The sequence below is a fragment of the Tachypleus tridentatus genome, chromosome 1 (genome assembly GCF_004210375.1).
Source record: "Tachypleus tridentatus isolate NWPU-2018 chromosome 1, ASM421037v1, whole genome shotgun sequence".
NCBI classification, from domain to species: Eukaryota; Metazoa; Arthropoda; class Merostomata; order Xiphosura; family Limulidae; genus Tachypleus; species Tachypleus tridentatus.
The window spans coordinates 42,656,943-42,869,496 of NC_134825.1; the positions used below are offsets into that span (position 1 = coordinate 42,656,943).

The window sequence follows — 212,554 nt, forward strand, 5'->3', positions numbered from 1 at the left end:
GAATAACCTTTTACACTTTTCCCACAACAGTTGGTTGAGCCAGAATATGTGAAGTTTGTTGTTAAGTGAAATGTTACACAATGGACTAACTGAGCTATATCCACTACGGTTATCGAAACCAGATTTTAGCGTTATAATTTTTCAAAGTCACCGCTGGCCACTGGGGGAGCTGTGTGAAATTAAGTTAGATTATATTCATGATCGTTTCTGGAATCATTTCACGTTTTGATCATCGTGAAGACAGTTTTTTTTACTTGTCCCCTCTGTAATGTTTTCACTGTACGTTATGTGTGCACTTGCTGTATTTGTACGTACTTTACATGACAAAATATTGTGAATGTGAAAAAAACAGCAACACACACTCCAAGTAAGAAGAAACAATAAAGCTAACTTTGTAATCTATTGTTACTTTTTATTATAATATTAATACTACTAATACTAACAATAGTGATTTACTTGGTTACAGTTTTTTATCCTCTTCCAACTTTGCCTATGTGTCTGATATCACCACTCTATATGGTTGAACTCTTGTTACCACTTCGTGTTCTTCACACTGACATTTTTTGTTGTTTTTTTAATACATGTGTCACTCTCTTTTTCATATACCCTAGCGCGTTAAGGCGTGCGCTTCGTAATCTGAGGGTCGCGGGTTCGCGCCCGAGTCGCGACAAACATGCTCGCCCTCCCAGCCGCGGGGGCGTTATAATGTTACGGTCATTTATATGCAAAAACGGCTCGTTTGGGTTGAGAAAATATTTTACATAGAAGAACGAACAACGTTTCGACCTTCTTCGGTCATCGTCAGGTTTACAAAGAAAGAGGTAACTGACCGGAAGCTGACCACATGTTTGAAAGGGGTTGTGTAACTGTGTGTCGAAATGTAGAGGGCGGTATTAGATGTTTGAATATATAATTTTATTTATTTATTATATTAATATAGGTATAAAGGCGTTCCTTTATATTGGTTTATTTTGGGTTTAAGTTGTTGTATAAGTAAGGCTTCTTTGATTTTGCGTTTATGTTCGTTTCTTTATTTAGTATTTGAGTGTTTTCTATGGTTATGTTGTGTTTATTTGACTTGCAGTGTTCGAAAACGTGTGAAGATGACTTTTTTATGTTCTTTGAATCTGGTTTCCATTTTTCGACTTGTTTCTCCTATATAGAAGTCGTGGCAGTTATCACATTGTATTTTATAAATAATGTTGGTGTGGTGTTTGTCAGTAGTTTTTACATAGTATAGACCTCAGTTTTGTGCCGGGTTTTTGAATAAATTTGGTATTAACTGGAATGTCATATTTTGTTACTAATTTTTGCCAAATGTTGGTTATTTGTTTGCTGATGTCAGGAATATATGGTATACAGCAGTATATGGTTTCGTGTTTTTTTGATTCGTGAGCTGTATTTACTTTAGTTGGTTGATTTTGCTTTCTGTCTAGGTGTGTGCGTATAATGTTTTCTACGGTTTGTGGAGGAAACTTATTGATGTTGATGAAGTATTGTTTTATTTTGTCTAATTCATCGTGAATTTTATCTGGTGAGCATAGTTTTATGGCTGTGTTTATTTGGTTTCTTAGTATGTTGAGTTTTTGTTTTGTTTCATGTGCTGAGTCCCAAGGAATGTATAGTCCAGTATGGGTGATTTTTCGGTGGATTTCTGTTTTGAATTGTGTGTCAGTTCTTGTAATTTTGAGGTTAAGAAATGATATTTGATTGCTTTCTTCCTGTTCACATGTGAAGTTAATGTTGGGATGTATAGAGTTAATGTGATTGAAAAAATTAAGTATATGTTCTGTAGATTTGAATCCCGCAACCGTGTCATCTACATATCTGTACCAGTATAGTGGTGGATGTAATGCTGTGTTAATTGCTTGTGTCATAAAAATATTGGCTAGAACTGGTGATATTGGGTTGCCCATGCTTAGGCCATTTGTTTGTATATAGTTTTGGTTGTTGAACATGAAGTTTGTCTTTATCGTGGTGAATTCTATGAGGGTTGCTAACTGGTTACTGGGAATCTCTATAGTTGGGTTAGGGTCTCGGATATAGAGTTCTAAGGCTATCTTGCAGGCTTCAGTGGTTGGAACTTCTGTAAAGAGGGATATAACATCGAAACTGGCCATTAAGGCTTTATGATTAAGTTGATTTAGATTAGACTTGAAATTAAAAGAGTCTTTGATGAATGAGCTGGCTGATGTTACATATTTGGAGAATGCCCATGCTATGTATTTACCAAGATTGTAATTAAACGATTCATATGTGGACATTATTGGTCGTAATGGACAATCTGGTTTATGAGGTTTGGGGATGCCGTATATTTGCGGTGTGCGTGAGTCGGTTTTACGTAGGTAGGAATAAAGTGTTTGTGAAATTGTGTTGGCTTTTTTCATTTGTAGTAGTAATTTGTTCAGTTGTGTCTAGTGTGTCTTTGTTGGATTTGTGTTTATTTGTTTAAATTTGTTCGTGTCTGATAGGATGTTATTCATTTTTTGGATGTATTCATTCGTGTTCATTATGACTTTAGCGTTACCTTTATCTGCTTTTAGAATTTTTATGTTTTTGTCTTGTTTTAGGTTTTTAATGGAATTAATGTCTCTTTTTGTAAGGTTGTTTTTAGTTTTCTGTTTTGTGAAATTATGTTGATGGTTTTGTGAGAAAATTCTTTGAAAAAATCGTTTAAGATGTTGTTTTTAGGTGTTTCTGGAAAATATAAATTTGTAATTTTACCTGGGAAGTTTAGCTGTTGGATGTCAATAAAATTATCTAAGTTGTCTTCTTTCTGTTGGTTGGGTTTGGTTGTTTCCTTGTTTTTCTTCTTTGTAGAAAGTATCACAAGTCTCCTGGCTAGGTCTTCTAAACATGTTTTGATTTCTATGGTTGGAATGTACCTAGGTGCTATTGCGAAGTTGAGTCCTTTGTTAAGTAGTTGTTTCTCGTCTGTGTTTAATTGACGGTCGGATCTGGTAATTATGAGGTTAGTCAACGGTTTGTCGTTTTGGTGTCTTTTCTGTTGTTTGCATCTTAGTTTTTCTAGTTTTTTGTTGTAGCAGATCTTTTTGTCTCTGTCGTTCTTAGTATTGATTTGGTTTATGTTTCATTGTATAAGTCCGTAAATCTCTGGTTTAATGCAGCATGCCAGTTGATGGTCTAGGTTCATTTTTTGTTTTTGTAAGTCATGTAGTTCTTTGTATTTTGTGTTCAACATGGCTTTAAGTAGTTTCTACTTGTAGATACTTTCTACAGAGTACTACTGAACTCTACATGTAATGTTACTGGGTTTCACTCTCGTTAATCAAACTCTCGATTAGCCAATGATGGAACAACCTACTTTTTCAAAATAAGCTGATTTTCGGTCTTTTCTCAAGACAAAGTGAAAACACGTAGCTGGTGAGATCAGTGTTTAGAAGCGTGGAAGTGTAGTTTCGTGATTAAGGTCACATTTTATTAAACAGTGTTGCACGTTCGATCCTTCCCTATAATACTTTTTTCTTTTCATTAATATAACTGATATTAAGCTATTTATTAATTTGTTGACCTAAAAACTGATATACGGAAACGAAAAGGTGGTTAGGGTGATCGAATCACGAATCCCCATTACCGAATATGCTCACCTTTTCAGCCGTGAGGGCGTTGTAATGGTACGATCAATTCAACTATACTTTAATAACAATAAAAAGTAGCCCAAGTGTTAGAGATGAATGGAGTTAATCAGCTCTTTCTCCTCTAGTCACTTCTAAAATAGGAATGACCAGTGTAGCTAGCCCTCGAGTAGCTTAGCGTAAATTTGAAAGTAAACTAAAACAATTTTAAAGTTACAATGTCTTAGAATATATACATTTATAACGAAACATATAGTATATTAAGTATGATTAATATAACTAATATAATAAATTCAGTAGATTACTAATAGACTGAAATCTCACTATTTTATTTATTAATGGACTACGAGCTTGAAGCTGGCTAAAATAATCCTATTTTTGTTAGGAATTTTATATAACACTTTTTCATTAGTGTAATATACACAAGTAAGCAGAGACTTTTTAACATATAAACTAGGGGGTAATTGAGAATTTGCTCTACAGAATAAAAATGTCCTTGCAGTAAATGATATTAAGGCTAATTCTGAGGATAAACATAACTTTGTTAATAAACTTACATAAAGGCCAATATACGTCAAAATGTTAAAGCTTTCCCATTTGGACATGGTGAGCCCCTTGACCTCACTTCACATACTTGTTAATAAGAACCAGTTCTTCGATGGGATAATGGTAGGTTGAAGAACTTACAACGCTAAGATCCAGAAATCAATTTCCTGCAATGGACAAAGCAGATAGCCCAATGTGGATTTACTATAAATTAACCAATTAATATACTGCAGTCATCTGTTGAAAGAAAATGAAACAATTGTTTACTTTTATACTTACGGCCTCTTCAAGTAACTGTACGTACTTGCGTAATGTCTTTGTGTACGCTTGATATAACTATTAGCTTATATTAATAGTTACTATGTTATACCACTGGTGTTAAAATATAATTTTATACATTAAAGTTCTAACGTACTGTTCTGTGCAGAGGCAGATTTTGGAGGTTACAATTTGACATAAGATGTCATTTTTTACAAAAGATTTCGCGTTATTTCATGGACCACTCACAGGGGTTTCGGAAAAGAACGTTGCAGTTTGCGTCATAATGATAAGTCTTTAAAGACCTTTCACATACACGAATTCTACAATTCTCCTGAATACATATATAACTTTCATTATTAACACACAGCTTTATGTATTACATATTTATCAAAAACAGTCCTAAAAGTCCTAACTGTTTTGGCCCGGCATGGCCAGGTGGTTAAGGCACTCGACTCGCAATCCGAGACGAGGGTTCGAATTCCCTTCATTCCAAACATGTTCGCCCTTTCAGCCGTGGGGGCGTTATAATGTGCGGTCAATCCCACTATTGATTGGTAAGAGAGTAGCCCAAGAGTTCGTGGTGATGGCTAGCTGCTTTCCATCTAGTCTTACACTGCTAAATTAGGGATGGCTAGCACAGATAGCCCTTGCGTAGCTTTGCGCGAAATTCAAAAACAAACAAACAGTGATTATACTACGTATACGAAACGATTACTTTCATGTTCACCGAAAAACATAAACCTATTGAAACTTAACTCTCAGCACTGCATAATACATTTTAGTCTGTGAAACGTGGTGGCAACAAGTTAATTGTATTGTATATTGTAAATTTAAATTGGTACGAGTAACATAAAACTCGTATATGGTCTGAATTTACTTGTGTTAGGGCCAAAAAGCCGTGTTTTCCAAATATGTTGCATTTCACCTTGTTATCTTTTAGTATAAAGGTATGTTTTATGATCACAAGTTTTGACCAAAAGATTGATTCACCTTTTCTTTCTTTTTTTTTTTATCTCGAAATAGGTTTAATATCTCACGTTAACAAATGGAGTTGTATCTTGACAGTATTACATGTTTAGGGTGTTTTTTTTCTTATAGCAGGGCCACACAAGACTATCTGCTGTCTTTATCGAGGAGAATCAAACCCATGATCTTAGCATTGCAAATCCTTAGACTTACACTGTCCCAGGAAGGGACAAATAATGTTTAGAGTCATATTTGTCCATTTCATCTGTTTAACCCTCCAAACTATTAAGTAAATAAATTTTAAAAAATCTTAAAGTAGCCCTTATTGTGTAGTTAAAACTTTCGTTTAAACTGACTTAAATTTACTGCTTTTACAATATTCAAAAGTAACCTATTCCAGAGACTAACCATACAGTAAAAAAAAAAAAACAACGATTTAACTGAATATGACTCCTGCCCTGTCAAAATTTCTACTTGGGTCATCTAGTTACACTACTCTCATCAAGTATGAGAAAAAAAAAAGAAAAAGATATCAACACTATAAATTCCATTTACAATATTAACTGCTTTAATCAGATTCTATTTAATTTTTCTTTTTAAGGGAAAACAGTTTCAAAGATCTTAATCCCTCCTCACATGACAACCCATCTATTCCAGGCACTATTCTGGAACATATTCCAACGATTCAATTAGGTAAGGAAAATACTCTAAACCAATATTCCAAATGTGGCTGAACCAGTATCCCATACAATGAAATTTTAACCTATTTAAACTCATATTCAGTATTTCTATACCTACAATCTAAAATCCTATTTGTCATAACCACTAGCAACAACACACTGCTTGGATGGCTTTAGAGATTGATCAACCACTACACCAAAATCCCCTTCTTTCATGGCACTGTTAAAATTATTCCCATACGTATTATACTCATAATTCAAATTATAACCCACATCCATTGTCTTGCATTTATAATAATTATAACCCATTTGTCATTTATTTGCCAACTCAATAAATGATCTAAATCCTTTTGTAAAGCAGAATCCTCCTCCTCAGAGATAGCAATGCCCAAGATCTTGATATCATAAGCAAATTTAAGCAATTTATTGACTATTCCTTAAACTTTCACTGATGTAAATCAGTAAGCATAAATATTCTAAGAATGCACTCTGAAGTACCTTCTTGAGACATTAATCCATCTGAATAACAACTCTTTCTTCTATCCAATACTCTATCCTATCAGCTAATTTATCAATCATATCTATAGAAATGATTAAGACTTATTTATAGCACCTTGTCAGATGCTTTCTTATAATCCAGATACACCACATCTAAACCTCTATCATTATCTATATAAGCAGCAAGCTTTTCAAAATTGTAAAAACATTTGTTGAGCAGCATTTTTTCCTCAGTGAAACCATGTTGACTATCCAATGAAATTCTAGACTTTAAGTTACTTTACAAGGTATTTTTTTATAATTTTATGAAAAGTTTCCCATAACCGATGCAAATCTAATAGGCCTATAATTACTGTAACAAGTTTTTTATTATTTCCCTTGTGTAACATGGGTTAACTTCCAATCCTTTGGCACCAACCCACTATGCAATGATTTACTAAACACAATAGCAAATGGCTAACACATCCAATCCTTAACCTCCTTCAAAACCCTTGAGGAAAAATAATCTGACCCAAGAGCTTTATTCAAGCACTTTTGCACCAAGAGCATACCAGGATAACAATATAACTTGCATAATTTTGTATTATGTTACCTAACCTAATTTTACACTAAATAACTCAGATTTTATACCTTACCGAAGGGGTTCCTAAACTTCCCTAACTTACACCCACCAAAGTAACATGTAATGACAAGCATACAAGATGAATTATAAGACTATGTAATTTTAAATGTTTTTCAACCTCATATGAATGTGTGTAAACATAATGAATGATGCAACTTGCCCAAATGGAATACTTCACTATGTATTGTTAACTTATAACTTATTTCAACATTATAATCACAAAATGTGTACTAGTGAATGCTTACTTCTTGAGTTCACTGAAACAAATATCTAGATTCAATGTTGTTAAGTTACTGAATCAGTTAGCTATGTTCAACACTTGCATGTTGCTAGATAATTCTTTGCACTGTTTAATATCCAAGAAACAAAAGTGATGGTATTATTTCCTGTAATATGTAACCATAAAAAACAGAAGATATATTTTCAATCAACACTTTATTCAGACCTTTAGAGTTATACAAACAAACAGGCTACATGACTGAGCAGTAAATAGGGATTACACAGCAATGTTCTCAAAATTCATATATTATACTGTCATCTGGGTTTATCAATATACTTTCTATCAACTTAATGATTTTTGAACATTTTTTTCTTCTAATTACCAACTCTCCTGGAGCTGTAAATGATTCTCACCATTATACAGAATTTCATAACTTAAAGAATGGACTGAAAAATACTCATTTATCATACATAACTGACTAAAACCTAACATTGGAAGATTGTATTAAGTTTAATTGTAATTTAATTTAAGACTAGTGGCTAGTTACATTAAAAATTAACCATGCACAAAAATCTAGATTACAATTTTACCTGGAGAAGGTAAATTCTTTGGAGATAAGACTCACCACTAGAAGACTGAAATAATTTCTGAAAGCAGCTTGAAACTAGAAATATGTTACATTGTTAATGAAGAAAACATTAAAGTGATCAAATTATTTTAGAGACATCCTACAGAAATGTCACAAGTTCACATGCTATGCATAAATAGCCATGTAACATCAGAAGGAAAAGTTTGTAAGGTTACATAACTTTGTATTAATTGTGAATTTCTTTTACCACCATGTAAATGGATAATTAGTTATTTGACAGTAATTCTATTTAACCAGCTAACTGCTTAATTTACAGTAATACTATATAAACAGCTACTTAGTTGCTTTACAATAGTACGATGTCAACAGCTAACCACTTCCTTTCCAAGTGATATTATGTAAAGAGCTATTTATGTTATATTAATACTATGTAAGCAATTTACTAAGTGCTTTACAACATAGCAAATAATCAGGTAAGTTTAGGAGTACCCTCATGACAGCAGATATCAAACCAAGTAACTAATAGCAACAGTTTAAAACTTGCAATAAGCATTAAACAAGACATATTGTAGCAGTTCTTTATTAGCAATAAAATAACAGACTTAGGAGATCTACACAATAACACCTAACCAGTTAAGTTCTAAAGTGACTGTAACAGCTAATCAGCAACTTAAATAATTAACTTTAAAACTCCATAGAAACAGATAATTAATACAAGTAACAAAGTAAAAAGCATTATAATAATCCAACAGCAGGAGTTAACCAAATAGCTCTACCAAAATTCTTTGTTAGCAGCTATGTTACTTTCCTTTATTATATGTTACTAGTTAACCATATACATTTAAAGTAACTTTATTTTTGCGTCTAAATCTGTAACATCTTTTAGTAGCAGATAACCATGTAGCTTTACAGTAGCACAATTAAAGCATTTAACAAGAGAGAGTGCAATAGTTTCAAGTAGAAGCTAATCACACATTACCTTTACTGTAGCAGTTGACTAGGTTTTTTTTCTATTAGTTTCATGTAGCAGGTAACAATTTTACAATTTTGATACAGAAGTTATGTGAAAAGTTTTGATAAAATTAACTGTTCTCTATTGAGCATTATCTACATAGAGATCTAATGTTGGTAGACAACCAAGAATTCTACAAAGTGTGCAATAGGAAAATGAATTGGTAACTCTGCAATAAAGTAAGTTACAAGAAATTATTAAAATAATTCTACAGTGCCAAACAAGAAGTAACTTTATAGAATATTCTACAACAGTTGTTTAGAAAAACTATAAACTAGTTCAATACTTTAACATCAAAGTTCACAAGCTTCCAAGTGAACACTAACTATGAAGATATCGTGTATAGATAGTTAAGGTAAACCTTTTTATGAAATGATAACAAGAACAATTTTGTATATCTTTTGATAAACAGGTGTGTATATATATATATATATATATATATTCATTCTATTACCTTCAAGAGTGAAGATGCTTATACTGTTATAGCTAGTTTGTATTTACCTATTTAATCCCTTCTGTACCAAGTGTTTAAAAATAAAAGCAAAAGTAAGTTGGACATAATTTAAACTATTCAGTTTGCTACTTTCTTAACAAATCATTAACTATGAATGTGATACCACATAAACAAACTGTCCAGTATAAAACCTGTTATTTTGGTAATGCAAGTAGGAGAAAATGACTTACTCTCCAGAGAATAATGAAATATTATTTTTATACTTCAGCTAATGTTTCACTATGGAAGCTTCACTAGTTCTTGTATTATTAGCCCTAATGAAATGTTAGCTGAAATAAATGTTTTTTTCATTATTATCAGGTGAATAAAGTTTTGTTTGTTTTTAATTTTATTGCCAAAACATCCAAACCCTGATTATGCACTACAATTTTTTAAAAATAAATTCTGTCACTTTAGGAATAAATGGTTAATAAAACTTTTAGCATTACTGAAATAATTCATATAATATACAAACATCAAGTAATTCAGGTAATATTATGAGTAACATTGTTTTTGTTACTGGTAGATTTATTTATTTGTGTTATACATTTTTTCAGATTAAATGAAATTGAATCCAATGCATGATGAAACTTATAAAGAAGGCTTGCAACATGTAAGTATGAATCATCACTGCTACTCATACAGTAAGAATAGTGTCTGGAAAGTTAGTCAAAAGATAACTGGCACGTGTTTTATTTCACATTATTATATGTACTATACAGCAAGTAATTGTAATTCATTACTAATGCGTGTATTAGGGATTAACTGTGTCACAGTTTTCTATAATAAATCTATGTTACCTTCAAGAATTAGCACTATCTAAATTTTTTTGTATATTTCTTTCTCTATACAGTTTGTCTGTACATACTTTTGATTATAAACTAAAAGTTATAGAATCTTGTAGAAACTCTAATTCACCAAATTTCCTGCTACCTAAATTATATATAATTGCAGTCAGATGCATTTGATACAATAAATAATTCAACTACAATACATATTTATTAATACAGAAATCTTTTAATAATTATGCATATATAATGTGGTGGCACACAAACTTGTTCATGCATTCATAAAACCTTCAAAGAAAATTATACTGTTGAATCAAAGTAACTAATTAAATTCCTCTTAAATTACAATATTTTTCAAAACTTTAAACAACACAAAATCACTCGGGTTTTCTGAAATTGAGAAATATGTTCCAACACAGTATAGTTTCATGTGATTTCTGTAAAAATGGAAGTTTCAGGTAATTTCATCTCATTCAGATATACACTAATACTAGAAAAATACAAGGACGGTATGGACATTAGGTACAAAATTTCTAATAGGTTTTCAATATTTTTGTCAAAAGTCCGAGAACCTAAATAGTGGTTGATGTGCTATCGTTGTTATGTGTATTAGATTCCAAAAGTCTGAAAAATTACTTAATATTATGTTGCTTGCTCCAGGCAAAAAACTCAAATTAGACAAATGCTACTTAACATGCTTAAACAGTTTATTGTTCATTTATGAACTCTAACATGAAGTGGTTAGTGGGATCAAATAAACATTTATCTCACTCAATTTATAAAAGCTTTATGAAGCATACACAAAACTTAACATATATTGCTAAAGTACTCTTACTAAAATCACATGATAAAATCATATGAAGAAATGAGCATTCATAAGACAACCAATCATTGCTCTTCTCCATGTTCCTAAGAACAACACTTGCTGTTCCTTGACATCTCATCACACAAAAGTAAAGTCAATAAATTAATTGATTGTTGATGATGATATGGTTTAAGAGTCTCTCCTAGTTTGCAGCTGAAAGTATAAAAGTCATTAAAACGTATTCAGTACCTTGATGAAAAACATTCAGTTAAACATATGAAAGCAAAAACAGACACTAAAAAACTTGCAGAGTACAAAATTATTAATTCTAACTCAAGGATCTCTTACAATGCATGTGCAAAATCATACTAAAATAATCTATCACACCAAAACATATGTTTGACTAAACAAACTTTTTTCTACAATATCAAGGGCAAATCATTAACATACTTGACTCAATGTTACACAGTTTCAATTGAACTATAAAACTTAAAATGTACTATCCAAAAAACAAAAAAGCTAAAATTAACAATAATCTCCACTCAAAACACTTCCCTCTAATGTATAGAGCACTTTTTTTTTCTTTTTACCATTAAAAACCATGCTTAACACATTTAAAAAAATATCAACCATCTTTTCCATATAATTAAGTAGTAGTGGTTAATGTGCATATTTTCAAAACTAAAACATCGGTACATTTGCAACATAATAAATATTTAATTGAAATACTATATAGAATGTATGTCTTTCATTTACTTATCTATTTTAATTTGTAAAAATGAAACTACTGTTTATGAAATGGCATAAATGAACATTTATCTTCCTAGTTACTAACAGTTTACTCCATCCATAACTCCAACCTTATCATCTTGTACTTTTGTTTATTGCATGTAGATACAAGTATGTTTTCAACTTCTTTTAACTTAAATTATTTCTTACTGGAAATAACTGATGTAAATTTGAAAATATTTGAAGCAACATTTCAACACTGTGGCACCTCATCAGTGCAGATTGGTAACAATACAGAACCAATGTCACAAGTTTAGATTATTAATAACAATGAAGTCTGCCACACCTTCAGATTAGTAACAATAAGAAACTAATGTTACAAGTTGAGATCATTAATAATAATGAAGTCTGCAAAACCTTCAGATTAGTAACAATAAGAAACTACTGTTACAAGTTGAGATCATTAATAATAATGAAGTCTGCAACACCTTCAGATTAGTAACAATAAGAAACTACTGTTACAAGTTGAGATCATTAATAATAATGAAGTCTGCCACACCTTTAGATTAGTAACAATATGAAACTACTGTTATAAGTTTAGATTACTAAAAATAAGGAATAAGACTGTCACATTTTCAGATTAAAAACAATACATGACTACTGTTATAGGTTCAAATCAGTAATAAAGGAACAAGTCAATCTTAAGCTGACAATAAAACTCAAAACAGATAGAACAGATGTCAAGCTGAGACTTAACAATACAGAAGTCTGTTACAGTAACACCAATTATCAAGTTACAAGTAAACAGTAACAGCAATTATCAAGTCTGTTGTATGTTGAGAATAGTATGAATACAGGAAAAGACCATCATGCACTTAGAAGGTTAAATTTATATTTTATGTTGCTATCTGTTTCTATCTTACAATACTTTCTTTTGTTAGAAGTTACCTGATGACCCCGTCATCTCCATGAGTACACTAGTGCAGAAGATGAGTTACAAATACATCAATAACATTTAAGGGTTATATATAACAAGTTTTAAAATGTTATGAAATTATTGGTTCCTTACTATTTTACAGTCAATTTAGTTATATAATATTTGGTGCAAATGTCCTGAATAATAATACTGTTTTTGCATTTAAAAACTTTTATTTAGTGGTTGTATAATTTTTCTAAGCTGTGAATTCCTGATATTTTGTTGCAAAATACTTTTGTGTGGTAGGGTGATATTTTGGAAACAACTTTTGATTGAGAAATATTCATATAAAATAATTATGGTTTGTTTTCCATAAACAGGAAAATCTTGTATTTATGTGTGTTGTTTGAACACAGCAGAGTTAATATACCTTTGATAAAGTCTGCCATTGAAAGGCTTAGTTTACTATATTTAGTAGGAATTCATATTCTTGTATCACATTTTACAGGTAAAAATGTTTATACTAAATTGACTGTTAAGTTGCTGAACCTGTTTATAACTGAATAAGCTCTCTTTCAAATGAAAGTTTTATTTATCAATAGTCTTAGCCAATGTTAGAAATAATCAAAATGCATGACCAGGTCACATTCAACTAAAGCATGCTCCAAAATACTTGATCTGTTTAATATCCTTAAATTGCATATTCTTTAACTTGTTCATAGCCATGCCCTAATAGATCCAATGCAACCTTGTATACAACAAGGATAAATAAACAGATAACACAGTTTTGAAGTTTCTAGTTCCAGTGCAAAAATTCAATCTTTACATCTTCAAAGAACACTGCATTTAGTATTATGGTTTAAAAGCATACCTTAACTGTAAAATGTATCATCTACAAGTTAGAAGATACAAATGTAGCTTTTTTTAACATACAAATCATATTTATAATATATGGTAATGTCATAAAATGTAACATTTTTGAACTTTTCTACACTGGTCATTAAAAAGTTTTGGCTTGTTTAAAAAATCATGAACTAATCAATCTATGAAACAGCTACAAAAAATATTTTTGCAAAAAAATCACTTAACATGAAACTCAATGCAAAATTTCACAAGTACTTTTAAATTATATAAAAACGGTGAATTACGATCTTAATTACATTTTTCTTACACAAAACTGTGTGTAGATTAAGTTAATATACCAGCTAGTGAATGATTTATGATACATTTGGTACTCAAAGTTCTCACCACAATTATAAATCAACGTAACAATACTAGTTTCAGATCTTGATAAGTGTTCTATTATGAACTGAATACAGTTATAATTACTGTTAAGAATATAATCACGATCCCTGGAAGTCATATTTTGAAAAACACTAGATATTCCTCCAACCACTGAAATAGAAAATAACACTGGTTGATGAAGGAACTAATCTCTAACCCATATACACACCATCAATCTAGTCATAAGGATTACTATTAAACACTAAATGCATTTTCCTTGGTTAAAAATTAGCTTAATGCAAAATGCATTTTAATTAGTCAGAACCTAAAAATGAATTGTTTATTCAAGTGAATGTTAGCATATAAAAATTCAATATCAAAAGGACCACATTAAACCAGAGATGAGAATAGCAAATAATACATATAAGTAGGAATCCTAAGATAGCCCAAGCACCCAGAAGCTAGAAGGGCCTACAGATTCTCTGGAGCAGTCAAGACCATTTTAGGGGATATAAAATGTTCACTGCTAGGTGATAAGAAATGTAAGACTTTTGGCACCTTAACTCAGTTTCCAATAATCATAATTATAGACCACTTAAAAACACCAACTGGCTATTTCATGAAACAGACACAATACTTTTCTAAACTAGTTTCTACTAAAGCAAGTTAATGAAAAATCACTTTCAAAGTTAAGTGTTTCAAAAGACAAGTACAGAATATTATTAATACTCATACATGAATATCTATCAGTCATAGGATAATTTTTCAAATTGTAAAGAAAGCTAATGCCTGCTTGACTTTGTAAGTACTGTGAAAACATTTTTTCAATAAATTTTAGCTAATAAAAGTATAATGATGTAATAACAGATAACATATTAAACCAGTAAAACAAAGCAGTTAACTGATTTTATACATATAAATTACAAACTTTACTAAACAAAATCCCTAACTAACATTTAAGTATAAAGATCTTTTAATATGTTAAAAAAATCTATCTGAAATAAAATAAACATTCTCTAAAAATTTTTAACACTAAGCTCAACAATATTTATATTAAACTTAAGTATCATAAAATGATTATAACACCTTATGGGATCTTTAAATACTGTACAGTAATATGTAACTAGATTCTTTAGATGTATGCAAAATGACAACTTAAAGAACTGAGAAGAATTTCAAAATATGTTACATATAATAAATGTGAAATATGTTTTTATTATAAAGAATGTATTGAAAACTTCAAGTATTTTGTCATATACTGCTACCCCTTCAACTTCTGTTGTGTTTAATTTAAGCAACATATAAATAACTACACAACTGACAATGCTGTCTGATGAAAGAAAAGTCTATTTTATGTATTTAAAAACAAATGGTTCAAAGATGCATACAATTAAGAGAAATGGTAAGAGGTTTAATGCCTACCTTAATGCCAGTCCTTTTCACTCATCTGCTTTAGCATTTTTAAGAAGTTCATGCATTTATAAGATGTTTGTATACCTTCAGCTTTAATCCTTTTAATATGGGTGAGTGAATTCCACTCAGCCCAAATTCCCAAAAGTAATCATAAAGCAGTTACACTAACTTTTTAAAATATGGATGTATCTTCATGCACTTTTGCAGATTATCAGTAAACATTACAAAGGTTTAAGTTTTAATATTTCAAAATTAATTTTTTGCTCAAGTATTTTGTAATTCCAAATACTTACTATCCAACATGTGAAGTAATTTTGACTTTAAGATTAAAATATTTTTATGTATCAGAAGATTATCAAAATTCACATGCAAAATCTTAATAACTTTCTAATATCCTACAAGTAATTATCAAAATTTTTTTTTGTTCAGGAAAAAAACCACAAACTTTTATATTTTATCTGTTTCATTGATTCTACCCAACCTCATAATCACCATAAATAAATAGGAAATACACCAAGTTATGCATTTTTATGTATAGAATTACTACAACCTATAATACAAAACCATAAATGTTTAGTCTAGTTTAAATTTCATAACATTTTACATATATAAAAATTTATTTTATTTTAATGACCTTTCAACAGTGCCTTATAGAAGTTGAATGATGAGGCATATGTGCTCTCATGTTACTATATCCAATAATATGAAACTTGCATTTACAAAATCACCTGTTTTTATTGTATTTTATTGTACCAGTATTTTATAAGACACGATCACATTTTGGTTATAATGCATTACATGTACAAATATCTTACTACTATTTACAAACAAGTTCTTAAACTTTTCTTTTACTGAACACAGAATAGTAAATGAAGTACATAAAACAATTATCTCTTCTGGTATGAACACTGTACTCATTTGCTGCTAAGCCTTATTAGATTTCACACATGGAAAATGTAAAAATTTTTTTTTTTAGGTTTTATATATCCATTTCAAAATAAAAATTGTAAATTACTATATAAATACTCCAGTATTCCACTATAAGGTATCAAGCTTAGTAGCTATGCTGTATTTCAGCCTAAAAATATATGATTTTTTTATTTCAATAATGCCTTACCTTACCATTTGGAATCTGCTACGAAAAGAAAGGGTTTCGCAAGTAAAAACTTTTCACAGGTCAACTGTGTTTGATTCACTAAATGTAGCAAATAGAAAAAATAGAAGGTACTTGTACTTATTTTATATTCTAGTTTGTCAATATCAATAATTTGAATTCCTAATTTGAAAACTATATATTTTTGTATTGCATTCAATACACCATGTGACACACAAAAATCCATAGTTAGGTTGTTTTTTTATTTTTACTTTTAAATTAAAAAATTAACTAATGTATGATACTAAAATTTGAATCATAATCTGCAGTTTGATACCAAACATATTGATATACATTCATAAAATAACAATTCTATAAAATTTTGAACACAAGTCTACAAATGACCACAGGAAAACCCATCTCATTAGGGCTAAAATATGCAGTTTAATACAAGTCAATTTCAGACTGAGCTTACTGATACTTGTATTTTGTCTCAAGCCCCAGAACATCTCCAATATTTTTATCATTGGAGTTAAATAGACAATAAAAATGGTGTGAATCTTCTAGTTCATGTTTTATTATCATCTCTCCTAACTAACACACTTTAAAGTTGCTAAGGCATGATTATAAGTTCTGAAATTAGACATTACAGAAATATTAATTGATTCCTTTCTATACACTTTAGAAATTTCATTAAAAAATCTCTGGACAATACTTTCTGGTGGTCCAATTTGGTAGACTACCTTTCTTTAAATTCAGTAAATATTTTTTGTAATTAAATATGGTTTCTCTACTGTTAGAAAAATTTTGATCTAGTGTTATAAATTTAGTTACATTATTCATGATGTTATCCACTTAAGTCAACATAATAAACATTATATTTTACCAGATTTAGTTATAAATGTTTAAATGAAAATCTTCATTCAGGCCAAGTATGAACAAAGCCCACATGTAAAAGACAGCTTGCTCATTAATAAGCTGGAGACTCAACAAAGTTAGTTCAGCATATAAATTGCTGTTTAGTCAGTAGAGTAAGCTGATATCCATATTATATAAAAAATATTCTTATAACTTTTGAACCAACATAATATAACACAAGAATGGTATCAGGATTAAAAGAGTACTGTTAGAACCTATTAAAAAAAACAACAAAAGATTATTTAATCTGGAAGTAATTCAAACTTTGGCTAGAACATTGAAAAGGTGTAGTTGTAACATTTTTTATGAATTATGCAATATGCATCACAAAAAACCTTATTTGTTGATCAATAGTAGTGAACAGTCATAATATTTCAGTTAGATGAGTTTGATAAGATATGAATGAAGATGATTCAGTACATAATTGTAATTATAATCACTTTAAGTAATGTTTAAAACTGTATAGACAAGTTATTAACTAATGATTATAACACTTATGTGACTAGTGGATGCTTAAGTCACAGGTGCATAAACATGAATTAACAGGAGTCATCATTTGAAATCTAATTTAAAATAATTTTTTAAGAACAATACAAAATTCACATAAAATATTGCATTATTTATATTCTAGTATTATATAATACTTTGTTTTTTACCTAAATGAAAATTTTAGAAATTTCAGACTTTCATCTGTTTATCTTTGATTGGCTAAACCAGAAACATCTCATTTCCATATTTTATGTGAATTTTTGTATTGTTCTTACATTTATTCTTCTCAATCAGATTTTAAACATCTCCTGTTAACTTCATGTTTATGCACCTGTACTTTTTTTTTGACACGTGAATTTGTTGACTATATAGCAATATCTAGTACTCAAACTTTTTTAGTTCTTAGCATTCAAAAGGAATACAGCCTAAAGCCAGTAATAATCAATGAAAAGAAATATTACAATTTTATATAACTTAAATTCCAATATGTATGTGAATAAATTAGTTACAGTTATGGAAGTGTTGAGGTTGGAGGTGGTTAAAGTAACAAAACAATGTTCTAAACTACTTTGATAGCTCTGAAATAAAAAGATTATTAAATATCATTTTAAAAAATCCTGCTACAAACTTCCCCAAAATGTTTTCACTGCATAACATAAAAGTTGAATATTTTGTTGTTTTACATACAGAGAAGATATTCAGTTTCACAATATGATTTAACAACTGTGTTGATATAAATGGAAACAAGAAACAGTACATCCATGTAAAAAAACACTTACCCTATAGTTTCATCTCTTCAGTCTAGCTCAGGTACTACTGTTTTTGAACTACTGCTAATATTGCTTGTTGAAGGGCTACAATCTGTATAAATCTTCAATGCTCTTTCTTTTCGAGGAGAGTAGCCAATTTTACTAAACTTGTTTAATCTAAAAAAGAATTAAGTATGTATGCTTGAGAAGCCATCCTATAGAACCACTATCAAAACTGCTTACATTCACTAGATTTGTTTTCTGTTGTACTTTAGTATATATCTGAGGAAGAAATGCCTTGAAAGTTGTCATTTAAGTGGTTTATATTTGAAGCTATAGCTTTCATCAACAAATTTCTAACAAAGATTTTATGCAGAGCACTGAAAGTAAACTTGTACAGACTTTCATATGCATGAATACATAGATTCACATAACTGAAAACCTCTTAACCAACCAAAATACATGAAAGGCTTTCTGTGAATTGAAAGTATTTATATTTCATTCAAAATTATCTCTATATAAATCAACAGTAGATTTTTCAACACACACAAAAGCTAAAGAAATTTTTAAATTGAAATTTCATCTCTTTTTTTGAAAGAGTAGTACACTTAAAAACATTGAAGAAAAAAAATTATATCAATGTTGCCCAACTGTCGAGGTTTTTGCCACATATACAAATTCACAGCAAAACCCTGCAGATAATTTTTTGGAGCAAAGTGAAAACATGCCAAATGATTTAGGTTTAAGTCACTAATGTTGAAAAACTAAACAGCAATGATGGACTCTTATATTTTGAAAAGTAAACAATTTCTACATCTTACTGAATCATCTGTGATTCTGCACAAGATCATTATCTTCAGAGATATTAAATTTTACAGCTGACTGTTTGATCTGGGGAAGCAGGCTATGTGTATTATGTGAAAGTGCTAATTAATCAGACTAGTAAAATTAAAAGTAGAAATTGAGATGAGGAAACAAAGTTATTAACTGGTGATTTTGGACAATATATCATTTATTGCTCTCATAACCAGTTAACTCTCTTAATAACAGATTGGTCAATTTGACCAACCAAGTGAACTCTTTGTACTTGTTTAAAGCCCTTATAGATTTGATACTACTAACTTTTAATATAGTAAGAATACCTTCATGAAATGTGGCAATCTTTTAGAAAAGATTACAAAACTTTCACACATAAATTATTATTTCTAATGGCATATTTCTAATAAACTAAATAAGGATTTGTCCATGAATATAAAGTATTTCAACACTGTTTTAAATTTCCAATTTGCAATGTGACTTATATTAAGATCAAAAATACTTTCTTCACTTCAAAAATCTGATTAATCTCTAAAACCTCCTAAATACACTTCAAGTGATTGTTTTCAGTAAATCTTTATATTTTATCTGTTATTTTCTCTACACTGAATCTATACAGAATCAGTCAAATTAACCAACCCTGCAACCACCAAAAAAAGATTAAAATAAATTTAAATTACTTTTTCCCTAGAATGACTTGAAATTGTAATATCAAACTACATACGTTTATCCTAAGAAGTTTTAAGCTCACAACAGTACACAATTATATTTTATTACCCTCTGAAACCATGTTCAACCACTATTTGCACTCATACCTTGTACATCACTCATTGCACATCAGCTCATGTCACAATATTGAATTACAATACCTACATGCTGCTCAGATATGTGCCTCATGAAATATTATTACATTATTAGTTATCTAATATAACCTAAACTAATCTAAAGAGATCCCCATTTTTACACTTTAGTTTCTTTTATAATAATAAAGAATAAACATGAAAAACAAGACAACTGTCAAGAACAATTAACACTACCTTTTGTTTATTCTAATGGATGTAATACACTAAATTTTTACTTATTGAAATAATACACTAAAGAGCATGAAATAAAATCATGCAAAAAGCTGAAAATTTCCTCTATCACAATGTGTTTTGGTTTTTTAACTGTGTGACAAGAGCTGTTACAAATTCATCCAGGCTAGTCATTATATTTCTCACAGGAACAAAACATTATGTAACATTATTAGTACATTCAGAACATAATGTAACATAATACTTCATTTCATAAATTAAAACCTTAGGTTTCTGTTGGTTATAGATAATATGGAATTAAATGTAAAAGAACACTATTAACAAATCCTGAAAGAGATGATGTAACAAGTGGATGTGGCAACAAGTGGTTTGATTTTCTATTTGATGGCTCTGTTATCAAACAAAAGTGAAAATTATAACACTTGTAATTTATCTGAACAATGGCAATTTTATGGTAATTTGTATTCAACTTCTTATTAAAGGGGTGGTAAGCAAAATAGAGAAGATAGAATGCCTCAAGAAAATGTGTTACATTTCTCTCACTAGGAGAAATTCAAGAATTTTTAAAATATTCCTGTATAAAATTAAGAACTTAATTGTATACACCACTATACAGATTATTTGCTATAACTTCATGCTATACTAATAACACAACTAAATAGTTTAATAAAATTTTGAATGTAAGTTTCTAAATCCTTGTGATATGTACAATAAATGATGCCTTTGCAGAAAGGGTTACCAACTGTTCAGTGATAATTTCTTATTTCACAAAGCCATATCTTGCAAAAACTTATTAGAAAAGAATAATGTCAAATAATGTGTCTTTTATATTACACCACCTTATCACTTTCTATACATCTTATACAGTATATGTTAATGTCACCTTGCACTTTCCCTATTAGAAATCTCTCTCTTTTCTTCTTCTGACAACTTCTTTAGTTCTTCTCGACTGTCTCTGCACAAAAAGTTCAAAAGTATAAACAACATATTTCATAACATAAATTTTTATATCAAATGCCATACATGAAGTGAAACGTAATATTCCCTACTGCTAGAGGTAAGAATAATGTTTTTATATACATTCAGGACAAGTGAAAGTAGAGATTGATGGTGGTTCAAATTTAAACTGATTACATTTCAAAAAATATTGATTCTCAAACAAAATTTTGGAAGAAAACTTTCAGACATGGGGGTGTTATGGGACCTATACTGTACTCCATGCTTCAATCATACATCTCACAAACTAGCATTCAAAGTTAAAGTTACTTTAAAGGATCAATGATTCTTGCAATAGCTTTATCAGAGAATACTGATAAAAATGAAAGATGGTTGGTTGGTTGACATTTTATGGTGCAAATCAACTAGGCTATCTGTGCCAAACAATGGTAATAAATTTAATAATTGTAGTTTTAATATTTGTAAAAAGGAACCATGTTAAGATAAAACAAAGTATAATTTCTGAATTAAAAAGCACAAAACTAAACATATTTGTAAGATGGACAGTGACACTATCACCAATGGCACTGTCCAGCATCAGGGGTAAACCTTGGGACAAAACATGTCTAAAATGGTGCCGTTGCTGAGAGTCGTAATGATGACACTACAGTAAAATGTGGACTATTGTGAACTGAGTGCCACACAGACCACATGTTGATGCATCAGTCCCGGGCAAAAGAAAGGAATGAGTTAAAAAAACTGACCAATGTATAGTTTAATTAGGACAACTTCTTTCTGATCCTTACAGAAATAAAGACAGTCACAGACTAATAGTAGATGGATTTTATCTGAAAAACTTTGCTTTCATATTGTTCACTCCAAGTTGACTGCCAACTGGCACAAAGCTGAGCCCTGAATACAGGACCATAGTCCATGTATGGAACAGACACAGCAGTGATAGTGCCAGAGCAGACAGACTTAGCTGCAGTGTCAGTGAACTTGTTCCCACGAATATTAACATGACCTGGTATCCAGAAGAACTGGATAGAAGTATATATTAAAGAGAAATGTGCCATTCAGTTTTGAATATAGCTGATTTGATATAAATAGTATATTTTGAGTACTGCTTATCTTCTATGTGATCCAGGGCAAAAGAAATAGCATACATTTCAGCAGTGAACATAGAAAATGTAAAGGGAATTCTGTGTGCTACCACCGAATCATAACAAACCATGGCAGAGCCGACAGAGTCACCTGATTTTGAACCATCCATATAAACAAGAATGGAATAATGGTTCGAACGATCTTCACTAAATAAAAGACAATACTTCCAATCAGAAGTATCCACATTTCTTAATGACTTAAAGAAAGATCACATTTAGGGATGGTAATATACCATGATGAGATGGGCTGACCTGTGGATAGCAGCAATGTCATCCAAGGACAGACCCAATTCATCCAACTGTGCCTGAATACAAAAACAAGAATGAACAATGGCAGATCATCTGTTTTGAAAAAGCATGGCCCACTGAGAAAGTAAATCACAACCCAAGATGAGATGCTGGGGTAAGGACTGAAGTTTTGAAGTATACAGTTAAGCCAGTTGCAAAGAGCAAAGGTGTAGAGCAAGTTCACAAGACTGTGTACAAACTCTGGACTGAGGAAGTGCAGAAAGCCCCAGTACAAAGCTGAAGCTCCTGATGATGAATGGGGTCTAGCATCTTCAAGGCTGAGGTCCTGGCAGAGCCACAGACCAGAGGCCCATATTACAGTTTCGATCAAATAACAGCACAATACATATTTAGCATAGAACATTGACCTGCTCCCAAGCTATGGAAGAGAGGGAACAGAGGATGCTCAGAACTCTTGTACATTTGACTCGTACCTACTTGATGTACAGTATAGAGGTTAGCTGATGGTCAATGATGAACCAGGATTGGGTGAATACCCTGTTGATGGCAAAAGTGCATGCAAATTATTTTAGAGAGAGAGAGAGGGCAATCTATAGTTGCTGCTAAATAAATCTCATGTTTGACAACTGACACAAGATGTGGAAATTGTTGACATAGAGCCTGTTTAAAACAGTAAGAGGAAGTTGTCCAGTGATGGCATTAATCTTTATAGTGAAAAGTGTGACACTCAAGACACAACCTTGAGGGACTCCAAGTTCTTGTAAGTAAAAACAGGATAGTGTCAAACCCACACAAACTTGGAATCACCTGTCCATTACAAAAAGTTTTAATAAAAATGAGCAAATACCCATGCAACCCATATAAATGGAAGTCTCACATGATGCCATACCTCCACGTAGTGTCATAAGCCTTCTCAAGGTAAAAAAATACTGACCCAAAATGTCATCTAAGAAAAGTTTTTCCAATTGATGTTTCAAGTCGAATCAGGTGGTCCACAGTGAAGTGCTGTTGTTAGAACCCACACTGGGTGGGTGAGAGGAGGTTGTTTGATTCAAGAAACCAAACAAGACTAGTATTAACTCTGAGGTCTTACAGAGCTAGCTCGTCAAAGAAATTGGACAGTAGTTTGAAGGAATCTTGGGATCCTTCCCACATTAAGAGAAAGGTAGTACAATAACCTGGTGCCATGCATCAGGAAAAACATTCTCTTGCTAGATCCAGTTAAAAACAACCAGAAGAATAGCAAGAGAAGCAGGAGAGAGATGGCACAGCTTCTCGTAGTGTATATCATCAGGTCTGATCGATGTACTACCGGACCAATGAAGAACCAATTTGAGTTCCACCAGTGTAAATGAGTGATTATAGTCATAGAGACAATCAGCCTGAAAGGAAAGAGGCAATCACTCTGCCCGAGTCTTGATGGCTAAGAAGGTGGAGGATGAAGCAGAAGTACTGGATACACAGCAATAGTTTTCGCCAAGAGTATCAGAGATGCTCTGAGCATCAACTACTTCCTGGCCATCATAGAACACGATCGAAAGGGGGACTGAATTATATTGCCCACTGATATTGTGAATCTTGACCCATATGACTTTGAAACTGGTAGCAGAAGAGATGCTGGTTGTGAATTTAATCCCAGATTCCTTTTGGCTTTGACATCTTACCTGCCAAGAATATGCACAGGTCAGCTGAAAAGCTATGAGGTTCGAAAGTGTGAGATAGCTACGAAAGGTGTCCCAGGCCCATATTAGAGCCTTCCGTGCCATGTAGCAGGCAGAATTCCACCACAGACGAGGATACCATGGAAAACATATCAAGGTTTCAGGAATACACTGAGCAGCTGCCTGGATCATACAGTCAGTCACTGCTGCCACACAGTCATCTATTGATGGCTTACAGATGATGGCAGGATCAAGTTCTGCAAGAGCAGTGAAAGAAGGCCAGTTGGCTTGATCCAGCTTCTACTAGGACACATGGGTCGGGTGGCATCAACCACAGTCAATCTCTCTCAAAATGACAAGAAAAATTATCACTGTCCCTTGGGTTACTGTCAACTCTTCATGAAAAGGGGGAAAATAGTGAAGGGGATCAAATTGAGAGATCAATAGCAGTAAAAAATTGACTAGGTGCATGAAAATATGTATAAAAACCAGTACTGAAGTGAAAGATTGTGATCTGAAAACATATGCTGTACAGAGCAATCCCTTCCATCAATATCAGCACCTCTCTAGAGAGGATTATGTCCATTAAAGTCTCCCAGGATTAAAAAGGAAGACGGCAACTGTTCAACAAGGGCATCAAGGTCTGATTGATCATAGGTCTCTCCAAGAGACAGACAGATAGAACAAACAGTGATGGCTACAGCCTCTAAGGGTGTGTAGAGTGGCAAAGACAGGGTAGGTACATGCACTCGTCCATCACATAACCTGACATTTCTGTACAAAGAAAAACTGCCAAAAGGTAACTGTACTGGTAGGTTTCAGAAATGTTTCCTGTAAGGAGAGACATACAGGATGGTAAGAATCAATCAGTGGTTTGATGTCATCCAGATAAGAATGTAAACCTCGACTGTTCCACTGCATCAAAGTGGCAGTGTTTACTTATGTGTAGGTGAATTGTATGGTGCACCCTTCTATTTTAAATCACGTTTTTTTTCTTTATTCAAGGGAGGTCTATTGACCTCCAAAGATTCTTCCCTGGGTCAGCTGGGCAAGTCTGTGTCATTGAAAGAAGGTTTCAGTGACTGAGGGCATGAATAAATAATTGTTCTGCATCTCGGGGGCTGGAGAAAAAGATGGACCAGAGGAAATACCCATACCTAGAACCAAAGCAAGTGGATCTGGGAGTCTGCTGGAATGAAATGTAGGGACAAGGATGGGTGTTGACATTGATTCATCAACTTTCTTAACCATAGAGGTCAAAACTCTTTTCACACAGTTTGAGAATGATTCTTTTGGAAGCACGAAAACATCCATCTGCACTCCTACTGTAGCAGTAGAAGGAAGTGAAGCAGCATATGTCCAAGATGGAGTGATGGACAGTAACTTCTGAGCCTCAGGGTAAGGAATGTTGTAAACTGGTTTCAAATGCTGTACCTCTTTTTCTTCCACCCATCAAGGGCATGAATGGGCAAGAGCTACTACAATTAATGCAATGAGGGTCTATTTCATGCATACAGATATTGTGGTCCTTGCCACTGCAATGAGCACACATCAAGGAACCATGACATGATGTTTTCAAGTGACCAAACTGCTGACACTGGAAACATACGAGAGGGTTCGGAATACATGGTTGTACCTTGCAATTAAGATAACCTGCCTTGATGGTGGAATGTGGACATGGTGGTGTAAACATCAAAACTAGGACACTGGTTGTCATCATAATTCCATCTTTGTGAGTGGAGATATGCCTCACTGCATCAAAAACATCAAAACTAGGACACTCACTGGTTGTCATCATAATTCCATCTTTGTGAGTGGAGATATGCCTCACTGCAGAAACTCCTTGGGTGGAGAAACCAGCTAGGATCTCTGACTCTGGAATGCTCTTCAAATCCCTCTCAACAACTCATGACAAGTTCAAAGAAGTATGTGGAGTAACATCAATGGGTATATTCCCAATGGTCTCCAGATTCAAGAGGAGTTCACTGTGTTTAGGAGTGAATGTTTCCACCAATATGTCACCAGAACAAAGCTTAAGACAAGCAAAACCAAACTTTTATTTTCAATAATATATCATAAAAAAAAAAAAATATCTGAACAAGAATCATGCATTTATACAAAAATATTCTTAAGACTGTTCTTAAATTGTTTTTTCAAGATCAACAGCAAGATCATTCATACTTAATAGCAGAGTTTGAATTTAACTTTTATTGGTTAATAAACTTTTAATATACAGGTAGCTTTAGATAACTTTTTAATTTCACATTAAAAAAAAATTTTACTCTGACGGTTTTTCAGTTTAACATTTAGTCACTTTTTTTCTATTGTTTGGTACCTCTGCAACTTTAAACAAAATACTAATATTTATTTAATTCAATTTTACCTAAAATACAGAACCTTTTCTACATATTTCCCTACATTTTAAACTGGGAACATTTTTTTTGAAAAGGGATGCATAATGAATTATACTTCAAAACTGTTATCATGGTTAGGAAATACTAAGTGGTTGAAGACATTTTCCAAACAAAATTTATTTTCCAGTAACAGCAATAAAATATTTTTTTCCAGTAGGTACTTAGCAACAATTGTTTCACATTCTCTTTCTAAATTAGTGTGTGGTTTACTGTACAAAAAAAAACACTGAAAAAGGACAATTTTTAAGGTGTTTTCAATCATTTATGCCATGACTTTAAAAATCACACAACAACAAACAATGTTTTTGTTATAACTAATAAAACCTTGTAAATACAATCAGGAGGATAAGAGGTTCATATATGGTGGTTTTGTAAAGCTTCTTGGTTAATTCTATGTACAAATTAAATTTAAAAAGGCTCAAATCTCCTATTCATTTTAGGAAAGAATACTAAACATGCAAAATCAAATAATGATTAGCCCACCAATCCAGTGAAATATAAACCTTTAAATTTATGGAATTCTACTGAAGCTCTTTCCTGCACAACATGCAAGTTCAATAAAAATCAGCAAAGATACCCTTACTATACAGAACACTTATTTTACTGGCTTTGAAAATTATCTGAAAATTAGTTTCATCCATGAGTAAATAATATAACACATTTCTTGTACTATGAAATGTTTTAACTTCCTTAAAAGAATAACTGCTTATTTTCAAAAACAGCAAATGGAAATTGAAATGACTACAAATCTCATAAAAATAAGAAAATTAATGCACTGCAGAGCACATTTTGTGGAAATGGAATACAACTCCTGATTTAATACTTAGATCCAAAGTTAGGCATGCTGACCATTAGGTCGAGGTCACCCCTCATTGTGATAAGAGGTCAGGAAATAACTGCAAAGCAGCAGCACAGAGAAATTGAAATACTTTGAAAATCTTAAAAATGAACAGTGTATGGGATTATAAATCCCCATGGAGCATTCCTAAAAATGCATAAAAGTTTCATGGTGATTAGCAGGAAGTAAGAAAATCTCCTTGTGAACAGATACAAGCTACATTATAGTATAAAATAGAAAGGTAAGCATACTATATAATCTTCTATTATAGCAAATTCAAGTATACATTTAGCAAGCAAAATCAGAACATCTAAGATAAAAAAAAGTTTAAACAGTGTAAGTGTAAAGGTAATAAATCAGGTACATTCTTTGGTCACTCAAAATAAACAGTATGGTACCTGTAAAAAATAACGTGTCCGTCATCACTCATATACAAAGGCCACATGTTTAATGAAAGAATCTGGAAGTGCCAGTCTAAATCATTATGTATGGACAGCAGAGAGACATCACAAGGAAATGTTCCTTGTCCCTGAAATTGGAAATCTCACATTAATTATTTCAAACAAAATGTCCAATCTAATGTTTTAGCTTACAAACTATCCCAATACAACTGAAATTACTGTTGTCAACAGTACTCTGAGAATGTTAGATATGTGTAAAATATCTATATTACCCTTATAAATTAACAAAAATATCTATCACAAATTTAACTTCTTAATTTTTTTTTTCATATGCTTCATTAAGTTTTGTGAACTATTTAACATACTCAGTGTTGTAATATATCCCTACATAAAAATTTCAGTTTTACATCAAGGTTCAGATAAAATTATGCTTGCACTTGAGAGACCTATAATAAAAGCACACTTCCATTTTTTGTAGAACTTGCATATCATTTGAAAATAGCTCATGTATTCATTTATTATGCACAGTAGTAAAAATTCTATGTTACATTTACTGACAACTTTTTATATTACTTTGGATGAATTTTATATTTTACTAATGAGAGAACATGGAATAATTAAGTTTCCTTTGAAAAATTTGTACCTTTTAAAAATTAGAAATAGTACTGTGAGAAAAAACGTACCTTTGCAATTTCAATAAATTCCTGAGGAATCCCACTGATCTGTGACAGCTAAAACCATGAAAATATACACAGAAATTTATCAGATAATTTCAGTAATGAAACACTATAAAAGATATGCATTATATCAGTCTATTAACTTAAACTGATTAAGCTTGAATCAAAAAGACACTTCAAAAAATTACACCTATAACAAAACATCACTAGCAAAATACATACCAAACTGATGACATAGGGTAGAGTGGTCAGAGAAACTATTTACTCATTACTTATGATCATGACTATTTATTGTTAATTGCAACTATTGCTTTAAAATTTGAGCAGAACCTCTATTAATTAATACTATCAAATAAAACAGATTAATAAACAGCAAATATCACAAGACCAAAAATCAAATTAAGCAAACAAGTCTTATCAAATTGAAATCACCACAAAACATTACACTTAATTAAATAAGATAAAAAATGTAAACCTGTTAAAACATAAGACAATAAATACTAGATCTAACAACATAGAATATGCACACTTCTCAAACAAAGAAATGGAAACATTTAAAAAAAAATGTCAAATATGTATAGTTATACATAACAACATACAGACACTTTACAGAGAAGTAATAAGAGCTTTAATCTTACACAAACATATACTCTCTCTCTCTCTCTCTCTCTACACAATTGTGTTGATGATTTAATCAAAGTATGGACTATAAATATTTCATCAACAGACATTCATGAGAAACAAAATACCACAATCCCCGGATTCATCACGCACAGCATACCTTACTCAGAAAACAACAGAGGTATAATAACCTACTTTAGCACAGAAATCTCACATTTAATATCAATAGAAGATTCCTTTAGATCTAACATAAATGAAACCATTTTTTGTAATATACACTTTAACAACCGGCTAACTTTTCCGATTCTAGCCATATATTGACATTAACTTCCTTCAAAAATGTGTAAATTGCAAACCCAAACCAATTATTATTGGGGATTTTAATTCTCCGCATACAGAAATAAGGGGAAACAGAAACACACGCAGAGGGTTGTGCATAAAAAATTTTCTTTCTAGTAACAAAATGCACCTAATTAACAACCATACACCTACACACTTTTCAGCCGCCAACGGCTCATACGATGTACTTGATTTCATCATAGCACCCAAGGACATGGTAAACAGAATCTCTAACTTTAAAGTACATGATGAAATCACTAGTGACCACTTCCCCATTTCATGTATGATTCACCTGCACCACCCTGCCGTGGCGTACATGACTCCCTCCACATACACCTATACCAAAACTAACTGACTGGATCACTTTCAATGCTACACTGGACTCATACCTACCCCACCCAATTGAACATGATAACAAGACAGAACTAGACAATTATGTAAATCAAGTTACAGAAGCCATAAAAAACACAATCCCTAAAACAAGAAGAAAGCAGTCACATAATCAATGGACTCTAACACCAAAAAATTCACGCACTAATAATCAAACACAAACAATTAAGATGAACACACTATATTACACGTGATCCATCTATCAAAACACAAATCAATAGAACAGATGCAAAAATTAAACAAGAAATTAAAACAGCAAAAGAAACTAATTGGCAAAACTTCTGTAAAAACTTAGAAAAAATCAAAAACAATCCAAAAGAATTTTGGAAAAAATTCAAGAGTATTGATTCAGACAAAAATACAAATCACATGCTACAACATATCACATACAACAATAAAATCGCAAGGACGGACGTAGAGAAAGTTGACTTATTAGCTGACTACTTCGAATCCTCCTTTAGCAACCTAAATTCAGTAGACTTTAACACACAACACCAACATAATGTCAACAATTTCTTAAATACAAACCAAGCATCATTCTCACCACGGTTCCCTGGCGAAACACTAGAGGCATACTCAAATTCAATCAATAGAAAAGTAACCATAACTGAACTAAAAATTAATATCAAAAACTTGAAGAATACTTCCGCCGAACATGACCAAATTCCAAACATTATTCTGAAAAAAAGCTCTACTCTACTATTACAACACCTCACAAACATCATGAACATTTCACTAGCAACTAGATATTACCCTGACACTTGGAAAAAAGCCATTATAACCACGATCCCAAAGAAACAAACCAACAGAACTAATCCAGATAATTTCCTTTCCATCAGTCTGTTAAGCTGCCTTGGCAAACTGATGGAGAGAGTTACCTCCAACAGTCTTCTCCATTTTTGTGCATCAAATAACATCCTTCCAGAATCCCAAAATGCCTCCAGGAAAAACAGGCAAACAACAGATCACCTCATGCGACTAACCAAATCAATCTATAAAGCTTTCAACAACAACCAAGTAACCATTGGGGTATTCCTAGATGTCAAAAAACCATTCAACAGCGTATGGCACAATGCCATCAAATACAAACTAAAACACTTGAAAATAAATCCCACTATAGTTAAATGGATTTCAAATTTTTTAATAGATAGAACAGCACAAGTAAAAGTCAATAAAACTATATCTAAATCATTTAATATAACTGCAGGAGTACCCCAAGGATCAGTCCTCTCACCACTTTTATATATTATTTTCGTCAGTGACATACCTTTCCCAAATCTAACATACACGCATAATTCACAATATGCAGACAACATCGCTATCTGGAGCACCTCCAAAAACCCAGTGATGGCCATGTCTCGCGTACAAGAATCACTGAACAACGCCTCAACATGGAGTAACAAGTGGGGAGTAGTGTTAAATCCAACTAAAACACAAGCAATCACCTTCTACAGGAAATTAAAAAACAAAGAAAAAATCTAGAAAAATAAAACTATCACTTGGAAATACGACCATTAACATGAGCAAAAACATCACATTCCTTGGCATCACTTTCGACACAAAACTAATATGGAAAAAACATGTTAACAATATACACTCATCAATTAGAAAACGGATTTCACACCTAATGACTCTAACCAGTAGACAATCGAAATGTTCACCAAACACCACTAATAGAGTACAGATGTCAAGTAACATACAATATGTCAAATAACACACTCCAGAAAATCCAAGTTCAACAGAACAGAATACTAAGATCTGCATTCAGTCTACCATCATTCATGCCAGTAAATTATATACATCAAATCAGTAACTTACCAACATTAAGAAATAGACTAACGGAAATATCACACAAATATTATCTAAAAGCAGAAAACAGAAACAAACTAACGGCATCACTATACAAATTAACTAGTGCACCAACAAAATACATTTCACCTTACAACATATTTCTAGAATCACAAATTATACAACAAAGTATCTAAAGAATTAAACTCATATTAATAATATGTATTCTCTTTTTCAGATATCGGGCACAGAACAGGCAAAACTTTCGGTACCTGTCCTGTGAAAGTGGGTTTTCTCTCTCTCTAAACTAAACCCCTGCCACGTTAGTTTGCATTCATGAGAGTCATGTGAAGTGTTTCATAACTATATTTTAAAACTGTTTAACTGGGTTAAAATTCTGAACACTGAAGGGTATGTTGGTCACTTACATGCCAAATCAATTTTACCTTCCTATTTCAATAAATATATTTTAACAAACTGGATATTAGTGAATAGCTCTTTTGGTTTCTATTTTATTTGTTCACATTTTATTCTAAATAACATACCCCCATCAAAAAAAATTGCTAGATAGGTAATATATCTCTCATTTGTCAAAGTTTAAAAATATAAGAACACACTTTTGCTCCTGGTGATGGAAGGTTTGCCTTTAAAAAATACTTGAATTAAAAAGCTTTGTATTTCTGACTTTGAATTTTTAAATCTACATGTCTTCCTAACATCACTTCTGAACACACTGATCTTAAGTTCTTAAACAATAGCATAAAAGTAATCTTTTATATACATAAATAAAGGAGGTATTCTATAAGCTCATGTTACACAAGTATAATCAGTTAAGTACAGGATGAAAAAAAACAACAAATGTACCTTAACTACAGTGTTTATACAAAATAAACATGGAATTGTCTGGTAAATGTGATAAGCAGTAATTTATATTCATGAAGTGCAGAACTGAAAAAAAGTGTAAATTCATTTTAAGTTTTAAAGAGGCATAACAATTGTTTCTCTAGATTTAGAAAACAGAATGATTTGCTTTTTTTGTGAAAGTTTTTTTTATGGCCTATTAGTATTTTCTTGAACAATTTAGAAACATTGAGGTTAAAATGTTAATTTCATTTGAATGTAATTTAATTCAATAACTTAAGATTTCACTTAAAGCACTTGAAAATCCTCTAGAGCCCAGCTTATTTTGTGCCATCATGGATACAGCTAAATTTTGGTGCACCACCAAATTATGTTGTCACACCCTGCCTCAGACCCCAAGACTGCAAGTCTTTAATTGGTAGTTCAAAGGCTGATTATATAATTAGAGTATTTTTATTAAAATATATTAATTAATACATGTACAAACTAAGAGAAAAAATTAAGGTATGGTACAGCTTCATCTTATTTTAACCCACCTTATCCCTGAGCTCTTCAACACTTAGAACATTCAACACTACTTCTACAAAAGGATCAAGCTGGTACGTGGATGGATGCCACCAGCGTGTAAAAGTAGCTACTTGAGATTTTGAAGTGAACTTTTCAGCTTCTGCAATTTTATATTAGTTTTCTCATTTTAACAACTGAATACTACCTAGTTCTTTAAAACAAAACAATTTAATCCAATGACTAATATTATCTACAGTTAACTCTTGAACAAGTTGCAAAACATGGGAAAGCATCAATAGCCTTTTAAAATAATTTTGGAAATATAACTGCATATAATTTAATTCCAGAAACGTACATCATACATCTAAAGAACTTTACTGGAATACATTTTCTTAAAAGTTGTTCAATTATCTTGACTATGAATGATTATTCAATGATCTACAACATTTTCATAATTTATCTCGTGTTAAGTATAATTGCTATAATTTAAATGTTTATAAAGTATAAAGATATTGTAATTACATACAGTTGATTAATTTTAAGCAGTCAACAAACTCAAAGAATGAAACAACAAATAAACCAAATTAAGAATAAATATACATTTCATATTGAATCAAGTAATTATGTGAAGTATATAAATATCACATTAGACTACTGTAACACAAATATTTAGTTGTGAGCAGAAAGCTCTAATTCTTTATATACATACTGATTTTACATAATTTCCATAAATACCTATTTCACATACCAACTATAAAATCCTAATAATTATAAAAGAAAACTAACTAAAATGTTCAAATTTAGAATTTTTTTACAGTTATATTCAATTACCAATTTGTTTTGGATAGAATAAAACAACTTAAACACCTAACTCATGTTTTTTTTGTTTTTCTATATGTTACTTAATTTGCCTTAGCCAATGTAGTGTTTAACAATCAATGAAATAAAAAATCACAAAGTACAATAACCTGTTAAAATTTCTAAGAAGACTTCCCAGTTGGCAAAAAGAGGAATATCAGTTTCAAATCGTTCAATATCCAGATAAATTGTCCCCGGGTTCTTCCAACACTTCTTTCTCAGTCGACACCTAAATAGAGAAAGGCACTCAAAAAGTTTAAATACCTCAATACAGACTGGAGTAATTCTCTTACTATTCAGGAAAACAAATAATTTACTTCTGTTAAAAGAAACCAGCACTTAATTGAAAAAATTTCCCTATAAATGACTTCCCTAGGGTTAAGGCTTACCTTTATAAAGAAACACAATTACAATGTAAAAGATATAATCAATCATACAACTCTTCAAGTTGTAAACACAAAATATAACTATGGATTATCATTAATTTTAATGGATCACCCTTAAAGTAGGATTTTATTAAAAATCTTATTGCACAAGATATGGAATGATTCTTATTAGTGTGACATCATGACTTTTTTTTTGCAACATTGCTGACATCTGCTATTACACCCTAAATGTATACTCTCAAGACAGGTGGTATGGGTATTAACATTTTCATTAAAATAAAGTACAGAGCAAAGTTGTTCAAATTGGTAACTTGAGTTTTTATATAATATGAAACAATACAAAGTATACTGATATCACAAATATGTAATTTGAACCAATTATATACTTGTATATATATTTATTACTTTGACCTCTCAGCTATGCCTGGCTAACAACACAGAAGTCACAATGACAAGATGCACATGCACTCATGAACCATATCCAATAAACTGGCTTTTACCAAGTGAGCTGTCTTGGGTGTGTTTTAGTAGACAAGTATTTTGTAAAATAAAGCCACATATCAATTATTATACATCATGTACATATACAGATTATTACTGTTATGAAATAAATTATTACTTATATGTTTCTTAAAATATAGAACAGTAAGTAAAGAAGTGAAAGAAACAATTCTCTTTTATAGTTATGGCCTGTATACTCATTTCTTGCTTGCCATAAGTTAAGCCTTTTAAAATTTTGTGAGAACAATATGAAATGAATTTTTTTTTTTTTAGGTTTTATAGATGTAGTTGAATAACCAAAAAAAAAATCAAAAGTCACCATACTGATATCACAGTGTCTCACAACAATATATCAGACTCAGTAACTAAGCTGTATTTGTCAAGAAAAATATGAAATTTTGGGCAGAATAAAGACTCAACCCAACTCCTTGAAATATTGTTTTGAAAGAATAAGATGACACTGCAAGACTTGAAAATGGCTGAGAAACTAATAAGGGTACATTCAAATATCATATACAAAATCAACTATATAAGGGGTCATCTCCAAATATAAAAAATATTTGGAGTGGGGCCTCCACTGTGTTTGATTGAGTATATGAGCAATATCTCAGCAAAGAGAAAAGATACAAGTTTCTTATTTTATATTCTAACTTATCAGTATTGGTAATTTGAGTTTCTATATCATATGAAACAACAGACTTAGCATATTGATATCATAAACATCTGATCTGAACCAATGCTGTCTTCAACATACCATGTGACAAAAATAGATGTTTAGGTGTTTTTTAATATTTACTTTTAAATTAAGAAATTGAATAAGGTATAATACTAAAATTTGAATTATAATATACAGTTTGATACAAAGCCTACTGATATGAATTCATAAAATAGTAGTTCAATAAAATTTTGAATGCAGGTCAACAAATGTGATGACAATCCTTTTCCAGGTGTCATTGGTCAAGGACTATTTTTTTGTTTTTTTTAGATAGTAATAACATTTAAACAGCCTACAATAAATTATGCCTATCAATGAGGGTGCACTTAAATAAAGGTAATTTTATATTTCAATTATGAAGATAATTTTAAATATTTTTATCTTATTATTAGAAATATATATAAAATTCTAGAAAATGCACTGTATAAATAGATCGCTTCAATGTTACTTAGATTTTTAATAAAAGTTATTACAATAAAATATACACATTATTAATTAAATATGCAAAACTGTAAAAACTGATCAATAATTTGAACAAACTCTCCTCTCTAGCTTATGAATATAAATTTGTCAAATAAACCAGGAAAAAAACTTGTTTGTGATATTTGTGCAAAGTTACATGAGAAATCTGCTATACACACAATGGAGCAGCACCCAATGACAAATCTTATGTTATTCTAATGGAATGGTGAGATGTGACAGTCACTTTTATAAAGCACTCACAGCTTCCAAATGTGGATAGCCACTTTGCTATGATGGAAATGAGATGACATTTTAAATTGGCTTTATTTCACTACATATATATAAATATAGAAAATGAATTAGTTTTTAATCTTATAAGTGCTTCTATTTAAAAGTAAATGAGGGAAGTATGTAAAAACACAGTTAAAACCACATTGCAAATTTCACACCAACCTTAACTCCCAAACTATGAACAAGCAGAAAAAAGAAAAAGGCCAAAGTGACAGTTTCATAATCCAATCACCTTTATCAGTTACCTTGGTATTATTATTTTATTATGTTTACAATAAATGTATCTAAACTCATGGAATAACAAAAGTCTTTGATATTACAATAAATGTACCAAAAACGATAGTTCCACATAAAATTTATTCTATTATCAATGTGAATTTTGCCTTGGTAATATTAACTAAATAAATTGAAAAGAAAAAACAAGATCACAAGAGATTTTAAGTACATAGTACTAAACAAAAGTGTTAACATGGAATTATATAGAGCATTATAAACATTTACCTATTTAAAGGAATATCCAAACCACAGTTCTCCCTGATTTCTGGGAGAATTTCTTTTTTGGCTTGTAACACTGTCATTCCACGTGAAAATACCCAATCTATGAGGAACTTTGCTGGCTATAAACAAGAGTACATAGTTATAATTAGAACAAGTAGTCAGTACTTCAGTAATAATGACTTTGTATACAAGTAGAAACTAATGCAAGTTGGTACATTAATGAACCGTACATTCCTTTTAGGTAAATTAAGTAAATGTAGTTTTTGAACTGCAAAAGTATAATCCAGTGTTGTAAAACATGCTTTAATCAAAATAAACACCATTTGCTTCAACAGACTTTTCCCAATGTGTAATGATGTTGTCTGTGCCCCTGCTGTAGAAATCAGAGTTTCTATGGCCAAAGTACTCCCTGAAAGCTTCTTCTGCAGCTGCCTGGTTTTGAAAACATTTATTGTTTAAAAAGTTTTCAAAGTCAAAGTACTCAAAATATATGCATATTTTTGGGGAAAGGTAAATCAGGTAAACCTCAATTCCCAATTTGTTCAATTTTTTGACCCATCATCCTTAACAGGTCTCATAATGCCAATTTTATTGATTTTCAGTCAGCTTATACAGAACCAACTTATACAACTTTTTCATCATTCCAATTGCAGTCAGGTGGTTGACAATGCTTATTTGCTTGTACCTAGATTTTCTTGAAGTTCATGTACTGTTGTGTGAGGGTCTGTCTCAACTGCTTCCCTTAATGCATTTCATCTAAGGATGACTTCCTTCTACAACTTCTATGGTCTTCAAGATTTTCATCTTCATCTCTAAACCTGTATGTGTAATAACAAATCCACGACCAAATGCCTGGTTGATGTTCTGTGTAGTTTCAGTAAAATTTTGCCCAAGTTTGAAGTCATAGAGGAAAATCAAATGAAAGTCCTTATCTATGCTGCCTTGAGGGTTGCAAAACATACTCTGAGTAGAGTTGAAACAACAGACAATTAAGACACCTTGCAAGCGACAAACATTGGATTAAACCAACCAACGACAAGTTACTTAATATTCAGTTTCTAAATGTCATCATGAGAATTCCAATATTTATTTCTGGACAATCTAATACATAGTATTACACTACAATATTTTCACTTACCATAATAAGTTATCATCATCAAATACATAAAATGGCTGTAATTATACAATACAACTCACTTCTAAAAAATAGATAGCTGGTCACATACATAGAGCAGTTAAATTCATTAAAATAATTTTTTAAATTCTAAATAATGTGAATTATAAATTCCCAGAATGAAAAATAAAAGAAAAACAAATGAAAATGTATTAGTGAATAAATGCAACTTCTCTATATTTTAGGTATTTTCATTGTCTTGACTGTTTTATAAAAAAAAATTCAATGAAACTGACATACCAAATACCCCCTATATAATGACCACTAAAATACAGCTTGAAAGATGTGAAAACAAATTTTGTGCAAAATAAATACATTTTGCAGGCAAACAAACCTATGCATTCATGCACTTCAAGGGTCATAAGTTGCATATTCTGTAAAGTCTGTATAAATAAATTAGGGCAGCATGTACAATCATATGCACTGCTGTAATGTATGGATTTAGTATCACTGAATTACTTTAATATTTTGTGCAGAATACAGATTTAATCAATTCCAGGTTGTTAAGTTTTAGTTAAATATTCTTCTATTCTTTTTTTGGTTCTGTAATATGATTTAATGCATAAATGAGTGTAAAAATTAGAACATTACTGGATTGAGTTGAATATAAGTAGAAAATAACAGTTTTGGCAAAGAAGAGGTATAAAAAATGTAAAGGAATTATTTACTGCTAAAACAACTGAATTTATTGATAGATGTTTTGGGCTGTCACCCTTCTTCAGACATAAATGCATGCTATTAAATATTTTAAAGAGACAGCATGAATTATACAAAGAATATCACATGGTTTTAATGATACTATATAAGCCAGTAATGATATACAGCAAGGCTTATAATAAAGAAGATAATGTAATAATGCTGTGTGATGTTATAAGAGCTTAAACAATGTAAAACTACAGCATAATGAATAAAAATTCAAATAATGTTATACACCCCATGATCATGCAAACATATGAGATTAATAAAACTAAACAAAGGAAAGGCATTAATTTAATCCATGCAGATGAGCCCATGCAGCTTATGAATTATTTTTATAAGTAATTATCTTTGTAGAGCACCAGAGAGTGAATACTTAAATCCCACTATAAATAAGTCATGGATACTCTGAACTACTAAAGTGGATACAAGAAGTTTGTCTACTAGCTGAATGTAATGTGGGGCTCTGTAATTGCCAAAAAAATTGTCAACAATGCCTTTGAAGGCTTTCCAGGCAATCTTTTCCAGCTCAACTAACAGATCTTCAAACCACTTGTCACTCATAACATGTCTGATCTGAGGGCCAACAAAAATGCCTTCTTTGATCTTGGCCTCAGTTATTCTTAGGAACATCTGTCTTAAATAACAAAAAACTTCACATTCTTTGTTCATTGCTTTCACGAATTTCTTCATTAAGTCCCAATTTTATGTGATTAGGAAGCAAAAAAATCTTTGCCAGGTTGACAAGCGGTTAATGCGACACATTTTTCTGTCCTGGAACTAAATTTTTTACGGAGCGGCCAGTTCTGTCTAGAATAATGCGACTCTTTGACATTACTGTCCCATTCACAGATGAAACAACAGTATTTTGTATAGCCAAGCTGCAGTCCCAGTAACAGAGCAACAACTTTCAGATCTCCACAGATATTCCAGTTGTACTTGCTGTACTGGATGTGTTTCAGCAACCTTTCCATGTTCTCATGAGTGTCTTTCATGTGTGCTGCATGGCCAACAGGTATTGAAGGGTAAACATTGTCATTGTGTAACAGACAGCTTTAAGGCTTAACACTGATGAATCAATCTTTATTGATTCAAAGAGATGAGACTTGTGGGTCATGGTCACAACCTAATGCAGAGAACAATCCTTCAATGTCAACACAGAAACAGACTGTCAACCTGTGCAAAGAATTTGGTTATATCATCTTGGCAACTTTGAAAAACAGACATTTTCGTACCTTGTGACAGCAAACACCATTCCTGCAATCTCGAACCCAGTAATTCGGCTTTTGCTTTTGACAGACTCAAATCTCTGACCAGATCATTTAATTCTGACTGTGCGGGAGATGTGGATCTCCCGAGGAGCATGATTCAAAATCCGGATCAATGTCACTGCCAGTTCCCTGCATTGCAGTTTCTTCATTTAATGTCCATTCCTCTGGTGGTTTCAAAATTGGAAAACTGTCACGTGGCACAGGTCTCGTTGCTGAAGGTAGATTAGGGTATTCAATCGACTTCTTGTTTTTGGCAGAAAAACCAGACACATTTGTCAAACAGAAGTAACAGTCTGTCACGTGGTCTTTCTGTTCTCGCCATATCATCGGGAAAGTAAACGGCATTGTCTTTCGAGTGCCTCTGAGCCAAACTCTCAGACAGACAGCACATGTTGCACAATAAATGTGAGGCACCCATTCCTGGTCTTGATCACCAATTTTACAGCTGAAATACAGATGATACGCTTTCTTCATAAGAGCAGTCATTGAACGTCTCTGATGAACAAACGTATACTCGCCACAAATATAGCAGAATATATTGCGGCTATTACAACATTGGCGAGACAGCAATGCTATATTCTGAAACAATACATACACACTATAAGGTCTGTATTAATCCAATGAGCAGCATCTGTGTATGCAAGCCACTATAAAAGTATCAAGCTGGCTCCAGCCTGCCCAGGCTGCATACTTCCACAGAACAGCTTCCAGCCTAGCCTGAGTTCATGCCTGGACATACCCAGACTGCACAAAACATTTTTCATAGGTCTCTTACAGAAACAAAAATTTTTTGACACAAATATAAGAACAAACATGACAAAACTGAAAATTTTGATTAAACAGTACGTGATGGGCAAATTTGGATGTGATTTTCGTGATCAGCGGCCAAAAATCTATAAGGAACACCAACAGTATTCAAGAAGCAAAAACTTTGTTGTGTATCCCCACCACAATGCAAGTCCTACTTCCACAGTCACTTCCAAAACAGCATACCTTTTACATCCCACATTACAGCTTGTACCCTGGATTTTTCTATTTTATTTTTGTTTTGGCTTGTTTTTGGCTATGACAAACACATCATTATCAAAGGTTTGGATTTGCTGTTCTTTACCCAGTCCTTTCTTTTGATTTGATTTTAATTTACTTTATCAGTATTTCTATATTATGAAAACAACATTAACTCAGTGTTATTCAAAGTCGCTTATGTACTTTTTACACTACATCAACTTCTAATACTCATGAAAATAGCTCAATTTATCGCATAAAATTAATTTATATTAATGGGTTGGTGTGATTTAGTTTTTAAATACAAGACTGTTGCATATGACATGTTGAATTTTTATTTGCAAATCTAAAACTGTTTTAAGTGGCTGAAAGAGTAGTATATTTTTGTTAGAATAATATAATATATTGTTTAGTTCATTTCAAGCTTACTTTAATTTTCTTATATTAGAAACTAAATCATATTTATATTGATTTTTTTTGTCATGATAGATAAAATTAATATTCATGTAATTTTCTCGAAAGAGTTCAAGCTTGGTATAATACAGTGACAGCAGCTCATTATATCAATCATGCATTTGGTGATGGCACATTTCATGAAAACAGCACTTGTTTAAGGTAGTTTGCCTTGAAAGTGTGAGTTGAGACTGCCCTCAGACAACCAATAATGAGAAAGAATTGAAGGCCTTAGCTGATTCAGATACCTGCCAAACCATGAGAGAACTTGCCAAGAAACTTAATATTCACTATTTAACAGTTTCCCATTTAAGTAAGGTGAAAAGGTTCAACAAATGAGTACCTCACAAATTGACTGAAAACCATGAAACAAGTTGAAATTTATTCCTCAACCCTTGGATGCAACAAAAATGACCTGTTTCTCCACTGAATTGCCCCCTGTATTGAAAAAAGATTTTTCATGAGACAGTGGCTTGACTATGACACAGCACCAAAACATTCTTCACCTAAGAAGCTTACGGTCAGTGTTTGGTAGTCATCTAAGGTGTAATCCATTATTCATTGTTGTTAAATTGAAATTATGCAAATGTCGTCAACAAGACATCCAGCAATAATCAAATCACAGTGGACCCATGCTGCTTCATGACAATACTTGACCTCATGTCTCGTGTTACTGTCCAAAGACAAAATGAACTTTAGCATGAAACTTGTCCTCATAAACCATATCCAGCAGATCTTCTCCCTACAGATTATCACTTTTTTAAACATTTGGACATTTCATTAAAAACAAAAACATCTGCAAACCAAAGGTCAATAGAAAGTGCCTTCAAAAACTTTATTGTATCAAAGGATGGTACTTATGAACTTAAACTCATTGGCAGAAGTGTATTAAGTCTAAAGGAGCTTATTTTGACTAAGTAAATTAAACAACAAAAAGATGTACTTGCTTCATTTTTTTTTAACTAATAATCAATATTTCATATGCAACAGCCTGATATATGTCACAATGTTATAAAAATACGAAATGTTTTAGTACATTATGGAGTAACAGAAAAGTAAAAATAACAGAGAACCTTCCTAAATAATGTTTATCACAGAAATAGTCAATGTGCTTATCTTGTTACATAGATTTCACACATGTTGTACACCGTGTTTTTTAGTACACTTATTTGCTATATTGAACTCATTTACACTTAAATTTTCACACCTTTTTGGGACTTCACTTACAAGTGCAATAAACAGATGAAATTTCTCTTTTAGGTCAGCTTACGTTAGCTGTCCTACATAGTTCTGGGACTTTAATAAACATAAAATAAAACTTCAACTTCTTATTCCCCCTCCTTACTGGTTCATATTGATAACAAGGTTTTGCTTTTTTGTAGGCAATTTTAAAGTGAATGGTGTTCTAGATTCAATACTTTATTTTGTGATTTAACTTTACTAACTGAAAACTTTACACTTGAAAACTGAGGCCAAAATCTATTTCCAAAAATAGTAAGAAAGAATTAGTGGAAAGCATTGATCGTTACTTATTCATAAAATTGCTACGAGTATCCAAAACAAAAAAAAAGTACACAAACAAGTAAACTGGTATCAGTTGGATGGATTTTAAAATGATTTTCAAGCAGAGATTGAGCTTTTGTGTGTCCATGGAATGGATACAACATCTATAAATTTTAAGTATAGCCATATCCTTGATAGCTATAGATTTTATAAGCATTGAAACCATAATTGCAAATTTATAAAATGTTATCTTTACTTTAGCCTAAAGACAAATGTATAAAGCTGCCAAACGAGGGATTCAATTTTATAAACTTATGACTGTGGTTTTAATTCTTGTTTCATTACTTTTTCTAACAGGATCCCTACTGTTTTTTAGGATTCACAAGTTTTCTTAATACTCTTGTTTTTGTTTACACTTTGTTATTTATACCTACCTGTACAGAGTATATACTTTACCTTTAAAAAGTGTCACATGTTTATCCATTGATAAGTAGATCTATCTGATGGGTTGAATTTGGTCAAAACAATATTCAAGTATGTGCAAAATATGTTTACTATTATACAAAAAATCTATGTTTTTTGGAATATTAAAAGCAGATACCCAAAGACTAGTCAAGTAAGTGCTGTTTTGGGGCAAGTGCCACTTATTTGATCAGGCAGGTAGTACACAAAAAAGTTGCCATTTTAGAAATTTTTGAATTGTTATATCAGAAATATTAGTGACATTTTTAATGTGTTATATGTGAGCATAATATATCATAACCAATACTTTGAACATTTTTCACTTACGAATTCATTAATTTGTTTTTTGGCGAATGATTTATTTGGGAACCTTGTTAATCCCTACTAATTAGTAATATTATACTTAATATATTTTAACAATCCATTCATACTTTATTATGTAACTGTATTTAATTTTCTAAAATATTTAATAGTAAGGATATTAGGTCATTAAAATATGCAAAGTATTAATGTAGAATTTAAAATTAACTTCTTAATTATTAATACATGCAATAAAACTTCAAGTATCACTCTACTAAAAATATAAAACAAATTCAATACAGTGGACAAGTTGTTTACCTCACTGTCATTGACAAGTAATTGGTACACCTTCACCCTATACTCTCCCTTCTGAAGTGCCCTTCCAAGTTTTACTGTCAACTAGAAAATAACAAACAGTAATTATTTACATGCATGATTTTAACTCACACGCATAAATTATTTTTTACTTAATGTTTCATATCCATGTGATTAATGAATTAATAACTAAAAAACATCTTCAAAAATTCCAGGTTTAAAAAGTAATTCTAGAAATGGAAGCATGGACCATTCCCTCTTTCCACAATTATGAGCAGTTGCACATGGACTGTTCCTCAAATGGAAAGATGTCCATTCATTTTGAAGAATAAAACATCACTTTCTTATAGTATCAGCACCCATTTTTGCCATCAACCTCTCTCATTCAATCAATCAGTAAAAATTAAAGTACACAATTTATAACTGAAAATACTTTTGTCCAAATTTATAAAAAAATTTCAGTTTAGTGTAATAGAACAACAAATGTATCACTTACACTTACATATCACATACAGATTACAAAAATATTTTATCATTAAAGAATAAACCTAATCTGATAAATAAAATATTCATTCCTTTTGAACTTCAAAGCAACTATAAAACTGTTTCTCACACAGAACTTACTTTAGAATCTTCAGAATATGACATCAGGTTTTCTGTTAGCCTTGTGCACTCATATTCTTGATTATTTGAATAAACCCTGTACAACTGAAACAAAAGGTGCAGATAAACATTTTCATAACTTTTCAAAAGTTACCTCTAAAGTGATATTTTTAAATTGTCTCTAGATCAGCTTCAATAAAAACTTACTCCCAATTTTAGTTTAAACAAAATACTAATTCTTAGCATACATGAATCCAAATATACTTGAATAAAAATTATGGTAATAATCATAAATGGTCTTCTATATAGTGTTTTATAATACTGCAAAAGGTAACAGTAAAAAAAACTATTTACCCAATACTATGAATAAACTAGTACAGAAAACAGAACAGGTATAAAATATATATGCGTGTGCACATAGACAGTCACAACATTAAACTCAAGCCTTTAAACAAGACAGGAATGTCAATGAGGTATTTAAAGTTTACTGTAATTAAATTTCTACATTTCTTCAACAACATAATTATAAATGATTCTAAAAGCCTTCTAAACTTATACATTATATACATTATTGAAACAAAAAGTTCTTGGATAAAATATGACAATCACCAATCAAGATATACTAGGTACATGATAACATTAATATAAATATATTATGTCGTAATGTCAGTTTATTAATCAAAACTAATAGCTACTGCCCAACTTTAACATTACATCCAATATTACATTCTCATGTTAAATATTTTAATAGTTGATTTCTCCTGGTGTGAAGCCAAATTTAAGTCAGGTAATTTCACAGAATTTAGCAGAATGAATATTGGCAAAATAAACTCCTTTCACATACTGATCTCCTAGCTGATAAACACTTCTTAGTATATAATGTTAAAATACACTAACTGAAACAAGGTCAGAAGAGACAAAAAATAATACAAAACTATTGTATTATTTTCTCTATCTTTAAATTAATAAAAAAAGACATCAAAAAAGCATTTAAAGAATCCAAACATTGAATTTTTAAAACTAATGTGACAACTCATGCACTCAAAACAGTTTTAATAACCTGCATCATAATCTGTCAATTCAGTATATTTTTTCTACGTAACCTGATTCTTTAGTTCTAGAAATAAAAATCTTACTAAAAGGTATATTTAATTCAGGTAGCAAGTTTTAGATTACTATTTCTTCAATTAACTGAAAACAAGTAAACAAAAAACATTTATTCTGTGTACGGACTCATATTAAAAAAAAACAACTGAAAAGTTTATGGAAAAAACATCTTAAATAAATACTCACACACACACAAAATGCATTCAAATAGTTATCAATTATAAAGTATTAAGGATATAAATATTTTTAATTTAATAGTTACACATCAAATCTGAAGATCAAATTGTAGATCTTTAAATTAATCTAAACATTAGGTCAAGGACAAAGCAGAAAAACATAGGCATGCTTGAAATATGAAATAAGACTGTAGATAACAGTGACAAAAACACAGTATGCAGAATTTTTTTTACACATGCACACAGTAAACAGTCTAAATAATAAGATACATTTCCATAACATACATTTTTTCTCACTTCATAAATCTCTACCACATTAAGAGACATTTAATTTCAAGTAAAGCAGTTTCTATATTTATGTTATTTCCTTTATTATTATTTTTTAATAACACTTAGTATGTCTACATAAATATAAAAACAAGTATTTTGTATGCACAAATTTGACATTACCATATAATATTTTACAAACAAAATATCTGAAAAAAGATGACCAAATCTCAATTTGCATACTCATTTTCAATCAATTACACTACCAAGGTGAGTTAACTTGAAGTTTTGGATCAAAACCATTATTTTTTTTATAAATCATCTTAAACCACTAGTCTGTATGAAGTTTTTGATATATTACAGATTTATAAAATTAAATAGAAAAAAATAGCAGCTTATTAAGGGATGCTACTTTCATATCATACTTGACCATTTCCAAAATACATGACAAAACTTTTGTGACTAAAGGCAATAAACAAATTGACAAGAATACCAAAACCAACAAATAAAAGCTAGGCATCTGAACTACAGTGATGAAAGCAAGTAATTTAGTAATGGTGAAATATCAATAATGTAATTATAATATACAAAGCTGGCAGGTATCAAATTACTAGAAATCATGAAAATGCTTACCTTAAAATAATCAGAATGAACTCCAACCCATGATTCAAGTTTCTTCTTTAAAATTCCTAAGCTTATTCGTTTGTCTATATACACCCTAAGCACTGTAAAAGCATAATAATCTTTTACACTTTGTTATAACATTTCCATTCATTGTTTTAAGAATTACCACATTCTTTTACATTTTTGCAACAATTAAGTATTCACTTTCAGTATTGTGGACTTTGAAATATAACTTATATTGACAATATTTTAGCACTTGTGATGATAATAGCAATTATATCTGCATATCTTAACATGCAATGCATACTACTATGATTAACAAAAAATTTTCTCAGTTCTATGGGTCCATTTAAGTTTGAAACAAAAAACTGGCTATGTTTTGCATTGATTCTCTCCTAACATAGCAGATATAAATCCAAGGTCTTCCTGAACTTACTGAAATTATACCAATATACAAGATGAGACGGTAAAGAAGGCAAACCCCATAAAAGCATTCTCTGATGAGAAAATAAAAATCAAGATCAACCAAATAACAAAAAGAAGGCAAGCACCTGAAGAAGTAGGTGTTTCATTATAGATTCAGTAAGAGCTTGAATGTTAATGTAACAATTCATCCAAAAAAAAACAATGAAATTGTAAAAGTATTGTCATTTATTTGAACTTACTTTCATGAAAAAAGAAGGAGAAAACAAAAGAACACTAAAGAGAAAAACGGACTGGAAAAGAATTGCTAACTAACATGTTAAATTTAAATTTTCGAATACCATTTATATGGCTAGTTATATACCTTAGAATAAACCCATTTGTCATTTAAAAAATGTTAAACAAGTCTAAATATATTAAAGTCCAAGCTATACTATTATGTAAACTGAAGTTTTTATGAAAATCACTTAACACTGAGTCTTGATAATAAATACACATAAATACTCTAACTGCGAGGTCTGTCACTTAATCACCCTCATAATCATCAAAAAAAGGAAATAAATAAAAATTGTTTTTTCTGTACTAGAATGACTACATACTATAACATGAAAATAGAAATGTTTAGTCCAAATAGTTTAAGTCTCATAATGCTATGTATGAACATATATTTTTATTTATTTTTATTATACTGACCTTCTAGGCATGCCTAACTAACATTACATAGCTTGCATTGATGTAGTGCATGTGCATCCAGGAGATATATCCAGTAATACAAAACTGACTTTTTAGTTTTTCCTGTCTTGACTGTGTTTTAGTGGACTAGTATTTTATAATCTGCTGTCAAATTTCAATTATAACACATTATATATGTATATAGATTATTACTATTTAGAAATAAATTAAATTTACTTTTCTTAAAATATAGAACAATAAATCAAGAGGTAAATCAAACAATTATCCCTTCTCACTATGACCTCTGTACTCAGGTTGCTGCTGAACATAGGTTGCTAAGCATTTTAAAATTTCACACATGCAGGATATCAAACATTTTTTTTAGGTTCACACACACACACACACACACAGTTGAATAACCAAAAATTTACAAATAAGTACACTGATACCATAGAATTCCACTATAATTTATTAAGCTTAGTAACTTAAGGTTTTTGTTTTTATATTTTATAAAATATAAAATTCAAGCAGACTAAAGATACAACCTACCTCCTTGAAAACTTGGATCAAAAGAACATGAAGGCCAATTCTTTGATTAAAATGATGAGGAAGACTAATCTGAGGACATTCTAAGCTGTTGATTGGTTATTCACATGTCATGTAATGTAGTAAGAGTATAAAAAGGACTGTTTCAAAAAACGGAAAGAGTTGAACAGGGTCACTGTGTTTGATTTAGTATGTAAGCCATATCTCAGCAAAATAAATATATGAGTTTATTATTTTGTATTTTAGCTTGTCAATATTAGTAATTTGAGTTTCTAAGTTCTATAAAATTATAGACCTCATTTTAAACAGTGCTGTATTCAGCATACCATGTGACTCTATAAAATCTACATTTAGATGCATTTTTTCAAATCATGAAATTTACTCACATAAATATAAAGTTTGAATTATAATCTACAATTTGATTCTGATTTTACCAACATAAATTTATAAAATAGTAGTTCAATAAAATTTTGAATGCAAGTCAACAAACTAGACGACATGGCCTTTGAATATGGACCAGCTGCTAGAAGGTTAAATGCAATGCTTTAACAATCATTATTTGGCACTGTTAAATTTAGTATAAATATTTAACATTCAGGAAATTAGGAAATGTAAGTTATGACATCACTAAAATTCCCATTATTAAGATCATATAAAGTGAAACTTCTTTGACATTTAAGTTAATTTGTGTTCATAACTAAAGTTACTTTGTTCATTATGCACTGTTTAATATTCTGATCATTATTACTGCTACAAATCTGTTTCACATGTTTCACAATGAAAAATTAAAATACATATTTACTGAAAGCTGTTCTCCAATAGCTGCAATAACTTAAAATAAATGTAATAAAATGCATCAGCTGAAATAACAGTCTGATATATTAAGGACATTGTATCAGATATGCTATATATGGTTACAGATTCTCTTGCATTTTATCAATTGCTTATTTTATATACCTATTTAAATACAGACCATAGCAGCTTTAACAAATGTCTGTATGCTACAAGAGAAATGAAGATGAAAGTTTTCAGTTTGTCTTTTGTTCTTTTTAAGTCACTTATCTGAGAAATTTCATCTTGAGACATTTTCAGCTACTTGATATCATTAAAGTTAGCTTTTATCTCTTTGTAAGAAAACATGAAAATGACTGATGTGGGCTGATTATCATATCAAACAAACATGCTAAAAACTGTAGGATAATCTTCCTATTGAATGTTTCCTAGAGTAAGCTAAATACAAAAAATGTGACTTACTTTTCTCGCATGTTTCAGGATCCGTGTAAGGCCATGCACGGAAGTACCAGCTTCCTACATCCTTTGGTTGAATTCCCGTTTCCTCCTCTTCCTGATCTTCTTCATCATTCTTAGATCCCCAGTCTCCCTGATCTTTTTTAGAAGGCTTAGGAGATTGGCCAGTATTTTCTTCTGGTGAGGAAAGATTCCTCTCATCTTCACATGGCTCACTGCGAGGTGAACTACTTACACTACTATTCTGTAAGCTTTCAGACTCTGGTTTGGTTCCAGTGGTTGACAGAGACCCACTGGCTCCAGCTAAAAGTTCACCAACTTTCTGTGAAGGATCAGGATCACTATCCATGTCAACTCCTGTCAGATCTGGAGAATTATTTCTTGGTGAGAGTTCATCACCTACAAGTGTTCGTTCGCTATCTGTTAAGCTACTGTCCTCAGAATGATCGCTATGAACTCCCTGACCACCATGATAACCACTAGATGTTGAATCGCATAATTCATTATCATCATACTGCAAGTTTTCATCAATTGCTCTATTAACTTGACGATTTTTAGGAAGGCTTTGGATGGTTGAGCCTTCAGCTTCTACGTCTTCTGTAAATAAGAAGAAAAGGCATCCCACAAAATAAATCATCACATGCCAGTTAAAAAGCATTTTCCATAAGTTCAATAATTTCCACACTTTGCTTTTACATTCATTAACGTTATTGTTCACATCTGTTTATGCCCATCTCAGAAACTGAGCCTTGAATTTCAGCATCATAAGCCCTTATGATTAGGCATTATTTCATAAAGCTAAAATATTAAACATTACAAAAAAATTATCTTTCAAGCCTTGATACCCTTTTCAACCCAATATCTCATGTTTTTAATCAGAGCAAAAGAGACTATTATGATTTTATAAATTTTGTTTAACATATCTTTTCAAATAATACATAAAATATAACAGATGTGTTTCGGAATTTCATGTTGGCTAAAGTAACAAAACATTTATTGCAAAATGTCTATTGAGAATGGAGACTGTAACAATATCATAAGGTCTGTGATTGTGTTAAATCTAGGTTTCAGGTCAATGGACAGAAATGTTGCATAACAGCATAGTATACACCTACAGTCATGTGAAAAAATTAGGACACCCTATGAAAGCCTGTGTATTTTTTTTTAACATTTTTGGATATATAGATATTTAATCTCAATTTCAACAATACTGAGAGATTATAGGAGTATAACTAAACAATTAAAACTGAACAAAAGACTAAGATCATCTGTAAATGTTATTCTACAAAAATGCATATTTGAACTGAGAAAAAAGTTAGGACACCCTACCCCTTAATAGCTAGTGCTACCCCCTTTGGTTAAAATAACTGCAGTAAGACGCTTCTTGTAGCCATCTACCAGTCTCCGACATTGGTCTGAAGAAAGTTTGCCCCACTCCTCAATGCAGAATTCTGTCAGCTGTGATATATTTGAGGGGTTTCTTGCATGTACAGCCCATTTCAAGTCACCCCACAGCATCTCAATGGGATTAAGATCTGGGCTTTGACTCGACCATTCCAGGACTCTCCATTTCGTAGTTTTCAGCCAGTCCTTGGTGGATTTACTGGTATGATTTGGGTCATTGTCGTGTTGCAGGGTCCAGTTCAGCTTCAGCTTTAATTTTCGTACTGATGGTCTGACATGATCCTCAAGCACCCTCTGATACACAGTAGAATTCATGGTGGATTCTATGATTGTGAGCTGTTCCAGGTCCTGCTGCAACAAAGCTGCCCCACACCATGACACTTCCGCCTCCATGCTTTATAGTTGGTATGAGGTTCTTTCCCTGGAATGCTGTATTTGGTTTACGCCAAACACATCCTCTGTTCTGGTGTCCAAATAATTCAATTTTGGACTCATCTGTCCAAAGACATTATTCCAGAAGTCCTGGTCTTTGTCTACATTCTCTCTGGCAAACTTCAGTCTGGCCTTGATGTTTCTCTTAGAGAGCAAATGTTTCCTCCTTGCACACCTCCCATGCAAGTTACACTTGTGCAGTCACTTTCTGATTGTAGAGGCATGCACTTTCACATCAACAGTAGCCAGAGCCTGCTGTGGGTCCCATGATAACATTTTAGGGTTTTTGGAGACCTCTTTTAGCATCTTGCAGTCTGCTCTCGGGGTGAACTTACTTGGACAGCCAGACCTGGACATGTTGGCAGTTGTTTTGAAAGCCCTCCATTTGTTGACTATTTTCCAGACAGTGAAATGGCTGATTTCAAACTCTTTCAAGATCTTTTTAAATCCCTTACCAGACTCATAAGCTGCTAGAGTTTTCTTTCTGAAGGCCTCCGACAGCTCTTTTGCTCTCACCATGGTGCTCACTCTCACTTCAACAGTCAGGAGCACACCAAACTAAATGTCTGAGGTTTAAATAGGGCAACCCTCATTCATAATGCTGAGTAACAATCTTCTAATCACGTGCACCTGGTGTGAGTTGAGCCATTTTATGTGGGTATAAATGTGGGGGTGTCCTATTTCCTCAATTAGAATATGCATTTTTGTAGAATTACATTTACAGAAGATCTTGAAAAGTCTTTTCTTCAGTTTTAATTGTTTAGTTATATTCCTATAGTCTTTCAGTATTGTTAAAATTGAAATTAAATATCTGTACATCCAGAGATGTTACAAAAATACACAGGCTTTCATAGGGATCCTATTTTTTTCACATGACTGTATACAATGAAGTGATTTATTCCATTTATAGAAGTTGCAAGTTTATTATAAATGTTTAACTTGGGTTGGAAAATGTTCAACAGTTATCAAGAAGTATAGTTTGAAGTATTTCAGTTTAGGTAGTTTCATTCCTGAATTATTAATTTGTTCGAATGCAAATACAAAAGTGACCAAAATTATGCAATCAAGCTTGAATGGATTAAATATTTGGATTGACATATCTACGTTTGTGAATTTGCTTCCAATATACTCACCAAATTTATATATTTAACCAACAGAATGTTATTATAAAAAGAAACCAATGTAACAAAAATATTGCTTATATATATATACATAAAAAATTTCAAAACTTGTTTCATAAAAATTCATTGCACTTTCCGGTTGTTATTCCAAGGTCATAACAGAAATTGCTAATAGTAATACCACTGAAAAGAGAGTTGTGAATATCCCATCTATCTCAAATTCCAAATAATGAATGAAAAACCAGTAAGATGTTATGCAAAATTAATTAAGACCACTGAGTTGAATGCTTATATCCACAACATCTCATCTTGGTTTCAAAACAAGATAGCCCAACAGCTTTCTCAGAAATCAATTTTGAAGGTTTTTACAATTGTGATATTTTTTGTTACAAATCTAGCACATACATAATGGGCTGTCAGGTGACTGCTTTCATAATTTTTGTCAAACCTTGCCAAATCTGTTGTTATATTAAGCTATTCTAGAACTGTGGTGGACATGAATCTGTGCATAATTTCATTAGCAATACAGTGGAATCACATCCCATAAGTATATCTTCAGCTATATGAATTAAAACACATAAGAGCTATTTGTACTCTGTCTACTGTGGAAACTGAACCTTGGATTTTAGCAATACAAATCTATAAATGTACTTCTGATTCCTGTAGTGTCTTTTAACAGGCTTAATAAAATTAATAGTTATTAAGTACTTCATTAAGTACTGGATTATGTTTTTAAATAATTAGATTTCCTACAGCTGTCTATGTTTAAATCAATGCGTAAACAGTATCAGAAATGTAAAGGATTTTAGGAAATGTACATGTATAATATCACAAACACTCATTTGGCTTAATTTCCTTACAAGTTTTCAAATTTAAAATCATATAACAATTTTCTTTTTAAAGATTCAACAATTAAATAAAGAGCTAATTCCTAGCCATACTTATAAGAAACCTTATTGCTTAAATTGAAAATAAATCTACAACACAAAATGTACCCCTCAGAGGACTTCAACACAGCTTGAAAGATTCTTTTAGACTGCCAGATTGTTATCCATTACAAAACTTTGGAAACACACAACAGTAATATTTTAATATAATAAATTTCAAAAAGTTAAAAACCTATACCTACTTATTAACCAAAATACAATGTTAGCTTATCACAAAATTAAAATAACATTATCACTAAAGCTATCCAATTATCAGCTCAATAATACAGAAAAGAAATCTTTAGCTAAAGGCTCCAAAAGCTTTGAGTGGATTATCTTACCCTATTTTCACAGTTTAACACAAGATAAGAAATGAAGTAATTTGGTCTAAAAGTGATCTGACATTTGATAACATCAGGACTTGATAGCATAATCACTCTTGGTACTCTTCATAACTACTATCAAACCAAAAACCCAATTTATTCAGCAATGGCAAGATGTTTGATTTAACTTTTAATAAGGACATAAACATTACTAAGCTTAACAAAGATACCAGGATTAACTATATATAAATAAAGTAAAATACATTCTTGAAAAAAGAAAGAAGCTTCAATCAAGACCAATTTTTCTCATCTTCTGGTTCTTTGAACTCTTCATGGCTTTTCTTGGGTGCTTCAGTGATAATCTAACTAGAAAGTACTCTACCAACTTGAATTAGGAATTAATTTTAAAACCCTGGTTCCATACACATAAAAATAAGAAATGTTAGTATAACTATTGATTTTTATTGTACTTACCATGAAATTCTTAAGAACACTCCCTTCCTAGGAAAATTAGAATTTTACAATATTGTGCAGGGCTGAAGAAAAACAGCATCTGCGTGTCTCTGGTTTTTACTTAAAAACCTCTCTGGGGCTTGTTAAGATATATAAACCTACATAACTACCCCATTAATCGTTCTTAAAAATTTTATTCAGTTACATTTCAGAAATTTAATAATAATCCCTCTCCCATTGAAGAGGCCAAATCACAAAGTTTTTATAGTCAAGGAAAAAGTGAGCAATTCTGCTGTTGGGAAGTATTGGCTTTAAAACTTCATTAATATTTTCAGATTTAAATAAATAATACAATCTAGTATTTGACTGCACAAATAATTGCAGGCTTTAGAACATCATTTCTTCTAACAAAAATAACACATGTGTCACAGTTGTGTTATGAAGAACATTACAAAGTCAATACAGGTGCAGAATGTTCTCCAGTAAAAAACTTGCTTGTCCATTCTGATTTTATTTATATTCTGAGGCAATAAGTTACTTATGTTAACAGTGCACTTAAACTCAATTCCATTTTTCTGGAAATTTTCAATTTCCTCACTTAAGTTCCTTTAAATTGTTGATCTCCACTACTGCCAACTATGCAATTTTAGTTTAAACTACAGGGTGTTCGGAAAGTCACCGTGCAGTTTTGTAATCATATATGCATAAGTGCACAGTGACTTTCCAAACACCCTGAATATATAATTATCTTAAGAAGTTTCCTAAATATTCCATGCTCTGAAAACTATCCCACACATCCAATTAGACTATCTGTTGATAATCCTTCATTTTAAGCCAAAGATCCAATTCAGTAATGTATGCCTAACATTCAGCCAAAAGAAATACTTCTGAATAAGGCAAATGGTTAATTTAATCCATAAATCTTCAGAAAAGGTTCCTTGTACTTTTCAAGGAGCTATTCCAACATCATTCATTCATACATGCACTACAAACAGAGAGGATGTTACTTGGTACAAGCAAATAAATTACCCACATGCTTTGTTATGCTCTGTACTTTAACATCTTACAAATAATTTATAGTCCTATTCTTTCCAGACACTTCACTACAAAATACTGTCAGTATATATTATGTATACTTCTAGATCAGATCTTTTCTCACTGCAAGCAGTAACATTTTTAAATTATTAGACGAATCTGAATATTAACTGAATCTGTATCACCTTAACTTTTTTATACTCTGTATCCTTTAAAACTCACCACTAATGCCTCCCCAAAGTAATCTCTACCATAACATGCATCATTTCCTGTTTTGCTTTCTTGACTTCTGATCTTGAAACTGCTACTCCACATCCACTCTCCAAAAATTATTTGTAACTTATCCTCAAGTAAGCAAGTTTTGAAAATGTAGTGCAATATAACTTTTTGAACCTTCTGAATGTTACTGTGGGCTTAACTGTAATTAAACTTTAGGTAAATATACAATTACTAGTTTGGAGTTTAGTAACTTGGAGTGCAAAATTAAATATATTTTACACTTTATAGGTTAATGTATCATTCAAATCTCCTATTAACTACTACTGATGATACAGTTCACTATATCTACTTCAATAATAATATACATCAAGTCTCTGGTATCACAAAATTAGTTTATAATTTAAATACTTTATTCATACATAATGCTCTTAGCAACTACAAAGTATTGTGAACAATAATTTTAATTCTAAGATAACTAAACTCTCCTTCTTACTTAACCAACATGTGATTATTCTTCGCTTTAACCTAATATTCTAAAACTTTAGTATAACTTTATGTTATTAAAGTCACCAGCAGGTGAAACCTTAATAATCTAGTAATAAGCCCAAAAGTCAACTTCAAGCTTTGCTGTATCTACAGTAACAAAATATACATGTATAATCCTAATTAAAGTCTAACTAAACTACACTAAACTTTAATAGTAGCAGAATAGTAATAACACATTTAAGAACTGAAGCCAGATAAAATTACTCCAATAAACCATGCAATAAGCATAAAAAGGAATTAAAGATGTATCTTCATAGCATTACAGAAAGTCAAATAAAGTGTCTGTAATGATAATCTGAAATTTCCAACTACAAAAATTGGACTTTGTTTAGTCCTCCAAAACAGATCTAGGCCTGAAATTATCTTTTTTTTATTGTATTTTTTGGCAAAAATTTAAAAATAAAAACTATAACTTATAATTTTTTTTTATTTAAAGACTAAGCTTCTTCAAAATCCAAAATAAAATTCCCAAATTTCTCAAGAATTCAAAGACCCATACATATCCAACTTAAAGTTAAATATAAACACCTAGCACTTATGTTTTATAAAATGCAGATCAATCAACAGAAACAAATCACTCAGTTATTGGAAGAGAATAACCAAACTTTGTTTTCCTTCATTGCTAATGACATTAAAACAATCATATTTCAAACTTTGATAAAAAAAATAAATAAAAAATACATGTTCACAGATATTCATATTTGGAACACTACAATAATCTTTGTTGTTAATTACTAGTGAAACTCAAATCTGCTAAATACTTTTACCAGTGCTACTATCATCATAGCGTGGATCTTCTCTACTACTCTGCAGTCCTTGATCACTGTTTGCAGGTATTCCTAATTTCTCTAAAACATCTGAAAGCATAATTTAAAAGAAAAAGTGCTTGAGGTACGCTCACTTATGTTTAAAAAAACTTTTATATTAAGCAAGATCACTCAACATAGGTTTGTTTTCCATCACAAAAAGTTTAGAAACAAAAAATTTATACAGGTAGACAAACAATCAATATGAAGATTTCAGGGTAATCTAAGTTCTAAAGAGCTTGGCTTTCGATATAAGGATACATCAATAAATCATATAGTAGCTGTAAGACCATAAACATTTCTTAAATAGGGCCATATTTCTTCTGTTATTCATTAAGTTCTCCATCTTCTTTCTTTTTACATATTCTTAGTAATTTAATCAGAACTAGCCACAACCTACAAAACATTTGCAGAAGTTCTCATGCTCTTGGCTTGAATTTTATTTATTTTCATAAATGCCATTTAAACTCTGCTTTCTTGTAGGTATTGTGCTAAATCAGTAAGTCCTAGTTTATTTGAAAACATCTGTATACTTAGAATAACAAAGTCATTTAGCTACAATGCTTTATTAATAAAACTATAAGTAGTAAATTAAACAATAAAGTATAGTAACGATACAATAGTGTACAGAATATAAAACAATTATGAAAATTCAGGACATAACAGTTATGTGTTGAAATAATGGAACAAACATCAAGAATAAAACTCACAGTAAAGAAAAAGTAGATGAAAGGCATTTATAGCAGTCTATGAACTGAAGCTAAATTATTGCAAGGTAAAGTTATAATGAAGGGAAACTTAGATGAGTATGCAAAAATATCTGAATGAATGTTAACAAAGTGATAAGCACATTGTTTTGAATAAAATGAATGTACATATTTTAGACTTAAATAAGTCAAGTAACCCCATAGAAATTATATTTAATCCAATGTTCATTCTTTTCAGGAGAATACACATGGATTAAGTTTTGTTTGTGTAAAATATTTGCAAAAAGAAACCAAGAAAACTAAGACTGCCAATTATCAAGTGATGACAACATTGTGCCATCATGTCCCATACTCCACACACTGAAGTTTGACTAAGCAAAAAACATGTAAGGTGATTATGAATTGAAAAGTCAATATGCAATCTGATACCTTTGGACAAAGGCCTTTCTAATAATGAGATTTGTAGCCCTTAATCAAAAAATGTGCAAGAAAAGTTCAAGACAAACAAAATCAAGCATTTATTTGTAGAAATAACAAGAAATGTTTCTTAGTCAGTGCATTTATGTTTACCAATTTGTTTTCTTGACCACACCAGTACCCTGGTCTAATTCGACACCCATCAAAAAGTCTCTCTCTTTCTACTGACAATATACTATTACAATTATGTTCATTAATCATATGTGAACATCAGTCATGATAAGCAACACAAACTGACAGAATATTTTGAACAAGATACAAGTTTTGAATACTGCACAAGCACTTGTTACAAATCTTTGATAGTAAGTTCAACTCAATTAGACAGTAACAAGAAATTACAGAAAAAGTTCCAATTCCCAGGGCAGAAACTACAAGAGTTAATATGACATTACCTTTATCAACTCTAGGTAGAGCAACATGAATGCATATTGTATGCTCATAACGATCTAAAATTTTATAGAAACGACTCTCCATGAAAGGTCTTGAGACATCATCTGCATCTGTGTACTCTACAAACACCTACAGGACAAGATAAAAAACCATTATTGTTACAAGGTTGGATAAACTGAATATAAAAATGTTATAATCAATATTTAACAAAAATTAACTTTCTCTAACTTTGATTTGTATAGCATAAAATAAATAAAACCTTTTACCTTAACTCTTCATTAAACTTATCTTTATTCATAACTGGTATGCCAAAAACAGCTAAGATAGTTGTTGTCCCTGTAAGCTGATGTGACCTACATTATTAATGATAACTGTTGCCCCCACATGCTGATGTGATCTACAAAATTAAAATAGTTTTGCCCTCATAAGCTGATGTGATCTATATAATTAAAGATAGTTGTTGCTTCCATAAGTTAACGTGACAATATAATTAAGGCAGTTGTTGCCTCTGTAAGCTGAAGTCACCTATCCCTATAATGCCAATACCATTTTTAAATCCCTTTCTATGCACAAAGTGTTACTGAATCACATTCAAGATTTAATTCAACCATTTCATTATCAAAGTGTTTTAATGAAATTAGCAATATGAAGTACCTTATGATTTAAGTTCCTATATTATTCAAGTTTTTTTATTCTCTTAAAGAAGCTGCTAAAATATTAATTCAAAACTTCATTTTTGCTCAGGCTTTAAGTACAAGTAGCTACAGGAACCAAACTTTAAACTTTGTTGTACAAAAAAATGACTATGGTTAAAAAAAATCTTTCTTGTTGGCAATAAATAAAATATATGTACAAACACTTCATTTATCAGTAACTTGATAAAAATTCCTAAAACTGGCTGTTATAGAAATTCAAAAGTCAAGTTAAGCCATGCTCTATTGCAAAGTAAAAGCTGGGTTGTTTAGCATTGGTTTTAAATTGAATGGCATGTTTATAATCAATAGAAAAGCAGATTTTGCCTTTGAATGTTGTTTATCTTCATACAAGACATACAATGTGCATCCAATCTGATCAACATTGAAATGAGGCTAAGTTAACTGTTGAGAACAATGTAGTGCTTGACAGTACAGTAGTATTTAGAGAAATGTCACCGGTTTTAGCATAAGCACAATAAAGTTCAATTATCCTGAATCAGCAGGAACTGATATGATTAAAACAGAACAAGTACCTTATTACTGCGATAAAATCCTTCCATCTTTAGTGTTTTACTGGAATTTTCCAGAAGTCTCAAGTCATTGTAGTATCGCTCTAACACTAAACGAGTGTTTGCTATTGAATGCAAGCCCAATGCCTTAAAAAAATGCAAAAAAAACAATATAAACAAACAGACAATTTACTAAATATATTAAGATCTGAAATACCTAGATTTGAAAGTCACAATAAATATACAAGTGAAAAAATTATAATGAAAAACAATAAGTATCAACTATGAATGGACCAAAATTAACAAACATTTAACAAATATATACAAAACACAGTAGTCTAACAATACATTAAAATGTTTCACTAAAACACCTTTAAGACATAGCAACAAAGTAAAAGTGTTGTCTAACCTGTGCCACTTGTTCCCTAAACTCCTCTACAGTCTGACTCAAATGACTGCGAAGAGTGACTGGAGCTGAAATTTCCTCAGCTTCTACATCAACTACGTATAGTTTCACTGTTGTACCTAAAGAGAGTTTTCTTGTTAAACCTTATTGACCAAAGGACAATTAAACATACAAATTGCACAATGACAAACCTAAGCTACATATAATGAGAAACACACACACACACACACACACACACACACACACACACACACAATAGATAAATACAAATTATTTTGTGTATGTTAATGTTTTCAAAATACAGATACACAACATTTTTTTTTATACAAGTTTCCTACTCTAACTTACATGCTTTTCAACAAAGTTATTTTCAACTCATTTTTTCTTTCTGCAATTTTAACATAAGTACAAATACTTCACTTTTAGCTACAAAAAGAAAGAATTTATTGGACAATAACAAATGTATCCTCCCATCACAAAACATTTACTTCACTGGTTTAAGGTTGAGGTGTCATATATAATTTGTCATGCAAGTCTACTCAGTATAGTGCAATCATTGCACAAATCTATGCTCACTCAGGGCATTAAAACATATACTTTTGTTTAGCATTGGCTTCCAACAGCAAAAATTGAAATTACTGTTTAACTCAAATCAACTGTCAGACCACTTGGCCATTAAAAATTGACTTCTGGGGTAGTCAACCTCAATTCTCCTGCCATATTTCATCAAAATTAATTGAGATAGTTCCTCACATGAAGTTATGATGTCAAAATACCAGAAAAATAGAAAGATTTTATGTTAAACACAAAATACAACCATGTTGCAATCCTACAGTCAATCAGTAAGTGATATTTATTGACATCCAAATCAAGGTGTCTAATTCCATGCACATATTTCTGACAAATGGAAAATATGTCAAACACATAGCATAGGCAAAAATAAACATGGAGCATGTAATAGTATTTTATTTAATAACAATGAAAACAAAGCAAGTCTACTTAAGATGATCTTCATGTATAGCTAAATCAAATTTTTCAATATGTTTTTGCTAAACATATTTTTGTGAATATACAGCCAGAGTCTTGCCTGCTCCGAGTACAAATTAATTTCCATGTTAAGATTAAAAACATTTATCTGAAATTTTGGAATTTGCATAATTTTAAACGTCTCAAGTAAATTCTGAATGTTTTTAATGAGTAAAACTTTATATTTATCTGTTATTCTATCTACCCTAACTGTATACCCACTCAGTCAACTCAACCAACCTCATTACCACCATAAAAACTAGAAAATAAACCTTAATCACCTTTTGACTTTCTGCAATTACTTCAAGTTGCAACATGAAACTACAATTGGTCATACAAATAACTTAAAGCTAGTAACAGCATACATCTGCTTATCCTTAATTTTATTAATATATTGCCCTTTGAATTGTAACTGATAATCCTGCTTTGGAAAACATGTAGTAGCTCACATTAAAATATCAAATTACTTAATGCATGAGAGCTGTTCCTAAGCAAAACCTGGGAAGAATTTTTATTTTTTTCATCTAACTAGTTTCTAACTTTTACATTTTAGTTACTTTTTATCAAAAATAAAGAATATACAAAAAACATAAATATAGCACTAACCTGGGTCTTTTTTTTTTTTTTCCCATTGACTGTCAATGACACTTGAGCTTACTTTCTATATTAACAATACTGCACCAGTAAATTTTTATTTAACTCTTTCAACCTGGGTAACTGCTCATGAGAAAGTTTTATTAAAGCACTCCTTATTTATGTTACACCAATTACTACAGTATAATCACACAGCAAATAAACCACATTTTAATATTATATACAATTACGAATTTAAATTATACATGGAAATATTTTTAAAAATCCTGAACTTTTCCTAGAGTTACACGACAACACATTTTCTGTATGCTTCTTCTCTTGTCTATTTCATCCATGAAACCCTTCAGAATGTATGCAATTAAACATAAATTGCTCCCACAAAATCATTATTGCTCAAACTAATTTTTATACTCTTTAATTTTGCTTGATTACTGAGCTATAAACAGAAAGTCACTAACACCTACCCTCATGTAACACAACCTACTCTTTTACCATCTAATATTTAATGGGTTCCCAACCTTTGAATGACAATACAATAATCAACAGAGTTTAAGCCTCACTACAACCATCAACCCCAAGAAAGTTAAAATACCTGAACAGAAGGAAAGTTTGAAACCCATGTGACCTTTGGCCCCCTACTTAGTTTGAAACCCTTACTATCAGCAGCTTAATTCAGCTTTTATTTTCTGTGAAGGAGAGGGAAAAAAAACATCTAAAAAAATATTTAAAATTCTGTAATTATTTATTATCAAATTAAATCACATTGGTTCAACCTGAATTCACAAAAAGAACATATTTCTTAAAATAATATTAACATAGGTTTGAACAGCTATCCAACCCAGCTAGTGAGATGCCTGATGTTGCATTTCAGCAGCAAGCTTTGAAATTCGTGGCGGCGTTTGTTAGAGCCAGTCTCATGTCATCTCCAACATCCAGTCTGTTCCTATTCTTTGTTTTTTATGTTGACAAGAGTGGAAAATCCTGCCTCACACAAGTAGGTAGAAGCAAATGGAACAAGGACACGTAAAGCTATCATGCTGACTTTGGAGCATGACTGATACATAGCGCACCAGAACTGAGTCACGGATTTCACCTTGAAGAGATCACGAGCTGAAGAGTCATTCCTTAGATCCAGAAATTCATCTTGGATATCATCTGGGATGCTGGATACATCAAGTTCAGTACAAAATGGGTTCCTTACCAGGGCCTCCTGTTCCTGTGATAGCTCAGGGAAGTAGCTTCGACTTCCTTTTCTAGAGACTGAAGATGTTTGGTAATCTCATCCTTGAGGAACTGATCCAGTTGGATCTGAGACTCATCCGTCACTCCACAAAGTTTTTCAAACATAGCGATGTTTCCAAGATTGGTTTTCCGGCGCCAGTTCTGCAGTTTGGAAACAAAGGTCGAAGACTATCTTGAAAAAAGAGAACATGTGTTTCCCTTTCTTGAAGCTTCAAATTGAGCTTGTTCAGCTGGTTAAAATGTCGGCTAGGATGCATAACCCTTTTATTCCATGCTTCATCTTGAAGTGAGCTACAAGATCTTTCCTTTCTTGAGTCTCCAGGAATAGCTTTATTTCATCTTTCATTTCAAAGACACGATTTATAACGTTTCCTTTCAACAACCAACGAACTGCTGTGTAGAAGAGAAGGACTTCGTGGTCAGCATTCATGTCTTTGCATAGTTCTTTGAATAGGCGAGTGTTGAGTGCTTGAGTCTTCACATAATTTACAATTTTGATTATAGATTCAAGCACTTCCTGCAAAGAGGCAGGGAGAGTCTTACTGGCAAGAGCATATCGGTGAATCATGCAGTGGATGCCCTCTGCTTGAAGTGCTAGCTTCTTCACTCTCGACTGGAATCCTGAATTCGATCCCAGCATAGCCGGTGCCCCATCCGTACAAACCCCACACACGTTTTCCCATTGAAGATCTTAGTCTTGAAAAAAAGTTGAAACTTTTTCCATGACATTATCAGCTTTTGTTGTGGTTTCAAGTGCACTGCAGAATAAGAATTCGTCTTTGATGTCACCTGAATTAATGTATCTCATGAAGACAAGCAACTGAGAACATGAACTTACATCTGTTGACTCGTCGAGCTGAAAGGAGAACAAAGGGGAACCCTTGATTTCAGTCAAAACCTGTTCCTTCACATCCATAGACATTTTAGAAATGCGCCTCTGTATAGTATTATTTGACAGGGATTCTTGCTGCATCTTCGTTGCACTGGCTTCTCCAAGAATAAGATTTACTGCTTTCATCATGCAGGGTTTAAGAAGTGTTTCTCCAATCGTGTGAGGCTTTTTTTGTTTAGCAATTTCAAATGCAATTTCATATGAAGCTTCCACTACGGCTGCACTCTGCTGCTGAAACGACCCACTTCTATCGATTCTTTGGCTTTTAAGACACCGTTCATGCCATTTGAAGAAATCCAAATCCTTCTTTGTGTGTTCTGGATGTTTCGTCTCGAGATGACGCTTGAGTTTTGATGGTTTCATTGACTCTGCACTCAGGACAGTATGGAACAAAACACACTGTGGTTTCTCGATGCCGTCGTTGGCGAGCACAGTGGTGAAGCCAATGTTGAGGTAGCATTCGGAGTATCTGCACCATTTAGCCATGGACACAACTCACCTCTACTGCTTACTTATCTCCTTGTTAAAATAAAATAAAAATGTTAAATAATGAACGCTTTGGCAACTGTAGATCTTACACTGACTACTTGTGGGGGGTGCAGGTAGAGTAATGATGGGGTAAGTATTGGGAGGGAAGGGGCGTGGCCAGTCTCAGCGATTAGTCATCCACCAATCAGCAACGGACATGTGACTCATGTGTCGACAGCGAGCACACACACACTTAATCACAGCTAAACAGACACACAAGCATACAAAAATGCGCGTGCACTCACATACTCGCTACTCACTAGTACACACATACATACAGTTGCAGACACATACACATTCACACAGACACATTTACTCACAGGCACGCATACATACACCCATAATATCACCTAATGACATTGAACTAACGTAGCACACATTTTGCTTTGCACCGAAACAAAAAAAAAACAAAAAAGTAAGAACATGAAAATGTAATTGATGAAATAAAATTAATGTTATCCCAAGCTACTTCTAACAAGGCTACGCGACTCCCCTGCCAAGGCTTTGCGACCCCCCAGAGGGTCACTACCCACCGGTTGGGAACCCCTGACCTACATGTTACATCCTCTTTTTGATGCTTTGTTAATAACTTTCTTGTGTGTAATTATACAATACCTATAACCAGTAAAAAGTCAAGATTTTCATCTACCAAAGATAAATTGTATTAGATTTTTTTCTGAACAGATAAGCTTCAATTTCACTTATATTATAACTTTGGTTCCCATAGGAATCACAATGGTTAACTTGGATAAACTGGTAATGGCTCTTTGGTCTCATGGTTAGAAATCCATAAGAATTGTGATAATTAAGGAAACTGTATGCATTTTGCATGTTATTATTCTATGTTCTTTGGTGCATTATTTAATTAAATAAAACTTATTTAATGTACTACCACCATTATAATATAGGCTTTATTATCCTGTACAATTGACAGCAAAAAAACAAAAAGTATTGGTAAGTAATTTACTTCTTGTTTTCCATGTTTATTCTTTATCATTACAAAAGTATAATATAAAAACAGGGATTTTTTTAGGTCAGTAATGACTAGGTTAGGTAAAATAAATATAATAAAAATGGCTCAAAAGGCACACATGCAAGGAGCATGTAGGTAATGTAATTCAGTCGCACAACTGCAAATTTCCCTAAGTGATTTACAACTTTTCGTGCCACAGATAGTAACTGAACATGATTCAAGGGGCAACAAAACACTAATAGTTAATGTATACGGTTATGAAGTTGAAGCTACTTAGGATAAAGTAATGTATTTTGATGTTATCATTTGAAGTCATTCTAAAAAGACAAAAGGATATTTTAGGTTTTTTATTTTTTGGTTGTTATAAGGTCAGTTAAATTGACCAATGTTGTATAAAGCAGATAAAATAACAGATAATATGTAAAGTTGTACTGCAAAGAAACACTTGAAATGTATTTAAAATGTTTTAGAGATTATACAAATCAAATCTGAGAATTTTGAAATGAAGTATTTCTAATCTTAACATAAAAATAATTTTGCAAATGGACTATCCAAAATAAATACTCCATATATTCATGGGTAAATCCTTATTTAATTCATTAAAAATACTTCATTAAAAAACATGATTTTTTTTGTATGTGAAAGACTGGAAGAACACCAAATTTTGTGAAGATATATACACTACACTGAAAGTTAAATATATTAAATCTATATACTTTAAATGAGTACAAACAGGTTACATGGTTGGTAAAATTAAGTCTGTGTTGAGAGTTAGTCAAATAACGTGCTTAACAGAAAATAAAATCATGCACAAAGCAAAAAATGTCCTGTGACTATCATATTTCTTGTGGCTTTCTAACTATGATAACAGCCTTCAAAAAAGTCAGTTATGGTTGTCAAAATGAATACTACAAGAAAAGGTTTTGAACTGAAGGCAAAATGGACAATCCTCTGTACAGAAAATGTGATATAACATTTTATTTTACAGATTAAAACTGTCATTCTGTTAGTTATAAATATTATAATATAAAGCATGAGAGTTCTACTAACAATTTGAGAAAGAAAAGATGTGACAAGTGGGTCTGATTTTCAAGTTTAAAGCTATGGTTTGCCTGAGTAATACCTATACTATAGAGATAACGTGCATTAAATTCTGTACTTCTTGGAGGGGTGGTAAATGAATTAGAGAAGGAAGACCTAGAGAGCACAGGTCACAAAATTCTCATTCTACAGAAGGCTGAATATTTTTAGAATATTTCTGATAGCATTAAAACATATAATGATGATTTGTTAGCTTCATTTTGTGTGTGTGTGTGTGTGTGTGTGTGTGTGTGTGCGCGCGCATGTAAATATTTGTTTGATATCCTACATGTGTGAAATTTTAAGTCTTAGCAACCTATGTCCATCAACAACTGAATACAAAGGTTGTAGTGACAAGAGATAACTGCTTGCTTTACTTCTTGATTTATTGTTCTATATTTTAAGAAAAATAAGTTTAATAATTTATTTCTAAATAGTAATAACTTATATACATATATATAATGTATAATAACTGAAATGACACTGTAGATTACAAACTACTAGTCTGCTAAAACAGTCAATATAGGGAAGACTAAAGGTAAATTTTATAATTTTGGATATGTAACATGAGTGACCTGCACTGCATCAATGCAAGTTATGTAATATTAGCTAGGCATGACTGAAAGGTCAATATAATAAAAAATAATAATAATATATAGTATTGAGATTTATGCTACTTAGACTGAATATTTGTATTTTCATATTATATGTAGTAATTCTAGGAGAAAAAAAAAGCATAATTTATATTTTTTTTTTTTTTTTTTTTTATAATGGTTACAAGGTTGGCCAAGTGACAGACCCTACATAGTTAGATTATAGAAAACAGCAAAATATAAAGTCTTACTGTAAACAATCATTTGAAATATATTTAGGAGGTTTCAGAGATTATGCTAAAACATGAGATGTTTGGGAAGAAGTTTTTTTAATCAGAACATGAAATCACTTCTCACTCAGTCTAGTAAAAAACAGACTATTTTCACAAACCAATCTTTAATAAAATATTTCATCAAAAAATCTAATTTTTGTACACAAAATACTATTTTTACTAAAAGTTTACCAAATTTTGTGAAAATACACATGCAGTATCAAAAGATAAAGTACAAATACTTAATGTGTGCAAATGTGTAGGTGAACTTGTGTATATTATATAGAGTCCACTGCAAAAAGGTTAAATTTACTTTAAAGTTTCCAGAAAACTATAAATGTTGGTACATTTATAAGAAAAGCTAACACAATTTATATATGATTAATGTATGACTAAAAACTTTTATTCTTAACTATCTAACACTAACTGGTTTTTCTCTTATTGGAGTTGTTGTCATAAAATAAAGAAACCATAATAAGTTAATATGCAATCAAGCTTTGCATTAACAAATTGAAAAAAAAATAAGAAAACACCACACCACACATTAGCATTCTTTTATACTTAATTATAACAAGCAGCATTAAAGAGCTACATTACGTTAAAGGCAGCTCAATTAACATACAAATTTGTTAAATTTTTCAAAAAATAACAGTATTAAAGCAATTAAGACAAAATTATATTCTAATACTTATAAAAGTATACTGAAGTATGACAAACACACATTACATTCAGAATTGGTTACTAATGGCTTTGTATACAACCCAAGATTTTGCTAACCATCAAGAACATATGAAGCATCAACATCATTACGTCCAGCTTTCACTACGTAGCTAGCATTAACTATCCAAATAAAACAATATACACATGTTGATGAGTAGGTAAACTATTTCATAAATATTTCTTTTAAAATCAAAAGCAAGGATTCATGTTGTCATCATTTATAACCTTCAACATGATTAACATATTTTAATTATTATAAAATAACAAATGAGTTCTACAAATGAAAACACAATTAAATGCGGAAATAAAACTTAACCAACAGTATCACAATTTATAAAGTTTTGATATATATAAATATTTCTCTTACCACCTGGTTTATAAACTTGGAACTCTTCATGGGGTTTTTTGGTTTCTAGCAGTAGGTCAAATTTATAAGTAGACTTCACACCACCAAGTAGCTCACCAATTGTTTGATCCTCAGTGTCATCAAAAGAGCACTCCAATGAGTCATGAAATTCATCATATTTCACTAATCTACAGCAGTCTAAAGGCACTACAGCATCTAGTCTCATTATCTAGAAAAACACCACATATATATTTATTTCAAGACTGAAAATCAAATACCTATGGGTGATATGGATAACTAAAACATCACTGACAATAAATATTTCCTCACTTCCCACATAATACATCTAAAATAATTCTAGAATAACACACTGTACAAAAAACACACACACACTATTACAGTAACAAAACAATTATATGAATGATATATAAAACACCATTAACAATGAGTAAAGAGACACATAGTACTAAGAAGTTATAGTCTCACAGATATTAAATGACTTAATATCCAAGTATGTGTTTCAAGCTAAACTACTTAATGAATCTTTTAACAAGATAGATACATAAATAAATTACATACTTCCTTGTTTCTGTATTAAAATTACCTTATATGTTAGAAATCATGAAAAAATATCTCATTATTAAGGTGATTTTTCAACACCTTAATTATGTATTTCTCATGCTTTTGTTAAAATGATGTAAATTGAGCTAATGATAACAATATTCTTTCCCACAAGTTTTTATGATAAAAACTATACTTAAAACATAAAAGTAAGCTTTTGTTATTTAGAAACCAAAAATGATGTGATAATTACCTGTAGGTTAATGTAGGGAGAAATTATTTTCAATACAAAGTCCATAATAAATAAAGGCACTGACTATCTGTCTTAACCTTTAATTATACAAAAAATAAATTGTAATTGTTATCGATAAACCAAAATGTGAAATAAATGTTGATTCTTTTTTAAAGTTGAAACTCAATTAAAATAGGCAATAATACTTACACTGCGGGCCGTAGCAGTGGTCTCTTCCAAGGTACAGTCTTTATGAACCTTCAACCTCATTTCAACCATACGGTTTTGCACTGGATGATGACAAAACAATTTGATCTATGTAAAAAGACAAAATAATTAAGTATATTCAGTCCAAACAAAAAAGTCCATGAATGTTAACCAAAACCTAAAGAAAAATAATACACATTTCTTTAACATGCTTTGATCTTATAACTATAAAAATACATATGAGAGATGTGTGAAATAAAAATATTTTGCAATATTACAGGTTTGCTTCAATAAATTTTTAACTTTGCATAACTTTGAAATATCTGGTTTCTCCAATTATATTAAGACATAATATAGATTAATAGCATTCCCTTTTTCTATTTTTCATTATTATAGAACATGGTAAGTAATCCTCTTCTTAATAATACTTTATATAAAAAACTGACAATATCATTTTAGTTTATCTCATTTCAAAAAAGCTGACTTTTCATTGCAAAATAATTGATTTTGTATTTTACAATGAAAATTTATTCTACAAAATTATTTTATTGTAAGATCTTACACATTTGCTTAGCAAATGCTAAACAAAAACTTATTTCATAATCTGTGTGTGTGTGTGTGTGTGTGTGTGTGTGTGTAAATAACACGACTAAACTACAAATGTTGTAAAAAAACTGAATATGATTGTTTTAATAACCAAAAACTAGTCACTTATCTTTGAATCAACCACAAGACAATATTTATCATATATATTAACTGCTACGTTCATGACAATGAGAAGCCAACTCGAAGGAAAAATGTAAAATAAACTACTGAACACATTTCAACCTTCTTAGGTCATCTTCAGATCAACAAAAAACAGAAATGTTGACCATAAAAGGTCAAAACATGTTCTTTACTTTATTTTAGTTAAAATTTAATGCTCACGCCAGCTACCTTAAGAATATATTTTAACTGCTACACTATGTTTTTTGAGAGTAAATTAATACTTTAATTTCAACAGAGCTTCAAAATCTGGAAATAAAACTCTACAAAATGCAGTGACAGGAAAATGACAGGCATTTAAATATAAACTTTTTTGTCATCAGTTTAACCGAATCAAAAACATTTAAACATCCTTTCCCCAACAGCAGTAATTACACTGGTTTACAAAGAAATTGAGGCAAGCACAAAAATAGCTGTTTTAACCTAATTTGGGGGTGCTGAATTCAGATTTGAAATCCGTTTTTACTCATCACCTCTAGTTTTTTAGGTATGCATACTGTACATTTTGTACACATACTGTGTATAAAGGCGTATATGCATTCAGGGTTAATTTCTAATATTGTGTGACTTATGTCTTCTTTTTTAGTTATTATGCAATAAATGTAAGTGATAGCATTACATTATATATATATCAAGACGGATTTTGGCAGTTAAGCGTAGCCAACACGTCTCAATCAACAGCCAGTAGTGCACTGGCAGTCAGTGCAGGAGGTTGGTGTCCCTCGACAATTGTGTTACACAATCTTTTGGGTATATATTTGTATTACAATTTCCAACGACGCACATAATTATTATTGCCTTACATATGATTTAATTTTACTTTGTTTTTTTTCAGATTCTCCAATGGCTTCAAGATCGTCAAAACACCGAGGATGCCTCAACCAGGCCAATTCTTTCTGCTACGTGTGTGGGGATTTCACGACAGTTGCACAGCATCGAACCATCACTTCCCTCCTCAGAACTGTCTACTTTCATTATTTTGACTGTAAAATTGGTGATCAGGACAAATCTTGGGCTCCACACATCTGTTGTAAACCCTGCTATAATGGACTAACTGCTTGGTTTAATGGCAAGAAAGCGGCGTTCAACTTTGCAGTCCCGATGGTTTGGAGAGACCCACGAAGCCATGCAAATGATTGTTATTTTTGTCTAACAAATATAACTGGTTTCAATGCATCTTCTAGAAAAAAGATCAAATATCCCAACTTTCCATCTGCTATGAGACCCGTTCCCCATTCAAATGATCTTCCTGTCCCAACACCTCCAGTAAATAAGGATCTTCTTTCCTCATCAGATGAAGAAATACCTCCAAGGGAAGATTCTGCCAAGTCAATCTCTTCCGAAGATACTGACTCTTCTTATTCAGGAACAAGTGGCAACAAGCCACACTGGATCACGCAAGAAGACCTGAATGACCTTGCTCGTGATTTGTATCTGTCAAAACAGCAGTCAGAGCTCTTGGCTTCTCGGCTTAAACAGTGGAACCTAGTCCAGGAAGATGTAAGGATCACCAGTTTCAGGAATCGAAACAAAGACCTTGCTTCAATTTTTCGACATGGAAAACAAGTTGTGCTACTGCACAAATGTACCTGGCTTGTTCACTTTCCTTGGTTTGCCACATAATCCTTCAGACTAGCGTCTTTTCATAGACTCTTCCAAGTGAAGTCTCAAGGCTGTGCTTCTGCACAACGGAAATAAATATCCCAGCATTCCCACTGCACACTCTGTCCATCTAAAGGAGTCCTTGAAAATATGGAGCTTCTTTTAGAAGCTGTTAAGTACAACCAGTACCAGTGGAGTCTGTGTGGGGACCTCAAGGTCATTGGTCTTCTTATGGGTATGCAAGCGGGCTTCACAAAGTACTGTTGCTTTCTCTGTCTCTGGGATAGTCGAGCTGTATCCCAGCATTACAAGCAGAAAGACTGGGGGTCTAGAAGCACTTTCGTTCCTGGCGAACACAGCGTCAAGGAGAATCCTCTGGTTGACATGAAGAAGGTGCTTCTTCCTCCTCTTCACATCAAGCTTGATTTGATGAAGAATTTCGCGAAGGCCATGGACAAAAATGGTGCTGCCTTCCAACACTTGTCTACTGTGTTCCCAGGTCTCAGTGCTGCTAAGCTCAAAGAGGGCATCTTTGTCGGACCTCAAATCCGAGAAGTGCTGAAGGATACTGATTTTGAGGAGCTTCTTACCTTAAAGAAACTGAGAGCATGGGAAGCATTTAAGTCAGTCTGTAGTGGCTTCCTTGGTAACACACGCGTACCAAATTACCAAGCCTGTATTGAGAAGTTGCTAAAGACTTATGAGGATATGGGATGCCTAATGTCACTCAAAATTCATTTTCTCCATTCCCACCTCAACTTCTTCCCTCCAAACCTTGGAGCAGTGAGTGATGAGCACGGAGAAAGATTCCACCAAGACATTACGAAGATGGAGAGCAACTACCAAGGCAAGTGGAACCCCAGCATGATGGGAGACTTCTGCTGGATGCTCTTGCGTGACATCCCGGAGGCAAAATACACCAGATCATCTAAGAAAACACACTTCTAACTGTCTGTGGTACTATGAATTGTGTACATTGTGTCATCCAAGTATATTTATTCCGTCAATGTTCTTTATCCTGTTTTATCTGTAATAAGCTGCTGCAACTGTTGAAATAAGCACATATATACTCTGTATATACTAAAATGAGACTATTTAAAAGCCAGAAAACTAGAGGTGATAGAGCAAAACTGTTTATAAATTTGAATTCAGCACACCCAAATTAGTAAAAAACACCTATTCACATTCTTGCCTCAGACAAAAAATATTTTTTTGTAAACCAGTGTTATTTGCCATAATTTAATACCTTATGCTAAATACTGAAATGTGAACATACTATTCACATTTTAAGGTTCCATCACAATAATAAATATCACATTATTCAAGAAACACTGAACTATTTGAATTACCTGAAATTCAGACTAAGTCAACAATTCAGACAGGGTACAAAGAGATTTTATGAAAGAAAAGTCAAACCAGGATGTTTTCCAAAGCTACCAAATCCTGTCAAAATGGATTAAAAACTCGCATTTCCTGGCATTATTGTTCATCAAACATGCCCATCAGAGGAAAACAAAAGTCTCAGGTCTTGCAAGGCATTTTTATAAAGCTAAGTTTGCTTTTATTGAAAGTGAATATTCAGGGCTTTACTTCCAGAACCATGACTAAAAATAACTGCTTTTGCAAATTTGCATTACAGATAAGATGTAAAAAACAAACAAACCTGTGCACATCATTTTAGATAATTCAATTTTGCAAGACGTTGCATCAAAGGATAATGTCATGTGAAACACTGTTACATTATTTAACACAGATATTTTACTACCAAAGGCATTTTAATTTGTTCCTTACTGATATATGTTAAACTCAAAATACATTTCTAGTGGGGCAAGTTTTATTAAACATTGAAAACTATATTTTTTCTGTACTAATCTTCCTGGTTAACACAAGCAATAGCAAATTCAAGTGTCATTAACAAAAACAACAAAAAGAAAGAAGAAACAAAGTTTTGAAATTAATAAGGTGTCTGAATAACTAGTGATAAGATTTCTGAAATGGGTCAACATGTTATAAAATTATCAATTTCAACAATATTTAATTTATCATAGGAGACCAGTGAATATGACTGACCTTATAACTTTAATTTAATCACAAGTTTCCATACTACAACTTTTAATGTTTTGTGCATCTTTCCAAATTGTGGCAAGTTTTTGGTAAACTTTACAAATCTTTTGCACATCAAAAATCATACTTTTATTTAAGTATATTTACTAAAGATTTATCCATGAACATATGGAATCAGATGGTTGATTGCTCTGAGTGAAGAGCGATTTTCACGTTAAGATTAAAAATACTTTTCTTCATCTCAAAATTTCATTTGCATAATCTACAAACCCTACAAAATAAATTTCAAATGTTTCTTTTCTGTCTGTTATTTTCTCTATTCTAAACCTAAACAAACTTGGTCAATTTCACCAACTTGTAACCACTATAAAAAAAACAGGAAATAAATCTAAATTACTCTTTTTTTTTAACTTTTTAGAATAACTGCAGATTATAATAGGAAACTAAAGTTATTCATCCTAAATAATTTAAAACTTGTAACATTTTATACCTGTTTATACTTAAATTTATTGTTTAATTATACTTTGAACCAACAACACCAACAAGCTAATTATAAATAACTCAGTAAATGCACAGCTCATGTCACGATATTAAATGGAAAAATGTACAAGTTGCTTTCAAGCATACTCTGTGAAAATTTTTTATTGTTACTGTTGTTTTTCATTATCTTGCCTAACCTAACAAGTTTCTAATTTTCACATTTTAATTATTTTTATAATCTATACTAACACCCTCTCTATGTATCAATAAATTTCAAATGTTTCCTTTAAGTTAAACTTTATATCCTATCCGTTATTTTCTCTATTCTAAACTTGTACAGACTTGGTCAATTTGACCAACTCGTAACCACAGTCAGTACCATACCTCCAAGATAAAAAAACAAATAACTTGAAACGTTTCATACAAACTAAAAGAAATTGAGAAGGTGTGCACCTGTTGTTTTTTTTGTCCAAAATGTTTTGGTCAAGTTCTTTGGCCTCTAATTTTGTTCTACAGTCTTTAAGCCATAAAAAGAGATGTGTATGCTGTCATCTGTCATTTAACACATCAAATTGTTAGGGAACAAGTGTCTACTAATAACAACAGTTTCATAATAACAGGTTTTTAGAAAACAACAAAATTATGTATAAAAGTGTTTAAATTCATATTATTAGTAGAAATGATTATATTTAGATTTGTAATTTTATTTTCATTTGTATTTGTGATTTTCAGATTGATAAAAAAATATTTTTAAATAAAAGTTATCATTACCTGCACAGTGAAAAAACAAATTTGAAATGAGGTTAAATCTATTTTTCTGCTTCATTGGTAATAGTGACTTTTATCAAAGAAAAAATTATAAAATACAGAAAACAACATGACATGTCATTTGATAAATAAAAACTGTGGCTTTTTATTGGTCATAAATAATGTATAATTAAATGCAAGAGAAAACTATTAACAAATCCTGAAAGAGAGAATGTAACAATGATGTGACAGAAGGGGTCTGATTTTCTATCAGATAGCTCTGTAACCAAACTAAACTGAAGCCTATAAAATTATGTTTCTCTGTGCAAAATTATATTGAGTAATACATGTTAAATTTCATAGATATTAGAGGAGTGGTTGATAAAATAGAGAAGATGAAATGTCAAGACATGTGTCATACTAGGGGAAATTCAGGAATTTTTTGTTAAATATTGCCTTATACAATTAAGAACTTAAAACTTCCATACTATGAAAATAGAAATTATTAGCTACAATTTTAAGATAGTGGTAATTTGTGAAGGATGGGATGTGACAGGCAGGCATAGCAAACAAGTCCAATTTTCTAGTTTATATAATGAAACATGAGTGAAGGTTACGTAAATTACACTTTGCTTAATAATACTGATCTTATAAATACTAATTTCATTAAATTCCATACTTCAGAATGGGACAGTAAATAAATTAGAGTAGGAAGAATACCTAGAAAACAAATTTCACAATTCTCATATTAGAGGAGATTCAGAATTTAAAATTTTTCCTTATAAAATTAAAGCTTAAAACTTGTGTCATATTGAAATTTAATTTATTAACTGTTTGAATCTTAGTGTATTCACATACATTGATAATGAAGTAGATTAATTACATATTAAATGTAATTGTCTTGGAGTTTGTAACATGCTCATGGCAAGTTGTCTCTCATTATGATTTTGGTGTAATATTTTGTACATTATGCCTCAACTTCAAGAAACTAACAACCTAATGTCATTGGCAAATGTGGATACTAAAAGAATTATTTTTTAGCTTCCAGCACTTAAATGCAAATAATAAATTAATACAATAGTGTACACAGGGTCATCTTTCTTGCTGATTTTTTAAAAAAGCAAACTGTACCACTAAGAATTATTTACAAAGCCATGTATGATTACAGATTTTACAATTTATGCAAAAGAAATATAATATCAACTGACTTTGACATCATTTTAGAAGCTTGAACTTCATTTTACAAACATGAAATTCAAATAATTAATTTGTATATTAAGATACAAAAATATGGTCATCAAAAAGTACCTTGCAAGTATTTCTTTCTACTTCTCTTTGTTGTCTGTCTCTCTCCTCTTGCTCCTGCATACACTGTAGTAAAGCTTTAATATGTTCAGGGAACTCTTCTACTCCTATACATTCTGAAAATTGTGATGAAAAAAACAATACTGAAACATCTTAATATACTTTATATTTTAAACAAAATCAATCTCTGAGTACATCCACTACAGCAACAATACAAGATAAATAAAAGTATTACACCCAAAATACAAGAATATTTTACAAAAATAATAGTTCATTGTAAAACGAAACAATATTTATATTTAGGGTGGGTTCCAAATCTGATGTCTTTTCACTTTTTGAATCCAATTTTGAATTCACTTTATTATAATATTTGTTGTCACTAATAACAATATACTTTAAAAAGAATTACTAATAAAAACTGAAATTTTCTTTTTCTGAAAACACCTTAAAATATTTTTCACTATGATTTAAAGGAAAAGAATCTTTATTAATCAAATACATATATTTTAAATACACGTGCTTCATAAGAATGACAAAAAATTTTAGCATGATAGTTTTAATTCCTTTCAAAATACAAAAATGACTTTAATGACCAAGTTACAAAACATGCATGAAAAACTAAAACAATCTAGTACTTAGAAGTATTTGTTTGTTTGTTTTGGAAATTCGCACAAGGCTACTTGAGGGCTATCTGTGCTAGCCGTCCCTAATTTAGCAGTGTAAGACTAGAGGGAAGGCAGCTAGTCATCACCACCCACCGCCAACTCTTGGGCTACTCTTTTACCAACGAATAGTGGGATTGACCGTCACATGATACACCCCCACGGCTGGGAGGGCAAGCATGTTTAGCGCGACTTGGTGCAAACCCGCGACTCTAGGATTACGAGTCGCACGCCTTACGGGCTTGGCCATGCCAGGCCACTTAGAAGTAACAATTAAAGTAATCCACTTTTTATATACATCTTTTATAGTTATTTTTTAACAGCACATATTTACATTATGATGTAAAACAGTGCTTCCATGTTTCATTTAAAAAAACTGTTCTTGTATGAAGTAACTTCCACCGAGTACAAATTTATCACCTGTTTAAATAGTATATAACAAATGACAGATTCATTATTCCTTAAGAACAGAATACAATTTCAACTTCCAATAAAATTGTGCTAGGTATTTCACATATTTTTTTCAATTAATTATGCTTATCTCATGCCAATTTAAGTTGCAAATATGAAAATAAGACATCACTTTCAAGTTAAAACATAAAATATGTTGAAATAATATTAGCAAAAAAGTGCACCTACTTTCAATAAAACGTATGTAATACTTTTTAATGTGGTCAAAATAATAATTTAAAATTGGAAAACTAAACACCTATGGAAGATTTTAAAGCTTTTAAAAGCTTAATTTAATGAGGCACTATTTCTTGCTGTAAAAGGTCACTAGACAGTTATTATACAAAAGGTTGAATTTTTATTTAAAGTAAACTTCAATTTGAGACTGTTCTTTACTTTAACAGTTAATTTGTTTGTTAATTAGTGCACTGGAATAATGTTTGCACCTACATGTTAATTATCTTACTGTTTGATTTTAAACAATAAATTTAGAATACCCTAGAATGTTATAATCTCTCAAATAACAAGAAAAATTCAAAATTTAGGTATTATATAAGCAATAAGAGTAATGTACTACTAGTATAACCATTTTAGATCTTAAATATCCTCTATAATATTTACAGAAATGAAGTACATTAAGTTCATTAAGAAAAAGACAAAGTAACAAGCAAACATAGTAAAGGCACAAATCATTCAATATTCTGAATTGGAGAAATCATAAAAATGGTAATTTATTCTTTAAAGTTAAGAATTTTTATGTAAAACTGAGACATGAAATTTTAAAATGGCTATTTCAGTACTGAGCAGATGCATTAATTATATTTGTCTTAGCCTATTCCACTATCTGTAAACCTATATACAAAATAAATTATTCATATTCATGAAAACATAACAGAGAACCTACCAGCATTTTTGTTTTTTTCTATCTGCCTATACATCAGCATGTATGCATTTGTGGAACTACAAAAGAATAAAAAAAAAAATGTTCAGAAATAACCAAGCACACTAGATAGCAAAGTGGTAGACACATCAATAGAATAGGCACATGAAGTGGGTTATATGCCAACAAAACATCCAGAATAAAAAATAATAATGGCAAAAAAAAAACTTCCCAAATAACACAAATATCCTGTACCTCACTGACTAAAACCAAAAATATCATTTTGTTAGTATACTTTCTGACAACTTAAAAAAAAAAATTTTATCCTGAATCATACTTATTAAGACCAAAAATTACATTTTTTAGTATACTTGTTAAACATTTAAAAAAACATGCATTTTCACATTTAATGTTTATATCCAATATTTTAGTGGAAAGAAAAATTCCACACAATTCTGAACACAGATAAATGTTATTTTGTGTCACTTTATAGTAGTAGACTTTAGTATATTTCTACAAATATGATTTATAATTCTCATTCCCTTACTTTTTAAAAGCAATATTACACCTCTGGCAATATTCTCAAATCATTGTAATTAACTTTAATATATTTTACACACAACTTTATCTTGTTATTATACATATTTGTTTATAAATTATGTTTTGTTGCAAGATAAGAGAAAATTCAAATCATGCAGACAAAATAATTCCTAATCTCTTTCTAAGCTTTCAGATAAGCATAAAAATGTACACAGTGCCAAAACAAAAGTTAAATACCAAACAAAAATGCTAATACCTTGAATATGCACTAGAATAGTAACCCCTGCTTGGGCCACCACCATAAGTTTTCCTTATGTCATCATAAGTAATCTGAAAGTTTAATTGATTTACTTATAGTTTCTTTATACTTCTAAACAATATTTTCTTATACAATGAAATAGGGAAACTAAATTAGAATCTCAGTTATTGTTTTTAAAAAAACTAAAAGTATAATTGCATTTAATATGCCTTCAATACTTCTCTAATTTTCAATAATAATAAAAAACAGAATATTCATGAAATTAGTAAAATGTATTAACACTAAACAATACCAATATAGTTCAAAACTTTTCTGTAATAGAAGGTTTTAAACAACTAAGCAAGTCATCAAAATAACTTCTATTAAATTAGTAACCTTCAAGAATAAAATAACTGAATAAAATAATGTACCTTTTTTAATAAAATAATATATCTTTTAAATCCTGAGAAAAAATGTTCAAGTATTGTTTATCAATTCTACATAAATTTGTAAATTACAAAATTTTATAAAAATTGAAACAAGTACAAAATCAAAATATAACTGCTTCACTATAACATTTTCATCCAATTAATACATCACACTCAGAAGCAGTGTCATGTTTCATTATTTGAAACAAACAGTCCTAATTAATGGGAAATACTCTCAGCAGCATTTGTCATATTTTATCTGATTGATTGCTTTGATGCAAAGCCACACTAAACTATCTGCTACATCCACCACAAAGAATTGAGCCCTGAATTATAATGTTGTAAGCCTGTAAACTTACCCCTGACTCACCATAAGACTATATTATTGTAATTATGGGTCATACTCTGAGCAGCCATAATGTAATACTCTGTTATTTGAAATTCATGACAAACACTGGTTAACTGGCTAAACTGACCTTTTAACAACCAGGTACCTGTGAAAGTATTAATATTATAATTTTTGTGTGCTTAGTACATCTTTGCAAAATTAGTCAGTTGGGATTAGACGTAAATACCATATTAAATTTTTCAATTTATTATTTTTACTAAAGGTCTCTAGATGAATATATATAGTCAGTATTTTAACATGAAAGGTTAGTTAACATTAAAAATACTTCTATTCATCTTACAGTTTTAAAATTTCATTAGCATAACTTTTAAAATTCCTAATTGAATATTATGCATTATTTTACAACTTTAAATTTTATCTATCATTTTCACTATTTCTAATTTATACAAATTCAATTAATTTAACCAATCTTGTAACCAACACAAATAATGCAAAATACATATAAATTATGTTTTTTTTCTTTCTAGAATAACTGATGATTGTAACAGAAAACTACAACTGTTTATCCTAAACAGCTTAAGATTCATAACAGACAACAACTGTTTCTACTAAATTTTATTACGTAACTGCTGTTTGAATTGTATTTAATAATTCTACAATACAAGACTATTACACCTCAGAGAATGCAGAGCTTAAGGTTTGATACTGAAAGCCATCAATCACAAGCATATCTGTGAAAATATTTTTTTCATTATTTTAACTTACCTAACCTCATCTAGTTTTTACATTTTAATTACTTTTATAACAATATATAAAACACATAAGAAACAAGAAGTACAGTACTTATATTCATGATGCTTTTTCATGTTGCCCCAGAAATTAAAATTAAGCCTACCTTTTTCGTAATAATAGCACTAGCATATTAAATATTTTTTTTGTTTATCTCAATTATGTACTTTGGAATACAAAAAATACTACAAGCAATGTCCTATAATAACTCATTTGGTTTTCTAATCAAGATATAAGTGTCTTAAAATAATTCCTTTATGTACTTGGTTTACAGTAGCTATAGTAACTTTCAATTTGTAAGCAAAAAAATATATAATTTCTACTGTGAGCAAGACTTCTTTTGATAAATTAAAATGATATTTCTGCAGTTAATGTCACAGAGGAATGAAATTAGACAACACCTCAGTAATATCTGTATGAATAATTAACATTAAATTAAGGGCATCAGAGATGGTGAGAAGTAGAGAGATTCAGCAAGTCAGAGTTAAGAGATGTCACGATACAGGTATATGAGAAAATTGAGAAATTATTTCAATATTGCCTTTAAATATTAAGAAATTAAAACATGTATGGTATTAAGAGTTGATATATTAACTACATTTTGATGCCATACATTGATAATTATGTAGATTAATTACATTTTGAGTGTAACAAATATTTTGGCATGTACATTTTGACCTACATATAGTAACCATATTAATGACAAGCTACAAACTAATACATAAAAAAAACTATTTACCTCTACTTTAGTATGAAATAAGAATTTCTCATGAAAAATAATCTCTCACTTTACACTAAGAACATTGTTTTGTTTTACAATAATTGTGTTTTCACTATTAAAAGTCAATAAACTTTTATTGTCAATCATCAACACTGATTAAATACTATTGTTTAAAATGTTAATTACACTGGACAACAAAAAATTTATACTGAAGGAAAACTGAAATTATTTGGGGTAATTTGATGGTGCTGACTTCAAAGGTGCAGTTACAATTTGTCCATCACCTCTAAAGTTTAAGTTATTGTAACATATCAATATTTTATCAACACTTAGTAAAATACTATGCAACTAACTAAATACAATAGATTTATGCTGTGAAATTAAACTTACTTAAAAGTTTAATGATCAAAAAGTATACATTTTTAATAACTTTATACTCTCTCACACAAGTGTGTTGTGCAATTTACATATTTAGCTTGACACAGTGGCTGAAATAAAAGAACCAAAAGAAGTGTTATTTGCAGTTACAATTATATGGCATGAGCTAAAGATCATCTAACCAACTGTTATTTTTACATAATTAATGTTTCTGGATAACTAAGCAACACATTAAATATCCAGATATTGCATCCGCAATAAAACCAGTACTTCATAGGCTGCATCCACCAGCAAAGTGGAAAACAAAAGTTATCCAGCTACAAAAACAATGAAACATCTTCACCTAGTGATTCTATTCCTGTGGCACCTTAATATAAACTGCCTCATCTGATGCATGACTTTTCTCTATTAAAGTAGTACATGGATCTTCTTAGCTCTTCTTTACAGCAACAAAGATTAACATCTCCCAGGAAAAATGTTTTAATTTACTGAAGTTGTCATCAATGTACTGCTTCTCATTACAGCATACAAGATAATTTGTGTTTCTGTCGATGCATTAATGGAAGAATTAGATACTGAGCTTCATCCTCAAGAATGAAAACTTTTTATCACATAAAGTAAGTCTTAAAGTTGTATTTCTGTGCAATGGGAACACTAAGCAATCAAATATCATTACTATAGGTGAAACATATTTGATGATCCAAAACTTATTGCATTTCTAATAGTCCTGCAAAATGGGTATACCAAACACTATTTTTTTTGTGCCTCTGAAACAACCAAGATGGTAAAAATCATTTCAAAAAGAAGGAATGACCAGTGAAAGAGAACTGCAACACCAGAGAAACAGAATATCAATTATCAACATTTACGAAGCTTCACTTTATATTAAACTGGGATATATGAAGAATTCTGTAAAAGGAATGAACAAAGATAGTAATTCTTTCACATATGTCTCACAAGTTTCCAAAAAAATCATTGAAGCGAAACTGAAAGGAGGTATTTTTGTTGTGATGGTGATGGGTGTTGGTTTTTAAAGAGTATTCAATCAGAAAGAACATGCTGCCTGGAAATCATTCAAACTGATTGCCCAAAATTTCATAGAAAACCACAAAAATCAAAACTATTCTGTGATGACTGATGAAAGGCTTGAGAACGACAGGAAAATGGAGTCTTGTATGTCACTAAAGATGCACTTCTTACACTCCTATTTAAATTTCTTTTTAAATGACTTAGGTGTAGTGAGAGATGATATGGTGAGCACTTACACCAAGGTATTTCTATAATGGAACATTGATACCAAGGAAGATAGAATCCTATGATCATGGGAGATTACTATTGGTTATTCCAGCATGGAACTGAGAATATACACAAAAAATACAAGTCAAGCAGATATTTTATTTATCAAATACATATCACAATACCATGATGAAAGCTCCAAACATAGTCTGAATGTATTTTCAGTATATCATCTTACTATATTCATTGCTTTTTTAAACTAGTATTGCCATAATTGAACATTCTTATACATAATTTTCAATGAATAAATAGTTCAAAAAGTTATTTGCACAATATATATAGAGGTGATCATTAATTTTCAGCATGACTTTCAGACATCAGCATCATAAAATTACTCAGAAACAGGGAATTGTTTTTGTTGCCCAGTGTTCTCAAATACTATTGCATTTTTTACAGAAATAGAATTTTTTCCACCAAGATCTACTCAAAAATTGATTCACTTTTTTAAACATGCTCAACCTATTACAGCAACTCTTTATATACAATCTCAGAGCACTGAAAAGCACCAGGCATTTCTGTAAACATGTTCTATCACACTTCTACAACTGAATTTTTCACTGACTTATAAAATTAATTTATTACAGAAATTACTCTATACTGACAATAATTTATATTTGATGTCAATAATTATTAGGGTTTCATTTTCAATCTCATCCTTACAATAAGCTTAACTTTCACAACCAGGTAAAAACAAAACTGATAACCATTATTATGAATAAATTGAAAAACTAATGCAATGAGAGAAAAAAAAATGTTAATTCAATGTTTATAAAACTAGTCTGAAAACACAGCAATCATTTAAGAACTCATTTTAAAAAATCTAAAAAGGACATTCAAAAGTCAACTTTTCATATGACACTATCTTCAAGAACTGACAGTCAGTGTTTAATACCAAACATTTTGATATGAACTAATTTATATTAAATGGAAATTATTAAATTTACCTTGGTAACTTGAGCATCATTAAAACAATACCACTGGCCATCCTTGAAACACCTGAATAAAGTTTACAATTACAAAAGATAAAGATCTGCAAACAATAAATGAAAACAAACCACACATAAAATAGTCCTACTTTTTGATTTCATAATACTCTAGTAAACACACCAGTAACTATTTGAGGTGTTAAATAATGCAATATAAAAGAAATAAAAATTTAATTACAAGCATAAAAAAAAAAAAAAAACTAACTAGGAGCATGTATTAACAATGTAAACTCATTAACCAATCTAAATATATTTTGGAAACAATACAAGTAATTAGTAAATCTTATTCATTCCTGGATGGCTTATAAATAATTTTTTTGTTTCTTTAACTTTATATAGCAGTCCAATGCTTTACGTATACTCCTACAGAAACAACTATGTAAATTCCGATGAATAACAAATCATTTTATAAAAAGTTCTACTATCTACCAACTTTTGTAGAAGTATCATTAAATATTTGATAGCTTATCTATGAAAAAAATCAGTTTTTATTTTGCACTCATGTGTGATCTTAATAATATACAAAAATGTTGAAATAATTTTAACATGTTAAATATAATAAAAGGAATAATCTGATGTCTAATCTCACAAGATTTAATTCTGAAATTGAATAAATACTTTACTTGATATAAGCATAATAATGTCCCCCATTTGCACTTCCTGAATGGACCATAATAGAAAACAGTTCATACACATATGGACCCTGTATAATCAACATAAGCAGATATTATTGTCACCATAAACAAATATTATTGATTATGTCAGTCTTTACCATCAACTTTAATTCTACACATCTTTATTCCTCCTTCCCAACAAAACTAATGTCATAAATATTATAAATATTACATTTTTAACGTATAATACAAAAAAATGAAATTGTAAGAAACTGAAATGAAAAATTTATAAATATAAAATTGTTTACATTTTTATGTAAAAGACAAATTATTTCAAACAAATTCATGGATATTATAAATTAGATACTTTACTAATAACAGTCACTGATGCATAGAAATCTAAGTATATGAAAGATAGTATGCACTATTTTCACTCAATAAATACAAAATTTAAAGCATGCATTGTAGTATATGCTTTTTTTGTCATGCACAAAGCTATAAATATAGATATCTGTGTTCTACCAACCATGGGTATCATAACTCAATTTATAGTTACAAGTTCTCAGATTTACTGCTGGCCAATAGAAGGCAAACTGGATTGTAAATGAAGTATTCTGTGCATAAAATATTTAAAGTAGTGTAATAAGAATGCACTTATATTCAATTTTCTTTAACTCTTTCTTTGCTGAGGGTGTGTTACCATTACCTTTTGATTTTTTTCCCTTCTCATAATGGAAATGCATAACTAGGTTACAATAAAATTAAAACAAACTTAAGAGTATTTACTCTCAATTTTCAAAACTTTTAAATAATTTGATTTTAAATTGTGAAATTTTTCAAAATTTTGTTGTAAACACCATTTTAAACAAACACTGAAAATCTCTCTGCATTAGAATTCACTTTAATATTGATCAGAAATTTCCATTTCATACATCCAATCAGTTTCAACCCCTATTCTTTAAAGATATTTATCTTGCAAAATGTAGTAATCACCATTTCTGGGTATAAATCATTTATCAGATTAGGTAACAATATCTTTGCTGATACTCTTAGTCAGAATCAGTTTATATCTCACAAACCAACATTATTTTTTCATTTGTGTATATTATTTGAATACAACAAATTATTAAACATATAAAAATTGGAGTCACTAGAATATTTTTATGTCATTTATCTTCTACCTAAAGCTGACAAGGTTTATCTCGTGCCTTGTGACAGAATTTTACACAGCTTTCAAACAAAAATAATTTAACAAAAACAGTCTGTAAAATAAAAAGTAGGTACAAAGAAGCTACAATAAGATAAGATCTATGGTTTGTTTCTAAGTTTTCTAAATGTCCCACTGTGTTCCACTGTTCTTCCCTACATGACTTTCCAGTGAAATCAAATTATTTCTCAAACCAATGCATTCATTTTACCCAGACAAACATTTTATAACCTGTTCTATCTAATAACATTTAAATTTTACCTTATCTGTTTTGAAAACTAAGTTTCAGAAGTAGTTGTTGAATCACTTGGTGTAATATCACAAAAGCATGGAAAAAAGAAAAAATTTAGCAAAAAAGAATCTCACAAGAAACAAAAATTATGCCTGAAAGGATAATAGGCTCTTAACAAGTATAATCCTGTGTTTTGGGATGGACGTAAAAATTAAGAAAAAAAAAATCAGTAGTGTAGTTTACAGGCACGACTCCTCAGAGATGCATAAAAATACATTTGTACATTTCATTTAATTTGGAAATCGCATTACACAAATGTTGTACAATAATAAAAATATCAGTTCTAAAATATTTTCAAGTGAAATATTGTTGAAATATAATTACTTAAAATTACTAATTACTTTAATTCTGGAATTTGGCATGCAAGTGTGCATTCAACATTGAAAGATATTCATCAGCACAGAAAGGGTTAAATTCATATAATTTTTAGGGGGCATATAAAACTCATTCTAGTCACTGCCTCATTTTCTCAGCCAACAGATCACTACAGTTTTCAAGATAAAAACATGATCTCAAAGACAAATATCAAAACTCATAAAACACAAAACTGTAACTAAAAATCTTTATGGTGTAACTGTCAAATTTTATGCATCACCATCTAAACATTTCTTAGATTTCTTGATTCAGAATCCTTCTAGAATTCTAAACTAATAATCAATTGAAGATTAAGTTTTACCTTCATCAAGGAAAAGCAGAAAACAATTCACCAATAAAGCAAACAACGACTTTTTGAAATATTAAACAAGATCTAACTTTTACATACATCTACAGAATAATATAGCCAGCAAAAAAGTTTTCATATTCTGCGAGCAGTTTATTATAATTAAAACTACAGCTTAGTCAAAGTAATATAAAATTATTATCAACACAGCACTATAAGCAGTATTTTTAATTACAAAAGAAACCAATTTTTACATTTAAGCATACCTATACTCCAACTAATTTAACAGTTTTAAACTGTAAATTCATAAATTACTGTTGATTGTAAAAAAAAAAAATTAGTTTCAGATTATCATTGGTGTTATCTGTAAATGTAAAGTACCTTCTCAATTGCTTTTCGCAGGTTGCGTTCATTTGTTGCAACTTCCTGACTACCAACAACAGAAGAATGACCATTGGGACCAAGATCTATCCCTTCATCATCTTCTAATTCCCCAGCATCATCACTCATGGTTTCTGATCCTGTCTTTGTACCACTGTGAAAAAAGTTGTCTTCATCCAAGGCTGATCCACTGTCTGTTGTGTCTGCATCATCATTAACCAGTTCCTGATCATATTGACAGATAACACAGTCAGTTGGCTATGATCTTGCAGCTGTATTTTCTCTCAACATGGATGGTTGTCTGTACTCTGAATGATTTTGAATTCTCATGTTTCTCTATGGTAACCAGTCTATTTTAACTTAAATGCAAAATTTTGGACAACAAGGTAAAGTTTCCAAAATTTTAAACTATTATGATCTTTCTCTTTTAACTTTTTTTTTAGTTCACAATCATCACCAATTTCTTAAAAGTTACTTATCATAAATGTACTGCACTACTGAATAGCATTTTATCTTTTACAGCCTTGACTCTAATGTTAGAGAAAAAAAATCCAGAAGTAATGAGACTTCCAAAAAAATGAGAGAGGTTCTGCTTTTTAGTAAGACTTCAACTACCTGTCATTCCTGCCACAAAATGTGAATATTTTTAACTTAGTAAATTAATTTGTAACTTATTCTCCTTGCAACACTAAGATGGCTCTGACCTTCAAGGTAGCTCTCATCAGCAAGTAATCATTGCAACTTATTTATACATGTGGTAAACATGATGCCTTTCAAAAAGTTGTCTATGTATTGAAAAAAATTTAAAAATGTTTACTACACATGAAATAAATTATTCTTTAAATTTTATAAATCATTACACCTTAAAAAAAAAAAAAAAAGAGGCTAAGAATGTTTGGCCATTGAATATAAAATACTTTTATGCATATACTATATATATCTGAGAAAAAGAAACATGCATCAAAAAAAGCAGATTGACAATGTTAAAATATCAAAAATACAAACAGTTCCAAACTTGTGACTCCTCCATGCATGTTCTTGAAATTAGCACGAAGCAAAACATTTACACTTTACAACTATAATAATAATAAAATAACACTATCATCAATAACATTTAAAGTTAGTTTCAAAAGTACAATAAACAGCACAAAGTATCAGAAGAGTTAAAATTAGAGAAAATACTTTTGACAAATTTTTAAGTCCTTTTCAGCCTCACTGTTAATAATGTTTGAATATGTTTCTTTCATTTTATGTCTACTAAGGACTTTTTAAAACTAACTTAGAACTGAGACTTTTGGGCTAATTATTTCACATTTTTATATCAAACAATTTTAAAAGATGCATTTTGTTTAATAAATATGACTTGGAAATAGTTTACTACACTTCCAGAACACTAACTAGTGTTCTCTGTAGTACAAGAAGTGCTGCTGTGATATTACTAGGCTATTCAGGTTCGTGTGGTTCAGGTAGTATCTACAGATAGCAGGTTATTCAATCAGAAGTATATTACAGAATAAGATCCAGTGCTGTCACTTATAATGCATTTGAAGAAAGAGTCCAAACTTAGAATAATCAAAGTGAAAAATATCTATTTAATCTAAATAATTGAAGTTGTGAGTGAATTTACTGGATGGGACACAGTGATATCAAAAAAATTCATAGTTCTTTCCAAATTAACACTTACAATTAAAGCTCCTTCATAGTAATCCTTCTGCAAAGTGTTCGGTATAATCTACACAAGTTCATATACATGTTTGCAAATGTTAAGAATTTATACAATAACTTTTGATGTGGTGCATGTATCTTCACAAAGTTTGGTACACTAAGTAAAGATCACAAAATTTTCTGTATGCAAAATGATCAGTTTAACGAAGTATTTTTAATAAAGATTTGTTTATGAAAATATCAAGTCTGTTTCTTTACTAATCCAAGTGCAAAATGATTTTCATGTTACAAGTAAAAACTATTATCTGTCCTGAAAATCTCAAATATTTATGTTATCTCTAAAACCTCATAAATACATTAAGTATTTCTTTTCAGTAATATTCTATATTTCTTCTGTTATTTTCTTTACCCTAACAATATCGTGTCTTTCAATTTGACTGACTTGATAACCATCATAAAAATGAGAAAATGAATATAAATTATGTTTTCTTCATTCTAAAATGACTACAGATTATAACATAAAAATATCAATGTTTGTTAATTTTCATAACTTATTTAATTTTTTTTTATTAACCTTCCACTCATACCTGCTAACATTACAGAACTTGTAATGACATGTCATACATGCACTCATGTTACGTATCCAGTAATATAAAACTGACTTTTAATCTTTCCTATCTTTGCTATGTTTTAGTAGACTAGTACTTTAATATACAGTCACAATTCAGTTAGTATACATTACATACGTATAGAGATTATTGCTATTTATAAATAAGTTAGTAACTATAATTTTCTTATAATACAGAACAGTAAATAAGTAAAGCAAACACTTTTCTTGTAGCTACAGCCTTTGTACTTGGTTGGTTTTATATATACATATATGTAGTTGAATAACTAAAACAAAAAGAAAATCATAAATTATTATGTCAACATCATAGAATTGCACTATAATTCATCAAAATTAGTAACTAAGCTGCATTCAGGTCTGAATAAAAATATGAAATTTCAAGCAGTCCAAAGACACAACCTAAATAGGGTAAAATCTATTCGATGGACATTCCAAGATGTTGGTTGGTCATTCACACGTGATAAGTTGAATAAGTGTACACAAGAGGCCACATCCTAAAATGGACAGGGTTGAGCATAGCTACTGTTTCTTTCAGTATATAAGCCATATCTCAGCAAAATGAAAAGGCAGGAGGTTCTTATTTTATATTCTACCTTGTCAATTTTAATAATTTGAGTTCCTAATTCATACAAAACTACAGGCTTAACATTCTGACACAACAAAAGTCTAATTTAAACTAGTGCTGCATTCAACATAAACACTTAGGTGTGTTCATTTAATAATTATTTTTAAATTAAGAAATTAACTAATATATAATACCAAATAGTAGTTCAATAAAATTTTAAATGCAAGTCAACAAATGAGATGACTTGGCCTTTGATCTGTAAACCATCATGATAAGTTTAAGAAAGCACAGCATTATATACAAGATTCTATATTACCATTCCTCTTAGTGCACATACACTAACCAAGTCACTACTGGTATACTATGATAAGAAAAAATCTATAATTATATCCTCAAAGTATCACCTTCTCTACCAGGAAAAAATATCACATTTCACCTTTACTTAATGTATTCTACCTTACAACAATATTTTCCATAATAAAATGCTCATGACACTAGGAGAATGAATTAGAACAATATATGACTAGAGCAAAAGAAAAACAACTATATTCTCTGAACAAGTATTCTATTTTTAAAACTAAAAATATAATTAGAAACATGCATATGTCAAACATTTTGAAAATCAATAATGAACCTGAATTGTCAAATTGTTAATTAAAGAAAAGTATGAAATATTGGATATGCATATTCATACCACACAAGCATATTCTGGTGTTTTTTAAGATTTATCAGACTGAGTTGTCAAATATTTATAATTTGTTGGATTTTTTTAATATGGTTAAACAATAATTTATAATATACCCCATCATAGTTCCTATTGTGTACTTAAAAGTTTTCACATTGATAGCAGTGTTTATTTCATCAAATATGAACTTTCTACTTAAAAGCTTTGAGAAAGTTGCATACAGATCCAATAAAATTATTAAAAAGCATAAACAACTATACTATTATTATACTACATGCAATGTACAGTCAACAAGTTTGTGATACAATAGAGATTTCTTCCTACAATTTATACATAAAAATGTTTTTCCTAACATTCATTAAACAGTGTGTATCAACACTTAATATTCTAAAAAAAAACAGACCTATAAAACTTGAAACAATTTATCTAATAAATTTCTGGTTATAAAACCCTAAAACAGAAACTGAATTATATTTTCCCATACAATAACATTATTATGATCTTAGAAAACACAGCCATTTATATCCCACATCTGCTTCAAATCACAATTGTGAGTGTGCTAAGTTATATACTTGTACAAGAAGCATTTCACCACCTTTTCTGTTACTGTTATTCACATTACTGTTACATGTAAGATGTGCTGTAAATCTAAATGTTAACTGTAATTTTGTGTTTCATAAACAAGAATATCAGCATACTGAGAAAACATGTTTTATATTGAAAACTGTTTTGAACAATTCACTTAAGAAAGCAAAGCAGAAACAAAAATGAATTGAACTAATTATTCAAATAATATTGCAAAACAATTCTTTAAAACTCAAGATCTAAAGCAATATGCTGATGAATAATTCATTTTTTTAGATGAAATTTCTCACATCACCCTGGATTCTAAAAAATCTTTATATAATCAGGTATAACAAGAGGGGGAAACAGGGGGGCTACAGTCCCAGGGTGCAGAGAAATATGAGATAAAGAATAATAAATTGTAATTTTCATAATATATTTAAGGAAAAACCACAGTACTGCAGGAAATCTCTTTGCCTCAAAAAATGTAAATTCTCAACACATTTGGCTTCTGCCCACCAAAAACATTCTTCACACACCTGTGAATTTATGAAGATTTCAAAAAGGGACCTAGTGACATAATTGATCCCAGGGTTCAACCTGTCTCTCAACACCCCTGTACATAATATACAACTCAGAGGGTGAAAGTCTTAGTCAAAATGTACCACTGATGAATAAAGAAAAAACTATTATATATTCAAGCTATAATCTTTTATTCTTCATCTGCTGTTTAAAACAAAAGAACAAATAAAAACCTACAGTAACTAAAAATGTCAAAAATCAAATCTGACAGCCTTCAGACATTTATTACAGCTTCTAAAGAGACTAAAAAGAATTAGGATGGATATTTTGTTGAATATAAACTATTTTTTTACAGAATTACTTGTAGTTAAATCAATGGTTAAACACTAACCTCTGATTCCTCCTTTATAAAGTCATTTAAATTGAGAATTTCTGGAAATGTTACCCTGAAAAGAGAAAAACTACTACTGTATCTCCTTCCAATACATATTTATATTGAGATATATTTAGGAGGATGTTAATTTACATACAAATTATTAAGCTCCACTACTAAAATAGTGTAATATATTATTCACATTATTGCTTTCAATACATGCTTTAATACTGCTAATTACAGAACTTAATGAAACAAAATAACTAAATATTAATTCTTTAGAAATTATAATAATTTCATATTTTTCTAGCATAAATATGCTAGACAGTGTAAGACTGTTCCAATTTAATGACAACCAGCCATTGATACATAAGCATCTCCATATCTTACTTTCTGCAAGCCTGCTAACAATACACATTTTATGTTAAAATATTTTTCACACTACAATGTTTCTTGAATGCATTTGTAAGCTTGAGATCTAAGTTGTATCAATTTTTACAGTGGCCTCTAAATTATAAGCTTATCTATAATTACCTAGTTTCACAATTAATCCCAATGCTAACAAGTTATGAGATGAAATTTTCTAAAGCTAAACTCACCATACCTTAAGGTTATTCCATTTTTTCTTAATATATGCAACAAACTGCAAATAGCAAATATTTAGCTTAAATCAACGGCAGAAAGTGACTTTACACCTAGGAACACACAGTATAATATCAAAATTTGAAATACATGCTAATGGTAACAATTTAGCATCACACAAAAATTTTCACACAACAAAATATTTTATTTGAAAATTCTTGCAAACTAGGTTAAAAAACATGTTAAACTTCCTCATTTTGAAATAAGCACACTTATGAATTTGAATGAAAAAAGTGAAAATCAAAATAATGTACTAAGTATCAGTTATTACATATAATTGTTAGATTAATTATCTAGTTCTCAACCACATAATTACCTGTCATTAAGTTTAATACGGTGAAGAGTCATTGGATCGAAATCAAATCTCTTCAATTGTAAAGTAAGAAGATAAGGAAAGTTGATGAATTTCAGGCCTTTATGAGCATCACATTTCTTACTACAGTGTTCACAATAATACTGGTTTGATCCATCTAGTGTTTCTGGTGATACAAATGCCCGTAAAGCTTCCTCCTGGTTATTGAACATATAATGATACCAAAATATTGTTTTTTAAACATTTGGTTTACATCTTATAATTTAATACATTTTTAATTGGATGTAGCAACTTATAAAGTATATTTTATTTATTAACATTTAGAAAAATAGAGTCCTTTAAAAATTACATGAATTATTTTGAAACCTTTATTCTTTCACAAGAATGTAATTTTCATGCTTTACATTCAGAAATACCAGCCATTGAAAAAATTATGTTAACTTCTTCCAATCACTGTTGTCTCATACTAAAATTACTTTTTTAAAATCATATACCTTATTTTGTTTTATTTACAAACTAATTTTCCACAAGGATTAGTTTTCTCTACATTCAAAAATACTAGCAAGTGAATAAACTTATGCAGACTTCTATTCATTGTAGCAATTCATATGTTTACAAAAACATAACATTCCTTATTTTGTTTAATTTTAAACTCTCTTTATTTCTCATAATAACATAGGTTCTCATAAGAATCAGTGTACTCCACATTGAAAAGTACTGAGCAGTGAAAAAAAAACTTTCAAGTGCACTATTCCAAAATACTGTAGATATTCCATTTTATAAACCTATAACTGTAACACACTATTTTGTCTTAGGAAATGTTGACAAAACCTCTATGTAATACCATATTTCCATAATTTTGTAAATATTCATAAAAACTACAGATACAAGAACTTAAAGACAATTCTTTACTACCTTCTTAATTCACAAAAGTTTACATATACTTCACAGACAATCCTTTTTCCACAGAAATGCATACAAATTCAAATGAAATCATAAAAAAAAGATACCTACCAAACTGCTGTAAAACCATAAATATTCACATGAATTTACAAGTACAATGTATCCTACTGAACCTTTAGTACCAATAAACTGTAAAACTAACTACAAAACTGCCTGTGGATATTTAAGATATAACATTTCACTAATACCCTAAATTACACACTTTTAAATTGTAAACACTCGGAGAAGTGCATGTGTGTGTGTGTGTGTGTGTGTGTGTGTGTGTGTGTTTAATCTATTAAACTTTCACAAAATTTCAGAAAGTCAGAGATTAAATATTTTGCACTGTACACTCACTAGACTGTAAATAGTTTGAAATTACCATTTAGTTGTTATTACTAAAAGATTTTTAGAGATATGTTTTCAACTTACAACAGTCTCATAAGACTACAATCACTGGAATAAATTTACAAAAGTTTTACTACCTACCACACTTCCATAAGATTGTTGGGACCCAAAAGGCCTTACAACCAAAGGTACATCAGAAAATTTGTCAATCCTGGCACTCTCAAACCCACACTGAAACAAAAGCATATTATGAAGGTTAAGTAATTAATATACAAAGTATGTTCTTATTCCTCAAAAGTTTTTAAACTTTTAGACAAACTATATAAAAATCATTCAATATGAAGTGTAAATTTGTAGGAAAAATATAATTTCTCAGCATTCTGAAATACTTTATTGTAATTTTTCACAGTGCAAAGAATTTGAATGTTATTAAAAGTATTAAATGAAACAATGCTCACATGAGCCACATTCCACATGGTTAGCAAGACAATGAAGATTACAATGAATAGCTCTTATTTTTTAATATTATAATGATACTAGTTTGAAATAAATTATATTTATTCTTACTTTAACCAGTTAAATTTGAAAATTCTACTAAGAAATTAAGATAAAGGCTCAAGATGTGTATCATTAAATAAATAAAATAGAATTCTCGAAAGCTAACATTCAATAACAATACAATTTAGAATAATTGTTGTGAATAAGTGCTCTGCTCAGAGTCACAAATTAAGCAAGACTTCAGAGTGATTAATCTAAATATGTAACTGACAACTATAAATATCAATTCATATTTGTATTCAAAACATAATGCTATACACTTAGCCAAGTCATCACAGTAACTTGCCTGTTATTCTAAACACAAACGTTTTTTTTCAAGTTTGTGATACAAGTTTGCTTGTTAATTTTAAAAAGTTTGATATAATATAAGTTTAATTAATCTGTATCTTCTCTTTAACAAAAATTTAATAACAAGATAATTTCCAGCTTTATGATAACTTGAATTAATTGTTAAGTTTTTTTAAACATCATGGAGCTGGATGAAGACAAGAATTAATCCTTTTTATAAGCCATTACTCCAAACACAACAAACTTACTGTTAAAATTTACTAGAGTTTACTATCCCAATACATCTGGCTCCAGAAACAAACTATTATACAATGTTTCAAAATTTAAAAACCAAGAAATTATTTAAACCAACATTACATTATTAGTACTTTAGATGTATATACTAACATTAATTAGCTTTCTACAGAAACCATTCATCTATTTTGCTAGAAACTAACAGGTTAACATACTTTGATTCTGATGAATTTTAACATGATTACTATAAAAAAAATTCTTTTCACACTCATTTAGAACATAAGAACCTTACCACTGCTCTTAACATGAAATTTTAAAATGGACAAAGGAAAATATTATCAATTTTAATGAATAAAAGTGTAAATAAACTTCTAAAACTGACCTCTAAACATTTCACATAATCCTTTAGTTTTCCTTCGTACAATGTGCTTATAAGATCAGCCTGGTCTGTATTCTTGAATTTTTGTTCTAGTGCATCAAACATAACACGACATAACTCCTGGACATCATGTTGTTGCCAAGCTATAAAAAGTATATAACATGACTGAATGCATCAAATATACTGTGATATGAATATATATATATATATTACTAGTCATTTTCAGAGAATTACTTTGGATGATAAAGGATGAGCAGAGGTATATTTTTAACTTTAATAAGGATAACATATGGCTGATGTCATATATTTAAAGATATGCTTCACATTATGCCACAAAAAAACAATTTGTACAAAATTGCTTTTGCCCATCAATGTTGTTTTTCAATAAATGTCAGCAGTGGCATTTACCACTTTTTTTTATTTTGGTTGTGTACACTTTTGTTCTTCTCTCTCTTTTCTATTAAGTTTTATACTTTGTCTCCAGTTGCAGAAAACTTATTTTCACTAAAAATTTTAATATAAACACTATGTACAGTCAGTTTAATTTTGCATCACAGAAAAATTGCCACTCAAACATTTCCAATTATTATAGTCCTTACATCATGCTTTAGTATTGTGCACAACATTCACATAACTATTTTTCTGTACAATATTTATTTACATTAAAAACATGTACTGAAACCATAAAACAGCTGAGTATGAATAGTTCATTGTTAATTAAATGCCAATCTAAAATATTCAAATTTGTTTTAATAAAACAAAGCATTTAAAGAAAAAAAACTCCCTTTTCAAGTTCATACAATTCTGGTGGTGTTTTCCAATGGCCTTATCAAAATATTTTCCATAATGATTACTATATAAAGTAAATAAAACAATTATCACCCACAATGCTGAGTTTACAATTTATATCAAAACAGAAATTTAAGATACAAATGTTGACCACAGACAGAATCCTTGGGAAAATAAATTTAAAGCTTTGCTTAAACTCAAATATAATTTTGCACTAAAATTAATCTTATTTACTTACACTCTATCTACATCAGGTTTATACATTAATTTGTTACTGTTGTTGAATATACATGATTAGTTTGGTGCAAGTGGTATTATTTAGTTTATTTTGTGACTCCTAATGATTTTTTAGTTTTCATGACAACTGTATAGAAAATTGTTTTAAAAATGTTAATTATTAGAAATTTTTGTTATACAACTCTGTACAGGTCACATGTTGTGTTTGTAATTACATTGTTTTAAATTATTGTGCCTCGTAGCTTGCAGAAAATTCCAGACTTCAGATGACAAACAAGTTCGGTAGAGAAAAGTCAAGTTAAAGATAATTAGATAGATGCAAACTGAGTGACTGGCAGTTTAACTGTGATAAGCAGTCTATAAACAAAGGTAGAAGTTTAGGCAGAAAACAATAAAGTTCAGCCAGAAATAAACATTAGAAAACAAAGCTTGCATGTGAGTGAATAGCCATAATGGGCTATAATTTCAAATAAGTTTCATAGTTCAATAAAGAAAATAAGTCATCTTGCAAAGGGTGTTCTAAAGTAATTGAACCCATTTGTGTAGATTTTGACAAAAGGAGGCAATAATTTAAAATTCAAGATACAGCTGTGGCAACTTAAGTGGTTGGTTGATTTGGTGTTTTATGGCACAAAGCAGCTAGGCCATCTACCAAACATCTGGTAAAAAGTTAAAATTAAAGTAATTTAATAAAATTCATAAAAGGAAATTAAGGAAAAACAAAACAAAGTTTAAAAAACATAAATAGCATAAAACCAATGTTTACATCTAGTCTACAACATTAAGAGAAAAACTAAGGTAATACAGGGTGTAAAGAACTTTCTGTAGCATAATTGTAATTATCATAACTTGTCAGGAAAACTAACAGGTAAGTACAAAAACCACTGTCAGTCACCTGAAGTTGGCCTTTCCAGTCCCGATTCTGAGTTATTTGACATTATGGCCACTTTCAAAGAGTAATAAAAGTTTTAAAAGACTTGTAGCAAAATTTTAATAACTCTCCAGAATGATTAATGGGTAGTTCAAATGGATAGTTCAAACAGCAGCATTAATCACCTGAACTTGGCCTTTCCAGTTCTGGTTTCGAGTTTTTTGATGTTACGGCCATTTTCTAATTACAAATTAAACTATATGAACTGTGATTTTTAAAAGGGAATCATATTAAAAAAGGTCTAATGTATAAAATAAAAAAATTAAATAGCATTAAAAAGATTAATAGCCTTTAAAAAACTAAAAACATTTCTAAGGTGGACAGTGTCACCATCACTAATAACACTGTCTAATGTTATGGACAAACCTTGGCATAGAACATGTTTAAAATGGTGCCGTCGTTGAGAGTCATAACAAAAGCAAGAAAGTAATATACGACTTACTGTGACACGAATGTTACACAGACTACACATTGGTGCATCAGTTCCAGATAAAAAATTGTAACCAACACATAGTCTCGTTAGAACAACTTCCTCTTTCCGATCCTTACAGAAGCGAGATGGCTAAAGTCCAAATACGGTTTTATTTGGAAAAGCTTGTTTTCACATTGCTCACTCTAAGTCGACTGCTAACCGACACAAAGCCGAGCCTTGAATACAGGACCATAATCCATGTATGGAACAGGCATAGTGGTGATAGTGCCAGAGCAAACAGATTTAGTTTCAATGTCAGTGAGCTCGTTCCTGCAAAAACCAGTGTGGCCCGGTATCCAGAAAATCTGGATAGAAATAGATGTCAAAGAGAAATGGACCAGTTGGTTTTGAATATCGGCAAGAACAGGGTGTGAACTAACATGAAGCAATTACAAGGCCAGTAGAGAACTAAGCGAGTCAGTATAAATAGTGCAGTTTGAGTACTGCTTAGCTTCTATGTGGTCCACGGCAAGAAAAATGGTGTACAGTTCAGCAGTGAACATAAAAGCTGTAGAGGGGATTCTGCACCCAATCAATGAAACAAAAAAAAAACCATGGCAGAGCCCACACAGTCACCTGATTTCGAACTATCTATATAAATAGGAAAGGAAGGATGGTTCAAAAGATGTTCAACAAATAACAGACAGTATTTCCAATCAGGAGTGTCTGCTTTTCTCAGATGACTTAAAGATAGGTCACATTTGGAGACTGTAAGAAGCCATGGTGGGATGGGCTGACCAGTGGATATAGCAATGTTACCTAAGAAAAGACCCAATTCATCCAACTGCGCCTGGATACAAAGACAAGAAGGAACAATGGCAGATCATCTGTTCTGGAAAAGTATGGCCCACCCAGGAGGGAAAACAAAACCCCAGGTGGGATACTCTGGTAAAAAGCAAAGCTTCGAAGCATATAGTAAAGATAGTTGCAAACAGCAGAGGTAAAAAGAAGGTTCATGAGACTGTGTATAATCTCTGAACTGGGGAAGTGCTGAAAGCCCAGGTGCAGAGCTGAAGTCCTTGATGATGAATGTGGTCCAGCATCTTTAAGGCCAAGGTCCTGGCAGAGCTACAGATCAGTGAGCCATAGCTGAGTTTCGATCGAACAAGAGCACAATATATCTTTAGCATAAAACATCGATCCACTACCCACATGGTGGAAGAGAGTGCACGGAGGATGTTCAGTGCTCTTGTACATTTGACCAGTAGCTGCTTAAAATGTGGTATAGAGGTCAGCTTATGTTCAAAGATAAGCCCCATGAACTTTGTCTCAGGGACCACAGACAGCATAACTTCACCAATACAGAGTTCAGGATTAGGATGAATACCCCATTGGCAGCAAAAGTGCATGCAAACAGCCTTAGAGAGAGAGAAGTTAAAACCATTTGCTGTGGTCCACTTCAGTGAACAATTGAGGGCAGTCTATAGCTACTGCTCAATATACCTCATGTTCAACGACTGACATGATATGTGAAAATTGTTGACATGGAGCCTATTCGCAATAGTGAGGAAGTTGTTCAGTGATGGCATTAATCTTTATACTGAAAAGTGTGACACTCAAAACACAGCCCTGAGGGACTCCAAGTTCCTGTAGAAAAAAACAGGAAAGTGTCGAACCCACACAAACATGGAATCTCCTATCCATTAAAAATTTTTTAATAAAAATGGGCAAATGGCCACATAGCCCACATATATATATGGAGGTCTCACAAAATTCCTTACTGCCACGTTATATCATAAGCCTTCTCAATATCAAAGAATATTGATACAAGATGTTGTCATTTGAAAAATACTTCTCTGATTGATGTTTCAATGGCTAAGAAGAAGGAAGAAGAAGCAGAGGTGCTAGAGACCTGGCAAAAGCTCTCACCTAAAGTATTAGCAATGCTCTGGGTATCAGTTACTTCCTGGCCATCAGTTTGAGAGAGGGACAGAATTATATTGCCCACTGACCTTTCAAATCTTGTCTCATATGACTTTGGAACTGCTGGTTGTGAACTTAATCCAAGATTCCTCCTGGCTTTGACGTCTTACCCACTGAGCAAGTGCAAAGTTCTGCTGGAAAGCGATGCTGTTCGAGAGTGTGGGATACCTAAGAAAAGTATCCCAGGCCCATTTTTGAGCCTTTCGTGCCATGTGGCAGGCAGGATTCCACCACAAACAAGGATATTGTGGGAAACACATCGAGGTTTTAGGAATACATTCAGCAGCTGCTTATATAATACAGTCTGTTAATGCTGTCACACAATCGTCTGTTGATTGGTTACAGATGATGGCGGGATCAAGTTCTGTGAGAGCAGTGAAAGAGGACCAGTTTGTTTGATCCAGCCTCCACTAGGCCACGCAGGTTGGGTGGCATCGACCACGGCTAGTCTCTCAAAATTATAGGAAAATGATCGCTGCCTCGTGGATTGTTGTCAACCATCCATGAAAAATGAGAGAATAGTGAAGGGGAGCAAACTGAGAGATCAACAGCAGTTTAGGACTGACAAGGTGAATAAAAATAAGTATAAGAACCAGTATTGAAAAAAGATAGGTTGTGATCAGAGAGCATATGCTCTACAGAGCAAACCCTCCCCTATCAACATCAGTACTTCCCCATTGATGTCCATTAAAGTCCACCAGGATTAAAAAGGAGACAGCAACTGTTCAATAAAAACATCAAGGTCTGATTGATATGTCTTTCCAGGCAACAGGTAGAACAAACAGTGATGGTACAACCCAAGGAAACACAGATGGCTACAGCCTCCAAGGGTGTGTCAAGTGGCAAAGACAAGGTGGGCACATGCTAATCAACCAACAGTGCCACCCCTCCATGCACTCTTCCATCACACAACCTGTCATTTCTACATAAAGAAAACTGCTGAAAGGTGACTGTATCTGCAGGTTACAGAAATGTTTCCTTTAGAAAAAACATAGGATGGTAGGAAATAATCACAGTTTTGATGTCATCCAGATTAAAATGCAAACCTTGACAGTTCCATTGCATCAAAGTGGCCATTTTTATTTATGTGTAGGTGAATTGGTTGGGGAATCCTTCTGTTTTTGATGTCTTTTTTCTTTACTGTCTTTATTCGAAGGAAATCTATTGACCTCCATGGATCCTGCTCTGGGTCGATTGAGCAGGTCTTTGCCGTTGAAAGAGGATTCCAGTGAATGAGGACGTGAAGGAATGATGATTTTGCTTCTTGGGGTGGGAGAAGAAGATGTATCCAAGGAAATGCCTATACCTGGAACTGAAGAAAGTGGATCTTGGGGATTTGTTGAAATGTATGTAAGGGACAGAGATGGGTGTTGAAGTTGATTTATCAACTTTTTTAAACCATGAAGGTCAAAAGAGTTCATTTGTTTTAAGAATGGTTCTTTTGAAGGCACAGAGAGATCTGTCTGCACTCCCACTGTAATAGTGGAACAAAGTACAGCAGCATACGTCCAAGATGAAGTGGTGGACAGCAACTTTTGAGCCTCAGGATATGTAACGTTATGAATCATTTTCAAACACTGCACCTCTTTTTCTTCCAACCATTTAAGGCAAGAAGGAAAGTAAGAAAGGTGAGAGCCATTGCAATTGACACAACGAGGTTCCATTTGACACTCACAGGCATAATGGTCCTTGCCACTGCAACAAACACACGTCAAGGAACCACGACATGAAGTGACCAAACTGCTGACACTGGAAATATTGGAGAGGTTTTGGAATACATGGCCGTACCCTGCAATTAAGATAACCTGCCTTGATGGTGGCAGGTGGATGTGGTGATGTAAATGTCAGAATGAGGATATTGGTCAGCATCGTAATTCCATTTTTGCAAGTGGAGATACGCCTCACTGCAGAAACTCTTTGAGTGGAAAACCAGAGAGAATCTCTGACTAGGGGATGTTCTTCAAGTCCTTCTCAACAACAACTTCTCATGATGAATTCAAAGTAGCATGAGGTGTAACCTCAAATGGTATATCCCCAATTGCCTTTGAATGCATTATGAGTTCACCAATATGTCACCAGATTGAAGCTTCTTTAGAGAGCCAGCAAGTCCCTCTAGTCCCTTTTGAATGAAAAAGGGAGACATTTGCCCTACAGATTTGTTTCAAAGAGAATGTAGGATAAGAAAATGAGGTATAACAGGTGTTAGAGATGTTGAAGATTACTGCTCAGAATCTTCTAGACGTGGACGTTTACCTATGGACTGTTTTTCACTATTTTATTTAAGTTTCTATTTGGGGGATCCATAATAAAATAAAGGGAATTTCGGTGCCCACTGACCCCACCCACCATGGAGCCCTACAAGGGGACTCACTACAATATCAAACAAGGACACTGCAGCAATGCCAGTGTTTCGTGAGCACTATACCAAACATCAGCATCAGATACAATGTCCACAACACCTGTTGAGAACATCCAATACTGGTACTTGGTTGACCCTAGCCCAAGTGGACCAGCCGATTGACCCAAGGGGGGCTACCCCGAGGTCTACAGGAATTACAGGCCAAAGTGGTGTGTTAGGGTTGGACTCCTCAACCATCAGGATCCTCTTCTCCCCTTCACGGGTCACCACACAAAGTAAACACGTGGGTGGATGTTTAGCTCCCAGAGGAGGTAAACTGAAAGAAGAGAACCCTCCCTCGGAGGTCCCCTCACCACATACAGGAATCCACATGAAGGGGAGTAAATTAAGTGAATTTATCACAGTGTGTCTAGTAAGAGTAGAGAAACAATTTGTTTTGAATACAGTATTTTAAGACAAGTGTGACTGTCTACTGATCACTTGTTGTTCACAGTTATCAACAACAAGTTACAAATGCCTACTATACAAGAATCCTTAGTCCATTCACATATACCTGAAACCCTGACAACTGTTTTCCAAACTTTCACAACAGATTCCTTACAAAACTTATAATTTACAACAAACAAAACCATAAATAGATATGTTGTGACTTACTTTTTTATAAAAACATACTGCTGATGATACTGTATCGTATGGTGTTTTAAACCTGAACTAACCCTACTTGGTACAAGGACTGTACAACCAGAAGAGACACCTCTAGGCTTCATGTATAATTATCTCCAACTTTGAATCCGTAACAAGGAAGGCAGGAAGGCAACAGAACAACTACTACTAGTACTTTATTTAGTTTAGTAATGGTTAATAGAATTAATTGCCACTGTTATAATGAACATACAGCTAAACATTTGGAGCATACTTTTATTTTAATACCTTTAGAAACTGCCAATAATTTCAGAAAATTCCACTGAAAATTATACCACTATTGTATTTTACACCTTGTAAGATGCTACATGGTGGAAGACACACCCTAATTTTGGAAAGGCAATTCTAAGAAAAACATATTTTGACTCAGCAACAAACAACTTGATGTGGATGACTTTTTTTTTTTTTTAACCTACTGGGTAAATGCAGTAAAATACATCATATTCTTCACAGTATATCGACAATATTGCTTAAACTGAATGTTTTATGCTTATGAAAATACCTGTAATTGGTAAGTAATAAAATTACAAGCTGTATAAGAGGCCATTTTAAGTAGACCCTAAGCTAACCTCTTGCCTTAACCCATCACTTTTGTCTTGGAAGACACATGGGAATTTTTCAAGGTATTTTTAAAGAAAAAAGTGCATCTTACAAGGCATAAAATAAGGTATATCACACTATTTTAAACATCAAAATTAACTGAAAGAGAAACATTAATATAAAGAACATTTGTCTAAAACTACACATCATTTCTAGACTAGTAGAGACCCACAACATATTTGCAGTGAAATTAGCATCCTTATTTAATAGTACTTCTTTAAATACAGAATTTTTAGAATAAAAAACACATTCTACTAAGAATGCCAGTTAAATTATGACAGCTATAAGAAATTGTTTGCCCTGCAAATGTTACTATTTTGTGATTTAAAGTGCACAATTGAAATAAAATTATTTAATGCTAATACCATTGTTAGAAAAAGTTTCACCAGCAGGTCAACAGCAAGAAAACAATATGCCAAATGTAACTACAAACTTTCTTGTTTTCTTAGATGTTTTTCATTTACTATGACAAAAATAATTAAAACGTACAAGTTAGAAATATATTATCACAGATTAAGTATGATAATGAATGAGGTATGCTCACAAACAGCCCATGTCATTCAAAATAACTTAAAATACACAATCACCAAGTGTTTTGCAGTTTGTATAATGGGACTACTAGTCAGAAATAGTTCAAAGGGCAATAAAACACTAAAATTCAGTAGAAACAGATGTAGATTCTTAAGAGTTTTAAATGATTTAGGAAAATTAACAGTTTTCTGTTACAATATACAGTTATTCCAGAATGAAAAAATAATGTATATTTATTTTTTTTTTTTGTGTTAGTTACAAAGTTGGTCAAAATAACAGTTCATATATAGTTATGGTAGAGAAAATAACAGATAAAAATAAAGTTTTACTAAAAGAAACACTTGATACTCATTTAGAAGGTTTAGAGATTATATGAAAATTGTAAGACAAAAATATTAAAATCACTTTGCACTCAGACTAGTCAAAACTGATTCCAAATGTTCATGGAAAAATATTTAGTGGAAACAATTAAAAAATCTGATTTTTTTTGTGTTCAAAAGAATTCTAATATTCATTAAAACACTGCCAAATTTCATGAAGATACAGATACCACATTAAAAGTTATAATACAGATACTTAAAGACCAGGCTATTCAACTTCTGAGTATTCTTTTCACAAATGTCTCTAAGAAATGATTTTAGAAATATTGTTTGACTCTGTAGTCTTTTTTGCTATTATGAACATAAAATTCCAAAACTAATGGCATCAACTAACTATACACACCTGTCCTTTCTTGATGATGAGAAACCCACCCAAAATAAAAATGTATCTCAGAATGGCTGGTACGGGTATAAACACGTTCATTGATAAGCAAAAAACAATATTTCAACCTTCGTAGGTTATCTTCAGCTTAACCAGAAGATTACCTAGGAAGGTGGAAATGCTGTTCACTGTTTGTCAATAAAGGTTTTAATACCCGTACCACCCATTCTGAAATACACCTGTCCTTTGTGCTCAAAGACTAAATTGTTTCCATTACTGGATGTTTACATTACAGAATCTGTGAATACTTATCACATGGTTTACATAACAATTCATAAATTCTAGTGCATGTCCAAAATGGGTTTGAAATTCCCATAAAAAAACAGAATCCCCTAACATTCCTTTCAGACCTTCTAGTGAAAAAAGCATGAATAAAAAAGAAAACCTGTTGCCATCACACAAGTATGTTCCAGATTCTTGAAATAACTTAATTAAAACAAAAAGGTTAAGCAAGTAAATCCAAATTTTATTCATTTATTATTGATTAAAAAAAAGGATATTTTATACCCATTTTGTTTTATATTCATTAATATTTTAATGTTCTGTTTGTTTGTTGTTAATTACAAAACTACACAATAGCCCAGTTGTGTTGTTCCCACCACGAGAACAGCATCCAAGGGTTTAGCATCATAAGTATCCACACTTACTGAAAAGCCACTGAAGAGTGATTTCATTCCAATGCAAAAACACGCACAAGTTCAGCAAATCAATAACGACTTACTGAAGGGCATATCCATTTTCAAACCAAAGATATGAGCTCATTTGTCAAGATTCTTCATAGTAGGTATAAGCATGCAAGTTTAACTAGTAGAATCACTTAAACTTGCTCTTGAAGTTTCAAAAAATAAATTATATCCTTTTAATTTTATACATTTCATTGGCAGATACTAATCAGTGATGAAAGCAGAAAAAGAAACTATGTAAACAAGCAGTTCAGGCACGTATAAATGCTGTAAATATTGAAAATTTACTCACTTCCTCAATTTCTATTCACGAAATTAAATATCTGACATCTTAAGTATTTTAACTCTACAAAAAATTACTGAAATATATTATAAGTATAGTTTTTAATTAAACTTTGAATGTAGGTATGCAAATTTGAAATTGGAGTGACATTACATTACACTGGCATGAAAGAGTTAATACCTTCACTACTATCCCATCCAAAGCTGGTAGTCAATTCTGTTGTACCAATAGCTGGTCTCTTGCTTGTCTGTAACAATACATATTTATATATAATATAATATAAACAGTTGAAAAAAGTAGTCTTCAAACATTAGCTTATAGAACAGACATATAGAGAAACATTAAAAGGACAATGAATCAATATCTTTCCAAGATGTTTCTATAGTGTGTACAAACATTTAAGCAAAACCAGTATCATGTGAAAGATCCCACCATAAACCAGTAACTTTGTCATGCTGTACATTGTTTTTCTTAGAGTGGATTAACCATATTCGCTATGGGCTTGGTATAATAAGAGTTCATCTACACACTTGCACAAGTTAAGCACTGACATTATAACTATTGATACAGCATGTGTATCTTCACAAAATTTGGTAGACTTTTAGTAAATATTACAAGTACTTTGTATTAAAAAAAATTTTTATGATACATCTTACTAAGGATTTGTTTCTGAAATTAGAGTCTGTTTCATTACTAGTCTGAGTGCAAAGTGATTTCATGTTGTGACTGAGAAAACTATTATTCATCCCCAAATCTTGGCATTTGCATAATCTCTAAAACCTCCTAAATTCATTTCAAATGCTTCTTTTCAGTAAGACTATATATTCATGTTATTTTCTATGCCCTAACTGTATGGGGTCTGTCACTTTACAAATCTTATAAGCATCATAAAACATTAGGAAATAAATTATGCTTTTTGTTTTTGTTCTAGAGTGAACACAAAAGTACAAATTTTTAGTCTAAGCAGCTTAAGTCTCTTAACACAATATAATATTGGCCTTCCAGTCACGCCTAGTTAACATTACATAACTTACATTAACCCAGTGCATATACACTCATGTTACACATCCAATAATATAAAACTGACCTTTTGTATTCTGTCTTGGTTGTTTTAGTTGACCAGTATTTTGTAATAATCTATATATGTACATATATGTTAGTGAAAATAAACACATTTTTAAGCAAAATCACAAAACAGGACTGTTAAAAATAGTAAATCCAAACCTCTGACTAATTATATTAGTTTGTTATAACTTAAAAAACAAGCTGAAACAAAAATAAATTGAACAAAAAAACTCTGCACTAGCTGAAAAGATCCCAAGGTACAAGCTATAATGTAGGATTATAAAATGTACCCTAGGTTTTGGAGATGACTACAGAAGTAGGACCTACATTGTGTTGGGGATACACTGTCTATCAGTCTTAACCTCCATCTACCAGTCTCACATGAGAAGTAAGTGTAGCAATAGATATAGAAATTAGGAGAGTGAGATGTGGGTGCTCAAGCCCACAATGTCCCACATCTATATCACCTTTCACTGCCTGCAGACAGTTGTGAGAAGGTGACTGCTCTCCTAGTTAAAGAAAATTAACTGAAATAAGAATAAGGAAATTGCGGTAACTAAGTTGAAAACTTACTTTTCAATTTTTCTAAGTGCCTTTCTACCATACTGAAGGCTGGAATGCTATCTTCTTGCTGCAAACTTTGTACTCAGTTGCTGATACACTTAGGTTGCTAAGCTTTTTAAAATTTCGCATGTAGAGGATATAATACAAATGTTTTTTTAGGCTTTATATATGTACAGTTGAATAAATCATAAATTGCTAAACTGATACCATGGAATTCCACTATAAATTATTAAGCTTAATAACTAAAACATATTTAGGTTTTTAAAAAAATATGAATCTTTGAGCAGACCAAAGACGACTTACCTTTTTGAAAACCTTGTTTGAAAGAATGTGATGGACTTTTCACACACTGGGGACATTCTAAGCTGTTAGCTGATTATTTGCATGTCATATATTGAAGTGTGTATATAAGGGACCATTTCCAAAAAATGAAAGACACACACTAGTGTATGATTCAGTACATAAGCCATATCTCAACAAAATAAAAAGATACGAGGTTCTTATTTTATATTCTAGCTTGATAATATTAGTAATTTGAGTTAGTAATTTCTTTGAAACTAGAGACTTAGTATTTTGACATCACAAACAACTAATTTTATACAGTGCTACATTCAACATACTACATGCCCCACTAAAATCTATATTTAGATGTGTTCTTTTAATATTTATTTTTAAATTAAGAAATTAACTCATAATATATAATAAAGTTTGAATTATAATTTTCAATTTAATTCCAATCTTTGGCCTGTCATCCATTGTGAAAGGGCTAATCACACTTCTAAAAAGCAATTTGTGCATGCTATTAATGCAATGGTTTGTTACCAAAGATGTGAGACATGGAGCCACTTATAACATAATTAATACCTATGTATTTGGTTCATACAGTTACCAGATATTTAACAGTCTAATACTACTTGTCAAGATGTATGACAGGAAAAAATAAGTCATTGCCTACAAAACAATGTTCATGAATCAAAATTTCTTTATACAATGCACATGTAAAAGGTCAAGTTTTTAAAAATGAGAATTTTTAATGAGATTTTCTGCTTGCAAGCAGTATATGTTTATAATTTATGAAAGCAACAGGTTCACATTCATAGCCTTAGTTAATCCACAACACTCTCACTTGTAAACTAAAGGCATGGTTAAGAAAAATACTTTTCTGACTCAGAAAGGCATTTCATCGAGTATAAGAATATCTTCTACTGCAATTAACTCTTTTGCAAATGATGGCTCTAACTGTACTTCACAATATTATAGGAAGTTATTTTCAAAATTTAATTAAACTACTTTATGTTATACCAATTACAACAGCATAAAATCTTAACTAATAATCCATATTTTAATAGTATAGAAGTTTCACATTCTTAATTTCATAACAAAATATTTTAAAAATTCTGAATTTACCATAATGTGAGAAATGACATTTTCTCCGGGATTCCCCTCTTCTGTTTTTTATTCACCACCCTTCCGATACATATAAAACTTAATATAAATTCCTCACCATAAAATCATCATTACTCAGACAAATCATAATTTTAATAGCTTTCATTTCTGTTTGGTTACTGAGCCATCAAACAGAATCAAACACTTCTTGCCATATCCACCTACAATATCCCCTCTTTCGGGATTTGATTTATTAATAGTTCTCTCTTGATTTATGTCTTATCTGCATGTGAATCATTTACTGACGTTACAAGGTTTTAGTAACTTATATTACTTTTTGTTCAGTATAGTATAAAGTTGTGACTAATGATCCATATATTCTAACAGTAAAAGTTCTTAATTTTACAAGGCAATATTTAAAAAATCCTACATTTCCCCTAATGTGAGAAGTGTGACATTTTCTACAGACATCCTCTCTTCTCCATTTATTTATGAAAATTTTTTTAATCATAACAAATAAATCACTTCACACTTGTACTGGTAATGAAATAAACTCAATATACTTACAAAAATATTATTAGTGTACAAGATTTACAATGTTTAGTAAAAGGCTACCATATTTTGTGAAAATACACTTGCTGTATTAAAGGTTATTGTATAAACACTTACTTCACAGTAACCCTTGCTATAGGGTTGTCAAGATAATAAAAGTTTGCACCATTGATAGGCTCCCCAGCCAAAAGTTCATTTGTTTCTGGGCACACTTTATTCAACAGTTGTTTCATAGGAAAGATGAATCAAGAAATTAAAAACATAATAATTCTATTTTTACAACAAAACCTGTCAAGGGTGCCCTGGGTCTGCTTAAATAGTTTTAGAAACCAATGTCTCTTTACAGTGAATAGCTTGATCATGAAGTCTTAAGCAGAAGCTTGTTACAATGGTAATTTAAGTGTTCGAGAACAATGTATAACCACTAAACTCTGCATGACTGACTATGGAGAAAATGGCTTCAAAACCAATACAATACCTTCAATGTCATTCTTATAAAATATAATTAACCCTCAGTACTACTTAACAGGATTTCATCACACTAAACTTAACTGCTTCATTTTTACATAACAGCAGCTTAGAATGTTGAATTACATTAAACATTATGGGTATTTTTATTTTATTCCTAAAGATGATCACCTACTGAAAGTACATGATGTTTCATGTCATTCTTCTCATAATTTCATAAAATCATGAATTTAAATTAGTATTTTTTTTAATAACATGACTATTAACTTATGCAGTGGAATTTATTTCAGGTAAACTTGCAAATAAATTGATGAACAAAATTAATTTTAACATTAACTTGGCATCCACCAACAAATATGTTTTCCTTATTTCAATATATATAGCATCCAATTCCAGCTTTCAGAAAAATAATTCTTTGTATTTTTTTTCTAACAGAACTGTGTGATTTACATTATCAACACTGATTATTCAGATTAAAGACAGCAACTTCATGAACAAAGAAATTCATCTACAGTATAATAAAATCTTGATAGAAAAATACTTACATTTACTGTAAAATATTTTTCTCATAAAATTAAATGAGAATACATTGATAATCTGAAGATTTCTATGATTATAAATTTATCTAGGTTACTTACTTGTAGCTGAAGAAAAAGCTTCTGAAGTTGGAATGGAATACTTTTTACTCCATCTTCTTCAGTGCCATCAAACTCCCACCTGTTAAATAAAAATAATAGCTAAAGTTTAGTACTAATTATCAACATATTTAACTTTTGTCTATTTGGTTATGTGTGTGATGATATGCGATAAAAAAATGAATGTAAGAATTTTTTCAACTAATGATGTAACAGGTTGAATGTATAGGATTAATTTATATTTTTGCACTTAGAACAAATTACATATAGAATATTAGTATGAATATCCTTTAATAGAACAAATAACTAAAAATGTCTTTTCTACTGAAGCTGACTGCAAGTTTGAAGGTCTTTGAAGCATTTCAAATAACAGAAGAAGCCTAAAAACATTGCACACTTCTGAGTATGTTGAATGGAAAGAAGTGCCTTGAATAATCAGCACTTTTAATAAACATTTTTAAAGACTTAACTACTTTTCTCCAGAGATGGAAATAATGCCTGATCTACTATGCCACCTTATGAACATTGCATCATTCAATGAAATGTGATCTAACTGGAAATTAATTCTGTGACTAATCTGATAATACAATATTTCCACTCATGGATTATCTTCCAATATTAAGAAGGCATTATATTCTTTACCATACATCACACACAATAAACATTACATAAACAAGCCCACTAGTGCTTTATACCAGCTTATAAACATAGTAGCCTCTTCCTCTTTACTAACATTATGTGCACAGCAGATACAAAATGTGCACATCACACCCTTTTTACAGTTACTGCATTTAAAAGGAAATTAACTTTATTGTCAATAAACTCAGCATCAAAACTTAGCCCATAATTCATAGCATTTATGTTATCTAAATTTTAATTTCGTATTTTAAAAATATTTAAATAAATACTTAATCCTGACTTCTCTATGTCGTTTTGATTCTATTTTTCTACTTTGATTCTATTTTTTATATTATGTACATTCCCTTCAAAAGTTTCAGAGATGCCAACTGATCAGAAATTCAATTTATTAATACTGGCAAGTCAGAATGTAAAATTTAGACCTACCTCCTCAAAATTACTGATATATGAAAAGACTTTTGACACCTACTATTCAAACTCTTCCCATCTTATCAGAGCTTAGAACAAATTTATTTATATCAAGTGTACTTCTTTTTCTAATGGTTTTGAAATATGAACATAAAAGAATTGTGTGTCCTAACTGAATTTGCTGATGGTTAAGTTTTTGGTTTGCAGCTATAAACAGTTAGCCTCAGGGTGCTTTTGTGCCATCATTATGTTGAGTTGCAAGCAGCTAACAATTTTCCAATCTGTATGTAGTTTAGGCAGAAAGCTAGTTCAATTATAGTAGTTTTACAACATTCTATTTTTAAAGCACAATAATGTTATGTATTTTAAAATGCATATTTGAAATAAAGATTAATAACATTTTGGACCACTAACATTATTAAACACAAGTAGAAATAGGGTGCCTAATCCATCACCAGCAACACAAATCCAAGTCTAGACACAAGTACTACATTTGTTGTTGTTTTTTTATGATTATTTTACATACTGTTATAAAAATAACTTATGTTAGATAAGAAAACTTCAGAGAAAACAGTTAAATAAATTTATTTTAATACTCTGCATCCTGGTATATCCACATTGCAGGAGCACATGGTAGTTTGCAACTTAAACTGACTGTTTACACAAAAGCTATCTAGCTGTATAACTGATAGACATTTTTTGTAACACTTTAAGAGAGTCTTTGAACAGCTGTAAAGCACTAAAATAAACTGGCATTCATAATTTAATTAAACTACTTTGACATCAATATATCACTGTACAGAATTATATATAGAATAACATTAATAGTTATAACAAAACACACACACTGTTCCAGAGAGATCCAACCAACAAATATGTCTTTAGCCATTTACAGGTTAAAATACTTACCTATACAATGCATTACGAAATTCAGGAGTCATGTAAAGTGTCTGCAGTAAACTATTGAGATAGCAAGTCATAGCCTGGTTTACAAGTCCCACAAAACCTGAAAGTATGCATATTGTCTTTAGAATTTATTTAGTTGGACATAATACATGTATAACTTACCTATAACACACTGACTAGTGAATACATTTAACATTAACAAACCTACACATACAACACAAATAAAAAAAATTCCAAGTTTCTTATCTAACAAACTGATTAAGTCCTGGATGCCAATGGCACTGATCTTTACAATATTTCATTGCATACTGAAGGCCAACTCCAAAAGTGTTTAAAGACCATTAACCTTCTCACTACAAATAGGTCAAGTGTATGTCACAACGTTGTACAGTGAGATTCATAATTTAAATAAACTACTTAGTCATTAACATATATACGAATAAATATGGCATAAAAGCACAGTTAATACATAAAAATTTTAATATTACATAATTTTTAACACCTTCATTTAAAAAACAAACCTAAATAAATTCTCAAACTCCTTTTATATGTGTATCATGATATTTCTTTGCCCTGCTTTACTCGTCCTATATTTTCATCACTTGTTTCTGGTGTGTTGAATTTAATGTAAATTGTTCTTTACAATACAGATATCAATAATGTGTAGTCTAATACATATAGCCTTAGATATTTGTTTACAGAGATATAATCTAGAAGGTCACAACCACTTGCCAGATCCTCTGGTTTCCTAAATTTTCAACAATTCCCTCTGGCATTTGTCATTATATCATTTACAACCAAATGAAACATTGTTTCCTTGTACTTAGTAGATGCTTTCAGTCATTTCACCTACAGACTAAAAACTGTTATCACCAAGTTGAGATCAAGTGACTAAAAGAATTATTTCAAGGAACTTACATCTTAGAAAGCCAGTTTAATTATAATATTTGTAAAAAAAAATTTACTTTGTGTGCACTATTATGTTATCCTCTTAAAGAAATAGTTAAAATAAACAAATATTTAATGTACTAGTGCTATCATTACAAAAAGTGCAAAGGCTTACATTTGATCAACAGAAAAACCAAAATTAACAAGAGGCCAAATATATATATAAATTTCTTTTACAATTTTCATTTATTGTTAGAGCACCTAAAACTTAAAATTTAGAGCACTATTAAGTTTTAAAAAAGTGAGATTAAGTAAATTAATAAAACAAAAGTAATAAAAAATTTTCCCATGGGTTATGCTTGTAAATAGATCATAATCTGTATCATTTAACACAGTAACATAATCTACATCTTATACAAGCATTTTTTGGTTTTTACACAACTCTTCTAAAAATTTCCTTATCTGAAATGTATATAAATAAAGATTCGCTAGAAGCTGGCTTAAATTCTTAATGCAAAAAACAAATGTTTAAGCATTTAAGTTAAGAACATCTGTAAAATTAAAATAAAATGAAGTAACACTATAAATGCATGTGTGATAATATAAAAAAACAATAAAATGTTTTTATTCAAATTTGTTTAAAACTTCCAAAAGAAATTCACAGAATAAGGAACGAAAAATTACAATCTCGTTCATATTTACTAAAACTTCTATTCCATTTTTTTTAGCAGCCTAGGTTATCTTATCTGAATTTTATTACAAATTACCGTAATCAGGAAGTCAACTCTAATCCAGACTAGGAATTTGACCAGCCCCTGACAGAAGGAGAGTCTTAATTCACCTTAAGTATAAGGACCAAAAGAAAAAGAGAAGCATCTACTCCAAGAATCTAAATCAACACATGAAAATCCAATAAAACAATAAACAATAAAATGGAAAAATAAACCCTGAAAATGTACTTCCAGATGACATCAGAAAGTGGAAATGCAATGTGGAGGGTCAATTCCAGTCCAAAACCAACTTGCATTGAGGATATAACATCCAGTTTGTGGTGGAAGAAATTTCTCAGTCCACTCACATATGTAAAATTACATTACATGGTCCAGCTCCAACCAAAACAAACTGCCCAGGAACAGACATGCAGGCAGCAGTAAAAGAGAGTTTCCAAGCTAGAGAAGCAAAATGTAAAACAGAGAAAAAAGTACAGTGAAGACTGCATTACCTGGAATAAAATATTAGACCCACAGCAGGAGGATAGTCATGCCTTCTACGCCAATGCCCTAATCTTGACAGAGTATAACTTTGCACACTCAGAAGAATTTCTCTATGATCCATCACTCCTATGGCTAGGAGTTTGGAGGTGATAAGGACTCTCACACTCTACTGGAAGAACGAGAAAAAAATATGGTGGAGACTCCAGAAGAACACATCACCACAGAAAATGTGATGGGTGAGCATGAAATGCTATTTTGAAAAGTTGACCACTCCCAAGTATGGCAACATAAGAAACACTAGAGATGGGCACCAATATTTATGTTCTACTCCTGTTAGTACATCAGTATACACTCCAGTACAGACACATTTAGAACATAATATATCATGAAAAATAACCTGCAAGAAGTCCAGTGGAACACCATCCTCGACAGTAATTGTAACAGACCTTACATATTTCAGTGTAAATTTTGATATCAGTACACCTGGAGAGGCACAACTTACCACAGAGTGGGACCCATGATACATGAAGACCCTGAAAGAAGAAAAAATGAAAAAAATAACTTACCCATTAAAGTTGTACCAATGTATGGAGAATAGCTACAGCAACAAGGTGATATACAGCCGAGCAGGAACCTCTATATGGTATAAGTATTATGACCCATGCTGGCCTGGATAATCTCCTCTAGAAAAGAGCAGAAATGAGCAGCCAAGAACACTGAGAGATGACAACAGCTCAGATAGGACTATACACAGAACAACTGGAAAGATTCAAGAGAAAGAAAGAAATATCCACTATGGATAACCTGACAAACACAACAAATAAGGGTTATATGAGAGGAGAAACATCACAAGAAATGTACAGAAATATAGAAGGAAGAAAATTATCTGTAGTGAAAAATACCTATAGCATGCAATGGTTGTAAAAGTTAGACCCTTGAAAAACAACCATGTAAAAAAAGGGAAGAATGTATGCAAGATAAACTAACAATGTAATATTCTCCATTTGTGTTGATACACAGACATGGACAAGAAATAAACAACATGAAACAACAGGATTGTTCCTGGAGAAAGGACAGGGATGGAACCAGGGTTGAACCAGTTAGAAAAGAGCTGCAAGAAGGATCTGACATGGAGTGGACTGGATGAATAAAAGTATTTTGGGTAGAAGATGGATGCTACAATATACATAAAGGAAAGATCCTTCCAATCCTGGCTGCAACCAACTATAGCCGAAGTCAAAGGATGTGGAACTGGTGACCAAAAGAGAGGAAGCCCGACATTCAAATGAGAGGCAAATGCATCCAGTTTCAGAGTGTCCAACTGAGAACATAGCCATCAGAATATCTAGGGGTCAAGAGACTACTCCATGTGTAGAATCTTGCCAAAATGGGATGGATGATCTGTGACAAGATTGTGAGCACCTAATATGTGGCAAGCCAGCAAACAAATTTGATGGCTATGACCCAATAACTGGTGATTGTTATGCAAGAACAAACATGGACCAAGATAAATTACCCCTTTGACTTATGATGCACAATCCAACTATTGAGTTGATGAACAAATCACAACTGTCATTCCCTACAGAGATGACAAAACAAACAATATGGAGTATCAAACAGTTAATATAAATGACTAATTCCTCCCGACTAATGGTCCAACATACATGTAATGCAACACACATCCCATCCTGATAACATGGCCTCTGGATGGGTTGAAGTAATAGGTTTGCTTCCACACTTTTGTATTGTCCCTGTATAACCACCAGAGGAAGTCACACAGAAGAGAAACAGGAAGGGATATCTGTGAATCCAGAAGGTCTCTGATGAGGTGCCAATGAACTTGTAGTACCTACTGCAAGGAATGCATGTGGGCATGGCATGAAAGATAAGAGCCTCCAGTAATGCCCAAGTCCCCAAGAATCAGAAACTCTCACACAACAGGGAGAGAATGTGCTGATAGTGCCCTCTGAATTAAAAAAATCCATGGGTCAGATAAAGTGAAAGAGCCTGAGTGTAAATAAGTTAAAGTACATCTCCAGATGAACAAGATTTTGAAGGAGGTGGATAACAGATTTCTCACCTCAATAAATCAAAACTCACCTGATCAGCTTTTCTGAAAATAAATTGAATATGTAAGAAAGAGTCTGCAAAGGATGGAACTAGTTATCCATAAAATGATGAAAATTGAGCCTACAAGGATGAAAATCTCAAACAACCAGGCCACCCAAGAGAAATCACAGGGTGCTGATGCCAGCCTGAAATTAAGAGCTTGGAATTGATAAGTATTACCTTCACAAGTGAAACATGGAAAATAATATGAACCCCAAGTAAAAGGGGTGTGAATACAAACATTAGACATGTTGCATCTCATCATTCAAAACCCTGGAAAAAAAGCCAATCTGAGAGACAGTTTGGATTCCATGGTGAACTGAGGCATGTTGAGGAAGCCATTTAGATGGAAGAGACTGGTCATCACAGGATATCATACCCTGTTCTTCTCAAAATATTCCAACCCATGAGATACCAGTAACACAGGAACCACGCATGAAGGAAAAGGGCAGGTGAAGACAATCTATAGAACTTGGTGGGGAGGGGGGTATCAGTTTCCACCTGAACACACTTTGAGAGAATGATAGAAAGCCTTTTTTATTATTCTGTGACAAGGGAGTATGGAGCATATTAACTCCTACATGAAATTAATCTGCTAAACATTCAGCAAGTACCCTAATATTTGGGAAAGAAGTATTGCAAAAACTCACGTTTAGGTGCTGCAGTTAATAAGGAAGGGGAGGGATTAAATGGTTTGTTTGTTTTGAATTTCAAGCAAAGCTACATGAGGGCTATCTGCACTAGCCATCCCTAATTTAACAGTGTAAGACTAGAAGAAAGGCAGCTAGTCATCACTACCCACTTCCAAATCTTGGACTACTCTTTTACAAATGAATAGTGTGACTGACTGTCACATTATAACACCCCCACAGCTGAAAGGGCAAGCATGTTTGGTGTGATGGGGATTCAAACTCGCAAACCTTGGATTCCAAGTCGAGTGCCTTAACCACCTAGCCATGATAGGCCTGAATTAAATGGCATGGCTAATAAAGGAAAGAACCTGGAATATCAAGTCTAAAAACTGTTGCTGGGGTCTGGGATCACAGTCCTCAGGTAAATGCACAACTGCTTGTAGATCAGGAGATTCGTCAGCCTAGATAAAAGAATCCATCTACTGAAGAACTATGGCCAACACTTCCCCTGCCAATAATGGTGCACATGCAGCCATTGTGATGGATTATCAAATGCTAATACCACTGATAGCCATTATACTCCCAGTAGTAAATACTTTGCATTCAATGTGGAAATAGGTGTTGCATACACAGACAGAAAGTTGGGAGAGCAAAACCACAAGAGAGAAAACCAAGAATCTCAATCCTGGTAAAGAAATACTGTAGAAGACCCATATACAAATAAAAATATGGAGAAAGCTAAAATGGATATGCTTAAAAATATAGTGTCTAAGATGCAATAGACAACATGGAAGTAATCAACTCTAGTCCAAAACCAAATAGCACTGGGATCAAAATTTCAACCTGTAACATAAGAAAGGTCCACACACTCTTCAACGCAAGTTGAGTAGAATGGAATAATATACTTTTCAAACCAATGTACTAAACAGGGCATGAGTGCAAATCAACAACCCATATATCTGAGAACCCAACATATGAATGACAGTAAAAAGGTTTGTGCCAATGTAGCAAGCTACATCAAACCACACTTAATCAGAGAGACACTCAACGAGTAACATCACCCTCAGGCAGTAAAAACTTTCAGAGGTGGAGCATGAGATAGAGAAACTTGACTTCAAATAATATGATCTTATATATATGACCTCAAAAAAAGCCACAGCACATATATACACAACACCAACCTCTGGAACCCACTATATGGAGGTGGAAAAGATGAGGAAAATTTACAAAATTAAGCCAAGATCAGGAAATACAACTAACACATGTAAGCCCATGATTGGAAAATTAAATGTTATCCACTACAACAGCAAACAACCACCTGATCTCTACTGAATGGAAGTGCTGACATTCAGGAGAACTCCTTCATTGTCAACCACCCCAGCTGCTTAGAATTTGAAAGTGGCAAGGACTGTCATACTTCACTAGAATAACAAGTGGATATAGAACACTAGAAGAATGTTAACAACACAAACATTGTAATGGGTGAACACAAAATCCCTACACAGAACAACAAGCTGCCCTTGATTTATTCAGGGATGTGCAGCTGGTTCCTTCTGCTTTACCCATTTAAGTCTATGGGTTAGTACAGCCTAGAACGGGCATATTAATGAATCACATATATCATAAGGAAAATCTACTAGAGATCTTGTAGAACAGCCCATAGATCAAAGCATACCAGTCCCCTGATATGAGCTGGGGACAACAAAAAGCCTTAAACAAAAACCTGGAAAATGCTGGTTGACAGGTATGATAGATCTCTGTGACAGAAGGGTCTGCACAGCCTTGAACAGACCCAGACTGGTAGATGGATCCTGAATTAATTAGGAAGGAAACTGGTACAGGAGATAAATATGGTGGGAAAAGGAAACGGATTAAAAGTCCTTCCAACAACAGGGGAACAAAATCACCCAAACATGTCTCTCTGCCAAGCATGAAAAGAACTGATAGTCACATGAACTAGTAATGATTAACCTTACATTGAGAAACTATGAAATTTTGAGCCCTTACTGGTAGGAATTGGTAAAGCACAGGAAGATACAGGGCAAGAAACAATTTTGGGAGAGGTCATGAGATCAAAATGAGATAAGCAAGCAACCAAAGACTAAAAGGAATAGGAACAAGTATCAACAAATAGATAAAATGTAGAATATGAGAACAAAGATTCAAATGGAGGGAGTGTAAGGCAGTGAAGAACAATACTAACATTACAATCTGGAAGAATCACTCAACATGGAGATTTATAAAATTGGATAGAATACATGAGATACTGGTTGTTCCAGCCCTGACTTCCAATATCCATTGTGTTTCCAAAGATTTGAAAAAATCTCAAACCAGCCTGATGGAGAAAAAGAGCCAGCTACCTGTAATTCACAAAATGGAAGGTAGCAGAACCTGCGACAAGATATATTTTCCAATAAAATAGCAATAGCAACAAAACCACATGTAAAGGGATAGGGCTGAAGAGAATAATCATGCTAACAGAAAAAGGTATTCCAAGAAAACCCCACAGGAGACTGGTAGAGTGCCTCAGTACTGTAAATGAGCTGTAAGAGTCGGATGAAAATTAGAACTATGCATAGCAGAAATGAAAAGGATTTTCAGGGATAGCTCACACATCAGCAAAAGTAACTTCAACTACTGAGAGTTAATTAAGGGTTGATCATCCTGCATAATGTTCATAAGCATGAAGTTCATAATGAGGCAGGCTAACACCAACCCTCAATTAATAAACAAATAGCTCACCTTAAACCCTAATGTCAGAAGTAGTAGAAACAAGGTACTCTTGAAGACAGGTATCACGTAACAATGAAGGGAGGGTATCACATGAAACTGATGAAAATGAGAAAACTGAACACAATTGAGAAAACATCCAAAAAGGCAAAGTTAGGCCTATTAGATTCAGTAGAAGAGACACAGGAAAGCACAACATAGTTAGAAGAAAAAAAAGCTGGCAAAATCCTCCTCATCATGGACAGGTTTCAATGATGTAGGAGGAACGTGGAATTTTTAGGAGAAATAAGAAAGCTCATATATCAATCAATCCCCTGATGAATGATAACTAAAAATTTCTCAGTTGAAACCCTTCAGACCTGAAGCCTGTATAACAGCACTTGAAATAGTGGTATAAATACCAGAAAGTATAAAACACAAAACTTTAGTATTCATCTTAAACTGTTAAAAAGTTTAAAAAAATTAATAAATAAAACTAAGTTGTTGAGGCAAACTATTATAGAAAACTAACTGTAGTAAATGAATAAATCAAGTAAATCTCTTCTTTGCCAAAAAACAACTAAATGAACACGTGAAAGGAGCACAATTGAAAAAAGTATGCACTTGATCATTGTCTAACAAGAAATGAGAAATCTGTATGATCAAATACAGGGAGTCACATGTATCAGGAGGGTATGTCACATGATGATTTACAAAATACAGTGAACCACAATGAAGGTGGTGCACTGGACAAGAATAGCTAGCTATACATGGGAGAGAGATACTGTATCACATTAGAATGTATTTTCAGCATAACTCTAAAAATATTGTGGCATGCACACAGAAATAAAGAATAAATGCAATAACTTACAATATATGGTCTGCAAATTCTTTTCATATAAGAAAAAATTATATACAGTAGTATAAACAAAGCACCATTATTAATATTCTTATAACCATAATCACAAGAGTGAAAGAGCCAATACCTGTATCTTGTTTCATAACAGCACTTGCGTAACTACAGCCATAACTGAAATCACTAGAACCCGAACTGTATGACAGTGCAGTTGAAGGAACATGAGTACTTTCAGCATCCCCTGATGCTGAAAGAGAGAAATCTGACCCCATTTGGATGTCATGATCCTTGACAAGAGAAGTATCTTCACTGACCTGAATATTTTAATAAATATAACTAATAATTTATAATATAAATTGTATTATGCTTAGATATCTAAATAATCACTTTATTGTGCAAAAACAATTATAAATTACATAACCACAACCACCTGATGAAAAAAACATTACAATGACTATACTCCTTGTAATTCATGAAACTGAGTACAATACAAAAGTAAAATATTTTTGTCACTAAATAGCATTAAAGAAGCCAGAATAATGAGCCTTTTACTGAAATTTTACTATTTAAAAGTACATAAGTATTTTCACAAGATACTTCAAGTAATTATGATATTTATAATTCTATAATACTTGGTATCAGGATAACAAAACATGACCACAATTAAGTACAATAAGTGGTTAAAATTAGTTAAAATATATATCTTCTAATATGACTGTAGAGTGAGAAAACTGTAATACTCTTTACTATGTGGTTTATCCTGTAGTGTGATAATATTTGAATTATAAAGAACCATTATTGCTTTATAGTATGCCAACTTCTCCTAATCTATGTGCCATCAATTAAAACTAAAATGTATGTTAGGATACAGAAGGTTGAAACTTTGTTCTGTACTTTATTTTAATTAAAGTTTTAATACCCATGCCAAACATCTTGAGAATACATTGTTAAAACACAGGTTTCATAATACACCTACTGCCTAGTTTTTTGAACTATCTTAATTCTTTTAAAAACTAACATGACTGTAATTTACATAATATTACCCTGCCATTCATTAACTGATCTGTTATTTTCCATGCTTAATCCAATAATCGACTTACTAAACAATTTCACTTGTTATGGTTATGGAGCTACAACTAGCGAACAGTCTTTAAAATACCAAATAATACAAACTCTCTAATGTAACTGTTCTTCAAAGCACATTACTATGGACTGAACTTTTTGGAAATTATTAAAACTAAGTAATCTCTTACATAAATGAAGCCAAGCTAAATGAAGTAAAATCCATATAAATCTTTTTTTTTAAATTCCTGGATTCTTTAACACTATCAGGTGCTTTATGACAATATACCTTTCTATGAACACAGCTCTCCTACTCTCACTCACAAGAAGTAAAAACTAAAAAGTATCACTGTTCAGTAACTCTGTAAACAAGCTTCCATAGTCAAACATTTTTAATAAGAATATTTAATAAAGATGGATAGCATCAGATAAAATGTCCACACTGTTGACATCAAAACACACCACTTACATGATTACTAAAAATTACTACTGAAGAAAGGGGATCTTCAAACATTTAAACAAGACAGGTAGCTTAAAGTGAAAATGCAGTTACAAATAAAGTAAACAAAGAAGCTTAAGGTTTCAGACATAGTGTTGACATTATTTCTTCAAGCTACAAGTCCTAATTTTTATTTTGCACATATTCCAACCTCTAAACAATAGTTAAAATAGGGATTTGTTGCTTGAAGAAATAATGTCACCACTGTGTCTCAAACCTTAAGCTTGTGCATCTACTTTTTTCACAATTATGTTTTCATTTTAAACTACCTATATGGCTTCTGTATTTCTTTGAAGACCCCTCATCTCCCTTTTAAATTAACAATTCTCAATAATATTGTTTCTTTGTTGTTGTTTTTTTATGTATAATAGCAATATTGTCCTATCTGAAACAGTTTAGTTTTAATGAAATATGTAGTTTGTGTATGATGCTCTTTCTGAAAATAATGAAAACCATTGGAATGGCTTCATACATATTAGACAGATATTGCTACTGATAGCATTGCCACAATGTCATCATTGATAGTGGTACTACATATAAGTGCATTATGATGCATGGCAATCAATATACATCATATATGTGCTTGTAAAATATATATACATAGCTACTATATTTATACCTTGTAGCTATATGGAGTCTCCAACACTGGATTGGAGGGATAACTGAATTATACTGGAATGGTCCATGAAATGTATTTTGTAACCACATGAACTTTAAACATATATACACAAGCACTGAATGTTGGTTTGTATTTACATTTGTGTATTATATATGCAGCCCTTACAAGTTTTACGTTGTAAATACACACACACACAAGAATTCACACAGATTTTTAAATTTGCATACGTGAATTCATATATGACATAACAAAATATAACAGCATATTCAATATTTCTTATGTTTTCCCCGTTTTGCACCCTCCTCTTCCTCCTCCAGTAATACTGGTCGTAGTTTTGCTGCAGCTGGCCAGATTTCCTCTTAGTGTAACCTTCTGCACACTCTACAAGATTAAAAATGTGTTCATTGAGAATTACAAATTGATTATATTAATATACATTCCCTTCTCACTATTCCTGATGGAGTTTGGATCATGACATTTCTATGACCCTCCTCTACTGAGGCTACCTTAAACTCTGATGTGGCAATGTTGCTTAAAGTGAATATAAATATTTTTTAAATAAAATATATAGCTACAAAGTGTTTGCCTCACTTTCACTTAGAATCACCATCTCCTGCTTGAATAATTCGTGCCATTCCTTATAGTTAGCTTCAAGAATGGCTACTTTAGCTGCAGTACCTATAAAATTCACAGTCATGCAGTGTTGGCTATAATTTGACACTTATCAACCATTGCTGGAACTTAAGATCCAATGCTCAAAAATAAGTTGGGTGCTATCTTTTAAAGCCGGTTTAAGTATTTCTGCTGTGGAAGACAGCCTATACATTTGTATAGAATTTTACACATTTGTGTAACATGACCAAAATCAATCATGCAGTGCTTTAAAAAAAAATAAAATGTAATCCTGTCAGCAGTGTTGTGTCCAAAGGGACAGGAACCCTATATATAAACAAATGATATGTAATGTCAATATAGTTACAAGTTAATAATTGCTATGGTATGAGTCATGCCAGCCATACAAACATTAAATTACATCCATGGCCTGCATGCAACCATATAATTGTGAAAGTAGTACATTATGATGTTACATATAAACCACAAACTACATCAAAACAACTGGGTGTTTTAATGTTATACAGCTATTATCTATTAGGTAGTCAAATAAATTTAAACTACAATGCACAATGACACATTTAGTAATATAGTATTTTTGCTGTAGGCTGGTAGAACAATATTAAATAGTAATAAAAAAGAACATATGTCTGATCCCTACTATGAAACACTACTGTAATTAATGATATCCAACACAACAGAAAAATATTTTAAAAAATCATTTATTGGATGCCACCATAAAACAATGCAAGATATTCTAATACTGCTAAAAATAATATAATTTATAATAATTCTATCCTCACTACTGCTGTATCATAACTATTTGTTGAAATTAGAATTATCAAGAACAAAAAGCTGTAATACCACTATTACAACAAATTGAAGGAAGATGACTTCTGATGCTCAATATATCAAGTGAACAGAAAAAATGTTAAGAAATTAAAAATCTTATATCCTGATAATAATTCATCACTTCCATGATGGAAAAGGACAAATTAAGAAAGCTACAGAGAAAAGTATAAAAACTTTTCAAATGAACTTAATTTAATAATTTGTCAATTGGAATAAACATTAACCAGAGTGAACTGAAACAATAACAACAAAATATCAAATTCCTGTGTAACGTGTGTTAAATAATATTACAAATCATATTGTTCATGTGGAAATTTAAAAATGTATGCAAGTAGCATGAAAAATGAAATGAATTATCTCAAATGTACTAGATAAAACAATACTGAAGAGGGCAAAACCATAGCAAATACAGGGTTTATTTTGTTCATATTATTTACCAACTTATATATAATGTGACTGATTGAAACAAATTTGCCAAACAAACCACTGTCCAAATCTGTGCAGGACATGCAAGTTAATGTAACTTACAGCCAAGTGTCAAGCTAAATAGTCTATTCAGTTTGAAATGGTATTTATACCTTGTTTATTTAGTAAAAGTAATATATAAGTGAATATGATCTCCAGTTTTCTACCAATGAAAAATTTTGGACTGTTATTGTAAACTATTACTTTACCTGTTACACACAATCATTATTATCCATGTTACTGTTTGAATAAAAGAGTAAAAGTATTTCTGTAAAAATAAACACAGTACTCTGTGTACCAATGTTTTCTAAAAATGTAGAATGTAAATAAAATAATTTATGGTACAATTACTTGAAATCATAATATCTCAGAGTATGTAAATAATGTTCCTCTAAAGTAAAATGCAGTATAATCAAAATACATCTTTAAATAGAATAAAGTATAATTATGCTTATTAATAATAATAACAATAATAGTAATAAAAAGAAATATATGAATAATACCTCAACTTTCTGTGGAGGCTCTCCATTTCTGTTTCCTATTATCAATATATTTCTTGCATTGTTCATACATCGAAAGCCAACTTCCTCTAAAGTCTGATCTTTGAGATCATTGATAATCACCTAAATAAACAGTAAAACCATTTTCATAAAATACTGTGTATTTTATTTTTAAATAAGCATTTACACACTTGTGAAAAAAATAAAAGGTTTTTATTTCTAGAAAAAAATGTTATTTCAATTTTTTTTTTCATGAGAAAAAAAAAGGCCAACATAGTAACTCTCAAACCAACTTTATACAAGTAGTGACTATTCAAAGCTGTTGGCCAATAGTTCTATTGGTACAAACTACATCAAAATAACTAAAAGCAAAAATAATATATAAAGGAAATTACCTGTATTCAATAGCAAAATTCGTTCCACAGATATGTTTTTCATTTTTGCATTAAAAATAACATCATTAATAAATAACAATTATATTAAGAATTAGTTACCTACCATAAGCTTGTTTCATACCTACTAAACTTATACAAAAAGATATTTCTATCAAATTTCCTTTGTTTTATAAAGTCTTCAAACTATTCAATTCTGTTTCCAGGACTAAGGTCAGGCTCCATCAAAAAATTATGGAAAAGACCAGCTTAGCCAATTTTTCTAAGAAATTGAACGAAAAAGAAAAATCCTATTTTACAAGTTTGAAATTTGGTCAGTTCCAATCACCATGTAATATAAATTACATTGTGTTTTGTTTTTTTAAATCAATGGCACCTATACATAATTCTATACATGTACTATTAACATATTATATGTCCAAAGTCCACCTAAGTACCAATTTCATTATATTTTGAAACAATCAAAAAATGACATTGCAGCTTTTTCGGGGGCTCCTTGGTAACCTGACAGCAGTATGAACCATATGAGTGCAGTCAAGGCAGCCTTAATGAGGCTTCCACCTAAATAAAAGTACTATCAGGGATGACCCAGACAAACATGGCTAACTCTCATTAATGCCAGGTATCTTTTAGTGCAAAATACAAAATTTTAATGACTTGCATTCAAAATTTTAATAATCTACTTTTCATTTATGTTATTCCAATTAGTACAGCATAAAATCTTAGTTAAAAATCCATATTTTAATCACATATACAAGTTTCAAATTCTTAATTTTAAAAGGCAATATTTTAAAAATCCTGTTTCACATTCTCTTTCAGAATTTGTTAATAGTTCTTTATGTTTAATTAATTACTACCTATAACAAGTAGAAAGTCAAGGTTTTCATCTATCAACTGTTGCATTACATAGCATTGTGTTCTGAACACATAATGGTCATTTTCACAACCTATTCAATTTTGGTTAACATGGAAATGCTGTTGTTTTGAATTAAGCACAAAGCTACACAATGGGATATCTGTGCTCTGCCCACAACGGGTATCGAAACCCAGGTTTTAGCGTTGTATGTCCGCAGACATACCGCTGAACCACTGGGGGGCCTACATGGAAATAACAACAGCTATTTTGAATACATTTTAGTGGTTTTGTTGCATACTTAGAAAGCAAGAAAAACTGTGATTGTTAAGAGAAAATTACCTGCTTTTGGTCATTAGTCTGCATTCTTTGGGGTATTATTTGATGCATTATTATCATTAATTTAAAAAAACATAGGGTTAACTGTCATCAAAAGTTAAGAGTATAAAAAAAAAGAATGCTCAGATAAGTACTTTATTTCTTGTTTTTATATATATTATTATAAAAGCAACTAAAATGTAAAAATAGAGATCCCTTTAGGTTAGATTAGGTAAAACAAGTAATACTAATAATATAATAAAAATACTTCATGAGGTATGTACATGAACAGCTCAGGGTTGCTTGTGGGTAGAGTAACTTGATAGCACAATATGAGCTGCACATTTCTCAAGCGATTTACAATTTATACTAATGCAAGTAGTAGTTAAGCACAACTCAAACCAATCAAAAGGTCAAATAAAACAAAGTTAATTATAAGTAGATGTATATTATTACAAGTTTAAAGTTACTTCAAATAAATTAATGCAATTTCATGCTACATTTGAAGTAATTATAGAAAAAAAAGAAGGGTGATTTAATTGATTTCAAATTTTTCTAGTGGTTACGAGATTGGTCAAACTGACCAACAGAGTAGAAAGTTAGGGTAGAGACAATACCCGATAAAATAAAGTTTTACTGAAAACATGGACTATTCAAAACAAGTACATGATATATTCAAGGACAAATCTTTTATTAGTTTATTAAAAATGATTTTTTTTGGTATGTGAATGGCTTATGATGTTTACTGAAAGACTTGAAGTTCATGAAGACATACAAAGTATACCAAAAGTTAGTAGGTATCAGATCTATAAAGACCCTATACAAGTACAAAAAGATCACATGACAAGCCAAATTGACCAAGCCAGTGTAGAAAGAGTTAATTAATCTTCAAATTCCACATAGGTGATATGTAGAGATGGTTACACCTAAATGACAGTAGCTAATTAGCCACTGCCATCTAATCAATAATGCTACACTGAGGGTGGTTCACAAATTAAAGAAGTCAACTTTTCATAAAATATGATTCACCCAAAAACACCTCATTTACTCATGCTCACATTAAATTCTGATTTGATGTTAATACCTAAATACAATAATGTTTGTATTTTTCACAGAAAACCACATTGAGCTATCTGCTGTGTCCACCAAGGTGAAACAAACCCCTGACTTTAGTGTTATAACCTTACTGCTGTCTCACCAGAGGACTGTGATTATTAGTCTTAAAAACAAAATTTGTGTTAATTTACAAAAATTGTGATATAAAGTTAGTATTTATTTTTGTACTTTCCATAAACAAGGCAAAAACACTTCAACACTGCATTTACTTAGCATACTGCATATGAAAAGTTTGTGATAAAAGAATAAAACAAAATCCAGCAGGTATTTTCATCTCTTCTAAAACCATTTTTTAAGGATCATTGTAAATTTAGTAAAAGGGAAACTTGTAGCACATGATTGTCTAAGCCCTGTAAATGAGGATATTTTACCCTGCTGCCAAGAATACAGCTTCTATCATCAGGTGAGTTCCTACATGCATTTTCCTTACTACTGATACTTCAAAACACTTAGAAAACACATTGAACATATTAAAATTACCAAAACAGGAATAAACTGAAAATCTTAAGTCTAACAAAACAATATTTCAAGCAAGTACAGATGTTATTAAACTGAGGGTGGGATTTACTAAGCTGCCATAGAAATAAAGTTGAATGACAGAATGATAGTGTTTAGATTTTTGCACTTTAAATAATACCATTTTTCTAATGTTAAACTGTAGGAAAAAGAAAAATGAGGATACTATATTCTTAGTTTTTTGTCTTTCAAATTGTTCCACTTAAATTAAAGAATAAGTGGAAAATTTAAAAGTTCATAATATACATTTATAACATTCCAGTTTTAAACTATGTATCCTGCAACCCTATATTTTAGTTCAGTGAAATAGCTGAATAAAGAAAATGTAACCACATGTATTTTCTGATGTTTTTCTTTATCATGTTATAACTATTTAGTAAGCATTTTAAAGGCTTGTACCTCCGTTTTTTTAAAAAAACAGATAAGTTACTGTAGATTAGTTAATACATAAAAGTTAAAATTTTCCTAAACTGAAAGTATTTCCAATAACACTTCTGCTGACACTAAAATCACAGCCAAGTATGTTAGTTACAGCATCACGTTCGTAGAGAAACGGTTTGTTGAGAAATAGTAATAACATTATCTGAATAAGATGCTTATATACAGTACCAGAATAGAGGGTGCATTGACAAAGGTGGAGAGGATATCAAAGGTATTTAAATGGGGTACAAAAGACCAAAGCAAAGGAGAAAATAAATAGGTACTTACATGGGTAAAGCTGAAACTCAGAAATCAAAATATAGCTAGTGTAAGTGAATGGTAGGTATATTTTGAAATAATTTTACCAAAACACAAGCTACAAAATTTCCAAGTGTTCAAACTCCCACAGGCAAGTTCTGTACAAGTTATAGTTATACTTTCTTTTAAATTATATGTCAAATGTTAAAAAAAAAAACATTGCCTGAATGCTTTATTTTTATTTCAGGTTCTAAGTTTGCCTAAGCAAGTTCCTACATAGGTTTAATGATCAATTACCAAAGAGTGGATTTTTCTATAAATGTTATGCTTGCATAATATTGACTTGTTTACAACTTGTCTGAATATTCACAACCTCACCTGGTTTAGCAAGAGGAAACAAAATGCCAAAGTTCCTTGAGTTTACTAGTTAAACACTAGAACCCATTTGCATTCCATAAATTACATTAATTTTGAAATCTGATTAAATCCAGGGTTAAAATCTATCCTTTAATTGTAATGTAATAAAATATTTTGCTAAATTTAGGAGTGGATTTTCAATTATTGTAACTTTCTTTTTGCCAATTACAAAATGTATTTTAAGTTGTACTTTATGCACTCAAAATGTAAACTTTTGTTTAAAAAACACATTAAAACAATAAAAAAACTTTATATTTTATGTTTCAACAAAATTAAGTATAAAACATACAGAAAATATTTTATAAATCTGCAATTGTATCACAGTTGCTAACATTTTTGAAAAATATATACATACGGATTCTCCATCAGGCATTCTCTGAAGTACCAGTTCAAATGAATCAGGATGATAATGGCACTTCTTTCCAATCTCTTCCATCAATTGAACAGCAGTTGTAGATACTGGCAAGTTCAACAACACCTTTGAATTTTGCCACTATACACACACACAAAAAAAAAAAAAAAACACTTTCAATTTCTTGCAAAATACAAGTACAGTGTACTACAATTAAATATATTAAACATTACATAGGTCTGTATTTAAAATTTAACAATTACTAATCACTTTTCTTAATTTTAACATTGAATTTGCTGAATACATGTAGCATCAAAACAGAAAGTATTGGCTCAAACACTGATGTACAAATCATAAATTACACACTATACATAATTCAAAAACACAAGAAAACTATTAATGAAAAAGATTTCGATTCTCAGTTAAACTGCCGATATGTTACTAAAAAGCTGTAAGAATTTTGCAATTTGCATAATCTTTCATAAACAGTTAAATAGTACATTTCAACTTATTCATACAAGTATGGCCATGCACACATAGCTCATTGATTCAATATTACATTACACACAAAAAACACTCAACAAATTTATCAAATTTTACAACATAAAGTGTTAATTACAACCCAAAACAAAGGATAACAGCTTGCTCAGTTTCTCATAATGCTATACTTTGCATGTAATGAACATGTTTAATTCTTATTCATACAAGTTATATGGAAAATATTTTCTCTTTCTCAACACTTCATAAAAAAAAAAAAAAAAAAACTGAATGACCTAGTTCAACTCTAGCAATTTAATTGACAAATGAGTTTACTTAATAATTCATAAATCATTAAATGATGTCAAAAGTTAAAAAAATTATAAACTATATACCAAAAAAAAGTCACATTCTACTTTAACTCCCCACCCAAAAGAAAAAAAAATTAATATTTTTCCCCTTTCTCAAACTGTATACTTTTCTAAAATATTCTCCAAAATCTCTTGAGTGAGATCCATAAACTAATCTATGCAAATACTCACTGAAGATGTTTGATAATGTCTCATACAGTCATTTACAGAAAATCACCTCTCTTTCCTATATACATGTACATTTGATCTGACAAAACTATCTAATTACTTTAATACATGATAGAACTCTAAGAAAAATTATAAACAATCTACTCTCAACCCTTCTACCATGGTCAAAACTTAGATATATCTTATGTTTTTGGTTCTACTGACCCAATGAAATTTCAAACTAAAACAACATTGAAGTGAAAAAAATGTTCTTCTTTAAATCTCTTTTTTTTACGTTGAATCTTATAAAAACTAATGTAAATTCTCATTATAATATGCTCCACAGAGTTTCACTGCATCATTACATTAGGGAACCAGTACTGAGTCAAATAAATCAAGTTCTACTCCAACACACGCATACAAAAATATAATACAGAACATGCTTTTTTTTTTTTACTTTATATACTTGCAACGTACATAAATTCAATCAAAAACTCTGCTTCAGCAAAAAAGTAAATTAAATAAATCAAAGTGAAAGAACTTGAACATCCATACAGTTCCAATGTTGCATATGTAATTATTAAAGACTGGTACTATAAACATCAGTGTTTTGCATAGCTGTGTACTATGTAGTACTGCTGGAACATGTGTATATTTTAAACGTCTCTTAATTTGTATGTAAATATATTTGAATCAAAACCACTTGGATGTAATCTACTCCCAGATTAGCTAAATACATTCAGGATTTTATATTGTTGTAAAATAGTTAAAATATGCCTCAAAATAAATACTTTCTACACAGAGTAGCGATTTATCGTGCGTCTGTGTGCAAGATTTTGTGCATACTTTGAGCCATCTCCAATCCTAGACACATTTTCATGTGAATTGCACTTCAAATGATGTAATCACTATGCAACAACAGCCCTTCTCCACCAGGAGGGTGATTCATCATCCATGAACAGTAATTGCCATAAACACTTAGAATGGGAATTACCATCATTCTTAGTCAAGGTAAGAAAAAAGAAACTCTCTAAAGTATATTGTCATGTAAGTAGAATGTTAACTTCCAGAACAGTATCCTTACCTTTTTTCATACAATATCTAGAATCCCACAATGATGTGAAGCTTACTGAAAATGTAAGTTAGCTCCCTTCACAGAAAGTAACTGAAAAATAAAGCCCATGGAGTGTGACACCCTATAACTGGGGCCGACTACAAGAGCAACTCTCTCTAAACACTTCACAAATTTCATGCAGGATAAACTATTACCCAGACCAATCAATCACATGAACATAATCTGTCAGTTGAACAGCAGGTGTAGCATAGCACTAAGGGAACAGTCAGACTATAAAATTTGGTATGTTTCTGTTCTATCATTTACTCACCTTACATTACAGACATAGGGACACAGGTCCTTATCTTTGCCCATGTGGCTGGCTAAACCAAAGAGAAATTGGCATATTATAAAATAAAAGGTGACTTTCATTACACTGTCATGGACATCTTTACCTCACTTTCTACCTATTTTGCTGCCAATTCAGACTTTCTCTGGAAGGATTACACAATCAATGAAAATTTAAGTTAATCACTCCTATGATTAGGAACTACAAAATAGTAATGGTCTCACGTGCTTCACTTGACAAACAGGGGGAGAAATAATTTACAATGGAGAAACACGGGAGAAATTTCCAGACCCAATCCAATCCCTAACAGCAAGGGTCTTTTACTGAAAAAATTTCAATGGATTACAATGACACAAGTCAGGGAAATGAGCAGACATTCCCCTGGTGCAAGATTCTGGATAACAGTCTATGGAAGGTTCAGTCTGGTTTTATACATACAAAATTATAAATACCACCTTAGGGGTCTTGCAGAAAACCCCACCCCATCAGTGGGCATGCTCAGAACCAGGGCTGATGGATTTAATAATTCTCATTACCCCTGAATCAATGCAGATTTAGGAAGTAAATACACCATGCTAGTTAATGCCTGCTACTGTGTGTTGCTTCTGAAAAGTGTATCATATAAGAGCAGAAATGGGTAAGGAAACAAAATGAGGCACTAACTCATCAGACAGTTAGAAGACTGCCAAATGGTGACTGGAGGTAGATCATATCCTGAGGGAGACAAAACTGCTAGATAGTGAAAGTAATGAGACAATGGTATTAAGTGCAGTCCACATATCAGAATGAAGAATTTCATCCAAGGACTATCCAAGGTGCAAGGCAGATTTCACATAGTAAGATACAATATAGCTTGCATTAATCTTCAGTCATGAATATACAATTCAGATTAGTTAAAAATTCCATCTGATAAAGAACACTTGATGGTTCTCTTGTCCAAAAGATCCAATAGCACCATCTTGCAATGTACACACACTCAAAATAGGAAAGAAATGGGAAAATCAGAAAAATGAGAAAGAGACGAGAAGTAAAGATAAAAGCTGTAAAAATTCAAATGACCCACCAGTCAGCTGCAAATAGGATACACAAGTCTGCAGACAAAAACAGACATACCTTTACTAGGCCTGTGTCAACTGGATACAAAGGAAGAAGGTCACTCATGAGTTGAGAAACAGCTAACTCAATGGAAGAGAATGGCAAGAAGTAGGACAAGAAATGTGAAAAAAAGAGAGAGGTTAATTGGTTATTTGACATTCATTGGTCCAAAGCAACTAGGCTATCTGGGCCAAATAACCAGTAAAAAAGAAAAAAAATGTATTATAAAAAGGTAACAAAAAATTAATCAAAGCTAAACAATGTCCAAAACTCAGATAAAAGATCCAAACATAGTTAAAAAGAACAAAGGCTTGTAAAAAGTTAAAAACACAAGGAAGTTGAACAGTGTCACCATTGCCAATAACACTATCCAAACATAAATCCATAAGAAAAAAAAGACATCGTGAAAATGGTGCTGTAACTCATGGTCATAATGACAAAACAGTAAAACATGGTCTAGTGTGACTTGAGTGGCAAAATGGCCACACATTGGTGGATCAGTCCCAGATAAAAGAAAACGACTTAAACAACTGTGACCAACATGTAGCCAAAATATAAATGGAGTTAAAAAGAACAAAAGTCCATAAAAAGTTAAAAACACAAGGAAAATGGACAGTGTCAACACTGCAATGACACTATCGAACAAAGGTAAATCCATAAAAACGGCATGGTGAAAATAGTACTGTAACTCAGTCATAACGACAGCAGAACAGAAAAACAAGGATTATTGTGACTTGAGTGGCAAAAAGACCACACATTGATGATCAGTCCCAGATAAAAGAAAAAAAAATGACTTAAAAAATTGTGACCAACATCTAGCCTAGTTATAATATCTTCCTCCTTCAAATCCTTATGAAAACAAGATGGACAAAGAATAACAGAAGGTTTAATCTGGGAAAGTTCCTTATGATGCAACTCCAAGTTGACTGCTAAATGGTGCAAAGCTGAGCCTTCAAATACAGGATAGACATACCTATTATGGCACCAGAGCAACCCTACTTAGCCACAGTGTCAGAAAGCTCATTCTTGCAGATACTGACATGGCCTGGTATCCAGAAAAACTGGATAGAAACAGATAGTAAATAATAATGAGCCAGTCAATTTTGAATATCAATGACAACAAGGTGAGAACTAATGTGAAGTGATCCCAGGACCAGTAGAACTAAGGGAATCAGTATAAATACCACAATCACTGTAATGCATAGCATCTAATGATCCAAGGCAAGAGAAATGTCATACAACTCAGCAGTGAACACAAGCTGTAGAAGGGATCCTGTGAGCAACCACCAAGCCACAACCTGATCTTAAACCATCCTTATAAATGGGAATAAAAATGGTTGGAAAGATGTTCAACAAATAGAAGGTAATTCCAATCAGAAGTATCTGCCTTCCATAGACGATTCAAGCAAAGATCACAGATGGGGATGGAAATAAGACATGGTGGGATGGGCTGATAGTAAAGACAACATCATCATCCAAGGACAGATACCATTTAGCCAGCTGCACCTGGATGCAAAGGCCAAAAGAAAAAAAGGCAGACAATCTACTCTGAGAGTTCATAGTCCACTGAAAAAGGAAGACACAACACCTGGTGGAATAATGTGGTAAGGATCACAGCTTTGAAACAACACTGTAAAGAAAGTTACAAGCGACAGTGGTGAGATGGAGGTTTGTGACACTCGGTATACAAACTCTGGACTGGAGAAGTATGAAAAGTCCTTGTGCAGAGCCAAAGCCCCAGATCAAAGAACATGGAAATAAGATGTCGTCACTTGAGAAAGCTTCACAAACTGACATTTCAAGTAGAATGAGGTGTCCCAAAGAGGAGTGTTATCATCAGAACCCACAATGGGTGGGGGAAAAGTGGTTGTTTGAATAAAGGAACCAAACAAGAAGACAAGCATTAACTATCCTCTCTAAAACCTCACACAAAGACAACTCACCAAAGCAACTAAATGACAGTTAGAAGGAATTTTGGGATTCTTCCCAGGCTGAGAAAGGGAGAGCAATAGCCAGTTGCCAAGCATCAGGAAAAACATTCTCCTGCTAAATCCAGTTAAAAATAACCAGAAGAATAGAAAGAGAAACAGAAGAGAAATGGTGCAGCATCTTATAGTTGACATCATTAGGACTGACTAATGTACTACCAGACTGATAAAAAGCAAGTCTGAGTTCCACTAGTGTAAATGAGCAATTACATTTGTAGAGACAATCAGCCCAAAGAGAAAGAGGCAATTATTCTGCCCAAGACTTGATGGTCAAGTGCTAGATGCATGAGTAAAGCTCTTACCAAGAGTATCAGGAATACTCCAAGCATCAGCAACTTCCTGATCATCAGAGAGCAAGATCAAAAGGGGATGGCAATTATACTGCCCACTAACCTTCCGAATCTTGTCCCAAATGTTTTTCGAACTGGCGTTAGAAGAGATGGTTGTTGTGAACTTAAGATTCCTTCCAAATTTTGGTGTGTTTTTTTTCACTAAGGCAGAGATGCAATTGGAGGAAAAAACCTTTGTTTTCAACCATGCCACTTTGCTTTAGTAGCAGCATATTTATTCACCTTCATGGATCTTGCCCTTCATTGATAGGGCAGATCTATTAGTGGTCATAGATTCCAACTACTGAAGGCATGAACAAATAATCATTCTACATTTTGGGACTGAAAAAAGTGAACCTGAGCAGATGCCAGAAGCCAGAGCTGAAGGAAGTGGATCCAGGAAGCCTCTGGAAGAAATAATAGGAACAGAAATAGGCTAGGCATTGATCTGTCAACTCTTTTAACCAAGGAGTGTAATAGACTCTTCACATGGCTAAAAAATAACTCTATCAGAGGCACAGAAAGATTTGTTTGCACTCCCACTGTAGCAACCAAACGTAGTGCAGCAGCATATGTCCAAGATAGGGGAGGAGAGGAACAATAACTTCTGAGTCTCAGAGTAAGAAATATTGTTCACAGTTTTTAAACATTGTAACTCTTTCTTCCCCACCCACTCCGGGCAAGGAGTAAAGTAAGAGAGGTGGGAACCACTACACTTAATAGTGAGGTTCCAGTTCATACTCATTATAATCTTGGTCTTTGTCACCATAACAAACACACAACAACTGCTAACAACTAGATATTTTCAAATAACTAAACTGCTGACACTGGAAACATCAGAGGGATTGGATTATATGGTCATACCTTAAAATTCAATAGCTTCCTTGATAATGGCAGAGGATACGTGTGATGCAAACATCAAAATAAAAACATTTGTAGGTACCATAATTCCTACCTTACACTGCAGAAACTCCTTGGGTAGAGAAAGCAGTGAGGATCTCAGACTCAGGAATGTTATTTAAATCCCTCAATAACTCCTCTTAAGGAATTCAAAGTAGCATGGTGAGTAACCTTGAAGGGTTACTATCTCCAATAGCTATTGAATTCAGAAGGAGTTTGGTGTATTCTGGTGTAGATGTTTCCACCCAAAATTCACCAGAGCACAATTTCCTGGTTGACTTGGGTAACCCAGCAAGCCCCTATAACTCCTTCTGAATAAAAAAGGGAGACATCTGCCCTAAATGTTTGTCTCAGAAAAAATGTAGAGGGAGAAAATGTGGTACAAATGTAGAGAAAGATGGAAACTGCTGACCAGTACTCAAGATGTGGCTATTTACTGATGATTTGTTTTGTTGTTTTTTTATTTGGATTTGGAGTATCCATAAGAGGAGAAAAAAATATTCAATGCCTACTGACCCCACCTACAATGGAGTCCTATGACGGAATGCACTGCAATGCCAAACAAGAATCCTACAGCAACACCAGTGTTTGTAAGTACTATACCCAAAAACCAGCATCAAATATAATGTCTGCAACAGCCATTGAGAATGGCCAACACTGTACTTGATTGACCCTAGCCCAGCAGGACCAGCCAACTGACCCTGAAAACATCTGTCCACAGGAATTCAAGGCCAAGGTGACACATTGGGGTTGGACTCCTTAACCACCAAGATCCTGTCCTCCCCCCTTCATGGGTTGTCAAGCACAGCAAACACATGGGTGGATGTTCAGATCTCAAAGGGGGTAAACTAAAGAGAGAACTTTCTATGTGATGTCCTCTCACCACATACACCCATCCATACAAAGGGACCTCAGGAATGAAAGGCACTGCAAATTCTGAAGGTAGAAACAAGCAATCAAAGACCTCATCAGCCTGCTTAAGTTCCACATATTCAGGATGATGCGGGGCAATATCTGGAAATAGAGATTGAACCGTAACATTCAATCTCCCTGCATTTGCAGTTAAGAAACAAACATAATAATGAGGGTAATGAAACCTGAAAATCAGAAATTAAATTAAACCACTTTGAGAACAAATTCAATCTGAAACACTAATCAAGATGAAAAAAGAAAAACATCCAAGTGCAAGCATCCCCAAATGAGAAGTGACAGTTCAATAGAAGTGCAAATGTCATGTCAATGTACTATGCTCCTACTGACAGAGAAGTGACACATGATTTGCATGAGACACACACTGGAATAATCTGATTTGAATGTGGGGGTAGAGGGGTGCAGAAGGCTTGTGGCATGCATAATAAAAAAAGTTTGCATGCAGAAGACAGCAACAAACAAGAATAGCTAATCTTACTAGTGGAGGGAAGTACCATATTGGAAAACACCACTTTACAGCCTGTCTAAAGAACAAAAGAAGACTTTAAAATAGTCAAAAAGTTCAGAAAGTCAAAAAACATAAACCCAACTATAATACCCTCTCAACATAAAAATGGTACTCAGAAATATAAAGTAAGAAACTAACAACAAATTATTCCACCAGTTTATTTCAGGAGTAAAATGTTCATAATATCAAAAGCTTAGACAAAACACTGCCATGATACTGTTCTCTGCAAAGATTTGGACTTCATAAAAATAGCTTAAAAAGAGTAAGAATGCCAAATGAAAACACACAGACATGATATGCTACAGTCTACAGTGCCTCCAACATCAACAGTTTAAAAAAAAAAAAAGTCAAAAAATTACTAACAAAGGCAGTTGTGTCAACAGTAGGGCAGTCATCCAATCCTTTGCCTTAAGCCAGATTTGGGAATCAACCACCCTCCTAAAACAAGGCAAAACTAATAGATTGAAAATGTATTTTCTGTCAATGCAACTAATGATGCAGTGAGACAAATATAATTGAGGAACAAGATCCAGTAATTGCTTACATTTATAAGATTTTGTTTGTTGTAAATTGTATATGGAATTCATTCATTTATATGAAAAAATTTAATTTGACTGAAACTCACTTTAACCATATGAAATGGTGGGGTTAAATTTTAAGTTTTATGCAAGTTTAATTGTTTAATTTCAATAGAAAATATTCAAATAAATTCTCAGTCCGCACTCCTATGGGCCACATGACATGACAGGGCTGCAAATTCTCATTCATATATTTTCTCTCTTCCTTAAAAAAAGGTTTCGGATAGTTCAACCATCACAAATGCACTATAGGTACTGATAAGCCAAGATATAAAATTTCAACTTCTTATATTCAAAAATTCCCTGGCAAGTTTTTAGGAAAAAATACTTTATTAAGAATGATATTTTTTGTCAACAACAGACTTGTACTGTTTACTAAATGCATACCAAATGTAGGGAAATACAGGTAGTAAATCCAGAATTATAGTAAATGTTGCTATGTATAGCTTCACAGAAACAGGGTCGGTCAAATGGAATGATGCTGTCCTCATTGGGTTAAAAAAAAAAACTTCCAATCAGAAAAGTTATGTATTTAGCAGTAAACAAAAATTAACCTTCCATTAGTATAACTAATAAAAACTTAACTTTCTTATATATCCACTTATAAAGATTAAAATTCATTGGTTTTACCATTAGGGTATCCTCATTTATCAATATTTTCAACCATAAATGCAAACATTTCTATTACATCTTATGTAAAATACTTATACCTTTGAAAAGACTAGACAACATTAAATTAACACAATTTATACTTCAATTTTTATACATTTTAATTCGTTAATGTCAAATGAAAATATTTAAATATAATTTCAGTCTGCTCTTTTGAGCTACATAACATGGCAAGGCTGCAACTGTAATTTTAATATATCTGAGGAAGACCACAACCGTGTACATGGTATTTAGTAACCATATAGTTTAGCTAGCATGATGTTTGCTTTTTTTAATAATAATATTAATAATAAAAGTGAAACACCTACAAACATTTCTTTGGCCACCATCTAAAATATCAAAACTCATATGAATTAAATATCATAAATTTTAACTTTTGAAGGCACTAGCAAACTTGGGAGTGTTAGTAGCAATAACATTAGTCTTCTCTAAAAGTTAGTACATCATGTGTTAAAAGGGGAATAAATACATAGGTTGTACACACTAACTACATATGTAAATTCTTGGTGGTGTATTTTCTCTCCAAATATTTTAAAATATCCAAACTCATTTTAATTGCGCAAATGTTTCTAATTTAACTAATATAGCATAAAAATATGTCTAAGATGGGCTGAAACTGGTATATCTAGACTGAGTGTCTAAATCAACACCCCAACTGTTGACAACTATCCTATATTAAAAACATTTTGTTAATAAAAGTTACAGTTCAAATTTCAAAAGTTGTAAAAGTATTAGAACTTAATACATTTAACATGTATTAACCATGGACCATTTAAGAAAAAAATTTAAAGCATTCACACTTCACATGATTTATATATTATTATAACCTCAAATAAGTAACCACTTGAACATACTATTTCCAACCATGATGCCAGCAAAACTGCACTGAAAAGAACTGATGCTGTGAGTATGGTAGAAGTTGTAGTCTTACTAACTCTATTATCTGATACCTAATCTGGACATGTCATGCAGCTGAATTTGTATAATAAAATAATCAAGCATGGCACTAACAAATGAAACAATCTGGTTAATTACAATTACAGTAACTTTATGCATTCAAAATATTTCAATATAAATTACTGAAATGTATGTTTCACAAACATTAGTGTCAGAATATCCCTTCTGAAATGCATACTAACAATTTTTTCCTAGTATCTTCTAGGTTTTGCTAATAAAACTAAAACACAACCAACAATTTTCTAGCATTTATTTCAAGGCCTAAGGTTATTAATTCTAACTTAACTTTTGCAGATGATAGGCATTAGAATGATTCTTTACCATTAGCATAGCACTAGAAAATTCAGGCAAGTTAAAAAGGGTTTACATACATTAAAATGGTTGCAAATGTTCTTCACAGCACAGTGGATCTGAAAAGTGTTACTTTTTCTGCAAAAGGCTATGCACACAGTAATAAGCATTGAAGTTTGTTTGTTGTTTTCTTCTATCAAGAGATTTGTTACCCTAACAACAACTATATATAACAAAAAAACATGACACCATATGGTAATTTCCATTACTCAGAGTCTATAAAGTTAATTAGTGATGCATGTTGTAAAAAACTTCAGGCTAACAAAGTAAACCTCAAATCATCCAAAAAATAAAAATGACAAAATTATACTGATTTGTAATTTTAAATCAATAAGAATTATATCATTTATTCAGTTAACCCTTAAGAACTTATCCTTTACATAAACTAAATCCTCAAATTAATTCAAGCAAAGTCACCAGAAAGAAAGAACAAATATTTGCAGACAGACTTGATTAAAAGTCATTATTTATTTGGCTGGGGTCACACTGAAACTAAACGAGTATTTATATGGTCTTTATTTCAACTTCTTAAACCCAAGAGGATGCTGTCAGCTTCTGGACAAGAATTTCAATTTACACATCTGAAGGTGACAGCATCCTGTAGGAGACATGTCTCTTTGGCCAAAAACTAATCAAAACCATGTCATCATACACCTTCTATACACAGACTGGAAACTAAGGTATGTTAATAATTATTAGGACACCACGAAAATAATTCTAATAGAACATGCATAAAATTATGGGCTTAAATAAACATAATACGCTAAAAATTTGAAAGTAAAAAAAAAAAAAAAACATTAAATAGCTATTGTGATGGATATTTGAAATGAAAGCAATTAACATTTTTCAAATTATATTAAAGAAATTTTGCTAATTAGAACATTTATATAGTACAAACGAGTACAAGTTTGGAATTATATCAATTAATATAATATACATTGTAGCAAACAAGCATTTTTTTCAGTAATTCCAATTCTGGTTTCAATTGCAGTTAAGATATTTTCATACTGTTATTTCATAACCTGTTTGACAGTTACTGAACCTTTAAATAATACATACATACAATAATACATAATCTGAAAATACATACATGTTTACAACAAAATAATAATGATACCATACCTGTCCATTTGTCATATCTCGTATAATACATAGTGCTCTAGGTTCATCTCCTGCACAGAAAGTACCCTGAAAGACAAAAACAGAACACTGATAATAACTGTAAAACTAAGAACACACCACATACGTTTTTTAATTACAAAGGCAGAGAAAATTAGTACAATAAAATAAATAATCCACAACTTTTTTTTTTAATATTTGCAGTACACATTGGAGTTTTAATAATATTTACAGAAAATATCTATTACATCTAGGAATGTAGGTTAGATTTAATGTCATCCAAGATTTTAACTTTATAAAAATACCATCTTCATGTACAAACACATATACAGCTAATCAGTCCTAAAACTTAAATTTCCACATTAAAGTTGTCTATACAAACATTTTCTTTCATATTGAACAGGATCATAATAAAATTAATATTTATATCTGTTAACTGATTTGTAATGCAAATTTACAAAGTTTTTACACACTGAAGTATCTACTAATCTTTACTGGAATAAGTAGTTGATTAGACTACTGGAGAAATGCAACATTTTGAATTACAACAAAACATTCTTAAGAATATTTCAAAATTTTACAAAATATCTCAGTGAAACACAATTTCTAAATATTGTAACTTAAATGTTTTTCTCAAAATATGCTTTTTTTATAAAGTAGGCCTTCTTCCACATTTATACACATGAAATCATTCTTAAACACAAAATGTTTTAATTTCATGCAGAAAATGGATTACTGACCCAAAATTCAGTAAAGTAAGATATTTTTCTAACAAATATTGTTTTAAGTGAATACCCAATACATAAAAGGAAAATCTGAGATTAGGGCTTTTATCCAGATTTTTTGTTAACAATGCCAATGCTTTATCAAACTATTCTGCATCATAAAAACTCACTGAATTAACAAAGACCAATATCACTGAATTCGTAATCTGTTATTTAAAATAAAAACAACTTGTCATATAATTTAAATTATAGCCTGTTCTAAAATTACTCAAGTTATTCTTATTACTGAACAATTAATTTTCTTGTCTAACAATACTTTACATATAAATCAAATACCAGAGCTTAAGTGAAAATTTTATTCATAACATGAAATAATCATACATTTATATGACAAGTTAATATGCTTGTACTTATTACAAAAAATACTTTACACACTAACAATATGATAACATTACATAACTGTAAAGAAATGAAGAAATATACAATATAGTATATAGAATATACAATCAGACACTTCTTGGCCTCATAGTTAAAAAAAAAGTTTTTCTTGCTATACATTTTCTATTAGAATTATCTTAATTTTTGAAAATTGTTGTAATTTTACAACTCTTAGTATAAAATTGAAAGTACTTAAAAAAAATGTTATGAACATAAAAAAGATTATTTTTATTCAGAGCTCTGCATGGCTAAATTGATTTTTTAAGAGTAATACCTGTACATGTGCTACACACATTTGTACTAGTTTACTATGCCAAGTCTCCTATAGGAAGAGGAAGCAGATTAGTTCACAACGCAAGTTAAACAACATTCAGCCACATTTAGTTTTACTACACAGTAAAGCCAAACTCAATGGGATACTTAAAATATCAAACTGTGTAGTGTGTGCAGATGTATGTCAAAAAGTATGTTCCACATGTACATGAATGTTGAACAATTAATAAATATTCTGTATTTTACACTGTTATTCTTTATGGAATGCATTCTGCTTTAAAAGAAATATAAGGAAAATAAATTATGTTTTAAAAGACATTCAACCACCTACAAACCTTATGCAAATACCTACTCAGCAAACTTTTTAGGGGAATCTTAGAATTCTAAACTTTAATGACCTTGTTTTTCAAACTCATTTTCTGTATCATATAATGATCTGTATAAATATTTATTTTCACTTTTTAATTATTGTTTAATAACTAAACATATATAAAGATATAAAAACCTGCATGCGGCATTTTAACTACAGTTATTGTAAATGGCCTATTTAACATAACTATCCCTCTGTGATATTCCCCTCCTTCCAACATCTCAACCTAAATAAAAATTAAAAATAGCAACAAGGCCTACAAAGTTTATTTTTCTTCTTTCTCTGTTACGAAAAGGAACAATAACTTAATTTAACTTCACACTAGAAATGGGTGATTGGCAAAATATACTGACTAATCAGGACTAATTAAATCATTAAGTTACTGATTAATCCACACTTCCTCCAATCACCTCCCTATAAGCAAAATAAAGGAGGGATGGGTGCTAATATCAGAGCTTTTTAAATCAGTGCATAAATCTTGCCTAGTATTTATATTTATATTTTCATTTACATTGTTCAGATCATATTTAAAATATTTTTTGAATTACTCTCATTTCACACCATAAATCTTTTTTAAAGGTCATCATTTGATCATTTTGTGTCTCTATGACCTTGATCAGTTTTTATGAGTGGAACAGCAATATCCAGGATTAATCTCTGCAGAGAAGTTGCAATTATGATCTATTCAGTTTACTCTGCTCCAGCCAGTTGTTTCTACATGTAGTGCATGTCATACAGTATTCAAACCAGCATCTTCACTTGAATAACAACAGAAAAACTGCCACTGAATGTTAGTATGCATGTGAGTAATATCATGGTGCTCTCTACTCTCTGCATTATGCAAAATCTATACAGCCTCTCATGCTTTTGAGGTCTTAAAACCTCTGTTTACAATACAGTCTGACAATTTTAGTTTGGTGGTTTAAAGAAATGGTAGAGCACACTTTCCTGGACTCATAACTGAACACAGAAGTGCCACAGTTTATAAAAGTCCACTCTATGTTCCAAAATTTGTGCTGGCATGGCTTAATCTGGTTGCAGGGTCAGAAAATTCCATAAATGGACAATGTCTCATTGTGCAACAAAATATTCCAACTGCATTTTTATGTTGAAGATAGAAGCAAAATATTAGAGCAAAGTCATATTAATGTAACATTGGTATCCACTGTATTATCACCCATTCTGAATTTTCAAAGTTCATTAAGAATTTCTACAAACCATGGTTCATCCACATGGTGAATATCCTACCATATAATTTCTTTCTTCTTTATACTGTATCTATATTTAGGAGTCATAAGTGCATGACTGGTGTATGTGATTACATCTACTTCTACAACATGCAACTGCAATAACACTGCCCCTATTACTATTTTAGTGTCCAATAGGAATTCAATGTCTCATCACTGATGATGCCACCAATAGATTATCCACTAAAGCAAGCTTTAGAGATGGGAGCACTTAGTTACATTCCACATTCCATTCAAAGTACATCTTAGTTTCAGTGAAAACAAATAATGGTGCAGATATAAAATTTGGGCACAAACCATCAGTACCTTTTTGCTGGGTAATACATCTTACAAACTCTACAAGTAATAAAGTACTTATTTAGTATTGGATACAAGTAGAATCATTATTATTTTTCAGCCAGTTAATGCTATAAAAGTTAAGATTTTTTATTATAGGACTTAAGTTACTTTAACTATTTTACCTTTTATTTAGGTTACTTACGGCTCGATGATTAACATGCTCAATTATTATAATGAAAGTCACTCTTCTCTCATGTGAAAATTACTGAACATTTGGTCACAGTGTTATACAACTAAAAAATATCACATCACGTTATAAAAATAAAACAGTACAGTGGTATGCAAGAAAAGGTTTAGGAGTGTTTATAACATACTAATACTATCTAAAGGAAAACCCTAAATTGGTTTAGCCTGGTGACAAGTGTGTTAAACTAGCAATCTGCAGATTGTGGGATTGAAACCTGTCATAGAAAGAGTTTGCCTTTTTAGCTATGCAAACATTATAATGTAATGATCAATCTCACTGTTCCCTGGTAAATAGTAGTCCCAGAGTTGCTTTCCCTATAATCAGCAGTTCAAAATTAAAGATACAAGATATCCTTAGTAGATTTGCTGTAAATAAAAAAATGTATTTTATTTGTTGCTCATTTCTTAATACCAAAAGATAAAGCCCAAAAGTTGGGAGTGGATGTTGTCAACAGGTTGCCTTTCCCACAGTTGGTAGTTTAAAATCATGGAAAATTGCAGATAGTTTCAGTATATTTGTTTCTTCTTAATTCATTTCTTAACTACATTTTTTATAGTTTGAATTAATTATTAAACATTTTACTTTACAAAATACATTGACCTTATACTAATTTTTATCATTTTTAATTTAGGATAGTTTCCCATTCACTGTGGATGGGATATATATTTCCCAATGCTCTCACCACCTCATGCTGCAACTTAAATGTCTTCACTATCATCACAAGATGGAGAACTGGTATCCTTTTGTCTCATTTACCCTTCATCAGCACATAACAAAAGTAACTCAAGTGGTGTTTAAATATCTTCTAAGCTATCCAATTCAAACACATCAAGCAAATAAATACAGTAATTATGGTTACTACTCACCACTCTAGCCATGATGGCTTGTAAATTTTGCTTAGGAATCTTGTAGGTTAATAACACCTGATTGAAGAACACTGATGAAAACCATATATCAACATTAGGTGGAATACTTTCCAGCTCATTTTATTCCACACATCATACACAGTAATTCTGTATTACAATAGGAACATCAATTTCAGTCATAGTGTGAAAGGGCAGGAGTGCTAGGAAATATACATCTCAGCTACAGTGAAATGTTAAATAATATCCAAAGTAGCATGTTTTTTTTATTTTGACTGACTAAGGGTTTCCATAATAGAGTGACCTACAATTATTTACTTCCCTTCACTAATGCAATATCTGATTGGCTGTGTAGTTATAGATACAATACTTTAAGACTAACACTGTTGTAAACATGCTTTATGAACATATAAAACAATACAAGCTCTTCAGAATAACACAAAATAAATATATATACATAATAAACATTTTGGTTTATGGAAGCATTAATTTTACGAATGTCATGAAATTTTAAAGGGACAAAAAATAGCTTATTACCCTATCAAGGATGTCTCTTACAGCTTCCAACTATAACCACCCTTTACTAATATATTCATTCAATTTTACCTTGAACTCAGTTAAATTTTCTGCCTCCACCACCCTCAAAGGTGGCTAATATCAAAAGCCTGCCACCACCATTTGAAAAGTAATGGCTCCTAAACTGCCAAAATTTGAATTTACAAAGCCTTAAACACCTCAAATCTTCTCTGATCCCTTTTTCTCTACAAAGAACAAACTTAAAAATTTTAGTCTCCTCGTGAGACAATCCCACCATCCCAGGTGTCATCCTAGTAGCTCTTCAGTTCAATGTCCTTCTTGAGGAAGGGTGTCAAAAACTGTACACAGTACTCTAAATGAGGCCTCACAAGTGATCTATATAGTGAAACAATAATATCCTTGGTCTTGTATTTAACGTTTCTATAGATGCTACCCAAAATTCTATGAACTCAATTGCCAGCTATAAAACACTGTTTAGATGACTTGTGCAATTTTTCAACCACAATGACAAGATCTTCTCCTTAAACCAAAGTATTTAATGTAATCCCATTTAAATTGTAAAAACAATTTGAATTATGTGCATCACCTTACATTTCAGACAGTTAAACATCATCTGCCACAACTAATCTAAATCTCCCTGTAAGTCCATTGCATCTTTGATACAGTTAGTCACCCCAAAAGTCATAATGTCACATGCAAATTTCATTTCAAAGTTTTGTTGATCATTCTAGAGTCAATATCGTTAATATAAATCACACAGCAGAGAACCCTGCACACAGCCATGAGGCACACCTCTTGTAACTATAATCAAGTAACATTATTTTCAATTCCTTCAAAATTATTCAGGTTAATTGATTACTTTTTATCATAGGCCTATTTATCCAATTAGCAAGCTTTTACCCAACCCCCACCAATGTGATTTTCTCACCTAAACATTTTATTAGCATGCTACAAGTTACACCTAAAAAAAAAAATCAGACTTTTAAAGCACCATTTCCCTTTTAGTATACATGTTGACTTTATTTTGTGATATACTTAATTTTATCTAAATAACTTTGCAAAGTACAATAGCTCTCAGGTCTTGCTTGATGTTATTTTGGGATATGTGCTCCAAGTGTCATTTAGTCTCAAGAAATGTCTGGTAATGCAGACTACATAATAAAAGCCAAAAATAACTTCTACATACAGCAAGCATTCAATAAAGTAAATAAATAATAAACTGTCATATTTCACAGTAAATGAAAGGCAAAATTATGAGAATTTCAGTGAGTGATAAGAATACCATAAACTTCAACATAAATAAAATGTATGATTGCAATTTTCAATTACAATCATAGCTCATACTGTCCCTCAATAACATTCCTTCTTTGAAAATCAATACTTAAAGATAAAGCCAAAGGTCTACATGACTTCAATGTATACACTCATCATTAGGGTATTTGATGTTCTTGAGAAGCAAATATTTAGTCCAGTCATGGTGCACTGCCTTGATTGAAACTTTATGATGAAAATCTGTTAAACTATGGCATTTAACTTCAAAGTAAATCGTTTATCAGTGTCTATTTCTACAGATTAGCAGATCTTTGCAAGTTATGCATTTAATTATTTATGGTATTGTGCACCAAGTATAAAACAAACTTAAATTTATTTATAATGTCAATTATTATTACAAGTAATGCTAACACTAATTGTAGTAACAATAACTTGCACTACAACACACTAAACTCACTACACTAGTGCAATGCTATTAGTATTAATAATAACAACGCATAGCAATACTAATACTGGTAGTTACTATTAATATCAATAACATGTAATCGTTTCGGCGATACCGGTAATCACTACGACTATGACGGTATTTGGTAACGTTCTCATAATATTAGTTAACTTGGCACTTACCTCAACTGGTACAATCTGTGTATTGCTATTAGCATTTTCACCGGGCACCATGACTGAAGAACAAGTCACTTTAAGAACACAAATTTAACAAATTAGAAAAAATACATATAAATCTTTAAGTTACAGCAACCAAACCACGTAGAATGACACACAAAGTCTAAGAAAATTTATGTGGTGGTTAGGCTTAAGAAAGGGTTAACTTATGCCAAAAAACAGGTCATGTTTCTTCGCTCACGTTAGTCTTAAAGTTAAGAAGTGAACTTGGGCCTCATTTGTTAACTTTTCAGCCCAGTTAAGCAAGATCGTTAAAAAAATACCCCTATTCAACAGTCACGTTGTATATAATGCTATGTAACTCGTATTAAATATTTCTATCTTAATAAACATTTTATTGTCTCATTACTCATTAACAAAGTCGAAAACTAAATAACTTATCGCAAGGCTTAGTTATCACACGATACAAATGTGTTATTTCATGTCATGAAATACGCTATAATTTAACCTACACACACGCATACAAAACGCAACTCTCTTTTTGTTACGTTCATGCTCATTGGCCAAAATAATTACATAATAATTATGTTGCAATCTGAGATCAAAACCACTCACAACCCACCGAGTTAGTTTTCACTTATGGAAATAAATATGTGATATATTAACACACACATATAAATATATATATACATAATTTGACTCACTAATGTTAATATTTATATTTGAGAGGTCGTATTGTTAAAATGAAATTCAGGAAAATGTACAAATTTGTGACATTAATAACTGTTTCAGAAAAGTGCCCAAACTGAACAACTTTAATGTATAAGCATATAAAAAAGCATTCAAAGGAAATATTGGTTTAACAGTTAAATTATTGCATTATATTTCATATGCTCAACTCGTAATCTGAGGGTCGCGGGTTCGAATCCCCGTCACACCAAACATGATCGCCCTTTCAGCCATGGGAATGCTATAATGTGCGTTTAATCCAACTATTAGTTGGTAAAAGAGTAGCCCAAGAGTTGGCGGTGGGTGGTGATGACTAGCTGCCTTCCCTTGACTCTTACACTTCTGAATTAGGGACGGCTAGCGCAGATAGCCCTCGTGTAGCTTTGCGCCAAATTCAAAACAAAACAAATCATTTTATACACTGTGTTACAAACATTTTGTGAGAATTATCCTCTTATTTTAAGACGGGCCGAGTGGTTAAGGCACTCAATTCGTAATCTGAATGTCGCGGGTTCGAATCCACGTTACACCAAACATGCTCACCCTTTCAGCTGTGAAGGCGGTATAAGTTACGATCAATCCCAGTATTCGTTGGTAAAAGAGTATCCCAAGAGTTGGGTGATGATGAATAGTTGTCATCCCTCTAGTCTTACACTACTAAATTGGGCATGGTTAGTGCAGATAACCCTCGAGTAGCTTTGCACGAAATTCAAAATCAAACAATCTTATTTTAATATTAATCATAGAATTTTTTTTTTTTTAAATTACTGAAACCTTTTTCACTTGGACGACTACAAGAAAAGCAAATGTTTCAGTATTACCCATTTTATATACCTATTGGGCTATGGGAAAATGTAGAACAGAACAGTTTGTGGATAGAATGGTCAAAGAAACATATGGGAAGAAATAAATAACATTAGACTATCCAGAGGGAGGAGTGATGGGCGTAACCAATGAAGAAAGTGATGTGGTAAAGGTTGCTGGGAGTTATGCAATTTTTGTTATGCACATCGGAACTTTGACTTATGGAAAGGTAGGTCAGGGGATCTACTTGATAAGTACTGGAGTATGATATAGGTATATAAAGAATAAAACCATAAGTGAATTTTGTCAGGGATACTTTCGTTAGGTAAAACTCTATACAAGACTGAATTCTAGGTTGAAGTAAATATTGTTGTTAACTATATAATTTTCTTATTGTTTTGATTTACGTGTTAGCTAGAGAGCGCATTACTTTAATGGAGAGATAAACACTGTGAGAGGAGGGAAGCGCAGGGTAAAAAAGGTTACCAACCTAACACAACATAGTATGCTCTATACGTCTGTTTGTTTGTTTGTAAATAAGCACAAAGCTACCTGTGCTCTATCCACCACACGTGTCCGCAGACATGCCTCTGTGCCAATGGGAGGAAGGTGTACTTCAATATGTGGCATTTACTAGTGATTGTGAGGAACTTACGTGGTCTAATATTCAACTGAAAACTGCTTCAGGAAGAGATAAGAGTTTGAAACCAATTATTCAATCGTTCAAGAATAGTACAGAACGACCCTCATGACAAGCAGTCACTCAATTAAAAAGAAACATAACTGTGTACATTGGAATTCCTTATGCTTACAAGAAGGCTTCTTATGTCGAAAATAGTAAGATGTTATTGGACAGAAATAACAGCAGTCATAGGTGTCGCTAGTACTTAAACGCTTCAAATTTCAGTTCTAAAGGTGCAGAAATTTCGAATGTTTTAGAATGATATCGATCATGGTTTTCTGTTCTGATTTTTCAAGACACGAAGTGACGATTCAAGCACTATCAAATATAATCAGAGCATAGTCCCGTCTGCCAGTACTTAGCGAATCCGCTGGCTATAGTTAGTTCTTCCCCAGTCTCTATATTCTGAAGCATTCTGTCTCTGCACAACCTTCTAACAGTTGGACACTTGGATGTTAAGAAGACATTAGAGAAAGTAAGACAATTTTTACTGACCGGACTGAAATCAGCTAGTGGTTAAAAAAAAGGTTCTTGTGATGTCAGTATACTTATAAAACTGGATTTCACTGAGACAACATGATATGGCTGTACAATCCCTGCCATAATTAAATACCAAATATAGAGTTAATTGGGTGCTAGCAGCAGCCATTTCTGTGCTAAAAAGAATCAATGAGGGAATATACAAACACCAGAAGGATATCCGATCCAAGCCAGGAGTTATGTACCGCTATTATGTTTGAAAGTGCGTTTGTGAGAGAACAGCCAACTGGGTAATTGCAGGGAAGGTCCTATCAGCAAAACCTCAAGTTGTGGAGCAATTTGAATTTATTTTTGATATTACTTTCAAAGTATCATGAAAGGTAGAAACGCCAATATATTCATTTAACAACCTACCCAGGATGAGCATCTAAAGTGAAGAAATGGCCAGAAAGTTAAACTGTGTAAGTTTATTTTTAATGTTGTACTTTGTTTGTTTGCTAGAACGAAATAACAAGTTTTCGAAACTGAATTATAAATACAGAATAGTTGCTTCAAGACCAGAATTAACTGAAAGTTATAGTTATTTCGAGATAGAGTTGATTCAGCCATTGCTTTTCATAAAGTGCTTGGATCTGTTTCAACTTTCGTGCTTTTTGAGTTATTATGTACAAATAATATTCTTTTAGTTAACCTTGTATTGTCCGATACGTTTAAGTGTTATTTATAATGTAGAACTACAAACATTTACTTCAGTATATAAATATTAAAATGTGTAAAGACATTACAGGCAGAAAAAAAAAACTGATTTGTAATAGTTGCAAAGACTGGACGTAAAATTATTTTCACAAATAATTAATAAAATATGTCAAAAAATCAATGCTGCTATTCTATTGTTATGTTAAAAAGTATTATAAAGAGAAATATGACTTTACAGCAGCTGTAGGAAAGTAGAATTTTGATGTTATGGAAATAAGTGAGTCTTGGTAAGATATAGATAATTTGGATAACAAGCTTTTATAAAAAATAACAGAGTTATAGGATTTTAGTAAGAGTGTTATGTTACACAGTTATTCAAGTCAATGGAAAATAACGCACAAAGTTATGATATTATGCATATACAATATGAAGGAAATACGATTTTGGGACCAAAATGCGTCATTACCCATAATAATTGGCCCACTACAAGAATATTTATAGTTGCAATCCTATTTTTCTCATAAGATACAGATTATTTTTGCTTTGGTTGCCTTTGCAGATATGTTTCTGTGATAATACCAAAACAGCTAAGCTCACAAAGCACAACAAGCGAAAACTTCAAATGTCGGACCAGAACTCTAAAGTGTTACATTTTTGTACTGTAAGATTTAATTTTTACTCCTAAAAAAGATTCGTCTTAATTTACTAAGAAATTATGAATTAAATGACCTTATTTTTGAATTATACTAATTGTGTATTTTTAATCTAGATTTTGTATGTTTTATGTGGGTATGGACTGATTGTAACTAATTAGTTACCAAGAGGTGTATTGCAAATAAGGGCTGAACTATTTTTCTTAGAGAATTAAAAAACTTTTTTCAAAAAACATGTGTCATTTATGGGCTATTATCATCTAAGCCTATAAGGACAACCTCGTTGAATGATGCTTTATCCTTTCAGTGCTCATAATCAGAACATTTGATGGTCTTCCAGCCTATTCTTCTCAGTAAGAGCTCTGTATAAGTTGTTTCACCATGCCTTTTATTACTTGTATCCAACCAATGTTTACGTTCCATCGCGGGAAATCGTAACAAAACACAGTGTAATTTCAATTTGTAGTGTGTGTTACTGCATTATCAACCTTAACTCGACGGAATTCACGGCTGTTTATCTATTTTAATATAATTTTGCGACGGTTATTGTCCGTCCCTTTGATGTCGTGTTGAGACAAAGTATAATTTTATTTGTGATGGCCCGGCATAGCCAAGTGTGTTTAGGTGTGCGACTCGTAATCTGAGGGGCGCAGGTTCGCATCCCCGTCGCGCCAAACATGCTCGCCCTTTCAGCCGTAGGGGTGTTATAATGTGACGGTCAATCCCACTATTCATTGGTGAAAGAGTAGCCCAAGAGTTGGCGGTCGGTGGTGATGACTAGCTGCCTTCACTCTAGTCTTACACTGCTAAATTAGGGACGGCTAGCACAGATAGCCCTCGAGTAGCTTTGTGCGAAATTCAAAAACAAACAAACAAACTTGTTGGTAATTTATATATATATATATCCACATTTCCCTAGCATTATTTATACCACACATTTGTTCATATTCATAAGGTTTATGTTTCATTTATTCCTTTTAAATAGTATTTAGCTTACATTTGTTATTTATTTGTCTTCATTATTATCTGTTTCCTAGCTTTAACACGTATTCAATGTTGATTGGTTTTGTTTTTATAATTTCGCGCAAAGCTACTCGAGGGATACCTGTGCAAACCATCCGTAATTTAGCTTTTGGACTGCTCTTTTACAAACAAATAGCGGAGCTGATCGTGACATTATAACGTCTCCACAGCTGAAATGACGAGCATTTTCGGTGAGGAGGATACGAACCCGTGACCTGTAGATTGTATGTTGAGGGCCCTAATCTCTAGGTCAAGCTTTCGTTGTTATTATTTTAATGAATTCGCTTTTCTCTCGTGTCTATAAATAAGCTTTCCTTAATTTTTCTTCAAAGATTATTTCAGCTTTTTCTGATATTTCAATTAGATCCTCTAATCTTATGTTTAATTAAGTTGATTTTCTAGTATGTTTATATTGCGCTCATTTCAGAAGCTAGAAATCACTTGATCACACTTTTAGCGTCAAATCATAATACTTTATTTAAAAACTGAATATGTCTTTTTTGTCTTAGTTGGTTTACTGTTGAAACTTTTAAATGTTAAGTTTCCTTTTTATAAAACAAAATGAACATGAACTAAATGAATCCCTTCAGTTTCTGATTCGTTTTTAGATCTTGAACAACTCCTATTCGGGAGCTGCTGCCCTCTATGTGAAGAATTTGAAATCTAAATCCTTCAGTAAGTTTGCTTGTGATATTTGTTTTTGCTACGTTATACACAATACATCTTTTGATAAGTTGCTTTCGGTACACTCATTGTGCTGTTAGCTATAGCCAAGATGTGACCATTGTGGTACTTATTGTTATAGGTTTGTCGGTTTTTTTTCGATTTTGTGTATTTTCCTTTCAATTTGTGTTTCAAAATAAACTATTATGGCAATCCCTGCAAATATATTCTCAAGACGTCTGGAATGGGTATTAAAACTTTAATTAAAATAAAATACAGAACAACGTTTAGGCCTTCTTAGGACATCTTTCAAATAACAAACAATTCTCGCAACTGACCGTTGCCTGGCGCATTTATTATGGAGTAGAATGTTAACGGGTACAGGGTTGAAAGGAACTTTGCAGTTAGATGTTAGGTTATTAATTAGTATAGCTATAAAGGTGTTCCTTTGTACTGGTTCAACTTTGATTTGAGTTGTTGTATAAGTAGAGTTTCTTTGATTTCACGATTGTTTGTATTTGTTTTCCTGCTTAGTATGTGCGAAGGTGTTTTTTTCTTTTTGTTCTTTGGATCAGGTTTCCATTTTTCTGTTTGTTTCTCCAATATAAAAATCGTGACAGTTGTTGAATTGTTTTAATTTATAAACAGTATTGGTGTCATGCTTGTCAGTGTAGTTTTTACATGGTAATGTATCTGGTTTTTGAATAAATTTAGTGCTTACTGGAATGTTATGTTTTGTTATAAGCTTTATTCCAAATGTTGGTTATTTTTTCGCTGATATCGGGAATACGGTATGCAACAGTGTAAAGCTTTATATTTAGTTTGTTGTTTCTTGGAATTTATTATTGTTTTTTATTAACCGTGTTGTCGATATAGGTATGTGTATAATTTTTTCAACGGTTTTTGGAGGAAATTTCTTGATGTTGATGAAGTGTTGTTTTATTTCGTTGAGTTCATCATTAACTTTATAAGGTGAGCATAACTTTGTAGCTATGTTCAACTGGTTTCTTAATATGTTGAGTTTTTGTTCTGTTTAATATGTTGAGTTCAAGGGAATGTGTGGGTGATTTTTTTATGTGGATTTTTATTTTGAATTGTGTATCGGTTCTTGTGATCTTGAGGTTGAGAAATACTATTTGGTTAGCTTTCTCGTGTTCATAAATGACCTTAATGTTGGGGTGTATGGAGCTAACGTGGTTGAAAAACCTAAGTGTGTGTCTTCTGTAGATGTGAATCAAGCAATTGTATTATCAACATACCTGTACCAGTATAGTGGTGGGCGTTAGGTTGAATTGATCGCTTGAGATTCAATCTGTGTCATAAAAATGTTGGTTAGAATTGATGACACAGGATTGTCCATACTTAAACCATTCATCTGTAGGAAGTTTCGGTCATTGAAAATAAAATTAGTTTTTGTGGTAGTGAATTCTATAAGGGTTGCAAAGTTGTTGCTGGGGTTGTGTATTGATATATTTCTCGTCATCATGAATCCACGCAGACGTCTTTAAACGTATGGTTCAATGAAACGTTTAATTAGTTAATATTGTATTTTTTTTTAAATAAGAATATGGTTTTCTCTTTTCAGTGTAGTCTTTTTGTTTAGTTGTTATTAAACATAAAGCCACGTAATGGGCTATCTGTGTTATTCCCACCACGAGTATTCGAAATCTAGTTTCTAGTGTGGTAAGTCCGTAGACATACTGCTAAGACACTGAAGGGGGTGAAGCAGTATCTTTGTCCTTATCAGTATGCGCAACTCTGATTCCATTGTTTATGTCGGTTCAGAGTCGGATATCTTGGATATTGTTTTTATCAAGAAATTTTCAAATGTTATCTGAGCTAGATTTTTTGTGCTATACTGTACCACTTTATAGCAATTCTTGTATCCAGTGTTCTGGCTCGTTTCTGCTCTCTCTTATTGAAGTTTAGGTTTTCTGTTGCTCTAATCATTGCACAGGCCAGCGAATTTTAAACTTCATAAAAATTGTTTTGGTTCTAATAACTGATTTTCTATAATTTAGCTACGCAGGTTTCGAAAATAATCTATTTTTTTTCTGTTACGTAAGGATGTTTTATAAATCGAGAATATACAAACTCTAACTTATTATTATATAATTTACTACAAGGAACATTTTGTATTGTTATATTTGTTATATTTGGGTTTTAGAACGATCGATAAGACTCTCACGTCGCGATTGGTTAACATTTTAAGCACAAAAAAATGTGACCCGATTTCAATGAAAATGATATCATTATCGAAATCAGCATACAGGAATTAGTGCAAAACAGGTAAAAAATTGTAAGACAATAAAACCATCGGAAATCCCTGTTGTTAGAGATTTTGTGAGATTTGGGTACACTTTGTTCGAACACAAACCAGTAGTTACATGAGGCTGTTTACTTTAATTATTAGTATAGTTGGAGGTCACTGAGTCTATGAGGTTGCAGATATGTAAATTTAGACCCCCACTTTATCGGGCCAGTTACGGTCAATCCCACTATTCTTTGGTAAAAGAGTAACCCAAGAGTTGGCGGTGGATGGTGATGATTAGCCGCCTTCTCTCTAGTCTTACACTGCTAAATTAAGGACAGCTAGCGCAGATAGCCCTCTAGTAGCTTTGTGCAAAATTCAAAAACTAGAAAAAATCATTAACAAGCCAGCTAGGCGCAAGTTTTGTAATAATAATGTCTTTCTTGTATCACTACCTGAAGCACTGATAAATCTTAAAGAGTTATTCTACAAAATAAAATATTGAAACACAGCTAATGAAGTTAAAACTTAATTATTACACAACAACATTATGTCGCACAAAGTTACACAATGGGCTATTTATGCTCTGCCCACCACGGGTATCAAAACCCGGTTTCTAGCGTCGTGAATCCATAAGCATACCGCTGTGCCACTTTAGTTTTTTTTTCTCTCTTTCTGTTGTGTAAGTTCTGTTGGTTTGGCTTGTTTTGAATTTCATGCAAAGTTAAACGAGGGCTATATGCACTAGCCTTCCCTAATTTAGCAATGAAGACTAAATAATAAACAGCTGAACATCATCACCCACTGCCAACGCTTGGGCTTCTCTTTTATCAAAGAACAGTGGGATTGATCGTAAAATGATAACTACCCCCAGCTGAAAACGCATATCCGCGAATTGCAGATTGCCCAGGTGTACAATTTGTGATCAACAACACATTAATAAACCCCCTGACAATGCATCGTATAAAAGTACCTTCTACAGTCTACACTCTTTCGTTGAACCATCTGAAATAACTTGGGCAATATTACTTCTATATAAATATATAGTATTAACTAATTTATGCAGTATATACTTCATGATAAGCTAATAAAACTTTATTAATACAATTAGAATTGCAGACCTTCTCTTATCTAATGTGTTTTTTCTTTCTGGTGAAAAACGTTGCTACTGTAATATGATACTATACTTCTGAAGCTCCATTCATACAAAACACTGTTGCTATAAACTGAATGCTTTAATTCTAAAGCTGTAGACAAATATTACTGCTATAAATTTAATATATTAACTATGAAAATATGAACAAAGGTTAAGGCACTCGACTCGTAATTTGAGGCTCGCGGGTTCGAATCTCCGTCACACCAAACATGCTCGCCCTCTCAGCCGTGGCGGTATTATGATGTGACGGTCAATCCCACTATCCGTTGGTAAAAGATTAGCTAAAAGGTTGGCCCTCGTGTAGCTTTGGCGAAATTCAAAACAAAACAAACAAATACTCTTTGTTTAAATATAGACTGAACAATAGATTTATCCATTCTTGTCAGTGCAGATCTTAAATGTTACCAAATATATTCATTATGATTTAATATGTTACATGAATAGCGAGCTTGATTAAGATCGACAATTTCACATGCATAACACTGTTTTTTCTTCAGTACTTGTAGAATAGAATATACTTGCTCAACACACCGTATTAATAATTGATTGTTCAATTTCTTTTCATTATGAACTATAGTATTTAAATAAGTATTAAAATGAGAAATCTTTGAGCATAAATTCTGCCATTCTGAATCTAATAATAAAAAAAAACCCTTATCGGATATCATATTAATATCATTGTAATCAAATCGCTATGTAATAAAATAGGAGGATATTATTAACACAGAAAAATGAATTACACAATTCCGTCCTTCTAGAAAAAAATGTTCGGTTATTCTAGTGGTTGGGATCCACTATTTGTTTGAATTCCTCCCACTGTATTGAAGTGTTTAACATATAAAATATCAGAAAATGTCAAAAAGTATTAGATATAGAAGCGAAACTATAATTATATATAATCAATACGTTAAATGTATACTAAGTAGTCATTTACAAAACACAATGAGCTATACAAACTGTTTTATCCAATATTTATAAAAATGAAACGTGTGTACATATCAATTAAAGAACTGGAAACTACAGAACTAATAAAATAATGAAGCTTTATAGAAATATCTATATATAAAAAATGGGACTAAGCTATAATAGTTGACCTATTCAAATATTAGGTGACAAAGTATGTGTGATGAAACTGATATATGTAACAAACTGTGTTATAATAATTGTCTCGTTAAAATTGTGTCTTTAATTACAGTTTTTAAGCCATATAATTAAATATAGACGTAATCACAAGTTTATGCACCCTAAGATGATCTCATACCGCTATTGGTCCCTCGCTGGGACAGCGGTAGGTCGACAGGTTTACAATGCTAAAATCAAGGGTTCGATTCCTCTCGGTGAACACAGCAGATAGCCCGACGTGGTTTCGCTATAAGAAAACACAAATAGACACACCATCCTATTGAACTATGTAGTTATTTTATCAACATCCGCCTTACCTAAATCTAGCCTTACTAACACAATCCGCCAAGTAACACTATTCGTCTGTGAAACCTTTTCATTACTGATAATTATACAAATAACGTTATGCATTATGAAATGAAGTATTCATTTTAAGACTTTGTTATAATAAATCTGTTGTCCTGATATCCCCCGTTCTGGTAATACATCCCTGGTGTCACTCTGTGATACTATGGTATTTTACCTTGAAACGCCCTATCCTCTGGTGCCACTTCTTTGAACTATGAAGTCATCCTCTTCGTCTCCCTTTGGTACCTATTATATAACAATGTAACCCTTACATGTCGGTATAACTGGCATATTACGCAATGATTATGGAACTTACAGGCGGCATCCCTTAGACACAGGACAGGCCCGATAACTAAAGTACTCTAAAACATGACTGTTTACCTAAGGACCACTCACAAGCAGTGAAGATATATTTACCAGTAACAAAAACTTGAGGTACGTCCTGCGACTTTTACCAGTCATGTACAGTATCCTACTTTTCTATTGATTTAAAGTATAAAACTGTCGCTGGGCAGAAGATCTTCCTGCTGAGTAGCTAACGACACATGTTTCAAAAAGTTAGGAATGTTTGTTTGTTTGTTTTTTAATTTCACGCAAAGCTACACGAGGGCTATCTGCAATAGCCGTCCCTAATTTAGCAGTGTAAGATTAGAAGGAAGGCAGTTAGTAATCATCACCCACCGCCAACTCTTGGGCTACTCGTTTCCCACCAAATGGTGTAATTGACCATAACTTTATAATGCCCCCACGGCTGAAATGGGGAGTATGTTTGGTGTGACGGGGATTCGAACCCGCGACCGTCAGATTACGCTTCGAGCACACTAACCATCTAGCCTATTTAAAATGGAATATATTATAAACATTAATTTTACTGAAGTTAAATATCGATTTTTTTTGTTGGAAAATAACCACAGATCTATACTATGGGCTATATATATACTCTTCTCACTACGGATATCGAAACCTGGTTTATAGTGTTATAATTCCGCAAACTTTCCACTGCGGGTCCTGAGGTGGGGACTTGAAGAGAACATATAATTTATATTTATATGTGTATGTGTGTTTTAAAATATCAAACTTAAAGAAACATTACGTCTAGCTTCAGAATAATAAATAAGCAGTGTGTATGTAGACGTTAACATTATTTGAACTGTTATTATAATAATCATATTTTTATGATTGGCGTCATCAAACATACGTATTATAAAATTGTCGGTTACAAATTCACCATGTCATGACTCATATTAATGATGCTCACAGTTTCGTTATTACCTACAGAACTTCTTTAAGAAGAGCGCTTTACAAATAAAAATATTCAGTATATTCTTGTTTCCATGAAGATAATAGAAGTTAAAACTGTTAATTAATCTTGTGTATTATTGTAAATATTCAATAGATTTTTAGAAGATCTCAAAATAGAAAAGAATGGTATGTTTAATGGTAAAACATATTTTTCTATATTTTAATGTAAATTATAGTGCTAAGTAAGAAATAAATATAACTCCCATTCTACATATCGTATTTTTCTTTATTATATATATATTAGTACAATAGAAGGCGTTGTAAACATACTATATATATATTATTCCAGCAAGGGACAGGTGCCAAGTACTGTCGTTACAGTTGGAATAATTACATAAATTTTCAACTTCACGATGAGAAGTTGTATTACTATTAGATGCTTGAGCATCGGTAATTATTTACTGTTATTCTGAGTAGAGTTAACTGACAAAGATACACTAAGTTATACTGAGCCATTTATGTCCAAGAACAAGTTTTACACAGAAAACCTTGCTCGAGTACGTGCCACGTTTTCCTACCTTCAATTATGAGTGATCCAAACAGGAATCAGAAACAGACCTAACATGGAGGAGAAACAATAAACAACATCAACTCTGGGCTTTGATTTTCAACAAAATGAGTAAATTTACTCTTGGCATATATTTGCTTGGATTTTGTTAAGCGCAAAGCTACTTGATTGGTTATCTATGTTCTGCCTACCATCTTTTAGCGTAGTAAATCTTCAGACTTACCACTGAACCACTGGGGATGCTTCTGGTGATAGAAGTTGGTTTTGCCTGACTATAATAGTTAAAAAAACGTGTTGATTATAAGCCGCATATGTATTTACTCTTATATAAAAAAGCTATTTCAAATATAATTTACATTCAGAATTACATTTTCAAGCAGGAAGACCCCAATAATTTAGAAGACAGCGGGCTTCAAGACAGTCAGACCATAAACAACTACTTTTAATAGATATAAATGCAATGAGATTTGGTTAGATGAGTTATAAATTGCTTCCGGAAAAATATAAAAATCAACATCAAAACATGGAACTTTAAACAATCCAGACCAGGCATAGCCAGGTGGTTAGGTTGCTCGACTCGCAAGTTGTGTTAAGGCATTTAGATAATTCAGTGATACAAAGTAACTAGTGCGTGGTGATTTATAATAATAAGGAAACTGAAAGAGAATTAAACTGTTTATGTCCTTATTCCGGGTTCGAATCCCCTTCGCACCAAACATGTTCGTCCTTTCAGCCCTGGAGTCGTTATAATGTTACAGTCAATCCTTCTATTCGTTGGTAAAAGAGTAGCCCAAGAGTTGACGGTGGGTGGTGATGACTAGCTGCCTTCCCTCTAGTCTTACACTGCTAAATTAGGGACGGCTAGCACAGACAGACCTCTTGTATCTTTGCGTGAAATTCAAAAATAAAACAAACATGTCCTTATTCGGAGAAAAAAAATATCTATAATGCATAATAATTATTATTGCTCCTTATAATACATGTTAAATGAAGTAAAATTATACGTAATTGCTATTGTATTTTGTAGTGTCAATTTATAACTTTCAAAGCTCTGCTAAAATACTATGTTTTAGAAACTGTAATAATATATGTATATCTTAAATGCCATGTGTTTTTCTTCACAGGAAACACCTGTCTGCGCATGTTAAAAGTCTAATCTTTGCGCACTTCCTTTACATATTGAAGAATATGTGCTGCACTCCAGTAATATCTTATCACAGCATTTCTGGTTTTATTTTAAACCCGAAGCACGAGCGAGTTTTTTCTGTACAGTTGCTTTCCTAAAAGTCTAAGACGTATCTGTGCTATAGCTAGCTATTTATTTTACAGAGCTTAACCATGAATAATTCATCTTATATCATTGACCAAAACCACTGGTTGAATAATCTAGACCAAATTGACTGGTCACAACTGTATCCAAAGGTTATAGATGTTCATATTGAACGACTGGGTTTGTTATCTTTGTACAACCTTTCAAGTTTGAGCTTATTAATATCTAATGGCATAATGGAAATTAGTGAAGCCTACCAAAAAATATCTATCGAAGCTGGAACAGCAACGCCAAATTTCAGCGATATTTGGAATCGTTTAACTTATTTATACATGTATGCCACGACCCATACAGAACTAATGGTAGACACCTTTAACGACATAATCAGAAACTGTATAAATTTGGATACTTTGAAAAGATCCACATTAAACTTATGCTCTATTGGTGGAGGTCCTGGAACTGACATAGTTGGAGTATATCTAGCTCTACGGAACTACAAAAATGTTCTTTCTTCAACATATATAGATGCTACCGTTATCGACAGCAGTGACGGCTGGCGTGAAACATTTATACACTTGTTGAACCTGCTGAAACCAAACTTTCGACGAGAAAGATTCTTCTGTCAAGACATGCTTAACAACCCCTGGCCACCAAATGTATATGAAATCATTAGAGGGCCATACATTATTACTATGATGAAAGTTGTGTCAGTAATAGCTAATGATAAGTTATGTGAAGATTTTTGCAGGTATGCCAAAAATTTAATAATAGTAATAAAATAGAAGTAACTATTATTATATTTAGTGAATTAATTATTAAAATTAAAAACATTCCATGTTCAATATTTTAAATCAAGAACAAATACAATCACATTTCCTAAATTTAAAACGGAACTCCTAGGCTTTTAATATTTTGAGTTTGAAATAGTAGTTTTACAGATTGGTGTAAACCAGTTTTCGTTATTAAACATGATTATCTGAGAACTTACAATCAGACTAACGTGAGAACATTTTATCGTATTTATATAACATTCAGTTAAACAGACAGACTTTTGAAGATTAAAAACCTTTCTTATTTAATTTTGACCAATGACTCTTGGCCTATGAGTTGAAATCTATGGGTCTTCCGTGGTTCTCAAAGATCTCCAACAGAATAATTCTTGGATAGCTTTGAGCCATTATTCCTAGGCTTAAAGAACACATGTTGGCTTGAAGTGTTCCCTTCTTTAACAAGTTAATTTAGTTTATTTAGTTTATCAATATTATTGTGCAATTAATATTGTATTATCATTATAATCTTTTCTTTAGCAGTTTTTTTTTTCATTTGTTAATAACACCGCCACATCACAAACAAAGCATTAGACGAATATCGACATAATAAACTGATCGAAATTCATATTTATGGAAACACGTAATACCCCAACAAGATTACATAGACACAAATTTAATTACAATAATACCAAAGGTATTATAACTTTAAACTTATTATAATTTTCTGAGAATATTATATGCATAAATATCTTTAATTTGAATTATTATAGTAATCACTGTATATGACCATATAGAACATACGCCACCACATAAGACCTATATATTATAACTACAAAGAACCATGTTGCATACATTTGCCAACGTTAACAAAAAAATAGTAAATTGATGTTTTCATTAAAATACTCAACGGACTTTGTCGTAATTATTAGCGCAACATGTTTTTAAGATGTAAGCGAAGGTAGAAACGCCTCTGACACAACGTTAGTGTTTTTAATTGACAACTTGATATAATAAATGTATTACATTATTAATGTAAATACTTACTGATTAGTCTAAGTAAGATTATGTTGGTAATTTTGCTGTTTCAGTAGTATTCGTTATCAGAAACTGTATTGCGTATTTTCAGGCCCGTACGTAAAATGTTTGAAAGAGGTGATAATTTGTGCGAGGCACAATCAGCCTGGAAGGCATGGTGAGAGGATCTGGAGACATGAACCTCCAAAAATATGTAAAAAAATAAGTGCTATGAGATGAAGCAGTTTAGCCTAAAGTACAGCTTAAACAATTGTAGAGATGTTCACACAAAAGCTACAAACATCCGATGAAAAGTCAACAAATTATCATTGTGTTGTAACGTGCATGGTAAGCTAGACTTAAATTAGCATAAATATGTATAGTTTATTATAGTAATATACCCTATTATCTACATACAGGATAGTTATTAATTGGTAAATTATATTAATAATTTAAACAACTGTGCACAACGATAGCATATTAGCCTTTTCAATTATTGGCTGTCATATATGTACACGCATGCAGTACTGAAATAACATATTAGTATGTTCCATTCTCCTGGGATGTTTATCCATAAATAAGTTACATAGAGTTTCAACGTTCATAGCAGTGTCATGGTGATTATGTATTAAAGCTAAATCACTTAGTCTTTCTTCGGTTTATGTAAACCTCAGATAATTATTCAAGCATCAGAAATCAGATGCCGAACTTCCACATGAACATGAACTTAGTGACAGTGTGACAAAGAGTTTCAGTAACATAAAGATAATTGGTTCACTGAAGCACACTTTTAAGTAGTTAGCCAGTATCTGGGGTCTCTCCTGGAGATGTATGGAAAGCCATTGTCTTCTATCTATAGCCTCTCTGATATCAGAGATAGAAAACTCTTTTGATGGCATGATTTTCTGAATCGATGCTGTTTCCTTTACATGTGCATCAAACCTAAAGGAAAGATTACTGATAATTTGATCAAGAAAATGAATTGTTACCGTATTTTTAAAGTAATCCTCTACGGAAATATATTTTGTATTTGCACATTGGGTTTGTCGTTGACTAGCTCGTGGCATACTAACATTAATAAAAGATCTGTTTGTAATATTATTGTTGTGCTTGAATATACAATGTGTGTCATCATCTATGTTCACTCCTAGCGTAATCATTTCTATTAGGGAAACACCAGAAACGATGTCTTAACTTGCACGTTCACAGAAGCTTCTTTAGATAGTGAATAGAACATTGTAAAGTTATTAAACAAAATTTAATTCAAAGTGTTTCAGTGTTTTTAAATAAACCATAACACTTTTCTCATCTTCTGCAGCCCAATAATCATTAAACATTTCAAAAGTATCATCTCCAAATACAATAACCTCACACGTGCGAAGTAAGAATGGATGACTCAAACATAACCTTTTCCACATCTTCAATATTCTCAATCCAGCGTTTAATGCACACATTGAGTAGTGGAAGACGTGATGAAGCTGCTTCGTGCTGGATGACCTTTTTATAGATTGCCATATTTAGGTAAGTATTTAATCCAAATAGTTATTTCATTAGCTTGATCGATACAATTTTGAATTGGTTAAACTGAACAGGAATTCGCAACAGCAAGATTAAGTGAGTGAATCGCGCAATGAGTGTACGAAACCTTACTTTGCATGTGTAGAATTTGTTCTTGGACACCAATTCTTTTGCTAGCCATGGTGGATGCTCCATTATACCTTTGACAACACAATTCATTTAGAATATAATCCAACATTAGTCAATTATCTTTGTAACTGCACATACAACATCTGTTGCTCTGGCCCTCAATGGATTAACAAAGGCAATAAATTGTTTCATAATTTCACACGTGTCATCTAAAAAACAGGAACATATTGTTAAATGTTCCACATTGTGAAAAGATACTTCATCAGCAAGAACAGAGTAGAACCCAGCCTTTTAAACTTCATTAGTAATTTTTACTCGAATTGCATCATATTCTATAGCATTGATGATGTCATTTTATGAGCGAGGAGCTAAATACATGTAGCATTTTATGGTTTTAGATGATACAAACGAGATCTCCGAATTTCATAATTTTCAACCTAATGTTTCAGCAATATCGAAGTATTTCCACGATTTGTAGAATAATTTACTTCTTCGTACAGCCATAAAATACTGCCTCGTTTTCCTTAAAACAAAATGACGCGAATAAACTGATGAAGAATATGTTTATTCTGAGTTATACCTTATTGAAGGGCACTGCTGGTATAATATCAGTTCTACTGGATGATAGATGTTCAATGGAAGCCTTCAGAGCATAAACAGCCTGCATAGAATCACGATGTGATGATAAACAAGCTTAAAATCTTTGCTTAAAGTATCACTATTTTTTCTATGCACTGGAAGAAAGATAGCACAAGTGTTACAGAAATGCTATCCTATTTTGGGCCGCATAATAACAATGGGTAACTGTCAAGTCAAGCTATTTAAACTTGCGGTTACGCCCATGAGAAAATATGGTAGAAAAACTTTTAAGGGTGCCATATGCTTATAAAGATACCAATACCTTTCAGCATTCGATAGATTAGTAATAGCTTGGCATTTTTCAACAGTTGATTTTATTAGTGTGAATAAATAGCTAACATCAATGCATAGCTTAGTGATTACAGAAACACCATAACAAATTCCTGATGAATCCATAATTGCTGTAGTGCGTTGTGATTATGATGGTCCAGGAAGAATGGAGTTGTTAGTGCTTGAAGAAGTTTGAGGCTCAAGTAAGCCAGTTTGTGTATCATCACCATCAGAATATAACTGAATGCTGTCAATCTCATAAGCTTCACATTTATTGCCAGCAACAGAAAATGACTGAGATGATGACTGGGTTATGTCATTAGCAGTGCCTGGAGAAAAATATATGACAATGTTAAAGAGGCAACTAGTATATCCAGTATATATCTTTAATATGAAAAAGTATATATGATAAATAAAATCTAAAGTAGATAATGTTATTGTACTAATCTACGTATAGACGAATTATAATATCTTATATAAGTATTCATGGATTAAACAAAAACTTTGTAATTTTGAACACAAGCCTTATGCATAGCACATCATAAAGTAGCTATTTTATTTGCATGCTAAAGGCTATATTAGCTACTAAAGCAGAAAAAAACATGTAACGCTGTACCTTGATCTTCATCTACCAATCATTTTCTTCTGCTGGCAAAAAAAAAAAAACACACCAAAAACTCAACAACATTCCTATATCATTGCAATCAGTTTCATGTAGGCGTTTTATTCTGTTCAGTAAACAGGGTCAAATATCTAGCTTAAGGTTTCTAAAACTTCTTTAAGTTATCGACCCCTAGGCGAACTTATGAAGTTGTCATCAACCTTCAAATTCTTAGAATACAAAATATGAATGGCACTTAATCATCAAGAAACCTCAATAAACAGTCAACTTTTATTCATCATAATACAATCGTTAATGAGATGGATGGATCTGATGGACTTTAACAACTATAAATTTTGCATTGTAGGTTTGTGGGTTTGAATCTCATGTCCCTGCGTTCTTCGACGTTGAGCATGTTTTTCTGTTTGCACAGAAGACCACTCACATGGCTAAATCCAGCCTCAATCATGTACGAACAGGAAAAGGCGTAGAATGGTTAGTTGCTTAGGCCAACCTTACCCAAGGAATCATATGTGACTCCTATCGATCATTAGGTTTTTATTCACTCCTGTACAGTCTCATCAACCCCAGGGGTTAAATATCGACTACCTTAGGAAATCCTGGTCTAGCTTGTATATCGTATACTGTATATATTTCGCGAGCCACGCTTTTACTCCTGTCACGGGTAATTTTCAAGTAGATTTAAGATTAGTACAGTTCTCAGCACTTTCCTTCCATACGAAAATAAAAACCGACAAAAATGCTTAAATCTCAAACCACAATCACTTTATATGTCTAATCTCTGTGATATGACAAAACGTATTCAAAGAACCACATATAGCTCTTAGATATACATGACTGCCTCAGTTTAAGTTTAATACTAGCGTTTTCATGTGGGTTATTTATATAACACTGCTGTCATATTTAGTTAATTTTAGACGCGAGAGTTATTATCAAGTTTATATGTGTGATTACTTACGAATCGTACATTGTTTAGCGTGTACGTTCAGTTGTTATGAGTTAGCGATTGTTATATTGTTGCGTCATTCCGCTATAACTTTTTCATTGTTTTACTTGAGTGCTATTACATCAGAAATTCTAGTATTGTGTGGAATTTTTTAGACTTTTGTCAGGATATAAATACACGAACGAAAGATTATTATTCAGATCTACACTATGTAATTGTGAATTTAGCGATAAAAATCATATAGTGGTGATTATTGAAGTGAAATCTTCACATACTGTATTGTAATGACAGAGTAGGGAAGAATAATTTGTCTTGTCAATTGTATTTTAAAGTCAATGAACCAGACTGTGTGAACAAAAAAAAAAGGGAGATAACTGTTTAAAACTCTCGACAGTACAAAAATAATCAATAGTGTAACGAACGTTTGTATATTTGTTTAACTTGCTTTAATATATCATTTAAAAATAAATAGAGTTTCTTACTATTTATTTATTTTTGAGATTTATTGTCTAAAAGACACACACATACCTACTCTAAATAAATCGCTCTACAAAACCTGACGGAAAGAACACGGTTTCGAAATTACAATTATAAAGTGTCAACAGAAACCGTTCCACGTGAGAATTTTAAGCCAAAAAATACTAACACTTCATTAGAATAATGCAGACTATGTAGGAAACAATAATTACCATAAGCAGATGAGCTATAACTGTATAAGCATTTTTTTACATCACAAAAATTAAGGAATGGGTGAACCTCTCCACTACCATCCGCGTACGTGCGTGAATTTATTAATGTATTTAACGTATTTTGATTGCAAAGAAAGAAAATTTAATGCTTAGTTTGTACATAATTGTTTTATTCATTGTATTTTTCATAGATTTAACGTATAATTATTCTTTAATGTATGTCTTCATCGGGCCCAGCATGGCGGGTGGTTAAGGTACTCGACTCGTAATCCGAGAGTCGCGGGTTCAAATACCTGTCACACCAAACATGCTCGCCCTTTCAGCCGTGGGGGCCTTATAATGTAACGGTTAATCCCACTATTCCTTGGTAGAAGAGCAGCTCAAGAATTGGCGGTGATGTCTAGCTGCCTTCCTTCTGATCTTGCACTGCTAAATTAGGGACGGCTAGCAGAGATAGTTTTCGTGTAGCTTTACGTAAAATTCAACACAAACCATTTCTTCATCGTTTTTTTTTGTACATATAATTCTTACTTAGTGTATTTTTATCGTAGATTTTTCAAGCAGTTGTTGTCTAATCGGCAATTTTGGTATAATACTTATATGTAACTGTTTTTTTCTATATATTTTCATAGACCTAATATATAATTGTTGTTCATGTGTGTGTGTGTTTCTTATAGCAAAGCCACATCCGGCTATCTGCTCAGCCCACCGAGGGGAATCGAACCGCTGATTTTAGCGTTGTAAATCCAGAGACATACCGCTGTACTAGCAGGGGAGCGATTGGTGTTCAATATACTTCGTCATCGTTTGTAAGTAATTGTTCTTCAATGTATTTTTCGTATTCTTTTTAGAGTATTTCTGCTCAGTTTTTGCACATCGCTGTTATTTAGTGGTTTTGTCAAACATTTTGTGCATAGTTGTTCTTCAATATGTTTTTGCATAGCTTTTGTATGCAATTAAGTGTATTTTTCACCTAGTTTTATATGTAATTGTTATTTAGTGTTTTTCATTCATATAATTTCTACGTAAATTATCATCAGTGTATATTTAATTCAATTGCTATTTCAAGTACTTTTGCACATATATAGTTAAGATAACAATATCAGGTATAGTTTTGTTGCCAAGCGACACAAACAAACGGAGCGTTACCAACAGACAATTTAATTTTGAATATATTAAATGTTTTACTATTAACTATGATGTAAGTAACACCAATAAGCAGAGTTGGTTTCAAAGCTATTCATTTTTAATGTATATAATAATATTAACTTCTGATCCTAGCATGCTTTGCCCTAAGAACGAAACTAAAAATCAACATAGCCATCGATATAAATAATTTAAAGATGTTTTTTAAGAATCTAGTTATAAAAATTAAAATATATTGTTTTGACCGAACAAGTTCTATCATAAACAGCACTTATAAGAATTACTCACTATTAATGTTAAAATTGAGGGTCCGATTCCTGGTTTAGGTACGCTATCACAATTTACTCATTATACAGCTTTGTATTTGAAAACAAAGAAACAAACCACTAAGAAAAATGTTCTGGCGATGTTCTATGGAAATTGTATTCGAAACTAAAATTGCTATGGTTAGGCCTAAAGAAATATAAAAGGCTACTTCTGTATAACCACCAGATCAATAAATTAAATAAAAAGCATAAATGTCGGTTAGTTTTCGTTTTAGTTTGTGTCAAAGATTGTTATTTCACAAAGCTTTTATATTTTTTTGTTATCGAAGGCAGCCAAGGATACAGATATATCAACATTTTTATTCTTATCATAGGAAAATAAATAAGTTCATTATGTTCACATCTTTTTGCTTAACTCGTGGAATACACAATATTTGTATAGCTTAAAATAATAGGAGAAATGTTCTTAAGCTGTTGTTCATATCGTGGACTACACAATTTTTAAATTTGAAACGTTCTTATGTTATTGTTGAACTCACGTAAGGCGCACTAATTGACCCGGCATGGCCAGGTGGTTAAGGTGCTCGACTCGTAATCTGAAGGTCGCGAGTTCGAATCCCAGTCACACTGAATGTGTTCGCTCTCTCAGCCGTGGTGGCGTTATAATGTGACGGTTAATCCCACTATTCGTTACTAAAAGAGTAGCCCAAGCGTTGGTTGTGGGTGGTGATGACTAGCTGCCTTCCCTCTAGTCTTACACTGCTAAATTAGGGACGGCTAGCGCAGATAGCCTTCGAGTAGCTTTTCGCGAAACTGAAATAATCCAACAGTTAAACTAATACTATGACATTAATCTTTTTTCTAGATAACTATTCATAAGCAGAAATAAAATTCTATGGTGAACATAGTCACACAATGGTCAACATAGAATATTTAATAATTGGAAATAACCTTATATTTACCTAATTATATTAACAATAAAAATGTTTTATACACTTGTTTCTTCAGTATTTATATAGAACAATGAAATCACTGTTCTATAATTACAATCTGTTGGCTTGTTTTATTCCAGCAAGTCATGTTGACAATGAAAGCCGGTGCAATATTGGTTTTTCTTGATAATGCAGGTGGCAAAAGCTATGATAACAGCTGTTGAGTATCAACAACTGCATCAAAAGTCGGATTAGAAATAATTGTTTATCGAAAGTACATGAACTTTTCAGGATCGAAAAATGCATATTTTAGGGAACTTTTCGAAAAACTCCAGTATGATCCTCCTAAGGAACGACTGTTTACTACACAAGTTATTTTTGCTGTTTGGAAAAATATAAGGTTAGGATTGACACCAGTTGCACACGTGAGGTGATAAGTTTCATCAGTCTATTTTATACAAGCGATTATACTTTGAAATGTACCACAACGTTTACTATGGTAGATATGAAAAATATTAGACACAAAAATCATGGAGATAGGCGACAGTGCAGATAGCAGCACAAAAATGGCGTTTTTTCAAGGGTGTGGGTGGTTTCTAATTTAATTCTGTAATTATGCTACAACCATTGAAATGTATTCTGTTTTTTCCAGGTTACATTCTAATAACAATGTTTCGATGTTTAATCAACTAAATATATGTTCTTACCAGTACAACTTCTTTGTGACAAGAGTACAAAACAAGGTAGTAAATGAATGCGATTAATATTATCTTTTTATGCAGAAGTACGTTTTATTGTGATTGAACTAATTTGTTTTTTTATAAAACATTAGTCAATTTATTATTTTTCATAGCATCTATAAATTCTGTATAGATTATCAATAAATAATCGAAGTTTTCATACTTTAACCTTTTAACTTTTGACATTGATCTCTGCCCTTCTTTCAGCCATATTAATGTTACTTTCTTTACATCTATTTCTGCATCATAAAAGGCCAAACTCACCACCACCATATTTATTTCTACCTCGGTATCATTTACTTTTTCACACATCTTAATTTTAGACTTGAGAATTGTGCTAGCTCCAAGTAGCAAGTCGTTTAAAACTTCTGATAACTACCAGTTTTCAGGACTTATATCAAGTACTAAGAATATAGCTGCATGTAACATCAGTTACGATTTTCTTTTTCTTTTTTGTTTGTCCTCGAAAATATTCTGTTACAATCACAGAAACTTTTTTCTGCATATTAGTTAATTATTTACAGAGTTTACTGTATATTTCTTACTCTTAAGTGTTTGCAGAAACATGTAGGAATCATAAAAAGATGCTATCTTCCTCTTTCATGGAGAAATGATAGTAACTGTAGCCGAAATATATATCAACTTCTTGAGACTTCGATAGAAATAGTTAATTTCATTTGGACAAATAACACATTATATCCAGTCTTCAAAATAGTACTCATTTATTTTCAACTGCTGTTTTCACAAACGGACCAACCAACTGATACATTACCACACTTGTGTGTATATGTACGTCATTACACACTGGTAAACATATTATCACATGAAATGAAACAATATCTCATTTGTACAGATGAAGCACATTACATGTTATTTGAGCTTTATGAGCAAGTTAAAGATATCTAAAAATAGATACACCTACAACCTACTTTTTAACACTTAACTGATAAAAACAATCGCATTAAAGCCAGCAAAATATTTATTTTAAACTTATGAAATGAAAGTTTTCTCATTCCAAACAACAAAGCTTGTATATAAAAAAAGAAACTCTAAGTAAACTTACGTAGCATATCTTACTAACTTTAAATTACACTATGTAACAAAATATTTACTTTTTCTTGTTCCTGGGCAGAAAGTGTTATTTCCTAATTTTTCTCTTCAAACTTTGCTTTTGTGACCTGGGAGCATATAATGAACACATGATGGGAGACTATATTTGGGAGCTGATACGTGAAAGTGATTTACATTACAGTTGCAAATCTCGAAAAACCACTCACTTCTAAACATTTTTGTATAACTTTAGTATAAATACATGTAAATCTTGATTCATATGTTGCTTTATGATAAAGCAACACCTTATATAAATGAAAATGTGCAAATTTGTCCCGTTTTTCTAAATTTCATTATCCAGGTCATAAAAGCAAAGTTTGAAGGGAATAATGGCCATTTTATGTACTTTTACAACCTAAGCAATTAAAAAATAACACATACTATCCAGAAACAAAATTTGTGTTACATAGTATTACTCGTTTAATAGGTGCATGAAATGAATTTACACATCATACGTATTTATTAATTTTTTAAGATAATTCCCATGTTAAATGTGAACATAAATTAAAGCATTCTTTATACATTAATTGCCACATTTATAACATTTTCATAGTTAAAAGTGTAGAGCGTGATCAATATCATATCGTGAATTGAACCTTGAACTATCCAATCCACAGTCTTGCAAAAAAATCACTAAACCTTGCCTGGCCTGTGTATCTATTACTATTGATTTTTAGTAAACATTGTTTTATGTATCGTGGTTAAAACCCTGTATTATGAAATACTAAACATTCATTGAACTGCATAACTTTCTTAGAAATGTTTTCTCAACATTTTAAACAAATTGTCATAAACAAGACTTGTCAGCAAGTAAACTGAACATTTGTATTATTAAATATCGGATATTACTGCCGTATTTATTACCTTCCAAACTACCCGTATTTAAGTTTAAGATAGCTTTTCTCAGACATATAGTATTTTGTGTTGAATTTTGCGCAAAGCTACTCGACTAACATCCGCATTAATTATCTCTAATTTAGACGTGATGGACTAGATAAAACAAAACAAAACAGGCAGACAACACCATTCATTGCCAACTTTGAACTACTCTTTAACAATGGAATGTGGGATTGACCGTTACATTATAACGCCTTAAAGCTAAAAGAATAAGCGTGCTTTAATGACGGGACTCGAACTCGTAACCTACAGCGTGGGTTAACATCTAGGCCCGCCCTCTACATTCCGACACTCATTACACAACCCCTTTCAAACATGTGGTCAGCTTCCGGTCAGTTACCTCTCTCTCTTTCTTTGTGAACCTGACGATGACCGAAGAAGGTCGAAACGTTGTTCACTCCTCTACGTAAAAAATTTTCTCAACCCAAACGAGCCGTTTTTACATATATATTTCTCTACAAGTGGATTTTCTCGACATCACTGATTATATCTGAAAGTATACATTTAAGAATAAAGGGATTTTAAAAACTACTTCATAAATCTTACTAGTATTAATTAATACAGCGTCTGTAATTAACATGGGAAAACAGCATGTACAATATACAATGGTACCTCGGTTCTCGAACGACTCCCTTCTCGAACAATTCGGTTTTCGAACATATTGTTTAAGAAAAAAATGTCTCGGTTTTCGAACATAAACTCGGTTCCTGAACCAAGCTGTTGTGGCCCGAACCACCGAAATAACTCGACTGATGACCCGAACGACTTTTCGACCATTTTCGGCCCACCCCAAGCTGCCCAAAACATTTTACCCGCACCTGTCGCTCAGTCCATACCCCCGCTAAAATCTGCTCTGAACGTTCTCGTTTTTCTTTTTCTTTTGTTTTTCTAAATAATCTGATTAAACAAGCCACCATGAGGTCAAAGAAGGATAATGAAAGCAGCAAACCAAAAAGAAAAGTTGTTAGAGCCACAATAGAGGTGAAAAAAAGATCATAGCGAAGTATGAGAGTGGTGTTTATGTGTCTGATCTTGCTACACAGTTTGGTATGGCGAAGTTTACAGTCTGCACCATACTGAAAAATAAAGAGGTCATCAAAGGAGCTGATGTTGCTTCTTTTGGAAGAAAATGCCAAAGAGGACCTGCATCACCGAGGAGGAGAAATCACTGCTAGGACACAAGCAAATGAAGGACAGGCTAACTCTATTGTTATGTAGTAATACAAGCGGGGACTTAAAACTTAAGCCTTTGCTTGCGTACCATTCTGAGAATCCGAGGGTTTTTAAGAAAAATAATGTCATGGAAAGTGAACTAAATGTCATGTAGAGAGCTAAGAGTAAAGCATGAGTAACCAAGCAATTTTTTATGGAGTGGGTCCATGAAGTTTTGCCCCAAGTGTAAAGAATTACCTCACAGAAAAACAGTTGTCACTCAAGGCCCTTTTTGTGATGAACAATGCACCTGCTCACCCACCAGGCTTGGAGGACGGGTTGGTGGAGGAGTACAGTTTCATTACAGTGAAGCTCTTGCCCCCTAACACGACTCCTCTCATTCAGCCCATGGACCAGCAGGTCATATCGAACTTTAAGAAACTACACCAAAGCACTATTTCAAAGGTGCTTTGAAGTGACCTCTGACACAGAGTTAATCCTCAGAGAGTTCTAGAAAAATCACTTTAATATCCTCTATTGCTTGAGGATCATAGACAAAGCCTGAAGGGAAGTTTCTCTGAGGACCATGAACTCAGCCTGGAAGAAATTGTGGCCAGACTTAGTAGCAGATAGATACTTTGAAGGCTTTGAGGCTGAGCCTGTTGTCGTGGATATTGTCTCACTCGGCAAGTGTATGGGCTTGAATGTGAGTGGTGATGATGTGGAGGAGTTGGTGAAAGACCACAACACTGAGCTTACTACGGAAGAACTCCAAGACCGTCAGAAGGAACAGTAACAGAAGACAACTAAGAAAGTGTCTTCAGATGAGGAGGAGGGAAGGGAGGATGTTCGTAGTTCACTAATCAAGGAAATGTGTGGAAAATGGGGAGAGTTACAAAGTTTTGTGGAAAATTTCCACCCTGACAAAGCTGTAGCAAACCGCAGCATAAACCTTTTCAATGACAATGTCATGACACGAGAATCGACCGCACATTTTAACGCCCCCACGGCTGAAAGGGTGTGACGGGGATTCGAACCCGCGACCCTCACGACCCTAACCACTTAACCATGTCGGGTCAAAGTATTAATAATAAACGCCTGACAATTCACACTAACCACTATATTATCAAGGTTCGTAAAATAATTTCCCTTCTATAATATACTATATATAAAAATACACACACATATATAAATGTTATAATTAATTTTTATATGACTTATTTTAGCTAGTTATTAAATAAGGAAGGATTCGAGAATCAGAGCATAGCCCAAGGGTGGCGAGTTCGAACCCTCGTCACACCAAACGTGCTCGCCATTTCAGTCGTGGAAGCGTTATAATGTGACGGTCACTTCCACTATTCGTTGGTAAGAGAGTAGCCGAAGAGTTGGCGGTGAGTGATGATGACTAGCTCCCTTCCATCTAGTCTTACATTGCTAAATTAGGGACGGCTAGCGCATATAGACCTCATGTAGCTTTGCGCAAGTTTCAAACACAAAGTAACCGAATCTTTATAATTTAGTAATTAAGTGTCTTGCTGTAAGTTCATCCAAGAAAACATCATTATTAGTATGACAATTTCTTATATATATTTTTAATACAGTATTGTGGTGAATGTATATTTTTCTGGGCAAAGAGTCATGCAACAATAGGTTTGTGAACCACTGCTGTAGGATACGTTCTTGAAATCCGCGTCCGTAAAGTAGAACTTCCAGTTCCTATATATGTCTAGTACATCTGGCGCAAATAGACACGAGAATGATTAATTAAACACAGTATTATGACGTCTTTCATACACTCCTGAGTGACGATTCTCTGTTTTTGTCCATTTATTTAAAATCTGTATTTATCCTTGTAGCTTCGTTGTGGTTATCTTATTTTATTGTGTTCTCACGTGACGAAAAGGGAATATACCATTGGAAAGTTGGCTTTCTTTTCCAAGACGTTGAGTGGATCCTTTAAACTTTTTTTTATATAAAAGTTAATACAAGCTATTTTAGTAACTTACACTTTTATACTTACAATGGTATAATTTCTATGTTCATGTATCATTCACGTTCTCGCTTACAGGTTTTATCGTCTTTGTCTCTTTTAATAATCAGAATAACGAAACTAATTATTTATGCTTATTTCATAACTAGCAACCTTGTAATTTGTTTTATAACCACATGAGTCAGTTAAAGCATATACAGACCTGTAAGCTCCACTTTATAATGATTCTCACAGCTAGAACGTGAAGTAGCAATCTACTACTGTAGACGGATTACTTGAAGTAAAAATCAAACATTTAAGATTAAAATTATATATATTTATTTAAATCATAATATCAGCAGTAAAACTAGTGGTATAACTTTATGTAATATCAGGTAATACACTAGTGTCACACTACAATATCATTGCATTGATTACTAATAATGTTAGCTAGGTGGATCATCAGACAATATACTACAATATATTCTCAATAGCAGCTTTAAGAACAGTTATATATTATATATTTATATATATCAAACAATGGACAAATATCAAAATACACGATGAAAGCTAAAAGTGTTAGTTCAATATATCATCATACAATACGCAAATATTACACTACTAGTCATGATCAACCAACAATACAATTATCAAACAATATATAAACATTAAAATCTCGTTAAGCCACCCATATTAGTTATCTATCAAACAAATATATCTGATGTCAAACACAGAAACTGTTCTTGTCGAGAAAGTAATTGTTCAATAAAGTATCAATAGAGGCTTGAGAAGAAGTCCTAATGTTATTTTCGTGCACCTACATACATATAAGTTATATATAACATACTTGAACTTCTTTTGCCATAAACATTTTTCATCTTTTCAGATTTCTGTGACATGATAATCATTAAATTAAGGCTTTGTTGTTTTCCTTCTCTATGTTTTGTTTCTTGTCTCTACATGTTACATTGGTTACGCTAAAGATGGTCGTTTTGGACTGTTGACTGTCTCTTTTTATGGTTGTTCGCTTTGTCCAATGACACGAGAAAATTTTACGCTCCAGAAGTATCAACGTCTTTCGAACTTATTCATCAAAGAGCTCTAGGTCACTGTGATAGATGATGATGTAATGCAAATGTCAGTAGAATGTTTAGATATGCAACTTTAAAAAACAAACAACGCCCTCGTTTGTTACACAAATATGTTTACCTGTTTTTTTAACATGGACGGATGAAGATTTATACTGTTTTAATTACATCTTCAGTCAAGCATTAGTATAAAAACAAAGGCAGTTTTTTTTAGACACCTTATTTTGTTCTGGTTTGCGAAAACATTAATTTTTCGTGATTTTGTAACATTAACTTGAGATCAGAAAAGTTTAAACACATTGGTAAGAATATATGTTGATGTGTTGAGAGTATAGGCTACTGTGTTTTTCAAAATATCTTGTCGATTCTGTTTTCGTTTATTATATCTTGGAAAACTCTGTGAGTCTATTACAACCCAACCAAGTTAGCAAAGGCAAAGAAGTTGACCGCTGTCATCACCAACTTCATCAGTTGTCGAGGGAAGTCAGTTTAGCTGTAAGTGTTTTATGAATTTTACTTCATCATTAACTGAGAACATTCTATATTTAGAAAGCGTTCTCGTTATTGGATTTTTTTTTTTAGATCGAGGACTTGGAAGACTCGGTTTCAAAGTAAATCCAATGTGATATGGAGGAGATAAGTATACATAATCCAATGTCGTTTTTCTTTTTCTGTTTATCTTGAGTTTTCGCTTAAAGCTACACGAGCGCTATCTGTGCTATCCGTCCCTAATTTAACAGTGTAAGACTAGAGGGAAGGCATCTAATCATCACCACCAACTCTTGAGCTAGTCTTTTAATGACGAATAGTGGATTAACCGTCACTTTACATAACACCCCGGGGTTAAAAGGTAGAGCATGTCTGGTGCGACGGGGATTCAAATCCGCGACCCTCAGATTACAGTCGAGCACCCTAACCACCTGGCCATGCCGGGCTGAGCCATTAGAAAGTAGATGGTTTTGCATTGTAAGGTTAATTAGCATGTATATTTAGAAGTAACCTAAATCTCGGCTGAAACTCTTTAGATGTTATTGTGAATCCGGTAGAAATGTCATTACCAACGAGATTACGCAAATGATGAAACAATACATTTATATGTAAGGACGTAAGGAACGTTTATTTAATTACCTGTGCTCATTACCAGACTGATGTTTTAGGTAGTTTACTCTGATCGGAAATTAATGTTACTAAATGCATCTCTTTATAAAAGGCCTATTTGATCATTTTATAAAGAGAATTGATCATTCATTTCCTCATTATTGGTAACTGAGCAAGTTATAATAGTTAAGTATCAGAGACACAATAAAGTACACGGACTTTTAAATTAAAATAACTAGTTGAGGTTTAGTTTGAATTTTGAATGTAATATGGGACAATAATATCGCTAGAACAGTTTGTCTTGAGGTTCTTAGTAGAAAAACTCGTTTGATTTTGAGAGAAAACCGGAGCATTACTTTACTAAACTAACAGAGTAAGCAAATACTCATTTTTAAATGTATATTATCACAAAACGTAGGAGGTAGAAATATATTATATTTTTAAAGTTTTCAATCGTGATTGAAGGATAGAAACCGTTAAAAAAAGGGCAAAAACAACTTAAAATAAATGTTTTTAGTTCTATCAGACTTTTCGGCTTATGACTTTTCAAGGGTCCTTGAACATCAGAAGTTACAAAATATTAAAAGACATTTGAAAAAGGCATAAGTCGAAACGTCTGTTTTTCTCTTCAAAATAGTAAACTCCGATCCCAAGGCTAATTAATATTCTACTCATCTTCAAATTTTGGAAATTTATATCTTTGAAAAAATATATAATACTGTCAGATTTACTCATCTAAAACACAAGGACGTCATATGGGCACCCGAATGGATGACATAGATAGGTCACATTTAAACTTTGATCCATCTTGCTAATCTGTCGGAAACCCGAAAGATACATAGATCCATCAAGCACGAGAAAATTAAGGACTGGTGTTAGGTTTGTGTGGTTAATGAAGACAAACTAAGAATGGAATTTGTAAAGTTTTGAGGTGAATTAGTTTAAAATAATGAATTTTATCTCTGAATATGGTGTTGAAGTCATAAAATATAATGTTATTATTTTCATGTCTTCGGATTATATTAGGTATAGCAACTATAAAAATGTGCTTTGTAGCTAAAGATATGGGCTATTGTGTTTTCAAGTTCTGAAAAGCTTTATTTAGCAAAATTATCTATTTGTTTCAGATCATTAGTGACAAAATTGATTCAATAAGGGAAATGTCACAGCTATAGCATCATTTATTTTAGTTCCACTGTTAGATTTGGAAAGAATTGTTAAGAAATGTTAAGTGTTTCAAAATAGAGTCATCTAAAACACCTGTGTTAAGAAGTACAAAGGTATACATGTATTTATCTGAGCCGGATCCATGTTTCTGACATGGAGCCCATAGTGACACAGCGGTATGTCTAAATACTTACAACTCTATTCCGATACCCGTGATGGGAAGAGCACAGATAGCCCCTTGTGTAGCTCTGTGGTTAACTACAAACAAAATCCTCGCATAGCGATACATTCATGACACCAGAAAAACATGTGAAGTACTGTGCAAAAAGTGTTAGGACGAGAGAACATTTTGTCATTCTTTCCATTCTACGTGGCTAATTCTTCCATACCATTACAGAATGTAAATTTCAACACTATGACAATGCTTCACTGATCAATGTTGGCAAATTAATGAGCCAGGGTGAGAATACCTATCATTCTTCATAATTTTCATATACTTGTACCAGGAGCATGTCATAAGAGTTCTGGTTGAATGAATATACTGATCAAATTTAAGGTCTGAAATAACTATCGTGGTATCCCATGCAGAGTCCCAACTACATAAAAAGAAGCTAGCAAGAAGATAGCATATGATACCAGTATATGCTAGAATAAATCAATTTAATAGCACTTTGCAGATAAAGCTTGATATAAACAGGATTTAACATTATATATATTAAGTTTTGTTGACATACCACTGGCCAAAATGCGAATAGAATTTTCAGCAGAGCATAGAGCTCGCATAAAGTTTAACGCGATACTGGTTGGACTCTCCGATAAATTGCTGCAGACTGGAACTGTTCCCCGAATACTGCCAAGTACACATTAGATCATGAGACCAAGACAGGTACGTATGAAAATAGTAAAAAAAAGGAAGAACACCTAAACCCAATAATACTGTTGTTAAGTATCTTCGTTTATGCAGTCGTTGGGACGTAAGGAAGACTGCCACTGATTTCAATTATAAGATAAACGACCATGTATCAATTGACAAGGAAGTGTTCAGATCTACAGTACCAAGAATGAAATATTTGGTGGTGCATCAGTTTAAAAAATCTTTACTTGATATCCAAATATTGTAAAGATACTGAAATGTGCTCAAAAGAACAAAAATTGAGCTGTTGATGGTTAGGAAAGGGTGTTATGGACAGAAATTAAAGTTTGAAATATTTGTTTGAAAACGTAGGTTGGACTTTCAACGGAAGAAAGGTAAAAGCTACTTACCTCAATGCTTAACACCTACCATGAATTATGGGTAAAGCAGTGTGATGGTTTGGATGTGTTTTCAGCTGAGACGACAGGGAATATTTGTAAGCTAGATTGAATAATGGGCCACCCCAAGTACTATCAGATACTGATCTGTAATGCTATACCCAGTGGTTTACATATTATTGGTAAAGAATTCTTCTAACAGGAAGATAATGACCCCAAATACTTATCCAATCTATGCAGAGATTACGTAGCTAAGAAAGAAGCTGCTGAAGTAATTTAAATAAAGTTTGGTTTGGTTTGGTTTTTTGGAATTTCGCACAAGGCTACTCGAGGGCTATCTGTGCTAGCCGTCCCTAATTTAGCAGTGTAAGACTAGAGGGAAGGCAGCTAGTCATCACCACCCACCGCCAACTCTTGGGCTACTGTTACGAATAGTGGGATTGACCGTCACATTATAACGCCCCCACGGCTGAAAGGGCGAGCATGTTTGGCGCGACCGGGATGCGAACCCGCGACCCTCAGATTACGAGTCGCACGCCTTAACACGCTTGGCCATGCCGGGCCTCTCAGATAAAGCAATTGTCTATACAGGTTCTCGACCTTAACCAAATTCAACAGATCTGGGATTTAATTAATCAAAAACTTGAAAAATCAAAACGTACTTCAAAAGAAACTTTATGGAAGTGTATTAGAGATATTTGGAGTAAAATCCCAATGGACACTTTAATTAAATATGCTGCAACAATGACTGAAATACTTTAGTTATTAAAGAAAAGAGGGACACATAAAACATTAACTGTTTGCTGAACACAAACACTTCTATTGAGTTTCTGTTATATTAAATATAAAGGTTGATAAAACTTTGATATTTCGCGTATGATTTATCTTCTACTTTTCTTTGAAAGTAGTCTGAAATATAATTTTTTACTTTGTCCTCACAATTTCGCTCAGTATTGTAGGTTCAGGAAATTAATTTAACACAAAAATACAAAGCCCTATAATCCTAGCATTGTATATACACATATCTGTATATACTTTGAATTTTCTTATTTGAAAACCCTATCCTTTATGTCAAGTATCAGTGAGTTTGATAAATAGTGATCAAAATAGTAAGTGTGTGGAGAAGATTGTGACTAAGTTTGGTAAGAGTTGAGCTACTTCAGTCCATGTATTTAAACCGTAACTTATCAGAATTTTCCCGAAGAAAGAGTTTAGAAAAAATAATTTACGTTGTGCAATACTGACTATGACAGTTGGCCACAAATGAAAGTTAGAACCAAGCTCAGCAGAATGTTAGTTCTTCCAACCAATCACAATGAGGTGTGGTTTCATTTTATTATGATGTTTGTAAACCAAAGACGTGGAGATATTTTTCTGTAATATTGAACTTTAAATTATGACCAAAATGATATTAAAACATGATACATTCGGAATTGTATTTGCCCACGAACAACATGAATATGAACTGAAAGTCGCAATATAGATTCAGTTTTGTTTTATTTGGTTCCTTTTTTTCTCCCATTTCTTTTTTTTTGTAATGAAACTGTATTCTCTGGAAAGGATAACAACAAAAAACCTCGAATTCAAAAGAAAACCTAAAGTGATAATCTGGATGCAAAATAAAATTGAATGTACCTCAAATTGAATTTAAAGAAATGTCTTAGGATACATAAAATATATAAAATATGTAATATAATATTAAACCTGAAAATAACGTTCACAGTGTCCAAAATAATGAGTTTTCACAGTAGAAAATTGAAAATTTTAAATGTTTAGCCAAATGCAGAACACTAGGCCCAAATGAATTTCAGAAAAAAATATTCAATTCTTTATAGCACAATCTGAAATAGTTACTGATATCAGCTCATTCATGCATTAAAAATAGTATTTATTTTTATGACTGCTAGTTAAATTGAAAGTGTTGTTAGAAATGTGGTTTTCAAAATATTCATGTTCAAAGAAGAGCACCTTTGATCCTTTTCATCTCATGTTGTCAGAGGTTGTCTTCCCACTACTTATACTTATTACATACTCGTTTCTGATAGTTTTTTTTTTCGTAAATGCTTTCACTCCCTGTGTAACTATACTTTTTTCTGGTTTATTTAGTATTTGAAATAATATTGTACAACTAGGACCTCAGCTACCCAGCAGATCCAACTGTAATGGGAAACCAACTTGAGTTCACAATGTTATCGAAACTTTGCATAACCCTTACCTTATATGCAATAGTTTCAATGCTAACAGGAAACCTAGCGGAAGTCACAGGATCAGAGAATATCGACTCCTATTTAAATAAATCCCTGAATGCTCATAATGCCAGCAGCAGAGGTCGAGACGGAAAATGTAAGTATACCGATACCCCTTATTTAATTTTACATAAAACCTCTTCTATTTTGTTTTGTTGCAAGCAGTTTCAATAAAACCCAAGCCATCAAGAAAAAAAAAAACCTTTCACTTGTAGACAACTACATCTTTATTTATGACAGTAATACATTTAATACAAAAATTTCAAAACAAAATACTTCTTTTAATAAATGTACAGATTATATCTGCCTAACATTACTGTATTTAAGCATTATAAGACAGATGTTAGAAAAACAGCTAACGTTATGGAACACTTACTACGACTGTTGACTAACAATAAGTCAGCATCTAACTGAGCAGAATCCTAGTTTCTCCAATTAATCACCATCCCATACTCCCCAAGTGGTACAGCGGTAAGTCTACGGAATTACAACACTGAAATCAGGGGTTCGATTTCCCTCGGTGGACTCAGCAGATGTGGCTTTGCTACAAGAAAACACACTCACACTAACCAATACCACCGTGAGTTTATAAGACGGAGATAATTTTTTGCAGTATGCTTTAAACTTTAAGTTATGACCATAAGAGTAAATGTGATTCAGTTCTGTCATATCGTATTTTAAAATCATACATCCCTTTCTCTTGCAACAGTATGAAAATAATAACTCCATTCAACTTCAGAAATACCAACATCGGCACTTCTCTCTCTCTGGATATTTTTAGTTTTGATCAATTATCTTAATTTCAGATATTCATTTTAATTCATACCCACTGTTTATAAATATTCATGAAGTATTTATGTCACAAAGAGCTTTAAATAGCACAATAAATATTGATGAATTGTTATTTTTCTTCAGTTCTTAGTATTTTTACGCTCGCTGTGTTTGAAAATGATGCGTGTAATACCAGTAGCATCAATAGAACTGGGATCTGTTTCTCTAGCTCAGAGTGTATTTCACGAGGAGGTCGTGCTGAAGGGATATGCGCGGGAGGATATGGTGTGTGCTGCCTGTGTAAGTAAAGTACTGTATCTGTATCACATTATGTATTTCTTGGTAGTGTCGCTGTGATCGGATAAAACAACACAGTTTTATAATAACAAATAATATGGAATTTACGTTTCACTTCTTGTACGCTAAACTTTGGGCAAGTATGATCAAGTATGATGTCTTCGGTTACTGTAATGGGTGTTAAAATATAAATAAGATAAAACTAATTATTTAATGTTTAGATGTAAATCTATCTATCTATCTTTCCAAAATGGACGTTCCGTATATACATGTATCAATCTAAGTATGTGACCGAAATAACAAATAAAATGTGACGCCGTCCATTGAATGGTAGCACAAATAAAAATCCATGAAAATTTCACAGTTTGGGTATTCAAAATTTAGACAATTAGAAAAATAACTGTGATAAGTGTAACAACCATTTATTTACAATTGAACGTAGCGAAAGTCGTGTTCTTGTTGTGAGGGTTTGATTATATCTTTATTGGTGTAATTTAAAATATAGTACTTAAACATGGGATTCTTAAAAAACTGTTATTGTTTAAATAAAGGGCACCACTGTTAATGCATAAAAACATTACAGTTTATATAAGCATAACTGTAACATTTCTACCATACAGACTTCACAGGAAAATTCCCTTTTTTAGAAAATGTTCACCTTTTACTATTTTTCAACGAGGTATGAATACGACGATGAGTAGTAGGGCGGCATTTATACAAGTATATGTATTGTAAGCATTAACACCATTTCAACAGTTAAATTAATATTCACATCGAAAGAAAAACTGCATTATAAACAATAAGACAAAACCTATGGTGAAATATAATATGTTTTTAACACAAATTAATTTGTAATAAAAGGTTAACACAACATAACCAAAATAAATTAAGTCACTAGAGCCTAGTATATAAAGTGGAAAGTATAAAACCAGTCATGGGCTTTGGACAGAAGTTAGAATCCACACACCGGTGCAAATACATTGCCTATCAGTCGTTATCTTCATTTATCAAGTCTCATGTTTAGATAATAAAATAATAATGGGGTAAAATAAAAAGAAAATAGAATTCAATGATAGAACGAGGCGTGTGTGGCCAAACACACAACATCCAAATGTGTATCATTTTTCAATGGCTGGAGACAGTTGTGAAAGATGGCTGCTCTCAGATGTATAAGTAATAAGGCCCTACCATTGAGTAAAAAAACTGCATTCTGAAGTTTTCATTCCATCCCCCAGTATGGTAGTGAAAACTCAAATTATTAGTTGTTACTGGTTAAGAGCAAAACTATATAGTAGTCTATGTGCGTTGTGTTTGTTATGAGATTCCAGCCCATGATTTTGGCTTCATAAGCCCTAAACTTTGGCTAAGCCTTGGAGAGACTTTTTTCCAAAATAACTATGCTATTAAAATTTAATAAAATGTGTTGAATTAGGTTTTTTTTATGCCTTCGTCTTTCCGTGCATGTAACATTATTATTATAACTTGTTTGTTTAATGTTTCCAAAATTTACTTTATAACACCATCAAATATTATTTTTTTTATTACTCTGACAGTCGAGGTAACCTGCGATGGTAACAGCTTCAACAATGGAACTTATTTTCAGAACCCAAACTATCCCGGCGGCTACAATGAAGCTAGAACGTGTCAGGCCTTTATAAGAAAGGTTCATTTTAATGTCTGCCAGTTCCGCTTAGACTTCATTTCCTTCGACATTAGTCAGCCTACAAATGGCGTGTGTAACAGTGACAGATTGGTCATCAGTGGTCAAAGTCAAAATAGTGTTGTTCCTCCTATATGTGGGTTAAATACAGGACAACATCGTAAGTTTTAATATCTAATTAACAGTTAAGAACTGTTGACATACTTTAGTATATATTCTCACAGTTTTAGCTTCTAACATTTACTGTTTTCGTAGAGTACTATAATTTGAATCCATGAAAGTATTGCTCTTGAGATATACACATTTTACTTTATTATGAGCTCAGTTATGCTGTTAATACCTGGTATTTTTGTTTGACGTTAAGTACAAAGCTACATCTGTGATGCGCTCGCCATTAGTATTGAAACCCGACTGTCTGTCTGAATTAATATTTAGTTGTTGTGTGCGACCTGGGATGGTCAGATTAAGTTCAAAACTTCTTTGTCTCGTTGAAACTCTTTCTATCTTAATCGATGTTTTGGTCATAATGGACTATCTAGGAGGGCCAGATTCAATCTAGACCTCTTCCTCTCGTTAAAACCACTTCCATATGAGTCGGTGTTTAGGTCGTAGTGGACTATCTAGAAGGGCGAGGTTCAGTCCAGACCTCTTTTTCACTATTGTAACTCGATTGTTGTTGGTTTGTTGTTTTTTGCGTTATAAGCTTTTACATTTACCGCTGAGCCACCGAGGACAGCACACAGACTTAAAAATTAATGTTATTTTATAAACCCAAATACTACAAGGCATTGTTAACTCTGATTCGTCGCATTTATATATGTATTTTGGAGGCAAAATTAGCATCTAATATTATTTTTATGAAGCATTATCACCACAAATATTTTTATCAAGCAGTATTATCACCACTCAGGAATTCTCCTTTTCTTGTTTTTTAAGAGAGAATAAAACAAAAGAAAAACAGATTGGTTATGGGTTGATTAATAATTTAACTTAAACACCAAATTTTGCCAAACTACCATATTAAAAAACATATGGCTAAAAGTTAGAAAATCAGATATAAATTTGTGATTGTTTTAAAAGTCTGGTTGGATTTTACGTTACTGGTTCAGAACAGAACTCCAGCCAGGTAAGCACAATACGGGAAACAGCCAGCTATCAATTTTAATAACCTATAATACAACTCAATTGAAACAAAAAAAACTGGCATCAAATAACTCCATTTTATATTTATAACTTTTAATTCATACCTTCAGTGTACATAGAAGTTGCTGGAACGGAAGGACCTATTCAACTCAACGTAATTACTCAAGGAAGCAGAACTCGAAGTTTTGACATCAGAATCACACAGATTGGCTGCCAAAGTCGTGACCGGGGTAAGTAGTAAAATGATGCCAAAAAGTTACATGTGATCAATAAAGTAGTAATTAGAATCATATAGAAGAAAGTGGTGGGTAATGAATCTATATAAATAAACGTTACTGTTTGTGTGCGTACATCTTTTCCTTATAAGTTTCTTGATCAATCAGTATTAAACTTGACGAAATAACAAAGGATTTATATTGTTAAGAAAATTAATTAAAAAAACAATTTTCTATCTTTTGTTAAACACGAGTACTATAGCTAGTACTGTACAATATACTAAATTATATATCAGAGTTATCAATAATGTTAATATAAGTGTGATGCCATATCCTATCCCATGTCCAGTTACACGGTCTTCCACTCAGAGTGACTGAAATTTTTTATAATTTTTAAAAGTTACATATTGCCTGAATTATTTTATTCATTATGCGTAATCTACAATATTGATGTAACTAGAGGTATATAATCTGGACATTTTCTATTTACATCAAATGCATGCGTATTACCATCAAATGGATTACACTTGATCAAGTTATAATTTCACAACACACGAGAGTAATTATCAAAACTTTTCTAGCTATTGCCTAGAATTCAGGTTTAAGCAGATTATACCATCAGTACCACAGCTACTTCTAAAATTTCAAAATAAATATTTATGGTAAATGATTAATTAATTACTGTAATATATAACCCAGCAAATATTTTCATTTTGATAGTTTTTTCTACCATTTGACTGCCACATAAGTAAACTAATTGTCTGATTTAATGATACAAACACGAAGGAAATCTTTAATATTTCACTCGATTTCGTTTTGTACAGCGCCTCCTAACTGTCTACAATACTACACAGGCGTTCAGGGTGAATTTAGAAGTTTCAATCATGTGTCTGATGTCGCGATTAATGACCAAGGTTATTTTAATAACCTGGATTACACCATCTGCTTCAGGAAAGAGGTGGGCTTTTGTACAATGACTTATTCTCTTCCGGAATTCGTCCCACCACCGAACCAACAACAACAAATTCAAGTGAATCCATTCTTCGGTATCCAAACGGGGGCTGGAGGATTAAACCAGCAGCTGACAACTGCCGGAGCAGGAATGCAGGAATGCACAACGGACTACATCATTCTGGCGAGCATCCGGCTCTGCGGCGGACGGTTAAATGATAAACTGTTAAACAATATCCCCCCCAATATGAATAAAGATGTCATTGGTGGGTATCGTTTAGTTTATTAAGAAATCAGTACTCGTCAACACATAGCTGTATAATAATAAAGAACCTAATTCTGATTAGAAACACAGAAACAGCATATTCAAGGAAGGAAAATTTTAAAATTATTTTGCAAAATTCTTTGGCAATTTAGAGGCAATATAAACACATTAGCTTAAGCATGCAGGTTAAGAAAGACCTGGTAAATAATAATTCAACATTCTATAAAACATTAGCAGTTTTGATAAGTAATCATTCAAGAAAACCAGCCTTCCTGTTGTAAGCCCAACGCCCCCTAGTGGTACAGCGGCATGTCTTCAGACTTACAACGCTAGAAACCCGGTTACGATACCGTAGTGGGCAGAGCACAGATAGTCAGTTGTGTAGCTTTGTGCTTAACTTCAAACAAACGAACAAGTAAGCCCAACGAATACAGTGAATACAACGAAATTGTGAATAAAAATAAAATTATTACAAGAGCATGAGAATATGGTTTTTGAGGTTCGGGCACAAAGGAACACAGCGAAAAACTCTAACTGATATTAAATAAAGTTATTTGTATAATGTTCTATCTTTTATTCACCACAGTGAACCTATATTTATATTTGATAAAGTCTTTTGTATCCCCTTGTTAAACTTTGTTTTTATGATATGGTCAATTGTTACAAAACATTCTATGCTACATCAGATTATAAGATATAAAAATTCAAAAAGGCAATACCACTGACTTCTCACTTTACTATCTCTTGCTAAAAACGTTCTATAAAAATATGTGATTGGTACTTACATCTATTACTTGTTACCTTTTTATATTATAATTACAGATTTCTAAACATTGGTTTAAAATATTAAGCTAGATGGTGCATTTCATATAATTATTATAATGTACTGAGCTTGTTAACAAGTTAGAAATTTACTTTGTTCGATATCTCTCTTTCCATGTGCTGAAGAAATTAGTTTAGTTAGGATGTTTTTAATTAAATTATATTACATCAACATACAAAATTATGAAACATTCCAATATGTCAAGTATATGATTAAAAAAACAAGGATTAGGGTATACTGAAGTTAACTTTCAGATTAAATAACAGGATTATTTCTTTATCCGGGAGTAAGTGAAAGAGGGACGTTTTTAAAGAAGTTTTAGCTGGGAGCTCCTTCGTGCTCCCACCTTCCAGAACTGGTTCTATCTCTAATTTACATTCATTAAAAAGGTACTTAATTTAAACACACATAGGCCTTATTTTTCATTTATCTTTTTCAGATACAACAAATGGCCCATTCACTGCAAGATTTGTAACTAACTCCGAATTTATAAGTCGTGGATTTTTGATTAACTATCGACAAAACCCGTGTACCAGTGGACGTTAATACACTTGTGAATCTTCATAGAAACTATTCCATCGAAGGAATCTCAAGTTCTAAGTCTGATCTAATTGTTAAATATGACTTTGAAATTGCAGTCATCGTTATGATATTTTAACATTTTCCGGTTAACTAATGTAATCATAATAAACATGTTTAAGGCCCGAAGAAGTACATTTATGTTAGCAAATTATATTATGCTCCGCAGTGAATACAATGAAATTATTAATGAAAATAAAGTTATTACAAGAGCATGAATATGTAATGTTTTTTGGATTCGGGCACAAAGAAACACAGCAAAGAATTCTTATTGATATAAAATGAAGTCATCCGTTTAATTTTTTAGTCACTACAATGAACCTATACTTATATTCGATACAATCTCTTGTACGTCTTTGTTAAACTTATATGTTTTAAATCCAAGTATTCCGATGTAGTTAGAACTCTATACCCACCCCAACAAAACTTCCAAATTTGTTATACAAGGATCTAAACTATTTATTATTAACCTATATGGCTACTAAGCTACTCTGGTTAAAGTATTATTATTATTTTTTTATTCCCATTTTCCTTTAATTCACTGTATAAATTAATGCAAATTGCTTATTTGTGGCGTTTATTAGAACCCAGTCTACAAGATATCCAAGAAGTTTGAAACCATAGGCATTTTAACAAATTTTACAAAATGTGCTCCACATGCTGCTCTTGTAATTCGAAACAAATTTAGATCGACAGCAGGACTAACTGGATTCTCATTTCTTCTGCTTTGACAGCGCCATAATCGATCATGTATATGAAATTAAGAAAAGGTGCGAGCAAACTGCGGTTCCAACTTTATGGACATCCTGTGTATCACTTCACCAGATATTGTTGAATTTATTGATTAATATACTAAATTTTAACTCCAAATACACCTTCTAGATTAAAATAATAAGTTAACGTTCAGCAAATTCACTAAAACTCTATAATAAAAAACGTATAGGTATTACAAAGCATGCAACAATTGTTTGCTTTTATTTATAAAATGAAACCTCTATATTTTTCTTCTATATATTTTTAAATACTATTCTTTTCAGTATACCGTATGTGATATATCTTCACTTAACGTTATATTTCATATAAATGCCTTTATACTTATATAATACCGGTCTTTATGTATTATTCTACCTCGGTAGTTTTGATAATGAAGTGGTTATTAGGCAACTTAAAATTTAACTTGAAAATATAACATGATTTGTAAGGCGGTACGTTGATTTCGTGTAAAATCGAAGTTAATATTTATATGTCTAATTATTTCATTTACTACTCTAACAAAATATAAGTATAGATAAACTTTTCACTGAATGAGCTAACCGCACTGCTGTTTTTCAGTTTAATCAAAATTATTTTTGTAATATCAAGCTTTTTTCTAAGTTTAAATTCACAGAGAAAACGCATTCGAAGCTAAAAATATAAATTTAGGTCAAAATATATTTAGAAAAGTTAGAAACCTTATTCTCTAGAACATACTATTATGGAAAGATAATCAAATCAAACTATTCTGTAGACCTGTTGAAAATTTCAAAATAAATAAATTAATTAAATTATTTTGAAGAAATCTTCGAGAAACACGGAACACAAAAGCTGAGTAAGTTATACTAAAACAAGTTTAGAACCCAGATCTTTCTCATAGCTGCTTTTTCAAAGTAGCCCTGCAGCGTAGTTAGGTTGCCTTATCCAAAGCATATTACACATTTCTTATATTTTCCACAACACGTCTGCAGTGGCGGCGCCAGGATATTTTCGTTGGTGGGTCTGAGAGAGGCTGAGGTAAACTGTGGAGGAGCTTCCCAAAATGCCATCAATATGAAGTATAGATGATAAATTATAATAATGTAAATACCACGGTACATTTCAGAAAGGTGTGCTATTTTGAACTGCGTTTTCAATGCAGTTTTCATTGGGAAACTCATACTCTGATTAATAATTCATTATTACGAATTAGAAATAATCTGTTTATGAAAATATGCGTACATGTAAAAGAGGAAGCTTACCTAAATTCCACCCAAGGTAATACATAATAATAAAGAAAGTCAAGATTAGCTTAGATTGAACATTTAATATACCATTAAGAGTAAAGCTACAAATCAAAAGAAATATAACATAAAGACATAGTTTACATAGCAGAAACGAATTATCCCATGTGAAGTTAATACACTCTGAGGAAAAGTAAGGTCACTATCAGGCTAACTATCTTTCATCATGTTGTATTTATAATCAATATTACTTCAAAACAATGTGCCTGTTCTGGTGATTGGCAGCAAATGTGTCTATAACAGTATCAATATCGAGTTGTTTTGCCCTCCTGGAGTTTACTGAAATGACAGCAAGGTTGCTGGTGCGGTTGTTACCACTGCTGTTGCGCAAGTATGTCTTGAGAAGCTTCAGACATAAGAAACATCTCTCACAGGCAGCTGAAGTGACAGGCAGGGTCACAGCGATGCATACAAGTTTGTGGAGATCCATGAAGGCATCCTTGTATGGCTCCAGCATGGTTGCAAGCTCCAATGGTGTGGATTCTTCCTGCCCCTTGTCTTTCTTCCTGGTAATTAGCCGGTTTAACTAGTGGACCTCCACTGTGAGGTCATCCTCTGCCACACCATAGTTTGCTGCCATTCCTAAGAGTGCTTGTTTGTCCAGAAATGTGGAGTGTTTGGGGTTCAATGCAGTTGCATCCATCAGAACACTGCAGACATCAGAGGAAAATATTCTGTTCAGCTCGTTGAGCATCCTGTCTATAGTGGCATAGAAGGTGTGTCTCCTGACATCCAGAACATATCCGTGAAATACTGTTAGAGAAAGTGTTTATCTTTAACCATGTAGCACAAGTACTTAATTAGAGGGTAGTGATAATGTAAAATTACAAGTCTAATTAGGGAACACAAACATAGCTTTGATAGGGCTTGTTGTAAAATGGTGGGCAGCTAATGGGAGTGAGCGGGGGGTGGCATGCGGCTGGCATCTGGATCTCGATCGGGCTGAGCCGATCGTCAGCCTACGCAGAGTGTACACCATGGTCAGCGGCTCGGTGATCATACGCTTAAAGCAATCGAGGCGGGAATCGCGCGCTCGAACAAAGCAAACCCGCGGCCTGGATATTAAATGGTCATAGTTGCACAAAAAAAATGTCTAAATTGCAGTTGACCTTCACAGAAAGGCTGGTTTCTTCATAAATTCACATTATTCATACAGCTCAAACTGTGATTGTAATATTGTTTTTATTATCATAAGTGTGACAAGCACCTGTTACAATAATGTAACTACTACATTACATTAAATTAGGCACTTCTAAATAGCCCAATGACAATTTCAAAATTAATTCTAGAATTGTTTAGAAATATTATTTGGTCAGTTAACAGGTAAGGTTATTATCTAATCATAAGAATAATATTAATTGGATTGTAAGTCACAATTTTAAGTGTATGCCACAATCATCAGTACAATTTTGGATGGCTGATACACAATGCAAATGATCTCACAGAGGACACAACGCCGGCTAAATGCTTCATAGTTTTGACCTATACACAATACACTTATACCTGCATGCTATGTTTTACTTTTCAATAAAAGATAATGAAATTAATGGGTAAATACCTGTGAAACCTTTGGTTTATTAAGTAAAATCCCTGATGATCTGTTGTAACGTGAAATCAACGTGGTTGTCTAATCTTCGTCAAAGCTCAAGATAGAATGGCAGGGAGCGGCAATACAGCGCATGAGTTTCAGTGCATTCAGTACGTTGCTATGGAATGCATGACACATACTTCCGTCTTAATGAAGACGTTGAGTTCCACAGATCTGAAGGGGCTTGGCTCATTGGGGGGGCTCAAGCCCACAGCCCCTTGGCGCCGCCACTGCACGTCTAGGATTCGAAAACAATTATTTCCTAGTGCCATTTTCAAATATTAATGAGTTAGAGAAGCTATACTGAAACTATATGAACAAACGTGCTTACGTGCACGTACAAGCCAAAACAATATTCATCAGGATACCACATATAATATGAAAAACAACATTAAATAACTTTTATTACTGTCTTACGTAGCTCATTGACTGAAATTTCAAATATACATAAAACGTATGTACAAGTAAAGAACAAAAATATCAGATTTTTTAAGCGAACAACAAATCACTACCTAAAAAAAGTAGAAATATTCTTCAACAAAACAGCAGAAATGAATTAAAATTGTAAATAACTTTGTAACTATAATTCACTAACTGGGTACTATTGTTTAGTTCGCTTCAAGGTGTTCTATTATCGAACATTTAAGTGTATATAAACAATTGGTCAAGGAATTTCTGAAAATTTTCTCCAGCAACGTGGAGGGGGAAAAGAGTATATAATTGTTTAGTATGTGAATGGAGGCAGTTGTTCATAATTATAAATTAACCACACTTGTATTTTTAAGAAGACCTAAAATACGTAAGGAAATATTACCACAGATTTAACTAGGAAATAAGTTTAAGCTGATTCCCATGGACGCTACTAAAGTAAATAGAATAAATTACCAGTTAAACAATACGGGTTGCCGAATGAACGGTGTAAGTTCAAGTAATTTATTTAGATTACACATTTTACAAAACTTTAAAGGAGAAAGTAGAGAAAAGTCGTCTAATGATAAAATCTATGGACACAATGGCGTCGTAGAAGTAGTTTCCACCAATGGCATGTCATTGATATGTTTAAATACATTGGTGTCACCAACGATATAATAACAGCGCAAAAGGCTGATTAATCTTAATAAAACTTAGTTCTTCGGATAAACTACACACAAACGTTTATCGTGGACCATTCGAGACACACCACACACACAACTCAGTTTCTACCTTAGGCTTTTCAATGCTATTAAAACTGAAAGTAAATTATTTATGCATTTACTGAAATGACAGTAAACCCAAACTCTTGAGACTATCCTGAGATCAACGAATCGTTTCTTCCTCCACTACAAACAGACAGCAACCAAACTTTCATTTCGAGAGTGATTCTGAGAGCCTGTTCAACTAAGCTTCATTGTTTGTTTACACAGTTGACGATCTGTGATCAGTTCACAACGGGTATCAAAAATAGACATAGACACAAACATTTAAACAGTATATGAATCTCCAACGTAACACACATTACATGGTCTGGTGTTTTGAGGGCTGGATTCATAATCTGTAAATCGCAGAATAGAAAACAATCACCAAACATGCTTGTCCTTTCAGTCGTAAGAATATACAACGTAAAAGTCAATCGCAAAATTCTTAGTAAATAATAGCTCAAGAGTTAGCGGCGGGTAGTATTAATTAGCTTTCTTCCTCTCTAGCCTGTCACTTTAAAGATACGGATAGCTAGCGAAGATTACCTGCTAGTAGCTTCGCGCGAAATTTAACACATAAAACAAATAACGTATCCATACCTATTGTATGAGGTACCTTCCGATAGTTGTGATCGAAAATCTGTGCTCTGATAGACTAGACACCATATATCTTATCTTATAGGAAATAGCTTCCGGTATTGGGTTCCGAAAATGTTCTATTAGTAAACTCATTTTGAAAAGCATTCTTCATACCAGTAATCGAATTGACTTTCGGTCCCTGTTGCCAGGATACAAATTGTCTCCCAGATAATATAATTCAAGAAACCTTCTTGTATCTAATAATTAAGACCGAAAGGATTTATACTTCGATTTCATTTCATATTTAAGGTAAAGTTTAAGCGATATGTGAATAGCTGATAACAATGTGTTATTAGACTTGGATACAATGTTACTTTCTTTTTCTAATGTTTACACAAGCATGTAATTCAATATACGTGTCACCACAAACGTTTTCAAAACCAATAGCTAGAATACGTTAACTACAGCATTTCATGTTTCTCTATTGGCAGCTAGATGACCATTTTCGTTTGAATTTGAAACCTTTGTATCTTTATGAATCACAAAAGGTAATAAGAGAATTAATGAAACTACAAAATAAGCACATATTCATTCATCAAACTATTTAAGAAAGTATACATTTAGTGAAACACATACTTAATGTTTTTATACTCTCCACTGATATAACGATTCGAGGAAGGTTCTTATGAATGTGAAGTCTTTTTTTTTTTATTTTGAAAGGTATTTTGTTTATCAACTAAACTTAACAAAATAACAAAAAGTCGACTGTTGTGATGAAAACGAATCAACTCAGTTGATTTCACAATTTTTTATTCAGATCAGTTCACTCGCACGTATATCTTATGAATAAGAGAAGAAATCTTTGATAAATAGACAAAAAGTTTTATTCTTAGTTTCTAAGTTTAAAATTGCCTTATCAAATAACTTTTTCAATAATATAGTATTAAGAAACAAACGCACTTTAATATGACTTTTCTTAGATACTTATGTGTAACAAAAGCACCACTCATTAAAAGATCAAATAATATGACACTATAAAGTGCCACCGTTGAAAGATCGGGCAAACAATGTTACACTGTAAAATACTCCCATTGGAGGATCAAACAAACAATGCCTATGTGTAAATTTTCTCATTAACAGTTCAATACTAACACAAAATGACAAAGAGCAAAGCCTAAATTATGCTTACATGAATTAGACAAAATTTATAAAACAGTATCTTACTCAACACAATGTTTTATAGATGACTATCTTAATGAAATAATAAATTTCTGGTGAGAAAATAAGTAATGAGAAAAACAGTATATACATATACTCTTCAAAAAAAGAAACGCAAAAGGCAAAATTTGAGACAAATTGTTAACAAGTTTATTCCGGGTAGTTCTGTATGACATGTGTGAAACTTTGCACATTCACTGCTGAACATCCAAAGTCTGCAAAGGCGAAGTCCACGCTCACTAGGTGAAGTTTAACATCACTCAACGTCAATAACGAGTATGCCCCCCGTGAGCATCAATAACTGCTTGACATCTCCTGCCCATGGAAGCGATGAGATGACGAATCACATCCTGTGGAATCGCTGTCCACTATGCCTGCAAAGCTGCTGCAAGCTGAGGTAGAGTCCGCGGTTGAGGTTGTCGCTGTTGCAGACGTCGGTCCAACTCGTCCCAAAGATGTTCGATGGGGTTTAAATCTGGTGAACTGTAGGGTCAGGGAAGAACGTTGATGTTGTGGTGTCTCAAGAAGACAGTGGTGAGTCGGGCTGTGTGAGGACGGGTGTTGTCATGTTGAAAAACGTCGTTGACGTTCACCATGATGGGTTGCACATGGGGCCTAAGAATCTCGTAGACGTTTGCGTACGGTCTGATCGGAAATCCTACGCAGCCCTGGTATGATTGAGGCAGTAGACGTCGCAGTGGTGGTCCTATCCCGAAGGTGACGTAACCGGATGTAGCGATCTTGTGCCCGATCGTAGACGGTCACGAGTTGATCCATGTTGTTGGTGACGATTCCATAGCCTTGTGATGGTGCTTGGATGGACATTCACAGCTCTGGCAACATCTGATCGAGATTCGCCTGCTTCCAAGCGACCAATTGCGTTGTGCTTCAGTCAGTCTTGGCGTAACTGTATTGCGTGTCGGTGGCTTAACACTGAGCTGTGGAAACCGAGAACCCGTCACTTTTATAGGGATTTTGCACATGTTGCACTTGCAGAACATGCAGATCTCTCAAACAAATTTATTGCACATGAATGCGTTTTGGCGAAAAACCCGATGTTTTCCTCCGTTTTCAAAGTGCACAACTTTTATTGTCATTTTGGTCTGACAATCAGTGCCTAAACACGTGTAACATCACATACTCTGAGCTTGTAACGTTATTACATATAATTATCTTTAAAATAACAAAAATTCCCTTTTGCGTTTCTTTTTTTGAAGAGTATATCTCATATTTGATTTTGTAGGTAAGACTTATGAAAATTGAAACTAATTTGAACCTCGACAGTGACTGTTTAATCAAAACTAGACGCTTGAATCAACTAAGAAAGTTTATCATTTATTGCGTCATAAAACAACGATTCTTAATTTTCACACTTTATAAATCTTAAATGCAAAAACAAGAATTTATCGACACATTAATGTTAAAATTAAATTAATAAAAAATACAGTTTCTTCTTGAATGTCCAAATGTAAACTCATTTACAAACAGAAATAAGTTTCTATCAGAAACTAATCTGTTAACATTGAAAGGTGCACAAAATCGGGAGACACTTTTTTTTTTGGGGGGGGGGACATCCACCAAAAAATTTTGAAGACAAAAAAGTGCACTTTTTGCATTCTGGGGAAATTCAGACATTTATTTGCACTTGCTTGTTTTGAAATTTCGCACAAAGCTACTCGAGGACTATCTGCGCTAGCCGTTCCTAATTTAGCAGTGTAAGACTAGGAGGAAGGCAACTAGTTATCACCACATATCGTCAACTCTCGGGCTATTATTTTACCAAGGAATCTACAGAAAAAGCAACGTCAAAACTTTATTAAAAAACACAAAATCTGAAACATCAGTAAAAGACTTCAATCACTCACTAATTCATTCTACTTAAGATGAATTGTTTCTCTAATAATTATCCTGTTTCTATAGATTCAGTAACTTACTATTCAGGATGCACCAAACATGCTTGCCCTTTCAGCCGTAGGGGAGTTATAAAGTATCGCTCAATTCCACTATTCGTTGGTAAAAGAGTGGCCCAAGAGGTGGCGGTGGGTGGTGACGGCTAGCGCAGATAGCCCTCATGTAGCTTTGCGCAAAACTAAAGAACAAACAAACTATTCAGAATATTTCTCAAAATAATTTCGAATCAAGTATTTTGTTAGACTGTTTGTTTTTGAATTTCGTCACAATAAGTTTGTGTTTTAAAATTTTAATGTAGATGAATATTTGCTGAAAGGAACTTCTCATATGAAAATAGAGTCCATTCCCATTTATTTAATGTTTTTGCTTTTTTCAGTTTAAATTCTTGAATTGACTTCAGACCTTCGAATGGAGAAACAGGTAACAGGGAGACGTACAAAAAATGTAACTCCAAAACTTCAGATGTAGCTTGTGTAAAACTACATTCGTTGAATAATTTTGAAAGCAATGCGGAAAACTAGAACCAATTAATTGAAATATTTCCAGCAAAGATCAGAACTTCTTCCCAAAACGTTCTGAGGAATGACAAAATCTGGTAGATTCTCACATTTTAATGTCTCGATCATGTACATGGAATAATGATGTCTCTACGTTCACATGAGCATTCTTTCGTACCCGTAAAGTACCAAGAAATTAAGAGAAAAAGAAATGAAAACCTTTTTTTAAAACCATGTTAAAAAACCTCATTTTGTTAAGTTGAAAACCCTTCTTGAAGTATAATCACTACCTAAAAAATATATGTATTTTAAAGCTATAACTCATTATACTCTGAAAGCACATAGTAACAGTTGTTTTAGCTAATACCAAATTATTGATAGGATATGTAACAAAGCACTCTAACAGTAAACACTCTTATGTTGATTTAACGTAGTTCACATATCATACTGTTTATCTTTTACTAGCTATACATCCGTAATATTCTGCCTTGTCTCTTTCCTCCTTTTGTCAAATCTCTTAAATAATATCAATAATAAAAAATCGTAGTTTTTCACCCAGAGTAAGCATATTATAGATTAAACCTCTCAAGAAGACAATTAGGAAACAATAAAGTCTGAGGTTTCTGGTCGCCTCAAACTTAAACATTGTTTCATTTTGTTCTGCATCTACAATTGTTACAGCACTGAATCACTTCATTTCTAATACAGAAAACTTTCTAATTATGCTGTAACTAGTATTTGATCACACCTTTAGTTTTCTTGAGATGAATATTTTAGTTTTGCATTGTTAAGTTTATATCCAATAGGCAAGCATGTATTTTAGTCCCTTGGTATAATATATGTTACTTAAACACCACTGTTCTTTGCAATTTGTTTACGTAAGACCAACAAATGCTACAATTGAGGAGCATCATAGACATGTAAGACGGTAATATCACCGTCTGCCATAGTTTATCATGACCCATCAATCAAGAAAAATAGACCATGTGTCTAAATATAGTTGCGCATGATCCCTGAAAAGGTTCTCTTTCAAAAGTAAATAAATCCAAAATTAGTAGTAACAAATTTCTATATATCTTGCTTTTGAAGTTCATATGTCATGCTCTGTTGTAGCATACAGAATGCAAAGTTCTTATTATGGCAGACAGACAACACAATACTGTGTGGTAGTGTTAATGGTTAAAACAGATGACCGTCCACGTCTTCCCTCGTTTCCTTTCGGGAAAGTATATTGGAATAATGCTAAAGTGATAGGATATTAACCAAGTGCAATAAAAAAAAAGAAGATAAAACCTTTCACATCCACTAAACTGATAATACACTTCGTGAATCTGTTAAAATGCCTGGGCACCTTTCTTAAAACCATGCATATAATTAGTTGAAGTTCTACTTAGGGAAGCTCCAATCACGTAGACAATGAGTAAGATTTCTCCATCACAGAAATGGTTCTTCTCAGAACCTTTCTGCAGACTGTATCAGAATAGCGAGCAAAACATGACTTAAAAAAGTTAATAATTACTAACAGACTGAAATAATGAATTAATAATTAATCATTTATGGTACTAATTATTGTAATATTTGGGGCCTGCGATTGTAACTCACGGTGGCTATTATATCCTGCTACAAAAGACTCCAGGATGAACAAAGGAGTTCGTGACAAAAGGAATCAAACGACATGATAATATCCAAATTAAAAAGAATATTCAATAGCAAGAAACGCCAGAACGCAATACACTCAAAGTGTTCTTTGAGTTTGTTTAACTGACGAGAGAATGTGAAAAAATTTTGTGACAAATATCAGGTCAGTTTAAGTGTAAACCCCAATTACGCTAAGCCCAGTAATATAAAATAATCTTAATAAGTTGAAAGAGAAAATTACTGTAAAATAAAGCATAAATACAAGCTTAACTTAATATTGCAACTGACAAGTCAAGTGTTAAATACTTGGTTATCAGTAATGTATTTGCGTTATTGTGCAACAAGTATAACCAAAGTTATCTCTGGCATTTTCTTCAACTCTTCTTAAGGTTCCTTATTGACCATTTGTGGTGTATGTATAATTACAGAAGCATAAAAAATAATGTGGTTCATTATTACTGCTTGTGTAAAAGATGTCACTATTACATGATGTTCAGAGCTTGAGAATTCGATAAATGGGCATGGCACCACAGATTGTTATTCAGCTCAGGCTGTTAAAATAAAATAGCTCTAACAGCAACCTCCATAATTCATCATCGATCTTCCTGCATATGTTGCAGTTCCTGCTTGAGTGTTACTTATTCTAAATAGACTTGCAATGAGTACAGAGATTCTCATATGTCTGACCAGGCAAGACACAGTTGAAGCATGATTACCTTTGAGAGTTCAACTCTTCTTACACCAGAAGTGTAGTTATTTCCTCTTGGCTTGGGAAATTTAATTGTTCTATATGGAACCACCTCAGTTAAAACATGACGCCCTATAGCATCTTTTGTACTAAAGCTAGTCGTAAACATTTCTTTGACCACTGAGGGTCATTACTGACCATTGAGGATATCTCAGAGCCGAATCCATAGCTATGGTTTTAGTGTTGATGGTTTCTTCCTCTGTTCCAGAGCACGGTTTGAAACGACCACTTTCAACTGCATTGTCACAGAAACTACCTCCATAAGAGACACTACAAAACCCATAACATACTACCTGTGTGTGCTCAATAGCACAACAATAAGTTGCCACAATCAGTATCTCATTGCAATCACTAGGATATGTGATTAGAAATGTATTTCCATGCAATTTTCTTACATTTTTTGCGTAAATAGCCAAGTTCTCATGAGAACCCTGCCTTAGAGTCTTCTATTCAGTCCCAGAAATTACTCAGTCCTCCACAGAATAAAATATGTAGTCCTTATAGACAACAGTGTCTCAGTAATTGAGATTCTCCTTATCCAAGTGTTCTAAGCATTAAATGGTGTAATGTCTAAACTAAGCATCGGACATTGCACACAACTTGTCTTTAAGTCCATTTATTTCAAGCAAATTTTTCTTAATATACTTAAAGAAATAGTCGAACTATTTTCACATCATGTCCTTAAGCACTGGCAGCTATGCCTCTTTCACAACACCTTTTGTTGATATTTGTGATACAAATTCAAGTATCCACGGAATACGGGTTTCAGAAGTGTTATATAGAGACAAAATAATGTATAATTGAATTTACCAAATGCATTTTTTTATTTTTATGTCTAAAAAAGCAATAATATCATAACTATGCACATGGCAAAGACAATAACTTAGTGTAGTTTTCTGAATAAAAATTTCAAATTTCAAAAAATAACCAGACATCAAAATTTTTTCAATAAAATATGAAAGTTTGTTGATAATTAGAAATTACAATAAAATGTTATGATAAATACAAATAGTGACAAGTATAAATTTCCATTAATTTCTTAAAATATGTCATTTTATATGCACTTGATAAAGAATTATTAATTTAACTTACTAAATAGCTTTATCGAAAATAGTTGGAATATTTTATCTGTATTTTAGTTGCATTTTAACGAAACAAAATTATTTATAACATGTTCAAAATACACAAGGATTTCAAGTTGATGAACTACTCAATTCAGGGGCAGGCAGTGTCATAACCAATGCTGATTCTTGATGAACTAAAGTTTGATTAGAATGAGCACGGCCCGCTATAGCCAGATGGTTAGAGCGCTTGACTTACAATTAGGGACGGATAGCGCAGATAGCCCTCATGTAGCTTTGCGCGAAATTCAAAAATAAACAAAACAATCAATTAAGCACTTGAATAAGGATCAAGTCGATGATCGGGACGTTGTTGTAGCTGAGTTTCATCAATGTTTTAGCAACGTAGGGAATCAAATTATCAAATTGAGTTTAAAACTCAATGCTTAGAGAATCTAGCCACTTGTGTGCAAATTTATGTCACCTACATGAGATTGATGTCTGCAGAATAAAAAGGTATCACCATTCATAAGTGAAACTGTAACATCACCTTATTTTAAAAAACCTAATTTCTTTTATAGTGGCCGTATCTTGGGCAGACAAACCTTCTGAAATGTATACATCACAGAAAGCTAGTTTTATATTAAGAACAACCAACCTTCAGATATCATAACGCCTAAACACAGCTGTAGTGGATACCAATGTGAGGTCAAAGAATCCTAGTACCTCCAATTATGGATGTACTGCAGAACATGTAAACAATAACATTCTGGAAGGAAGAATTTGGGTGGAAATTTATGTCACCTACATGAGAATGATGTCTGCAGAATAAAAAGGTATCACCATTCATAAGTGAAACTGTAACATCACCTTATTTTAAAAAACCTAATTTCTTTTATAGTGGCCGTATCTTGGGCAGACAAACCTTTTGAAATGTATACATCACAGAAAGCTAGTTTTATATTAAGAACAACCAACCTTCAGATATCATAACGCCTAAACACAGCTGTAGTGGATACCAATGCGAGGTCAAAGAATCCTAGTACCTCCAATTATGGATGTACTGCAGAACATGTAAACAATAACATTCTGGAAGGAAGAATTTGGGTATCTCTTAAGGTTGTGGGATGTTAGACCACTACTCACAGAAATAAATGTTGTTACCAGATGAAACAGGCAAAACATGTGAATTGCTCAACAAATGCAGGAAGGCTAAAGGCAAACTATGACTGGCATTGTTTTATCTCCAAAAAACTAACAAATCCCAGGTCGGGTGTGGCCCATCTCTTGAGGGAGTATTAGCCAGCTTAAATTAAAAGATTTGGTTGTCAGCTCTTTCAGGGCTTAATGGTTGAGTGGTTGGGAGATGTAATCAAAGATACAAAATAATGATGTTAAGTTCTTAACTGATAACAAGTTTCCATAATTATGGTTGCAGTATATTAGACATTCCATGTAACAACGCTAATACATGCATATAAACTTTATTCTGGCAAGTCATGATTAACTAGAGTTGTACTTGTTAGGTATTAAGCACAAAGCTACACAAAGCACTATCTATGCTCTGCCCATGATTTCGAAACCCGGTTTCTAACGGTATAAGTCCACAGACATATATTGACTAGAAGTGACATATTTCTCAATATATCTAAGTAGTATAATCTACAAAATAGAAGTGGCTGTCTCCATTCTTATATTAGAATATTAGAGATGAAACTACTTTAAAGAGTATCAGAAAGTTCTGCTTGTGCAGGTAAACTGCATTTCCAAACACAATGGACTTTATGAGTACATGCTAAAGAAAGAGTCAAAGAATCTTTTGTTGTACAAGTGGTGTTCCATGGTTTACTACAGGAGAAGTTCAGTGCGTTATCGCCTTATGCTTTAGTGATAAAATCAGTATACTTGAAAAACATTGATTCTTGTTCAAAAAGTTGGTTTCACTTGCTCAGATAATAATCTGTCTGAATAGTGGTACAGTTTTAATGTTGTTTATACTTATTCACATTCATCTTTCCAACTTCCCATGTGCAGCCATTTGTGTAGCTTTAGGCTTAATAAGAATCAAAAATGGCGTCTTAAATGTGTCAATACATCCTTAAGTTTCTAACACAAGAAAACTAATATGCTCTTGTCAGATTAGCTGACCAGCAAGCAGTGACGATCAAGGATGATTTCAACTACGAGAATAACTCAGATTGCTAATTAGGAACGACGATATTATTCCTGTAAGAAAACTAGAGAAACAAGAACCTTATTCTCCACTTATTCTAGTTCTTCTCAAGGAAAGTGAAAGTGTGTAACTCAATTGAGCATCATTCTACGTCTACCTGGGAAACTGTTTGTTTGTTTGTTTTTGAATTTCGCACAAAGCTACTAGAGGGCTATCTGTGCTAGCCGTCCCTAATTTAGCAGTGTAAGACTAGAAGGAAGGCAGCTAGTCATCACCACCCACCGCCAACTCTTGGGCTACTCTTTTACCAACGAATAGTGGGATTGATCATCACATTATAACGCCCCCACGGCTGAAAGGGCGAGCATGTTTGTGCGATGGGGATGCGAACCCGCGACCCTCAGATTACGAGTCGCTTGCCTTAACACGCGTGGCCATGCCGGGAAACTATAATAAACAATATAAGTTTGAAACAAAATTACTTTTTAACTAAATGGAAAAAACATATAGTACTACCATGTCCTACAGTAGGCACAACAGCATGTATTGTGATCTTTTGTGATTCACGAAGTGTGAATTGTAGTATTTTGAGAAAATTGTGAAGTTAATATTGTTTTATTAGACGCTACGCAGTAGTATTTAGTAGTTAATGTGTGGGGTGGAATTTAATTAGTGTGTTTGTTTTAAAGTAAAGCCACATTGGTCTATTTCTTATGTTCAATGAGTGAAATCGAACCTTAGAGTTTAATGCTGTAAGTCCGTAGGCTTACCGCTGTCCCACCGGAAGACCGAATTAGTAAAAGTGTGTTTAGTTTATGAATAAGGTATGAAGATATGTATGCAACTATTTTTAATAGAATGTTTTACTCTGAAAAACAATGCACCAATAAATATTACTCGAAATTTCTAATGCACTCATTATGACATTAATTTTGGACTTCAACTTTTTTGAGTGTTATTACGTCAAGTTTCTCGATCTTTCTCTCGATTACATATATCACACAAAGCTTAACTTTCAACAATATATTCATATGAGCCCAATTAACCAGTGATATTATCTATAATAGCTTGTGAATTTTTTTGCTCTACACTAAATGAAATCCTGAAAATGCTGTAATTATATAGTTTTAAAACAAGTTCGCACACAAACACTATTTCATATTTATTCCTGCCACAAGTATAGCTTTTATTTGTAACAAAATTTAAACCCGAAATACACGATTTTTTAAAGTCATGTCCCTCCCATGTAAATAATTTATTCGTTTGTTTGTTTTTCTGTCTTGTATTAGTTAAATGGAAATTGTCAAAATCTTGAAAAAGGTTTAGAAATATTTCAAATCTCTAGAAAATCCGAGATATTGAAATTGCATGAAAAGAACCATTCAAGAGCCATAAATCCTGGAATCTTAGGACAAACCGTGGAAAGTGGAAACTGTTCTAAATTGTTAACAAGGTTATATTAATTCACTTCTACCACGTGGTGCAAAAACTCCTTCTGGAGAAAAATAATAATTAAAAAATAATAAAAATAATAAATAATAAAATAATAAAATAATAAAAAAATAATAAATAATAAAAGTAAACTAAGAAAATTACGAAACATGAATTGTAAACCAAGAGGGTATAAATGTCGTGCAACAAAGTAATTGAAAAGGAAATTTTTATCAAACATTTTGATTATGTTATATGAACTAAAATGCATTGTAACTATGGGCCTGTGTTCTAGTATATGAAGATACGGTGCATAAGATATTTTCATTGATACTAGTAAATTAATATTTTCAGTCTTGGCACGTGAAATATAAGATAAAATAATGTTTAGGAACAATAAGTGATTTATTGGTCTGTTTCGTCTATCCTACTCTCTAAAATAAACTAAAACTATCAAATAAACAAATTAAAAATAAAATTAAAATCTTAAAACCAACTATTATTTATAATAATAAACGGATATTTCTATTCATCTGTGTGTGTGTATGACCACCATAGCTCCAAGAGGAAAAAACCTAAGAACCTCATATTTTGTACACGCACTAAGTGGACCCTGAGGGTGCTCATCTGAGAAATATTATTTATCTATATCCGTGTGCGCAAGCACGTGCGCTATTTTAACGAGGCAAACTATCAAAAAGTCACATAGAAAAGAATTGTGACCGTCATAGTTCCAAGAAGAAAAACCTAGAAACCTAAAATATTGCACCCATAATAAGTGTATCTAGATATTACTTATATTATTTACGTGACGTGTGAAAGCTAGTAAAAACCACATTATAAAATGAAATTGCAGACAGATAGATATACGCGTGTTCATCTTTTTAATGAGGCAAGCTAGCGAAAACCCACGTGGAAAGAGTAATAGTTCCTTATATAACAACATCTAACGTATCGAAAAGCCTGTGTGTTTTTGGTAATAATGAGTTGCAGCAATGGCTTTTATAACCTATTATTGTTGTTAGTCTATGTACTGAAGTTATGAAATAAAACGCATAAATTACAAAACTGGGAAAATATTTTTGTTATTTCTTAATTTAGAGTATCCGTTAGTTAAAGAGAATTGTATTTATTACAAATGTTAGCGATATAACAGAAAACGGCTTAATTCAGAGACGTTTTAAGTTTAAAATTAAGCATGACATGACTTAGCGCACACCGACTTATATATATCTATGTGTTAGATAACGTGATGTATAGAGGCATATATAATTACCTATAGCAGAGTCACCTAGAATATATCAGCCTAATAATCCGACCAAAGCTAGTCATTCATATGGCTATTAAACTTTATCTTAGACTCATTTAAAGTTACTGCCTCCACAACATCCAAAGGCCAACCACCCTGTTAGAAAAATAAAACTGCCTTAGCTATAGATAACTTCTACCTTATCAAAATGTATATTTGTGTCACCTTTTCCTACCATTCTCGCTGTTAACTTTGGAAAAATATTATGTATCAATTCCATAAATTCCCTTTATAATTTTAAATACCTCAATGATACTCCCTCTAACTCTTCTTTTTTTCAAGAAAACAATTTTAAAGATTTCAATCTTTCCTCGTATGAGAACCGCTTCATCGCAGGTACAATTCCAGTAATTCTTTTTGAATCCTTTCCAATAATTCAATGTTCTTCTTAAGGTAAGTAGCTCACCACTGAACGCAGTACTCTAAATGTGGTCTAACCAGTGACCTATACAGTGAAGTGGCAATCTCTTTAGAAAGACATTCAATAATTATATAAACACATTCAAACATCCTATTTATCCTACCATTAGCAACGACACGTAGTATTGATGGTTTACAATATTGATTAACCATTAGCCAATATCTCTTTCTTTCAGAACATAGAAGATGTTTAACCATAAAGGCAAAGATAACAGCATATCTTACGCAACAGTTTTATCTGGCGTATTCGGAAGTATTGGTGAAAACTATTTTCAGTTGGATCAAATTAAAATATTTATAAATGGGCAAATTCTGTATAAAACAGTTAGCAAAAGTTGTATTAGCTGTAGGCATTTGATTACTGTTGTTGTTTCAATACAATGAATTATCTGTGTTCTGTCAACTACGAGGAATCAAACCCCGGATGCTAGAATTATAAGCTGTAAGAGTTGTACGGTAAACCCTCAATGAGAAGCGCAGTTATATGGTGGCCAAATATATGTCCTATACGAAAATTGCTGGACCAAAATATTTACAGGCTTGAAAGCATTTTTACAGCCAGTAAAAGCATGGACATACGTATAGCTATATAAATTATATATAACCAAAGCAATACTTTTGACACTTCATGTCTAAAATATGGTTTTCAAAAAATTGGTTGTAACTAGGATGTTACAATTTTCAAACTTAAATTTCTTGTTGAACTTCTGACCAATCAAAAACCAAGTTGAAACACAGTGTGGTTGACATATTATTATACAAACATTTTAGATTTCATTCAGACGTTTTTATTAATACCGTATTTTCCGCCTAATAAGCCGAATTTCTGGCCCTAAATTTTGGACCTGATTTTTGGGGGTCGGCTTATTGGCCGATCACTCCTTTCGGAAATTTCTTCTTCTTAGGAAATGTTTTTCTTTTGAAAATTACCATAGGCGGTAATTTTGTCCCATCAGCAAAGCACGTTAAGACTACAGTGAAACGTTGTTTCTGGAATTTCATTGGTTACCTAATTACAGTGAGTGGAGCCAATAACGAATGACATATTGATTCCATCTCTGTCTCAATACGACACGTTCTGCTTTACTACAGAACGCCAATGATCACACACAACATGCATGCTGACGCTGAAACGAGACTAAGAAATCATTTTGAAGAAACTTGTCACTTCTTAAAAATGGCTTCGGCTTATTGGGCGGTAATAAGCAAAAACCCTCATTTTCAGAGCTGAAAATTGGCCTCGGCTTATTCGGCGATTCGGCTTATTAACCGGAAAATACGGTAGTTATTTTCAATTTTGGCTTCTTATATAAACTCACATTTGTGGCACCTCTGTCAATCTTACCAGAAGCTTGCACTCATTAATTTTGCTTCTTTAACTTCTAAACTCTACATCAAAACTAAAAGAGAAAGTTATATTTTTAGCAGCTTAAACAACTTGGAAGAATATCCAGCAGTCCACGAGACTCCTGGGTTTGACCTGATTTCCTCAATGGCTGAAGAAGATCCTATGAATTAATATATACTTGTGATCAATGATCAATATATGTTATATATGTGCACTTTTAAAGGCCACTACCATACTATTGAGGGAACATAGGAACCATCCTGATTGCTTTCAGTATCAGCTGCCTTTCCAGCCCAAGATATGTTGATAGATGAATCATTCATGATCAGGGAGTTTAGAAAAATACGTCTTTATTTTACTGGTAAACTTCAACTTGTCTACTGCACATAATGAAAAATGAAACATCAAAGAAGAAGAGTAGATGATGCAGTTTGATAAAATGTCCTATTAAAGGATATGTCAATTACAAGTAAAAAACCACACATGCTTATTCCTATCTTTGGATCACTTTATAATTCATAATGATCTTCCGGAGCAGAATTCCAATGAGAAGCAAAAGATATTTTAGGTATGTCATTCTTCATAGACAGTCTCTATATTGCCTATTTCTTCAACGTCAGCTTTGGGGATCACACTCTTCACTATCATCACCATTACTGTTGCATACATCGCTATTATAGCATCCACTTCGTTGGTGATAATATCACCTTCAGTGAAGAAGCCCCATCAGCAAGACCATGTTAAGACTATAAGGAGCATATTCAACTTTAGTTTTGTAGCTTGCATTTCACCAAAAGCCCTCTTTTGTGTATACCCTTAGTGAAACAGCGCTAGAAACCGGGTTTAAATACTTGTGATGAGCATGACACAGATGGCCCATTGTGTAACTTTGTGTTTAAATTCAAACAAACAAACTTTTTATATTTAAATTTTGGCCATTACGACAACATTTTACCAAATATAATACTTTTAAAATTTAGTATAGATTACAAAGGTCTGGGAACTTAAAGTTCATAAAAGTATTTTGGTTCTAATAATGGATCTTCCATAATTCAAACACACAGACTTCGAAAATAATATTCATTTTCTTTACAACTCTGAAAAAAAAAAACCTTCTTACTTAAATCAGATTTACAACAAATTTACCACATATATAACATAATATGTTTGGGTCATATACACAACGTCTTATTAGCATAGCGACGAATAAATAATATTGAATACATATATATATTTCTATCCCAGTCGCGCCAAACATGCTCGCCCTTTCAGCCGTGGGACCGTTATAAGTTCGGTCAATCCCACTATTCGTTGGTAAAAGAGTAGCCCAAGAATTGGCGGTGTGTGGTGATGAGTAGCTGCCTTCCCTCTAGTCTTACACTACTAAATTAGGAACGGCTAGCACAGATATAGCCCTCGAGTAGATTTGAGCGAAATTCAAAAAACAAACAAACAAACATATATATATATCAAAGTGCACGATAAACAAATACCATCCAGAAATTACATGTCATGCGGCCTGTTAACCGTCTATATATTAGTGATGTTTTTATCCTGGGTTCTAGAACGATTGTAATTCGATTCTAGTCGTAATTGGTCTAGAGAAATATATAGCTGAGTCACAATTAGACACAGGTATAGACCATGTATCAAATGAAGAATTATAAGAGAAGATGCCAAGGTATATCTGGACAGTTATAATTACCTTAAAATAGTAATTCTAATGCTCAGTTGGTTTATGTTTGTGTGTATGTGTATGTGTACACATATACATATATGGCATTAACTTTCATCTTTATATACTCAAAAGTTGTTAACTTTATTTTATTCGTGATGTTTTGTGATTAATCCATGTGTTACCAAAAACGTTAGAACATTAATCCTTCTCTTTGCGTTGTATTTAATAACCATACCAAATAAAGAACTTGCATAAGAATTTTATCCTATAAAAAATAATGTTTGGTTTTGATTTTTAAAAGGATATAATGCAGAAAATACAAAAAATATATA

At 32.1% G+C, this 212,554-nt stretch overlaps 2 protein-coding genes across 12 annotated transcripts; one reads left to right on the plus strand and one right to left on the minus strand.

Moving 5' to 3' along the window:
* Positions 1–7,589: 7,589 nt before the first annotated feature.
* LOC143247067 (ubiquitin carboxyl-terminal hydrolase 47-like) lies at positions 7,590–149,862 on the minus strand. 8 transcript variants are annotated; one of them, XR_013026352.1, is made up of 37 exons: positions 149,369–149,862; positions 142,494–142,559; positions 130,672–130,809; positions 126,030–126,149; positions 121,548–121,731; positions 113,013–113,109; positions 111,060–111,138; positions 106,567–106,633; positions 96,118–96,257; positions 94,797–94,886; positions 93,369–93,562; positions 92,429–92,483; positions 87,409–87,633; positions 84,877–84,956; positions 84,212–84,263; positions 79,325–79,398; positions 78,553–78,608; positions 76,540–76,652; positions 69,577–69,681; positions 68,595–68,802; positions 60,311–60,426; positions 59,926–60,048; positions 58,700–58,826; positions 57,079–57,174; positions 49,865–50,455; positions 46,979–47,070; positions 44,817–44,900; positions 44,196–44,276; positions 37,017–37,132; positions 34,271–34,389; positions 33,332–33,462; positions 28,803–28,850; positions 28,117–28,247; positions 21,341–21,412; positions 18,638–18,784; positions 16,476–16,553; positions 10,958–11,289 (listed from the first exon to the last, which is right to left on the minus strand). XR_013026352.1 is itself a non-coding variant. In XM_076494473.1 (36 exons), exons 1-35 carry the CDS (start codon positions 149,417–149,419, stop codon positions 18,655–18,657), a joined length of 4,245 nt encoding a protein of 1,414 aa, XP_076350588.1. In that variant the 5' UTR covers positions 149,420–149,862; the 3' UTR covers positions 7,590–11,289; positions 18,638–18,654. The 8 variants fall into 8 exon arrangements, 7 of the variants coding, with proteins under 7 accessions (XP_076350588.1, XP_076350613.1, XP_076350582.1 ...); XM_076494473.1 differs by lacking the exon at positions 16,476–16,553 and having other exon boundaries at positions 7,590–11,289; positions 57,085–57,174; XM_076494467.1 differs by lacking the exon at positions 16,476–16,553 and having other exon boundaries at positions 11,143–11,289.
* A 15,155-nt stretch (positions 149,863–165,017) lies between these two features.
* Positions 165,018–191,631, plus strand: LOC143247730 (uncharacterized). 4 transcript variants are annotated; one of them, XM_076496188.1, is made up of 8 exons: positions 165,018–165,181; positions 170,324–170,455; positions 184,595–184,805; positions 185,624–185,779; positions 187,330–187,596; positions 188,690–188,809; positions 189,619–190,011; positions 191,273–191,631. In XM_076496188.1, exons 1-8 carry the CDS (start codon positions 165,113–165,115, stop codon positions 191,377–191,379), a joined length of 1,455 nt encoding a protein of 484 aa, XP_076352303.1. In that variant the 5' UTR covers positions 165,018–165,112; the 3' UTR covers positions 191,380–191,631. The 4 variants fall into 4 exon arrangements, with proteins under 4 accessions (XP_076352303.1, XP_076352549.1, XP_076352384.1 ...); XM_076496434.1 differs by lacking the exon at positions 189,619–190,011; XM_076496269.1 differs by lacking the exon at positions 165,018–165,181 and having other exon boundaries at positions 184,569–184,805.
* Positions 191,632–212,554: the final 20,923 nt, after the last annotated feature.

Excerpts from the sequence above, each read along its gene's own strand:
- LOC143247067 (XM_076494467.1), bottom strand. The coding sequence starts at position 149,419 with ATGGTGCCCGGTGAAAATGCTAATAGCAATACACAGATTGTACCAGTT. Across the intron at positions 142,560-149,368 it reads CACAGATTGTACCAGTTGAG|GGTACTTTCTGTGCAGGAGA; the intron begins GTAAGTGCCAAG and ends TTTGTCTTTCAG. Across the intron at positions 44,277-44,816 it reads CATATTCTGAAGATTCTAAA|TTGACAGTAAAACTTGGAAG; the intron begins GTAAGTTCTGTG and ends GTTATTTTCTAG.
- LOC143247730 (XM_076496188.1), top strand. The coding sequence starts at position 165,113 with ATGTTCACACAAAAGCTACAAACATCCGATGAAAAGTCAACAAATTAT. Across the intron at positions 184,806-185,623 it reads CAGAGGTCGAGACGGAAAAT|TTCTTAGTATTTTTACGCTC; the intron begins GTAAGTATACCG and ends ATTTTTCTTCAG. Across the intron at positions 190,012-191,272 it reads TATGAATAAAGATGTCATTG|ATACAACAAATGGCCCATTC; the intron begins GTGGGTATCGTT and ends TATCTTTTTCAG.